At 36.0% G+C, this 260479-nt stretch overlaps 1 protein-coding gene and 1 pseudogene across 1 annotated transcript; both read right to left on the bottom strand.

The window, feature by feature from the left end:
- Nucleotides 1-39611: 39611 nt before the first annotated feature.
- On the bottom strand, nt 39612-231158 carry LOC150094028 (DNA repair protein XRCC1-like). Its single transcript, XM_090413044.1, has 14 exons — nt 231004-231158; nt 212408-212605; nt 195960-196118; nt 180010-180096; nt 167467-167581; nt 166771-166874; nt 130587-130806; nt 109699-109852; nt 107377-107493; nt 92313-92647; nt 84795-84900; nt 75539-75727; nt 44199-44274; nt 39612-39853 (listed from the first exon to the last, which is right to left on the bottom strand). Exons 1-14 carry the CDS (start codon nt 231052-231054, stop codon nt 39743-39745), a joined length of 2022 nt encoding a protein of 673 aa, XP_090269170.1. The 5' UTR covers nt 231055-231158; the 3' UTR covers nt 39612-39742.
- LOC150094029 (H(+)/Cl(-) exchange transporter 3 pseudogene) lies at nt 126811-130295 on the bottom strand (annotated as a pseudogene).
- Nucleotides 231159-260479: the final 29321 nt, after the last annotated feature.

A 260479-nucleotide genomic window follows, 5' to 3' on the forward strand; every position in this document is an offset into this window, starting at 1 on the left:
AAACCCTGTAGTACTCATCATCATCATCAAATTCCTGCTATGTGCCCTCAAGGGGTGTACAGGATATGACAGTACTACATGAAAAAATTACATCATTACTAACTTCCTATCTACAATTTTCCTCCAAATCAGTTTTTCCTCTGGATCGTTTACCTGCCAACCTGGCAGAGAACACTTGATTTGCTAATCTTTCCTCGCCCATTCTGTTTAAGTGACCATACCACCTGAGATTAGTTCTGCTAACACATTCCTGGATGCTGACAATGTCAAGTTCTTTCCTAATATCCTCGTTTTTAATATGATATTGCCATTGATGCTATCTGTTTATGCCTATAATCTTTCTCAGGACTCTCATATCTGCGGTCTCTAGTCTTTGGTCAAGTGTTTTACTTCTGACCCAGCTCTCAGATCCATAAGTTAAAACTGGTTTGAACACAGTCTTGTATACAGCTAATTTAGTGTTCCGACTAATTTCTTATTCCATATGAATTTATTCAATTGACTGCCTACCATACCAGCTTTGTTGTTTCTGTTGTCTATTTCCATATTTAATTTACCATCTTCACTAAAAATCGTGCCTAAGTAGCTGAAATATTTTACTTGTTCCACAGGTTCTCCATTCACAACACAGTTGACATTTTCAATGATTCTGCCTATTTTCATTGTCTTTGTCTTTTTATTGCTGACCTTCATACCATATCTATTACAACAGCTATTCAATTTAGTCAGAGAATCTTGCAGACTTGTAGTGGATTTATTTAGAAGTATAACATCATCCGTATAAAGCAAAGTGCTGACATTAACATCTCCAATTTTGATATCATGTTTAATACCACTTTCCTTCATAATGTGATCCATATAGATAATGAATAACAGAGGGGATAATGCACATCCTTGACTCACACCAATTTTAACATTAAATCATCTTCCTGTACTTCCTTCAATTCTAACTGCTGACTTACAATTCAAATATAGACTAAGTATTGCTTGATATAATGCCCCATTGACACCATATAACTGCAGCATATTGAATAGCTTCTCTCTTGGCACCGTGTCATATGCCTGTTCTAGATGTACAAAACTTAAATACAGATCTTTGTTATATTCCCATGCTTTCTCGCCTATTTGTCGTAAAGTGAAGATCTGATCCTGACAGCCTCTATTTGGACTGAATACAGCTTGTTCTTCTCCAAGCTTTTTTCCCACAATTCTTTTCAACCATTTCTCAAGTATACTTGCATAGATCTTGCCAGGAGCACTCAGTAGGGAATTACCTCTGTAATTCTCACATTCAGTTTTATTTCCCTTTTTATATATGGGTACTATGGGAGCTCTACTCCAATCATCGGGAATTCGTCCCTCTGTCCAGGCTTTCTGAACTATGCAGTGCAGCCACTGTATGACTCTTATACCACCATACTTCAGCATTTCTGGTCGAATATCATCTCCTGCTGCCTTTCCACATTTCAAGCCTTTGATGGCTTTTTCTACTTCAAGTATGGATATGTATTCCTCACTGCATGCCTGGTCAGTGTTTTTTACCACTGTGCTGTCATCACTGCTTGTTTCATTTAGCAGTTTTTCAAAGTAATTACCCCATACTTCAAGGAAATCTTTTTCTCCTATTTTCATGTCACTTTTATCATCTCTAACTCCTTTTACAGCATTCTTTCCTCCATTCCTAAGCTTTTTCACCAACCTCCAGAATATTTTGCCACCTTCTTGATGTTTATTTTCTATATTCTTGCCAAAGTCCTCCCATGACTTTTGTTTAGGTAGTTTTACACAGTGTTTAGCATTCTTGCATTTGTCTCTATATTCTCTAAGAGCACAAGCTGACTTATTTGACAGGAACTTTTAATATGGTTTCTTCTTTTCCTTCACTGCCTCTTTAACTTCCTGTGTCCAACAGGGAGTTCTGATTTTTTTATCCTTACAGACAACCTCACCACATGCCTCTCTGGCAGAATCAATCAATGTTTTCCTCAGAGTTTGCCACTGAATCTCTAAGATTTGATTCCTGTTCTCAAACTCTTTCATTTTTTTCCCAATGATTTTTGTGTATTTTAGTCTACAGTTCACATTTGAGAGCTGCTCAACTTTTATTCACTTAAAAACTTTCTTACATGTTATTCGTTTCAATATGAAATTCAATTTTATCCTGCTCAAGACTAAATAGTGATCACTTCCAATTTCAAATCCTCTGTACGCTCCGGTGTCTGGCACCAGGGAGAAAACATCGCTATGAACAATAACATAGTCAAAGAGAAATTTTTTTTTTATTCCTTACCTCTTCTCTGTATGTACATTTGTGCCCATTTTTAAGTTGGAAGTTGGCGTTAGTAATAACCAGTCCATGTCCTGAGCAGAAATCCAACAGATATTTGCCATTATTATTAGCTTTGCTCTTTTCTCCAAATTTTCCCAAAATATTTTTTTATGTCTCACAATCATTTCCTACTCTGCTATTTAGATCCCCAACAAGGATCAACTTTTCCTTTTTCATTGTGTCAGTTGCTTTTTCTAAAGCAGGGTTTCTCAAACTGTGTTCCACGAGAAGTTCTTAAATTTGTCATTTTAGTTTTCTAAGCATTTTTCATGAATAAGTATTTTATAGTAAAAATATTCCTAGGAAGATAATATTCGTGAATATGTCGAAAAGCTCAGACCCAGAACACCTAATAACATCTATGTATCGTTAATTTTCACACATCGAAAGCCTTTCAACATTTGGTAGAGGGAATGCTGCTGTTTATGACGGGTCATAAAAATTGCCTGCAAGCCCATTACAACAATTGGTGTCATATCTTCTGTTTTCAAAACTGAAGGAAATGCATCTGTGTAGCAAATGTCAGTGATCAAGCTGCATATTTTTAAACATGGAAGTATTCATGAATTATTGTTAATTTTTACACATTGAAATCTTTCAACAATCGGGAAAGAGAATACCGCTGCTTATGACTGATCATAAAAATTTCCTACAAGCCGATTACAACAATGGGCAGCGTGTTCTCAAAACTGAACGAAATAACATCTGCGTTGCAAATATCAGTGACCAATCAGCAAATTTTTCCACTGAAATTGAAGATCAAGGTAATCTGTATCTGGTTCTCAAATCTATTACTACTGAATAATTTCTTTGCAAGTTCGTATTGCAGTGTGTAAGTGCTTGTTCTGAAACCAGAGTGCCATGATTTTTTAAAAGTAATAGGAATACAGAGTTAAAACCTGATATGAATAAGAGACAAGGTACTTTGTTTAATTTTGGTATTGAGAAATCTCTTATTGAAGGTGTTTGTGACAGAACAGATAGTGAGTCTGAATGATATAATCACGTAATCACAAGAAAGATATTTATTTAACCAAATATTTCGGTCTGGAAATAGCAGACCATCGTCGGTGGTATTACAAGAACAGTTTAAAAAATATACAAGCTAGAATACTAACAATAGATCGTTGAAATTAGAACATGCCGCATGATGTTATATCACTAAGTATGAAACGAAATATTTTGAAGTAGAAACATGATTGAATTTGCTATTAAAAAAAAAAAAAAAAAAAAAAAAAAAAAAAAAAAAAAAAAAAATTAATGAGTAATCTTGATTAGGCTTTCCCAGATTTTTGATATAGATATGCAGTCATTACGATTCAGGTTGGGATGATGGAGCAAGGCCTCCACGCTTTCCTTGAACAAACGTTCGAACCTGTAACGGGATCTATGTAAGAGGCGCGTCTTGGACCAAAGGATGCTGTGGTCAGTTTCAATCCCGTGTTGAGCCAAACCAGACTTTTCAGGTTTATTGTGAAGAATGGATGATTGATGTTCTTGGATTCTTTTTTCAAGAGAACGTCCAGTCTGTCCAAAGTAAGAGAGATCACAGTTGCAAGGAATTTGATAAACTCCAGGAAGAGATAAAGTTGAGCGTTTGTCTTTAGGAGAAGGAAAATGAGAAGACAATTTGTTAATAGGAGAATACGTAGCTGTTAAATCATATTTCTTCAAAATTCTTGCGATAGGTTCTGAAATACCGGAGATATAAGGAATAGGTACTCGACGTATTGAATCTTTGTTGTTTTGTGGAGGATTATAAGATGTAAGAAGACGTTGAATACTTTTTTCAGAAAAGCCATTGAGTTTCATGTGTTGCTGGATAGTAGAAAGTTCTTTCTGTAGATAATCAAAAGTAGAACAATTAGTTTTGGCTCTTTTGATGAGACATTTTATAATTCCTGTTTTATGACATGGATGATGGGCTGATTCTTTCAGAATATAACGACCTGTGAATGTTGGTTTCCTGTATACTGTAGTTGTAAGAATATTTGAAGATGATCGGATGAGGAGAACGTCTAAAAAAGATAACTGGTTGTTTTCTTCTAATTCCATAGTAAACTTTATGCGATGATGTAAGGAATTAATACTGTTTAAAAAGGAAGATAAAGTGTTTTTACTGTGAGGCCAAATAGCAAATATGTCATCTATATATCTTACCCAAAAAGATGGTAGAGGGAAACTAGATGTGAAGAGGACTTTTTCTAAATGTTCTAAATAAAAGTTGGCTAAAGCTGGAGAAAGAGGACTTCCCATGGCTGTTCCTTCTACTTGGCTATAAAATTTGTTTTGACATATGAAATAACCAGAATGTATAACGAAATCGAATAGTTTTATAATATCTTGAGGAAAGATGTCAGCAAGTAGTTTTAAAGTTTCCTTAAGAGGTACATTGGTGTATAAAGATTCTATATCAAAACTAACCATAAGATCTGTAGGTTGTAATGAGACATCTTTTAATTTTTCTAAGAAATCTGAGGAGTTTTTTAAAAAAGAACTCGAGTTGCCAATGTAAGATTTCAGTAATTTAGCTAGATATTTGGCTATACGGTAAGTAGGAGAATCAATGCAATCTACTATTGGACGAAGAGGATAGTCAATCTTATGGATTTTTGGAAGGCCATAAAATCTAGGAGGTCTTGCAAAATGAGTTTTAAGTCTTTCAATTGTGTCTTTATCCAAACTGATGACTTCATCAAGGAGAGAATTTAATTTCTTTAGTTGTCTGTTGGTTGGATTATAATCAATTTCTTGATTATAATCCAACTTTCACAGTCATCAGACTTCTGATTTACGCACCTATATATCCACAAATTTGGATCCACATCTTTCTCACATAGTTCTAAATGTAGCTAAACGTTCTACTCAACGTGCTTATAATAAACTAAGTCAACATCTTAACCGTAAATATGAGGCTCTTTCGTCTAAACAATCCAAGCCATTCATAACTCCAGATAATTGGATTGTAAATATATCCGGACGTCCTTTGACTAAAAGCGAAACCCTCATCCTTTCAAAAGGACATGATTTTTCTATTGTTCCAAATAAAATACCATATCTAGATTTCCTAGTTAACATTGAAAGGAATCTTAATCATCTAACCAGCGATAAAGCTAATGCTCTTCGCCTAGAAGTCGTTTCTTCTCTACTTAAGGCTAAACTTCCTCCTTCTAACATATCTCCTTCTGAAATGAAATCTTTACAGTCCTTGAGAAAAAATAATCACCTCATTATCACTAAAGCTGACAAGGGAAAAGCAACAGTAGTTATGGACTCAGTAAATTACAGAAGAAAACTTTCTCTTTTGCTTCGAGATCGCTCCACATATCAAGAAATTGATTATAATCCAACCAACAGACAACTAAAGAAATTAAATTCTCTCCTTGATGAAGTCATCAGTTTGGATAAAGACACAATTGAAAGACTTAAAACTCATTTTGCAAGACCTCCTAGATTTTATGGCCTTCCAAAAATCCATAAGATTGACTATCCTCTTCGTCCAATAGTAGATTGCATTGATTCTCCTACTTACCGTATAGCCAAATATCTAGCTAAATTACTGAAATCTTACATTGGCAACTCGAGTTCTTTTTTAAAAAACTCCTCAGATTTCTTAGAAAAATTAAAAGATGTCTCATTACAACCTACAGATCTTATGGTTAGTTTTGATATAGAATCTTTATACACCAATGTACCTCTTAAGGAAACTTTAAAACTACTTGCTGACATCTTTCCTCAAGATATTATAAAACTATTCGATTTCGTTATACATTCTGGTTATTTCATATGTCAAAACAAATTTTATAGCCAAGTAGAAGGAACAGCCATGGGAAGTCCTCTTTCTCCAGCTTTAGCCAACTTTTATTTAGAACATTTAGAAAAAGTCCTCTTCACATCTAGTTTCCCTCTACCATCTTTTTGGGTAAGATATATAGATGACATATTTGCTATTTGGCCTCACAGTAAAAACACTTTATCTTCCTTTTTAAACAGTATTAATTCCTTACATCATCGCATAAAGTTTACTATGGAATTAGAAGAAAACAACCAGTTATCTTTTTTAGACGTTCTCCTCATCCGATCATCTTCAAATATTCTTACAACTACAGTATACAGGAAACCAACATTCACAGGTCGTTATATTCTGAAAGAATCAGCCCATCATCCATGTCATAAAACAGGAATTATAAAATGTCTCATCAAAAGAGCCAAAACTAATTGTTCTACTTTTGATTATCTACAGAAAGAACTTTCTACTATCCAGCAACACATGAAACTCAATGGCTTTTCTGAAAAAAGTATTCAACGTCTTCTTACATCTTATAATCCTCCACAAAACAACAAAGATTCAATACGTCGAGTACCTATTCCTTATATCTCCGGTATTTCAGAACCTATCGCAAGAATTTTGAAGAAATATGATTTAACAGCTACGTATTCTCCTATTAACAAATTGTCTTCTCATTTTCCTTCTCCTAAAGACAAACGCTCAACTTTATCTCTTCCTGGAGTTTATCAAATTCCTTGCAACTGTGATCTCTCTTACTTTGGACAGACTGGACGTTCTCTTGAAAAAAGAATCCAAGAACATCAATCATCCATTCTTCACAATAAACCTGAAAAGTCTGGTTTGGCTCAACACGGGATTGAAACTGACCACAGCATCCTTTGGTCCAAGACGCGCCTCTTACATAGATCCCGTTACAGGTTCGAACGTTTGTTCAAGGAAAGCGTGGAGGCCTTGCTCCATCATCCCAACCTGAATCGTAATGACTGCATATCTATATCAAAAATCTGGGAAAGCCTAATCAAGATTACTCATTAATTTTTTTTTTTTTTTTTTTTTTTTTTTTTTTTTAATAGCAAATTCAATCATGTTTCTACTTCAAAATATTTCGTTTCATACTTAGTGATATAACATCACGCGGCATGTTCTAATTTCAACGATCTATTGTTAGTATTCTAGCTTGTATATTTTTTAAACTGTTCTTGTAATACCACCGACGATGGTCTGCTATTTCCAGACCGAAATATTTGGTTAAATAAATATCTTTCTTGTGATTACGTGATTATATCATTCAGTCTTATGTCGCAAGTATCCTTAAAACAACAGATAGTGAGTCATCCACCTGAAGCCTACAAAGATCTCCAGGATGTGCAAAAGGAGTGGAAAACTACCAGTACACAGGAGAAAAAGTCTGCATTCACTCGTACGTACTTATAATAATATTATAAATATATTTCGTGATCAGAATGGGAAATGTAAAGGAAAATCAGCACAATTAATTTAATGATGTTTGCCTGAATAAACTACGATCTGCTACAACATTTCATTAGTCCAGTGATTGATAACTAATTTAAATGTAATTTATATTTGTCAACATGCCACACTGTATACATAAGTGTACTAATACTCTTTATGATTATGCCATAATTAATTATTAATACTTATGTTAATGTATGAACTTTAACAAAATTTGGAATGGTATTTACGAGTAAATTTGTTGGGACAGGGTCCTCGGGAAAAAAAAATCAGCTAACACCTTTTTATTCCCGTATATAGGGAGTAGGTGAGGCGACTTTTAAAAAAAAAGAATTCTTCTTACTCTTTTAACTAAATTTATAATTAATATCTGATTTATTTCGAACTGTTTAATTTTTGTTACTGAACATTTTATCAAATCATTCTTATTACAATTGCTTTTACATCATTTGATACGGTTTAGTACTTTTCTTACAAGTATTGTTACAATTCATATTTACTTTTGCGTGTTGCAGTCTTTTTTTTTTACTATTTTACATTATTAATTTACTTTTATATTATTTGACATTTCTTATTTATAATCTTATTGTTTTTCATACTAAAGTTACCTTTACAACAAAATTCTATTTGTTTTTATTATAGCGCTGACAAATATTAGAATTTGAATATCATTGAAAAAATACCCATGGATTCTTGTTTAAAGACAGAAACTTGAACACAAGGAGGAGCAAGTAATTCTGCTGACACATCTACTCATATGATTGGAGAAGATATGGAATTGCAAACTGTGGTTTCTTCAAAAGCTAATATTAAAGAACAAGAGTCATCTAAGAACAGACCAAAATGGAAGTACCATGAAAGCTATTTAAATTATGGATTTACGTGTATTGGCAATACACATGCTCCTGATGTTTTATGTAATAAAATACTAGTAAACAGTTCTTTGGCTCCAGCTAAATTTCGTAGGCACTTCGAAACGAAACACACTGATTACAAAGGAAAATATATACATTTTTTTAAGAGACGACGTGACTCGCTAGAAAAATCTAAACTTCAAATGGCTTCAATTGCTACAACTGAAAATGCAACAAAGGTGTCTTTTCGCGTGAGTTACCGCATTGCACTTCATGGTGAAGCTCATACAATTGGTGAGACGCTCATTAAGCCTTGTGTGAAAGACATTGTATCATGCATGTTAAACGAGCAGGTTGCTAAAAAAATAGATGCAGTACAATTATCAAATGATACTGTTTCACGCTGCTTCAAAGATCATTGTGCTGACATGGAAAAAGAGCTAATTCATCGACTTAGACTGCAGTGAATATTCATTGCAAATGGATTAATCTACAGATGTCGCAGGACTTACTGTATTACTAGTGTTTGTTCGTTACATATTTGATAAAAGTATTGAAAAAGATTTACTCATGTTCGAATATCATCAAGAAAAAACTACCGGAGAAGATATATTCAACTGTATTAATAATTATATTGCAAAACAGGAAATCGGTTTGGAGAAGTATTGATATTTGTACAGATGGTGCTCAAGCAATGGTAGGAAAGAGGAAGGGAGTTGTAACACATATCCTGCAAGTAGCTACAAGAGCCACCAAAAGGCATTGTGTTTTGCATAGACAAGCACTAGTAACAAAAATAATTCGTACATAGTTAAAAACTATTTTGGATGAAGCTGAAAAAATGATTAACTATGTAAAATCTCGACCACTTCAATCCAGATTATTTAAAATTTTGTACGATGAAATGGGTAGTGCACATAACGCACTTTTATTACATATTGAAGTGAGATGGCTATCCAGAGGAAAAGCATTATTGAGGCTTTTTGAACTTCGTGGTGCGTTAATGGTCTTCTTGATGTCATATAATTTAGGACAAAATTTTATTGAATTATTAAGAAATTCTTCATGGTTGATGAGTCTTGCGTATCTGGCAGATATTTTTACAAAGTGCAATGAAATTAACTTATCATTACAAGGAAAGAATATTACAATTTTTAATCTTCTTCTGGTTCCCATCTACCATACAGCCGCGGGAGGGTAGCTAAATGCTACCATTCTAGGGAGAGATGATTATGAGCAAGGTGGTTTCCGTTTGCCTTCCTTGCCGTAAGTATTTATGACTGTAACCTGTGTGTTCACGGGGCCGGTTTGCCTGCTTGCGGGATGAAAAACCCCAGCTAAACTGGCGGAAAAAAACCCTGCTGCCCACGCCCAAGACCGGCTAACTTGGCTAATGGCTGAGGAAGATCCTTAAGCTCCTCACGTCATGGACGGGAATCGAACCTAAGACACTCCTTCCCCAGGCATATGGTTGAGAAGCGGCAAAGCCACTAGGCTAACCGCACGGACACAATTTTTAATACAAGAGATAAAATTGCATCTTTTGATAGGAAGTTTCAATTATGGATTTCTACAGTTGAACAGAATAAATTTGATTGTTTTCTCACCTTGCATGAATTTTTCACTGAAATAAATTCTAAAGTAAATGAAGTATCTTACGTAATTTTAGAACACTTGCATGACTTGCAATCAACCCTTTTGCAATATTTTCCAAAATCCAGTGAGGACAATTCCTGGGTTCTGAATCCATTTACAGTGACAGCTAAGCCAGCAGGCTTCAACGCAAGTGACTATGAAAATCTAATTGATTTAATTAGTGACTCTGATTTAAAACAAAAATACAAGGAACTGCCAATAAATGATTTCTGACGTGTCAAAACTAGCTATTTTTGTTTTACTTCCTTTTGCGGCATATTTATGCTAGGCAGGATTTTTCATATTTTGCTGCAACCAAATCAAAGTCCAGGAATAGATTCGATGCTACACCAAATATGAAAATTCAACTTTCTAATATTGTACCTGATATCAAAAGAATTTGTAATTCAAAGACCCAAAAACATCCTAGTCATTAAGAACTTAATTTGCAATATACTTTTACTATTTTTGTGTTTTATTTTTACTAATTAACATTTGACAATAAATGATTGTTTATTCTTAACGCTTAGATTTACTCATTTATTTTATTTATATTTACCTAACCTACAAAACCAGCACACAGGAGAAAAAGTCTGCATTCACTAAATTTTTGGTGATCAGAATGGGATATTTTAATGTAAAATTTAAATTTTCATTAAAATATTTTTAAGGTTTAATGGATGTTTAATTAATTAATAATTTAAAATTAATTATCAATCATTACTAATTAATTATCATCATTAATGATCAATTATTAATTAACAATAATATAAGCCTTTAAAGCGAATAAAAGTTGAGCAGCTCTCAGATGTGAACTGTAGATTAAAAATACAGAAAGATTATTGAAAAGAAAATGAAAGAGTTTGAGAACACGAATCAAACCTTGGAAATTCAGTGGCAAACTCTGAAGGAAAACCCTGATTGATTCAGCCAGAGAGGCATGTGGTGAGGTTGTGTGCAAGGATAGAAAAATCAGAACTCCCTGGTGGACACAGGAAGTTAAAGAGGCAGTGAAGGAAAAGAAGAAAGCATATCAAAAGTTCCTGGCAAATAAGTCAGGCTTTTACTCTTACAGAATACAGAGACAAATGTAAGAAAGCTGAACAATGTGTAAAACTAGCTAAACAAAAGTCATGGGAGGACTTTGACAAGAATATAGAAAATAAATATCAAGAAGGTGGCAAAATATTCAGGAAGTTATTGAAGAAGCTTAGGAATGGAGGAAAGAGTGCTGTAAAAGTAGTTAGAGATGATAAAGGTGACATGAAAACAGGAGAAAAAGATATCCTTGAAGTATGGAGTAATTACTTTGAAAAACTGCTAAATGAAACAAGCAGTGATGACAGCACAGTGGTTAAAAACATTGAATAGGCATGTAGTCAGGAATACATATCCATACTCGAAGTAGAAAAAGCCATCAAAGGCTTGAAATGTGGAAAGGCAGCAGGAGTAGATGATATTCGACCAGAAATGCTGAAGTATGGTGGTATAAAAGTCTTACAGTGGCTGCACTGCACAGTTCAGAAAGCCTGGACAGAGGGACAAATTCCCGATGATTGGAGTACAGCTCTCATAGTACCCATATATAAAAAGGGAAATAAAATTGAATGTGAAAATTACAGAGGTATTTCCCTACTGAGCATTCCTGGCAAGATCTATGCACGTATACTTGAGAAACGGTTGACACGAATTGTGGAAGAAAAGCTTGGAGAAGAACAAGCTGGATTCAGGAAAAATAGAGGCTGTCAGGATCAGATCTTCACTTTACGACAAATAGTCAAGAAAGCATGGGAATATAACAAAGATCTGTATTTAAGTTTTGTCGATTTGAAAAAGGCATATGACAAGGTGCCAAGAGAGAAGCTATTCAATACGCTGCAGTTATGTTGTGTCGATGGGGCATTATATCAAGCAATACTTAGTCTTTATTTGAGTTGTAAGTCAGCAGTTAGAATTAAAGGAAGTACAGGAAGATGGTTTAATGTTAAATCTGGTGTGAGACAAGGATGTACATTATCCCCTCTGTTATTCATTATCTATATGGATCACATTATGAAGGAAAGTGGTATTAAACCTGATATCAAAATTGGAGATGTTAACGTCAGCTCTTTGCTTTATGCGGATGATGTTATACTTCTAAATAAATCCGCTACAAGTCTGCAAGATTCTCTGACTAAATTGAATAGCTGTTGTAATAGGTATGGTATGAAGGTCAGCAATAAAAAGACAAAGACAATGAAAATAGGCAGAATCATTGAAAATGTCAACTGTGTTGTGAATGGACAACCTGTGGAACAAGTAAAACATTTCAGCTATTTAGGCACGATTTTTACTGAAGATGGTAAATAAATATAGAAATAGGCAGCAGAATCAGCAAAGCTGGTATGGTGGGTAGTCAACTGAATAAATTCATATGGAATAAGAGAGAAATTAGTCGGAACACTTAATTAGCTGTATACAAGACAGCGTTCAAACTAGTTTTAACTTATGGATCTGAGAGCTGAGTCAGAAGTAAAACACTTGACCAAAGACTAGAGACCGCAGATATGAGAGTCCTGAGAAAGATTAGAGGCGTGAACAGATGGCATCAATGGCAATATCATATTAAAAAAGGAGGATATTAGGAAAGAACTTGACATTGTCAGCATCCTGGAATGCGTTAACAGAGCTAATCTCAGGTGGTATGGTCACTTAAATAGAATGGGAGAGGAAAGATTAGCAAAACAAGTGTTCTCTGCCAGGTTGGCAGGAAAACGACTCAGGGGAAGACCAAGATATAGGTGGATTGATACGGTACAAAGTGGCTTTAGACGATAGAAATATAAGATCTGATAATGTTGGAGTCTTGACAAGTAACAGACTGATTTGGAGGAAAATTGTAGATAGGAAGTTAGTAATGATGTAATTTTTTCATGTAGTACTTTCATATCCTGTACACCCCTTGAGGGCACATAGCAGGAATTTGATGATGATGATGAATAAAATAATCTAAATTACCAATTAATTATTAATTAATACATTACAAACTAATCAAGGTGTTCCGTGAACATTTCAGGATTTGTGAAGTGTTCCATCATAGAAAAACTTTGAGAAACCCTGTTCCTAAAGCCATCAAAAAAATTCCTCCACTTCTACCTTAGTAGAACCTTCTGTGGGACCATAGGCACAAATAAGTCTCATTGTCCAGTTCCCCATTCTCATATTTGCCCACATTATTCTACTTGAGACTGACTGCCATTCAAGAAAAATTAGCCTCATATTTTGTGTTGAATACTATGGCTACTCCTTTTCCTTGATTGTCATTGCCTGAATATAACATTTTGTATTTATTGCTCAGAAAGATCTCACCAGTTTTTGTCTTTTTTGTTTCTGTCACCCCTATTATGTCGATCTGGTACTTATCTAATTCCTCGGCTAGCTCCATTTCTTTGCCATTCAGGATTCTTATGTTGATAGTACCGATCGTTAACTCTGGTGATGTTGAGTTGGGATTTGTTTTCAGATTTGTTCCAGTAGCTGACTTTTCGCTGTTCGCCCTTGTTCCCTGGCGAAAACAACGGGGCCTTGTTTAACCGGGGCGACACCCCAGCTGGCATGAAATTTTGTCATGTTGTACCATCGTTTTTTATTTTGGTTTAACCAATAAGAATACAATTTGGTCGGCTAAATCCCAAATTGCCAGCCCATCCTCGTTCGTTCACTATCCAAGTAGATACCCAACAGGGTGCACCACGAGAAGGTGAGGATTGGACATTAGGTCAGAAACTCTGGTTGGTTCTCTGCATTCCTTTAGCACACCCATTGCCACCACGCGATATTGCGGGATGTAACTTCGCACTGGTTGATCACGCATTATCGCGTGGACGTTGCTATCAAGTAAAAAAATTTTTGCCCACTTCACGAAATTCCAATTTTCAGCTTGGCAATGAACGTTGTTAAAGGCTATGTGGAGGTCTCCTCTCAGTTATACAGCTTTGACCCTTAAGCACCCCTCCCTGTAGTACTCAAGTGATATAAACCTCAAGATCTTCCATATTAATGACTTAAACACTGGTCTCCTCAACATCATCAAATGTGGTGAAGATAACTTCGTTAAAGCTCAATAACATAAAAACTCAGGCCTGCTTGCCTTAATTCCTGCAAGAAATATCCTATCTCCTTCCTTATTACTTTTGATAATGTTCCAATTTCCACAGAAGAGGACAATCTGCGTAATAAACCTTTTCCTCATAAACTCCCTTCAGTCACTTTGCCATAGTCACTCTGTTTCTGCACTGTGCCTTTTGTATGCCTTCATGGTCACTGTCCCTTTGAAATGCCCATTATCTTCTAACCATGTATTAACTAGAGCAGCTACTGGCCAGCACCTTATACTTACTGTCCAACTCCAAACATAACAAACTTCTCAACATCTTTGCTCATTCCATCAACCTCCCCCCCCCCCCACCCCCCCCCCCCCCCACCCCCCCCCCCCCCCACCCCCCCCCCCCCCCACCCCCCCCCCCCCCCACCCCCCCCCCCCCCCACCCCCCCCCCCCCCCACCCCCCCCCCCCCCCACCCCCCCCCCCCCCCACCCCCCCCCCCCCCCACCCCCCCCCCCCCCCACCCCCCCCCCCCCCCACCCCCCCCCCCCCCCACCCCCCCCCCCCCCCACCCCCCCCCCCCCCCACCCCCCCCCCCCCCCACCCCCCCCCCCCCCCACCCCCCCCCCCCCCCACCCCCCCCCCCCCCCACCCCCCCCCCCCCCCACCCCCCCCCCCCCCCACCCCCCCCCCCCCCCACCCCCCCCCCCCCCCACCCCCCCCCCCCCCCACCCCCCCCCCCCCCCACCCCCCCCCCCCCCCACCCCCCCCCCCCCCCACCCCCCCCCCCCCCCACCCCCCCCCCCCCCCACCCCCCCCCCCCCCCACCCCCCCCCCCCCCCACCCCCCCATTGATAAAAATGCAATGATATGGTCACACTGAGTTCAATTTCGTAGCGTGAGTTGCACAGCACACCCAATGGAAATGGTCAAACAGTATAGTTAATAATTTTAAACATCTATAGATATATATATATATACATATATATGTTCAAAATTATTAACTGACTTAAACACCGAGAAAATATATGAGATTTAATAAGGTTTCACTACTAGTTTCATCGGAAATGCCGACTTCGTCAGGGGATTACAGTACCAGGGAGTAAACAACATCTTAAAAATATATTGTACTTTAGACAAACACAGAGTTTAGAACAACTAGTAGTTGTGTTTGAAATTGAGTCCGAGCGTTAGTTCTGGCGTGAAGCACTTTGCGTGTGAATGATATCACGAGTACTCCAAAACTGGATTACAGCGCTATGTGAATCGGGTAGCTGTAACTAGATTGCTGTTTATATGGGTAGGATGTTTGAAGTTAAATTCCAGTCTAATTGATGTTGTCGTCCTTCAACATTGGTATTAACAGAGAATAAAACGTGGCTAGATAGGGTACTAACACGGGTTCTGTTGTAAGAAATGTCACGTTGGTGTTCTTCTAGGCGGAGAGAGAGGTGTACTTTTCTGTCTGGCCATAATAAGGTTTGCCGCAACTGCAAAATGAGAAAAGGTGGAGAAAGCTATTCATCAACTGCGGAATAATAAAGATATCATCATTTTGCCAGCTGACAAAGGGAACGCCACTGTCATCCTGGATAGAACCGATTATCGCCTCAAGATTTGTGAATTATCAGAATGTAATACTTACTCTGATCTTCAAAGAGACCCCACGAGAGAACTACATAACCGGACAAATAATATCTCAAATCCACCTCAGAATTACCTAGAAATATCCGCCTATCGCTCCGCTCTCTTCATCCACGTATTCCCCGTTTATATGGCCTCCAGAAGATCCACAAAGAAAACACTCCTCTCAGACCAATAGTTGAAGGCCTCCCCTACATACAATCTCTCGAAACTCGCTTCCTCCTTGAAACATCTCACAGGAAAATCCTTTTCATATATCAAGAACTCGGCTGATTTTGTCTCGAAGATCAAGAACATCCAACTTAACGAAGCAGACAGAATGGTAAGCTTCCACATAGTTTCACTATTCACCAACGTTCCAACCTAGGAAGTCCTTAGTCTTTTAAGAAAAAAGTTATGTAAAAAGATTTTCGTCTTACTTGTTCATTGTGTGGTTTCAAGCTACTTCTTATTTGGACACAAGATCTACAAACAGATATCTCCATTTTTCTGGAAGATTTTGAGGAAAAAGCTATTTCCTCAGCGACACTGGAACTCAAAATCTGGCTGCGTTACATGGACAGCATCTTCCTAATTTGGGAGCACGGCCAAGAAAACTTACAAACCTTTCTGGATCATTTAAACGATTTTCATCAAAATATAAACTTCACATCCGAACCAGAAGTTAATGGTGTTTTGGCTTTTCTAGATATAAAACTTACTAGAACAACTGATGGTCTCAAGATTTCTATCTTTAGAAAGCAACACACACCGACAGATGCTTCGTCTCATCACTAACCCCCTCAAAAATTAGGAATTATTTCCACTAGCTCATCGAGCGAGATCCTCGTTGTCAGAAGAAGAGGAACTTCAACAAGAACTTAGTTACCTCAAAAGGACTTTCTTAAATAACAGTTACTCTCCTAAAAGTATCTATAATCGTCTTAGTGTACGTAATCAACACAGTAATGAAGATAACTCAAACCCCACAGCCTACATCTCCTTACCGCATATAAGTTCTCTTTTTTTCCAAAGTGGAATATCCTGCAGAAATTTAATGTTCAAACATATTTCTCCACCTTTCCAAAACTCCGATCTTGCCTCAATCAGCCTAAAGTAAAACAGTTCCCAGGAGTATACAAAATCATTTGCAGTTGCGGAAAACCTTATTATGGCCAGACAGAAAAGCCCATCTCTCTCTCTCTCTCTCTCTCTCCGCCTAGAAGAACACGAACGTGACATTCCTTACAACAGAACCAGTGTTAGTGCCTTATCCAGCCACGTTTTATTCTCTACAATATCAATGTTGAAGGACGACAACATCAAACAGACAGGAACTTAACTTCAAACATCCATAAATGCTCCGATGAATTAGAAAGACGTATCTTGGGATCCAAAGAAATAGCTCTTGACCTTACCCATCTAAAACAGCAATCTCAGTTACAGCCTACCCGATTCACATAGCGCTGTAGTCCAGTTTTGGCGTACTCATGATATCATTCACACGCAAAGTGCTTCACGCCAGAACTAACGCTAGGACTCAATTTCAAACACAACTACTAGTTGTTCTAAACTCTGTTTTTGTCTAATGTTCAATATATTTTTAAGATGTTGTTTACTCCCTGGTACTGTAATCACCTGATGAATTCGACATTTCCAATGAAACTTGTAGTGAAATCTTATTAAATTTCTTATATTTTTTCTCGGTGTTTAAGTCAGTTAATAATTTTAGACATGTCATTAAACCGAATCAATTATCCTGTAAATGATATATATATATATATATATATATATATATATATATATATATATATATATATATATATATATATATATATATATATATATATATATATATATATATATATATATATATATATATATATATATATATATATATATATACTCTATATATATATATATATGCTGTGTTTTTTTTAATTATTTTTTAAATAAGTTCTATAGTTTGCTATTTTTACACATATTCTATTGTAGTTGAATATTATCTAATAATTTATTTCTTTGCTCTAGGCACGAGTTAGCTCTCAACTCTCCCTTTCCGATGGACAGGGACCTCTGCCCTTGGATTTAACATTACCCACTTGTTTATTAATCTTTCTTTCGTTTTCTTTAAGTATTCTCTTTCTTTCCACAAACAAAATACGAGCAGCACTACGCCTCAAATAACAAAATTAACATTTTTCTCTTTGGTGACATTGATGTATGGGAGTTGCAAGTTTGTGATGTAACAAAGACTTTTAAATTAGAATTTACATGTGAGAAGAAAAGAAGCAAGCAAACACAATGTTGTAAAGAAACGTAAAACTGAATTAACTTTAATTTCGCTTTTATTCATACATTTCCATGAGAGAAATGCTAATACAAACTTTAATTAAGCTTTGCTTAACATCGTATATTGGGACTCGAGAAATAAATACACAAAATCAAAGCAACAAATGCATTCTGAACATTTTAAAGCAATCTATAAACATCGTGCATTCTGTTAACTGTTATGTGTCTCGATGTTTGCTATTACCGATCCAATTATTTAACTTATCTTCTGAATTGGGCAACGACTATCGCAAACAAGCATCTACTTTGACATTCACAAGATTGGATGGAATTTTTTTTCTCCTTGTCTCTTACCATCTTACGCATCCGAGATGTTACATCCCTCCTTTGTATTATTCATTTCTATTTCCTGAGTTCTAGTTGTCCATTTTCCCTGATCCATTCTTTTTGTTTCATTTACCTTATTATTCTTAAATTCCAGGATCTTTCCCCTCTTCCTTGTAATCTTATCCTAACTTCGCGAACTTAATTAGACTTAAAATAACACCTGTGTCATAAGATTTTCTTGTTTCAGAGTTATATTTTAGAGCTCGAAACTTGGATTTTTTTTTGTTAAATATAATTCTTGTACGACTTGGTTATTGCTTCATTTTCTTCGGAGACTCCTAGCGAGAAAAGCAGCGAGATGCAAGTCGAATACGCTGCCACAAGGCGGAAGATGCCTTCTGAAAATACCATTAACATCACTTTATGATTAATTATGCATTTCCTTATCTACTTCTCACCCCAAGTACAATTGTGCATCTTGTGCACCGAGCTTTTTCTTGCCTTAAATAACGAATGCGTTTGCACGCTCTGAAGTTGCTTGGAGTTCCTAGGTCGACTTTTCCTTCCCCTCCCTCCTTATTGCTCTGCAGTTGTCAGCATGGAAATTTTACCCTCACGATAACAGTTGGAATTAATTAATTTCTGTGAATCGTCATGTAAGGAGCTCTTCATACTAATTATCGGGTAGAATTTTTTAATGAAGTCGACAACATAAAACTTTGTGGTTATACGGGGTTTGAGTTTAAGCGAACAGTAAAGCTAAGGAAGGAGATAATCAAAAGACGAAAAGATGTTAAACTCATTAAGGAATACCCCTGGGAAAAGAAAAAAAAAGTCGATGAGTTGTAAATATTCATCATATAGTTGTTAAAACTGAAGAAAATAGCTAAATAAGCAAACTAATAGATATTACATATTAAGGAAAAATTCATTCAATATTATTAAATATTAAGAAGTTTTAATATATATTTTTAAAACTATATTCCAAGATGATGTTGTGAAATAATTAGTATTTTTTTTAAAAAATTTCAGATTACAAGCAAATTTGATTCCGCCAATTATAAAAGCATTCTTATTCAGTGACAAACTGCATTAACATAAATAAATTGAGACTCGAACCGATGTAGGCCTTGATGTAATTTGTTTTGTCTAATTTTGCAATTAAAAATAATCCGATTGAAACTAAAATTCTGCTAACGCCTTTTTATTCCCGTATACGGGAGTAGGCGAGGCCATTTAGCCCCCTATCTAACTTTTGGAGACTGAGTGGGCAATTCAATCTACACTGGTACCAATCAGAGATAGATGGCCCAAGGCTATCACTAATTATGCGGTACACAGTGAAGAGAGACGGCTCAAATGTGCCGCCATCTCGTGGTCCCTAACCCTAACACAATATATTTAATGTCTGAAAATAATGTGGGTTCCACGGTCGATTTTCTTGAGTTTACAGGACGAAAAACCCGAGTTTCCGGGAGGAAAAACCCGCTTGCCCGTGCCAGAGATCGACTAACTCGGGAACCGGTCGAAAAAAGGCTTAGAAAAATTTCCTCTAGTCGCCGACTAGACTCGAAACCAAGTCTTCCTTCGTGCGGACAAGCGCCGTGGTGTGCAAACGCCACATCCACTGAGCTACACAGGCCCTCTAAAACTAATTAAAATTAAAAAAATTTATTTTTAATTGATCTAAAATTCATTTTTCAATTAAAATGATTATCAAATTAACTCTGAATGAATTGAAATAAGAATTAAACTTTATTATATTACAATGTACACTGGTTAGTTTTGCATTAGGAACCCTCCCAATTTACATATTCAACGCGATAACGAAGCACAACGTGATATCAACGTCATGTGCAGCTACGATAAATGGGCACAGCTATCATCTGTACGCAATCAACCACGTGTGGTGGCCGGGATAACAATAGTCCCACTGTAGCTCATGCATGTCGTATGAGGCGACTAAAATGGATACCCAGAGAGAGCAATGGATGACAGTGTTGTAGCCAATGAAGTTTTAACTGAGGCTCGGCTATTGCTATTACCCTCCTGCCATGATCAGACTTATAGCCCTATATTACCCCATCCATACATTTTCTTCTACAGATAACGGGGAATATGAAAAACATTCTTGCTTCACCCATCTAGCCAAAAAAAATAAATACAAAAATGTACGCAATCAGTATTCAGAAGTCAATCGTCTGCCGTGCGCAGATAGTTGGGGCCCACAGGGCAATGCCAGTATTTCGGAACCAGATGCACTTGTTGGTTGCTCCCGTTCTAGTGTATCGAGGGTGTACCAGAACTGGATTACGATGAACAGACATCCAGCAGAAGGACTCACATTGATCAGCTACGCGTGATTGATCACAGAGATGAGCATCGAGTGTTACGACTGGTATCTCAGCAACGACGTGCAACGGTCAGCGAGTACAACAGCGAGGCAATTCGACCCATTTCCACATGCACCGTGCGCCGTACCTTGCTCCGCCTGGGGTTCCACAGCCAGAGACCAACAAGGGTACCCATGGTGATGGCTAGGCATCCCAAACAACGCCTCACATAGGCCAAAGAACGTCGGCAATGGACCCTTAACAGATAGAACAAGGTCGTCTGGAGTGATGAGTCCTGTTTCGTGCTGCACGATGCTCGTGGTTGGATTCGTATTTGGCGTAAACAGCATGAAGCCTTATCTCCGGGTTGCGCATTTGGACTTCAACAGGCCAGTGGAGGTGGTGTTATGGTCTGTGTTTCCTGGCACGTCCTAGGTTCATCGGTTATCGTCCCACGAATACTGACTAGTTAACGCTACAGGGACCTGTTAGACGACCATCTCCATCCATATTCTGCATACGCGTATATCGCAAAAGCGCTCTAAGTGGCCACTACTATAATTTTTTTTTTACATAAAAAAAAGTATTACGTATTGTACGTAACTCACCAAAAAATTAAGTGCTCAGCTTGAGATTAACACACTTATCATGATGTGCGCTTTCCTGGCAGAAAACAAAGACAATTTTTAACAATAAATACTTTATACGGTAAACAATTGACTTACATGCGCTAAACGGTATTTCCCCTAATATAAATTCGCTACTTATAAGTACATGCGCGATACGGGCAGACGCAAATTTAACGAAGATAAAATTTGATTTTTAAGTCGCGCGTTGAAAAATGTATGAAAAGATAAAGGGTTACTACAGTTTGCAGACCGTCTTATATCGAAACCGCGTTGTATAAGTACCGCGTTTAACAAGGGTTGTTACAATTTGTAGACCGCGTTATATCGAAAGCGCGTTGTATAAGTACCGCGTTATACGAGGGTTACCAGTACTTATATAGAAACCAGGAGAGAAAGTGTGTCAAAAATTATGGTACATCATACTTTATGCAACTTGGGTAATTTTGTTTTGTCTACTTTTACCACAAAAATGGGGGGGGGGGGGGGAACAGAATTGAACTAAATGGACATCTGATTCTTTAAAGATACTTGTAACATTAGGATTATAAAATATATACACGTTTACACAAGAATATTATTTAATTTGCCAAATATTTCAGTCTGAATATTACAGACCATCTTCATATGGTGAGTGGCTGCATAGGAATAGTTTTAAAAACACAAGGTGGAATACGAACAATTGATCATTCACAAATAGAACGAGCCGCGTGATGTCATATCAAAATTTATGACTTGAAACATTTTTTTATGACTCTGATAAAAAATTGTTTACTCTTTTAATACTTAGCGATATGACATCACGCGGCTCGTTCTATTTGTGAATGATCAATTGTTCGTATTCCACCTTGTTTTTTTAAAACTATTCCTAGGTAGCCACTGAAGATGGTCTGTAATATTCAGACCGAAATATTTGGAAAATTAAATAATATTGTGTAAAGTGTACATATTTTATATGGACATCTGGTATACTAGCCGCACTTCCGAAGAAAGAGACAGAGTTAACAAAGAAAACACAAGAGAAAAAATAAAAGAAACGTAAAGTTTTATTTTAAATTAAAAATAAAAACTAACTGAAGAATAAGATATGAAGGGAAAAAAAACAGCACGCATATCAGGAATAAAATAAAGATAAAAGATATATACAAAGAGCAAACGCAGGTTGAGCGATGATATATGAGAATTTGCATATTTAAGAAACTATTTAAGAAACAACTTCAACCAAAATAATACATGCTAGAAACTTTTCTAGGATGTTCCGAGTAAAGTTTGCAACAAGCATTATTTCAATCAAGTCAAGGATACAACAAAAACATTGAAAACATAAATGTAATAAGATTACTTCTGTTTTATACAGAAAATGAATTTAGAAGAAATAATTTTAATCACGAGAATCAACAAAAGCTAACAATGGAAACATAAATAACACAGGACATGCCTCGATCATAAATTATATAACTACAAATAGAAAAGTAAAATAGGATGGCCTGTTGGATATTATAGTTCAAACATCCACAGACATATGAAGTGATCATGGACTATTTCGACTCAAACAAATTATAAAGTGAAAAGAAAATTAAGAAAATTCATAGACATCAATTTAAGATGGAATTGTTACAAAAAGTAGCAGTTGTTTGAAAAGATATGCGCTGCAACATTATTTATAGAAGTTTAGTGCAGAAGATTTAGTTCATATTTTAGTGAATTATTCTTGCTGATAAGTATTCTTATGTTACGTTGTGTTAGATAAAGCGTTTCACTGAATGTGTTAAGTTTTGTATAATTTTTAGGACAGCACTTGACTTCAGAAAATTCTTACAGTGAAAGCGATCTGCTAAGCCTAACTTTTGACTTCCTTTATTAGTCGTCATTATAGGATATACGTTATGTGGAACTGCTTTAAAAAATATTTTAGACAATATTAAGGAGCTTTAGTCTTATTAATAAATTGTTTGATAGCAAATGTTATATCACTAAATTTAACCCGAATCATACAAAAGCTTGTTGGAAATATGAGATATGAGTCTTTGTGTGAATATCTGATCAAGATATCGTGTGTCAGTTTGTACTCCACCTTCCACATCAGATTCAATACAAGTGGAGAAACCAAGAGACAGTAATCAGAACCTTGATTCCAAAAGGAAGAAATCTGTACTGGCCAACAGTCCATTCAACACTAACAGTACTAATACACAAACTCTCTATTGCGGACCCGAAGTCTTGTGAGGATGACCTGCTATCCCTTCCTGGTCCTGCATCATGTACCCTTTATTCGACGGAGCGAGTAAAATAGATGATCAGAAAGGAGGTGGTAGATATCCTAAGATAATGAGAGATCAAAGAAGATGTTGTGTAGTAGTAGTCGAGGGATTGAAAGTGCAAGGATAAGGCAAAAAACGAGAAGGTTCGAAAAACGTTTAAAAGTAATGGGAGGAGTGATGAATACAAGACGTGAAGACGGGCGGGAGTGTATTGGAGAGGAGACAAAGAGGGAAGGATGATGCTAGTAGGCGGGAATGAAGGCATGAATGGCGTGGAGAATGAATAGTTCTTCGTAATTAGGCAGCATGCTTATTCTGAGTGGTTCAAATGACGAAGTTTGAGCTTAAGAGATTACGAAAACATCTGGCAAGTGATACTGCTGACAAAAGGAAGAAAGAAAGACGAGGTGCGAGGGAAGAGAAAGGAAATTAATGTAATATGTGCTGAACGGTATTATGGAATTGACTGTGCTGCTTATTGTGACGATTTGCCTGATGCAATAGTTACACCACATCAATGTCACTTTAGTCTAGTTACATCAAACTAAAGTAGTATTTTCGTAATTTCACACAAGACAATATGACATAATGATTGCGTGTTTTTTTTTTCACCATTTGTCACCATTACGACGCCTCTTTCGTCATTTATAACATTTCTTTAATAACTGACTTCAGAAACTTATCTTCTTTCCAAATGGAAGCCGTGTCTTCTGGTTTGTTGCTAATGCTATTGGACACAATTCCTCCTTCTCACGTGCTCTTCCACATCTCTCATTCAGATAACTATTCTTACAGTACTTATAAACAAAGCTAACCTTCTAGCATCACTCTTTTCCTCCAATTTTTGCACAGATGACCAAGGCCTTGGTTCGATCACCTAGTACTATATTAGAATCTGAGCACTATGTCTGCTGTGGTTTTTCCGCAAAAAGACAAAAATACTAAACAACTAGGACACCAAACAGTCTTCTGGTTCTTATGCGTTCCAGAAGTAATACCTGTCTTGTATTGTCTTTACAATCTTCTATATTTAGGTGGCATGCGAAATAAGCATATAAAGTTATTCCTAAAAAAAAAGGGGGGGGGGTTCTCCAACAGAATGAAGAACATCATCAGAATTTAACCTCTCCACTACCTAGAGACCCATCGTTTAATGACCGACCATCAGTATGGATTCCAACAATCAAGATCCAAAGCTGATCTCTTAGCTTACATCACTCACCACTGGACACGTGCCATGGAAATGTTAAAGAAACGTACTATCTCTTTGACATCTCCAGAGCTTTCGATCACGGCTGCATTGAGGCCTACTAACAAATATCGTCATACTCTGTAATTGAGTAGCCAGATGGGATTGTGATTTCATGTGAATTCGACGCCATGAAAGTACTCAGTGAATTCGGAGATGCAATTTGATTGATGTATAGAGGTAAGACTTTAATTTAGTTGCAATTTAGGAATTGTACTGATTTCTGAAAAGAAAATACGTCATTGGATTTTAACAGTAGCTATCGCAGAAAAGCTAACTTGTGGAAAACTTTTCCAGTTGCATTCGATACAAAGGAGTGCATTTTGATTGAGATTCACTCAGCGAAAAGTAAGGTTTCGCTATTAATTCTCAGTTTTAGTAATTGACCAACCCCGAATCAAACCTACTAGACGTAATTATGACTGACATAGACACCGACGCCCTGATAGAAACACTAGACAAAGGTCTGGCGCTAAGCCTACTCAAAAAATTGCTAAAAACATTTGAAGTGGAATGGCCAGGATACTTGAACCTGTACTCCACAACGAGAAATGATGAGGAAAGCGAGGATACTGCTAATACAGAGGAAAAATTGGATTTGGTGGTCTTCAATCCCCCCAGGATCAAGGAGAGACCCACCCGCGAAAAAAACGCAAAACACAGACGACAGAACCACCCACAGATGAAGGTATGGAGGAAGACGGACACAACTCTGACCCTCCTGCCTCCACTAAAGAGAAATTGCCTCCAATTATCTTAAGAGAAAAGAATAGGTGGACAGAACTAAAGGCCACTATGACTAGTCTACATCGATGCTTAACTACAGCAAAGAATTTAGACGATGGTATCAAAATCCAACCCGCAACTATAATGGACTACCGCAGACTCACAAAGGAGCTAGACAATAAAGGTGTGCAATACCACACCTTCACCCTTGACTCCGAGAGGAGCCTGAAGGTGGTTCTCCGTGGAGTATCAGAGCACATACATACAGAAGACATAGCCGCCGATCTCTGCTACCAAGACCTTCCACCCATCAAGGTCAGCAGAATGACCAGAGTAGACAAAAGACCAATGCCACTCGTCTTAGTAGAGATCCGCCAGGCATATAAAAACATATATGACCTAAGTTCAATCTGTGGGCTAAAAATCAGCCCAGAACCACTAAGAAAAAGAACCTCGTCAGGACAGTGCCACAGGTGCCAAAAAATGAAGGTGTTGATGTGATGTGTTTATTCCAGGAACAGTCCAAGCAGAGAGATCAGATCCTATCTCATAATTTGTGTATTAGTGATGTAAGCTATAGTACGATCTCTTTTGTCAGAATAAAGGCAATACTCTGTTTTGGGTCTTGAAGGTGACTAGGTTCTCCCTGTCCATTGAAGGATAGTATGGACATCGATGCTTAACCCACTGGTTGAAGAAAAATCTGAAGCTTGGGACGTCTGAGCATTGTATGGTTTGTAAAGCGAGTAGTATGAATGAAGTGTATTATCAAGAGGATAGCTTACAGAACAGAGACTTGAGGGCACTCTGCATTGGTGGCGATGCTCGAAAAGGAATCATCACCATTATGTGTAATGAACCACCAGAGAGAAATCTGGCTACTCAATTAACATAACATAACATCATTGGCCAGAAGGGTGAAGCAAGATGCTTTTATTCCCCGTTGTCTGATAGGGAGGATGAATTGAAGGAAAGATTTATGAGCTGAGAGCTCGCCCTGGGAGGGCACGGAGATTAGTCATTGTTGCAAGTATTCAAGATGGCTTTAGGCCTCTTGTATTTGAAGAGGTCAGCAAACTATGACGAAACTGACCTCTTCAAATACAAGAGGCCTAAAGCCATCTTGAATACTTGCAACAATGACTAATCTCTGTGCCCTCCCAGGGCGAGCTCTCAGCTCATAAATCTTTCCTTCAATTCATCCTCCCTATCAGACAACGGGGAATAAAAGCATCTTGCTTCACCCTTCTGGCCAATGATGTTATGTTATGTTAATTGAGTAGCCAGATTTCTCTCTGGTGGTTCATTACACATAATGGTGATGATTCCTTTTCGAGCATCGCCACCAATGCAGAGTGCCCTCAAGTCTCTGTTCTGTAAGCTATCCTCTTGATAATACACTTCATTCATACTACTCGCTTTACAAACCATACAATGCTCAGACGTCCCAAGCTTCAGATTTTTCTTCAACCAGTGGGTTAAGCATCGATGTCCATACTATCCTTCAATGGACAGGGAGAACCTAATCACCTTCAAGACCCAAAACAGAGTATTGCCTTTATTCTGACAAAAGAGATCGTACTATAGCTTACATCACTAATACACAAATTATGAGATAGGATCTGATCTCTCTGCTTGGACTGTTCCTGGAATAAACACATCACATCAACATCTTCCTCAGCATATAAAATATTAGGCATTTTCTTCCGTTGAAATTGCTATTTTTCACCAGCCCAGCTGCTAACTCTATACAAATCCCAAATCTGTCCATCCTTAGAATACTGCTCACATACATACATGGGAAGGCTCACCTAAAATATCTCTAAAAATTCTCGATGCTGTCTCCTGAGGGAAGTTCGGTTCATAAATGATCCCTCCCTTACACATTCATTTCAACTTCTATCTCACAGACGCACCTAGTTTCTTCTGCAAGTACTTCCATATCACTACTCCACTGAATTGGTAATTAACATTCTTCCACTTTCTATCAGACTTGTTAAAACAAGAACGACAACAGCAGCAAGTACCCAGCATAGTTTTCATTATTATTATTATTATTATTATTATTATTATTATTATTATTATTAAAAGAGACCTCCAGGAAGTCAAGGAATCATCGAGGGAAGCCATACCATCCGCACCAGTTCTTATACTTGTTCATGATTTATTTGCACTACTTGCGCACACAACATCCAATGGCACTTCATTCCAATCACGCAGCTTCCAAGGATGTCCTCTCGTCCTTTCCCCACCCTCCATAAAAAGAAAAATTCCATCTACTGATATCCTGTATGACCCTTTCAGAAGTTTGTAAGTCTCAATCACATCAGCCCTCTTTCTCATATTTGCTAGTGTCTGCACTCTACAAATTTTCAATGTCTTCATAATCGATACTCTACAATCCTGATATCATTTTTGATACGCTTCACTGTATCAGAATCACCACAGAAATCAGACCTGCGCGCAGTAGTCCAAGTGAGGTCTTATCAAGGCCTTGTAAAGAGGCAAAATTATTTCCTTGTCTTTAAATGCAGGTTCGTTTCGCCACTGCAATCTGGCTATACGGCCCGTGAACAAAGATCAATGGTTATAACTGCAAATGCACCGAACCTGCTTCTCCTCTTGCTCTTTATTCCATCTACTTCTGTCTTCTGGATCAGTCTCTAAAGTCTCTAAAGAATACTCCAGAATACTTCTGGAGTATTCCTAAACAACTACAGCCTGCAACTGTTTAAGAAAAATATCAATAAACTTCTTTCCAAATTCTAACCTATAACCTGTACATGTCACTGATGTGTTTATAGGTTGTTCCACGTCGTGTGTGGAATCATTATAAATAAATCAACTTTCCTAAGTTTAACACATAATTTTACATTGTGTCTTAAAACATTTCAGATGATATGCAAACACTGAATATGAAAATATGTAATAAAAAACGAAATGGCATTCGATCGCTAGATTTATTTTAAGTGTTGCCAAATGTTTACCTATTTCTGGTTACTTATAAAAAAAAAATGGAGTTTTTGAAACTTTTTGATAGCCTTTGTGATTTAAAATAATTATCGCATCCATGATCTTTATTCTAAAACTGTTCTTTATCACTTCTAGTACCATCTTTGCATAGTTCAACGCAATCTGAAATTTTGGCTTACACTAAAACTTGGCATTTGCTTAGAGGAAACTACTATACAAACTTTTTTGAAAGAGTTTTCAAACAATAATATACAATAAGAAAACGCTTTAAAACTGTCATTGTTATTGCATTTGTATACAAAAAAAAAAAAAAAAGCTTGGTTATCATTCATAGCACAGTAATGTAGTTTCCTTGGGAATTTCTGTCACTTTTATTCGGTTTCTTTTCCATTATCGTAGCATTATTTTGCGAAGAGGAAGAGGAGATTGCTAGATTTCCTTTTACTCTAGACGGAAAGTATATAAACTGCACTGAACTATAACAAAGTTATGGCGATTTACATACACAAATGGCAACCACCAGTGCACATACAGAGCAATGACATCGTGTAATAGATCGACGAGCAAAAACTCTCGGGAGTAAGGTTCTGGTCGAAGATCTTATAACGGCGCCAGGCAATAAACATGATAGATGCAGTTCGCCTTTTAAAGTTATGCCGCTACTGAAATAATGCTTGAAGTTTGTTCTTTGATCTTTGCTGTTTTAAATCGTAATTTGTATTACCGAACATATACTTTGATTTCACTGTTCAAATGTGTGAGGAGAAAAAGAGGGCTATTAAAAGGAAGTCAAATTAATGGTACCTATGATCGAGGTTCTGAAAAACACAAGGACATTGGAGGTTTCGTGCTTTTTTTCTTCTTTTTTGCACGATGGACCCGTTTGTTAGTGTCACAGCAATTTTCAAAAATACCGTGGATGAGAAGATTAAGAAAGTGGATGCGAACCAAGAAAAGTACTGATACGTTTGAAGTGAAAACTTGTACTGTTGTAATCGAACTATCATTTATAATGAGAGAATGAAAAATGACGATTTCATAATTATGAACCCAGGTCTAGACGGAAACAATCGGTTAAAAAGTGTTTCTAAGATCCGATTTTCTTTCAGTAACTAATATAGGTAATGTTGATTACTCGGATTCCTTGAGATGTAATTGCATTTCTTGTTCACATTTACCAATTTCAATTTCATCATTGCTATCTTCAATACGACACGTTTATATAAATAACAATGATTCTATCGGTACAAATTTCAGTAAGCTCTTTTCTTTGGTCAACTGATATAGTCAGACAATGCTTTACTTCGTCAGGAATAGAAATACAGTCGAATTGCTTTTAATGTTTCTCCTCTCCATTGCCTAAAGTTTGGCAACTGCAACACGTTTCAACGAATCATTAGAAATTTCATTTATCTGATATAATTAATGATAATTTCGATATCGTCAAATTGATTTCGCTATACCGACCTCAGTAAGAAAGGCTGCAATGATGATCCCATAGTTGAAACCTGGCGGATTTTATTTTACTGAGTGTGGCCATCCATCGATTCATTGGACATCATTAGATGCCATGTGGTCACTCTGTTCTTCGATGATGTGCCACACCAGTCTTCGCCAAGTGGTCCTGTTGTATGCTTTTCTGGAGGCTTCAAATCTCTGAAGATCGATCATTCCAGACAGACCATCCATCCTTCTTATTGAGGGTCCCCTTCCTCTCTTTTCCCAGGAACTTTACCTTCTATTACTGTTTTGAGAAGTCCTCCATCCATCCTTTCAATATGATCAAATTATTTCAGCTTTCTGTTAATATTCTTAACGGGCCTTAAAGTTCTGCCGATCCTTTAACCAATATGGACAATAAGAAATAAATCTATCTTCCTTTCATACTTCATTTTTTCAAAGTAGTTTGATAGATCTTCGTCAAGAATATTTTTGGGTTATATGTATTAGTATTAGTAAGCAAGTTGCAGAGTTGAAGTCTGTGAGTCGATAAGTACATTGGTGTATTAACCATGAACCACAGTGGCCTTGCGCGGATGATATATGTCTAGAGGAAGACAAAGTATGTATCTTAATGTTGCAATACACAAAATAGAAAAGTCACACAGGACTCCTCCTAGAGTTTGAATAATGCCTCTGTTACCCCTTCTCTATGTCACCGATGAAAAAAAAAATTACTAAATTCTTAGTAACTTGTAAAAATTTTTTAATAATTTTTATAAGTGGAACTATCTTTTAGGAAAATAAAAGAAACTTTAGATGAGAAAATAAGAAAAGAATTCAGAAATAATTAGAACATTTAATATAAGCATTCAAAAAATAACAACTTGACAGAATAACAGAAAATAAATTAAATTACATAAATATACTTGAAATTTTTTTTAATTAAAATTTTAGGGTTTTTGATTTCATATTCATAAAATTAGAAATAATGGTCTTAACATCTAATTCCATACATATATTATTTTCAATAGCTATTAACCAAACTAACAAGCCTTTTTTGTGACATACTTGGTCTTAAGTAGGTTTTAATCAATTTCAACTTGGAAAAGGAACGTTCACCGCTCGCTGCACTAACAGGTAAGGTTAATAGTATTCTTAAAGCAATTGAAATGTTAGGGAAAGATAAATTATTGGATACAATAAAATTAAGAATATCGAAAGGGTTTAGAATATTTAAATTATCCTTCCGAAAAATATCTCGGAAAGCACATAACTCGTCATATTGCATTTACGTCTTTATTGTCGCCGTCCTTCAAGAGAATCTCTAAATCGTCACAATTTTTCGTAAATCTTCGTTATTAATTTGTAGTAATCTATACAAGAAATTGAAATTATCATATGTTCTTAGTTGTTCAAAACGTTCTATTAACGAACACATTGCAACGTCTAGAAGTGTATAAAATACATTTACTCTAAATTTATCTTCTGGCGATTGTGGCGTTTCGTCATGAAACTCGTAGTCAAATTGTCGTGTCTTCTTTCGTCGTCGGACTTCCGTACCAGTTTTAAATTCTTGTTCTCCGTCCACCTCTTCACTCAGTTCTTTTGCCGTTTCAGAACTTCTTTAAAATTTGTATCTGATCGATACTCTTGTAAGAATATTTTTAAGTTTTCGATAAATTCTAAAGCAAGTGTAATGTTCATATTTTTGTCTTGAAGCATTTTACTCACAGGGTTTATTCTGTTAGTAAATCACGCCCAGTTATAAGAGAACAAATAAATTTGTAGTCCTTTATTTTAGCACATAATGTTTGTGCTTCATGCTGAGTTTCTTTATTAAAATTTTCATTATTAAAAATTTCAGAGTGCATCGTAAATTTCTCCTAACTGATATCGTAGAGGGCGGATTGCATTAATTTTACTTTCCCATCGCGTTTTTGATGGCTGTTTCAATGTTAAAATTTTTACGAACTTTAAAATGATTGCCCAGTGTTTGTAAGAGAATGAAAAGAAATTGTATATTTTTGAATAATTGCAAAGAAACTAATTGTATCTGCATATACTTCGGCTGTATCGTTAATGATTAAATTTAGAGTATGAGCAGCACATGGCACGTAAAAAGCTCGAGGATTTTTGTTCAAAAGGAAATTTTGGAGCCCATATTTTTTCCCTTTCATATTTGACCCATTTTCATACCCTTGACCTCGCATGTCTTCAATGGGAATGTTCCATTTTTCCAGTTGTTCCATTATTGTTGCACATAAACCACGTCCTGTGGAATCTGATATATCTGCAAAACCTAAAAAGTTTTCGCTGATCTTGACAATTCCATTGTCACAGGAAACAAAGCGAATAATAATGGTCATTTGTTCTGTTTTACTTGCATCAGGTGTGCAGTCTAAAATTATGGAATAATGTTTAGATTTTCGAATTGATAATAAAATTGTATCCCTGATTGCGTTTCTTAAAGTTTCCAATATTTCATTTTGTCTGTCTTTACTCAAATAGTGTACTCTATTATTTCGATGTAGGGCCCTTTCAACATGATTTTTTCGGAACGGTTTATAATTTCAATCAAGCATTCTAAAACACTCGTCCAATGTTTCTTTTCCATTTCATACATGCTTTGAGTCTGGCAATCAATAGTAGTTTTGTTTTTTAAATTTTTATCAAGTTCCTTCCATTTTAAGAAATTTTTCATGTGAGTTAAACTAGTCTCATGTCTATGCAAAGTTGTACTTACATTTCTCCAATCATTATAACCTTCTACAAAACTACTTGATTCAGTAGGTGCAAAAGGTTTGCAACAAAAGCAAAAAACAGAATTTAAAGTTTCGGAATACATGAGCCATATTCTTGGCACGAGCTCCCCGTTTTCCATTTTTCTATTATACGTGTCGCCAAATTTACGACCATATGTATCTCTGGGATATATTATATTTTTCTTTTGAACAGTTTCAATTAAAACAACTTGTAACTTTTCATCAATATTTCACCATTCACCTGGATCTTCTAAATTGACAGAGACTAACAATGTGTTAATTTCGTGGTCAACTACAACTAAAACTTCTGTTTTTCACTTAAATCATGCGTCTTGTTATCTTGTTCATAGTTTCAATAGTACTTTGATGCAAACTGGATGATGTGCACGGTTCTTGAACTCTGATTTCTGATGTATCGAGTTGGTTACAATCTGCATCAGAATATTTTGATATTTTAACAAATTTATTAAGAGCCCCAGTTTGTTTCTTAACATCTGCTTCTTTCGCAGCATCTCGCTTACGATTTTGTGCACCGGATAATTTTTTTTTTTAATTTTTGATTCTATTTCTATTTTATACCCACAAGAAATTATTACACAACACGACACAGAGACGAAATAATAGTCCCACTGTGCTACGGTCAGTAGCCTACTGAGATGCGTACCATGACTGGTTAATCTAGCAACAAATGTTTTGTACGAAAATTCGTTTCAGCACATAAAAACCGTTCACCATTTCACTTTTGACAGACTGCAATAGAAACAACATTCTCTACGCAAGCATTTAGCCTGCTCTCGCTGCAAAATTGTAAACAGCCAGCTGATCAAAGATGCGGCAATATACAATTTTTCTTAATTTTTATTCGGTGTATCTGGCCTTATTTATTTTAATTTTGATCATTCTAAGAATTTTTTGTTTTTATGATAAAATTTTTTTTTCTTAAAAATGAACTTATGAACGGTGCCCCAGCATGTCTGCTTCTGCCAGCCCTGCACTCCAGATATTTCTTGTGTCAAAACAAATTCCACAACCAAGTAGAAGGAACTGCCATGGGAAGTCCACTTTCCCCTGCTCTAGCTAACTTTTATTAGGAGCATTTAGAAGACATCCCCCTTTTTCATCTATATACCCTCAACCTTCATTTTGTGTTAGATATATAGACAATATTTTTGCAATGTGGCCTCACAACAGAGATTCTTTGCCTTTCTTTTTAGCTAAAATCATACTTTACATCCTCGTGCCCAATTCACCATGGAAATTGAAAAAAAACAAACAAACAAATTATCCTTTTGAGACATTCTTCTCATCCGCTCACCATCAGGAAATTTAATTACATCGGTTTACAGATAAAACCACTTTACTTGACATTACATTCTCAAACAATCTGAACATCACCCTTCTCAAAATACAGGAATCATCAAATGTTTAATCCAACAAGCTAGAAATAATTGTTCAACTCCCTATCATTTACAGAAAGAACTTTCTACTACGGCTTCTCCAAAGGAACTACACAACATCAGTTTGACTCCAACAAGTCAAACCAAAATAACAAAGAATCGATACGTCGACTTCCAATCCCATATATCTCTGGAATTTCAGAACCAATTTCAAGAATTTTAAAGAAATATGATCTAACAGTTACTTATATTCCTATTAATAAAATATCCACCTGTTTCCCCTCATCTAAAGATAAATGCTCAACTGTCTCTCTTCCTGGTATATACCAAGTTCCATATGACTGCCATCTTTCTTACTTTGAACAACCAGACACTTTATAGAAAAAAAAAAATACAAGAACATCATTCTTATATTCTTTGCAACAAATCCGATAAATCTGGATTGGCGCAATGCGGAATAGAGACAAACCACAACATTCTCTGGTTCAAAACTCGCCTTCTACACAGATGTCAGCATAAATTCGAACACCTATTCAAAAAGAGTGCTGAGGCCTTACTTCACCGCCCTAACCTGAATCATTGACTGCATATCTATGTCAAAAATATGGGAAAGTTTGATCAAAATAACACATTATTTTTATTTTTTTTTTATTATTATTTTTAATGAAAACCTTCTAGATACATCTGTCTAATAATATCTTTAGTATGATTTTATAAATTAAGTTTTTTTGTATGACATTGTAAATTATATGCAACTATTCTGCACACTTATGTTTACCTGTCTTCAGTGAAAAGATATCATGATTAATGATGTAACATCATGCGGCTCGTTCTAATCTCGAATGATCAATTGTTTGTATTCTACCTTGTAAAAAACTGTTTTCTGTCTAGCCACTGATGATAGTTTGTTATTTTCACACTAAAATATCTGGCAGTATACTAAATATACTTTTCTTGTACTAACATGTAAATAATTCTTAATTTCATGTCACAAGTTTCTCTCAAAAGTAGAATTAAGAAGGTTATAGTACTAGTATACAATGCTTGGAAAGAAATCAACAGACATCCCATGGCCAAGGTGCGTAGTGCATGTTACAAGTCGAGTGTTTGTAGCGAGTATACATTGGAGGAATATGATGCTTCCAAGCAGGGCAGGCCTTCTCTATAAAGGGGCTCAGGTGCAAGATACCTTTTGGGGCCCACAAATATTTTTCAAAGATAAAAATTAAAGGATTCGAAATAAACGTAAAATCTCTTACATACAAATGATTTTGGCACAGGAAACAAAAAAAACACACATTCGAAATATAATACGTTTCCGCAAATGTGTACTGGCTGTGCCGACTCGATCGTGGGGCCCGGGTGCATTGCACCCATCACCCCCCCCCGAGATGGCTGGCCCTGCTTCCAAGTCAGTGTAACTGTGTCTGGGTGAAATGGATTAAAGAAGGGAACTGACATAGTTTGAAAGAGGTGTTTTGGTTTTGTAGGATGCCATGTGTTGCAGGCCTATCTATTCAGCAAACTGTTGACAAATTGGGGTCATCCCAGGTCAACAATCAGTGATATCATACTGAGTGGAAGTGTGCAGGGAATCAACTGCAAATACTACCTGCAGTTGGCGACACACCACACTCATTGAATGTGACTTACGAAAAATAATATGTAAAAACTGCACATCAGCAAACACGTTGAATGCAGAGTTCTAGGCATCAACTGGAAAAACACTCAGAACTGATGCTCACAGCATGGTTTCCATGGTAGAACCACAATATGCAAGTTCCACATTACCCAAACCGACAATCAGTGGTGCAAAGAGCATGTACAGTGAGATGTTGAAGCTTGGAAAGCTATGTTATAGAGTGAAGAATCATGCTTCACCCTCTACCAAGCATATGGATGGGTGTAGATGTGACAGATGCCTGGTGAACGTCTCCTACCAGAGTGCATAACTCCCAATTATGAAATTCGGTGGTGGCGTTGTGATGGCATGGTCCTGTTTTTACATCAGACCTCTGTTTGCGATGCCACGAACATTAAACTCTGAGAGGTATCCGAACATTCTGGACAATGCAATGCTTTCTATTTTATGGCATTTCTATGGCCACTGTCTCTTGCAGCAAGACAATGTACCGTGTAATAAGGCAGCTGCTGTAACTGTAATTTGTGGATATGAACATCACCATACTTGACTGGCCTGTGCCACAACAGTCCAGGATCTCATTACATGCCTACTGGAAGAATGGTCCAAAATTACCATTGATTGCTATCGTACACGTGTGGAAAGTATGCCCTGTAGGACTGCTGCAGTCATCATAGCAAAAGTAGGTCCTCCATCTTATTAAGGTGGCCACCATGGCTGTTAGTCATTCACACTATGGTGTCGGTTGACTTCTTTCGAATTAGTGTATTATACCTTAATTGTGAGGAGCTCAAGGATCTTCCTCAGCCATAGTCAAGTTAGACGGTCTTGGGAGTGGACAGCAGGGTTCACCCATCTCCCATTTTATCTGAGAGTTTTCATCCTGCAAGCAGGCAAACCGGTCCCGTTAACACACAGGATACAGCCATAGGATATAGTACGGCAAGGAAGGCAATGGGAAACCACCTTGCTCATAGTCATTTCTCCAGATGTATATATAGCTGCCCCTAAACAGCCGAAAGGCTGTAACTACAACAACAAACCTTAATTGTGTGTGTCTCCAGACAGTTAGCTTAGATAATTATAAGAATTAAAAACTTGAGTGCACCAATGACCTCAAGAGCTATGCAAGTGATAGCTAGGCTACCGGTAGGGCCTCCCTAGCATGGCAGGTCAAGAGGCAGGGGCTAGACTAAGAGATATACCCTGATCTTCCAGGTTGGGGGTTTTGTGTATGGTGGTTACTTACTAAATAATAAAAAAAATTTTAACTTGGAAATTCATCAGATTGATGAATTTCCAACAGAAAACAACCAAGTAAGGATGAAGGTAACCGATTAGGAATCTCTGACATTTTAAAAGTTGCGACATTGAACGTGTGAAGCATAACAACAAAGGAATCAGAATTAGTAAAACAACTAAAATTATTAATATAGCTGTGATAACAGAAACAAAAAAAGAAATTAAAGAGAACAAAAGATGTAGATGGTTTTATTATGCTATATAGTGGAGTGGATATCAGAGCTTCTAGTGGTTGTTTTAATTGAAAGTAAATGGAAAAATAGAACACAAAAGTACAATTTTGTAAATGATCGATTTATAATGGTTATATTTAAAACAAATAGAAGCTACTTAAATATCATAGGAGTATATGCCCCTGAAGACGGCAGGAAAGAGGATTCCGAACAATTTTATGAGGAACTACAAAAACAGTAAAATAAATGTAATAAAAAGGACTATATATTAATAGCAGGAGATCTTAATGCCAAAGTTGGAAGTAATCCAACCGCAAATGTATTAGAAAATATGTGAAATTTGCATGAAAACGATGGTCGAAAACTATTAGACTTCAGTACTATTAATAATTTTAAAATAACCAAATTTTTTTTGAAAAAAAAGAATATAAATAAATATACTTGGAATGGCAGAGGAACAAGATCTATAATTGATTATATCATTACTAATCCACGTGTGAAAGATGTACATGTTTACAGAAGAAGTGAAATTTTATCAGTTCATCACTTAGTAGACTGCAAAATAGAGAAAGGAAGTAAACAAAAAAAATAATAGAACAAGTATACAAAGTATATCTATTACAAGAAGAAAGCATTAAAATGCTATATCAATCACGATTAACTGATTACCTAAAAGAAGCCCAAATTATTGAAGATATCAAAGAAGAATGAAAAAACTTTAATAAAGATAATCTATAAAGCAGCCTCTGAAGTACTTGGGAAAAAAAATAAAATATTAAAAAGAAAACATCAGAGGCTTGTGTAGCTCAGCGGAAGTGGCGCTTGTGTCCTCTGCACTTGGTCGCTCGAAGGTATTTTGCTTATGCTTGGAATCGCCGAACTTTATATAGTTTCTATATTCGGCATGAAACTCTGAGTTTCTTATTTGGCTATGAAACAATATGGGATATAATATTCCTTAACTTAAATGAGTTTCCTGGTTATTATTTCAAAATTGTATAATATTTAAATAATTATGTTTTAGCTATTCATTTTTTTTTGTATGCAAGGCTTTTTATTCTATATTCCTTAAAAATGATGGGTGTGGTACAGAAATTCCGAAATCAGAGCATTCAAAATTTATATAAATCGGCACCTTTTGCCAGAAGGGCAAAAGATAAATAACTCATAATAAAAAAATAAATAAATCAGATTTGTTGTGCAGCATAACCTGAAGACAATTTTCCTTATCAGAACTAAGATTTAAACCTCCCATATTATTGTTATTCATTCGAGATAGATACAGCCTGTAACTGTGAGTGAAATACCTACAGTTTACTAACTACTACATTTTTACGATTACAACTAATGTACAATGGCAATAACAAAATCACCAGAATAATCCCAAAATGTCTATTTGCATTGCTCATTTAATCTTAGACATTCTTCTATAGCAAAGAATAATCTTGCCAATGATTAGCTGTTTAAGTATTTCAGAATGTATTTATGTTCCTTCTTAAGAATTCTACACATTTCCCAAAAATGTTTTTCAGGATCTTCCATCCTCTGTCATTTTTGCTCCTAAACATTTGGACAATTTAATTCATTCTGTTTTGTTCTATCAATACTTATTCTTATTATCCTCTTTTTCAAAGTTGATAAATACTGATATCTTTATTTTGGTACTGACCCTTTCCATGTGTTTCTCATTTTCTTTATTTTCTTCTTAGTTTCTGGAAAGCAAAAAAAGCATCAACTTCAACAAAACAGCCGTTTTAATTACTCTTTTATCATATTCCAATATTTCATCTAGAAAATTTTCAGTATAAATATTGAAGCAGGCCGGAACCAAGTCTAACCCCAATCTCAATAATCATCTTAGGTGATTATATAAGATGTCATCAAATATTTCCCCAAAAATTTTGAAATCATTGCAGTAGGTTCCTTGAAATGCACTTATGTATAATGGATTGCTTTTTTTATTTTTTGCAAGAATAAAAGTAGTCACTGTATTACTTATTCAAAGTGATCGCTGAATATTATTGAATGTAAGAGAATTTTAACTGAGTTTTAAATCACATAATAGAGCTTATTTGTTTCCTCTAGTTAAATATGGTTTGATATTCATAAAATTTATAGTCATAATTAATTATGATATAAGCATAACAGATGCAGTGAACTGCTACTTTAACTTATATTCAACACTGATGTTGCAAAACACAATATCTTCTTAATGAAATAAAATAAAATATGCAACTTACAAATATCCTTTATATATATATATATATATAAACATTAAAATGTTCAGTGTCTAAATTAGACCCAATTTATATGACTGATTTGAAATAAATATTTCCTTTAATGAAAAGTAAAGAATGTGACAATCGGGAATAAAATTTATAGTTGTGACTATTCTGTGATGCATATTCACAAAGTTCTTTACATATTCTGTAGATGATATCAAGAATGGTCATGTATTTGTTATAACATATCGCTGATAAGGAATACATTTCTGCTGCTCACTGCACTTATATATCCATTCAGGAAGAACGAAAACCAGGTCTTCATTTTCTTCAAGAGCCTAAATAAAACAAAATATCCATTGCTTACTTTTAATAACAAATATAGAAAGGAGTAGGAGAATCAAACCAAGATGTTTTTTCAATTTTAGTTTAAGAAATACTTAATCTATGTGTTTTGAAATCATAATTATCTGTAAACAAAAATAACAGACATGAATTCAAAACAAATATTTCAGAATACAAACAGCTGGTAGAAAACAGCTTAACTACAAGGACTGTTACCTAAGGAAGACTTATGTCAATGGCTGTTACTGATAACATTGTTAGATTATTAGACTCAGAATATTTTTTTAATAAGACAATTTTTTAAAAAAATCATCGTAAAGATGAATAAGACATCCAGAACATCTACAGATTGATGATGATGTCCGGTAACACACAAGATGTCATTGAACAACTTTTTTTAAATAATTTTTTTTTTAATATAATTCAATGAAGCATTACTGGTTGAATTTCTAGAAAAACAAACTTTTTTACTATTTTTTTTTTAATAGTGATCCCACACACATAAAAATATTGTTTAATCTAAAGTATAGTACTGTAGATCCATCTTGGTTGGCCGAGAAGTTAGCGTATCTGCTCTCCAGCCAAAAGGCTGTGGGTTTGAATCTCGCCATGGGCATGGATGTTTGTGATTGTCTGTGAAAATGCTAGTGGTGGAGGTCGGCAGTAGATGAAGGTAGTTGCAGTTGATGAATTGGTGGAGATGGAGAGTTGCAGAGTAGGTATCCTCCCTTGATGAGTCTTTAGACTCCCTGGAGGTGTTATGTAATAATAATAGTACTGTAGATGAGTAAAATGTTGAAATAAAAAAAGAACTTGTTAACAATGGATTTGAAGATCTATAAATTATATACTCTGGAAAACATACAAGAAAGAAGACTGTTCCAAAAGACAGCAGTAGAGGAGATGAAAGAAGAAGAAAAATTTGCTCTGCAAGTTTCGAGTTAAACTTTGAAGAGATGTTGAGCAGCTTCTGCGTGTCGTTTAACAGATATGGGAAGGGAAGGAATTACAGATGCTAATATTAATATTTGGTTTGTGTGCCTTAATTTATTATCAATACTGAATTTACTGAAATCCAATCCTGACATGTTTATACAATACCGTTTATTTCCAAATTCACATTTTTGAATTTAACAAAAGTGAATATTTTTATATATTCCATACCTCTCCAATTTTGGACTCAGAGCACACTATTATTACTTGAGGGGTTTACAAAGAGATGCTATAACTATACCTTATTTGCCAAAAGAATTCTAATAAGTTTGGCCACAACAGCTAACAGAGAATACAGAGCACTTTGGGCTCTACAAATTTATATTTCTATGTAAGACAACAACAACATAAATACAGATTTCACTTATGTAGTTTGGGATATATTCAAGTCAGGAGCCTGTAATTCACAATATGCTAGCTATTCTCAAGTTCACTGGTTCCAAGTACACTGAAATAGGATAAAGGATGATGCAAACAGCAGTGCTGTTTGACTACTGAAATGATGTGATAGGTAATATTGTAAATTAAAAATGCCAGACTGTAACATCCCAAAATATTAGTGAAACTTGTATTATATTATAAAAACACTCAGGAATACAGGACAGAGGCATTTCTCTGTCAGTGAAGTCTGCATAAGTAAAAATTCGTGATGTTATGACAATTAAGAAGGAAATATCTTTTTTTTTCTTTTTTTTTATTATTATTATTATTCATCACCTCCAGAGAGTCCAAAGACTCATCGAGGGAGGACACCTACTCTACTACTCTGCCTCCCACCAACTACAACGAACCGCAACTACCATCATCATCTACACCATCTACTGCCCACCACCACTAGTATTTTCAAAGACAATCACAAGCATCCATGCCCATGGCAGGATTCGAACCCACAGCCTTTTGGCTGGAGAGCGGTATGCTAACCACTCAGCCAACCAGGCCAGCAAGTATCATTATTAGAGATGCAGCTTTTTTTTCCCCTGCTGCTCCCACCTGTGTGTGTGTGTATGTGAGAACTGAGTGTAGCAATGTAAAATGCATTTCTTATGCTGGATTGTGAGAAAAAAAAAAGTTTGAAAAACTGTTATAAAGAATACAACTACTTATCAAGAAATAACTTTATCGGTTATAATAATAACCCTAACAAAATAGAGGTGACTAAATAATCTCATTACTAAAGCTGTTAGCTGGGTGGGCAATACAGTGAAGAAACTACAAAAACTCATATCAGGTAGACTCTTTGTTTATGAGGTCTTCCAATAATACATAAAGGTATTACACGAGTGAACATTAAACCTTATTCCTAGATTCTTCAGTTCTAACTGCTGACTTACAAATAACTGCAAATTGCAAATAACTTTTATAATTATTATATTCCCTTGTTATATTCCCATGAATTCTCATCTATTAAAGTATAAAATTTCTGGTCGTGAGAACCCCTATTTGACTGCAACCATTCTTCCCCATGTTTCTCTTAAATGTGTTTTTCTTGATTTTGCCCTTTGCAAAAATCTTACCTGGAATACTCATACGGAAATTCTGCAATTTCCAGATTATTTATTTCTCTATTATAATAGATAGGTACTGTGAGAACTCGGTTTCAGTCTTCTGAAATTAGATCTTCTGATTAGAAAGTCAAACTCTAAAATTTTAAATTATAGAAAGAGTGCTAAGGCATTCTGAATTAGAGGAATGGCCTACACTTGGAAGTGTTTGGTATCAGGAGTCTTGAAAAACTAATCTGGTATGAGACCTAACACAAAGAGTCAGGGAAACTAAATTATAATGGAGGAATGGTGAGAATATGTATAAAAGTGACAATGCTATGTAATTGTGTTAATGACGGGAATGAGCACTATCATGGAAATGATTACGAGGGAAGAGCAATTTAGACTGTGTTCGTCCAGCTTGGGCCTGTCAAACATCTGCAAAGATATCTGCATATATAAGAACAGACATCTGGTTGGCCGAGTGGATAGCGTATTCGCTCTCCAGCCGAAAGGCTGCGGGTTCGAATCCTGGCATGAGCATGGATGTTTGTGATTGTCTGTGGAAATACCAGTGGTGGTCGGTGGTAGATGGCGTTGGTGTAGTTGCGGTCAGTTGGTGATTGAATGGTGGAGACGGAGTTGTAGAGCAGGTGCCCTCCCTTGATGAGTCCTTGGACTCCCTGGAGGTGTCTAATAATAATAATAATCTGCAAGTTGTCCAATGTGTCACACAGACTACACACACAAAAGTATACAAAAAAACATGCAGGAAGCTTATATCTGTACACGAATGCCAGGAGTGTCAGAAACAAAGGGGTAAATTTGTTGCCTTGGTCAATGGACCTCAGATTGTAGGCCTTGGTGAGCCATGGCTAACAGAATCAGACATACTAATTGGTATCGAGTGTAAATGGTACAGCATTTTTAGGAATGATAGACAGGATAGGAAAGAAGGGGGACATTATTCTAATGATATTGGATGACTTGAATCCAGTTAGTGTTGAGACCTATGACTGTAATACTAGTAACAGTTTCCCATGTGGTAGTGAGTTAGAAGGCATGTGAGGTGGAATCTAACAAGATCAATTACATAGTGGGGTGTTGTTACAGACTTGGTGGATCAGTTGCTAGTGGTGAAGAAATGTATCACCAAATAAAGACGATGGGTATGAAAAGAGAAATCACAATGGGGGAACTTTAATTATCAAAGCATTGACTGGGTTGTAGTAAAACCTCGTGAGAAGAATGAAACTGAATTTATTGAACTGTTGTGAGACAACTTTTTCAAGCAGCATGTGACAGAAGAAACTTGAGGTCAAATAGATAAGCAAGTTCAAATAGATGAAAAGAATATGTTATTAGGGAAGATTTAGACTATGAGATCAACAATATATTGAATTCTTATTCAGGGAAGGAGCTCAAGAAATTAGTGGGAGATATCAAAGCATAGGGCTGCACAGTTGAAGGTAGAAGTGTGTCAAGTGTTGCACATGAAATATGAGGGACATTTTAAAAGCAAATGCCTCCACTGTGATAGTTACCCCAACCCAAAAAGAAATATGTTAGCGAAATAAAAAAGATAGTTTACAATTTCTACTTGTGTTTCAAACATTATTCCTGAACATAATCTCCTTCCCTCTCGCTGAATTTTCTCCACTGAGTAACAATAATAGCTACCCAGAGTACTACTTAATGTATTAGAAGCTAACAGCCTTTTGCAGGAAGGATACAAATTTAAAAAAACATTTTTCAAAAGCCACCACAGTAAAACTCTTCAAGTCATTTCCAGAACCATTTTTTGAAATAAAATAATTTCATTATAATAGTACTGTAATTCTAAATATAACTGATTCATTACCTCATCAAAATTTTTATCCCATTCCGACCTGGAGACAACAAACTTCACATTCTCATTCATGTATTCCTCAATGCAGCTGAAAATAAAAAAAAAATGCAAAGATGAAATAATTACTACAGGATAAAATTTAACTTTTTTTGTCATTTCATTTTGTCATTCAAATTTACATTAAATTTCTAAATAACTTATTTATTATTACTGTTATTGCATGGAAATCTCCATGGAGTCCAAAGACTCATTATGGAAGGGCCCAGACTATCCACATAATGTCTATCATGTCCCTGGGTGGTGATGCGCTTGACAACACAACTCACTCAAGAGAAAAACTTACTACTTATTGCAGGAAAGGGTTCCCCCACCCCTCCTATCTTCTTTTTCTCTGTTCTCTCATAAAAAAAAATAAAATAAAATCTCTGCATCTACTCTATGATGTCTGTATATATTTCTCTGTCTCTATAACATCCTACCTCCCTTCCCCTCATACTTACCAAATTTGATAAATTATACTGCCTCGATCTATGCTCATAGATAGTCATAATACCTCATATAATACAATAACAGAAATGGAAATAATTACTTATGTAGAAAAGAACTTTTGATCATGTTTCTTGATCATTCTTATTGTAAGAGTAATCCAATAGACTAGCATAAAAACTACAAATAAGTGCATATTAAATTATATGATGTTACACGTGGGAAAACTATCTGTAATGCCATTAGAGTGAATCTAAAGAAACGCAAAAAAAGGCAATTAAACTGCAAAAAAGTTAATTAACTGATTATCGCAGTAGTGAGAAATATTAAGTAAAATAACTTTAACTGGGGAAACCTAAGGCAATCATTTTGATTTTAAGTCTGGTTGATGAATTATGAATTCACAACTTTCTTTACACAATCCTTCCCAGTAGAGCCTCCATAGCTCAGTCGATATTAGACGAAGCCCTTTGGTAGGAAAGACCTGGGTTAAATTCCCATCAGTGACGTGAGGAACCTTTACCTGGTCTCTTTTGATGAAAGTTGAGTTAGCCGTTCTCATACAGAGGCAGGGTTTTTCACCCAGAAACTCAGGTTTTTCGTCCCCCCAGAACAGGAGAACTGGCCCCATGAACACATGCATTTACAGACATAGGACACACTGGGAGGCATGGGGCTAACCACCATCTTATTGTCAAATTATGGTTGAGAAGTTCAAGAATAGTTGGAAGGTCATGAGCACTTAAGTGCCAGTTAGGACAACTGATTATGATGATAAATCCTTCCCACTGCAGAACACAGCATATTTTGTAATGAAAAGATTAATTAAATCTTTCCATTACAAAATAAGTAAATCTACTTTCCTCTCTAACGTTTCCATACAATGATATGCATTTGTCCTCACTACAATTTTCTTATAATACATTCGATTGGAACAAAAAATAGTAACACGAACAACCTAAGAGTTCATAAAGGAAGTCTGAAAAAAAAATTGGGGGGGGGGGAATATACTTCTAGTTAATACTGTTAAGGGAAGAAGGCACTGATTTATAAACTGCAGGAGAAATGCCAGAAAAACCTAGAACCAAAACTGTACATCAAATGCAATCAGTCTTGTCACTCTCTCAAGTGATTTCAATAAATTTAGTTTTGAAGTTGCTTCTTTGTTCTTTAATGGCAGATGTCCACCAAACTTATCTTCCATTGATTTCTGTGCTCTCCTTTCACTTATATATATATACCGTATTTTCCAGTGTATAAGACGCACTTTTTTACCTTAAAAATTCATCATAAAAACGGGGTACATCTTATATAATGAAGGTAAAGATTGTTATCTCTTTTCAAAGTCATATGCACTCCCTTTTATCTTCCAAGATCTTTGTAGGCGGTTAATGGTGCAATCAAATTGATGCGTGACCTTCACATGACTTCTAGCGTGTCATTGGCTAAGAATGGGGAGTCCTTATTCAAGTTTCATAATATTTTATCCGAGTAATCAGTTACCGATGTTTATCAGTAGTGAGTTGACGTGTTGAATATTTTGTGTTCAGTTTGATATTTCCCTGCAGATTTTAGTGATGGAAAAAAACAGGCGACATTCATATACTTCAAGTTACGAGCAGGTTGTAAAATATGCGGAAGAACACAGGAATAGGGAAGCTGAAAGACTTTTTGGACCTCCACCTACAGAAAAAGTTTTTTTTTAGGTTTTTTCCAGAAAATTGTATTAAATTTCTTGGGTGCATCTTATACATAGGAGTGTCTTATACACCGGAAAATACGGTATATATATTAATAACTTATTATTATTATTACGGGCAACTCCAGGGAGTCCTTAGACTCATCGAGGGAGGCCCTAAACATCATGTCCACACAACTATTGACATTCTCACAGTATCTATCATACCTTACCTTGAACTCACTCACTGTCATAGCACCCACAACAGACTCTGGCAGCTTATTCAACTCATTTACCACTCTAAAAGTAAAGAACCCAGCTCTAACACCCTTGCTAACCACACTCTTGCCCAGCTTTCATAGATGTCCCCTAGTTCTCCCACCACCAGTCCTGATCTCAAATATATCCTCTGAATTAATCCTATAGAAACCCTTCAGCAATTTGAATGTCTCAATCATATCTCCCCTTTTCCACCTATCAACCAATTTCTGCAACCCACAAATCTTCAACCTGTTCTCATAAGGTTCATTCCATAGACCTGATATCATCTTGGTCACTCGTCTCTGGATCCTCTCCACCTCCTCCCCATCAAGAAGAAACCTAGGTGACCAAATCTGGGCAAAGTAGTCGAGATGAGGTCTTATCAAGGCTCGGTACAGAGGAACAATAACTTGCTTGTCTCTGCTCGTCAAAGTATTTTTCAACAACCAAGTGAGTTGATGAGCTGATTTAGCCACTTTTGCAATATGCCCCCTAAACTTCATCTCCCTATCTGCCAACACTCCCAAGCCTCATCAATCTCCTGGAGTACAGTTCCACCAATATGGTATACTGCTGCTAATCTTTTCACCCCAAAATGCATAACCTTACATTTTGTCACATTAAATTGACATCCATGCATTAACTTAGGAAATTTATTGACTTTTTTTTTTTTTTTTAGTTATCTTAGTTAGGTGGCACCTTTTGAAATTGTCAGTTATTGTTCAATTAGCTTTTTACATGTAGTGAAGATGCTTTGATACTTACGTGAAAATTATACTAATAACATACTATTTTCATAAGTTTATTCTTGTATTATAATTCTATTTCTTGTTTTTTTTTTTCCTTATTTACTTCCTTTCTCCATTTTGCTAGTATTTCTATTTTAGAGACTACTAAAATAATGATCGTAAAAAAATTTTACTTCCTTTGTAAATATGTACAACTCTCACTCACGAAGCTAGTTTCTGATTAGTAATGATAAAATCAATTTTAGATCATGTTCCTCTGCCATTCCAAGTATATTTATTTATATTCTTTCTTTTTGAAAAAAAAAAAGCTATTGGTTATTTTAAAATTATTGAAAGTACAGAAGTCTAATAGTTCTTGACAGTTGTATTCATGCAAATTTCTCATTTTTCTAAGACATTTGGGATTGGATTATTTCCAACTCTAGCATTAAGATCTCCTGCTATTAATATATAGTCATTTTTATCACATTTATTTAACTGTTTCTTAGTTCCTCATAAAATTGTTCAGAATTCTCTTTTCTATCTTCTTAAGTCATGTACTCCTATGATATTTAAATTTAACTGTTATAATTTGATAATTTACAAAATTGTACTTTCGTATATTTTTCCATTTATTATCGATTAAAATGGCCAAACCACTTCTAGTCAAGTCGTTGACTGGAGGAATTTTTCCTAAGCCTCTCTTCGACCGGTTCCCGAGTAGGTCGATCTCTGGCACAGGCAAGCGGGTTTTTCCTCCTGGAAACTCGGGTTTTTCGTCCTGTAAACCCAAGAAAATCGACCGTAGTACCCATATTATTTCAGACAGTGACATATCTTGTTAGGGTTAGGTACCAAGAGATGGCAGCACTTGTTTGCCAGCCTCTTCATCGGTGGCTGCTATAATTAGTGATAGACATGGGCCAGCTATCTCTGATTGGCTACCGGTGGAGACTGAACTGCCCACTCAGTCTCCAAAACCTAGATAGAGTAAAGGCCTCGCCTACTGCCTATTAGGGAATAAAAGGCGTTAGTTGAGTTGATTTGATGGCCAAACCACTAGAAGCTCTGATATGTTGGTCCACTCCACTACAAAGCACAGTAAAACCATCTATATCTTTTGTTTCCTTTAATTTCTTTTTTTAATCTGAAATTGAAATTATTTTAATTTCAATTTTAATTCCTTTGTTATTATGCTTCGCACATTCCATGTGGCAACTTTTAAAACGTACGAGATTCCTAATTGTTTACCTTTGTTCTTTCTTGTCGTTTTCCATTGTTATGGTCTGATTCATTTCCAGTTCCAGCATTACAGAAATTTTTTATATGGTAAGGTAACTAGCCTTATGCAAATCCCCCAATCTGGAGGAATATATTTCAGTCTATCTGAACCTATCCAGAGAATTTTAAGAACGTATTAGCTTATTAGCAACATTTAATTACATTTAAAAAATTCTTGTTTCCTACCAACCACTCATTAAGTGGGAGATGAATTTCATCACCTGGTGTGTGAGACCACCACCATGTTTACTGGAGCCTGAAGAGGTATGAAAAAGTTACGTTTTGTCTATAGAATGAATTGCTGGATTATATAAAAAATAAATACACTTTTTTTAAATAAATAAAATTTAGAAAATAAAAAATCCTTAGTCTACTTGCAAGATACAAATATATACTATTGTTCACTCCCACCTACAACCTTTTGTAGATGGGAGTGATATTAAAAACTACTTAGGATAAACTCTCTGCTCTGTCTCTACCTGGTATTCATCAAGTAACATGCAAATGTCATCAACTGTATTTTGAACCAAATGGCCACTTCGTAGAGAAAAGAATTTATGAACATCAATATTATATTCTTTTACCATAAATCTCACAAGAGTGCTCTTGCACAGCATTATCTATACTAAACACAGAATCACCTGGAAGGATACACAACTAGTTCATAGAAGTAGTTTTAAACACAAAAATCTATTCAAAGAGATCTGAAGGCCTATAACATCATTCTAATTTAAATCATGCTGGCTCTTATCCATTCCTAAAGTTTGGAAGATTTCATCCTTAGTGAATGTATTTAATTTTTATTATGATTATTCATCAATTGTATGATACCATCCTTCTATTAAATAACAGCACTTCTTTTTTTATTAGTTAACTATTTGCTGTATTCTGTCTTGTTTGATTTGCCATCAAATTTCTGATATGAACCCTTAAGGGATACATATCAGAAATGATGATGGTACAAATGATGGTACAACATGACAAAACTTGTTTAACTGGGCAATGCCGGCTGGGACATCACCCGGTTAAACAAGGTCCTCGTTGTTTTCGCCAGGGAACCAGGGCGAACAGCGAAAAGTCAGCTACTGGAACAAATCTGAAAACAAACCCCAACTCAACATCACCAAAGTTAAAGATTGGTACTATCAACATAAGAAGCCTGAATGGCAAAGAAATAGAGCTAGCTGAGGAATTAGATAAGTACCAGATCGACATAATAGGGGTGACTGAAACATAAAAGACAAAAACTGGCGAGATCTTTCTGAGCAATAAATACAAAATGTTATATTCAAGCAATAACAATCAAGGAAAAGGAGGAGTAGCCATAGTATTCAACACAAAATACGAGGCTAATCTTCTTGAATGGCAGTCAGTCTCAAGTAATGTGGGCAAATACGAGAATGGGGAACTGGACAATGAGACTTATTTGTGCCTATGGTCCCACAGAAGGTTCTACTAAGGTAGAAGTGGAGGAATTTTTTGACGCTTTAGAAAAAGAAACTGACACAATGAAAAAGGAAAAGTTGGTCCTTGTTGGGGATCTAAATTAGCAGAGTGGGAAATGATTGTGAGACATGCAAAAATATTTTGGGAAAATTTGGAGAAAAGACCACAGCTAATAATAATAGCAAATACCTGTTGGATTTCTGCTCAGGACATGGACTGGTTATTACTAATACCATGTTCCAACATAAAAATGTGCACAAATTCACATGGAGAGAAGAGGCTAGGAATAAGAAAAGTCTCATTGACTATGTTATTGTTGATAGTGATGTTTTCTCCCTGGTGCAGGACACCAGAGTGTACAGAGGATTTGAAATTGGAAGCGATCACTATTTAGTCTTGAGCAGGATAAAATTGAATTTCATATTGAAAAGAATAACATGTAAGAAAGTTTTAAAGAGAATAAAAGTTGAGCAGCTCTCAGATGTGAACTGTAGACAAAAATACAGAAATATTATTGAAAAGAAAATGAAAGAGTTTGAAAACAGGAATCAAACCTTGGAGATTCAGTGGCAAACTCTGAAGAAAACATTGATTGATTCAGCCAGAGAGGCATGTGGTAAGGTTGTCTGCAAGAATAGAAAAATCAGAACTCCCTGGTGGACACAGAAAGTTAAAGAGGCTGTGAAGGAAAAGAAGAAAGAATATCAAAAGTTCCTCTCAAATAAGTCAGCTTGTGCTCTTAGAGAATATACAGACAATGGCAAGAATGCTAAACACTGTGTAAAATTAGCTAAACAAAAGTCATGGGAGGACTTTGGCAAGAATATAGAAAATAAATATCAAGAAGGTGGCAAAATATTCTGGAGGTTGTTGAAGAAGCTTAGGAATGAAGGAAAGAGTGCTGTAAAAGGAGTTAGAGATGATAAAGGTGACATGAAAACGGGAGAAAAAGATATCCTTGAAGTATGGAGTAATTACTTTGAAAAACTGCTAAATGAAACAAGCAGTGATGACAGCACAGTGATAAAAAACACTGACCAGGCATGGAGTCAGGAATACATAAAATTTGTCGTAAATTCCATACTTGAAGTAGAAAAAGCCATCAAAGGCTTGAAATGTGGAAAGGCAGCAGGAGTAAATGATATTCGACCAGAAATGCTGAAGTATTGTGTACAAGAGTCTTCTAGTGGCTGTTCTGGAAGTGCATAGTTCAGAAAGCCTGAACAGAGGGACGAATTCCCGATGATTTGAGTAGATCTCTCATAGTACATATGAGAGATCTACCCCATACATAAAAAGAGAAATAAAACTGAATGTGAGAATTACAGAGGTATTTCCCTACTGAGTGTTCCTGGCAAGATCTATGCAAGTATACTTGAGAAACGATTGAGAAGAATTGTGGAAGAAAAGCTTGGTGAAGAACAAGCTGGATTCAGGCCAAATAGAGGCTGTCAGGATCAGATCTTCACTTTACGACAAATAGTCGAGAAAGCATGGGAATATAACAAAGCTCTGTTATTTAAGTTTTGTCGATCTGGAAAAGGCATATGACAAGGTGCCATGAGAGAAGCTATTCAATGCACTGCAGTTATATGGTGTGAATGGGGCATTGTATCAAGCAATACTTAGTCTTTATTTGAGTTGTAAGTCAGCAGTTAGAATTGAAGGAAGATGGTTTAATGTTAAATCTGTTGTGAGACAAGGATGTACATTATCCCCTCTGTTATTTATTATCTATATGGATCACATTATGAAGGAAAGTGGTATTAAACATGATATCAAAATTGGAGATGTTAATGTCAGCTCTTTGCTTTATGCAGATGATGTTATACTTCTAAATAAATCCGCTACAAGTCTGCAAGATTCTCTGACTAAATTGAATAGCTGTTGTAATAGATATGGTATGAAGGTCAGCAATAAAAAGAGAAAGACAATGAAAATAGGCAGAATCTTTGAAAATGTCAACTGTGTTGTGAATGGAGAACCTGTGGAACAAGTAAAACATTTCAGCTACTTGGGCACGATTTTTACTGAAGATGGTAAATTAAATATAGAAATAGACAACAGAATCAGCAAAGCTGGTATGGTGGGAAGTCAATTGAATAAATTCATATGGAATAAGAGAGAAATTAGTCAGAACACTAAATTAGCTGTATACAAGACGGTGTTCAAACCAGTTTTAACTTATGGATCTGAGAGCTGGGTCAGAAGTAAAACACTTGACCAAAGTCTAGAGACCACAGATATGAGAGTCCTGAGAAAGATTATAGGCATGAACAGATGGCATCAATGGCAATATCATATTAAAAATGAGGATATTAGGAAAGAACTTGACATTGTCAGCATCCAGGAATGCGTTAGCAGAGCTAATCTCAGGTGGTATGGTCACTTAAACAGAATGGGTGAAGAAAGATTAGCAAAACAAGTGTTCTCTGTCAGGTTGGCAGCAAAACGATCCAGAGAAAGACCAAGATAGAGGTGGATTGATACAGTACAAAGTGCCTTAGATGATAGAAATATAAGATCTGATAATGTTGGAGGCTTGACAAGTAACTGATTTGGAAGAAAATTGTAGATAGGAAGTTAGTAATGATGTAATTTTTTTCATGTAGTACTATCATATCCTGTACACCCCTTGAGGGTACATGGCAGGAATTTGATGATAATGACCCTTAAGGGGTGTACAGGATTCTACAACAGATAATGTAAGCTTCTCGTGTTGTACTAACTTCCTATCAACAATTTTCTTCCAAATAAATCTGTTATCTGTCAAGACTTCAGTATTGTCACATCTTAATATTATGTTTGTTATAAACTATATATTAAGTTTGCAGCATATCATTGCTTAATATCAGCATATTAAGTTTAAGCTGAGTGGATTGGAAAACAGATTTGATGAACAGAGGTTTTCCCTATAATGTGATATCAGAGTAAGAACATGATCCCATATTTAGATTTCAGAAAAAGATTCACTCTCAAAATACTAGCACATGCCAAAATAACAAATTAGACATTGAATATCTACTAAGATAATTAGTAGAAATTAAACTGTTCAATTAATTCAACATTAATTAACATATATAACAGTTCACATGGCTATTCAGTAATTTAGTGTTAAGCAACAATGGCTGATATGCTTTCTCTCTTAAAGACAATGGAATGCACTTCTAATTTACATATCGCATATTTAAGACTTAAGTCACATTATAATAACAAAATTGAACACATCAATGAAAAAAACTGCATGTACACACCTGTCAAGCTTTATTTACATAATGTTTTGGAAAACCTATTTGCTTTTGTAAAGTTTTCCAATTGTCTTAAACTGTTATGCAAAGTTATTACCTAAGATCGAATCCTCATTAATAGCAATTATGAGTTTTTGACTCCATACGATTATGGGTATATCATCCTTCAGAGTTTTTTTATTTATTTATTTTATTTTTAACTATTATTCTCTCACATACAAGAAATTTAAATTTCTTACCTTGTATAAGGACACAAAGATTGTCAATTCTAACCTGCCAACTACCTTCATTTACAATGAAAGAATAAGTTCACTCATCCATAAACTTGAATTCTCTGCAAGCAAACATTCTTTCAGATGTTACTGCTGTTAAGAGATGACACCAGAAATAAGCCAAAAGAAATTGTGAAGCTGTTCTAGGGATTTTAAAGACTATCTTCTTTGCAGCATATCATTGCTCAGTTACTCTAGGATGCATAGTGTAGCACTCACTAAGATATTTGCAAGTTCTTTTTGTCTTTATGTCATGCTCAGCCACAGCTCTCACTCATAGTTTTATATGATAATCTGTTCTTTAGTCATTTTTATTTCTTCCTCTGCCTCTGTTGTTGCCTTACTAAACAGTTACACTTTCCTCTTTTTTTTTTAATCTCCTACTGTTGATTATTATCTTGCACAACAGTTGATTCAGTCAACTTCTGTTTTCCATTGCTTTCTTAATCTTTTTTCTTTTCTCCCTGAAAGACCAATAGTTAGACCAAATCTTATGTGTATGCTTCTTTTGGTGCAAGTTCTGACCTTGTGTGAGAGCATAAACAGACTGATATCCTTCATTTACATAAATTTTAGCATGATCCATGAAAAATTGAAGGTAAGCTGAAAAACTGGAATTAGCATATTTATTGTTTCAGCTCTAATTTTCTTTTTTGAACTCAAGAGCCCCTTTTGTAAGAATTCATGTATGGATTTTAGAGAGTCCTGAGCATGGGGTCCTGAGTCCTAAGGTACTTCTAATTGCATCAATCCACCTAGTTCTTGGTCTTCCTCTAGGTTTCTTTTTCCTACTATTCTAGTATTCTGTACAAAGAAACTTGTGAAATGTTACTACAGTGTTCATTCTTAAACAGATCTGATGGCCTGCATTTATCACCTATGGGAAATACCTACTAACCTTTCCTAATTTAAAAAAAAAATGTTTTAATTAGGAATTTATTAATCATTTGTTAACTGAATGCAGCTATGGTAATGCTTTTCAGAATCTTTCTGTTAATTGTATATTATGCTGTCCCATCTTTTCTATTTGCACCAAAGATGCCTAGATACACAGATGAAAATTCTACCATTCAAAATTAATCAACATGTCATATGTTTCTTTAATTTCTAGTATTATGCCAACTTATGTTCTTTCAATTAACTCTCTTAAAAGAGAGTTAAATTGTTGGAACACTGTCTTGTACACAGCTACTTCAGTATTTTGACTAATTTCTTTCTTATTCCACATTAATTTATTCAGTTGATTTCCTGCAATACCTTCTTTTTTGAGTGCCATCTCCTATCGGAGGTCGGCAACCATCTTGGCTAATTTTGAGCGATCCTCAGCCACTCTAAACAGCCCCTCAGAATTCATGCCGGTCTACTGTCTGATGTCTGCCAGCCAAGATTTTCTTCGTCTTCCTTGTCCTCTTCCATTTATCTCCCCTTTATAAGCAATTGAAGTATTTTATATTTTTCATTACGAAGTAGGCGACCAAGATATGCAGTTTTCCTTCTTTTTATGGTATCTAAAAGTTTACGTGATTTCCCCATTTGTTCCAGTACTTCCTGATTGGACGTTTTTGCTGTCCATGGGATTTTTAACATTGGTCTGTATAACCACATCTCAAAGGCTTCAAGTTTTTTTATTGATGTTGTCTTCAAGGTCCAAGTTTCTGCTCTGTACAGCAGTATAGACCACACTGTTGTACTTAGACCAAGCTCTAAGTTTAAGTTGCGGTTACACAGTGTTGATTTCATCAGGAGAAAATTTTTTCTTGCCATTTCAATTCTAACTTTTATTTACATTTCTGGATTGCATTCTTCATTTAACCAGCATCCGAGATATTTAAACTTTGTCACTCTTTCTATTCATTTCCCATTTAAAGAAAGTGATGAATTAAGAATAAGATTGCTTATAAGAATAAAGTAATAAAGATTGCTTATTACCATGAATTTAGTTTTGGTGATATTTATTTTTAATCCCATTTTTTCACTCTCTACATTCACTAGTTCCAGAAGATTTTGAAGATCCTGAATATTGTCAGCCAGGAGAGCTGTGTCATCAGCATATCGGATGTTACTGATGATTTCACCATTTACATTAACCCCTTCCTCTCTTCCTTTTAAGATTTTTTGAAATATGGCATCTGAGTATATGTTAAAAAGAAGAGGTGACAGCACACATCCTTGCCTTACTCCTCGTTTGATGTTAATGGGGTCTGTAATAACGTCACCAACTTGAACAGATGCCTTTTGGTACGAATATAAGTTTTGAATGATCCTAATGTCTTTACCATCTAATCCAATTCTCTTTAATAGTGCAATCATTTTAGTATGCTGGACTTTATCAAATGCTTTCTCAAAGTCAATGAAGCAAATGAATACTTCCTTAAGTAAAGGGGATAAAAATCCCTTATTGTTTTTCAGCCAGTATGCGAAACTAAGATTGAAAACTACGATCTAAACGTTTTCATGCCAATGAACTGTCGGCGGATCCAAGCATAAGTGACCACTTGGTAGTGCCACACCAAGGCAACTCGATGCAAAGGTGGAGCAAGCTCCCTCACTATCCTTGATATTTTCTCATAATGTAAAAACCACTTGGTGTGGCACTACCAAGTGGTCACTTATGCTTGGATCCGCCGACAGTTCGTCGGCATGAAAACGTTTAGATCATAGTTTTAGATCTTAGTTTCGCATACTGGCTGAAAAACAATAAGGGATTTTTATCCCCTTTACTTATCAACCTTGCCAGAAAAAATAGCCATTTGGCTTTTCATCTTAGTTATAATATGTTATAATATAATATAGTGGCACACCTTTCTGGCATTCGTATAGCAAAGGTATGTAAGTTCTTTTCACTTAAACTTTGATATTATCTAGGTCTAGCTACTCATTGATGAGAGCTCAAAAAAGGTTGAAACCGGTCTGGGTAGTGACCTCTCCTCATAATGTAAAGCAGTTCTACAACTCCTAGGAGCTGTGTGTTTTTACATTATGAGAAAATATCAAGGATAGTGAGGGAGCTTGCTCCACCTTTGCATCGAGTTGCCTTGGTGTGGCACTACCAAGTGGTCACTTACGCTTGGATCCGCCGACAGTTCATCGGCATGAAAACATTTAGATCGTAGTTTTCGATCTTAGTTTCGCATACTGGCTGAAAAACAATAAGGGATTTTTATCCCCTTTACTTATCAACCTCGCCAGAAAAAATAGCCGTTTGGCTTTTCATCTTAGTTGAATACTTCCTTGTTTTGATCAATACATTTTTGTAATAAGATTTGAGAGCAGAAAAGAGCCTCTCTTGTTCCCAAACCGTTTCTAAAGTCGAACTGGGTATCGCTGATGGTGTCTTCACATTTTCTGTATATTCTTTTTTGAATTATTTTCAGGAACATTTTGAGAACATGACTCATTAGGCTGATCATTCTATAGTCATTACAAGTTTTCGCATTTGCTTTTTTAGGTAGCATGATGAAGGTCGACTGTAACCAGTCTTGTGGGAATATGTCTGTATCGTAGACCTTATTAAATAGCTTTACTAATATAGTAAAGCTATTTAATATAGTAAATATAGTAAAAATGTTGTCACCTTCTAATAACTTTACTATTTTTGCTGGTATTCTATCATGGTCTAAGGCTTTACCATTTTTAGCTGAGTTGAGTTCAGCGCATATTCTACCTCTGATCTTAGAATGCATGAACCGTCCATCTGTTCATAAGTATTTTCTGGGTTCTGTCTGTTATCAGAAAAGAGTTCTTCTACATATTTCACCCATTCTTGTATTTTGTCATCTTTTTTGGATATTATTTCTCCCTTTTTGTTTCGAAGGACACATAGTTGTTTTTTCTTAAATATACCTGAGGTCTCGTTCAGCTTTTTTGTGTAGATTAAAACTGTCATGTTTTTCTTGTAGAATTTAAATTTCTCTACATTTTTCATTCATCCAGATTCCTTTTGCTTCTTTGATCTTGTCTTTAATAATTTTTTGAACCTCTTTATATTTTGTTGGACTGTGATTTTTATATGATCTGCGTTGATCCATGAGAGAAAGAATTTCGTCAGTTATCCAATCTTTCTTTTTTACTGATCAGGACACAAGGTATTGGTACATTTCCTCTATGAAGACAGATTTTAATTTGTCCCATGATTCATCAACCCTCATGACATCATCATTCTTGATAAATGCTATCTCTTGATTCAGATCTTGACTCAATTAGTTTCTTATTTCTGGGTTTTTTTAACTTTCCTAAATTAAACCTTTTTTGCTGATGTTTCTGAAGTATAGCTTTCAGTCTAATTTTTAACACTGTCACCAGTAGATTATGATCAGAAGTAATATCTGCACTAGGATAGGTTTCTGTGCTCTTTATGGAACTTCGAAATCGTTGATTAATTAGCAAGTAATCAATTTGGTTTCTGACTATATTTGTATTATTATCTTGTGGTGATCGCCAAGTATATAGTCCTCGGGATGGTAGCTTAAACCATGTGTTTGTGACTATTAGCTCCTCTTCTTGGCAGAATTGAATAAGACGGTCTCCTCTCTCATTTCTTGTTTCCAGCCCATGTTCACCAACTATATCTCCACTTCTATCTTACCCAACTTTAGCACTGAAATCACCCATGATGATGTTAATATCATGTTAATATCCTGCAATACCAATTTTCAAAATTCTATTGTCTATTTCCATATTTAGTTTGCTGTCTTCACAAAAAATTGCATTTAAGCAGATGAAATATTTTACTTGTCCTATAGGTTTCTCTATTCAGAATGCAGCTGATGTTTTCAGTGTTGCTGTCAATTTTCAAATTCTTTGTCTTTTTATCGCTGATTTAATATTAAATTTGCTACAGCAATTATTCAATTTAGTTATGAAATCCTGCAGACTTGCACTAGATTTCTTAAACAGTATAAATTATCTGCATAAGGTCATGAGATGAAATCAATATCTACAATTTTGATATCAAGCCTAACGCTACTTCCTTTCATAATGTGATCCATACAGATGATGAACAATAGTCGAGATAGTGTGCACCCTTGTCACACACATACAAATTCCCATCAAACCATCTTCCTGTATTGACTTCGATTCTAAGTGCTCACTCACAACTCAAATATAGACTATGCATTGTTCAACATAATGTCCATTTACACCACATAATGGTAGCATTTTGAACAGCTTTGCTCTTGTCACCTTCTCATATGCCTTTTCCTGTTCTACAAAACTTAAATATGAATCCTTCTTATATTCCTATAATTTCTCAACAATCTTAAAATCTGATAAAGGCAACCTTTATTTGGCCTGAACAAAGCTTGTTCTTCTCTAAGTTGCTTACTTTTGATAAATCTATTTACATTTACTGTTTATCTATTCTTTACCTCAATATTTAATCTTCCCTCTTCACTAAAAACTGTCAATGTGGCTAAATGTGCCACTCATTCTACTGTGAATTTTTTTTTTTACCTTATATAAAACAATGTTCTATTGTAATATAGAAAATGTAACTGCAATCTATTTTTCTAGTTGATTTGCTCTAGTTCTTTTTATTAATGATTATCATTTGCTGATTTGTTACATCAGTTATCTGATTTGATTCATTGGTCTTTGATATCTACATGTACTTTAAAAAAATATCATATACAAAGAGCTAAAGAAATGGATATTATAGATATTATTTAATATTACTTTCCTGATGGTAAGTAGCCATTTAGTTACTCACTTAGTCTAGTAATTCTCATGGAAAGTTGAAAATTTCACACCAGATCAGATGCTCAATTTGTTCTTTGAAGTCCTTATATATAGGATGTGTAGAGATCTCCTCTTAGTTATCTACTTTCAGCTCACTTTAATTATACATAATATTTTAATATATGCACAAGTGAATAATTAATTGCTTTAGATATAAAAATTGATGTATGATTAAGGGAGTGATCCCAATGCTAAAAAAGCATCTACTGATTAACCTCTCCCCCCTTCACTGTAATGAGAACATGCACCAGGATCTACACATACACGCAAATGACTTAGAATAAAGTTAGAACTTTTGAGAACATTATCCTCCAAGTAAGAAAAGAGGTTTGCAGAAGGTCAAAAGAGAACTAGACATCTTAAAGAACAGAAGAGATTGGAAAAGAGAAGTAAAAATTTTTGTGCTAAAAATACTTAACAAAATAAAAGGCTGATTATGATTCTTAATCTGTTTTATAAAGTAATTGAAGAATATGAGGGATGAAAAGAAAGAATACTCATTAAAGTTCAAGATGAAGAGAGAAAAATTCTAAGCAAGAAGATACTATGAACAGATTGAACAGATGGAAAATAATACTTTTCAGGATTCCTAGAGTATTCAGAAACAAAGAAAAATGGAGAACAAAAAAGAACAGAGTGACATGAAGAAGATGTAATCAAGAAAGAGGAAATGGACATTGTTATTTATAAGATGAAAGGTAGGAAATCATCAGGACATGACATGATGATCCTGAGATATGCTAAAGTAAGAGTAAGGCTGGTTAGATGGTGGTCACTCTTAGTAACCACCATCTAACCAGCCTTACTTTAGCATATCTCAGGATCATCATGTCATGTCCTGATAATTTCCTACCTTTCATCTTATAAATAACAATGTCCATTTCCTCTTTCTTGATTACATCTTCTTCATGTCACTCTGTTCTTTTTTGTTCTCCATTTTTCTTTGTTTCTGAATACTCTAGGAATCCTGAAAAGTATTATTTTCCATCTGTTCATAGTATCTTCTTGCTTAGAATTTTTCTCTTTCATCTTGAACTTTAATGAGTATTCTTTTTTTTCATCCGTCATATTCTTCAATTACTTTATAAAACAGATTAAGAATCATAATCAGCCTTTTATTTTGTTAAGTATTTTTAGCACAAAAATTTTTACTTCTCTTTTCCAATCTCTTCTGTTCTTCAAGATGTCTAGTTTTCTTTTGACCTTCTGCAAACCTCTTTTCTTACTTGGAGGATAATGTTCTCAAAAGTTCTAACTTTATTCTAAGTCATTTGTGTGTGAGTGTAGATCCTGGTGCATGTTCTTATTACAGTGGAGATGTCAAGAGATTGGAACATCTCCCCATCATTGTCTCCATTTATACAAAAGGAAACAAAAGATTATAACAGAACCACAGAGACATCAACCTTCTTACCACACCAGGAAAAATTTTCCTGGATAACAGAAGCTAAACTGAGGATTAGAATCAACAAGCAATTGGTAGGAAAGCAGTGCAGCTTCTGACAAAATGAAGTACTCAGAATCAAACTTTTCCCCTTTGTTTTAAAGTAAAAAGAAAAAAAAGAAAGAAGTTCACTTATGTTTTTAAAATCTTGAAAAAGTCTTCAACAGAGCACTATGAAATTAACTGCAGAAAGTAATATGTGAAAGAGAGGTTGAGAAAAGTTTTTGAATCCAAGAGATTCAAAGCTTCTATCAAACACAAAACCATGTAAGAACTGGCAATAGCAAATTAGAAAAATTTGTAACAACAGTAACAGTAAAACAGAAATGCACTCTTAGTCCACTGTTTTATTGTACTGATGGACAATATCATTAAGAATCTGCAGGGTAAAAACAAAATTTCAGATAGGAAACTGGCTGTCAAAACCTGTGAATTCTCAGAATCAGCTTTCACTGATGATCTTATCAAAATCAAAGATAACTTCAAAGAGAAGACCTTCAATATAATTTAAATATTCAGAATGAAGAAATGCTAAAAAGGAATATGTGAATTAACCAAAAAATATATTGTTGATTACTACTATTAGACTGAGAAGTCCACAGGATGAACTGCATGCCATTCATTGGCAAATCAGCATAATGAGTGCAGGACAAGCAATAACTATGAGAGACCTCAACTACCGGGACATACTTTGGGGGAGGAAAGGGGATATGGTAAGATGGAAGTGAAATTTATATAGTTGCTAAGGATTAATTACCTGAACCAGCATGTAATGGAAGATCAGGGGTTTGAGAGTGCTGGATCTGGTAACAGCATCAGAAGCTGTACCCATATCCCAGGCCTTCAACAGGGAAATATGACCTTGCAGTCTTGTTCTGGGAAGTTGCTAAAAGTCAGGAAGTGGAAATGTCGAGAAAGGGTTTATGTTGAATATGTTGACTATATAGCTAGTAATTATGACTGAATTATGAGGCATAATTCAGTCATAATTACTAGCTATAATGACTGAATTATGAGGCATCTTGGAGCATTGCCATGGCTTGAGAAGCCACAAGAAAAGAGTGTCAGTTGTGCATGGGAAGTGGTCAGGGATTGTTTGAGAGAAGCAGTATCAGACTACATACCCACTATCTGGAGGATAGTGGGTATGTAGTCTGGATAAATAGGATAAACCAAGCAGGGGCTAAGTGGATGAGTAGGGATATAAAGCAAGAGCTGAAAAAAAATTTGTGGACAGAATAAAAATAAAATTAGTGGAAAAGTTGGTTAAAAGTAAAATCCAGCAGTGGTGAACAGGAATACAATACTCTATGGTGGACAGATGGTTTTTGTAAAAGATAAGTCTGCCTTACTAATTTACTGTTTTATAACAGAGTGACAACAGAATTAGATAAGGAAAATGGCTACACCATGATCTGCTGGACTTGGAAAAGGCATTTGACAGAATATACCACATGGAAAACTATTACAAACATTGGAGCAAATGGGAATGGATATGAAGCTGGTAGCATAGATGGGGGATGGTTGACAGACAGACACCAGAGCAGTATATGGTGGAGTAGAATCTAGGAGAATGAGGGTGACCATGGGGTATCTCAGGGTTCTATACTAAGGCCACTACTCTTTATTTTTATATTAATGACATAGGAAAAGATTTAAGGTGGAGGGGGGGGGGTTATTCAATTGTTTGCTGATGATGCAAAACTGAGGAGGACTCGATAAAGATAATGTAAATATCCTGCAGGATGATTTAAATAAATTGGTATTGTGGGCAAAGGATAATGATTATCAATTCAAAATGTATGGGATGTAAAGGTTACACACACTGTGTATCATATTAATGGTATTGGATTGCAGGAAACTGATGAGGGTAGGGACTTAGGAGTAATGGTGGACAGTGAGTTGAAATTCAGAGGGCATATTACAAACATTAGGGAGTAGGGAAAATAGCTCAAAGGACTACTTCAATGTTGAAAAAAAAATGGGATAACAAGTAAATATGGGAAGTTATTATAAGGCTATGGTTTGGTTGGATCCTGACTACTGTGCACAGATTTGATTACCTGGATTTCTTGGGGAACAGTAGCTGGTAGAGAGATTTTGAGATGAGTGACTAAACTGGTGACAGGTCTGTGGAATGCTCCATACGAGGACAGAATATTGAAGGTGTGTGTGTAATGTGGATTGCAAAATTTATTTGAGTGGCAGAAAAGAGGGAGACATGATAGACATGACAAATAGAGAACTAGAGTTCATACCTTGAAGTTGTGTAAGAGTGTGGTTAGTAAAGGTGTGTGGACTAGATTTTCTGCTTGGAGAGTGGTGAGTGGAATGGATTGACAGAATTAGTTGTAAGTGCCTTGACAGTGAATGATTTAAGGAGAGATATGATAGATATTTTGTGTATAAAAGTCACTGTGGGTCTCCTGCAATGATGAGTCTTCTGGCTCCATGAAGATTATCCATGCAATAATATTTTTTTTAATATTGATCCCATACACAAGGGGTCAATGGAACTATAAGCACATCAGTGCAGTGTAGATGAGGAATGAGATAGAAGTTTTATTTTTATTTTATTTTTTTTTTTGAAGAGTTCAGGCTATAGTTGTTTGAGAATACTTCATGAGGAAAACTGTTCTAGAGGATAAAGGTGGATGGCATAAAAGAGGAAGAATAGTAGCAGGTTCAGTGTGTTTGCAGTTGCACAGTAAAGGGATGTGGGTAGCAGCAGCTGCTCTTGTATTAATGAGTGCAACAAAGCAGAGGAATGATGATTGTCAATTCAGAGCAATGATCATGGAAGTATTTGTAGAATAAACATAATGCTGAAACACTGCACCTATGAGATAGAGGATGAAGTGAATCTGTAAGAGAGGGATCATCTATGAACCTAACTGCTCACCTCTGGATGGCATCAAGAATTTTAAGGAAAGTTTTAGGTATACCACCTTAAATATGTGAGCAGTATTCTAAACATGGGCAGATTTGAGATTTGTATAAAGTTAAAAGTTGGGTGGGTGTAAAATAGACTCTTGACTGGAAGAGAATGCCAAGTTTCTTGGGTGCTGATGTGATGTATTTATGCCAAGTAAGAATGGAGATAAATGTTACTCCAAGCAAAGAGTTCTGATCTTGTCTGGTGATTTGTATATTACTGAGGGTAATGGTAGGTGAGATGAGATCTCTTTTGTGAGAGAAAAGGCAACACTGTGTTCTGGTGGCACAATATTACAAGGTTATCCTCGTCACAATGAGGATAGTATGTAGATCAATGTTTAAGGCACTAGTTGTAGATGATCTTGTAACCTGGGATGTTAGAGTACTGCATGGTTTGTCAAATCCTATCCACAAAGCTGTGCATAGGATTAGTAGTGATTGTAAGTAGTTCATTCATGAAAAAGAGAAAGAGAGCAGGTGATAGGACAGAGCCTTGAGGAGCCCAATTACAGAAGGTGGCAAGGAAACCAAAGGATGGCAATTTATTAAGCAGGCCATGCCACACACAGTTAAATGTTATGAAAATGTTGATGGCGAGAGCACAAGTTCTTCCAAACCCTTCCACGGCATATGTCCAGTGGTGGGTGGGTGATTTTAAACTATGTCAGCTGAGGATCTTGAATGGTGAAATCCATAATGGTGGTCGTGGTGGCTTCTAAGTAGTGGAGGAATTGGCTATGATGACTTTCTTAATTATTTTGAATAGGACTGAGGTGATGACAATTTGTTGGTAGTTTGACAGTACACACTCCTGTCGCCCTTTTTTGCAATAGGATGGATATGAAATTGCTTCCATGCATTAGGATAAATACCAAATATGTATAATAGATTGTAAAGACAATACAGGATGGGTGTTAACTCTGAAGCATTATTTATTTAGTAGTTTTCTGATGACTTTTTGGCAAAAAACTGTAGGAGGCATATAGTGCTTGAATTCCAGAATGGCAGGAAGTGATTTTTCCTTGGTCATCTATGCAGGAGTTTGAGGAAAAGAGCGATGCCACGAGGTGAGCTTTATCTTTGAGTGATGTAACAGTGGTGCCATCAGGATGAGACAGAGGTAGAAGTGCAGAAGTTCTGTCCAATGCCCTTAGCATGGGACCAGAAGGCATGGCTCCCATTTGAAACAGGAGGCAAGTTTTCTGCTATTGGCCTTTATGAAATCAAATTTGGATCTGCTGATGACTGATGTGCATATGTTGTATGCTTTGGTCTAGGCAGAGCATGAAGCTAGAGTTCTTGATGCATGCCACATGCAGTAGGCTGAATTTTTTTTCTTCAAATGATTTGATAGATTTTTGGTTGGACCAGGGCTAGGAAAGCAGATGAGGATTATGGGTTGAATGGGGAATGAAGATCTTCAATGCCAATGAAAATAATTTCTGTGACTCATTCACAGGAGGTGTTAGGATCAGATGAGTGGAAGCAATAGTCAAAGGGAAGGAGTAGAAGAAATTCTGGAGTCATCCCATTTGGTTCCTTTGCAGCACCAAAGAATGGAAGGTTGGGAGTGGTTGGAGGAGGGGCACACTATGTGAGAGGAGACAAAACATCATAGTGTGAGTTGCTGAGAGGAGAGGTGACCTCTAAGGTATAAAGAGAATAAGGAGAACTGGTCAAAAAGAGATCTACAGTAATTGGAGAATGAAGAGAGTTATCAGGAATTCAAGTGGTTAAATGTACAATTTGTGTTAGGTCATTACTTATAACAAAGACTTTTGCTTCTCATCCTGCTTAGTCAGTGGTGTTGGAGTAGGGAAGCCAGTCAGAATTGTGGACATTGAGGTTGCCATAAAGATGACCTTACTATTTGGATAATTGGATTGTAGGTGGTCAACTTTAATGAAAAGGAATGTGAAGGGATCCAAGTGATTAGCAGTGTTTTGAGACCAATAAATGCAACAAATGAAACCTTAAGCCAGAGAAAGTCAAAAGCAGGGGATTATAAATTAGCCATTTTCTGGCAGGCTATATCAGATTTCACCCTTGTGATGAAAAGAATTGTGAAGTGTGTTGTTTAGGCACTGGAGGTGGACATTAGTAGATGTAGCTGCAATCAGGGTTTCTGTCAGGAATAAGTTGTCTGGTCTGGAAGACTGCGAGTGATGATGAACATCATGTTTGTGTTAATGCCACTAAAGTGGGTGTGAAAGTGAGTTTCGAGTGAAGAGATTCTGGCATGGTTTTTCTGTTGTGATGGGATTAGTTTATGAGAGAGATTCACTTTTGTTGCAATGCCACTGTTATTGTTTGTGAGAGTCTTCCTGAGTTTGATTATAATTAGATGGAAAGATATTGTGGGAACATGCAGTGAGAGAAGATGACATGATGTTGCTTCGATAGTGCCCCCCCCCCCCGCCCTCTCCCACATACCACTGCTCAGACTCCCTCTTCAGGCATGAAGAGGGAGTCTGGCAGAGTATGTGGCAGTGGGATTAGGATTATGCACTAGTTGGTCGAGAAGCCTCTTGAATCGTTACTGATAGGTTTGGGTCCGTGCACTAACTGGCAATTAGCCTGTGTCACCACAGTTTTAACTGATGTACCCTCAATGTATGTTTGTCATTGTGAGTGATACCCTTCGGGGCTTTGAAGGGTATCACTCACAATGCACAGAGAAGAGGGTGGAGAGGAAACAGAACAGAATAATGGCCATTAAGGACAAAACAGTTCAGTCAACTGCAAACCACCAAAATGAGATTTTGCAGGAAGTAGTAGTAGTAGTTTAGGAGTAAAGCCACTAAAAGCAATTACCCAGACTACACAATGCAGATGGTTGACATGTTCACACAGAATGGAAAAATGACAGATACCCAAAGAGAGCCTAGAAAGCAAGACTTCGGGGAAAAATATGCAGTGGAAGACTAAAACAGACACAGGAGTGAAACATCCAAACCACACCTAAAGAAACATAAGACAACAACATAAAAATAAAAAATGCAGGATCAGATTACAATCCATAACAAATCATCGATCAAAACCCCATTATGGCTCAAAACAAACAAGTTCATAACTTATTTAAAACAAGTTACTTCTTGTCCCCCCCCCAAAAAAAAAAACCATCAACAAAATAAAATTTGTTTGTTAAACCACTTCATAAATCTAATATACCTAACACCCTATAGTTGATAGCATAGACAGTCTAACTTAACTTGCTCAACGGTCAGCTAAGTCACTGTTAGTAAAATTTATAAATTTATAAAAATTTATAAACTTTACTAAAAATCTTTATAAACTTTTAGTAAACTTTTTTAGTAAAGTTTAATTTATAAATCACAAATTTATAAAAAAAAAGAAAGAAAAAATCTGTCCATTTCAAATCACTAGTAAAAAATCACATCCTTAATCCCTTAACGTACCAATTAAAAATCAGAAAGCGGTCGTTTTTCTGCCAATTTTTTGGGCAAGTTTTGGGCAAGGGTGATTTGCTGGATCAAATTCATCATTATTTGAAAAATAATGATGAATTTGTACAAACGCAAACGAAATAGCCAATTTCTCAGCTGAAAGGAAATAGGCACAAGATTGTCTAGCGTCTATATTCGGTTGTATTTATATGTGAAACCAAAATTCAAAATCGATTTTGGTGCAATAAACAAAAGACGTGTCACGGGCATCTTTGTATGTTAAGGGATTAAAAATTCAGACATAACATTGAGTTTTGATGTCACTTCCTTATTTACTAATGTACAACTAACAGATAGTCTTGATTTAATGAAGTCTAACTCCTCTTCCCCTTCTCCCTGATATCTTTGAATTATTCAAATTTACTATGTATGCAGGTGACTTGACTTGGCAAGGAAAAATCAATAAATAAATTAATGATACTGCAAGACATAATAGAATGCAACAAAGCAACTCAAATCTATTCCTTTAGAAACAGTTCCAGAGATGCTTCCAAAACTGGGAAAAATGCTTGCAGGAGAACATACAGGATGAGAATATTTCGAAAGGAGATATGTTCCTATAGCTCATAAGCTTCTCAAATTTATATATATATGTAAATAAATAATGTCCTGCAACTTTTTGAACAGGCCTCATACAGTTAATCCTCAACTTACAATGCGAGTTCAGTTCTGACTATCTTGTAAGTTGAAAAGGTCATATATCAGAAATCACTACATGAACCATAACAATATGTTAACAATTAACATACCTGAATGCTAAAATGTGTAGGTCTGTTGTTTTCTTATTTTTTAACTAAATTTACCATTTATTTATAGTGAAATAATACAACATACAAATTATAACATAAATTACTGTGTACTGTATTTTGATAAATAAACATGAATGTACAGTCCTTCTGTGTGCTTACTATTAAGTAAACTAATTGGCTGGTAATGTAGAGCAAGGAAAATTCTTCAAAGCTGCAGCTTTATTAATTGGACAATTCATTAGGAGAGGCCAAGTCATCAATAACAAATTCTTGAAAGTCAGGAATTGCAACAAAGCATCCTGCAGATGGTTCACTAAATGGCATAACTTGTGGGAGGTTTAGGCTCATCATCGGGGGAAGGGGAGGGACACTGGCAATAGACTTCAAAAATTTGTACATTGAATCTAACTTATTCTGCACAGTTTGCCTTTTCTTTTCTGCCTGAATTTCTCAGTAGCAAGTAGTTGCAGCTTGCATCATTCTGTCTTCCTTACTAAATCTCTCCATGTTGGGATCCATTTCCTTAAACTTTTTTTTTTTTTTGGGAGAGTTCAGCTTCTTTTTGTTCTTCTGTAACATTCTGTGCTTCTAGCTATATTAGGCCTTCACTCGAGAACTCTTCTTGGAAAGCTTCCACCAATGCTGTACACCTTTATTGTCAACATTCAACTTCACCTAGCAGCACTCTCTTCCCTAATCTTTTGTAAGGTTTTGCATTTTGTCATTGTCAAATCCTATGAATGTATGAACATATTTTCAGCAACTTCTTCCAAACACCCTACACTCTACTGTAACATAACTCCATGCTGCATCTGCATTCTCTGAGCAATGCAAGATATGTTTCCTTCTAAAGGTCTCTGAGGGTTTTCTCACCCTCAGTAGCAGCAATAGCCTGAGAAAAAGTATTTTTGAAATGATGCCTTGAATGCAGCAGTATTTGGTGAATGGGATGGCCATTATAAGTCATTACATTGCAAGCTGAATTGACTATATATCTGGATACATAACTTTTGTTAGAGAGCAGTCTGCCTAATTTAAACATATAATAAATTTAGTTTAATCCTTTATCCAAGTGTGAGCAAACAAAGTTTGCGACTGAAAGTATCTTCAGGACTGGGGCAAGGTGGTACAACTCCAGGGCAACTCGTTGCAAAGGTGGAGCAAGATACTAACACTCCTGTCTCAGTATCTCCTCAATAAAGGTCGAAACTAGTCTGGGTAATGGCCCTTCCCTTAATGCAGAACATTAGACATATCCACAAGGAGATGTGTTTTGCATTATAGGAGATACTGAGACAGGAGTGTTGGTAGCTTGCTCCACCTTTGCAACGAGTTTCCCTGGTGTTGTACCACCTTACCCCAGTCCTGAAGATACTTTCAGGCGCAAACTTTGTTTGCTCACACTTGGATAAAGGATTAAACTAAATTTATTATACTCTAACCAAGTGAAAAATAAACTTTCAACATCTTTCTCTAAATCCAGAGTAATTTATTAAAAAAGGGTGGCACACCAATTAGCAACTCCTATAGGTAGAGATGACCTGCGAATGCTTCTGCCTGGTATCTCAGCTTGGGCCTGGCTCCCACTGAAGAGACAAACCTGTTCCAGCGGATTCCAGCAACAGTTTAGGAGAACCGAAAAGAGAGCTCCGATTGAAGTCCTGCCTTGGTAAGATTCCTTTGTTCTTTTTGGGGTTTTTTTTTTAGGCCTATACACGGCATTCCGCTATTTTATAGGAATAGACTATCCTTGGAAAGTCTTCTTCCTTTCTTTCTTTAAGTAATGTCTTCGGTTTTACCAAAGGTAAGAACCCTCGGGTTCGAAATTGATGCTAATATTGAGAAGAGGACGTTTGCGTTGACTATAATTAACTATGTCGGGGCAGACAACATTTCCGGTTTTACCCCTTATGGGGGGGGGGGAAGGTTTCAAGTTGTATGCACTAGCGTTGCAACTAGAGAAAAATTACTGAAAGGAGTCGAGTGCCAGGGAAAAGTTTTTCATCCTTTTGTGGTAGGAAGTCTTTCCAAAAATGTAAGAATAGATCGTTTCCCGACAGAATATCTCGAAGAAGACACTGACATCATCACTAAAGTCTTCTCGAAATGGGGCGCCGTCCGGGATACAAAAATTGGTACGGACGCTGACTTCCCTCAATGGAAGTCAGGAGAAGTCACTTTTTCTGTCATGATGAAGGCAGAAATTCCGAATTTCGTCAAAATAGGATCGGCCAGGGTAATGGTTAGCTACCCTGGCGTAAAGCGACAATGCTTTAAGTGCGGTGCCCTCACGCATCTCGGGGCTCAGTGCCCGAAAATGAAATGCCGCAACTGCCTTACAACGGGCCATACATTGGAGAAATGCCAGTCGGCCTGCTTAAAATGTGGCAACAAGGACCACAAAGTGGACACCTGTCCAAACAGAAACCATGCCGAAAGAGTGGGAGGCACTATCACGCCCAACACTCCAATACCAGAAAACAATATCAGTGGCATGGAGCAGAACAACTTCCCAACCCTGAAGGCTGCACATGAAAGGGCAGCAACAATGAATAATACCGCCACATCGCAAATTGAAGTAACAGAGAAACCTACAGCCAAAACTGTAGAAGCAGCCAGGAAAGACTCAAAGCAGGAGGAGCCAGCCAACGACCAAACTGCCACCATAGAAAATAAACAGAACCACCAGCAAGAAGGTTCTATCACGGTAGTTGAAGAAACAGTAGAAATGGAAACTCACAGTGAAGAAACCACACAAAAAAGGCCAGGCAGCCCTGAAGAAGGGAATGTAAAAAAACCAAAACCAGGGAGTCCTGGCGTAGTTGAAACTGGAAAGGTAACAGCAAAACTCACAAAGTACCCTTATGCAAAAGCCAATGCACCGATACTGCATCTGCTAAAAGACTTCTCCGAGGATGCGAAGGTTTTACGAAATGGAATAGAAACATTCGGGGATATCCTACTTATCCTCACAGGGAAAAATGGGCCTAAAGTGGTAAGCGCAGAGTGGAATGATATGTTTGTCGAAGACATAGATGAAATCACTCCAGAACAAATCGAAGAATTTATTGATGCAAAGGATGACGTGGGAGCAGCATTGTACAGAGGCCTAGGAATGCTAAACTACTCCCGTGGAGATAAGTTATATGATCACATCCTTAGTACCCATAACAATAGAAAGCAGGAGGATTCAAGCCCTGCCTAACACGCTGAAAAGTCAGTTGACTCGTTGCATACAGCTGCCAGAAAAAAAAAAAAAAAAAAAAAAAGGTCCTTTTTTTTGTTCTCTTTCAAATTAGAATTTTTGTTTTGAAAAGGTCTTTTCCACACACGAGGGGGCACCCTGAGAACCTGGGCTGCGAAGGCCTACATCGAGGGGGTGCAGCTCCTTGTGGGCTGCATCACCCAGGCCAGGCTCTTTCCCCGCTCTTCTGATCATTCAGTTTGAAATTCCGAAATTCACATAGTTTCTTATTTCTTTGGTTCTGTCTTACAAATTGTTATATATACGTTTTACTGTTATTTACCAGTTCCTTTTTCATGTGTTGCTTCTTTCATTTGTTTTTCCCCACTTTCCTCGGGCAGTCATCTGAAGAGGTGACTGACCGAGGGAAGTTGAAAAGAACGGATGGAGGGAGATAATGTCGGAGATCTGCTTGGTGCTGGCATTTAAGTCAGGCCAAGTAGATCGACTGAGGCCTCTTTTAACTATCTACTCTATCTTTCTCCTCCTCTCTCACTATCAGGCTGACTCTCAGCACAACTTTTATTAAATCTAAAGAGGCCAGTGATGAAAGGCATGAACTCCCATTCTACCTAATAAAGGTTGAAACTAGTCTGGGTAGTGGCCCTTCCCTTAATGCAGAACATTAGACATATCCGCAAGGAGATGTGTTTTGCATTATACTGAGATACTGAGACAGGAGTGTTGGCATCTTGCTCCACCTTTGCAATGAGTTGCCCTGGTGTTGTACCACCTTACCCCAGTCCTGAAGATACTTTTAGGTGCAAACTTTGTTTGCTCACACTTGGATAAAGGATTAAACTAAATTTATTATACTCTAACCAAGTGAAAAATAAACTTTCAACTAATTTAAACAAGTTCCTTTGCAAGTATCACATGAACTGGCCATTGTTACTTCTGTATACCTCCAGCTACCTCTGTATTAAAAACCTGTCATAAAAGACACTTTATAACTTTTATACAAAATAAATATTTAAAAAATTTATTGTAAGAAACTAAGGAAACCAGGTGCCACATTTAGGATTTCACAAGACAAGCATTGCTTTTAAAACTATCCTTGTATTTGTGAGTTTAGATTTATCTATATACTTATTTAACTGATTCCTTTTCTACCTGATGGTGTAGAAGTACTACAAAGAGCACTCCACTTCTTTTGTGCTCTGGCCAGAGCATGAAAGGACTCCAGATATTTTTGTCCATTACAATTTGAATTGCTTCACTTACTCATTTTCAGGTGTAAACTGCAACATATTGTTTTGCTCTGAAAATGCTTCTTTGAAATTGAGCAAAATATTAACTAGTTAATAAACATACTTTTATAATTTAGTTTTGTTTGGTGTTATAATTTATAATACGTTATAAAAAAGAATATGAAGTGGATTTGAAAGAGATGATCATTTGGTTTTGAGCAGCATAAAAATTTCATATCGAAAAGAAAAACATTATTATTATTATTTCGAGACAACTCCAAGGAGTCCAAAGACTCATTGAGGGAAGGCACTTACTCTACAACTCTCCGTTTCCATCATCTACACCAACACCATCTATTGCTCACCACCACTACTACTACTAGTATTTTTTGTCTGTAAACTGCATGTCCTAAAGGCTGAATTGCCTGTAAGCAGGATGAAAAAGCAGAGTTTCTGTGAGAAAAAACCCTGCTACCTCTGCATGAGATTGGATAATTCATCATCAATTGAAAAAAAACCATATAAAGATTCTTCTCATCATAACGAGAATCAAAATTAGGCCTTTTTCTCCTAAGTAATTATTTTCTTTTCCTTCATGGAAAAGAAAATAATTACTTCATTGGGGAAACAGGATATACAATCCCTATCCGTAAAAAAGAGCACAAACACACATTAAATTCAAAATGTTTGGTGAAGCAGGCCTCTCAGATCACGCTCTTAACACCCTGCACCAAATTGAGTGGAAAAGTACTTGTTCATTACATCATACAAAAACCTGGTATGAACGGAAATTTAAAGAAGCCTGTGAAATTTTGATAAATAACCTTAATCTTGTGTAGCTCAGTGGTTGTGGAGCTTGTGTAGCTCAGTGGTTGTGGCGTTTTCACACCATGGCGCTTGGCCGCACGAAGGAAGACTTGGTTTCGAGTCAAGTCGGCGACTAGAGGAAATTTTTCTAAGCCTTTTTTCGACCGGTTCCCGAGTTAGTCGATCTCTGGCACGGGCAAGGGGTTTTTCCTCCCGGAAACTCGTGTTTTTCGTCCCGTAAACTCAAGAAAATCGACCGTCGAACTCACATTATTTCAGACATTAAATATATTGTGTTAGGGTTAGGGACCACGAGATGGCGGCACATTTGAGCCGTCTCTCTTCACTGCGTACCACTTAATTAGTGATAGATAGCCTTGGGCCATCTATCTCTCATTGGTATCAGTGGAGATTGAACTGCCCACTCAATCTCCAAAAGTTAGATAGGGCTAAATGGCCTCGCGTACTCCCGTATACGGGAATAAAAAGGCGTTAGCTGAGTTTTTTTTTTTAACCTTAATCTTAACAATAATGGTGGCATAAAAATCCCAAAAATTTGGATGGCACGCATTCAGCCCACCTAGTTTCCAGCAAACCCTGACTTTAGGACTCTAAGCAATTTTTCAGCTTTTATTGGCCATTATTCATACCAGTTAGTTGTAATTTATATATAAGTAATTCTCTTTTTTTATTTATTATTTATTAATTTTGTCCTTTTTTTGTAAACATGGTGCTCTCCAGCTCAATTTAAGTTTGTAATGTAATAGATAACAATAATAGGACTCTAGCTTTGATGTAGTAAGGGTTTTTTTTTCATCAGAGGTCAGGCCAATAGTTGTAACGGTTGGTCAGTAACTTCAGCATGCCATGTAGATTGTAGTGCAGCTTGTTTCTTTGTATATATGTGTATACTCCAGATGATGACCTTAATGTGAAGGTTGAAACGTTGAGTGTTTATTTTGGTTTATATTAAACTGAAGTTTTACTCTAACAGGTAGTCGTTTCCATTATTTTTCATAATGTCTTCGAAGTAATTACTCCAGATATCTAAAATATATCTTCAGTTTTCATGTCACCTTTATCATCTGATTCCTTTTACAGTAATCTTTACTCTATTTCTAAGCTTTTTTAATAGCCTCCAGGATATTTTGTGGAAACAGGCTGTTCTGTGGGTAATCCAAGGTCAATGGGAAGGCTGTGTGCTGCTATTGGGGAAGAAGTTTGGGAAAGTTTCCAAAGAAGCCCTGGAAAATCAACCAGATAGGCATCTCATCAAATTGGAATTCCACATGTGACTGTGTGGTGTGTTTTACAACAGTGTCTATATTTAAGGCCCTACAAATTCACCCTCATACAACATTTGAAGAAAGACGATAAGAAGATATGCCAGGATTTCTATGCAGAAATTATCAGTAGGATAGAACAAAATGAGGACTTTTTGGACATGATCATTTTCAGTGACAAGTGCGCTTTTCACATAAGTGGGCAAGTAAACACAACTGCAGATTTGGAGAAGCAAAAATCCACAGGCCATCGTAGAACATGTTCGGGGCACCCCAAAGGCTAACGTTTTTTGTATCATAAGCAAGAAGAAAGAGTATGGACCCTTACTTTTTATTTTCGGATCCTACCATTACTGGTGGTGTGTATCTGGACATGCTACTCGGGAACCTAATGCCACAATTAGATGACGATGACCACAAAAGACATTTACATTTCCAGCAAGACGGAGCACCTCTTCATTACCTGACAGACGTAAAGTCATACCTCGACACCCGTTTTTCCCAGGCAGATGGATTGATAGAGAGGTGCCTGTAGCACGGCCACCACGTACCCCCAACCTTACACTGCTAGATTTTTTTCTTATGGGGCTTTGAGAAAAATCAAGTGTTTGTACCATCACTACCAGCCAATTTGGATAAGCTGCGTTCCAGAACTACTGCCACCACTGCTGAAGTTATGCCAGATATGCTCTGTTGCATATGGCAGGAAACAGATTACACACAGGATGTAAGCAGAATTACTGGAGGCAATCACATCAATTTTTAACTGTCTGTGTTGAAACACCCTATATATCAAAGAAATAGGGACAAAATATTTAAAAAGAAGAAAAGAGGCAAGTTTGTGGGCTTGATTTATGAAACCTTAAAGTGCTCAAACTTTCCAAGCTTCAACTGCATTAACAGCCTACATCTTACATACTAATCTCTATACTATCCTCCAGTAGGGTGAAGACAAGATCAGATTTCTCTTTTGTTTACTTTCATTTTCAGTCTTTCATGAAGAATGGAATATAAAGAAGTTTTACATGTTTAAAGCCAAGAATTGAATTATAAAATTACAATTTCAGAAAGTATAAAATGCATAGTTATACTTACCCACCAAAAGCAATTATATATCTATTCAACATATGTCTCTCTGAAGATGAAAATGTTCCATAAAGAAAAAATATCTTCCCTTTAAAATAGTTTGGTAATTCTGGTAAATCTGTATTTTCATTATGCTCTGTTTCTTTTTTAAGTTTGTTATTTTCCTTTGTTTGCTGAACTTCATTTATTCTTGATGCTCTAAACAAAGCATCAACAAATATGTCAAGTATAAAGCAAATATTTAAATCAAATACAAAAAATGCCTGCACATCAGTGAGAGGAATCTACATTATGTATAACTACAAAAATAAGTTTTTTTTTTGACTAAATACCAAAAATGAAAGAAATAATTATGCATTACTGATGAAAGAAACATGCTAATATGATACATAGTGCACTTACTCTTTACTAATCAATCAATAACTAGGTCAACAGCACCTGAGGTAACATCTCAATAATAGTTCTTATCGGTGAGTATGGGCAAACCTAAAATAACTCAAATGGGAAAGGCACCTTAAAGACCGAAGAGATTGTTTTTGAAACAACCAAAAGTTAAATTTGGTAAATGCTGTAAGAACTAATGCTAATGTTTGGACTACCAGAATCTGAATACATGATCGACACTTTGGTGAAATCTGCAACAGCATCAACCAATTTCTCTGTTTGCAATGGTGAGTCTGTTAGAGCCTGGATGTATTCCCGAGCCAGCAAGTATTAAATCATTGGAGTGCAAGAAAACAAACAGGTGCAGATCAGTGTAAGGCAGAGTTTGAAGCAGCACCCAACACTGCCAAGAGGAGAGCCCCGAGTCTCTGTTGTACTTATGAAATGGTAATACCAGTTTCAGTACCTATATAATATCATAACTTGGCTAATTGGAGGCTAAAATACATTTCAACTGCAGAGTGAACTCAAGGTTTACTTTTTACTCCATTTCTTTAGCATGCAATACGAGTGATTTTTCAGCAGAGCATCAAACAGTAATGGAGAGATCTAACATTTCTTTTTACTGAGGGTAAAGCTTTAAAACTTTTTTTTTCGCAAACTGGACAGCATGATCTACAGAACCAAATGATAATGTTTTAAGTGGCTTCTAAGGTCAACAGCAAATAATCTTGCAGCCACTATTTTCGTAAGAATGTCCTGAAGGAAGTCAGAATAGTGACGTGGGAAATGCTGTATAAAATGTCACAATTTGTAGGGATGGGTGAAATGTGCAGAGCATAGTAAAGAATACCTTATTATATATTCCATATCACTCCTAATTTCAACTTACCTTAAAACAACAACTATAAGCGTCAATCTAGCAAAGAAAAATAAATTATATCCAAAAAACATCAAAGGCAATCATCAAAAAAACCTTCCAGATCCACTTCCCAAATATGTCATCTTTAGTCCAAAACTCAGTGATCCATTTTCATCTCCAATGTTCCAAAAAAACACACACCTTTTCTTGACAACAACTCAACCTACAGCTTCTTCAGTCATTACCCATCTCGTTTCCCCAAATACACACGCACTTTCGAATCTTTTAACTTTTCCCAATTATACACACACTGATTTTTTTTTTTTCAAGGCAACATTTGTGCATATGTTTACTCCAATATTACTTGTAAAAAAAACAACTTATAATTTCCTTTTTTTCCCCCTTCTATATCTTATCTGGCTAAAAATTTCTTTCTTCTATGGGTGCCCTCTATGGACAACTAGTGGGCATCATAGATTGTTGTGTGGAAGATACTAAGAATTTGTTTCCCCATATCCTTGAGAGTTATACCTTACCATATTTATTGAGACTGGGCTGATAATTTTTTTAAGTCCACTGCTGATTTTTTTTTAAGTCTCTCCTCTGTGGCAAAGAAGATTGGAAGTTTATTTTCCACTTGGTTAGGCTATAATAAATTTAGTTTAATCCTTTATCCAAGTGCAAGCAAATAAAGTTTGCGCCTGAAGTATCTTCAGGACTGAGGCAACTCGTAGTAAAGGTGGACCAAGTTCTCATCACTCCTTGTCTCAGTATCTCCCATAATGCAAAGCACATCTCCTTTCGGACATGTATAATGCTATGCATTAAGGGAAGGGCCACTACCCAGACCAGTTTCGACCTTTATTGAGGTCTCATCAGTGGGAGCCAGACCCAGAAGTGGTGATACTAAGACAGAAGCAATGGAGAGGTCATATTTACCTATACGAGTTGCCAAAAGGTGTTCCACCTTATTATTAAATTACTCTGGATTCAGAGAAAGATGTTGGAAGTTTATTTTCCACTTGGTTAGGCTATAATAAATTTAGTTTAATCCTTTATCCAAGTGTGAGCAAACAAAGTTTGTGCCTGAAGTATCTTCAGGTCTGAAGCAACTCGTGGTAAAGGTGGACCAAGCTCTCATCACCGCAAAGCACATCACCTTGGGGACATGTATAATGCTATATGCATTAAGGGAAGGGGCACTACCCAGACCAACCATAGTCTAACTAAGTGGGAAAAAACTTCCAACAACTTTCTCTAAATCCAGAGCAATTTAATAATAAGGTGGTACACCTTTTGGCAACTCATATAGGTAAATATGACCTCTTCATTGCTTCTGCCTTAGTATCACCACTTCTGGGTCTGACTCCCACTGATGAGACCTCAATAAAGGTCGAAACTGGTCTGAGTAGTGGCCCTTTCCTTAATGCATAGCATTATACATGTCTGCAAGGAGATGTGCTTTGCATTATGGGAGATACTGAGACAAGGAGTGATGAGAGCTTGGTCCACCTTTACGAGTTGCCTCAGTCCTGAAGATACTTCAGGTGCAAACTTTGTTTGCTTACACTTGGATAAAGGATTAAACTAATTTATTATTGTGCAAAGAAGAGAGTTAGTCTTTTTCATTTGATCTTGTGCAGGAGGTTCAAGACACAGTCTGCTAGACCTACCCAACCATAATTATATTGGTAAATGTAATTCTCATGTTCTTCATGATGGTGAAAGCAGATCCTTATCTCCATATCAAGATGGCAGCTGTTTACCTGTTTCCCCTAAAAAGCAACTTCATTGGAGGCACTCTTAGTCCAGGTGTACAATTTGCAAATACAAGGAACTTTACACACACACACATAAAGGCCTAAGAGTGGGGGGAACTTGTCTTTAGGGGGAGAAGAGATAAGGGTAGGCAACAAGATATGAGAAAGATGCAGTGCAAAGTTTAAATTTCTTTATAAAGTTTGCTATTTTTTTCTGATGTGCCACAGATATATGGAATGATGATACTATTATTGTAATCAGTATTTGAGAGGGAAGAGAGACAGAGAGAGAGAAACCAGTATTTGTTAATTATGTTAAAACTTCAGCCATTTGATATAAAAGTGTGATGAATATGGTTAAGATGGAAGTCAGAGATTGACAGCTCTGTTAACTCAAATTTTTATAATATCATGTTTATGCTACCCATGACTGTGAGTGGGTAGCATAAACATCATGAATGACTAGATACAGTTTTGCAGGTTTTGAATCTAAGTGGGTTGATAATAACATTACGCAAAGGTAAATGTGGTCCAAAGCGGATGTTGAAATGTATATACATGAATGCTAGAAGTATCAGAAATATGGAGGGGGGGGGGATTTTGCACTGGTTAGCTCAACTTGGCCCAAAACTATCAGTATCAGCAAAACGCAGTTGACAGAAGATGATATAGTTAGAGGATGTGTTGTGAAAAGGAAGAACAGGGGGGGGGGGGTATTGTAAAAAGGAAAAACAACATCATAGGACAACTATTAAGACACTTAGACTGGATTACAAATTTGATTGAGAGAATGATGGAGGGAAGACCATCATTCGCTCAATCCCTCTACCACTAGTAAAGGGAGACCAAGAACCCAATACATGAGTGACATCAAAAATGAACAAAGTTACCAAACAGTCAAACTAATAGTACAAAACAGAACAACATCAGCAGCCCATGCTATCTACCAACCAATAAACTGAGGACAGAAGAAGAAGAAAAGGGCTAGTGATGCCACATGACATAGTGGCAACTCAGAAACAATGAAAAATCACTTAAAAGTTAGAATCAATATAATGAAATATTTTGAGAAAATAAATACTTCTTTCTCAACTTTCTAAGTTTTAATATCCATTATTAACCATCACAGTCTGCATAGTCCATCACTGGGTAAGAAATAAGCCAATTACTGCTGTCCACTACATATCCATTTTAGGTTGCCATGACGTGATTAACTGATTATGTCATGTTACAAATGAGTGCTCTCTAAAATTAAAATGATACATGCATGTCGTATTCTCTTACTGATCATATTTCATTATGACCAAATCAGTGTTAATTGACAAAACAGGCATTTATAATGATAAGTAGAGTAAACATACAAAAAAAAAACTATGACATAAAACATGAAACAGAATCAGCAGGTGGGTTGTGGATAACTGGTTTAAGTATTTTTTGGATTCTTTGGGGGGGGGGGGGGTAGCCATTGGCTGAGAAAGTGTCAGGGATGTGATTTAGTTCAGTGGTTAGGGCTTGATCATTTGAACAGATTAGTTTTGCCCTGTTGAATAATGTCTTAACTCCATATTGTTGTGAGGTGGGGGGGGGTGATGGGATTGTTGGTGAATGTATCTGCCTATATGGGTGGGTTTTCTATAAACTGAGAAAACCAAGGTTCCATCAGGTTGGCGGGTGACTAGTGTGTTTAGGAAGGGGAGGCTATTGTTTTTCTCTTTTTCCAGGGTGAACTTGATTCCAGGGTGTTGGTTGTTTAAGTGTGTTAGGAAGGAGAGGAGTGAATCCGGGCCATGTGGCCAAATAGCGAATGCATCATCAACGTAACAAAGCCATATGGTAGGTTTTTGTGGGGCTGAGTTTAAGGCTTTCTCTTCAAAAGTCTCCATAAAGAAGTTGGCCAAGGGTGGGGAAAGTGGTGAACCTGTAGAATTTTTCCTGCCAAACGAAATAGCCTGAGTTCTGAAATATTGTGAACTGAAATAGGGCTGAGATATCGGGAGGAAATTTAGCTTGGATTAGCTCTCAGGTTTCTTTGAGGGGAACATTCGTGAATAAGGAGGAGACATCAAACTGACCATTATGTCATTATGTTGGAGTGTAAGGTTTTCTATACTGGCTTTGAATGTGTGATGGTGTGTTGCCAGTATAGTGTGAAAGTGCTTTAGCTAAATGCTTAGCTAGTTTATAAGTGGGGGAATCAATGCCATCCAATATAGGACGTAATGGCACATTTTCTTTATGTATTTTTGGGAGCCCATATATGCGGGAGTGGTCAAAAGTTATATAGTTTTAATGTGTTGGTAATCTCCACAGGCCAAGAAGTAACCTTCTTAAGGAGCCTATGGAGTTTTCTAATTTTTGAGTTGGTGGGATTGTATTCAACAGGGAGGTAAGTAGCTCGATCTAATAGTAAAGTCTTAAGCTTACCTGTGTAGTCATTATGAATGAGTACCACAGTGGCGTTCCCCTTATCCGCTTTGGTGATAACTATTTCTTTGTTTTTCTTCAATTCTTGTAGTGACTTGTATTCATTAATGGATATGTTGGTTTTTGGTGGTTTTGCTTTTGTGAGAACACAGGCTACATCCAATCTAATATCGTTGGCGATGTGGTTTGGAAGGTGGCAAATCCCGCGTTCAATCTGGATCATTAATTCCTCGGCCGGTAATTTCCTAGGAGCAATGCTGAAGTTGTGACCACGTGACAAAGCATTGAGTGCTTCAGGTTTCAAGATAACTGAAGAAAGGTTAACTACAGTGTTGGTTTGTAGTTTAGGTTTGGACGCCGAGTTCTTTATTAATTTATCAAACTTGATATGTCGACTCCGTATTCTTCAAATTCTTTATTTGCTGCCGTACATGAGACGTCATGTAGAACTAGCCAAAGCTCGTGATTAAGCGTATTTAAAAGCTCATTTTCTAGCGCTAAAATAGCTCTGTTTATGTCGGCTAGGGAACTGCGTGTAGCGGTAATTCGTTCCCGAAGTAAAGCCTGGCACGCCTTGTTGTAAATATGGAGAGCTTTCTGTGAAAAGAAGCGGTGTTTAAATTTTACACAATTAGGGATGACTTGATTATCCCGGCAGCGTTTTAGGAATGCCAGACAGTTCAGTTGTCTGGATAACTTCAGCTTCAGTTTGCCGTAATGGCAGGCCTAGCGTGTGAAGGAATCTCTGTGGATGATCGTAATGCTTGTAGAGAGGCTTATACGCTGGTTAAACATGATAACTAATAATTAAAGAATTGACAGCGAACACTAGAAATATAAATTAAATAAACTTTAATATATACTTTCTGATATTTCGGCAACGTCATGTTGCCATCTTCTTGGGAACTTAATACAAAGAGAAGTGCACGCAAGTACTACATAACAGCAAAATGAGAAACGAAGCAAGGAAGATACCGTTTTCCTAAAGTTGATGGTGCCCCTGGTGGGCTATATCGGTAGTTCTTGGCCTTTGGGCTGAAGTTCTTCTGATAAATGTTTCCCAAATTTGGAGCAGTCTCATGCATCCAAATTTGTTGAGGTTTGGCATGTTCCTAAGGGCTGATGCTGATTCCATGAATAGTCTTTCATATTTGAACTTGCTGCGGTGTGTTACTGTGGCTTTCTTCCACCTTATTCTGTGGCGAGTATCCACAGCGTGGTCTGCAAGAGCAGAGTAGGCTGTACTGGTGAAATCGGATGTAATCCTGCTTTCTAAGATTCTGATATTTGCTATCTTGCCTGTTTGGCCAAAGTAGGACAATTTACAGCTGCAAGGGACCTGGTATACACCAGGTAGGTGTGGGAAGTGGTTGGTCTTTAGTAGAGCGGATAAAGGATGCCAATTTTCTATATGGTCTGTAACAAGTGGTCAAGTCATGTTTTTTTTAGGATTTTGTTGATTTTTTCCGAGGTGCCTCAGATGCAAGAAATGGTGACGGATTTAGAGTAATCTTTTTTGTGAATGGGGGGGGGGTTGTGGATAACTGGTTTAAGTATTTTTTGGATTCTTTTGGAGGGGTAGCCATTGGCTGAGAAAGTGTCAAGGATGGGATTTAGTTCAGTGGTTAGGGCTTGATCATTTGAACAGATTAGTTTTGCACTGTCGAATAGTCTTAATAACTCCGTATTGTTGTGAGGGGGGATGATGGGATTGTTGGTGAATGTATCTCCTGTATGGGTGGGTTGTCTATAAACTGAGAAAACCAAGGTTCCATCAGGTTGGCAGGTGACTAGTGTGTCTAGGAAGGGGAGGTTATTGATTTTCTCTTTTTCCAGGGTGAACTTGATTCTAGGGTGTTGGTTGTTTAAGTGTGTTAGGAAGGAGAGGAGTGAATCCGGGCCATGTGGCCAAATACCGAAAGTTTATTTAATTTATATTTCTGGTGTACGCTGTCAATTCCTTAATTATTAGTTATCATGTTTAACCAGCATATAAGCCTCTCTACAAGAATTATGATCATCCACAGAGATTCCTTCGCACGCAAGGCCTGCCATTACGGCAAACTGAAGCTGAAGTTATCCAGACAACTGAACTGTCTGGCATTCCTAAAACGCTGCCGGGATAATCAAGTCATCCCTAATTGTCTAAAATTTAAACACTGCTTCTTTTCACAGAAAGCTCTCCGTATTTACAACCGGGCAAGCCAGGCTTTACTTCAGTAGCAAATTACTGCTACACGCTGTTCCCTAGCTGACATAAACAGAGCTATTTTAGCACTAGAAAATGAGCTTTCAGATATGCTTAATCACGAGCTTTGGTCAGTTCTATGTGATGTCTCGTGTACGGCGGCAAATGAAGAATTAGAACGAATACGGAGTCGACATATCAACAAGTTTGATAAATTAATAAAGAACTCGGCGTCCAAACCCAAACTACAAACCAACACTGTAGTTTAGGTTTGTTAAAAAACGTTTAATGTTAATTTTCTTGACCAAAAAGCTCTGAAAAACTTTTATTGGGATTATATTGATCAAGTGTATATAATAAACAACTAAGTTATACCAACTAGTTTCGCCAACTAAGTCTGTTGGCATCTTCAGGGTACATAACTGATGTAAGGCACTAAAAAGTAAAAAACTGTTACAAACTAAAATCAACCGATTCCAATTATATTAAACAAAGAACAGAGCACGTACAATACATTCATAGAGTGTGGATGATCTCATTTGTTATTTAGGAATGTTCTATAGTTGGCACTATAGAACGTTCATAGTGCACCTGGCCATCCATCTCACCTAGACCACCTCCATCCAGATGTAAAAGTTTTTTATTTGCCACCAAATACAACTCCACTCATTCAGCCTATGGACCAAGAGGCGATTGCCACATTTAAGGTGAACTATCTTCGAACCACTTTCGCCCAAGCTATAGACACCGACCCAGAACTATCTTTGTGAGAGTTTTGGAAACAGTACGATATTTATAAATGCATCAAAAATATTGCGATCACATGCGAGGCTGTGACAAAGAGATGCATGATTGGAATCTGGAAAAACTGTGTCCAGCATTTTCTTAATGATGAATTTGATAGTGAAGATGAACTTGAAATGGTTACGCAAAATATTGTAATACTGGCAAATGGACTTTCTTTAGACATTCTTTAGACGTTGAAGTGGAAGATGTTGAGGAGCTGCTAGAGCAAGAATCTGGAGAACTTATCGCTTTGGAAGAAAAAAGAATGGCTGAAGAAGAAAGGATTGAAGAAGAGAAAAATGAAGATGAGGAAAAACCAGAAAGAAAATTCACCATTAGAGGATTATCTGAAGGTTTTTCTCTACTAAATAAACTTCTTACATATTTTGAGGAAATGGACCCAAACATCGAACAATTTGCAGGGATTGAACGAATGGTACAAGATGCTTTTCGGCCATACCGTGAAATTTACGAGCAGAAAAGGAAACAAATAATTCAGACAAAAATCGACATGTTTATGAGAAAAACAACTCCCACTACATCAAGTGGTGGCATTGATGACCCACAGCCAAGCACGATTGGTCAGTAAAATATTTCTTATCTATTTTCTGCATATGTTTTGTTTAGTTCTTTAAGATAAAATATTTTTTAGGTTTTATACAGCATTTGATATCTTTTTCATAATATTTTTTATTTTTGTAAATAGTAAACCAATTGTATTGTACACAGTGTCTGATTTACCTAAACTGGTCCGACTTACGTCCAGATCGCTTTATGATTAGTCGGTCGGAACCTAACATGGTCGTAAGTCGACGACTACCTGTACATATTTTTAAATTACTTCACTCTACAACTACTTACCTCTGTAATTCATCCTCTGTATCAACACTGTCCACATCTGTTGATGCTAGATACTCGAAATCATCAGCGTCATCTTCAACTTCCTCAAGATATTTATTTACTTCGGCTATGAAAGCATTAACAAACTTGGTGAGCCACTTTAGGTATCTTTATCTCAATGTGTTACTAATGCACATATAAATGTTAAAAAAACAGACATTCAATAAAGACAAAAAATATTAATATACAAAACAACACCTAACTTTCAAATCTCACTAAATTGCAGATTGTTTAAGATGTATGTTTCTGATTGCAGATATAACAGGTATATGGTATAAATACTACATAGTATTAATTATTAAGATCTGCCACCAAGCTTTTTTTATTTTTTTTTTTCAATACTTAAGGGGAAAAAACTCATGATAGCTATTTGTTCTTTTATTATTAATTCTAATATTTTTAAACTATTTCTTAAAGAAGTATCATCATCATCATCATATTCCTGATATGTATACCCTCAAGGGGCATACAAGATATGATAGCACTACATGAAAAACTTACATCATTACTAACTTCCTATCTACAATTTTCATCCAAATCAATCAGATAACAGATTGATTTGGAGGAAAATCTGACTCCAACATTATCAAATATTATATTTCTGTCTTCTAATGCACTTTTTACTGTATCAATCCAGCTACACCTTGGTCTTCCCCTGGGTCTTTTTCCTGTCAACCTGGCAAAGAACACTTGTTTCGCTTTCCTCTCCCATTCTGTTTACATGACCATACCACCTGAGATTAGCTCTGCTAACACATTCCTGGATGCTAACAATGTCAAGTTCTTTCCTAATATCCTCACTTTTAATATGATATTGCCATTGATGCCATCTGTTCATGCCCCTAAACTTTCTCAGGATTCTCATATCTATGGTCTCTAGTCTTTGGTTAAGTACTTTATTTCTAACCCAGCTCTCAGATCCATAAGTTAAAATTCGTTTGAAACACTGTCTTGTATAAGCTAATTTACTGTTTTGACTAATTTCCCTCTTATTCCATATAAATTTATTCTGTTAACTTCCTACCATACTAGCTTTGTTGATTCAATTGTGTATTTCTATATTTGCCTTATAAGATGCACTTTTTTGTACCTAAAATTTATCTGGAAATTAGGATGTGTCTTAGAAACCTGTGCATCTTGGAAAATTGGTGTCGAGGCTAGCTGGTGAACGGACGTGCTACCGGAGAGCTCCTGAGAGATTTGTGTTTTTTGTTGATTTATTGGTGTTTTGGATTCAATTTAATGGACTTAAGTGTGTAATTTTGGTATATTATTGGAGCTTTATTAGCGTGGTTAGTGTACTAAAGTGTTTTATAACATAATCTATGTTGGGAAGTCGCCGCTAGATGAATTCGTAATGTGTAGTGTTCGTGCAAGCTCCAGATAAGATAAGTATCATTTTCAGTTATCGATACAAATTACTTAATATTGTGTAGTTTTGTTTTGTTTGCCTTGCGTATTTTAGTGAGTCTATTTTTGGTGTGTTATAACGTATAATTTGACAAAACACGTTGCAAATAAATATGGCACCTGTGCGAAGGAAAATGGCAGCCAGTAATGAAGGTTCGCCATCGTTATCAAAGAACGGTAGCATAAAAGAAATGAGTCAGTGTACTAGCTGTGAAATGTACGCTTTGCGGAGTGTGGTCGGACTGTGGTTAGATGATAATAAAGGATTGAATGTGTGTAAAAAATGTAGGGAGAATGAGGAATTGAAGTGTATTTCGGATCGTGAGTGTGATATTTTTGTCAACCTTCAGAATGAAGGAAATAGGGATGACAAGAAACAGCAAGGTTGTACATGAAAATTGTGAGAGTGTGAATGTAGAAAGTGTGAATGATAGTATAAATGGTTTCTCAGAGAACAAAAAAGATGAGATAGATTCATTGAGTGAGATCACGTTGTTGAATAGTGCGATAGAAAGAGCAAAACAGCAGTTAGAGTGCATGAACAAAAGTAGACTGAATGAACCAACCAATAATAAAAGGTATGACAGGAAAAATAGACGTATGAATGTGAACATGAACAAAATGAAGGATAGAGTGCTGTATGGAGACTCGTTAGTACGAGGTGTGTTAGTAGAGGATTTGACAAAATCGTACCAACCTGGTGCGACCATAAAGGACATAACTGCGTCTATTAGAGAGCAAAAGGAAAGGGTGAAAGAAATGATTATTGTGGCAGGTACGAATGATTTGAAAGGAGATAAAATGGAAATGATAGAAGACCTGAATGAATTGTTTGAGGTAGCAAAAGAAAAGAGTGAGAGAGTTAGAATGATTAGTCTTTTGCCACGGTATGACAGTGAAATGTTTAAAAGGAGGGCTATAATTGCGAATGACTTTATGCGTGGGTTATGTATGACGAGTGGTGTGGAATTTGTGGATGTGTGGAGTGAGTTTGATGGGCGAAAGGATCTATATAAGATGGATGGCTTGCATCTGAATGGTTACGGTGTAAGAAGACTTGAGAAAGTGTTGCTGAATGTAGTGGATGTGCAAATTCAGGGAAACTAGATTTGCTAGGGGGGGGGGAGTAGAGATACAGTCCTTATGGAGGCAGTTGAATGTAAGAATGAATATAATATGCCAGAGCAAATAAGGACAACAAATCTGAGTGGGATAGTTAATATAAGGCATCAAGGTAGGGTTGGGGCTAATGGAGGTCTTAAATTCATGTACACTAATACTAGGAGTATTAGGAACAAGAAGGAAGAGTTTTTGGCTATGGTTGGCACTTCCAGACCACAGGTTATAGGTATTAGTGAAACATGGCTGACTGTAGATGATATAACTAGTGGGATTGAATGTGATGGGTATAGTGTGTTCAGGAATGACAGAGAGAATAAAATGGGGGGAAGGGGTATTGTTGATGATAGCTGATGAGCTCCAGCCAAGGAGAATAGAAGTTGAATTGCAGGATAGAGAAAAGAGCACATTTGAGGCCATTTGGTGTGAGATTGTGGCTAGCAGAACTAAATATACAATTGGGTGCTGCTATAGACCAGGTGATGGAAAAGATGGTGGTGACAGTATGCACAAGCAAATAGAAGAAATGGGTGGAAGGAGGGTGATTATTATGGGAGATTTCAACTATGGTCGCATTGATTGGAATGAGGAGAGGACACACGGGAGGAAGGAATTGGATTTTATGCGGTTATTAAGGGATAACTATCTGCGACAGCATGTAATGGAAAATACTAGGGGTCAGAGAGTGCTTGACCTAGTAATTACATCTGAGGATTTGGCTGTAACAAATATGACCACATTGCCACCAATCGGTGAGAGTGATCATCGGGTCTTAACTTGGGAGGTGGCTAAAGGTGCAGAATTTTCAATTAAGACAGGGTATATGTGGAATTACCTTGCTGGCAAGTATGACAAGCTTAGGAGTTTGATTGGTTCAGTGCCATGGCATGTACAACTGCAAGGACTAGAAGTTGATAGTGCATGGGAGGTAGTTAAGAAGTGCTTGCATGAAGCAATGGCTGACTGTATACCTAGAGTCCGAATAATAAATCAAGTAGGGGTTAAATGGATGAATAACACCATTAAGCTTGAGTTGCAAAAAAAGAAACAACTATGGAGGGAATTTAAGGAGAACGGTGACTGGCAGGCACATGAACGGTATAAAGCGCAGGCCAGAAGGGTGACGAGTGTGGTAAGAAAAGCAAAAAAGGATTACAAAAGAACATTGGCCATGCAGGCTAAAGAGAATCCTAAACAGTTTTTTAGATATATAGCAAGTAAAAGGAAAATGTACATGGCAGATTGATTTTAAAGAATGCTGATGGTAGGGAGGTAACTGAATCAGTTGAGATAGTTGAGTTACTGAGTGAGCACTTTGCAAAAGTATATCATCCAGGTGGTGACATTGCAGAAACGAATAAACCAGTAGATTATACGGGAATTGTGGTTAATGAAGTGGAGGTGAGTAGTCTATTGCATAACCTCAATGTCAATACATCTGTGGGATTGGATGGTATACCAGCTCGTGTTGTACGAGATGCAGCTAAAGAATTGTCAGTACCCTTGACCATTTTGTTTAATTTGAGTCTCGGGTCTGGGTTAGTCCTGAGCGGGTGGAAAGAGGGGAAAATAGTTCCACTGCATAAAGGTGGTTCCAAGACTGCTGTTGTAAATTACCGACCGATTAGCATATCAGGAATCATTGTCAAGATCTTAGAGAAATTAGTCAAGATCTTAGAGAAATTAGTCAAGAAAAGAATACAGGATTGGATAGATGAAAATGGGATATTGTATGGGGGACAACATGGTTTTGTGAAGGGTAGATCATGCCTCAGTAACTTGCTCACGTTTTATAACACAGTGACGGCTGAACTGGATAGGGGTAATGGGTTTACAGTGATACTACTGGACCTTGCCAAGGCCTTTGATAGGATACCACATGGAACCCTAATCAGTAAACTGGAGCAGATGGGTATAGATATAGGGTTGGTGAGATGGATAAGAGGGTGGTTGAAGGAGAGATATCAAAGAGTGGTTTACTCAGGAGTGGAGTCTAAAAGACGTCTTGTGACTAGTGGAGTGCCACAGGGCTCTGTTCTTGGACCACTGCTTTTCAATTTGTTCATCAATGATATTGGAAAGGATCTGAGAGGAAGTGTTCACTTGTTTGCTGATGATGCAAAGTTGGGTAGAGCAATTGTGAGTGCACAAGATGTCAAAATTTTACAGGATGATTTGGATAGTTTGGAGGACTGGGCTAGGAAAAATGGATGTCAATTTAATGTGGCAAAGTGTAAGGTTAGGCACTTTGGGGTGAAAAGAATAGCAGCAGTATATCGCATTGGTGGAATCATACTCCAGGAGATTGATGAGGCCAGGGATTTGGGAGTGTTGGTGGATAGGGAGTTGAAGTTTAGGGGGCACATGTCAAAAGTAACTAAAACAGCTCACCAAATCACTTGGCTTCTGAAAAATACTTTAACATGCAGAGACGAACAAGTTGTTGTTCCTCTGTATCGAGCCTTGATAAGACCCCATCTGGACTTCTGTGCCCAGCTATGGGCACCAGGGTTTCTTCGTGATGGGGAGGAAGTGGAGAGGGTCCAGAGACGAGTGACCAAGATGATAGCAGGTCTGTGGAATGAACCTTATGAGAATAGGTTGAAGATTTGTGGGTTGCAGAAATTGGACGATAGGCGAAGGAGGTGTGATATGATTGAGACATTCAAATTACCGAAGGGTTTTTATAAGATTGATCCAGAAGACATTTTTGAAAATATGACTGGTGGTGGGAGGACTAGGGGCCATGCATGGAAGCTGGGCAAGAGCGTGGTTGACAAGGGTGTTAGAGCTAGGTTCTTTACTTGGAGAGTGGTAAATGAGTGGAATAAGCTTCCAGAGTCTGTTGTGGGTGCTACGACCGTGAATGAGTTCAAGGCAAGGTATGATAGATACTGTGTGAATGTTGAATAGTTGTTCTTGACATGATGTTAGGGCCTCCCTCGATGAGTCGGTCGACTCCTTGGAGTTTCCCGGAACAACAATAATAATAATAATAATAATAATCTTATGCACTGATGTGTTTTTATGTATGTGCAGTTCCAGTGTGTTATTGCTTGTCAGTACTGTGTGATCAGTTTGAATAGCTGCACAGTTGTTAATGATCAGGCATTTAGACTAGTAATCAATACATTATTATATTAAAATTTTTTAATTGATGAAAATTCTAAAAAACACAATCTCTGCAGAAAACTAGCAAATGGTCAGAATTAAAAATTTGGAGAATAGATCAAAAAGGATCGGGTTGCTGCATATCTACAGAAATGATTATTCAACGAGCAAAATTTTTGGCAACAGAAAGAAAGAAACATCGATTTTACAGGGTTACCATCATGGTGTTTTAGATTTATGAAGAGAAATGATTTATGCATGCATGCAAAAATGAAAATATCACAAAAAATGCCAGACGAATTTGAAATTAAAATAACTGAGTTTCACATATTCATCATAAATGCTAGAAAACAAGACAATTTTGAACTTTCACAGATAGCTAATATAAATGAAGTGCCTTTGAGTTATGATGTGCCTTTTGAACAAGGAAAAAACCCACTATACTGTTGCTTTGTTGTGCTGTACAGTTGAAACAAAACTGCCACCTTGTTTTTTTTTTTTAAATTTTTAAAAGAAAAACAATGCCGAAGGAGTTTACATTCATCCAAAAAGATGGAAGGATGAGGAGGGGATGAAGTTATGGATAAAGAAAGTGTGGTCCATTCATCCTGGCAATTTGTCAGAAGCCTGCTTTGTTAGTACAGGATCAGTTTAGATGCCATAAAACCGAAGCCATTAAGAATGAACTTCGCAAAATGAACACAAAGATAGCTGTAATCCAAGGACTCACCTCTGTGCTTCAACATTTAGATGTATCCAGTGGTGAGCTATGGAAATTTTAACAAAGGGCTCGCATCGTCGAACAAGAAAAAAGCCGTATTTCACACAAAAACTTTTATTAATAAAGCTTGTGTACAAATGCCAATAAAAAAATATGAGGGGACAATCAACCTATAAAGGCTATCATTTTTAAACAAATATTTCATGATCTAAACATAAAATATTTACACACAATTATCTGTGTTAATTTATCTTACATAAGAAAAACATTTTTTAACTATCAAAATATAATAAGAATAAAATCTTTTATAATTGCACATATGAAATATGTCAGCATTTTTTATAAACAAAATAAATTTCTTTTGTTTGCGATAGACGTTTTTATGACAAACAATCTATAAATAATAAATAAATATTATGTAAACACAATAATATTGCAGTATGTTATATTTCTCTTTTGTTTTTATACTTCAAGTGATAATCAACAGTACCAATCAAGGGGTATTATTTTATAGTCCTATTTATTTATATGCGATTACCAAAGTGAATTCTTATTTGCAAAATAGTAACAGTAACTATAATATTTTATTTAATAAAATCGCTTTGTTAGGTTACCGTATGAGTTTTTCGTTTAATATATTTCAAAAAATTATTTTGTTTTTTTTTTTGAAAACATAAAAAAAGTAAACAAGAAGAATAAGGAGATCGCAAATTTGAGAAAAATTTAACAAAGGGCTCGGGCGAGCCCCTTATAACTCACCACTGGATGTATCAATAAACAAACCATTTAAAGGATTTATGATGGGAAAAATGGCTCAATTGGATGCAATCTCCAAATTTTGAGGAAATATCTACAGGTAGGAGATAGAAGGCCACAATTTCACAAGTGTGCATGGTTCATGGAATGAAGTGAAACCCAAAATTATTATAAAATCTTTTCGAAAGTGTGGCATTAGTAATTCTCTTGATGGTATGACTTGGTTTCTGATGAAGAATTAAGTTCAAAAAATTCTGAGAGTGAAGATGAAGATGAATAAAGATTTATATATATGTATAAATCTTATAATAATCTTATATACAATATATAAAAACAATAAACAAAATCATGTTTTTACATACCTTTATTTTCATTTCCATGTTTATCTCTGTCCACCTCACTATCATCATCATATGTTTTCCCCAGATCTTCTATTGAAGACAGTTTTTTGATACCTGAATTAATTTCACTTTCAGATTGTTGTTTAGTTGGAATCTCTTTCTGCAAAATTTCATTAGTACTTTCTTCTTGTTTCTTAATACTCCGGATTAAAGGCTTTGGGGTTGTCTGTTTAACATCCATTGTCTCTTCTTTCTTAGCTGCAAATGGTGTCTTTGAAATTTTCTTCTTAATTCCAACTTCCTCATCAGATTCACTTTCTGAGGTATCGTCTTTGGTTATATTTCCTAACATGTACCTAAACAGAATTATTACGTTACCACATGGCAGTGTAAATCATGTAAAACTCATCTCTTTCAAAAACAAAATCTTTAAATTCCTTTTAACCTTTAATCCACCTACCATACTAAATATACTATAGGTTTTATTACCTTTTATGGTTAGGTTTGACATGAAGATAAAAACTTTGGGAAATTTGAAATGGTTTCTAAAACCAATTATAGAAAATTAAAACTACATTCAATTTATTTACTAGTTCAACATTTATAAGCTTTTTAAACATTGAATTCAATATAATTATATAGGATGCAAGAAATTAAATTCTTACTTTCCACAAAATAAAAAAAAAATGCACATAAATGATATAAAAATTATATTCATGAGAATGCTTTTATAATGAGAGAGCAACTGACTTTGCTACAAACTGTTCAAAATTGCTTTAAGTGTCCACTCCAAATGGAAACAATAAGTGGCGATAGTATTTCCCCTATACAAAATCAAATACACAGTTTATTTATTTAGTGAATAATGTATGTATAGAAAGTGATAAGAGAACTGGTAGAACTTATTACATAAAGCAGAAAAGACATCATAGTTTAAGTCAGATTTTGGATCCACAATAAAGCTTCAGTTTAACATAAAAAAAATCCATATAATTTCCAGAAAAAAAAAAAAGAACACAGGGCAGTCATTAACAATATAGTTAATGATCTGAGCTACACTGCCCCAATCATAGTATGGAGCAGGGGTGTTCAACCTATATCGCGGAGCGATTTTGGTCGATCTCTTGTGTATTCCTCCTTACAAATTTAATTAAAACTGAAAACATAATATTTTATTTATCATTATTTTGTATTATTTTTAATTCGCTTTAAGTGTATTGCTATTGTTTATTTATTTTTCGTTAAAATTGTCAAATCAGTAATTTTCTTATAAGTCCAGGTAAATTAATTAATTTGGATCAGTGGAAGTCAAACAGCGAGCCAAAAGTGAATACGATTATAAGCAAAGTGTAAAAACTCGATTGTAGCTTAAATATTCCAAAGCACATTACATCGATTTTTTACTTAGGTTAAGTCCCATGTGAATATGTAAAAAAATAAACTTTGTTTGTCTCGGTATAGTTTGTATTAGATGTTTTTGTAAATAACTCTTTTGAAGTTAACTGTATATAATGCTTTAATAAGAATATGTTAGTGTTAAAAACAAAGGCAATGTTTTTGTCACCGAAGCTGTACATGGCGGCATTAGAAAGATTGTTATTGAAACTTGTATGTATGAGAAAGGCTTGCAGACTCTAAGTGTAAACATCTCCGAAGTCAGTCAGAAAGAGTTCAAACAACTTTCCGCTGGCCGGCAACTTACAATCAAAAGAAAGCAGAGGAGAACAAAAGGCATGCCAAACTTGAAACTTAAGATTAAAGATTCATACCAATTCTTTGGGGGGTTGCCAAACTTCATGCACGGTCTCAGAGGAGGTCTAATAAAAAGGGACTGAAGCAAGCAGAAGGGGTCCAGGTTCCAGAATTGCTGTCAGAGAGGAGGCCGCCCGGTTCAGAGTCGCCATCAGAGAGACCGCCCAGATCCACGTTGCTTGAGAGAAGAGTTTCCCGCTTCCAGAAAGGAGCTTCTCGGTTCGAGACGTCACTAGAGAGAGACTACTTCTAGGCCGCAGACAAGGTTTCAAATTGCCGAAAGGAAGAGTTCCAATTGCAGAGAAAAGTTTCCAAGCCAGGTTAATGTCAGACATTCACCAGTGTGTTGCATTTTCATTACAATTTGATGAATCAAATGACTTCACTGAAATTGATCAGTTAATGGTATTTATTCGCATGGTATTTCAAGATTATTCAAGTAAAGAAGAACTTTTGAAAATTATACCATTATTGAGAAGGACTAGGGGAGAAGACTTTTTTTTGGCATTTGATTAATTTGTGAAACAACACAAATTTCTGCTTTTTAAACTTGTGTCTATTAGTACTGATGGTGCTCCTGCGATGATAGGTAATAAATCAGGCTTCATTTCATTATGTAAAAACGATGACAAATATCCAGATTTTTTAACATACCATTGTATTATTCACAAGTACTGTGTAGTAAAAGATTAAACACAAAAGATGTTTTCAATATTACATTTAAAATTGTAAATTCTGTTCGAGGAAAAGCCCTGCAACAGCGGTTATTTAAATTACAGACAGATGATGATAGGGAACTTCTGTTGTACAATAATGTTCGCTGGCTCAGCAGAAGTCAATTTTTAGAACGATTTCTTGTATTAATTAACGATATAAAAAATTTTCTTGATGAAAAAGGAGATATTTATCCACAATTGAGTGATAAAAGATGGTTGTTACACTTATCATTTTTAGTAGATTTCTGAAAGAAATTAAGCAATTTAAATTTAGAGTTACAAGGTAGAGATAAAAATTTAATTGACGTGTTAAGTTCAATAAAAACTTTCCAACAATACTTGCTTTTATTACAGAAAAATATAAATTACCGTGAATTAAGACATCTCCCATATTTATTAAATTTTTTGAACAAAATCAAGAAATGCTTCACTATGATTTAAAAGAATTTATTCGTGAAATAGAATTATTGAGGAAGAAATAAATTCAAGATTTAAAGATTTTAATAAAACTGAAATGATTGTATCTTTTATCAATAATCCATTTCAAGAAAACTTGAACATCACAGAAATTTCAAATAAAATTAGTGGGCTGTTTGATATAAACCAAGCTGAAGTAGAACTTGAGATAATAAACATTCAGAATAGTTTATATTTAAAATCAATAAACAATGAAGTCATTTGGAAGTATGCACATGAAAAATTCCCAATATTAACTGATATTACGTGGAAAATTCTTTCATGTTTTGGATCGACATACCTGTCAGAATCTGCTTTTTCAAATATGACCGTCATAAAAAATCAGTTAAGAAACCAAATTACAAATGATCATTTGAATGATTGTCTGTGATTGGCCACTTCTTCATATCAACTTGACTATGAAAATATTGCAAGGTCCAAACAATGCCAAATTTCACATTAACTTTTTTTTTTTTTAATCAACCAGCATTTCCTGTAACTTGTGAGTTTGTAATCAATCTGTTGTTTTTTCTAACTTTGGTTTTCCAAAATAGAGAAATAAATATTTTATTCCAATATATTTGTTTTTTTTTGTTGTATTAAAATATTTTTAAAAATTTATTTAAAAGTGATAAATAAATTTTTAAATACTCAAATAAAGTTTTTAGTTGTGTATTTTTTTTTAGTTGTTTATTTGTGCGTGATCAGATATCAGCTTGGGGGAACGTGATCTATATAAGAGAATAGATCGCCGAATAACTTTTTATAGAAAAGTAGCTCGCGTAGTAAAAAAGGTTGACCACCACTGGTATAGAGAGTCAGTCCATTTCTGGAGCATCTGTTTGCATCTCCTATGTCCTGCTCTAATTCAGCTAAGTATAGACCAAAGATGTCTTGGAAAGTCAAAACCCTTTACTCTGACAGTTGGATTAGGAATAGCGTGTATGTGTAGCATATGTATGTGTAGGTATGTGTAGCATACAGGTGTGTTTCTGCCAGTATAGTTTCCAGGCTGATGTGATATCAAAGGCTTCATGTAACATTTACGCAGCAGTTCTCCAAGCAAGTTGTCTAGGTTTCAATCTGAGTAGCTGTGTAAGAGAGATGTGTCTTCGTGTAAGGGCAAGTCACTGCTCTCTCAACAATTTTATTCCATAGGTAACCTAAAGCTCTTTTCCTCTGTAATGCAGGAGAAGAATATTACTAAGTGTTGGAAACCAGTAAGTTGGTGGATCTTATTGTTCCACCAACTCACTGGTAAATTTATTGTTAAATAAATCTCTTGGTTTGGTTAAGACAGACATCAATCAGCTGTGTGGGCAACACTAATGCCAAAGTAGTTGTTCATAATGTACTAAAACTTGCACACTAAGAAGAACCTGCAATGAAGTAATCTTCCTTGGTGACCTTAATGTCCACAAAACTAGCTCTCTTCCTTCCAATTTCACTGACCAAGCTGGAAAAGAGGCTGAAGTATTTGCTGTAAGCAGGCATCTAAAGCAAACTTCCAGCCTAGTTGGCTGAGTGGTTAGCATATCCACTCTCCAACCAACTGCGGGTTCAAATCTCGCTGTAGGCACAGATATTTGTGACTGTCCTTAGGTGAGATGTGCTTCATCACCCAGTGTGAGAAAAAGTTCCATGTTTTGTCTCTTGCACAGGGTTTCTTTTAGAATAAAATTCTGCAATGAAGTAATCTTCCTTGGTGACCTTAATGTCCACAAAACTAGCTCTCTTCCTTCCAATTTCACTGACCAAGCTGGAAAAGAGGCTGAAGTATTTGCTGTAAGCAGGCATCTAAAGCAAACTTCCAGCCTAGTTGGCTGAGTGGTTAGCATATCCACTCTCCAACCAACTGCGGGTTCAAATCTCGCTGTAGGCACAGATATTTGTGACTGTCCTTAGGTGAGATGTGCTTCATCACCCAGTGTGAGAAAAAGTTCCATGTTTTGTCTCTTGCACAGGGTTTCTGGACTATGTTAAAAATAAATTTTAAAAACTATACAAAAAATATACAAAATCAATAGGGAAAAAAAAAACCTTAGTTCACTCACAATACAAATGTATTCTAAAATTCTATTATATACATATCGTTTATGTCAACTGAGGCATTTATTAAAATTATCTATATTTCACTATTCTGCTTTGCCTTTGTCTTTATCCTTAATTAACCTTCATTTATTATGGTCTTATTTATATATTGAAAATGAGAGCATAAGATGTTATTCAGACAATACAGGTATCTGAAATCATATTCGCATTCCCCGCTTTAACTTATTTTATCCTTTAGTCAGTTATGGCAATTGAATAAAATCATGCAATATATACTGGAACACAAGTTTGAATTTTTTTGGAAGTGGTGCACTGACACTTCACAGTTTCAATATGTTGTTTACAAACCATTTATTAAAACCCAAGGAATATTTACAATATACACATTAGATAGATACAAATTCCTTATTCTTCCAAACCTTAGTTCTGAGCTATCACAGGACTTAAACATAACATCATGCGATCGCAAGACACACACTAATCAAGTTTAAATTACTAGTACTTATACAATGTCTCATTGGCATATTACACACAATAGATTCATGCATTCACTGTACATATTTTCAGAAATACAGTTACAAGTTTCCTTCTTACAATCCTTCACATAAATCAAATATTCCACAGGAATCTTCCTATCTTTTCTTTCACTCACTGTGTTGCTCCTTTCTTTCCTAATGTCTCCCTCATAATGGCGATCCATGTGGATGATAGCCGAAGCTTCCTTTTCCTTTCCCGACCACGAACGGCGGAGGTTTTTGGATGAGAGAACGTCCTAAGGATTCTGAAGACAGACCAATGAAGCTTCTTTTTCTTTTCCCGACCAAGGATGGCAGTAATCACAGGCAAGAATAAGCACTGAGAACCTTCTATATTGTTTCTTCTCACAAACAATCCTTCACATAAATATTCCACAGGAATCTTCCTATCTTTTATTTCACTCACTGTGTTGCTCCTTTCTTTCCTAATTTCTTGACACAATATCTCTCTCGTATTGGCAATCCATGTGGATGATAGCCGAGGCTTCGTTTTCCTTTCCCAACCACGAATGGTGGAGGTTTTCAGAAGAGAGAACGCACAGAGGATTCTGAAGACAAACCAACAAAGCTTCTCTTTCTTTTCATGACCAAGGATGGCAGCGATCACAGCAAGAAGAGTAAATATTGAGAACCTGGGACGATTCTGCTTACTGACTAGGTGCCTTATATATGTTTAGGCTTCTTTTGTTTTCACATTCACGCACTTTTCAAACCTGTCACATACTTATCCCAGGCGTGTTGATGTCATCTTTGCATGCTTTTTCGAATTCTTTGTTCTTAATACTTGCTGACGATTTGATGCGATGACGTCATTCTTTGCAAGTCTCTAACTTTCCTCTAGTGATAATCCTCTTTGTTCTTCACTAATCTTTCCATAAATTCGCTGACTCATTTGCCACATTATATTAACAAAGGAAATTCCTTTATGCTGAACACAATAACTTACAAGGAATAATATTTCATTGAACATTTTACACATCTTTTTAATACATTTCCTGAATTAAAACCAATGTAAAACCAAACATGATAAGCTATGGAATTACTTATCATGAGAGAGATTTTACAGTACTATCAGTTTACAATAAACCTTTTGCAGGTGGGAGCACACTACTCCTTAACATGGTCAGGCTACTTTTCCATTCTTCAGATACTTCTTGCGATCATTTTACAAAAATTTACCTATGTTAGAAAGAGGACCTTATCCCACACCCTGTTCAAAACTGTTGCCCACTATCCAAGCCATGGTTTTTTAAAAGGTGCCAGGATGGTGAAAGGGGATAAAAACTGCATATCATAAATAGCTTGAGATAAAAACTCCAACTTCATATGCAGTCTACAATGCAGCACACACACACACACACACACAAAACAATCATTAATAGTGATGTCTAACAATAAAATGGCTAAGTGTAGAAAACTCATGCCTGTACCAGTAGCAATCATGCCTTCAGGTACTTTGCAAAAGTTAGAAGCAATTTCTGCCCATCTATGCTCACCTTTCTCTCATCCAGATGGCACTACTATAACATCACCTAAAGCTGACCTCCTGGCATCATTCTTTTTATCCAGATGACCAGACAAATCACCTCCAACCTTGCCTGGATCACTGCATGACATTTCCTGTGGGTTTCTGCCAGAAAATCAAAAGAATCATGAACAACCTACATACAAAAAAAAAGGCATCTCGTCCTAATGATATTTCACCAATTGTGATTAATTGATTAAGAGATTTGCTCCCAAAGCAAGACCATATTCAGCCAATATGTAGAAAAAAAGGAGACAAGTATCTACTATCAAACTTACTGGTCTAACCTTGTTGATTACTAATGGAGAAGATCATCAACAGTCAACTTCTTCAACTAAGAGTTAACACTGATGTGGATTTACCGTCAAGATCCACAGCAGATCTTCATGTCTACACGTCCATAGAAAGGTTTAAAGAAATCTGTGCTGTTATGCTCAACATTTCCAAAGCATTTGATAGGGTTTGGCATTGAAGGCTTCACAGTAAACTGCAGTCTTATGGTATGCCTTCCATCTTTTGCAACAATATCACCAGTTTTCTCTGAGGTTGCTCACTGTGTGATATGGTGAAGGGTGTTCTCTTCAGCTTTTCTTACTAATGTTGTAGGTTTTACTCAGGGCCATGTTATTCCACCTGCATCTTTCTCATATTCAATCTGCTCTCACTAATCTCAAAATCTCAACAACATTTGCAGTTTTGATGGTGATGATGACACTTTCCATTCATCCTACTTGACAACAAACTCTGCAGCACTCGAATGTTTCAAGCTCCAAGATCATCTCCAGTCAGTCCCCTAATCAGTGATCAATACCATTCTTCAATGGAATGATGACAAACCTAGTCACCCTTAATGCCAACCAAAACGTTTCCCCCTTACAAAAAACAGTTTCCACATTGTATATTTTCTACATCACATATCTCGTCATACAGGTGACCAAATCTGTGCACAGTAATCCAACATGTGGCCAAATCATAGCCTTACAAAGAGGGATAATAACCTCCCTATCTTTACTTGTCAATATGTTCAAGTGATTACTGCAAGAATTCACTTACGACTATTATTAGTATTTATATGCAGTCAAAAGACTCATCGCAGGAGACCCACTATCCATTAACACAATACCTATCATACATCTCGTTAAACTTATTCACTGTTGGGGCACTCACAACCACCTTCAGCAATCCATTCCACTCATTCACCACTCTTCAAGTAAAGGATGTAGTCCTCACATCCTTATTAACCACACTCTTAGACAACTTCCAAGTGCAACCCCTTGTTTTCTCCCTATGCCCCATGTTTTGAAAAATTTCTTTTGTGTCAATCTTAGAGAATCCCTTTAGTAACTTATAAGTTTCTATCATATCCCCTCTCCTCTGCATGTTAGCTAAACTCTGCAACCAACACACATACCTTCAATCCATCCTCACAGGAAACATCCCACAGACCTATCACCAGCTTGCTCACTCATCTTTGAATCCTCTCCACCACCTCCCAGTTCCCTTGTGTTCAACACCCAAGTAATCCTCTGAGCTATTTTGCCAACTCTTGCAATATGTCCTCTGAATTTCACATCTCAAGATCTCTAGCCTCATCAATGTCCTGTAATCTAATTCCATCAATATGATACAAAGTATGTAATCCTCTCATCCCAAAGTGTATTACCATACATTTCACAACCTTAAATTGACAACCATTGTCCTCTGCCCACATTACAATTTATTTAAATCATCCTGCAAGATATCTATATCATCTTCATCAACTATTGCCCTCCCCAGTTCTACATTATCAGCAAACAATTAAATATACCCCTCAAATCTTCTGCTATATGATTAATGTACGAATTAAAAGTGGTCCTAGTACAGAGCACCGAGGCACTCCAATGGCCACCGTCATTCACCTTGATTCCATTCCACCATACACCATCTCTGATGTTTGTCTATCGGCCATCCCCCTCTATCCATGTAACTGACCTCATATCCATTTCCATTAACTTATGTAATCATTTTCCATGTGGTATTCTGTCAAATGCCTTTTGTGTTTTTTGCGAAGTCCAGCAGTATCAGTGAAGCCATTTCTTTATCCAATTCTGCTGTCACCTTATTATAAAATGTGAATAAATTATGGAGGCAGGACCTCCCTTTTACAAAGCCAAGTTGTAACCTATAGAGTATACTCCTCTCCATCCATTCCTGAATTTTACTTTTAACCAACTTTTCCAATACTTTAATCACTACTCCAGAGATACTAATTGGTCTATAATTTGATACTTCTGCCCTGTAGCCACCCTTATGTAATGGAACTATGGAACTATCTTATCCTCTTTCCACTCCCTTGGAACCTTGCCAGAGCTGAGATTTACATTAAACAACTTTGTCAGAGGCACTGCGAGTTCACTTGCACATTCTCATAGCACATGATGCCATCCAGACCCACTGCTGCATTCACATTAATATTTTTCAATATACTGAGTACCTCCAGTTCATCTACTTCAATGCTCAGATCAGTCTCTGTCACATCAGTAACTGCAAAGTCACAACCTGGATGATATACCCTCGCAAAGTGATCACTAAATAACTGAACTATTTCTTCTGATTCTGTCACTTTCCTACCATCAGCAACGAATCAAGTTCTTTCCATAATTATTCTTTCTCTTGCTTGCTATATAGCAAAAAAACTTTTTTGGATTTACTTTGGCCTGCTTAGTTAATTTTCTCTCAAAATCTGATTTATCTTTCCTTACCATACTTGTTATTACGTGTGTTTGTTTAGTCATGAATTCTCCACAGGTTTCATTGTACAATAAAACTTTCTTGTTTATGGTTTATACTGCTCATGAGAATATAAACAAATGAGTAAATATATTGCTCATTTGTTTATATTCCTTCAACAATCCTTTCTTTCCTTTTTTTTTTTTTTTGCAGTTCCTACTTTATATTGCTACTAATCTACTTAATCCCTACTTGGTTTCATTCTGCTCATGTCATTAGTACATGAGAAGCGGTCAGGGATTATTTGAGCAAGGCAGTATCAGATCGCTTCCCATGCACTAATGACATTCATTCTATGCAGCTTCTTATGCCATGGCACTGTTCCACTCTTAACTTTGTTATAATCACCAGCTTTGTAGTTCCACATAAATCCTTTCATGAGTGAAAATTATGTGTTGAACAACATCCAAGGACAAGACTATATGGTCACTTTCCTCAATCAAAGGTAGAGTTGCTATGTAATTACAGATAGATCTTTTGATGCTATTATCAGGTGTGATAATAGCATCAGAAATGTGATACCAAACATTATGGTATCACACACAGAGTTTTTGCCCTCTTAAAATTTCTGCCTTATTCTCTGATGAGAACCAACTGTTCAAAATAGCTGTCATGCCAGTGAAACGTAATCTCAGCACTAAAAAAGAAAAAGGCAAATATATGAATTCCTGGCTGCAGACACTGTCTTTTATTATTATTATTATGGGCGACTCCAGGGAGTCCTTAGACTCATCGAGGGAAGCCCTAATCATCATGTCCACACAACTATTCAGCATTTTCACAGTATCTATCATACCTTGCCTTGAACTCACTCACTGTCATAGCACCCACAACAGACTCGGGCAGCTTATTCCACTCATTTACCACTCTAAAAGTAAAGAACCCAGCTCTAACACCCTTGCTAACCACACTCTTGCCCAGCTTCCATAGATGTCCCCTAGTTCTCCCACCACCAGTCCTAATCTCAAAAATATCATCTGAATTAATCCTATAGAAACCCTTCAGCAATTTGTATGTCTCAATCATATCTCCACTTTTCTGCCTATCACCCAATTTCTGCAACCCACAAATCTTCAACCTGTTCTCATAAGGTTCATTCCATAGACCTGCTATTATCTTGGTCACTTGCCTCTGGATCCTCTCCACCTCCTCCCCATCAAGAAGAAACCTAGGTGACCAAATCAGGGCACAGTAGACGAGATCAGATCATATCAAGGCTCGGTACAGAGGAACAATAACTTGCTTGTCTCTGCTCGTCAAAGTATTTTTCAACAACCAAGTGAGCTGATGAACTGATTTAGCCACTTTTGCAATGTGCCCACTAAACTTCATCTCCCTATCTACCAATACTCCCAAGTCCCTGGCCTCATCAATCTCCTGGAGTACAGTTCCACCAATGTGGTATATTGCTGCTAATTTTTTCACCCCAAAATGCATAACCTTACATTTTGTCACATTAAATTGACATCCATTCTCCTTAGCCCAGAACTCCAATCTATCCAAGTTGTCCTGCAAGATTTTGACATCTTCTGCATTCACTATTGTGCTAACTAACTTTGCATCATCAGCGAACAAATGAGCTGTTCCTCTTAGATCCTTCCCTATATCGTTAATGAACAAATTAAACAGCAGTGGTCCAAGAACAGAACCCTGCAGCACACCACTAGTCAGACCACTAGTCAGCACACCACTAGTCAGACAGTCTTTTGGACTCTACTCCTGAATAAACTACTCTCTGATATCTCTCCATCAACCACCCATCTATCCATCTCACCAACCTTATATCTATTCCCATATGTTGTAGTTTACGGATTAGAATTCCATGTGATATCCTGTCAAACCTTGGTATGTTTTATGCAGAACATACCAAGGCAACTCTGCTGCCAAAGATTATATTCCCATAAGAAGTCTGGTAAATTTTGAAACTTTTAAGTTTCTTTCTACATTTGGCCATAAAATATGGATGGATTCATAATACCTTCTATATTAACAACAACAGATTACTGAAAATTATTAAAGACAGATTATTAAAGACATTTTAATTTTTATTTTTAAAATTAGAAATTTTTATTCCCATTGAAAAGCTTAGACATTGGTTAATACATTCTTACTAAATAGCTTAAGGAAATTACAATGTACAATAGAATATACATTAAAATAAATTTTAATACACTTCCAATATTTCAGTAACGTCACGTCGCCATTATCACAAGAACTTAAATACAAGACAAAGTAAATGAGGAACCAAGCAGGAAAGTATTCTTTCTCCTAAAAGTCCTGATGGAGCGGGCAACGTTGGTATTCTTGGCTGATTGGGCTGAAGGTCTTCTGATGTAGGTTTACCAAATTTGGGACAGTCTCATGCAACCAAATTTGTTTAGGTTTGGATTGTTTCTTAGGACTGAGGCTGATTCCATGAAAAGCCTTTCGTATTTGAATTTACTACGGTGTATTTGCTGTTTTAAGGATACTTGTGACATAAGACTGAATGATATATGCACGTAAACACAAGAAAGATATTTAATTAACCAAATGTTTCGGTCTGGAAATAGCAGACCATCCTCAGTGGTATTACAAGAACAGTTTTAAAAAATACAAGCTAGAATACTAACAATAGATCGTTAAAAATAGAACACGCCGCGTGATGTTATATCACTAAGTATTAAATATAAAAAGGAATATTTTGAAGTAGAGACATGATTGGAAAAAAAAAAAAAAATTAATGGGTAATCTTGATTAGACTTTCCCAGATTTTTGGTATAGATATACAGTCATTACGATTCAGGTTGGGACGATGGAGCAAGGCCTCCACGCTTTCCTTGAACAAATGTTCGAACCTATCACGGGATCTATGTAAGAGGCGAGTCCTGGACCAAAAGATGCTGTGGTCAGTTTCAATTCTGTGTTGAGCCAATCCAGACTTTTCAGGTTTGTTGTGAAGAATGGAGGATTGATGTTCTTGGATTCTTTTTTCAAGAGAACGTCCAGTCTGTCCAAAATAGGAGAGATCACAGTTGCAAGGAATTTGATAAACTCCAGTAAGAGATAAAGTTGAGCGTTTGTCTTTAGGAGAAGGAAAATGAGAAGACAATTTGTTAATAGGTGAATATGTAGTTGTTAAATCATATTTCTTTTAAATTCTTGCAATAGGTTCTGAAATACTGGAGATATAAGGAATAGGCACTCGACGTATTGAAACTTTGTTGTTTTGTGGAGGATTATAAGAATTGAGAAGATGTTGAGTACCTTTTTTTAGAAAAGCCATCGAGTTTCATGTGTTGTTGGATAGTAGAAAGTTCTTTCTGTAGATAATCAAAAATAGAACAATTAGTTTGGCTCTTCTGATGAGGCATTTTATAATTCCTGTTTTTTAACATGGATGATGGGCTGATTCTTTAAGAATATAACGACCTGTGAACATTGGTTTCCTGTATACTGTAGTTGTAAGAATATTTGAAGGTGACCGGATGAGGAGAACATCTAAAAAAGATAACTGGTTGTTTTCTTCTATTTCCATAGTAAACTTTATACGATGATGCAAGGAATTAATACTGTTTAAAAAAGAAGGTAAAGAGTTTTTGCTGTGAGGCCAAATAGTAAAGATGTCATCTATATATCTTACCCAAAAAGATGGTTGAGGGAAAATAGATGAGAAGAGGACTTTTTCTAAATGTTCTAAATAAAAGTTGGCTAAAGCAGGAGAAAGAGGACTTCCCATGGCCATTCCTTCTACTTGGCTGTAAAATTTATTTTGACATACGAAATATCCAGAATATATTACGAAATAGAATAGTTTTATAATGTCTTGAGGAAAGATGTCAGCAAGTCATTAAAGTTTCCTTGAGAGGTACATTGGTATATAAAGATTCTATATCAAAGCGAACCATCTATTTTGGACAGACTGGACGTTCTCTTGAAAAAAGAATCCAAGAACATCAATCCTCCATTCTTCACAACAAACCTGAAAAGTCTGGATTGGCTCAACACGGGATTGAAACTGACCAGAGCATCTTTTGGTCCAGGACTCGCCTTTTACATAGATCCCGTGATAGGTTCGAATGTTTGTTCAAGGAAAGCGTGGAGGCCTTGCTCGATCGTCCCAACCTGAATCGTAATAACTGTATATCTATACCAAAAATCTGGGAGGGTCTATTCAAGATTACTCATTAATTTTTATTTTATTTTTTCCCCAATCATGTCTCTACTTCAAAATATTCCTTTTTATACTTAATACTTAGTGATATAACATCAAGCGGTGTGTTCTATTTTTAACGATCTATTGTTAGTATTCTAGCTTGTATTTTTTAAAACTGTTCTTGTAATACCATTGAGGATGGTCTGCTATTTCCAGACCGAAATATTTGGTTAATTAAATATCTTTCTTGTGTTTACATGCATATATCATTCAGTCTTATGTCACAAGTATCCTTAAAACAGCAAATACACCGTAGTAAATTCAAATACAAAAGGCTTTTCATGGACTCAGCCTCAGCCCTAAGAAACAATCCAAACCTAAACAAATTTGGTTGCATGAGACTGCCCCAAATTTGGGAAACCTACATCAAGAAGACCTTCAGCCCAATCGGCCAAGAATTGGGCATTGCCCACTAGGGGACACCATCAGGACTTTTTTAGGAGAAAAAATAGCTTCCTGCTTCGTTCCTCATTTACTGTGTGTTGTGCTTACGTGCACGTGTCTTGTATTTAAGTTCCTGTGATAATGGCAGCGTGACGTTGCAGAAATATTGGAAGTGTATTAAAATTTATTTTAATGCATATATTGTACATTGTAATTTCCTTAAGCTATTTAGTAAGTAAGTAGAAATTTTAAAGAGATTATTAAAGAAATTAAAGAAAAAAGAAGATTATTAAAAAACAGATTATTAAAGAAAAAACTTGACCCTTGCTCACACATAGCATTCATTTGTTTTAAGTTTAGCAACCTCTCACATGTGGGAGTGATATTGTAAAAAATAAAATAAGCATATATGCATTATTTAATAGTTTTCCAAAATTGCAAAGGATCAAATAATATTGCTCTAAATGAAGTTTTATTAATATGGTCAAAATGCTTTTTAGAAACAAAGAAAATATTTTGCTTCAAATATCAAATTAACAATTGATATTTAATTTAAGGTAACTTGAAAATTGAAATTCAATTAATTATTATAATGACAAACTACTTTGCAGAATCTTAAAATCTTATAATTGCTGAAATCCATATACTGTAAGTTTATTTAAGAGAAAACTGTATAATCACAAAACAAAAATTCACTCACTTTCTCCAGGGTAAAAGCCTCTTTTGGTCATGGCATTCAAGAATCCATTCCTTTTGGACTATACGACCACCAGAACTCTGTACTTGAATGTATTTTGGGGTGTTGAGAAATGCACAACTGAAATAATGTAACATTTTCAAATAATATATAACTATTTTATGACAAGTTATTCATTATTGAAAACACAGGCATGAGAATTAATAATGATAATTTATTAATGCAGATATTTTATTTCAGCCTGAATCTAACAAGCAATCATCAGTGCATAAGAAAATTTGCAAGATGGAGCACAAATAATGGACTGTTATTTCCTTTCACAAACATGAGCCACATGCTAAAGTGACATATAACAGAAGGTAAATAAATAAAAAAATAAGCTAAAACAATATAAAAGTGAAAAATAAAAATGAAAGTTAAATGACAAAATAAAATAACAGGAAAATAAAAAATAATAAAAGAAAGGAAGTTACTGATTGCCATTTATATGGAATGTTCTCTTTATAAATTTTTGCTACAGATAGTCATTCTGATTTAAGGTTATGGATCATAAAATTGCTTCTGCACTCTCTTTAAACAAACAACCACTCAAAAAATGACACTGATATAACAGCTGTGTGTTGGATTAGAGGATATTATAGTTAGTATCCACTCCATGCTATGCCAGACCAGATTTTTCAGACATTATGTAAGACTGGTGTTCCTGTAGTAATTTTTTGACAAAACATCCTGCTTATTCAAAGAGTGGAGGCAATCACAATAAACATCAGAGATGGAGGGAGAGAGAAGCCTGTTTATCTTTTGCAGAGGGTAATCAGAAGGAGATTTTATTAACAGGAAAGAATATGAGAACTAAATTGTATCTTTTAAGGATCTTTGAAATGTGTCAAAGATGCATTTTATCTACTTTAAAATGAAGACATTCTATAGCTTGTAGCCTGATGATTTAGACTAGATCAACTTCTAGTTGGAGATTCTCGGGGTTGGAGCAGACAACACGTGTTCTATTAAGTATCTGATGATGCTCATTTTTGAGATGGATGATGGCTTATGTCTGTGAAAGGGAATAACAGTCCACTGTTCATGCTCCAAATTTGCTTGTGCACTGATGATAACCTGTTAGATTTGGGCTGAAAATACCTGCATTAATAAATTATTATTGTTAATTCTCATGCCTGCATGTTTCTAATAATCTCATTACTGTGTCACAAGTGCCATTAAAAACTCATTTAATTAAAGACCAGAATAATTCCTTAATCCATATTAATTTTTTATGATGATAATCTCACCCAAAAAGGTGAAAACCAATAACACAGCAGTACTGTGGTTCACAGATCTCACACAAGGAAATAAAAATCAGTTGTTCCCACCTAAAGAAAGAAAGAACAACCTTCACCAATATCTTTGCATCAATGGGCATTCAAACTTGCAGCTTGCTAAGCAAAGTGGCAAAACTTAGCCTAAAGAATTAAATGACCCAGGTCAGTGTAATCATTTAAACATATAATAGTATAACCTCTGCATAAAAGAAATGAAACTTAAAGCCTATTAAACAGATGATGCTTGATCATCACAAAATTATACATTTATCTCTCTATTTATAGTTTTTTTCAGATAGTGATATACTAATTTATAATAATCTTTAAATTATATATAATTTTATGAATTTAAAATTATAACTGCACTTTAAATGAAATATATTTCAAATTTAAAAGTTCATCACTATCCTGTCCAGTAGTAAGCCTAGTGACCTGTTATGGTCTTGCGTCACCTCTTAGCTGGTCTTCCTGGAGGTCTCCTTCCTCTAGAGATGTATTGAAGAACCTGTTGGGTATCCTCTTCCTGTCCATTCTGTTTACATGCTGTAACCATTTTTGTCTATACTGCTGGACATATGTATTAAGATATCATATTTAGTTTATTCATTATATCTTTACTTTTCATATGGTCTCCAGTAATGTATATCCTGAAGTCCTCATAAATTTTACTTCAACTAATGTAAGCCATTGTTCATCTAGTTTTCTGATGGTCCAGATTCATTCCTATAGGTAAGTATTAGTCTTGATCATGTTGTGGAGGCTTACTATCTACTATGAAAACAGCAGCACTGAGAAAGGATTAAAAACACCATTTTAATTCTTCCAATATTTTATCTCAGTCACAGAGGCATCTTCAGGGAGTACATTATAAAACTTGTGTAACACACACATGCGTGTGCACACAGCTATTATATATTTCAAATATATTTCAGCCTTAGTAAACTTGAATCATTTAACTACAATAAAGATAAATGAAATTTGTTTCAGTGAGAATTATATTACTTACACTAAATGTGTACAATCTGATGTCCAATCACCCTTATATTTTGCTCCCATTTCAAGTGCCTTATCTCTTAGCTCACCTCTGTAAGGATTCTGAAAGCCACTTAAAGCAAACACAACTTTTTCCATAAGTCTGTTAAATGGCTTTTTCTTTTCAACTATGAAAATAAAAAGTAATTCCTCAGTTCCATTATGTAAAAAAGTATTTGTAATAAGTTTTATAAAAACACTTCATAAGTGAATTTTACATATTTTTAAAAAACTTTTTAGAAGAAAAGGTAAAATTATACTTGAAATGAATCATGTGATACAATTTGAACTACTATGAGTTTCAAAAAGACATCTTTACCCACACAATTTTATAAAAATTGTCTCTTAAATTAGTGAAATTTTATATCTTTCAATATAGAAACCAATTATAAGCCATATACTGGTCATATACTTCACTGCAAAAATTGCAGTGAGGTATATGACCATAAATAACAATAAATTACAAAGTTGTTAAGCTAAAATTGACAATAGGCAGCATACAACATGCCCACAATAAACATCAGTCAGCAAATTTATCACCCATCTTAATAGGCACACTCCAGAAATCATTAAACTCCCTTCTCATCACACAATTACTATCACTCTCATGGAACTGAATGTTCACCTTAACTCATCTACATTTTTGAGACAATCCCTTAAGCCATATCATGCATCCCACCACCATCCAGCACATTCCTGTTGTGATAGCTCACACATGGAAACTCACCATCATGTTCTGATTTCCCTGTGAAGACATATTCTCTCCTCCACTCAACAACAATTTACCAAGCTTATCACTACCACTCTTGCTTAGATGCAAACCATTCTCAGCAAAAAGTTCACTCTTATCTTTGAATTTATTTCAGAGATGAGTATACACAAAGTCTTGCCTCTTATATATCCTTGCTATCATACTATTCATAATCATTGCCATTCTTCTCAGCTGCTTACTATTATACCTATCTTAAGGATAGGATTATATTTCCTAGGCTTTTAATAACATTCTCAAATCCCATGCTGCCACATTTACAATACCTCATAAATCATTTATTCCAACTGGCACAGTTGAATTATCTCTAATTCCTCCTCTCTCTACAGTCTTAGTCATCCCCTAATTGTACTGCTTCTCAAACACACTTTCAGTGCCTATTTTGATTTTACATTTTTGATAATCAAATCTCCAAACAATACTATTCTCTCTCTATCTGTTTTTCTCTTCCACTGTTTTACATTCCAAATTGCTGCTACAATCAATCACCTTTAAATTCTCATTTATTGGCACCTCTTCTCTTCCAACAGTCAGCCTCTCTCACTCTCTTCTAATTAGTGTATCTCATTTTGCACCCACATTAATTCACTCATTAGGCTCCTCATTTCTAGTAGTATGGATATTAGGTTTGTCAGTTTTATGCAGAAGCTGTGTCCCTTATGCCAAGATCGATGTCTTGTATTATACTTGGAGTACTTTGGATGTGAATAACCCAGACATAAGAAAACTAGGAACTAATACTTGAGTGTCTCTGCATGCCCCTGATTCCATGAAATGAGAGAGGGTGTTGACCTCTCCAGCAGTATTAAGAATGAGTAGCATATCTGTATCTGAAATTAATGTAGCAAATTGGTGCAGACTGTCAGATGGAACAGATACACTATCTGTTGTTACCACAGATCCTTCTACCAGCACAGAACTCTTTGCAGATGAAAGTAATTTCTGTGTGAGTCTAGAGTGCAGAACAGAAACTTGAGTTAGTGAATAGTTAAGTGCCAATAACTCTGATCTTTCACTTGTAATCGACTGTACCTCTTCATTGATATTCATATGCACCTCCAATGTGTCTGGTTCCTTACTTCTTGATTGCACCTTTTTCTTTGACTTTTTTTATTCCTAGAGTTGCTAGGGATTAACTTAACTGCGACAATTCTGCATCATGTTGTTTATGTTGCTGCAGTAAGAGATAAGGCCTAGGAATTCGAGTGATAATCACATTCCTCATGCAGATTAGTTCCCGAAACATTCCATGTTGAACCAATCTCTATCAAACCCCTTACATTAGACTTTTAGCAGTACTAATGAGTGTAAACAACTTGTCCTGAGAAATGTTCATTTCACTCTTGTACATGAATTTCACTAATCACGTCCAGATCTGCATACTTTGTCATTGAGGATCACAATGTGTATAGAAATTTTCACTAAATAAACTTTAAAAGAATAGATTGCACACTGAAAGCACTATTCTGTAAGAATGCTGCCTTCACATATTGAAGTCACATCTAGGAGCGCTTCACTAGACAGTGAAGTGTCAGAGCTTCAGAAGACAGTAAGTGATCAAAAAAGAGTTAACATGTCAATATTGTGATTGTTCCATTTCAAACAGATTCCTGCATTTCCATTTTTTATAAGTTAATCGCAACTGTTCACTAGGTTTAAAGCAGCAGTGCTAAGTTGCAAAAATACAGCAATATCCTCTCAATAACAGATACTCTGTTCATCATGCACATTTGAAAGCTTAGTACTGCACAAGTTCAAAACTTAGTTTTTTCATTCAACTGATGAACTGACACTATTAAAGATGAACCTAAAGAACTGTCACATAAAAAATGAAGATTTTACCTACCTTATCTTGAGAAGTGTTAATATGTCGAGACTATCTAGTGAAAACACGTACTGTTAGATAGCTCCTGAAAAATCTGTGACATGTAAGGATAAGGAAGTCATTAAGTCTTTATATCAACATTCATTTCAGCATTGCATTTATCCTAAAATTCAACTTCCTATCTACTAAAACTCTAAGATCTCTGGCCTGATCAGTTACTTCTAGCATAATTCCATCAATATAATATGCCATTGTATTGGTGGGATAACAATACAACAAGAGATTTGACATCAGAAGTGATCATTGCTTAGTTTTAAGTAGAATAAAAATGAATCTCACATTGAAAAGAACAATATGTTTGAAAACAAGAACCAGGCTTTGAAGTTTCAGTGGCAAACTCGAAGAAAACAATACCTGATTCAGCTAGGAAGGCATGTGATGAAGTTATCTGAAAGGACAGATAAATAAGAACGCAATGGTAGACACAAGAAATTAAAGAGGCAGTCCTAGAAAAGAAGAAAGCATACTGAAAGTGCCTAGAAAATAAGTTGTCAGATGCTTTAAAAGAATATAAAAATAAATGTAAGAGAGCTAAGCTATGTATAAAAGCAGATACAAATCATGAGAAAAATTCAGTAAGAATCGCTCTCTCTCAGATATCCTCATGTCTGAGGACTCATGACCTTCCTGATGATGCTTCACCATTTCTTTCTCCCCTGTACTTCTCTTATTGCTTGTTTTAGTTTAAGTCTGGTGATTCTTAATATTTGGCCAATCCATCTGTTGGGGGGGGGAGGCTTCCCTCTTTTTCTTTTTCCACACGGTTTACCCTGGATGATTATTTTTTCCAGGCAGCTGCCTTCCCTTATGCATATGTGTCCAAAATATTGCACAATTCTCTTGTTAATTATGTTTGTCAGTCTTGTGTGGATATTCAGTTCTTCTAGGATACTTTTGTTTGTTCATTTTTCTGTCCAAGACACTCTTATCTTAATTCTTACTGAGAATATTCAGTAAGAATACAGAAGATAAATATCAGAAACATGGAAAAATGTTCCATAGGCTATTGAAAAAGTTTAGAAAAAGAAAAGATTACTGGAAAAGGAATAAAAGATGATAAAGGTGAGATGAACACCAAACATAAATATATTTGAAATGTCTGGAATAATTACTTTGAAGGGCTGTTAATGTAAAATGAAACAAGCAATGACAACAGTAGTCAAAATATTCAAGAAGAATACAAACAGGAGTAGAGTACACATTAATACTGGAAGTAGAAAAAGCTATCAAAAGCTTGAAATTTGGAAAGGCAGCTGGAGTAGGTGATTTTCAATCAGAAATACTCAAATATGGAGGTATAAAAGTTTTGTAGTAGTTACACTGCATAATTCAGAAGGCCTGATCAGAAGATTGAATTCCAGGTGATTGAAGCAGAGCTATCATAGTGCCCAGCTATAAAAAGGAGAATAAAACCAAATGTGAGAATATTTCTCTACTAAGTGTCCAAGGTAAAGTTTATGCAAGCATACATAAGAAGAGACTAAGAAAATTTGTGGAAGAGAACTTGGAGAACAACCCAGGTTCAGGTCAAACAGATGTTGTCATGATCAAATTTTCACTTGATGACAAATAGTATGAACAAAAAGATCTGTACTTAAGTTTTGTAGATCTAGAAAGGCATACAAAGTGCCCAGAGAAAAGCTTTTCAAAATGTTACAATTATATGGGATAACTGAGACATTATACATAGTCTATTTTTAATTTGTATGTCAGCAATTAGAATTGAAGGAAATGTAGGAAGATGATGTAAAATGAAGGTGTAAGACAAAGGTGCACACTATCCTCACTCTTATTTATCATCTATATAGACAGTATCATGAAAGAAACTGGCATTAAATCTGAATCAGAGATATCACACTTAGCTGTTTGCTTCATGCAGATGTTTTACTCCTAAAGAAATCCATTGCAAGCTTGAGATTTTTTTTAAACTAAACAGAATCACAGCTGCAACAAATTTTGCATGAAAATTGATAAAAAAATATTGAAAATAGGCAGGAACATAGTAAGCTTTAACTGCATTCAGAATGAAGAACCTACAAACAAGTAAAGTATTAAGCACAGTTTTAATGAAGATGGCAAATTAAATATAGAAATAGTAACATAACAATAAACAAAGCTTGTATGGTGGATAACCAGATGAATAAATTTATATGAATAAGAGAGAAATTAGCCAACACTAAACTAGCAATATACAATGACATAATCATATTAAAAATGAAAATATTAGGAAGGAACTTGGCATTATTAGCATTCAAGAATATGTTAGCAGAGCTAATCTAAGGTGGTGTGGTCATTTAAACAGAATGGGAAAGGAAAGGTGAGCAAAAGAGGTGTTTGATGCCAAGATGGCAGGAAAAATAATTCAAAGTCAGAAGTATCCTATAAGACAAAAATATAAGATTTTGACAATGATGGAATGCTAAAAAGTGATAGACTTTTAATGTAACTTAATTGTATCATACTGTCATAGTATTTGATACCACCTGAGGGTATGTGTATGTATCAGGAAACTGCTGATGAAGAATAAGAGTGGTGTACACCCTTGTCTTGCACTTCATTTCACACCAAACCATCTTCCTGTACTTCCTTTAATTCTCTATGTGCTAACTTACAACTTAAATACACACTTTACTATGCTTATAAAATGTCTATTTATTTACACCATCTATTGCAATATCTTGAAGAGCTTTTCTTTCAGCAGCTTGTTATTTGCCTTTTCCAGATATAACAGATCCTTGTTATATTCTCATGATTTTCAAACTATTTGTTGTGAAGTAAAAATCTGATTATGATAATCCATATTTGGTCTGAATAAGAGATTAAACAAGGATAATACAGTGGGGAAAGCCAGCTGAATAAATTTATACTGAATAAGAGAAAGTGGCCAAAACACTAAACTAACAGTATACTAGACAGTCTTTAAATCAGTATTAACTTAGGCATCTGTGAGTTATGAAACTGTGAAAACATGGAAAACCTCAATTATATTCTCCATGGAGAATCTATTGAATATTGAACAAAGAAAATATTTCAGCTATTTGAGCACAATTTTTAGTTAAGATGGTAAATTAAATATACAAATACACAACAGAAATGTGATGTGATGGAGAGACAATTCTCAGTCTTCAAACCAATGTTAACTTATGGATCTGAGAGTTGAGTTAGAAATAAATCAGTTGACTGAAGACTAGAGATTACGGATTTGAGTGTTCTCAAAAATCAGACCAAACAGATAGCATCAATGGCAGAATTATATGTAAAATGAAGATATTAAATAGGAAGTTGATATTAGCATTGAAGAATGTGTGGGCAAAACTAATCTAAGTGGTATATGGTCACTTGAATAGAATGGGGAAGAGAAAGGTTAGCAAAACAACTTTTTGATATCAAAATATCAGGATAAAGACACAGATGAAAACCAAGATCTAGGTTGATTGATGCAGTTACTAGTATCTGAAAAGACTAAAATGTAAGATTTGACAGTATTGGAGACCTGTTCATCAGTTTTACTTGTTTTCTTTTATTTCTTTATTTGTGATATAACAGTAATTAAATTTATTCTCATTCTCACTCTTCACATATTAATCCTTATGTTATTATAGTGATAAGTTTCATTCTTATCCCTATTCTCCATATATTTTACCTTTAAATCAACCCAAAGGATGTAGAGACAGTGAACTTCAATACAGAGGTGCTCTCTAACAAAAATCTTGCTCACGTCTATCACTAATCACTTACTGCAGTTCCCCCCCCCCAGTTTATCTGGGGGTTTTCATCCCACGTGGGCCTGCAAACCAGCCCCGTGAACACACAAGCTACGGTCATAGGATACCTCCAAATAAGGAGTAACCAACCTATTCCATAGGATTTCGGTTCCGAATGCCTACATGGTAAAAAGTGTAGGTCTACGCATGAGTGTAAAATTAGGATAGGATACTGTTCAGTATATTGCTACAGTTCAGCACAACAAATATCTTCATAACTGTTGCTCTATATGTTCTGCATTTTCAGTGACAAAGTATCACATCAGGATGACTGCTTTTGCAAAACGTGATGATTTCCTTAAGTTTGTGAGAATATAAATGCTTTCATGACATTTTCCTTCAGTTAAACCAAATCTGCCAAAAGTCAGAATTTCAAAAAAAAAAAAAAAAAAAACTTTCAGGAGCAACTACTGCTACCTTGTTGGTGATGAAATGGGTACCAGTATTACCATCTTCACTGCTGTAATTCTGAAATAATTATGACCACTAACTTCATATTTCCCAATACCAATGGCTGATAATACGAACATGAAAAAAGAAAGTGACTGATCATAAGGTTGGCTTCAACCTTATGATCAGTAAGAATGTGAATGTAGTGAAACCTCATACCACAATGCCAATGTTCATCTACCCCCCTCCCCCAAAAAAAAGGATGCTCCAAGGCCAACAGTCATCTCTCTCTCTCTCTCTCTCTCCATTAGGCTAGAAAAATAAAAGTTAGCCTAAGATATGCAGATGCTCTCTTTTATATAAAAGAGAGCATCTGCATATCTTTTATATAAAAGAGAGCACAAGGAAATTTTGTATGGAAAATACTGCAACAATTTTTCATACTATGGCAAAGTCTAATTGTTTGAAAAGTGTCTGTGCATTATGCTTATTAATCATGAGGGGCATGGATTGGTTTTAGTCATCATCTTGGCTACACCGCATCTGTAATTATATTCTGAACACACACATGTTAAAATGGCTTACATTGTAGGTGCTTTCAATATTGATGTTACTAACCTTATTGTAGCAGAGATTCATAACTTGTGAATTATAAATCTTTGCCATAGCAGCAATAATAAATGCCTTTCTGATAAATGTTAGAGGCATTTACTGTTTTACTGCTTCTCATAACTCTTTTATACCTTCTTCTTTTCAACCATTTTCTGTCCACTGCTGGACGAAGGTCTCCTCCAGTTCTTTCCACCTTTCTCTGTTCTTGGCAATGGTTGACTAATTTTTCCCAACAAAATTTGACAGTTCATCACTCCACCTTTTTTTAGGACGTCCTCAGCCTCGTTTCCCTTCTTTTGAAACCCAGTTCGTTAGTATGGTGGTTCACCGCTCATCTTCTCTTCTGGATAGATGTCTGGCCCATTTCCATTCTAGTCGCTTATGGTGAAGAATGATGTCAGTGATGCAAGTCTGGCTTCTTATCCAGGTGTTTCGCTTCTTATCTTTTAATGTGATGCCTAGTGTAAAATTAATGATATTTTATTTTATTCTTTATCCTTTTAATTTCAGTTCATTTATGTTGAACTGTGCCTTTGTAAAAATATCTATACTATTTATTTTCTTGTCAGTCATAATTCCAAGTTGTAATCAATGCTTGAGCTAGTCTTATCACCTTTAATCCTTTAGTCTACAATTTCATTCCCTCCCACTTCTCAAGGTCGTAACTATGCTACTTTCATGTGTGTGGAGTATAGATTCAGGAATTGCCTCTGGCTGGAACCAATTTCCTTTGTATAACTAGCTGACTTTCTCTTACACTGATCTTTAAAAATTTATTTGTATAACGACTGCGCCATTAAAGATCGCGCATAGGAATTGTTTGTCTTGCCTATACATATAAGAGAAATGCTCAGCGGAACATGGGATTATCTCTAAAACTCAGTTCTAAGTCAAGCAACATTTGAAACTTACTATTAGTCAGTTGTGGTTAACTTTCAGGACACACACAGGTTCTATATTTTTATGAGAAGTGCTTTGGTATGTCGAAATTAGGCAAGTTATTAACCCTTTAACTGCTATGGTCGAATTAACTCGAGCGCAGAAAAAAATGGCGACCTTGCTACGATCAAGTTAACTCGATTCGAATGGTTGGCAAGCCTCCCATATTCAGACAATTTTTTAGTATGGAAAGAATCATCATAAGATATTCAAACTTCGCGGGTAGGTTCCTCCATCTATTGCAAACCAATTGAAGTTTATTTGACTTGAGTTTCTGTCCTTATATGATATCTAAAGAGAAAAATTTGAACTGGTGCAACTAATCATATTAAGCACCTCTGCGCAATTGGAAGAACGACGATACATTGTGCCCTTCGATTGGAAAAGGTCTAAGTTCGATTCTCTTCATGACGGGAGGAATCTTTATATATGGACTTTTTCAATCGAAGGTGAGTTAGCCGATCTCATATGGAGGTAGCAGGGTTTTTTTCTCCCAAAAACTTGGGTTTTTGTTTTTCAGCCTGCATACAGACAAATCGGCTCTTCAGAACACACACAATTTAGAGACAAAAAATACTAGTTGTGGTGGAGGGCGGTAGATGGCGTTAATGTGGATGATTGGTAGTAGAGGTTCGGGTGGAGACCGAGAGTTGTACAGTAGGTGTCCTTCCGCGATGAGTCTTCGGACTCCTTGGAGGTGTCACGAATAATAATAATATGCAGCACGATGCATAAACTACGTGACTGCAGGGATTTCCAGGATGTCACAATATGGAGTCTACCAGTAAATATCCACATTATCTTACTGATGATCAAATTCATGAATTGTTAACAACAAATGAGTCAGGAGAAGAATTATCCAAGTTAAGTGAATTGTGTACTTCAGATGAAGAAGATCCTGGTGATTCTACATAAATTAATGTGTGTAATTTGCATAATCAAGTGGACACCCCTTGATTATGCAAATTTTATAAAATCCTATTATTGCCATTTTTGTGAGTGAACAAGTGTATATCAAGAATGTATGATGCTGTCCGTACTTCTTACTTCAGTAAGAATTTTAATTGATATTATTTATAAATTTTTTGCAAAATTAATTCAGCACATGGGACAATGTCAGTAGAATATAAAGTCAGCAGTTAAAGGGTTAACAAACAAGACAATTTATTCATACTAAGCCATGGAAATTACAAAATAAAAGAAGTAGGATCCCACACATATCAAATCTCATCTGGTTCTTATCAATTCTGCCAAGTAACAATGCAACGCACGTCTGGTTCTCAAATTACTCAAATCAGCATTTCAAGTCTTTAGCTCAAAGATAAAGACAAAACATATACGTTCACATATACTTCAGACATGTGGTTAGGTTCACACACACTTCAAAACAGTTCAACTCAGATCATTAACAGAATTATGCTTAACTAAGCTTCACATTCAATCTCCCTTCCAACATTAACTCTTAACAATAACACTTAACATTGACAAATGCTCATAATTCTTTGGATAACTATTTCACAATAATTTAGAAGTGCGGTTTTCTGACTTTACAACTTTACATTATGCTAGTAACTATATAATCAACAATCCCTGCTCTAAGGTTCACAATCCATAACAGTTTTACATTAATCTTACTTCAAACTTTTCTCAGCCAGTTCAGCATTCAAGATCCTAGAGATCACGAACATAATTTTCTTCTTTCCTGTTAGAACCGCAAACGGACACTACTCCACGGCAATTACAGTACAGCATTCTTGGAGATCGCTTAAGGAACTTTGCAATGGGATTCTGGAACAGGCCGACACTGCCGTTAAAATTCTCCTATCATCGTTGAAATACTACTAATGGGATATCCTTCCCCCCATCCTTGGAACAGCTGGACACAGGGACCTCTTCGAAGCGACACCGAAACAAGTCAGGAACAGAGAGCCAGAGCGATAGCTAGAAGCGGAGTGCCTGTCTCCTTTTTATTCTACCTTCACAACCTTGGAACTTCTTCAGATAGAGTTCCCCAGATGTTCTACCAGGGGTTCCTTCCCCCCTTATGAAGCTGCTGAGTCATGGTGGGAAAACCACGCAACTCGCTGACTTTCGTGCCTGGCAATAGTGTCAGGTCCACATTTCTAATCCTGTCTTGGCTATCTCTTTGTTTGTACAATATTGGCAGTCAAATAATTTAGCAATTCATTCTAATATTTAACCAGATTACACAAAACACTTATAAAAATTGTTAATTAAACCATATTAATTAGAATTGGGTATTGACTTTCTTTCTCAAGTAAAATCGGTATATAAGAATTTTGTACAAAATTCTCTCTATACAAGATTTTACACTAGCATCAACCTCTCCATTTTTCTTTGAGTTGGTACTTTATTTGCCAGTGCTTTTGTTAGTGACCAGGTTTCACAACCATGTGATGACTGGAAGTATACACTGGTTAAACGTCTTCCTTTTTAAACAGAGTGGGACATCATTGTTTTGAAAAATGCTTTTCAATTTTCTGAATGCACCCCAGGCAAGTTGAACTCTCCTATTTATTTCCTTTTGGAGTCCACAGTTTAGATCAATGAGATGACCTAAGTATGATACGAAGAGACTCTTTCCAAGACATTGTTTTCTATTATTATGTTTTTTGTTATTACAAAATGATTAAACATGATTTTAGTTTTTTCTCTGTTTATTTTAAGACCGACTTTTTTGCTTTCATGATATAGGTCTTCTATCATTATATTAAGGTTTGCAACATAAGGATTGTTTGCAAAAATTATATCATCTGTATATCTTAGGTGTGTTAAGTTTCTGTTATTAATTTTTATACCAAGGTTTGTCCAGTTTATATTATTAAATATTTCTTGAAGGACTGCTGTAAAGATTTTGGGTGATAAAGAGCTCCTTGTCGGACACCTTTTTCACAATTGATATTTTATTGCTACTTGTGTGAAGTTGGATTGTTGCTGTTGCAGTGTGGTATATTTCCTGGAGGAGGTCCACATATTCTCCAGGAACTCCCTGATGCTGGAGTGCTTTGATTATTGCATTAGTTTTGATGGAATCAAATGCTTTTTCATAATCAATAAAACCAAAAAAGAGAGCCAATTGGTTTTCTTCTACTTTTTCTATTATTTGTTTTACTGCATGAATATGATCAATTGTGTTAAAGCCTTTACAGAATCCTAGAAGAGGAACCTGTTTGTTATTACTTTTGTGAGAATTTTGTAGAGATTGGAGAGAATACTAATTGGTCTATATTTCTTTACTTCTTCATCCCATTTTTTTAAATAACAGTATGAGAGTAGCATTTTTCCAGTTTTCTGATATCTTCCCCTCTTCTACGCATAGATATTTAACTAAGGCAACTTACTGATAAGTTTGTGACATGGTGAATTATATTATTTCCTCCCCATTTAATTAATTCTATGTGAATTAGGTCTTCACCAGGACATTTTCCATTTTTCATTTGTTTTAATGCTTGTTTTATTTCATCTGAAGTGAATGAGGAGATGAATTCTATATGCAATGGAGAAGAGTTATTTATATTTGATTTATCTATTGAAGGATCACTATAGAGTTCTTTATAAAATTCTTCTAGCCTGCTTAGGATTTGTTCTTGGTTCCTTATTATAGTTCCATTCTTATCTTTTATTGCAGTTATTTGACTTTTGCCAACTGATAAATGTTTTCTTAGTATTTTCATATTTTTATTGTTTTCAATTGTTTCTTTTATTTTTTTTAGTGTTATAAGATCTTATTTCATTTCTCATCTTTTTCCTTATTGTTTTGCATAGTTCTGCATATTCTATTTTACAAATTAAGTTTTTTTTATATTTGATTTATCTATTGAAGGATCACTATAGAGTTCTTTATAAAATTCTTCTAGCCTGCTTAGGATTTGTTCTTGGTTCCTTATTATAGTTCCATTCTTATCTTTTATTGCAGTTATTTGACTTTTGCCAACTGATAAATGTTTTCTTAGTATTTTCATATTTTTATTGTTTTCAATTGTTTCTTTTATTTTTTTAGTGTTATAAGATCTTATTTCATTTCTCATCTTTTTCCTTATTGTTTTGCATAGTTCTGCATATTCTATTTTACAAATTAAGTTTTTGTCTTGTTTCATATTTCGTCTCTTTTTTAGTAGTTGTAAGGCTTCCTCTGAAAGTTTATGGTCTTTTTGTTGTTTGTTGCTTTTGAATTTGTTGGCTGCTGAGATTACTTAGGTTTCTGCTTATTTTATTTATGTCTTCTTCTTCAAATATATTAAGTCTAGTTTTTGGAGTTTTTCTTCGTAATCCTTCTTGTTTTCAATAAGTTTCAAAGTCAAAACTTCTTGATTTTTTGTTGTTTAGCCATTTTATTCTTTCCAATTTGGGGTTTATTTTAATTTTGGCTCTCACCAGTCAGTGGTTACTTCCTGTTTTTACTTGATTTAGAACTGAGGTATCTTGAATTATTTCTTTATTATTACACAGTGTATAATCTATTTCATTTTTTATTTCTCTATTTGGACTTCTCCATGTCCATTTTCTTTTGAAGGCTTTCTTAAAAAATGTATTCATAATGTAAAGCTTGTTACTGATAGAGAATTCTGTAAGAGCCATTCCTGAGTTGCTGCTTGTAACATTTCTATATGGTCCTATTGTGTATATTTGGTGAATGGGATGAAATAGCAAGTTTTGATTGCGATTTCTCTTTTTTGTCTAGAGTGTGCTGCAGTGAGTCATAAAATGCTTCTATCTCTTCATCAGTGTAGGAGCATATATTTGGATGATCCTGATTTTAAGTTTGGAGTTTAAGTGTGATTTCTATTATTCTTTCATCTGTATAGTTAAATTCTTCTATAAGGTGTGCAATTGTTTTCTTAATTAGAAATCCAACTCCGTATTGTCCTTTAGTTTTCCCATAATAGTATAAGTAGTCTCCATTTTTTAGTTTTATTAAATGTTCATCTTGCCTGTGAACTTCACTTAAACCTATGATGTCCCATTTAATATGTTTTAGTTCTTGCTTTAAGATGGTAAGGTCTTCCTCTTCTTTAAGTGTTTGACAATTAAATGTTCCTATATAGAGGAAAAAGAGGATTATAATGATTACTGTTATATTTATGAATTCTTTGGGCTATTCCAGTATTGCTTATTATTTGGGAAAGCTTCCCCACTACATCATGCTCTGGTCTCCATAAATGGTTTCGATCAGAGTAGTCATATATTTGGGGAAATTTAGTCACATCCGGTGTTTGCCCATTCTGGCCATGGGCTTTACGGCTTTTCTTTCTTCTTCTTGGCATTGTAGTGGAGGAGGTATGGCCTAATCTCCCACGCTGGCCACATAACGTCTTGGGAGATGCATTTTATAGCTTTCTGCCAGCTCTTTGCTCAGTATCAACTTTGCCATGGCTCATTACAACACCACGTTTCCTTGGGAGGGGGGGGGGTCAACGTGCAGGCATGATACTAAGACTTCCTGGGTATGGCCCTCCAGCAGACTTCACCAAAACATTGGCACTGCCATCTATATCAGTTCCATCAGGGTTTTTGACCATGTTGTAGATTTCCAGCCCACCACGGAAATCCATCCCAGGATTAACTCTGCTCAACATGCTACAAGCATGACTGATGGCTAGTCAGCCAAGATCCTGGTAGGAGAACACAGCTAATCCTCACCCCCTTTTATACCTAATGGTATGTAAATAACATGCAAAGCAACTTGCAGTATCATTTTTCCATATTGGTGAAATTTCCTATTTTTTCACCTTCCCCATCTCTTCTGCATATTCATTTTTTTTTTATATATACAGGTAGTTCCTGCCTGTATATAAAATTCCTGGGTATGGCCCTCCAGCAGACTTCACCAAAATATTGGCACTGCCATCTATATCAGTTCCATCAGGGTTTTTGACCGTGTTGTAGATTTCCAGCCCACCACGGAAATCCATCCCAGGCTTAACTCTGCTCAACATGCTACAAGCATGACTGATGGCTAGTCAGCCAAGATCCTGGTAGGAGAACACAGCTAATCCTCACCCCCTTTTATACCTAATGGTATGTAAATAACATGCAAAGCAACTTGCAGTATCATTTTTCCATATTGGTGAAATTTCCTATTTTTTCACCTTCCCCATCTCTTCTGCATATTCATTTTTTTTTTTTATATACAGGTAGTTCCTGCCTGTATATAAAATTCCTGGGTATGGCCCTCCAGCAGACTTCACCAAAATATTGGCACTGCCATCTATATCAGTTCCATCAGGGTTTTTGAATTTCAAGAAAAATTCTCAGAAAGAGCTTTAACAGTGTGACCCACTTGATGGCTGGTAATAATTTCATATTTTTTTCTTTAACGTAATGGCTTTTCTTTGTTTCTTTTGCTCGTTTTCTGGCTTTGCACTGTAGCTTCTTTTTTGACATTGTTGAAAAAGTGAAAGGGTTATAGCTAAAAAGAAAACAAAATAAAAAATCAGATGTAATTGAATGAAACTACAAATAACAGACTGGTGTCAGCAAGGCTATTTCTAATTGATTATTACGTCATTACATACTGCGTAATTATGTAATTACAACTTAAAATAAAAATTCCGATCAGAAAAATTAGCAAAGGTAAAAATTCATAAAGCGGGAATTCGTAAAGTGAGAACTACCTATATTGCTCCTATCTGTGATAGAGTCTCCATAGCTCAGTCAGTATAGATGAAGCCCTTTGGTCAGAAAGACCAGGATTCGATTCCCATCCATGACGTGAGGAACTTTATCTGGTCTCTTTTGACTGAAGGTAAGTTAGCCAGTCTCATAATGGAGGTAGAGGGTCTTTTCACCCAGAAACTAAGGTTTTTCGTCCCTCAGAACAGCAAACCAGCCCTCTGAACACACAAATTTACAGCCATGAATATTTACAATCCAGCCATAGGCCAGTCCCAAGTCCAGATAAAATGAGGAGTTGGGGAGCAAAGGTGAACTACTCTGTTCACCACTGCTTTCTCTATGGTGAACTACCCTGCTGGTAAAAATCTCACTAAAAACACTTGGCAAGAACACTTGCCTACAAAGTTACCAAGAGTCAGACCCCACAAAAGGGTTAACTAATCACTATCTGTCAAAAGTTGTAAATCTATCCTTTCCTTCATGGTTATCAGCATCCATTATACAAATTATGGAAACAACTACCATGTTAAAGTAAAACTTCAGTTTAATATAAAACAAAATAATCACTTGACATTTCGACTGTCACATTAAGGTCATCATCTGGAATATACACATATATACAAAGAAACAAGCTACACTACAATCTACATGGCACGCTAAAGTTACATTAATTTGGTCAACTGTTGAAATTACGGGTCTAACCTCTGGTGGGGGGGAAAAAAAAAAAAAAAAAAAAAAAACACCTTACTACATCAATGCTAGAGTTCTTTTATTATTATCTATTTGGTTACAAAAAATAAATTAAGCTAGAGAGCAATATGCTCTCACATTTGAAAGTTTTTTTTTCACTTGGTTATACTATAAATTAAAGATGCCAAGAAATTATATTCTTGGTTTATCCTCTATTCAAGTGTAAACAAATAAAAATTTTCCCCTGGAAGTAACATCATGGCTGGGCTACTTGTATATAGAGGCTAATGACTTCATATCAATTGCCTCAGTATCCCATAATGCAATGCACATATCCTTACAGACATGTATAATGCTATGCATGATGGAAAGGTCCACTACCCAGACCAGTTTCGACCTTTATTGAAGTGGAAAAGTAAAGGGGTGCTTATCACAGGCCTAGAGTACTTAGTACCGGAGTGCAAGAGAGCCTGACAGTATTAGGAGAAAGAAAAGATAGATAGAGAAAAAGCCTCAGCTCTTTTATATCATCATATAGCCTTTGGCTATATGATGATATAAAAATGCCCAACACATTACATAATCTGTTCCAAATATGCAGGGCAAGAGGACAGCTGTAGAATGCATGTTCTACTGTTTCCAATCAGCAACAGGTGTCACAGATTGGATCTCTGATGTTAAAGTACCTTCAAATGGAGTATTGACCAAAAAGTATGACTGAAAGGCAGCCATATGCAATTCTCCAAGCAAGATCCCTCCTAGGGTATCCTTGGAACTTCAATAAGTTATGAAACAAAGTGTTGTCAGTATTGAACTGCAAAAGAGATTAAAAATTTCTTTATACCAAATTTTACTTTTTTTTTTTCTTTAATGGAAAGAATGTCAATGCCAGAGTGTTGTCGCAGTCTTAGAGTTAAGCACAGTGTTGTAATATTCAGGAACAATCTCAGCTTTTGGACCATTATAATCATTTACTCCAAACAGGGAAAGATGAAAACCCAAGTAGTACAGGAGAAGATCTGCACATTTGTGATTGGTCTGCAATATTTTATGGATTTCTGAAGCTGTATTTCTTAAATAGCAGAATTTTAAAACTGGAAGACCAAATCCTCCATGCTTCTTTAATAGTTGAAGAAATTCCTTTTAAAACTTCTTGGTATTGGCTGAACCAAAAAAAATTGTACAGGCTTACTATATAACTGCTTTTCTTCAGCTTTTGTGATGTCTGTAATATTTATTTTGACCTTTATTGAGGTCTCATCAGTGGGAGCCAGACAAAGAAGTGATACCAAGGCTGAAGTGATGCAGAAGTCATTTTTCCATAGACAAAAGATGTCACACGTTATTACAAAAATACTCTGGATTAGAGAAAGAAAGATGATTAAAAGTTTTTTGACTTGGTTATACTATAATTAAAGATGTCAAGAAATTATATTCTTGGTTTAATCCTTTATCCAAGTGTAAGCAAATAAAAATTTGCCAAATGATGCCCAATAATCTCCCGTTATGAATTACAAGAGTTTGCCGCAGGCCCAGCTTGCAGAACATATCTATAACAGTCTCCACAGGAGTCTGATCGGTAATAGTGATAGGTGCTAAATCAAGGATTCTTCTCAATTTAACAGGAGGTGGACTGTCCACGGTGTTGGAACATGGCTAGTGAAAACCCTCTTGTGTTTTCCTTGCATTAGCAAGAGCAAGACTAAGGTCTCTACGAAGACCAAATCCTACTAAATACTGAGATTCTTTAGATACAACAGGAAACCCATTATGATCTGTGGTCTTTAGTGCTATATCTATGTCATCAACAGTCATGCTATCTTCAGTTATTACATGCAATGGACCTTCGTTTCTCTTAGGCCTCATGACATCTGCTGCAAGAGTGGTATGAGTAAATTCTTCCTTGCTATCAAGAAATGGGTAACCATTCAGATGAATATGAGCATCGTAAATGCCTTCCTTGCCTAATGCATCACCAACCCATTTGCTTGCCATAACTGCAGCCATCAATGGAACAATGTAGTTCACACGTCCTGTAAATTCAAACGTTATTACCACCAAGCATACTGTCGTCCGTGTAACTCCTCTGAGACAAGCTGCAGCTCCAACCATAGCATAAAGTCCAGAAGTCATGTACTTTTCACCAGTAATAGGAGCCCTTTGAAACACTCATAAGGTTGGATAATGGTATGCCAACTGCTCCATTCCAATTTTTATCATTCTGCCCATTATGGCATCCATGGCCATACTAGGAATGAAAAGACAAGCACGTACTTTGATACCAAAAATAAATATTGTTATTACAAGTTTAAATATCAAAGCTAATGCAAGCAAACCAAGAGATTCATAAACACCAGGACCAGCCTCTGCTATTTCAATTGGACTATTTACAGTAGTAAAACTGCGATTGCAGTCTTCACACAATGGAGAAACATCAGAAACACCACACTGACTAAAGAGTAACTTAATCAGATCACTTGTATTCATTCTTGTAAATATATTGTGATAATTAATAATAGCAGAAATTAATGTGATACCAAGAACTTCTGACATAGGATACCGTCCTAATTTAGATTCCATTCTGTACTTACCCCAACAGATATTTGCTTTAATAAATGTGGAACCGACTACTCCCCTAAAATACCTCATCCTCATACGTATCAAGGATTTAGGCCTAGCATGGCCTGTTCTGGCCTTAAAAGTCATCGTTGAATCGTTTAAGAGGACGTCCTAGTTTTCTTTTTCCTAATGGCTTGTACTTTAAGGCTTGTTTTGGTAATCTTTCTGTTTTCATTCTTTGAACGTGTTCCATCCATTTATGTTTATATTTTTTAATTTTTTCTATTACTGGTTCTTGGTTTAATTCTTTCATAATTTCTTCATTTCTTTTTTGATCAAATAGGGTACTTTGCAGTTTTTCTCATAGACTTCATTTCTGGTGTTGTTAATCTTTGTTTGTCTTTTTGTTTTATTGTCCAGATTTCACTTCCATACATTAAGACTGGTAGGGCATGTATTGTATACTTTTAGCCTGGTTTGTTTTTGAACTAGGTTTGGTTTAAATATAGGGTTAATTACACCTGTTATTTTTAAATATTTTGCAATTTTTACGTTTATATCTTTTTCATTTTCATATGTGATCATACATCCTAGGTAGTTAAATGAATTCACCTGTTCTAAGATCTTGTTATCTATTACTATTTTAGTTCTTGCTGGATCTTGTTCTTTAAAGGCCATAGTTTTTGATTTTTCTGTTGATATTATCATACCATAATCTTTGGATATCTCATTTAGATCTAAAATAGCTTTCTGTAAGTTATCTTCAGAATTTGAAATTATTTGGTCGTTGGCAAAGAGGAGAGTGTTTAAGTTAACTGTAGGAGAAAGTTTAATTCCTTGATGTAAATTTTTATTCCATTTTATTATTATTTCATTTAAGTAGATTTTAAAAAGAGTTGCTGAGAGGGGACATCCCTGTTGGATCCCTTGGTTTATCTCTCTCGTATATGATAGCTCGTGATTTAATCTTATTTGTATTTGATTATTTTCATATATACTTGTGATAGCTTTTAGGATATTATTTGGTATTTGTCTCTTTCTTTTAATATGTTAAATAATATGTTTCTTTTAACTTCGTCAAATGCTTTTTCAAAGTCAATAAATGCAATATGTGTTTCTAAGTATTTTCTTCTTTTCTCTATTATTAATTTTAGGCAAAAGGCCAGGTCTATACATGATCATCCTTTTCTAAATTCATTCTGTACTTCTAGAATAAAGTTCTCAGAATATTTCATTAGTTTGTTATTTAAGATTCTGCTATATATTTTGTAACAGTCTGCTATATATTTTAAAATACCTAATATTACAAAAGGAACTAGTTCAATGAAGATGCACAATCTTGTGTTCTCAACATAGAACATAACCAAATGGTCATTACCAAATGGGTTTATGGATTGTAAAACAAATGCTGTGACTAATGCACAAAAAAATTACCACCAAAGAGTTTTCAGGGGGAAATAATAACTCACTTCTTCAAGACTGAAAAGGACAAATTTTTTATTTGCTTACACTTGGATAAAGGATTAAATCTAGAATATAATTTCTTGGCATCTTTAATTTATAACATACTCTCACATAATTACTCAAGTACACATATAAATTAGAACAAAACATTATGGATGGTGGCCAATAAGAGCTGAAATTATTGCTTAGAGTCCTAAAGTCAGGGTTTGCCAGAAAACTTAAAGAACTTAAGTGGACTGAATGTGTGCCATCCAAATTCTTAGGACTTTTATGCCACCATTATTGTTAAGATTAGGATGGTTGATCAAAATTTCACAGGCTCTTTAAATTTACGTTCAAACCAGGTTTTTGTATTGTAAAGAAGAGGTACTTTTCCAATCAATTTGGTGTAAGGTGTTAAGAGCATGATCTGAGAGGCCTGCTTCACCAAAATTGTTAAATTTAATGTGTCATCTGTATTCTTTTTTATGGATAGGAATTGTACGTCCAGTTTCACCAGTATAAGATAAGTTACAGGTGCAGTGGATGCGATATACTCCAGGGTGAGCCGAAAAAAAATATAGTTTTTTTCTATAGTAGATTAGTACCATGACTGAGCTAAGAATTTTTAGATTTTTTTACTAATTGTTACAATTTTTTGCATTTTTATTTAATTTTTACATAATTCAGAAACCCTGTTCTAGAGATCAAACTTTAAACATTTTCAAGCCAACTAAATTCTTCCCTGCTTATTAGAAGCCTCAAGGCTTCTAATAAGCAGGGAAGTATTTCATGTATTTTGTGGACGAATTTCATTGCTCACACACTGAGCAATGAAATTCATCTCCAGCCTTTAAAAGATAATCACAAACATGCATACCCATGGCAGAATTCAAACTCACAGACTGTTAACTGGAAAGTAGATACACTAACCACTCAGCCAATCAAGCCAGCAAATATGCATGCAGAGGTTTTATGATCCATTAGAAAGAACACAATGAAACCTTACATAAGAAAGCTCAGCGTTGTCAGTTTACTTATATGTAACAGCAGTTCAGTTCTGCATAAATCTATTTGATTATCCATTTGGATATAAAATGGATAATAAGATTTTTTTGAAGAACATCATAAAAAGAATTTGAAGAAAATCCATTCTAATAAATGATTACACTTACGTTTAGCTCTCTTCTGAGGAGGCTGCATAGAAAAACTCTTTCTATTAGATGAGTCATCATGCTCTCTTTTGCTTAATCCTTCTTTAAAACCATTTTTCTGAGAAGTTTTATGAGAAACACTATGTGTACTTGCATTATGAGATGAATTAGGACTGATCTGTACAGGTTTATCTTCAGAATTTAGTTTGTATGCTGCTCCATTTTTTTCCTTTGATAGAGTCTATAATAAATAAAGTATATACTAAAAATTTACATTTTTTTAAAATCTAGAGTGATGATATATATTGAGAACAGAAGAATAAACTCTTTGTATCAAGAGATGAGAGGTATTGTCTAACTTTTTTTTTTCAATTCATTTCAGTTATTTTTGCTTCCCAGAAGTCCCAAAATTAAAATATTGAAATATGCCACTTATAATATAAAAGAAAGTTGATAACAATGAAGGTATCTTTACTCCAAACTTATCATAGAGGCTTACAGTGTAAGACAAGTTAAACTGTAGTGCTCCTTTCAATCCTGATGAAAATACAAATAACCAATTTTGAAATTTATCTTTTTGCTTTACACAATGCCGGTAATAAATTTTCTCACGTAGGAAAGACTGATAATAACATTACTATTATTACACAGGCTCCTCTCTCATTGAGAAAAGAGCCTCTTCCTAAGCTCATACACACACACCCACACACACAGATCACATGGCAAAGTGCATAACTTTACACTCACTAACACTGAATTGACAGCCATTATTGTTTGTCCACCCTTCCAGCCTATTCAAATCACCTTGTAAAAGCTATATGAGAAAATTTATTACTGGCATTGTGGTAATATCAGCATCTCTGATTGCCCTGCTATCTTTGCATAATCAGCAAACAATTGAAGATCTCTTGTCAAACCCTTTCCAATATCATTAATATACAGGTTAAGCAATAATGGTCCAAAAACTGATACCTGGGCCACACCATGTGTCACCTTAAATCTGGCAGATTAACATGCCCCATATACCACTTTCTGATACCTGTCCATCAGCCACCCAATTATCTAAAACAATATTTATATTCCAATCCCATTCATGAAACAGCCTTTCATGTGGTATGAAAGGCTGTTTCATGAAAGGCTTTTCCTTGCCAAGTATAACTCGTTTGTCCACTGACCTGTATTATATGTAACATCCCTGAGTTCTCACTTATTTCTCTAAAATCATCACAATCACTCCAGAGATACTAATAGGTCAATAGTTAATCACATCAGTCTTTGCATCACCCTTGTTCAATGGGATTACCATACATTCTCTCTATTCCTGTGTGATCTTACCAAATTTTTCCTGTGGGATTTGAGTTAATTTTGGATTCATGCTGATATTCCAAGTCTCTATTGCCGAATTCTTATCCAAGTTATGCAACAGCTCATGCACATCTCATTGTAATATTTTGTTAATTATTAAATTTACTATGTTTATTTCGGACTGTGCCAATTGTAGTATTTTGATATTTAATTTTTTTTGTTCTCTTTCCTATGTGTACTTTACTTCTACTCTGTTAAATCTTTGTTCTCTTTATCTTGTTCTAACTTAAGCTGATTAATTTAGTCCCTGCTTGTAATCCTTTATACTTCCTACACGTGTTAGCACTGTTAGTGAAGAGGTCTCTAAAATAGGCAACTCACGGCTACAGCTAACTATTTCCCACGTGATATAATTCAGGGAAAATTTATTTGTTTTTCGACTATGCCACCCTGAATTAATGTTATAGCACAGAAAGAACACTTTCTAAAATAATACCTTAAATTATCAGTCGTGGCAATTTCTCTAATTTAAGCACACAGGTTCGGTTACTTTCGTGAGGGTGCATTGGTCAAAAATCAGGCGATAGTTTTAAGCAAACAAAAGAAAACATGTTTATTTCACCTTAAGCACTATACCATATGACACACAATAAACAATTTCTCTCTAATGCCTTTTTTTTTTTTTTTACTTAAATCATAACCTTACAACTTAGACCTGCAATTCACAATGCTTGAATAACTTGCTTTACAAACTCTAGGCAATTACTGGCTATTACAATCAATATCATTGCCTAACATTCTTCTCTATAAATATACTAGCTAATTTTCAGCCTCAATTACTTCTTATAGCCACTTATACGACTATTTTAACAACAAAGCTACGTTCAGCAGACATACAATTCTTAATCACTATCTCAGCATTAACACATTAGAATCTGCTCACAAATTCATAGAAACATATAGTCCTACCAGTCTTGAAGATTTTTTGTGGCAGTTCTGCTGACTGCTTTTCTCGGTCCTATTTCCTAACCTTTGCTGAACGGCTTTTGGCAGTCATCCTGGTGTAGTCCTCGTCCGGGATATGTAGCATGGCTCACTGTCGGATTTTGGATCTACTGTCGGCGCTGCATATCTTGTCGCATGTTCTGCTACTGAAAATACATCTCCGTAGAATGATCTGCCTCTCCTGGGTATTCCCCGCGCCTAGGGGGGGGGGGGGTTACGATCCAGCAAACTGCAGCAAAACAAAAAAAACTCCCAGAACTCTCCGAACTCCCTCTAGGTTCTCAAGACCTCTTTTATATGATTCAGAAGCTCCTTGTTTTTAGGGTTGGAGACCCCCGAATCTTCTGTAAATAACTGACGTCACTGTTGCCTTGACCTTCAGATTTGGGGGCAACAAATTCTACATCTGAATGATCTTCAATACCTTTGTTTATGTTCATGTCGCCAACATAATCTTGTCTAATCCCCTTAACTTATAGCAGAATTACTTTTAACATTCTGTTACATCAAACCAACATAATGCACAATTTTAGCCTTTACAATATTTTTATCATTTGTGAACAATTTCTATATAATTCTTTTTGTTAGTTAGCTTTACAATTTTACAATCAGCACTTTTCCTTTAAAATACAGTAGTTTACACTTTTGTTTTCTTTCCACATGATTTATGACCTCTGTAAAAATCGATGTCGGAAATTTTTTTTAAAATAAAATTTCACCGTATGGAATTTTACATCATCATCCAATGCAGTGATAGCACCATGCTGTTACATACAGATTGAAAGATTTTGGCAAAGTGAGCACTCATTATTTGAACTATCACATCTGCTTCTGATACAAGGGTGCCATCTGCATTCAGTAAAGTTATTCTTTTGCATTCATTCTTACTTTTATTTGCAGCATAATGAAAAAATTCTTTTGGATTTCCTTTAGCCTGTGCAGTCAATTTCTTTTCATAGTTTTCCATGCAATACTCATAACTTTTTCTGGCCTGTGCTTTATATATTTCATAACCCCTCTCACTCTAATTCCTTTCACATCATCGTCTTCTTATGGATCTCTTGTTTCATAAGACTGCACATCCATTTCACTCCCATCCTATTTGTTCTTCAAACTCTAGGGATGCATTCAGATACCACATCATTTAAGCATCTTTTCAAAGCCTCCCATGCATTTCTGATATATTTCATTCAATAAGTGGTACCATGGAATCAAGGATAGTATTCTCCTGAGTCTGTCATAATTTCCAGATTATAGTTCAGGTAATGTGTCCTGATTGGAATATTCATATAGTTGGCTACTTCCCAGGTCCATATAGTGTGATCACTCTCACCATCTCATGGCATAACAGCTGCATCTTTAAATGAGACACCTTCTGATGCTATGATTCAATCTAACATTCTTTGTCCTTAAGTTGCCTCAACACTCTTTCTGCTTGAAAAAGTCTCACAACAGCTCAATAAATTTTCTTTTATTATCACGATTTTCTCTGCTGAATGACTTGAGTTATCTGAATCAATATTCAGATAATTTAAGTCATTCACAATAATTACTTGTTTAGTATCCATCAGTGTAATTTGCCAATGTATTTATTCCCAGCAAATGAACTGCCAGGACTGTGCAACACCCCATATTTCATCCTGTTAGCCTCTACTTCACACCAGATAGCCTCAAGATCACTGGAATACACAGGACATTATTACCATTATTGCTTTCATGTGCTTGTATCCTAACTGGACTCAAATCATCTGACATCATTAGTAGTACTCTCCTCCTCTATCATTCCCAAAAATACTATATCCTTTACACTTGATTCTAGTTGCTACATCAAACTCTGAGAACTAAGTTTTCCTAATGGCAACAATTTCAGGCACAGAATATTCACCGAAGTAACAAATTCAATCACTTTGTTTCCAATGCTCCTGGCATCTATGTGTAGTCATAACAAGTTATCGCTTCCCTTTTTCTTATACTTAAATCTACAGTGTGCTTGGCCAAGTTGGGCAACTTTCTCTTTTTTCTCTCCAGATGTGCTCAAAATGTCTGAACACAAAATGTAGTTAGTCCATCTCTTCAGCAGATTCATAATCATGCTCAATTACTTTCATATCACTATTATATCTGCATATGAATCCTCGGCATTCCTGTGATGATGATCTAGTTCCCTAACTCTCTACATTAGATCACATTTCAATAAATAAGCACTGTAGGCACTTGATTCCAAATCCAATCAAATGCAATATACAGAAATGTCTGGGGAAAATTTGGAGAAAGAGCAAAGCTAATAATAAATGTAAGTACTGCTGGATTTCTGATAAGGACACAGGCTAGTCATTCCTAATATCACGTTTCAACATAAAGATTGACATAAATTCACATGGAGAGAAGACACAATAATAAAAGTATTACTGACTACGTTATGGTTGAAGTAATATCTTCAACCTTCATGTTGGTTCAGGATAAAAGAGTATACAAAGTATTCAAAAGAGTAAGTGATTACCATTCAGTTTTGAGCAATATAAACGAATTTGAGTCTATAGCAAACTATAGACTCAAATATCTAAATATTAATTTAAAAAAATGAGTGTCTGAAAACTAGAACCTAACCTTCAATAATCACTGGCAGACTCTGTAGAAAAATTTCATTCAGCTAGAGGGGCAAATGATGAAACTATCTGCAAGAATAGAAAAATCAGAACTTGTTTGTGGGCTCATGTAACTAAAGAGATAGTCATGAAAAGAAGAAAGTGTATTTTTGAAAATTTTTATTGAAAATTCCCAGTAAGTAAATCAGCATGTGCTCTGAAAGAATATAGAGAAAAATGTCAGCAGCATGTAAACATACCTAAACAAAAGAGGAAACAAAAGTCATGGGAAAACTTTTTTGGTTACTTTTACACACTGCTAATGGTATCAATGGAAGAATCATATTAAAAATGAAGATATTAGGAAGGAATTTGACATCATTAGCATTTAGCAATGAGTGAGCAGAAGCTACTAGAATAGCAGAAAACAAGACCCCGATGAAGACCAAGGCCTGCTTGATAAAGTTAGAAGTGCCTTAGAAAACCAAAATATAAGATATTTTGTATAAGATATAGAACAGTGCTTCCCAAACTTCTGGATGTCAGGGCCCCCTTTGCAAAAATTAAAATATTTCACGGCCCCACCCTTGAAAAAAAATCGTAATAGAGAGATATATGATTATTATATTTATTCTATTTATATTCAATACAAAACATACACAGCGAATATTGCAAAAATCAAATGCATATATTACATTTTTTGCCTCTTACTGTTTGGTTCTGAAGATGATGCGGGCTGTTCTGGTAAAATATGAAATACTGTCCTTTTTTTTGAGTCTGTTTCTGCTTCTTCTGATTGTTCGCGGGAATTTTTTTTTATTTTTTATCAGCCACTTATCCATTTCAGGGTTAAATTTTTTAACGTAGAATAGATCAAATAATATCACCACTTACCGATACTGGCACACCACAGACTGATAACATGAAATTAGTGAATATTACCTGAATAAGGGAATCCCCGGCGCAGGAACATTTTTGTCTTTTGTGACTTTTCTCCCTTTAAGGTAATTAAGCCTAACGCGAAACAGACAGCAAAGGCAGGTTATTAAAACATGCATATGATTGATGCGGTATTAAACAAAAGATTGCGCAACCGAAAGATAAAAACATAGCTGACAATTGAGTTGAAATGCTAACTCTCTTCAACCGAATTCCACATGTGAAACTACCATAACATTCATTATATATATATATTACTTAGTTTTAACACTTTTACGAATTTTAACACGTTCGGTTGAATTTTATTGCTGCCTTGGGAAATCGAACTCGCACACATCTAATTAATAACAATAGTTTTTAGTTAGATACTGTATTTGCCCATGCAACATATAGTTTTGTTTCAGTCTATACAGCATAGTTTCTGTATGAGAGGACATGTGATTCATTAATTAGTGTGTTTTTATCCTAGTTGTCTATAATTGTAATTTGTTGAGAAATATATTACACAGACTCCTCATACCTTATTCACTGACATAATAAAAGTACTTGTTTTTATTGCCTCTGCAGTATAGTGGCTGTTATGGAGGGCATGTTATGGAGGTTAACTCATTTACCACTGCAAATGAGTTACTATCTCCCCACATGAACTTGTTCAAGCTTTTTTTCATGTGTGAAGTATATGCGAAACTTTTATTGGTAACAGAAAACTAGCTCGGATGACAGTGATAATATAAAACGAATTTTGATATGTATATAAAGTCAATATCAACAGTCCCTGATTACGAACGCATGATGAAAGGGACAGGAAGATTTGGAGCTTCCCTGGATAGCATTCGAAGTAAATACAATTAATCACTGCTTTGAAATGAAACCTATGAATAAGCAATATTTACTAATATTCATTAAGCGCCGAAATACACAGGAAGCAAAGTTTGTGAATGAACACCAATGTGTGAATTTTTCCATTAAAATATAAAAAAATAACAAAAAAGAAATAATAAATAATAAAAGTTAAATACGTTTCTTTTAAAATAAAAAAAATCTACTTAGTCTTAAAACATTTTAAATTTGTTTTCATTATTTCACAGCCCCCCTCAACAAAATCTACGGTCCCCAAGGGGGGCACGGCCCACAGTTTGGGAAGCGCTGATATAGAATATCTGACAATACTGATATTCACTGAATATCAGTATTGTCAGATATTCATCAGAATTTTCAACCAGCAAAAATACTCAATAGTCAATTAATGCACAGAACAAAAAAAAAAAAAAAAAGGCAAAAGAGCAAGAATGCTTTGTTGTCAACGTTCAAATTCTTTTAAGCTATATCCCACCATTAACCATGTAACTCCAATGGATATTTCATAAAGAGGAGAGAAAATTGAGCATTTCTCATCTTGCAAACTGTTTTACATCTATAATAATATTTTACTGAATCATTCATGAAATCTATAGTGATTTTTTCATTTTATAAAAAAAATGAAACATAAATGTCTTTACAATAATTCCTAATTATTAAAATTTTTAAAATTCGGTATATGGAACTAAAAAAAAGAAGAATTTGAATTTTATAAACCTCTGTTAAAAAAGCAAAAAAAATTTAACAAAAAAAAAAAAAAAGTCATTTATGGTTTGTTTCAAAGGATAATAAAAGCTACAACAGGTTCTTCTTATGAAAAGAAACCTTTGAGAAAATGAAAGTTTATTCAGCATCCTATCAAGTACATAAATATAAAAAACATGTAATTGTAAAAAAAAAAAAAAAATACCAACAATATTTCATATGTAATACTGTATGCACATTCCTTGTCATAGTTGCTAGTCATAGAATAGCTACTGTACTACTGTTGATTTTTTTTTTCACTTGTCGAAAATCACTTTGTAGCATGCAACAGTATTTTGTGTGGTTTTCTCTTGTATAAGTATATGCATGCGACTTATTGCCATTCATTGCTGAATGTCTTCAATCAAAATCATCAATAATTTTTCCATTTCTTCTATAAAATACCTCTTTTCATGGAAGTATCATAAATTGCACTACCTGAATTTTTCGTGTGCTGTATAGTGCAAACTTTATATATTATAATAGTTCTAACAGTTGATTCATTCATTTCGTAAGCACACACAATGTCTATGAACTGATTACCTTTTTATGTTATGTAAACAACTGTTTGCATTCTACCTTGTAAAAAACTATTATCTAAGCCACTGACGATAGTTTGTTAATTACAAACTGAAATATTTAGCAGTATATTTAATAAATAATACTTTTCCTTGTGTTTACATGTAGATAATTTATAATACTATGGCACAAGTTTCCCTCAAAACTAGAACTTTTTATGTTATTCTATAATTTCTACTTTCAGTTTTCAATATTTATAATACACCTCTTCTTATCATTGTGAATACATGTTCTCAATACATCACTTTTATGTTAGTCAGACATGTTTAATGTTTATATTTTGTTTATAATGAATACCTACCTGCAATCACTAACAAGACATTACTTGCAGTCAAGGCAGAAACAAATAAAATGTGACGACATTATCAGCTGTTAACTTGCTAGGAAAGTCATCTATTATATTAAATTAGAGGATATTATGGATTCAGTCATATTTTATAGCGAAATATAAAAAGAAAGTTGAAGTTTTGAAATTTTACCATGCTTAAGAATATGATCTTCAGTATGCATTAAATTATATATTTAAGAAATTATAACCAAGAAATTATATACTTAAGGGTCAAAGCTGTATAACTGAGAGGAGACCTCCACAGTCTTTAAAGGAATGTGGAGAAACGACCAGGACGTCTGACCTAATGTCCAATCCTCACCTTCTCGTGGTGCACCCTGTTGGGTATCTACTTTGATACTGAACAAACGAGGATGAGCTGTTAATTTGGGATTTAACCAACCAAATTGTAATTCTTATTGGCTTAAACCCAATTACAAAATGATGGTATACAACATAATAAAATTTCATGCCGGCTGGGGCGTCGCCCGGTTAAACAAGGCCCCTCTTGTTTTCCCAGGGAACCAGGGTGAACAGCGAAAAGTCAGCTACTGGAACAAATCTGAAAAAACACACCAACTCAACATCACCAGAGTTAAAGATTGGTACTATCAACATAAGAAGCCTGAATGGCAAAGAAATGGAGCTAGCTGAGGAATTAGATAAGTACCAGATCGACATAATACGGGTGACTGAAACAAAAAACACAAAAACTGGTGAGATCTTTCTGAGCAATAAATACAAAATGTCATATTCAGACAATGACAATCAAGGAAAAGAAGGAGTAGCCATTGTATTCAACACTAAATACGAGGCTAATTTTCTTGAATGGCAGGCAGTCTCAAGTAGAGTGATGTGGGCAAATATCAGAATGGGGAACTGGACAATGAGACTTATTTGTGCCTATGGTCACACAGAAGGTTCTACTAAGGTAGAAGTGGAGGAATTTTTTGAGGATTTAGAGAAAGCATCTGACACAATGAAAAAGGAACAGTTGGTCCTCGTTGGGGATATAAATAGCAGAGAAGGAAATGATTGTCAGACACAGAAAAATATATTGGGAAAATTTGGAGAAAAGAGCAAAGCTAATAATAATGGCAAATATCTGTTGGATTTCTGCTCATTACATGGTCAGGTTATTACTAACACCATGTTCCAACATAAAAATGTGCACAAATTCAAATGAAGAGAAGAGGCAAGAAATAAGAAAATCTCATTGACTATGTTATTGTTGATAGTGATGTTTTCTCCCTTGTGCAGGACACCAGTGTACAGAGGATTTGAAATTGGAAGTGATCACTATTTAGTCTTGAGCAGGATAAAATTGAATTTCATATCGAAAAGAATAACATGTAAGAATAAAGCTAATAAAAGTTGAGCAGCTCTCAGATGTGAACTGTAGACTAAAATACACAAAGATTATTGAAGAAAAAATGAAAGAGTTTGAGAACAGGAACCTAACTTTAGAGATTCAGTGGCAAGCCTTGAAGAAAACCTTGATTGTGTTAAGTCAGCGTGAAACAAAATATTAAAGAAAATTACGCTTCACTCGGACTTAACATCGTTATCACTCTCTTAAAAGAATTAACGATTTATCAGAAATGTAGAAGCACTTGTATAGAAATTTTATCTTTAGTTTTATCATCATCATTATCAAATTCCTGCCATGTACCCACAAGGGGTGTACAGGATATGATAGTACTACATGAAAAAATTATATCATTACTAACTTCCTATCTACAATTTTCCTCCAAATCAGTCTGTTACTTGTCAAGATTCCAACATTATCAGATCTTATATTTCTATCGTTTAAGGCATTTTGTACCATATCAATCCACCTATATCTTGGTCTTCCTCTTAGTCGTTTTCCTGCCAACCTGGCAGAGAACACTTGTTTTGCTTTAGTTTTATATCTTATCTTATTTTGTAATGTGAAATTTCATTATAATTTTGGTGTATAGCTGCTTAGTCTCAGATACTATGTAAATAACCATTTTGCTGGGTGAGAGATAATAACCAAAATGTGAAATGGCCAACTTCAAAAACATGTAGTGAGAGTACAGGTACATCTGTTATGTAGCAAGGTGCCTCTCCCCCTTCCACCATGACGCTACGAAAGTTACGAGAGGATTCCACGAGCGGCGCTTAGTGCCGTGTGACGTAGAGAACGTATGATGTAGATATCAGATGACGAATGAGAAAAGTGGTGTGGCATTTAAAAGGAGCAGTAACGCTGCGCACAAGGCTTTTAGATGTTTTCCTGCTGCTGTATTCCTGTGCCTCGGAAGTCTAGCTGGTAGGGAGCCTCCATGTGGGTTTCCTTTGTTCGAGGAAGTTATGACCAAATGACCAAGGGAACTTACCAGTCGGAAACAAAAGCCCAGCAGATCATGATAGTGGAAAACTACAGAAATCTTCCAATGTGAAGTATAGAGAAAATTGGTAAAGAGTATCCAGTAAAGTGTGAAGTGAAGCAGTCAACGTAGGTAAATATCTGACGAGATACTGAAGCGGTTAAAGTAGCATACTAGCAAATTGGTAAAGTGAAAACTTTATGTCTTTTAACTAATGGAATTGAATAAGAAGATTTTATTGTATGTGCCACTAGAGACTCTTTGAACTGTTAAGTGATAGATTTAAGAAAGAAATAGAACATTCTCATGAATGTACCTTGAGGGAGAGAGAGAGATATACAAGAGTTCTTAATTAGGCCTGAGATATATGTAAATTGATTAAGATTGTCAGATTGTCAGAGAAGATTGTGAATGGAATTTGATATATATTAAGAATGAGATTTGATCGAGTAGCCGAGAAGGCTTTCGTTTGAATATAAATGTTGTCTTGCCTGTGCTTAGATCCTACTGCACTTGCTCATAAAATATAGCGAACCTCGAAAGGCAGGAAAAACAGATCTTATCAGGTCATGACTGCAAGTTTAAAATTTATAAATGACAAGAGTGAATGCTGACTGGATTCTAACTCCCTGGTCTTAAATGTTTAGTATATCCTAGGATTCAGGGTGGCACAGCGTTAATAATTAATTTTCTCTGAATTTGAAGAGGGAGATAGAACCAGTGCTGAGACAAAGAAATAGGCATCCGCCATTTGCATTTCTTTGTCTCACAGAACAACAACTTCATTCTTGTCAGGGATTTCGGCCTAAGTAATAAGTATATTGAGATAGAAGTTAAAAGATAAATGATATTAAAAGGGTGATAAGAAAGTAATAAGTAGGAATTATTTAAAGAAAGATACATTAGTGTGATTTATGCTTACAAGAGATAGAAAGGGCATTAAAACATAAGAGGACAACACAACAATTGATTCAGCCAGAGAGGCATCTGGTGAGGTTGTCTGCAAGGAGAGCAAAATCAGAACTCCATGGTGGACACATTAAGTTAAAGAGGCAGTGAAGGAAAAGAAGAAAGCATATCAAAAGTTCCTGCAAATAGGTCAGCTTGTGCTCTTAGAGAATACAGAGACAAATGTAAGAAAGCTAAACACTGTGTAAAACTATCTAAACAAAAGTCATGGAAGGACTACGGCAAGAACATAGAAAATAAATATCAAGAAGGTGGCAAAATATTTTGGAGGTTGTTGAAGAAGCATAGAAATGGAGGAAAGAGTACTGTAAAAGGAGTTAGAGTTGATAAAGGTGACATGAAAACGGGAGAAAAAAGATATCCTTGAAGTATGGAGTAATTACTTTGAAAAGCTGCTAAATGAAACAAGCAGTGACGACAGCAGTGGTAAAAAACACTGACCAGGCAAGCAGTCAGGAATACATATCCATACTTGAAGTAGAAAAAGCCATCAAAGGCTTAAAACGTGGAAAGGCAGCATGAGTAGATGATATTCGACCAGAAATGCTGAAGTATGGTGGTATAAAAGTCTTGCAGTGGCTGCACTGCATAGTTCAGAAGGCCTGGACAGAGGGACGAATTCCCGATGATTGGAGTAGAACTCTCATAGTACCCATATATAAAAAGAGAAATAAAACTGAATGTGGGAATTACAGAGGTATTTCCCTATGAGTGTTCCTGGCAAGATCTATGCAAATATACTTGAGAAACGGTTGAGAAGAATGGTAGAAGAAAAGCTTGGTGAAGAACAAGCTGGATTCCGGCCAAATAGAGGCTGTCAGGATCAGATCTTCACTTTATGACAAATAGGGAAGAAATCATGGGAATACAAAACAAAGATCTCTATCTGAGTTTTGTAGATCTGGAAAAGGCATATGATAAGGTGCCAAGAGAGATGCTATTCAATACGCTACAGTTATATGGTGTCAATGGAACATTATATCAAGCAATACTTAGTCTTTATTTGAGTTGTAAGTCAGCAGTTAGAATTGAAGGAAGTGCAGGAAGATGGTTTAATGTTAAGCTTTAAAAGAGGTATACCGTGAGTAGACATATCGATACAAAATTAATAATGGAAAAACTCACGTACAAAGATTATTTAATAGTATAATTTTTGTTTTTTTTTTATAATTCGTTTTTATAATTTTTTTCGAAAATTATAAAAACATTATTATAAATATTAAAACACTGGTTCATTGGGCCCACTCCTTTTGTTCTTCAGACGATCTTTTACAGAAACTACAATATATAACTTCTTCCTTTCTATCTAATGGTTATAAGAATTGCTTCATTAAAAGAACTTTGAATAGTTTTAATATGGCTTCCTCTTCAAACACAGAAGAAATAACGCGCATGCATATCTGTTATGTACAAGGCATCAGTGAAAACATATAGCAAAAGTTTTAAAATCACTGAATATTTTTGTTGCCTTTTGACCGTTTTAGAAAAATCTCCACTTTTCTCACTTCTCCTAAGAGCAAGCTTTCACATCTTAATCATCCAGGTGAATACCAGATTCCGTGCTCTTGTGGATTATCTTATTTCAGACAAACAGGAAAATCTGCCTCTATTCGGCTAGAAGAATACCAATCTTATATTGAATACTTTAAACCTGAAAAGTCTGGACTTGCAGAACATGCCATCTTCACTAGACACAGAGTTCATTGGAGAAAGACAAGAGTTCTTCACAAAAGTCAGTTCCTCATGGAATGCCTTTATAAAGAAAAATGTGAAACTCTACTTCACCTCTCTTAACTTAAACTGGCACTTTTTGGAATTGTCAGTTATTGTTTAATTTGAGCTTAATATGTACTGAAGATGACTGTGACACACAGGCGAAAATTATACTATTAAATAATCTTTGTACGCGAGTTTTTTCCGTTATTAATTTTGTATCAGTTTAATGTTAAATCTAGTGTGAGACAAGGATGTACATTCTCCCCTCTGTTATTCATTATCTATATGGATCACATTATGAAGGAAAGTGGTATTAAACATGATAACAAAATTGGTGATGTTAATGTCAGCTCTTTGCTTTATGCGGACGATGTTATACTTATCAATAAATCCGCTATGAGTCTGCAAGATTCCTTGACTAAATTGAATAACTTGTAATAGATATGGTATGAAGGTCAGCAATAAAAAGACAAAGACAATGAAAATAGGGAGAATCATTGAAAATATCAATTGCATTGTGAACGGAGAACCTGTGGAACAAGTAAAACATTTCACCTACTTAGGCATGATTTTTAGTGAAGATGGTAAATTAAATATGGAAATAGACAACAGAATCAATAAAGCTGGTATAGTAGGAAGTCAATTAAATAAATTCATATGGAATAAGAGAGAAATTAGTCGGAACACTAAATTAGCTGTATACAAGACTGTTCAAACCAGTTTTAACTTATGGATCTAAGAGCTGGGTCAGAAGTAAAACACTTGTCTGAAGACTAGAGACCACAGATATGAGAATCCTGAGAAAGATTAGAGGGTGAAAAGATTGCATCAATGGCAATATCATTGATGCAATAAAATCCACATCAATAAAAATGAGGATACTAGGAAAGAACTTGACATTGTCAGCATCCAGGAATGCATTAGCAGAGCTAATCTCAGGTGGTATAGTCATTTAAACAGAATGGGCAAGGAGAGATTGGCAAAACAAGTGTTCTCTGCCAGGTTGGCAGGAAAACGATCCAGAGGAAGACCAAGATATAAGTGGATTGATAAGGTACAAAGACGTATAATTAGACGATAGAAACATAAGATCTGATAATATTGGAGTCTTGACAAGTAACAGACTCATCTGGAGGAAAATTGTAGATAAGAAGTTAGAAATTATGTAAATTTTTCATGTAGTACTATCATATCCTGTACACCCCTTGAGGCTACATGGCAGGAATTTGATGATGATGAGAAATTATGTACTTGGTTTAATCCTTTATCCAAGTGTGTAAACAAACAAGTTTGTGCCAGAACTATTTTCAGGACTGGGGAAACTCGTATAAAGAAGCTCATGACTTCACATCACTAGCTTTAGTATCCCATAATGCAAAGCACATCTCCTTGCAGACACGTATAATGCTATGCATTATGAGAAGGACTACTACCAAGACCAATTTTGACCTTTATTCAGGTCTCATCAGTGGGAGCCAGACCCAGAGGTGATACTAAGGTTGAAATAGTGCAGAAGTCATTTTTATATACAAGTTTGCCAAAAGGTGTCACACATTATTAAAATACTCTGAATTACAGAAAGTTGTAAGTTTTTTCAATTGGTTATACTATACATTAAAGATACCAAAGAAATCACATACTTGGTTTAATTCTTTATCCAAGTGTAAGCAAACAAGATACCTTTTGGCAACTAGTATATAAAAATATGACTTCTGCATTACTTCACCTTAGTATCGACTTCTGGGTCTGGCTTCCACTGATGAGACCTCGATAAAGGTCGAAACTGGTCTGGGTAGTGGCCCTTCCCATGATGCATAGAATTATACATGTCTGCACATGGAGATGTGCTTTGCATTATGGGATACTAAGGCAAGTGATGTGAAGTCAAGTCATGAGCTTCTTTATCCGAGTTGTCCCAGTCCCAAAAATAGATCAGGAGTAAACTTGTTTGCTTACGCTTGGATAAGAGATTAAACGAAGTATATAATTTTCTTAGTATCTTTAATGTATAAGTATAACCAAGTGAAAAACTTCCAACAATCTTCAGCATGAACATTACCTAGTATCATTCAAGTAGTGCAAACCAAGGTAATTCCAATGTCAAAATTTATATTCAGTTATATTCTCATAGCTCTCTAGTATACAATTTTTGAAATTTTTTAAGTTTCTTTCTATATCTGGCTATATAGCTGATCCATAACATCCTCCATTTTATGCCAAAAGGAAGCCATCAAGCTCTATATTTTAACCATTTATTATCTTCATGAAGTGGTGCTAGACAAATGGAGTTGCTAGTCATAGGATAGAGTACCACAATTGCATATCTATGAATCCGTATAGATAATTTAAACCTGGAAGCCTCCAAGTGTGGCTTTTAAAAAAAAAAAACCAAACCAAAATAATGAAAATTAACCTAAACGAAATCTAAACTCAAATTTATGGAAGAACTACTAGAACAGCTAGACACCTTTTTGTATATCTGGGATCAGTGGTGAGAACTAAAGGAGGCACGAAAGAGGACATAAAAAACAGAATACAAAATAAGCCCAAATTGCCTTTTACACAATGAGAAACATATGGATATGTAATGAAATAAATCAGGGTGCTTAAGGGTCAAAGCTGTATAACTGAGAGGAGACCTACACATAGCCTTTAAAGGAATGCAGAGAACCAACCAGGGCTTCTGACCTACAGGGTGTTCGGGATAAATTTGACATATTTATAATTAATTATATTTTTCCGTAAGTTACATGTATTAACACACACTTCTCTTCATTTAAAAGTTTGGACCCTTCTTCATTCATATACAAGATGTCAGAAAGGATGGATAGCTGGAACCCACCTGAATCATGGAAGAGAATAACTTGTATCATGATGATTCGTGCCCACCATCAAAATAAGGATATTACGACTGCTGCCCAATGCTCCCTGAATACAGTAAAAACAATCAGGCATGAACTAGAGACTTGCAATGGTGACTACGAGGATGTAGCAAGAAGAAAGATCCCTAGCAGACGATCTGATTGCGTTCGTACAGCAGAATTCCTCGCAAATCTGCAGGAACAGGTGTTGAAGAACCCTGGCATTGGAATTCGGGCTTTGTTCGTGGAGTTGCTAACTGTAGTCAAGCCCTGGATAACAAGCGTAGCCAATGGTAGGCCGTATGTATGGCAGCAGGATTCGGCCCCTTGCCACACCTCTGGGAAAAGTCAAAAATGGTTCTCTGAAAATTTCTACGACTTCACCAGTCCAAATGTTTGGCCTCCAAACTCCCCAGACCTTAACCCCATGGATTATTTTGTATGGGGCGCAGTTGAAAAAGACACCAATCGCACTTCCAGTAATACAAAAGCCCAGTTAATGGATAAAATTAAAACAGTTTTTGCAGCCCTTCCCAGGGAGACTGTAGCATCAGCTTGTTCGAGGTTCCGAAGCAGAATTGAAGCTGTGATCGATGCTAATGGTGGTTATTTTGAGTAAATCTTGTTGATAGTATTGTAATTAACTCTGCCTGTAATGTTTTTTTGTCAATTCATTAAATTTAATAGATACAAAGAAGATTTTCTTTTTCCTTACGAAACTGTCAAATTTATCCCGAACACCATGTAATGTCCAATCCTCACCTTCTCGTGGTGCACCCTGTTGGGTATCTACTTTGATACTGAACGAACGAGGATGTGCTGGCAATTTGGGATTTAGCCGACCAAATTGTATTCTTATTGGTTAAACCAAAATAAAAAATGATGGTACAACATGACAAAATTTCATGCAGGCTGGAGCGTCGCCCGGTTAAACAAGGCCCCCAGTGTTTTCGCCAGGGAAACAGGGCGAACAGCGAAAAGTCAGCTACTGGAACAAACCTGAAAACAAACCACAACTCAACATCACCAGAGATCGGTACTATCAACGTAAGAAGCCTAAATGGCAAAGAAATGGAGCTAGCTGAGGAATTAGATAAGTACAAGATCGACATAATAGGGGTGACTGAAACAGAAAAGACCATAACTGGTGAGATCTTTCTGAGCAATAAATACAAAATGTTATATTCAGGCAATGACAATCAAGGAAAAGGAGTAGCCATAGTATTCAACACAAAATATGAGGCTAATCTTCTTGAATGGCAGTCACTCAAGTAGAGTAATGTGGGCAAATATGAGAATGGGGAACTGGACAATGAGACTTATTTGTGCCTATGGTTCCACAGAAGGTTCTACTAAGGTAGAAGTGGAGGAATTTTTTGACGCTTTCGAAAAAGAAACTGACACAATGAAAAAGGAAAAGTTGGTCCTTGTTGGGGATCTAAATTAGCAGAGTGGGAAATGATTGTGAGACATGCAAAAATATTTTGGGAAAATTTGGAGAAAAGACCACAGCTAATAATAATAGCAAATACCTGTTGGATTTCTGCTCAGGACATGGACTGGTTATTACTAATACCATGTTCCAACATAAAAATGTGCACAAATTCACATGGAGAGAAGAGGCTAGGAATAAGAAAAGTCTCATTGACTATGTTCTTGTTGATAGTGATGTTTTCTCCCTGGTGCAGGACACCAGAGTGTACAGAGGATTTGAAATTGGAAGCAATCACTATTTAGTCTTGAGCAGGATAAAATTGAATTTCATATTGAAAAGAATAACATGTAAGAAAGTTTTAAAGAGAATAAAAGTTGAGCAGCTCTCAGATGTGAACTGTAGACAAAAATACAGAAAGATTATTGAAAAGAAAATGAAAGAGTTTGAGAACAGGAATCAAACCTTGGAGATTCAGTGGCAAACTCTGAAGAAAACATTGATTGATTCTGCCAGAGAGGCATGTGGTGAGGTTGTGTGCAAGGATAAAAAAATCAGAACTCCCTGGTGGACACAGGAAGTTAAAGAGGCAGTGAAGGAAAAGAAGAAAGCATATCAAAAGTTCCTGGCAAATAAGTCAGCTTTTACTCTTACAGAATACAGAGACAAATGTAAGAAAGCTAAACAGTGTGTAAAACTAGCTAAACAAAAGTCATGAGAGGACTTTGGCAAGAATATAGAAAATAAATATCAAGAAGGTGGCAAAATATTCTGGAGGTTGTTGAAGAAGCTTAGGAATGGAGGAAAGAGTGCTGTAAAAGGAGTTAGAGATGATAAAGGTGACATGAAAACGGGAGAAAAAGATATCCTTGAAGTATGGAGTAATTACTTTGAAAAACTGCTAAATGAAACAAGCAGTGATGACAGCACAGTGATAAAAAACACTGACCAGGCATGGAGTCAGGAATACATATCCATACTTGAAGTAGAAAAAGCCATCAAAGGCTTGAAATGTGGAAAGGCAGCAGGAGTAGATGATATTCGACCAGAAATGCTGAAGTATGGTGGTATAAAAGTCTTACAGTGGCTGCACTGCATAGTTCAGAAGGCCTGGACAGAGGGACGAATTCCCGATGATTGGAGTAGAGCTCTCATAGTACCCATATATAAAAAGGGAAATAAAACTGAATGTGAGAATTACAGAGGTATTTCACTACTGAGTGTTCCTGGCAAGATCTATGCAAGTATACTTGAGAAACGGTCGAGAAGAATTGTGGAAGAAAAGCTTGGTGAAGAACAAGCTGGATTCGGGCCAAATAGAGGCTGTCAGGATCAGATCTTCACTTTACGACATATAGTCGAGAAAGCATGGGAATATAACAAAGATCTGTATTTAAGTTTTGTCGATTTGGAAAAGGCATATGACAAGGTACCAAGAGAGAAGCTATTCAATACGCTGCAGTTATATGGTGTCAATGGGGCATTATATCAAACAATACTTAGTCTTTATTTGAGTTGTAAGTCAGCAGTTAGAATTGAAGGAAGTACAGGAAGATGGTTTAATGTTAAATCTGGTATGAGACAAGAATGTACATTATCCCCTCTGTTATTCATTATCTATATGGATCACATTATGAAGGAAAGTGGTATTAAACCTGATATCAAAATTGGAGATGTTAATGTCAGCTCTTTGCTTTATGCGGATGATGTTATATTTCTAAATAAATCTGCTACAAGTCTACAAGATTCTCTGACTAAATTGAATAGCTGTTGTAATAGATATGGTATGAAGGTCAGCAATAAAAAGACAAAGACAATGAAAATAGGTAGAATATCATTGAAAATGTCAACTGTATTGTGAATGGAGAACCTGTGGAACAAGTAAAACATTTCAGCTACTTGGGCACGATTTTTACTGAAGATGGTAAATTAAATATAGAAATAGACAACAGAATCAGCAAAGCTGGTATGGTGGGAAGTTAATTGAATAAATTCATATGGAATAAGAGAGAAATTAGTCGGAACACTAAATTAGCTGTATACAAGACAGTGTGCAAACCACTTTTAACTTATGGATCTGAGAGCTGGATCAGAAGTAAAACACTTGACCAAAGACTAGAGACCGCAGATATGAGAGTCCTGAGAAAGATTAGAGGCATGAACAGATGGCATCAATGGCAATATCATATTAAAAACGAGGATATTAGGAAAGAACTTGACATTGTCAGCATCCAGGAATGCATTAGCAGAGCTAATCTCAGGTGGTATGGTCACTTAAATAGAATGGGAGAGAAAAGATTAGCAAGACAAGTGTTCTCTGCCAGGTTGGCAGGAAAACGACCCAGAGGAAGACCAAGATATAGGTGGATTGATACGGTACAAAGTGCCTTAGACGATAGAAATATAAGATCTGATAATGTGGGAGTCTTGACAAGTAACAGACTGATTTGGAGGAAAATTGTAGATAGGAAGTTAGTAATGATGTAATTTTTTCATGTAGTACTGTCATATCCTGTACACCCCTTGAGGGTACATGGCAGGAATTTGATGATGATGATGATGAAATAAATCTCAAGAAAATCAAAACAAATGTAAAGACTGTTCTACTAAATGGATATGAAACCTGGAGATTAACCAAAAAGAATTTTTTTTATGTTGCTCTCACCCACAAAAGGTTATTTGCAAACCTATAATACTTTTTGTACCATAGGTGGGCTAAAGATTTTTTTGTTTGTTTTTATCAATTTTATATTTTTTTTTCTGTATTTTTAATTTATTTTTTACATAGTCGAGAAATCCTGCTGTAGAGACCAAACATGGAACTTTTTCAAGTCACTTCAGGACTCCAATAAGCAGAGTGGTGGTCTCACACTGGGCAATGAAATTCATCTCTACCATAAATGGAGGATATTATGGATTCTGCTGTATTTTATAGCCAAATATAGAAAGAAAGTTTTGCAAATTAGGTACCGTGTGTGCTTAAGAATATAATCTTCAGCATCAGAAAGAAATAACTGCAGGTTTACATAAACAGATGTGTAAGGAAGATTATCTTAGAAAGATAATGGGAATATACTAGCTAAATAGAATTTCTAACAAACATTATAGGATAAAATAAATCACTCTGACATCAAAATAGAAATAACAAAAAGAAAATGGATGCAGATAGGCTGCCCAATCAGAAACCCAGATAAGGATATAGCAAACACAGCTATGTAATGGAACCCAGAGGGAAGCAGGAGGAGGAGGAGAGAAATCAAAGCAGAGATGAAGCAGATGGAAAAATCCTGGAATGAGATTAAGAGGAGCAAAGAACATAGTACGATGGAAAACAACAATTGAGGCCCTATGTTCCACAGGAAGTGAAGAGAATAAGTAAGTATCAAGGATCTATTTTATTTTTATATATATATATATATATATAATGCATAAACCCTGCTCTAGAGACAAAACATGGAACCTTTTCAAGCACATCAGGCCTCAGAATGCAAAATTGCAGCCCTTTTTTGGTGCTGCAATTCTAATATTAACAGCAATTTCCTTCCCCCTATCCTCATTGAAAATACCATATCCTTACATTTTATTTCTATATCATCGTCCATCAACCAAGTCTCATTACTGCCTCTTACTTTCAGCCAAGCTCAACTAACCAATTTTTAACTCTGTCAAAAAATTACAATGAGCACACATACGAGGTGGTATCAAAAGGTTTGGAGACTAGGTTTGTAACATGCCAACAGATGGCAGCACCATGTTGCATGCACAGTCACAGGGAGCACCTACCTTCATAAGTCAGTGTGCCAAAAGACATCGTCCTGTGTACATTGGGAGCTGTGCAACTGATGCTATTCTGACCACCTGCGTTACCACATCTGCGATTTCATCATGGACAGAAAGTTAGAACAAAGAACAAATGTGAAATTCTGCATGAAACTGGGCAAATCTGCCACAGGATCATTACCAGTGACGAAACTTAGGTGTACGGGTACGACCCTGAGACGAAGCAACAATCTTCACAGTGGAAGAGCCCATTATCTCCACGACCGAAAAAGGAGAGGCAGGTCCGCAGCTCGACCAAGTGCATGCTCATCATCTTTTTCGACATTCGTGGCATTGTGCATCGAGAATTCGTCCTCAGGGGCCAGACCATCAATAGTGAGTTCTACTTCCAGGTTTTAAGGCGTCTGAGGGAGGACATTCAGCGAAAGTGACCGGATCTGTGGCACGCAAAAAACTGGATGCTCCACAATGACAATGCACCCTGTCACCGAGCTCTCCTCACACGTGAGTTTCTCGCCAGAAACAACATGATCTCACGTCCGCACTCACCCTACTCGCCAGATTTGGCTACTGCAGACTTCGCCCTCTTCCCGAAGATGAAGATCCAGCTCAAAGGTCACCGTTTTGACACCATTGCAGAGATCCAGCATGAATCGCAGAAGGTGCTTGACATGCTTCAAAAAGAAGACTTCCAGGACACATTCCAGAAGTGGCAAGAACGCTGGGAGCGCTGTATTGATATGCAAGGGGACTATTTTGAAGGTGATAGTGTGTAAACGTAGATAAATAAAGTAATTTCTCGTAAACAGAGCTAGTCTCGAAACTTTCTGATACCACCTCGTGCACATGTAACACATGCTTACATCACTCCAAAAAAGCACTAGTTTCTCCTGACTTCATATTTACAAGCTCTCAGTGAAATACACTTTATCCAGATTCCTAACTCCAAATCTATCACTCATATATAAATCCTTCATACTATTTCTTCTGTACAACCTATGCACTGGCTCATGGCCTTTCTTCTCAACTTGCCTCTATGTATAGTTGCAGCAGACTTGTGATCTTTGCTGTTTTCACTTGTACCAGCAACTCTTTCATATTTTCTTGCATACCACACTTGTCAACTACTAGATCATTTGCACCTGCCAACAACAGAATTATAAAAACACTCTCATTAAACATTCCTCTTATCACAAAGTCATCACATAAAATTCTCTCTTTACTATCTTTCTTTTACTCATCCATACTCTGCTTTCTCTTCCCTCACACCTCTCTCTCTCCTTTTATTTCTCTTACATACCACTTGCCAGATATTTTTCCAATTGTTCACAAGCTCGTGTTTTGTCCCATGAAAGACTGCATAAGCATTCTGTCTTTTATATTATCACTTCCCTGTTCCTCATCTTTCACTACTTCTCTTATCTCACGTTTTTCATTTCTACAAAATTCTAAAGTCCTCCCATGATTTTTGTTTAGCTAGTTTTACACAGTGTTTCACTTTCTTACATTTGTCTCTGTATTCTCTTAGCGCAAAAGCTGACTTATTTGCCAGGAACCTTTGATAAGCTTTCTTCTTTTCCTTCACTGCCTCTTTAACTTCTGTGTCCACCAGGGAGTTCTGATTTTTCTATCCTTGCAGACAACCTTACCACATGCCTCTCTGGCTGAATCAATCAGGGTTTTCTTCAAGGCTTGCCACTGAATCTCCAATGTTTGGTTCCTGTTCTTAAACTCTTTCATTTTTTCTTCAATAATTTTTGTGTATTTTTGTGTATTTAGTCTACATTTCACATCTGAGAGCTGCTCAACTTTTATTCTCTTTAAAACTTTCTGACATGTTATTCTTTTCAATATAAAATTCAATTTTATCCTGCTCAAGACTAAATAGTGATCACTTCCAATTTCAAATCCTTTGTACACTCTGGTGTCCTGCACCAGGGTGAAAACATCACTATCAACAATAACATAGTCAATGAGACTTTTCTTATTCTTTGCCTCTTCTCTCCATGTGAATTTGTGCACATTTTTATGTTGGAACATGGTGTTAGTAATAACCAGTCCATGTCCTGAGCAGAAATCCAACAGGTATTTGCTATTATTATTAGCTGTGCTCTTTTCTCCAAATTTTCCCAAAATATTTTTGCATGTCTGACAATCATTTCCTTCTCTGCTATTTAGATCCCCAACAAGGACCAACTTTTCCTTTTTCATTGTGTCAGTTGCTTTTTCTAAAGCATCAAAAAATTCCTCCACTTCTACCTTAGCAGAACCTTCTGTGTGACCATACGCACAAATAAGTCTCATTGTCCAGTTCCCCATTCTGATATTTGCCCACATCACTCTACTTGAGACTGCCTGCCATTCAAAAAGATTACCCTCGTATTTTGTGTTGAATACGATAATGGCTACTCCTTCTTTTCCTTGATTGTCATTTCCTGAATATAAGCTTATTAACTTTGCTCTTTTCTCCAAATTTTCCCAAAATATTTTTGTATGTCTGACAATCATTTCCTACTCTGCTATTTAGATCTTTATATATTAATCTAAGATCTAATATATTAATTAGATTATTAATTATTTTTGAAAATTAACATTTCCACACCATGAATACTATGACAGTTGGAAAACCACCCTCTACTGACCCCAAATATTTTTTTATTTCCCATTTGGAGTTCCCTCCACCAAGTGTCTTTATACTGCAGAGAAGAACACTGCAATGTAAATTTGTTCTTCTAACCTGGGAGTCAAGTCAGCAGTCAGATGACATGAAAGAAAGTAAAACAATTTTTTTCAGTGGAAAATAAGTTGGCTTGTCTAATATGGAGGTGGCAGAACTTCTTCCAGAAACTCAAGTTTTTCATCCACAGAGTACAGCAATCATAAATATCACTCAGTAGAATCCATAAAAAAAAAAAAAAAAAAAAGTGATGCTTTCAGGGAGATTATTCTAAGTCTTTCTAATTCTAGTTAATTATTTTGATAAACCTCTACTTTCAATTTAGGGTATACTGTTAAACTTTGATAAATTGAGATTCCTAAGAATTCTAATTTTATCATCGTTTTAACAGGAAAAACCTTGTAAGGAATATACTTGCTTCTAGGTATGTGCTGTATGCAACTGGTAAAATATAGATTACATTATTATAAAGAAAAAGGATTGTGAATATTTCAAGGAAGGAATACTTACTTGATTGTATAATGCCAGTGATACATTATAAATTAATAATATTTTGTTAGAATTGATATATAATGTTTTGTAGTATGACTTGCATTAAGCTGCTGTGAACAAAAGTTCAAAGTGCACGGGCACGTCGAAGGAAAGAAAGGTTGCCCCCAGGTAGTCGCGCGCTCACAGCATGTGCAGAAGCGAGCAGTCAGAAAAAACAAACAATACAAAACGAGACCCACGTGGGAGAAATTAAACATGTTGGATGAGCTACGTGAGTTATGGTGATTGCCGATAGAGGAGATGATATAAAAGGGTTAGGACCCCCCCCCACACACACACAAGCCTTTTTTTTTCTCTTCTCTCTTGGTGGTAGTCGCGTGTATTCTGGTGGGTAGACAGTTGCATGGAGGAGCATCTCTGTCCAGGAGTGCTCGGACGAAGGATCAGCGAAGAGTTCTGTTAGGAATCCCGAGTGCGGTAATAGGATATGCCACTTACGAGCTGGAAGGATCACGCACTCCTAATCGTACGATGAAAGAACACATCTCCATTCGACTGACGGGCAATCCATGGAAAGGGCTCAGCATCTAGGCAACAGGCCTCACGGAAGCAGAATCGCCTTACGGCATCGTTATATCTGGAGTGGACTAGTTATGCTGGGATCGTGTGGACTTACCTTTGACTGGAGAAATTCATGCCATAGCACCAACTAAATGAATCGGAAGGGAAATTGATCAGAGAACGGAAGTCAGAAGTTGAAGGAACAAGTATGAAGAACCAGTGTGTAAAGTAATGTTGAAAATTCTTTGTCTATATAATGTGTATAAGAAAATTTAGATGTTATAAATGAGTTTAAGGGAAATTGAGGATTATGGACTTTCATATAATTAAGACAGGACTGTAGCACCTTAATATTAGAACGCATAGTGATGTAACTCCTATACAGTTAAACTAATGTGTATGTTTTTGAAAGTATTAAGAAGGTTTAGTCTGAGTAATGTCATATGATATGAAGATTAATGTGAATATTGCACTCAAGGCAACAGTGATATGTGATATGATATGAAGATTAATGTGAATATTGCAGTCAAGTTTTGTCAGTTTGTGAAATAACATATTGATGTTGCTCCTTGATGTCCTTACTTAATAAGGATACCTATATTTTTCTCTTAATATGGGGTGCTTAAGGGTCAAAGCTGTATAACTGAGAGGAGACCTCCACATAGCCTTTAAAGGAATGCAGAGAACTGACCAGGGCTTCTGACCTAATGTCCAATCCTCACCTTCTCGTGGTGCACCCTGTTGGGTATCTACTTGGATACTGAACGAACGAGGATGGGCTGGCAATTTGGGATTTAGCCGACCAAATTGTATTCTTATTGGTTAAACCAAAATAAAAAAAACGATGGTACATGCCGGCTGGGGCGTCGCCCGGTTAAACAAAGACCCCGTTGTTTTTGCAGGGAACCAGGGCGAACAGCGAAAAGTCAGCTACTGGAACAAATCTGAAAACAAACCCCAATTCAACATCACCAGAGTTAAAGATCGGTACTATCAACATAAGAAGCCTAAATGGCAAAGAAATGGAGCTAGCTGAGGAATTAGATAAGTACAGATCGACATAATAGTGGTGACTGAAACAAAAAAGACAAAACTGGTGAGATCTTTCTGAGCAATAAATACAAAATGTTATATTCAGGCAATGACAATCAAGGAAAAGAAGGAGTAGCCATAGTATTCAACACAAAATACAAGGCTAATCTTCTTGAATGGCAGTCAGTCTCAAGTAGAGTAATGTGGACAAATATAAGAATGGGGAGCTAAACAATGAGACTTATTTGTGCCTACGGTCCCAAAGAAGGTTCTACTACAGTAGAAGTGGAGGAATTTTTTGAGGATTTAGAAAAAGCAACTGACACAATGAAAAACGAACAGTTGGTCCTTGTTGGGGATCTAAATTAGCAGAGTGGGAAATGATTGTGAGACATGCAAAAATATTTTGGGAAAATTTGGAGAAAAGAGCAAAGCTAATAATAATGGCAAATATCTGTTGGATTTCTGCTCAGGACATGGACTGGTTATTACTAACACCATGTTCCAACATAAAAATGTGCACAAATTCACATGGAGAGAAGAGGCTAGGAATAAGAAATGCCTCATTGACTATGTTATTGTTGATAGTGATGTTTTCACCCTGGTGCAGGACACCAGAGTGTACAAAGGATTTGAAATTGGAAGTGATCACTATTTAGTCTTGAGCAGGATAAAACTGAAGTTCATATTCAAAAGAATAACATGTCAGAAAGTTTTAAAGCGAATAAAAGTTGAACAGCTCTCAGATGTGAACTGTAGACTAAAATACACAAAGATTATTGAAGAAAAAATGAAAGAGTTTGAGAACAGGAATCAAATCTTGGAGATTCAGTGGCAAACTCTGAAGAAAACATTGATTGATTCTGCCAGAGAGGCATGTGGTGAGTTTGTGTGCAAGGATAAAAAAATCAGAACTCCCTGGTGGACACAGAAAGTTAAAGAGGCAGTGAAGGAAAAGAAGAAAGCATATGAAAAGTTCCTGGCAAATAAGTCAGCTTGAGCTCTTAGAGAATATAGAGACAAATGCAAGAATGCTAAACACTGTGTAAAACTACCTAACAAAACTCATGGGAGGACTTTGGCAAGAATATAGAAAATAAATATCAAGAAGGTGGCAAAATATTCTGGAGGTTGTTGCAGAAGCTTAGGAATGGAAGAAAGAGTGCTGTAAAAGGAGTTAGAGATGATAAAGGTGACATGAAAATGGGAGAAAAAGATATCCTTGAAGTATGGAGTAATTACTTTGAAAAGCTGCTAAATGAAACAAGCAGTGACGACAGCAGTGGTAAAAAACACTGACCAGGCATGCAGTCAGGAATACATATCCATACTTGAAGTAGAAAAAGCCATCAAAGGCTTGAAATGTGGAAAGGCAGCAGGAGTAGATGATATTCGACCAGAAATGCTGAAGTATGGTGGTATAAAAGTCTTGCAGTGGCTGCACTGCATAGTTCAGAAGGCCTGTACAGAGGGACGAATTCCCGATGATTGGAGTAGAGCTCTCATAGTACCCATATATAAAAAGGGAAATAAAACTGAATGTGAGAATTACAGAGGTATTCCCTATTGAGCGTTCCTGGCAAGATCTATGCAAGTATACTTGAGAAACGGTCGAGAAGAATTGTGGAAGAAAAGCTTGGTGAAGAAAAAGCTGGATTCAGGCTAAATAGAGGCTGTCAGGATCAGATTTTCACTTTACGACAAATAGTCGAAAAAGCATGGGAATATAACAAAGATCTGTATTTAAGTTTTGTCGATTTGGAAAAGGCATATGACGAGGTGGCAAGCTATTCACAATACGCTGCAGTTATATGGTGTCAATGGGGCATTATATCAAGCAATACTTAGTCTTTATTTGAGTTGTAAGTCAGCAGTTAGAATTGAAGGAAGTACAGGAAGATGGTTTAATGTTAAATCCGGTGTGAGACAAGGATGTACATTATCCCCTCTGTTATTCATTATCTATATGGATCACATTATGAAGGAAAGTGGTATTAAACATGATATCAAAATTAGAGATGTTAATGTCAGCTCTTTGCTTTATGCAGATGATGTTATACTTCTAAATAAATCTGCTACAAGTCTACAAGATTCTCTGACTAAATTGAATAGCTGTTGTAATAGATATGGTATGAAGGTCAGCAATAAAAAGACAAAGACAATGAAAATAGGCAGAATCATTGAAAATGTCAACTGTGTTGTGAATGGAGAACCGGTGGAACAAGTAAAACATTTCAGCTACTTTGGCACGATTTTTACTGAAGATGGTAAATTAAATATAGAAATAGACAACAGAATCAGCGAAGCTGGTATGGTGGGAAGTCAATTGAATAAATTCATATGGAATAAGAGAGAAGTTAGTCGGAACACTAAATTAGCTGTATACAAGACAGTGTTCAAACCAGTTTTAACTTATGGATCTCAGAGTTGCGTCAGAAGTAAAACACTTGACCAAAGACTAGAGACCACAGATATGAGAGTCTTGAGAAAGATTATAGGCATGAAGAGATGGCATCAATGGCAATATCATATTAGAAACGAGGATGTTAGGAAAGAACTTGACATTGTCAGCATCCAGGAATGTGTTAGCAGAGCTAATCTCAGGTGGTATGGTCACTTAAACAGAATGGACAAGGAAAGATTAGCAAAGCAAGTGTTCTCTGCCAGGTTGGCAGCAAAACGACCCAGAGGAAGACCAAGATATAGGTGGATTGATACGGTGCAAGTGCCTTAGACGATAGAAATATAAGATCTGATAATGTGGGAGTCTTGACAAGTAACAGACTGATTTGGAGGAAAATTGTAGATAGGAAGTTAGTAATGATGTAATTTTTTCCATGTAGTACTATCATATCCTGTACGCCCCTTGAGGGTACATGGCAGGAATTTGATGATGATGATATTTTTCTCTGATTAACATTGTAGTTTTGGATTGAGTTTCTTTGTACTGTAAATTGTATTAATGTGTCAAATAAATCTTTGCTAACTTTAATCCAAGTGTCTGAGTATTAGAATCCGATGCACCACTTGCAAAAAGATACAAATCTAAGCGGGAGAAAATAGATTATGTTATAGGTCACGATTGCAAATCAGTAGTCATTATAGTACACCTTTGAGATCACTTCTTGATTAACCCTTTGACATATAAATTATTTTTAAACTCTAAATTCATTTGAAATTAACACGAACTTCGTAACGTCTGCGATATGTCAAAATAAGTTTTGGTGCAATAAACAAAAGACATGTCACAGATATCTTTGTATGAAATTCATTTGAAATTGACGTGAACTTCGTAACGTAACGTCTGCAATATGTCAAAATCGATTTTGGTGCAATAAACAAAAGACGTGTCACAGACGTCTTTGTATGTTAACAGGTTAAGACATGTTTAACTTAATCTAATAGCTTAGGTGGCGCAGCAAAAAAATATAAATATTCCTAATGCTTTAAGAGAAGTGAGATTTCAAAGACTTTGCCATGCTGGTTTTGGCTCGACCCTGAGGCAATTCCTTTGTGTTTTAGAGGTATCACATGACTCCTTAGGAAGGACCCAGTGTATAGTACGTATATTAATAGAATTTAAGAAAGGGGGACACAACAATACTGTCATAGAAGTTGATAGGAGAGATCTCGAGGTAGTACCTCTGGCAATGCATCTCAAATTGGAAACCCCATGTATGAAAACCACATCTCTCTCTCTCTCTCTGATTCTATTGCTACTACTACCATCATTTTCTGATATATAAATATACATACAAGGGCTTTACTAGATATGATAATTCAACACAACATTTCAAGATTGCAAATAAGTCCTATTGTCTAATTTCTCATTTGAAATTTTGCCTATAACCTTAATTGACGCTGACTTCTACTCAAGAAGCTCAACTGGTTTTATGTTGAAATACTTAGTTACTCTCTTCTTTCCATGATCCCCAGTGCCCCAAAAAAATCATTTAATTATTTAAAAAGATTGCATCTGGTTTTGTCTTCTTAGTCAAAGTAACACAATAATACTTTTTACATCAAGCGTCAAGTGTGTTGAGAGTGCTCCAGTAACTGACTTTTTTCTCTGATGAAAACAGAAGGAGCATACTTGCTCTCCAACCAACAGGTTGTGGGTTCGAATCCCACTGTGGACATGGATGTCTGTGATTGTCTTTAGGTGGGAAATGAATTTCATTGCCCGGTGTAAGACCACTGCCCCATTTATTGGAGGCTTGAAGTGGCTTGAAAAAATTTCCATGTTTGGTTTCTGTAGCAGGGTTTCTGGGCTATGTAATAAAAAATTTTTAATATATATATATATATATATATATATAAAATTGATAAAAGTGGCAAAAAAAAAAATCTTTAGCTCACCCACAGTACAAAATGTACTATAGGTTTATATAACATTTCGTAGATGCACATAAAAAAAATAAATAAAAAAAATAAGAATGATGTCTCAGCCAGCATGATATCTGATTATGTCGAACCATTATGTGTATACTATATTAGTTTCCATTTACACTAATGTCAAATGGAACCCATTATATACTATAATGGTTTCCATAGTGAAGAATTTATGGAGACAAAAATATGTTTTGGAGTAATTATAATTAAGAAAATAACACTCACTCATTTGAATGTTATTTTCTTAATTATAAGTAAAGTAATTACTCCAACACATGTTTTTGTCTCCATAAATTCTTCACGATGAATGCTGAGCACTGTATAACCTTAAAAGAAAGAATATAATGGTTTCCATTTGAAACTCAATACAGAATACAATTTGGTAGCTTAAGCCCCAAATTGCAGTCCATCCTCATTCATTTAGCATACGCAAGGAGGCTGAAACTAGTAATGGGACACACTACAAAAAACAAGGACTGAACAGTGAGTTAGAAACCATAGTTGGTTCTTCACTTTCCTCACAGGAATGCGTGAGCCCTTATGTGAAGGGCTCCTCCCAGTTACATGGCTTTGACCCTTAAGCAATTTACCACTGAGTCGTTTCAAAAAAGTAGCATGCTATATCAAAGCTAATAGTAATGTATTAAGAAGTTTTCAGATCAGATGGTAAATAATCTTTCTACCATCTACACTGCTAAGTATGCATGTTTCAGGTGGTGATACATATAGAAACATTGCCATGACACAGGAAGTATCTATTGTCAATACCCCAGTATAAGAATAATGGCAACTCCTCAATCTCCATATCTCAGTCAACTTTTTACCAAACAAAACATAGTCAATCAGTGATAAATAAATTTGATTTTGAGAAAAACTGTTGATAGGAGATTAGTAATGATATAACTTTTTTCATTTAGCACTATCATAATATCCTGTACATCCCCCCCCCCCATTTAGGATAAAGGTTAGGAATTTGATTATGAAGATTTATATTGTTTTTGCAAGAACTATCACACTGTGACAAATATATATATTATTCAAAGGGAATTCTTTCTAGTTTTGTAAAAATTCAAAACAAGTCTAAAGTTGCAGAAAATTTATGACACAGTGACCTGTGTTTTTGTTTTGCATATTTCTGCCACTACAAATAGTCCAAATGAAACCAGGATTGAAACAACTTCACAAATTTGAAAGGAGATCCTATATATCAAATTTCACTAAATTCTATTCAACCAATGTGGAAATGTTATTAATATCAACTGAAATCATTTTGTCAATTTTTTCCAGCAGAAGTGATTCATTTAATACCAAAACTGAATCACATGACAACTTCTTGTGTACATCCGAAATTTTATTAAATTGAATCCAAATTATATACTGCAAATATGTAACTTCAACACAATTTGCTCCTTTGTACTTCTCCAAAGGTCTGAATGAAAATCAGGATGGCTCAACAAATTTTTGTAAGGATTCTAAAGAGATATTTGAACAAAACCAGCCAATCCTGTGAACAGACAGACAAGTCATTTAACAGATGCTTACATACTTTGCAGAATGTATCTACAAATACATTCAAGTCAATGCCACTGTCCAACAGAGAGAACTGTTCTAATTTCTTACATCACAAATTTATCCAAAAAGCTTACAAAAATTTTAAAGTAATATCATTTAGTCAACACCTTTTCAAACTTGTTCGATAAACTTGCTAATTTCTAGCCCATTCTGTTATCTCTTCAAGTATATAATATCAAGCCATACTCATGCTGGTATTTTGATCAGATTCAGCTGCTGACTGAGAAAGAGTGGTAAACAAGAAAGGAATAAGAACACTAAGTACTCAAGGCTAGCACCCTGACACTATTATCTACCAAAGATGGGCAGTTTTTTGTTGTTTGTAGTATTAGCCTCCCAGATTTTAGCAGTTTCTTGTAGCTAAATTTATTCAAGAAGTCATGTTCTATAATGCATGTGCTGATTGCTAAAACAGTCTCATACTTATGAAGCAGCTTTTTTTTAAAACTTGTCATTTTCTCCATCTCATCTGTCAGGTATGGCACACAAACCTTCTAAGCTACCATCTACCAGGTGAATGATTTTCTCTCTTTGGCTCAATACTAAGGTACCAAAGGGCTCTGTGCTTTCATTCATATTCTTCATCTTCTAATGCATGATGATCTTCTCTCACTGACTACAAATAGTATCGATAGTTTTGCTATGACACACTCTATCCATCTTCTTCATTGAACAAACCATGCAGTATTCAAATGATTCAAGCTTAAAGATTTTCCACATACTAAGACTGAGTGGCAAACTTCCACACTGTCAAAAACAACAAACCCGTCTTATTTCTTGTAAAAAGATCTTCCTCCTCCCTACACCTTACTTTTGATAACATTCAGATTTCCAGTCATGATCTGATTTCTCTTCTGGGCTGACTTACACCTCTGCCTTTCCTGGCACAAACAAATTGCATTCACAGCCTCCTCAGCCTCAGAAAACTTGATATTCTAAAAAAAAAATTGAATTATAGAATTACTTATATTAAGAAAATTATTTATTACAGCAAAATTTTTGGCTACATTTCATGACCATTCTCAATGCACATAGGAAATGAGATAGATTAATGGCTGAAATTAAAGCACATGTTACAATGCATAATATTAAATGCAGGAGGCAAGCTCCATCCACAAACTACAGTAGAACTCGGTTATAACGAATTCCACGGGACCGCATATATTTGTTCGTAATAACCATTATTCGTCATATCCAAGAAGGTCATAATTTGAGCGAATTAAAAATGTTTTCAGATTTTTCTCAGCATAGGTATATTGGGTAACATAAATACATATGTGCATACATACATATAAAGAACAAAAATTTATTTTTAAAACTTCACATTTTTACATAAAAAATCATCAAGCGTGCTTTGCTTTGCACAAGACGCATATTTCATACGTTTGAAATTGTTCCTTATACCACTAAGATGCTTGCATGTGTCATCTGAACTTACAGATTGCGATTCCATAAATCTTGTTAAAATATGTAAAGCACTTTCTGCTTCACACCAGGTAACGATTTTCTCATCATTGCTATTTTCTTCCTCGGAGTCACTACTACTATTATCTTCTTCTGGTGTATGAGAGATTTGTTTTAAGATGTCAGTGTCTGTCGGTATACCCGAAGTTGCAATGCCATTATCAATGTCTATAAAATTATCAATCTCTGCGCACGTTTCAAAATTGTTCAAGTTTCGTGCTTTTAACCACGCTGATAATGGTAAGTTATCCTCTTCATCTTCTTCAGATTCGTACTCGTATTCCGCAAGACCGGCTTTCTTAAAACAGTTTTGTATCGTAGACGATGACACCAAATTCCGAGCATCACTTATTAAACGTATTGCGTGAAGTACACTGATCTTCGAGTCGTAAGCATAAGCATTTTCCACGGATTTTTCTCTGCGTTCTATCAGTTCCAAGACTAACAGACGACGAAAATGGGATTTAAAACATCTAATTACGCCTAGATCAAGCGGATGCAAGACAGATGTCACATTCGGTGGCAAAAAAACAAGTTTTATGTTTGTTAAATTAGCCACTACAGGACGGGCAGGACAGTTGTCTATCAATAACAAAATTTTCCGGTTTTCACTGCGAAGATTTTTATCCCACTGGTGAATTACATTTTTGAAAATTGAAGATGTCATCCAGGCCTTCTTATTCGCTGAATAATCAACAGGAAGTTTCTTTATGTTTTTAAAGCATCTAGGCTTTGCCGATTTTCCAATTACAAGAAGCTTTCTTTTATCGCTACCGGTCATGTTCACACCAACTAAAACTGTGAGTCTATTTTTGATAAGTTTTCCACCAATGCACTTTTCGTTTTTAAATTGAAAAGTTTTATCGGGCATTAAATTATAAAAAAACCCTGCTTCGTCTGCATTATAAATGTTGTTGAATCCATACCTTCGTTTGATGTCCGGCCATACATTCTTGATCCAGTCAGAAACAACGTTTTTGTCAATGGACAACGCCTCGCCACTTACTTTTGCGTAGACAATATTGTTTCTGTTCTTAAAGCGATCAATCTACCCATTGTTGCATTTAAAATCGCTATAACCAAGTTGAACGGCAAATTTTTCGGCTTGAACTTTCAAAATTGGTCCACTAATAGGTAAGCCAACGGTTCTTTGCACTTTAAACCACGAAAGAAGTGCCTCGTCAACGTCACTTTTATTACACTTTTTAAGTTTTTTACACTTCAATAAATTGTTTTCAAAAGCTTTCAGAGTCAACTTGCGATTCTTCCAAATTGTTGATATTATAGATGGGGACAAATCATACTTCTTTGTTACTGTCAGATTTGATTGGCCACTTTCCACCTCCCATATAATTTCTACTTTTTCGGAAACCAATAAAATTTTCAGTTTGACTCCCGACATTTTTCCACAACCAGAAAATGCGTACGTACGAAATGTCAGTAAGGGAATGCCTAATATGTATTATTCATTCGTTATTCCCGTGAAACGAATTCGTAATAAACATGAAATTCATGCATTAAATCAAACGTAATTCAAATATACCTTCAAAATTATTCGTTATAAACGTGAATTCGCTGTAACTGTGATCGTTATAACCGAGTTCTACTGTATTAGAATTCAAGGAAACAAAATATAATAATTAACAAAAAAATAAATCACTTTAAATAAATAAATAAATAAAACGAACCAAGGATATTAACAAGAACATGAGGACTAAGGAAAACCTCCTCAAACAGATAAAGCATTATACAGTTATTTCTGTTAAGATTTGGTCAGTGGATATGATTTTTGCAGCTCTCTTTTTATTCTTTCTAATAAGAAACAACTTTTGAATAAAACTTTGGTTTTATTCCAATGAATTCTATGCATAGTAGATGTAGTGTGTCTGGCCAAACTTGACTTATCAGACCCATAGAGCAGAATATAATCTTAGTGTTCTTCTAAATGAATCTGAGCAGATCAACCAGTCTACCTAGAATAGAAAAGAGGAGGGTATCTTTCAGAATGTCCAGGAACAAATCTAATTTCCAATATAGAAAGAAACTTTAAAGGTTAATTTGGCAAAGAAGTCGCAAGAGTCTTCCCAGCATATCCTTGACATTTGGAATGGAAATTCTAGAAGCTTCTTCTACAGGAGAACCATGATGGCCATAATTATTAATTTCTTGGTTTATTAGTTTGATATTATAGCAACTGAAGATGAAGGTAGCTGCTCTGATAAAGGATAGTTCATTATTTAAAAGGGAATCCACAGATACCATCTACAGCTTGTTTTTACAAGAGACATACCAAGTCGACTGTAAACTCAAATACACTTAGAATATCAGGAAGAAACGTTTCATAAAAATATTAAATAATTTGTTTTCCATTAAATATCACCATTTATAATGTCTACAACTTTATGTTGTAGACATTATAAATGGTGATATTTAATGGAAAACAAATTACTTGGTTACTAGCTTCTGTCATAATAAAATTTAAGTAAATTACCTGTTTAAGATGACTGAAGCTAGTAACCAAGCAAAAGCAATCCAACCATTCAGTAAAAGTATTACTTACTTTGAACAATTTAGGGGACTTTGAAACTGATGCAATTTTGGAGGCTAAAGGTGAAGTAGTTTTAGCAGCAGCGAAAGTTAATGACTCTCTTATAGTAGCTGGACCTAGAAAAAGATAATAAATATTAAAATAAATAACATTCTTCAAAATGCAAATATAATAATAATAAAAATAAAAGAATAGAATTACAAATAATCCCAGACTAATTAAACAAGTGTCACATTTAGCAAACTTTGCATAACTCGAATATTATCAAGTTAAATTTAACCCACTTCCCTGTTAATCATACTTCACTGCTTATGTGTTCACAGTACGTGTCATGCAGCAATACATTAACACGTTTTAAAGATTTCTGTTAGTTTCATTCACAGGATATAATTTTAGCTAACTGTGGTGAAATGGAGCTTTTATATATATAAATAATTTTAATATAAAATAAATTTGAATGTTCTCAAAAATTAGCTTCTTTTATCTTCTGAGTTATTGGTAAAAAAATTGATATTTTTAATAAAAAAATATCAATTTTTTTATTTAAAAAAAAATTGATATTAAAGTTTTTCAGATATTACTAATCCTGAATTTTTTTCTCCGTTAATAATCAAAACAAATTCTGACCTTTGTGGTGGGGGGGATATATATATATATAATACACACATACAATTAAAGCTATCTGGAGAGAATAAATATTCTGAATACTTGTGACAGGATCCTGCAGTTCATTCCTTTTGGCAAACCAACTACCAACAGATGGACTACTGTCGTCGTCGTCATCTTCACTCTTCAACTTAAAAGCACCCAAAAGCGATACACTCTACATAAAGAAACAATTGTGTTATTATTACACATTGTAAGATGTGTAATTTGTAATTCAATAGAATATACAGTGAAATTATGCACAGGAAAAATTTTTTGAAAGTAATCTCATCCATAAAGAGGTTAATCTATAGTACCTTAACACTGCTCACAGGCAGAAAGTTGATAAGAAAGAAGAAATTTGTTGAAAATTTATTTATCACTAGGTTAGACTATAATAGATTTAGTTTAATCCTTTATCCCAGTGAGAGCAAACAAAGTTTGCGCCTGAAAATATCTTCAGGACTAAATATAGTGTTGTACTATCTTATCCAGTAAGTAGTGCAACACCAAGGCAACTCGTGGCAAAGGTGGAGCAAGCTACCAGGCACTTCTAACCCAGTATCTCCCATAATGCAAAACACATTTCCTATGTGGATATGTATACTGTTATGCATTAAAGGGATTGGCCATCTACCCAGACTAGTTTCGACCTTTATTGAGGTCTCTTCAGTGGGAGCCAGGCCCAGAGCTGGAGATACCAGGCAGAAGCAGTAGCAAGTCATCTGTGCCTATGGGAGTTGCCAAAAGGTTTATCACCTTTTTTTTAAAAATTACTCTGGATTTAGAGAAAGATGTTGAAAATTTATTTATCACTAGGTTAGACTATAATAGATTTAGTTTAATCCTTTATCCCAGTGAGAGCAAACAAAGTTTGCGCCTGAAAATATCTTCAGGACTAAATATAGTGTTGTACTATCTTATCCAGTAAGTAGTGCAACACCAAGGCAACTCGTGGCAAAGGTGGAGAAAATAAATTTTCAACATCTTTCTCTAAATCCAGAGTAATTTTTAAAAAAAAGGTGATAAACCTTTTGGCAACTCCCATAGGCACAGATGACTTGCTACTGCTTCTGCCTGGTATCTCCAGCTCTGGGCCTGGCTCCCACTGAAGAGACCTCAATAAAGGTCGAAACTAGTCTGGGTAGATGGCCAATCCCTTTAATGCATAACAGTATACATATCCACATAGGAAATGTGTTTTGCATTATGGGAGATACTGGGTTAGAAGTGCCTGGTAGCTTGCTCCACCTTTGCCACGAGTTGCCTTGGTGTTGCACTACTTACTGGATAAGATAGTACAACACTATATTTAGTCCTGAAGATATTTTCAGGCGCAAACTTTGTTTGCTCTCACTGGGATAAAGGATTAAACTAAATCTATTATAAAGAAGAAATTTGTTAATATTGAATCTGAGAACATATAGATTATGCGCTAGAAAATATATAAGATTAAAGACTGTTCCAAAAGAAAGATACAAAGAATGAATGAAGAGTAAAAAAATTTGTTTTGCAAGTTTAGTGTTGAACTGTGAAAAAATATTGAATAGCTACTGTATATATTTTAACAGAGAGAAAAGGAATTATTAATGGCAGTTTTGATAAACAGTATCCATGGAAAAATTTGTAGAAAATGCAAGCAGAATTTTCTAAAAATTTGTGGAGAAAATGAATTGGAAAATCTGTAGAAAAATGAAATGCAGAAAATTTGTAACAATTTTTCTAAAAATTTTTAATCAAACTACATGTTCTCTTCTGTGGTCAAGCATTATTCAGAGCTCTTGGGGGGGGGGGGGGGGGGGGGGGGGGGGAAAGCTATCCATAAAGTGAGAAACATTCAAAATCAGATGGATTTGTGATCTGCACAGAATTAACAGCTATTTAGAGGTAAAGAAATACCTTGAGCAAAAGAGAAAACCAAATTTTTTGGATGTTAAGGTGATACTTGTAATATGATACTTGATATGATACTTATGATACTTAATATGATAATATGATACTTGTAAGGTGATACTTGTACCAAGAGAAAGAAACTGAAAATGAAAGTAATACCAAGAAGAGAAAGCTCATCTTATCTAGCTTGGGTTTCATTTGGTTAAGGATTTAGTGGTGCAAGGAGAGCTAAGATCACGCTGCACCAACAAAAATCATAACAGTAGGCAATTTAATAATTGATTAATAAATAAACAGAACAATAGCATAAACAGGAACAGAAACAAGTGTACAAAAAACAAGTGTAAAAAGTGTACAAGAACAAATATAAAAAAAAATTAACAAAAAAAGTGTATAGAAGTTCATTTAAAACAAATAAAGCCAACTAGTTATTAAAAAGTTGTACATAACTACATTTATAAATTAAAAATAATATATGCAATATTCATATAATCCATATACAGTATAAATACCGAAGTTTTGTAATAATTTAAAAACAAAAGAAACACTTCATGAATCTGATAAGATCTGCCTGAATATGAATAAATGAATACCATCAATGAATACAGTCACAAAATTAGTGACTGCATTCATTGGTGAAACGAAGGCAGTTGATTAAAATGTGAATGTTGGTTTATCCAGTACCACAGAATTCACACATACGCATTATCACCCCCTCAAAATGAAAAGAGTATGTAAGATAACTACTGGTTTCCTGGATTTCTTGGGGATGAGGACTACTGTCTGTAGGGAGCTCAGCAGTAAAGTTGTTACATTCTAGTGGAATCTGAGCAATATTATGCTGTCTGGGAAGACAGCAGAAGATCCCACTAAAACCTCTGATTTTGAACCATCTGTGTAAACAGGCACAAAATCAGAGTATTCCATTCCATGCTTGAAAGAGCTAGTGGTAGACAAAAGGAAAAGCAGAATGTTCAAATAACTTGCAGAAAGAAAAACTGTATAGTGATACATATGAATGCTGTGGCAGTAGGGTATTTAATAGTGTTCTGTGAAATATTGTCTACTCCAATATCTAGAGCTTCTAAGAGAGCTTTCGTTAACCAAAGGGGGTTAATATGGTAATCCGATCAGTGTTATATAAATTCTCCTGCAATGGACAAAAAATAGTTAGCCAAATGGGATGGTCTAGCAAGGATTTTATTTTGATAGCATATAGCAGAGACAGCTGTTGTCATCAAAGCAACAAGGGTGGCTCAATTGGCTCACCGCATAGACTAGAGAATGGTGAGGTTCAAAATATTCTAGTTGTAATGCCTATGGCTTGATGGGGGATAGGGTCAATCATTGCAGGATATTCTCTTTGGAAGAAGCACAAACTTGGGACCCATAATCAAGTTTCATAGTATAATCAAAAGAACATCTGTCAGCCTCAAGAGATGGAAGATAGGGTATTGCAGGATATCTATTTCACAATTCATATATCCCACAGATTTTTTAAAAAAATGAATTACATTTAAAGTTAATAATGCTGTATTTGTAAAATTGCATGAGTATAAGAAGACTAAGAAACCCATGAATATCAGATTTAACATGAGAACTAATCAAAAGAAGGCGGTTGGAAAAACAAAGAGACACAGGGACTGAAGAATACAAGAGATTACATAGAGAAGTCAGAAGAGCCATCAAGCAGGACAAGGAAAAGTTCTATTTAGTTCTAGGATGTTTTATTTAGTTCATGACTTAAAGCACAAGTTTAAGCCTAAATTGAATGTCATCAAAGACAGGAATGGAGCATTATTAACAGAAGAGTTGGAAATCAAAAATAGATGGAAAGAATACTGTGAGGAACTGTACAGCAGAGTGGATAAAGAAAATGTGGAGTCCTCTCACCAGGAAAATTTGATTTGGAACCTCCTCCACTTAGGCATGAAGTTGAAAGAGCAGTTATGCAGCTTAACAGCAATAAGGCCCCAGGTGCAGATGAAATCCCAGCAGAGTTAATTAAAGCCACAGGGGATGGAGGGATAAGACTGTTTCATAGATTTATTACAAGGATATCAGAGACAGGATCATGGCCTAGAGACTGGAAGAAGTTGGTTTTCATACCACTACATAAGAAAGGTGATATGAAGGCATGCAAGAACTATAGAACTATTAGTTTAATATCTCATGCAAGCAAAATTTTATTGAAGATCATGCTAAATAGGATTGTGCCAAAGTTGAAGCAGAGATGCCCGAGGAACAAGCAGGTTTTAGGAAAGGTAAGGGCACCACAGATCACATCCTTTGCCTTAGATAGATTACAGAAAAATATAAAGAATTCAGACTCCCTCTGGTAATGTGTTTCTTATGAAATAATGAAAAAAAATAATAATAAAGCAATGAAAAGAATGAGTTTTCCTCAACATACTATCAGGTTAATATCCAACTTGTACAGGGAGCAAGAAGCCACAGTAAGAACAGGGGTTGGATTGACTGACTGGCTTCAAGTTGGAAAAGGAATTAGGCAAGGATGTTTACTTTCTCCTCACTTGTTTGGTATATATGCAGAGGACATCATGTGTGAAGCATTGGATGAGCTGAGGACAGGAATTAGGACAGGAGGTAGATTGATCAGTAATCTGAGGTATTCTGATGATACAGTAATTCTATGTAATGACATGGAAGAAAGGACTAATTCTTGACAAAGTTAACAAGATCAGTAATAACAGAGGACTTCAACTCAATCCTAGCAAGACAAAGATTATGGTTCTCAAAGAAAATACAAACAGAGAAGTTCATGAAAAACAAGTGTACCTTAATGGAGAAAGAATTGAGGAAGTCAGCAAGTTTGAGTATCTCGGATCCATTATTAATGTAAAAATTTGCTGTTCAGAAGATGTCAGAAGAAGATTAGGAATGGCTAAAACAACAGTCAGAGATCTGTCTAAAATCGGGAAGGATAGATCCATTTCTATGGGAACAAAGTTGAGATTTTGGATGCAGTTGTTTTTCCAATAGTGACTTATGAGAGACTTGGAACCTAAAGAAGTCAGATAAGAAACGGATATCTGCTCTTGAGATGTGGTGTTACATAAGGCTGTTGAGGATATCATATAATGAAAGGTGTACAAATGAATGGGTGTTAGAAAAGATCAGTAGAACTTTAAGGCTCCTTAAGGATACAGACAGAAGTTAAAATATTTTGAATACATAGAAAGGATGGAAGGGGACTTCTCAGAACAGTAATAGAAGGTAAAGTTCCTGGAAAAAGAGAAAGGGGTAGATCATCAATGAGATGGATGGATGGTGTGTGTGTGTGAGTGTGGAGTGACTGATCTTCAGAGAGTTGAGGCCGCCAGAAAGCAAACAACATGGCAAGGCCTGGTATGGCATATCACCAAGCATCAGAGTGACCATACGGCATCTGTAGATGCCCAGCAAACATATAGTAGTATAGTAGTTAATAATGCTGTATTTGTAAAATTGTTAAGTTAAAAATTTCTTTATGTTCTGGACAAGACATTTTGAGATTTTTTCGTCTTTGGCTACTGAAGTCTTGCTTACATATGAAATAAATTTATTTAAATTAAATATTAGAGATTAATATAATTTTGGAAGAGTTATCAAGTTTTGAATTATTTGTGCTGTTCATATCTAAATAAATCCTGTTTTGACAAAATACGTCACATTGTCACTAATGAGAGAAGCAAAAATCATCACTATATTATCAAAAGTGATAAAATGAATTTACTTCATTGCATAACAGATTGTGAAATAAAGTTATAAATTCTACTTGTTTCATTATGAAATTATAATTAAGTGACTTTCCTGCACTAAGAAAATAACTTCCATTATTAAAAAATCATGAAACAACTACTGTGTTATAGTAAAACTTCACTTTAAAATAAATCAAAATAATCACTCACTCTGTTTCAACAGTTCACATCAAGGTCATCATCTGTAGTACACATATACACACACACACAGAAACTAGGTACATTACAATTTACATAGTATTCTAAAGTCACACTAATTTGTCAACCGTTAACACTATTGGCCTGACTTCTACAAATAACAGGATTCAGCAAAGCTAGAATCCTGTTATTTGGTTACAAATCATTAAGATATATAAGCTAGAGAGCAACGATCTTACATAATTATTCACTGATAAATTAGAACAAAACAGTATAGATGGTGGCCAATAATTGCTGAAATTACCACTTAAAGAGCACTGAAGTAAGTGTTTGCTGGAGAACTTGAGAGAACTTATGTTGTGAGCTGAATGTGTATAACCCAAATTCTTAGAATTTTTATACTACCATTACTTAAATTAAGGGGATATTAAATCCCACATAGTTTTAAAACTGAATAAGAAACTCAAAGATTGGAATCAGAGAGTTTTTTGCCGAATATAGTAAACTATAAAGTATCGGCGACACTAGCGTTAGCCAATGCAAGTGATCCTAGTACGTAGTACAATACCGGACGACTCGTTGCAAAGGAGGGGGAAGTTCAGATCGCTATTCTTAGGTATTTTCCATAATGTAAAAACACATTTCCTAGGAAATGTATGCTGTTATTACATTATGGAGGAGGTCACTACCCAGACCGGTTTCAGCCTTTTTTGAGGCTTCATCAGTGAGTAGCTAGACCTAATACCAAAGTGTATAGCAAAAAGAACTTATGTACTCTGGGAACGAGTTTTCCAAACAGGTGCAACCATTAAGTTACTTAAGTATAAAGAGCTAATAAGCTTCATTTCGGCAATGAAAACATTACTTAAATTAAGGGGATATTAAATCCCACATAGTTTTAAAACCGAATAAGAAACTCAAAGATTGGAATCAGAGAGTTTCTTGCCAAATATAGTAAACTATAAAGTATCGGCGACACTAGCGTTAGCCAATGCAAATGATCCTAGTACGTAGTACAATACTGGACGACTCGTTGCAAAGGTGGGGGAAGTTCAGATCGCTATTCTTAGGTATTTTCCATAATGTAAAAACACATTTCCTAGGAAATGAATGCTGTTATTACATTATGGAGGAGGTCACTACCCAGACCGGTTTCAGCCTTTTTTGAGGCTTCATCAGTGAGTAGCTAGACCTAATACCAAAGTGTATAGCAAAAAGAACTTATGTACTCTGCGAACGAGTTTTCCAAACAGGTGCAACCATTAAGTTACTTAAGTATAAAGAGCTAATAAGCTTCATTTCGGCAATGAAAACATTACTTAAATTAAGGGGATATTAAATCCCACATAGTTTTAAAACCGAATAAGAAACTCAAAGATTGGAATCAGAGAGTTTCTTGCCAAATATAGTAAACTATAAAGTATCGGCGACACTAGCGTTAGCCAATGCAAATGATCCTAGTACGTAGTACAATACTGGACGACTCGTTGCAAAGGTGGGGGAAGTTCAGATCGCTATTCTTAGGTATTTTCCATAATGTAAAAACACATTTCCTAGGAAATGAATGCTGTTATTACATTATGGAGGAGGTCACTACCCAGACTAGTTTCAGCCTTTTTTGAGGCTTCATCAGTGAGTAGCTAGACCTAATACCAAAGTGTATAGCGAAAAGAACTTATGTACTCTGCGAACGAGTTTTCCAAACAGGTGCAACCATTAAGTTACTTAAGTATAAAGAGCTAATAAGCTACTCAGCTACTCTAGCTACTCACTGATGAAGCCTCAAAAAAGGCTGAAACCGGTCTGGGTAGTGACCTCCTCCATAATGTAATAACAGCATACATTTCCTAGGAAATGTGTTTTTACATTATGGAAAATACCTAAGAATAGTGATCTGAACTTCCCCCACCTTTGCAACGAGTCGTTCGGTATTGTACTACGTACTAGGATCACTTGCATTGGCTAACGCTAGTGTCGCCGATACTTTGTAGTTTACTATATTCGGCAAGAAACTCTCTGATTCCAATCTTTGAGTTTCTTATTTGGTTTTAAAACTATGTGGGATTTAATATCCCCTTAATTTAAGTAATGTTTTCATTGCCGAAATGAAGCTTATTAGCTCTTTATACTTAAGTAATTTATACTACCATTATTGTTTAGTTAAGTTAAGGGGATAACAAATCCCTCATTATTTTAAAGCCGGATACGAAACTCAGAGATCAAAATCTATCGAAATCTTAGAGTTTCATGCCGAAGAACTATCAGCGAGTCCAAGCGTAAGTCATCACCTGGGTAGGACAACACTAGGGCAACTCGTTTTTGGCCTTTATTGAGGTCTCATCAGTGAGTAGGTAGACCTGGAATACCAAAGTTTAAGTGAACCGAACTTACATATACCCCTACTAACGAATTGCCAGACGGTGCACCCATATATTATTATTACTACGATAAAGGGCCAAGAGGCTTCTTTTTTTTTTTTCCAGTGGCGTAAATTAAGTTAAGGGGATAATAAATCCCTCATTATTTTAAAGCCAGATACGAAAGGTATTCCAGGTCTACCTACTCACTGATGAGACCTCAATAAAGGCCGAAACGAGTCTGGGTCGTGACCTCTCCTCATAATGTAAAGCAGTAATACATCTCCTAGGAGCTGCGTTTTACATTATGAGAAAATATTAAGGATAGTGATGGAGCTTGCTTCAACTTTGCAACGAGTTGCTCTAGTGTTGTACTACCCAGGTGATGACTTACACTTGGACTCACCAATAGTTCTTTGGCATGAAACTCGAAGATTTCGATCTCCAAGTTTCGTATCCGGCTTTAAAATAATGAGGGATTTATTATCCCCTTAACTTAATTTACACCGCTGGAAAAAAATAGCCTCTTGGCCCTTTATCATAGTAATAATAATATATGGGTACACTGGTCTGGCAATTCCTTAATAAGGGTATATGTAAGTTCGGTTCACTTAAACCTTGGTATTCCAGGTCTACCTACTCACTGATGAGACCTCAATAAAGTCGAAACCGGTCTGGGTAGTGACCTCTCCTCATAATGTAAAACAATAATACATCTCCTAGGAACTGCATTTTACATTATGAGAAAATATTAAGGATAGTGATGGAGCTTGCTCCACCTTTGCAACAAGTTGCCCTAGTGTTGTACTACCCAGGTGATGACTTACACTTGGACTCGCCAATAGTTCTTCGGCATGAAACTCTAAGATTTCGATATCCGAGTTTCTTTTCCGGCTTTAAAATAATGAGGGATTTATTATCCCCTTAACTTAATTTATGCCGCCAGAAAAAAATAGCCTCTTGGCCCTTCATCATTATTGCTTAGATTAGGATGATTGATCAATATTTCTAAACATGAATGGTGGTATAAAAATCCCAAGTTATAAAGTCATTAAAATCAGATTAATGGCAACGAAGCAGAAGCCCTTAACGTGAAGAAATAAAGAGGTTCTGGTTCCAATGTATAAGGCCTTGAAAGGATTACCATGCACAGATTTGGTCTCCTGGTTTCCATGATGATGATGAGGAGGATATTTTGGAAAGGATCCAAAAGACTGACTAAGGTGGTAACTGGTCTTTGGGATATGAAGACAGATTAAGGGAATACAGTTTGCAAAACCTTGTGAATAAGAAGAAGAGAGGAGACATTTAAGTTGGTAAAGAGTTGTTACCAGGTGAACGTGGAAGAAATTTTTATAGAATGAGAGAAAGGGCAGAACAAGGAAACATCCCTGGAAGTTGTAGGAGGAGGATGTGAGCAGGGACATAAAGGAGCAAGTTCTTTGAATGGAGAGTGGAATCACTGCCTGACACTGTGGTGAATGCAGATACACTGAATGAGTTTAAAGCATGGTTTGATGAGTTCTCTCTCTCTCTCTGTGTGCATGTGTACCTACCACAAAGAGTCTTTTGCCTCCATGGAGGTCTGAGATTAATAATAATATTATGCAAATTGGTCCCGTTAAAGTTTTAGGATTCTCAGTCTAAAGGATGATTTAAAGCTGTGGACATGGCTTAGTTGCTTTAATTTATTCTGAAGTGACAATATAGTTGATAAAGTTTCAGTTGTTTCTTCAGTGAAGTTTGCTGTAACTTTCATATAGAAAGTGAGTTAATCTATTAGCATTTTGAATGAAAACAAGATATATGTTTTATGAGTATTCTTTGAATTTAGAATCCATTAAGAATTTTACAATTATTATTATTATTATTATTGACTACTACTGACTATTGAGTTATATCATTATTAATTTATGTTGACTGATTTATGTTGCTATTATATATCCAATGCTATCCACTGGTCGAGTGTCCAGCAAGTCAGCAAATCTTTTCTTTTGTTCAACGTATTAATATTATCGCAACTGATGGAAATCCTGTGTTTCTATGGATTCGTTACAGACTTCTTTCTCTTGACAGTTTGTGTGTAGTCAGAAACTACACACAAACTGTCAATACAAACTTGTTTTGTATTATCACTGTCATCCAAGCTATTTTTCCGTTTAAAGAAGGTATCAATGTACTTATCCATAGTTGAAATAGTAGGCCTACATAAACACAAAAATATTACACGATTTTCTTTGTGCTTCTCACAATCATGAGCTCTGATAAACAACTGCTAATCTGTTGTTCTATTGTTGGTTACTAACTGTTGCTGATAGTGTTGCCAACCAGAAAAAACAAAATATCGCTACGAGTCTATCAAAATTCTGCTACACTATGCTGCAATAATGTTTGCTTGTCAATCGCTGCAAGATTAGCATTACAGGAAGCTCCAAACCTCCCCGTCCCTTTCATCACATGTTCATAATCAAGCGACTGTTCACATATTGACTTTATATACACATTCAAAACTGTAAACAACCATTGATTAATAACACAATAATGTAGGCATAATTACCATAAAGGGAGAAAAGTCACAAAACAGAAAATTGTTCTGGATCTAGTGCATAAAAAAAGTTCTGTGGCCAGGCCCCGAATGAATTTAACCACTGCAATGTGACTGCAGGTTTGTCTACTTTGTACAAAGAGAGCAGTTAACATCTGCCTTGGCAACTATAAGAAATGCATTTGTAGAGAATCATAAGGAAAGCAACAACAATTCTGTATAGAAGGTGTAACAAATCTGAAAAGCTGTTTTTAGCATATACAGTAACACTGAGCACACTAACTAAAGAAGTATAGGTGCATTAAAGTGACTAAAATTTGGGCAACTTAATTTTAAGGTTTTTTGTCCAACAGTCTAAGGATGCCCTTATCACTAATACCCATTAGAACTTAAGTTTATGCAAATTCCATTCCTATTTAAAAATTTTTTCACTATATAATTTGATTGTACTAATATGTTTCTAACAATTGTTTTGTACTTTGAATATACTTGTCTAGCAAAATATCAGAAAATTTAATAAATCCATTTTATTTCATTTTTCATATTATTAGTAAACAATGTCAAAAATAACATGAAATTTATTTTTTTTTGAAAAAAGCTATCCTTGAATCTGAAATAAAAAATGCTACAATTAAAATGTATTACATTAGATGTTTCTTAACAATGTAAGAAAATATAAGCAAAATATTCACAATTAATTCATATAAGCTTTTGATACTTAAATGTTACTTTTTTTTTTTCTTTTAAAGCATACCACCTGTAATCACAATTAAGAAGGATCTTGCAGACATCTTCTAGGAAGGATATATTTGCAGATCCTCCTAGAAGACATTTATCTCGCATATTCCTCCCAGTTTTCTCATGACTTTTGTTTTCATTAACACACAATAGCTTTCTTACTTTTATTTTCTATTTTATTTCAGGGCATGAACTGATTTACTTGTAAAGAAAATTTACAATGCAATTTCTTCTTTTCCTGAAGAACCTCTTTTTAACCTCTAAAATACATAGAAAGTTATGAATTTTCTATCACAGTAGACAATTTCGCATAATTCACTGGCTGAGTCAATCAATTCATTACTTATTTTTAAAATGGTATTAACACCAAACAATTTTATCAAAAGATGTTTTATTAACTGCTTATATTTCGGTGAATTTCAAATCATCATCATCAGAGCACAACACAGTATGCATATATGACAGTGAGTAAGTGAAACAATACAAGTGTAATGGACAAAAGATCTAATATCCTATTTTGGTACCCTCTAATAATGCAAAAAATAAAAAAATAAAAATTGCAGCTATGTGGGAGTTGCTCTTAAGATAACAGTCTCCCAAATTAATACAACCAAGAATATTTGTTCAGGTTAAGAGAATTCTTCATAGCCATGGCTGACTAAAAAAAATAATCTTTCAGATCTATAATGGCTTCTAAATAGAACATTCGTTTTCTTCCTTCTAATCCTGTGTGAAGGGGTATCCAACAAGTGGTCTGCTAGTCCTGAATTGCAATAGTAATAGAAGCAAATATACTTTTTATGTTCTTCCAGGTGGATGTTAACTGATCTTCCTATTTGCCCATAGTAGGCCAAGTCACAGGGAACTTCATACACTCCAGGGTGTGCTAGAGGGTGAAGTTTATCTAAGATGAGCAAATCAGAGTTGCTAGTTTAACATGAGGTTTGAATGTGGTGCAAAGGCCATGTTTCATTAGTACTTTGGCTATCTTTTCTAATGTCAGAGGTACATCAGAAAAGATAGCCAAATTTACAAAGATACAAAGCTTTTAATCAGTTCTCCAAATTCTTTTTAGAATGGTTACATAACTAAGATCCTGAAATGATCAATTTCATAATTTAACATTCAAAGAACATTCAAATGATGTAAAAGAGAGAGGGGGGGAAGTAATTACCTGCTGTTTGGAAGCATTTTCTTTCAACTCTTCAGGAGCCGCAGGAGGTGAATGAAATGTAATAAATGATAGCCCATACTGGATTGTCTGAAACAATTAAGTTATTTATTTTTAAACACTGAAATAATTACTTTGTTTCATTCTATCATTCAATCACTGATTTTGATTTTGTATAAAAAAGCTCCAGTAATAGTTTCCCACACATGACACTGATGTGCTCCAGGTTCTTGAACCATTTGTGTGGAATAAAAAAAAATTAATTAATAATAATAATAATATTCAAATTTCCTAACTATGTGCACTGATTATTTCAAACACATATCTGACATAAGTGTAAAAAATAAAAAAAAAAGATTAAGATATTTTAATATTTTCAGGCTTTAATATTATATTCCATATGAATTTATAACAACTAGAATTAATCAAAAAATTAAAAATTTAATGTGAAAAATTTTTAAAGTATACTTCGACCACAAATTTATAAGTTGAAACTACAGACACCGTATGTTTAGTTTGTGATCATAGCAAATGCCAAAATTGTTAGCAACTGGCTGCAACTTGTGACTAATGTTCAAAGATGCAATTTTTAAAATATCACTTTTAAAAAGATGACGGTGACCCACATTGATACCATTATGTATATTCTTATCACCACAGCCTATACTATTATATAAGGCAAAGAGATGTACCTCTAGAGTCAGGTTCTCATAGGATATCATATTAGTGACCTATTTGTTCACTAATATATGAATAACCCATAATCAATTTTAGGCAACATTATCAGGTGATGGAAATATGTGGGTGCCACCACAGCCAAGATATGCATAGGAAGACCTCAGAAGCCAATATCATGGGACCATATCTTGGCAACAAGTCTGATGTGGAAACAATCGACAAGGAGCTTGAAAAGTCTATAGAGCTTTAAGTTATCAGTAGGAAGCTATGTAAACAGATTCACAGCCTTAGTTTCTATGCAGGGCAGATGCATATAACCTAAACAATAATAACTATGGCAATCAGCACAAACTACACTGGTATAGAGAACATATAGAGAACATGACTAGTCCATAGAGCAATGAAAGGACAGGATATAAAGTGATAAATCACTCTGCAGCTTTTTTTGATAGAAGATGAGTTATTTTTTCTGATGCAATGCTATCAACTGCGTCAGTATTAATTTTCTTTAGTCCTTCTTTTTTTTTTTTTTTAAATTTAATTATTCCCCTTTATATTATGTTAATGGAAAAGATTTGTTTCTGGATAATGTAATTTTTTTCTTACTCATGGAATAGTAAAATAAAATATAACTTCTCTTCTAGTGTTCTGGTAAAGAGACTCCACTGATAGCAAATAAATACACCTTAATAACAATAATGCACAAAATTAATTAAAATAATTCAGAATAAAGTAATTATAGAGATTATTACTATGAAAATTCATTTGCCAAATAAATCTCTCATGCATGGAGTATTTGCAATATACATTTATTAAGATCTTCACTTACTTTGCCTGCGAACTTCAGAATTCTTAATATAAAGAAAATTCTAATTCTCTCTCTCTCTCTCTCTTTCTAACTTTAACAAAATTTAGAGCAATGAATTAAGGAACAAATTTATTTTTATCTTCAATATAAAAATTACTACCTCTTCTAATTAAGCATGGCTAAACTGTCAAGAAAAAGTTATTCATATTTTGTAATAGATGGAAGCTTCAGTCCAACAAATGTCTCAATGATCATTAATGTCCCTCATGTGCAGCTTTTACTGTTCAACACTGGAATCTCTCTCTCATCCCAGAAGAAAAAGAAAAGTTCTTACCCTTTTCCTTTAAAAATGATATAGTACTCATCCAATCAATATCCAGCATATTAAATTCCATTATAGTATGAGCAAAAAGTGGAAGACATGAATGTTTCTGTCAACAGGAATATTCAAAAGATATGTTCCAAAAGTTCATATTAAAATCTTTTCTCACTTTCCTGATTTAAATGTTCAACCTCTGTTTATTATTATTATTATTATTTTGAAATTATTATTATTATTCAGAAATACCTGATTTCTTTCTTTTCATTTTTATTGACCCAATGACAACTATATTTCTCCAAACAAGACTTAAAAAATGTTTCTTTCCTAATGAAAGAATCGTTTTAACTCTGTCACAAAACTATATATTTCCTCCTTTCTGTTCTGTTACTCTTAGCAACTCCGTTCCTTTTTAGATATTGAAATATTCAGCTGTTTACATCTCATGTCACTGTTACTGTGATTTAGAGAGACTAATAACAGGGCAGAATCTTGAAGAATGCTGCTCAGAATAGCTTCTAACTCCATTACATGTACTTAATGCTATGAGAAACTAACTTTCAATTAGCAATAAGTACAGAATGTGATGTTTAAAATCTAACCTTTTTTTTTTTTTTTGAGCAATGAATTAAGGAACAAATTTATTTTTATCTTCAATATAAAAAATTACTAACTCTTCTAATTAAGCATGGCTAAACTGTCAGGAAAAAGTTATTCATCTTTTGTAATAGTTGGAAGCTTAATTAAATATTTTTTTTGCAAACAAATTTTTCATCAGTTCATATCTTATATTTATAAGATAGGTCAGTGTTCCTTTCAAGGATATACAGATAAGGTAAAGCAGTTAAGTCATTTAATATATCTATTTTTTATATTGAAATTACAATTAGAACAGCAATATAGTATGATACACTGTAATATAATCAAACGTTTTAATGGAACATCAAGTATCCCGCTCATGTCATCTTCTCTATTTTGGACAGACTTGCTATTCTGCTTTGATTAGAATTCTAGAACATGAAGTCTATATTTCATTTTTGGAATCTAACAAGTCTGGCTTCACTTCTCATGCTAGGCACATTCTTTAGGCCCAAACAGAGATTCTTCATTCCAGCAGGTTCAAATTTTATCATCTTTTCCTTGAAACATGTTAAACATTATGAGATTATTATTATCATCAACAGACCATGGAGTCAAGAGATTCATTGTGGGAGGTCCCACTCTCACACGTACAGCTCATCATACCTCAACTTAAACCCATTCATTGTCCCTGCACTCACCACACTATCAAGCAATACATTCCAATCACCCATTACTCTCCATGCAAAAAATCTACTCTTTACCCCCTTGCTCACACCCACCTTATACAGTTTCCAGGAATGGCTTCTCGTTTTCTCCCTGTCCCCAGATATTATTATCATTGTTATTACGTAACACCTCCAGGGAGTCCAAAGGCTCATCGAGGTAGGCCACCTACTCTACAACTTTCCATCTCCACCACTCATTTCACCAACCGCAACTGTCTTTATCATCTACATCATCGAATCCATGCCCACGGCGGGATTCGAACCCACAGCCTTTTGGTTGGAAAGTGGATACGCTAACCACTCGGCCACATTCTATGAAAAATCTCATCCACATTAATCTGGCCTCGCATTCCACCATCTCATCATCCTTTTAATAACCTGTGACCAAATCTGTGCATAGTAACCCATATGTGGGCTGCTCAAAGCCTTGTACAAAGAAACCAGAATCTCCCTACTTCTATAAGTCAGTATTCTCAGCATCATTCTCATCCCTTCCGCTGTCCTCACAAATTTAGCAAACTGTCCATGAAATTGCAAGTCCCTATCCACCATCATCCCCTGATTTTTCATCTCCTCCACCTGCACTAAAATATCCCCACCAATCCTATACTCGGCATACCATCTTTGCCTCCCAAATTTTAAAACTTTACACTTTGCAACATTAAATTGACATCCCTACACACTCGCCCATTCAGATAGTCTATTAAGTCCTCTTGCAAAGCTACAACACCTGCACTACATAATGCCCCCCCAACTTTGCATCATCTGCAAAAAACTGTATATCACCATTTAAGCCCCTTTCAATGTCATTTACATACAAATTAAGAAACAATGGCCCCAAAACAGACCCCTGGGGAATGTCACTAGTGATTTTCCTTTTCTGGGATATCACTCTCCTCCATACACAACTTGCTGATACCTATCAGACAGCCAATCTCCAATCCAACATGCTAATCTATTATCCAACATCATCTGCTGTTCCAATTTAATTACTAGTTTGTCATGTGACAATCTATCGAAAGCCTTTGCAAAATCTAAATATACTACTGTATATGCATCCCCCCTTGTCCGATGTTATAATAAGTTAGCAATCTGCTGACTTATTACAATCTTCCTTTAGCAACCCAGTTCTGAATCCTTGTCCTCACTAGCTTCTCCAACACCTTGACCACAATTCCAGAGTGGTCTAATTAGAAACCATAGTCTTATCATCCCCTTTATGAAGCAGAACAATTTTGCTATCTTTCCATTCCTTTGGAACTGGGCTAATTTAACACTGGTTAAAAATGAAGGTTAAAGCTGTTGTTATCTCCCTGGAACATTCCCTCAAGACACAGTGATATACCATCAAGTCCCATGGCCTTGATGACAGCAAGTTTACTCAATTCCTCATATACCTCCTGCTCACTCACCATCATTGGTTCCTCTCCCATTCCCACTGCTCTCAAGTTCTGCACTATATTACAATCACAAGAATGGAATATTTTAATAGCCTGCTCATGGAACACTTCTACTACATCCTCCTCAGTGATTATCATTCTCCTCATGTAACGGATTGTTTCCACTCATCTTATGCTGCCTCCACATGCTGTTTTCTTCCAGATTGCACACTTCACCTCTTCAGTCATCCATTTTACAACTATCTTATTTATTCTCCTGATCTTTAGAATATACTTAGTCATTGCCTCTGCCAGATAATTTCTGAGTAGAGACCAAGCAACAGGGGTACTTAAGGGTCAAAGCTGTATAACTGAGAGGAGACCCCCCACATAGCCTTTAAAGGAATGCAGAGAACTGACCAGGACTTCTCACCTAATGTCCAATCCTCACCTTCTCGTGGTGCACCCTGTTGGGTATCTACCTGGACAGTGAACGAACGAGGATGGGCTAGCAATTTGGGATTTAGCTGACCAAATTGTATTCTTATTGGCTTAAACCAAAATACAAAATGATGGTACAACATGACAAAATTTCATACCGGTTAGGGCTTTGCCCAGTTAAACAAGGCCCCCGTTGTTTTTGCCAGAGAACCAGGGCGAACAGCGAAAAGTCAGCTACTGGAACAAACCCTAAAACAAACACCCCAACTCAATATCATAAGAGTTGAAGATCAGTACTACAACATAAGAAGCCTGAATGGCAAAAAATTGGAGCTAGCTGAGGAATTAGATAAGTACCATATCGATATAATAGGGATGACTGAAACAAAAAAAACAAAAACTGGTGAGATCTTTCTGAGCAATAAATACAAAATGTTACATTCAGGCAATGACAATCAAGGAAAAGAAGGAGTAGCCATAGTATTCAACACTAAATACAAGGCTAATCTTCTTGAATGGCAGGAAGTCTCAAGTAGAGTGATATGAGCAAATATCAGAATGGGGAACTGGACAATGAGACTTATTTGTGCCTATGGTCCCACAGAAGGTTCTACTAAGGAGAAGTGGAGGAGTTTTTTGAGGCTTTAGAAAAAGCAACTGACACAATGAAAAATGAAAAGTTGGTCCTTGTTGGGGATCTAAATAGCAGAGTAGGAAATGATTGTGAGACATACAAAATTATTTTGGGGAAATTTGGAGAAAAGAGCAAAGCTAATAATAATGGCAAATATCTGTTGGATTTCTGCTCAGGATATGGACTGGTTATTACCAATACCATGTTCCAACATAAAAATGTGCACAAATTCACATGGAGAGAAGAGGCACGGAATAAGAAAAGTCTCATTGACTATGTTATTGTTGATAGTGATGTTTTCTCCCTGGTGCAAGACACCAGAGTGTACAGAGGATTTGAAATTGGAAGTGATCACTATTTAGTCTTGAGCAGGATAAAATTGAATTTCATATTGAAAAGAATAACATGTAAGAAAGTTTTAAAGCAAATAAAAGTTGAGCAGCTCTCAGATGTGAACTGTAGACTAAAATAAACAAAGATTATTGAAGAAAAAAATGAAAGAGTTTGAGAACAGGAACCAAACCTTAGAGATTCAGTGGCAAGCCTTGAAGAAAATCCTGATTGATTCAGCCAGAGAGGCAGGTGGTGAGGTAGTCTGCAAGGTCCACCATGGAGTTCTGAAAAATCAGAACTCCATGGTGGACACAGGAAGTTAAAGAAGCAGTGAAGGAAAAGAAGAAAGCATAACAAAAGTTCCTGGCAAAGAAGTCAGCTTTTGCTCGTAGAGAATACAGAGAGAAATGTAAGAAAGCGAAACACTGTGTAAGACTAGCTAAACAAAAGTCATGGGAGGACTTTAGCAAGAACATAGAAAATAAATATCAAGAAGATGGTAAGATATTCTGGAGGTTGTTGAAGAAGCTTAGAAATGGAGGAAAGAGTGTTGTAAAAGGAGTTAGAGATGATAAAGGTGACATGAAAATGGGAGAAAAAGATATCCTTGAAGTATGGAGTAATTACTTCGAAAAATTGCTAAATGAAACAAGCAGTGATAGCACAGTGTAAAGCACAGTAAAAAACACTCAACAGGCATACAGTCAGGAATACATATCCATAGTTGAAGTAGAAAATGCCATCAAAGGCTTGAAATGTGGAAAGGCAGCAGGAGTAGATGATATTCGACGAGAAATGGTTAAGTATGGTGGTATAAAAGTCTTACAGTGGCTCCACTGTATAGTTCAGAAAGCCTGGACAGAGGGAAGAATTTCCAATGATTGGAGTAGAGCACTAATAGTACCCATATATAAAATGGGAAATAAAACTGAATGTGAGAATTACAGAGGTATTTCCCTACTGAGTGTTCCTGGCAAGATCTATGCAAATATACTTGAGAAATGATTGAGAAGAATTGTGGAAGAAAAGCTTGGTGAAGAACAAGCTGGATTCGGGCCAAATAGAGGCTGTCAGGATCAGATCTTCACTTTAAGACAAATAGTTGAGAAAGAATGTGAATATAACAAAGATCTGTATTTAAGTTTTGTCGATCTGGAAAAGGTATATGACAAGGTGCCAAGAGAAAAACTATTCAATACATTACAGTTATATGGTGTCAATGGGGCATTATATCAAGCAATACTTATTCTTTATTTGAGTTGTAAGTCAACAGTTAGAATTGAAGGAAGTACGGGAAGATGGTTTAATGTTAAATCTGGTGTGAGACAAGGATGTACATTATTCCCTCTGTTATTCATTATTTATATGGATCATATTATGAAGGAAAGTGGTATTAAACATGATATCAGAATTAGAGATGTTAATGTCAGCTCTCTGCTTTATGCAGACGATGTTATACTTCTAAATAAATCCTCTACAAGTTTGCAAGATTCCCTGACTAAATTGAATAACTGTTGTAATAGATATGGTATGAAGGTCAGCATTAAAAAGACAAAGACAATGAAAATAGGTAGAATTGTTGAAAATGTCAACTGTGTTTTGAACAGTGTTACATCCTGAATGAAGAACTTTTAAAAAGAAACAATTCATTTAGGATTTAACAAATCAGAAAAATCAGCTGAGAGAAAAAACTTGTGCTCGAGCAGAAGAAATAAAGTACTAACTGTAAATAGAAATAGAATTACCTCCTTTTAGAAGAATTGTAATGCCATGTAAAGAACTTTGTGTATAAATTCAATTTACCATTGAATGGGTAAATTAGATGTAAACAATAGTCCAAAGGTCACGGGCAGGCCTGAGGCATTGGCAATCTTGGAAAGCGACGCACATTCATTTCCTGAAAGACGCTGCTAGAGATCTCACGATGTGCCGAAATCCCACGGACAAAGAAAGTAGCAGGCGGGAAAAGATTGCAGAAAGTAAGAGGGTGCTATCTCAGCTAGTAACAGGGTGCTAAAAAGGGGGGAAGTGAATGGAGAATAAAAAGGGTTTGCACCCCTTTCTCAAGGCGCTTTTTTCGCCTATTTTGCTGGATAATGATTCGACTTCTCCTGTGGACCTGAAGTTCCTGATGGTGTTTCTTGGCAGTAGTTACGATATCGGACGGTGCGCCTTTCCCTTCGATGTTTGAATTCTGCCAGTACTAAAGCGTGAGATGTCAGCATATGCTGTCTTCACTTCTTCGTTGAAAGTTCCAATGGAATAATATCGCGGACGTATCCTATGAACTGGCAGTAGAAACGAGGATGGCCCAAAACAGATCAAGAATAGACACGGGAACAATGCCAGGTGCAGAGCATAGCTTAATCTGATGACCATAGTCACCCACCACGTGGACGCCGGCTTATGGAAGTATCGAGAGGTAATTCAAACAAAGAAGGACAGTTCAGACAGACCTGGAGATCCTGCCCCAAGAAATGGTAAAGTACAGATTTTGTTGTTGTATAATTACCCAGTCAGTAAAAGGGAAAGATCATTGTAGTGTAATAATCAAGTATGGACAGTGTTTAAGAACTTTAAGTGATTATTTAGCAGTGGCTAATGTCCATAAGACAAATTGTCTGGAATGATTATAGATGATTGTGACTAGTTTAATGTGCAAGACTAACATAGTAGGTAGAATATTGATTAGAAGTGTATAATGTGTATATTATGTGTGTTTAATCTCTAACTTAAAAGAAGGATTTATTGTTCATGCATTAGAGTATTGATCAGTTAGATACAGTTTGATTTAGCATGTCATTGAACTAATTGAAATTGAGATTGTGTAAATTAGATTCCAATAAATATGTTTTTTCTTCTATACCTGAGTTTTGCCTGTGATGTGAATCAAAACAACCACTCATTAATCTGAACCATAGCGGGGGGGGGGGAGAATTGAAAGAAAGGTATAACATGTTGTTATAGAGGTTATGACTGCAAACCAGAATTTACTTAGTCACAGTAAAGTGTTTAATTTATGAGTTTAAGCACTAAATTTATTCACCTATGTGCACCCAAGGTCTGGAAAAGTCTCCCTGAATAAGAGTCCCCCTCTATTCTAAGATATTGGCTGGCGCAGCTTTAAAAAACAAATTTGTCAATATCTGAAGAGGAGACGGCCCCAGAAAGAAATTAGAAGATTTGTTTCTTTTAGTAAGGAATAACCTTTAACAGTTAGCATAAGCATGTGAGTAAAATTAGGAATCGGCTAGAGATATAGAATTTGCTTTCCTTATAGAATGAACACGTAAGAAGTGATACAGATATTAGAGTCAGGGAAATTTTGTGAGTCTTGTAGTCATAGTAGAGAGGGAAATTCATAAAGAAAGTAAATTATTTAAGGAAAAGCGCCGACATAACAACGGGGAACCCTTGGAACAAGTAAAACATTTTAGCTACTTAGGCATGGTTTTTAGTGAAGATGGTAAATTAAATATGGAAATAGACAACAGAATCAACAAAGTTGGTATGGTAGGAAGTCAACTGAATAAATTCATATGGAATAAGAGAGAAATTAGTCGGAACACTAAATTAGCTGTATACAAGACAGTGTGCAAACCAGTTTTAACTTATGGATCTGAGAGCTGGGTCAAAAGTAAAACACTTGACCAAAGGCTAGAGACTGCACAGATATGAGAGTCCTGAGAAAGATTAGAGGCGTGAAAAACGCCTCTAATCTTATTTTAATCATATTAAAAACAAGGATATTAGGAAAGAACTTGACATTGTCAGCATCCAGAAATGCATTAGCAGAGCTAATCTCAGGTGGTATGGTCACTTAAACATTAATCTCGTCAACAATATTCTCATCCCAATCTACAAAGGAAGAGGAGATGTTCAAGACTGTGGCAACTATAGAGGGATCAAGCTGATGTCACACACATTGAAGATATGGGAAAGAGTAATTGAAGGGAGGATACAGCAGGAAACGAAAATTGGTGAGGAGCAGTTTGGATTTATGCCAGGAAGAGGGACAACGGATGCGATACTTGCACTAAGGCGATTGATGGAGAAATACAGAGAGATGCAAGTGGAACTGCACATGGTGTTTATAGACCTGGAAAAGGCATACGACAGAGTGGCCAGGCAGGAGGTATGGAGGTGTATGAGGAAGAAGCGGGTGTCGGAGAAGTACGTGAGGATGGTGAAGGAGATGTATGAGGGAACAGAAACTCAGGTCAGGTCTAGTGTCGGCATGACAGAAGGGTTCCCCATTGTCATAGGGCTACACCAAGGGTCAGTTCTGAGCCCCTACCTCTTTGACCTGGTCATGGATGTACTAGTGGAGGATGTCCAGAAGGAGGCACCATGGAGCATGCTGTTTGCCGACGACATTGTTCTATGTGAATCATCCTGAGAGAAGCTTGAAAATACCCTGGAAGAGTGGAGAAAGGTATTGGAGGAGAGAGGCATGAAAATTAACTGGGAGAAGACTGAATATATGTCAATGGGGAGTGATGAGGATATGATCATACGACTTCAGGGTGAAAGGCTAATTTCAGGGAAGAAATTCAAGTACCTTGGGTTGGTCGTCGAGAGGAATGGTGACCTGGATGAGCAAATACAGCACCGAATAACATGCGGCTGGATGAACTGGAGGAAGATGAGCGGGGTCCTGTGTGACAAGAGAGAGAGTGAGTTGTAAGAGGAAAGCTGTACAAGATGGTGGTGAGGCCAGCGATGCTTCATGGCGTGGAGACGTGGCCTATAACAAAGGCACAGGAGAGGAAGATGGAGGTAGCGGAGATGCGGATGTTGAGATGGATGAGTGGTGTGACAAAGAAGGACAGGATAAGGAATGACTACATCAGAGGGACGGTTAAGGTGGGACCAATTGGCAAGAAGATACAAGAAAGTAGGCTGAGGTGGTTCGGACATGTAGAGAGGAAGGGTGAGGAGAATGTTGGTAAACGAATGGAGTATATGGAGTTGGAGGGAAGGAGGAAAAGAGGCAGGCCTAAGCTCAGGTGACAGAGGATCTTAGGGAGAAAGGATGGAGTCCGAAGGACCCTGAACCAGAGAACTTGGAAGAGGAAGGTTAAAGGTCGGTGCGCCGACCCCATTTAACATGGGATAAGGCATAGTGAAAAAAGAAGAAGATGGTCACTTAAACAGAATGGGCAAAGAAAGATTAACAAAACAAGTGTTGTCTGCCAGGTTGGCAGGAAAATGACCCAGAGGAAGACCAAGATATAGGTGGATTGATACGGTACAAAGTGCCTTAGACAATAGAAATATAAGATCTGATAATGTTGGAGTTTGACAAGTAACATACTCATTTGGAGGAAAATTGTAGATAGGAAGTTAGTAATGATGTAAATTTTTCATGTAGTACTATCATATCCTGTACACCCCTTGAGGGCACATGTCAGGAATTTGATGATGATGATGACTGTCTTGTATACAGCTAATTTAGTGTTTTGACTAATTTCTCTGTTATTCCATATAAATTTATTCAGTTGACTTTGTATCATACTGGCTTCATTGATTCTGTTGTCTATTTCCATATTTAATTTACCATCTTCACTAAAAATTGCACCTAAATAGCTGAAATGTTTTACTTGTTCTATAGGTTCTCCATTCATAATGCAGTTGATATTCTCAATGTTTCTGCCTCTTTTCATCGTCTTTGTCTTGTTATTGCTGACTTTCATACCAAATTTATTATATCAAATAACAAATAAAACAGTTATTCAACTTAGTCAGGGAATCTTGCAGACTTGTACTAGATTTATTTAAAAATGTAACATCATCTGCATAAAGTAAAGAGCTGAGATTAACATCTTCATTCCTTTTAGAAATTATGGATTTTACAATCATGTTATAAATAACTATTTTAATTTCCCTAAGGTTACAACCTTCATATTAAGGTCATCATCTGGAGTATACATAAATATACAAGGATAAGCTGAGTTACATCTCACACAGTATGCTAGAGAGACAATGATTTGATCAATGGTTATTCTACTGGCTTCATTGATTTTGTTGTCTATTTCATATTTAATTTACCATCTTCACTAAAAATTGCGCCTAATGACCTCTAGTGAAAATACAATATACATAAAAAATAATAATAAATAAATAAAAATACAAATAAAATTAAAAAATTAATTAGAAACTACATCAAAGCTATATTCTATTTAAGATAACATCAGAGAAACGTTCTTTCATATAGATAATTTTCTTACAGTAACAATGATGTCCTAATTTAACATGACAACTGTTATATTAGATTTAAGATTCTGGATTATCTACAGTCCTGTTTATAGTTAACTTTTACAGAGAAAGGTTCGTTGGGTAGAATATGTGCCTTCCATATGTTCTTGGGATTTTTAGACCATTGTTAAGATTAGGGTAGTTGATAAGAATCTCACAGGCTTCCTTAAATTTACGTTCTAATGACACCTAGTTTTTGTTGGGTGGTGGTAGGAGTTTATGTGTATATTGGCCAGGAAAATTAAGGAAAATTATCCTTTCTGGATAATTTTCTGTGAATTATCCAGAAAAGGAAGTGTGTTCTGCTTTTCAATCTCAACTGTGAACCGTATCCGTTTGTGTTGTTTGTTTATGTGGCTGAGGAAAGTGTTTAATGTCTGGCAGCCATGGGGCCGGATAGCAAAAACATCGTCAACGTATCTAAGCCAGACTTTGGGTTTTAAAGGAGAAGAATCTAGAGCACTTTGCTCAAAATATTCCATATAAAAGTAAGAAGTGGAGGGGAGGGGAATAATGGCAAGCCCATGCCTGTGTCTTCTAAAAAGAAAGGATTAACATCTTCAATTTTGATATCAGGTTTAATATTACTTTTCTTCCATTTTTATATTTTTTCCAATTTTGTTCGTGCTATTCCTTGCAATTTCTTTTGTTGTTTCCCAAGATTTGTTCTGTTTTTTTTTTTTTTTTTTTTTTTTTTTTTTTTTTTTTTTTTTTTTTCAATTTGTGTTATTTCTCATGATTTCTTTTGTTTACCTTGTTTATAGAATATGTATCCTAAATTCGCTATAGTGAATTTAGGATAAAAATATTACTGGATTACTGTTCATGATGCCATGTTTATATTTCTTAAACAGTATTTGGTTATACTATTTTGTGTTTAGCATAAAAATGGCTTAAGATATGCCATTATAAATTCTTGAATAAAAGAAGTTAAGTAGATACAATGTTTTAAGACCCTTAGAACTTGGAGATGAATGATCCAGGATGGAGAATTCTTGAAAAGTGATCTGCACCAAGAGGCTTCTTGGATTTAGTCACAGTTTGTAACATCCAAGGTTAAGCTGAGAAAGGCAGAGGAAGTTTCCATCCTCTTTGCTTTTAAAAGAATTATCAGCCACTTCTTCCAATGTGCTGATAGTGTGAAGCTTATGTGTATATTACACATAGTGAATACTGTGAATGTTATGTTATTGATCCACCCCCCTTTTTCCCCTCCCCAAGTTCAAATACAGTTTGGATCACTTTTATTGGTAAGGTTAAATAGAATTAACAACAAGGTCATGTTACAGTTCTCATTTATAATTATTAGAAACATGTATTTACAATAATTAATAATTTCATTCCCTGAAAATAACAGGCCATCATCAATGCACAAGCAGATTCATAAGGTAGAGCATGAACAATGGAATGTTATTTCTTCTTCAGATCTGAGTCACCTGCTTGAATGCCACCATACAACGGGTGGTTGCAAACTAAAATAAAATTAAAAAAATTATCATAATTATGTACTCTTGTCATGGGATCTCCAGTTTTATACTCAATTCAGAGGTTCCTTGCAAGCTACACCTTGTAATTTTTGATACAGTTATCTTACTGTCCCTTTCTAATGCTTTATTAACACCAAGTCTCTTTATGATTCCAAACACCACTGTTTATACACTCCTTTTACAATACCCCTCTATTGTATCATTTAGAAAATATTTTTGTCAACATTCTAATGCTTCTTATTTCATCTATCCATAACTTATTACAAAGTGTTGCTAGTTTCTCTGCTTTCCAACTTCTCACATTGTTATGCATTCCCATATGAGTTCCCATCATATGGGAACTCATATGGGAATGCATATGAAAAAAAGCTGATACAAATGAACACAGCTTATATTAGTACTTGTTAGAATGACTATTAATTATGTAATGTTGATGGCTGTAGTAATAATAACATTTTTTACTGATGCAACGCAGTGTTCACTAGTTATTTCAACCTGAAAATTACAGGTCATCATCAGTGGAATAAGAAGACTAGTGGAGTACAAGGTAGAATGCAAACAATGCATTATTTAAAATAGGAAGAGCTGCATTATGGTATAAATAGAAAAATGCAGGATGTTTAACAGAAGAAGCATTAAATTATTTAAAAAATAATAATAATTAACAATCTCTGATGATGGAGAAAAGCCTCGACACTCTCTTTAAACAAATGTTTAAAGAGAGTTTAATTTAAACAAATTTTACTTAAAACAAATGTTTAAACAAACTTGTGGTGGCATAGAAGTGTTTCAGATCAGAGGATATTGTGGTCAGTATCAATTCCGTGTTGTACTAAGCCAGATTTCTTATTAATAACATAAGATTGGTGTTCTTATGTTAAGTGGGGGTAGGGTTTGGATGCTGGAGCCGAAGTCTTATGAAAAACTGGATGTTCTGAGGAGAAAAGATTATGAGAATACCAATCTTGCATCATTAATAAGAAATCAGAGAAATTTGACTTAGCATAACACAAAATTAATACCGAGCATAATATCCTCTAGTCTGAAACACGCTTACTTCATCAGTGCCACCACAAGTTCGAGCATTTGTTTAAAGAGAGCACCAAAGCCTTGCTCCATTGTCCGAACCTGAATCAGAATGACTGCCTCTCCTTACCAAAGATATGAGAAGTCTTATTCTAATCAGACATCAATAATAATTTTTCGAAAAAATAATTTAATGCTTCTTCTGTTAACCACCTGCATTTTTCTATTTATACCATCATGAAGCTCTTCCTATTTTAAACAATCCATTGTTTGCATTCTACTTTGTACTCCATTAGCCTTATGCCACTGATGATGATCTGTAATTTCTGGGCTGAAATATCTGGCTAAGTACTCCTTCTCTCAGTCAACACTTCATACATTACTCCCTTGACACCTGTAATTCAGCTGCTCTCCTATCCATGTCAGAAGCCTATTTTACATCTCCATCCTCGTGTTTGCATTAAAACTTCATATGGAATCCTGTCAAAATGCCTTAGTAAACTGCAAAAGTATCATGCCGTATCCAATTCCTTGATCCAACTCCACAGTCATTATAAAAAAATTAGTAAATTTTAAAGCAAGATGATCTGCCTTTAACAAAGCCATTCTGTCCTCTATAGAAAATCAAAGTGCTACCTACTCACTTTTGAATGCAGATCCTAATTCTTCCCAACACCTTAATAACCACTCCACAGTCACTGATTGGTTTATAATATATATATATATTGGTCTTTATATAATAATATATAATACTGGTCTACAATAATGTTGAAATTGTGTTTGTGTTGAGATTTCAACATTATTCCAAGTCAAAGGCACTGCTAATTGTCATGCACATCTCTTCATAACCCTATGCCAATATCCAATACAATACCACTGTTGTGTTTGCAATAAACTCTTGCAATAGTTTTATTACCTCCAGCTCATCCACCTAGAACCTTTCATATAGTTCTCTCAGCATTCAAGTAGCCAAGTCTCTCTAGAATAAATTCTTTAATACATGATTGCTTAAGTAAAGTACTATACATTTACTACTGATTTTTCAATTATAAGTTTTTGAAAAAATAAGCATGTTTTCAAAGTGATACATGAAACTTTGTACACCTAAACACAGTGTCACAATTCAGATTTTTTTTTTTTTTGTTGACAATTTTAATCTATTTTCCCATTTTTCACATTTAATATGAAGTATATTAAATGTGAAAAAAAAAGTGTTTAAATATACAATTTCAATTAATTATATGTGAACCAACAACCATTCAAAAACATTTAAATATACTTACCTTATTAAATGGTTGAGTACATACAATCTTCACAAGATCCCATTTCTCTTGCATTAAAGCTTGAGAAAGCTTATCAGATCCAAACATCCTCACACGGTTGCTATGAGTGCCATTCCTACTTTCAATAGGAGTCATAAATGATGAAGTGACCAATAACACCTAGAAAAAATAAACGTGATATTGTACATATTAATTTAAAACTACTTTTAAATCCAGGAATACTTTGAATTAATCATAAACCTAATTTTTTTTTATAATGATACTCATTTCCTTTACCAATATACATGAAAACATTGCAGTATATATATGAAGGATGTTACTAAGAATGAAGGCTTATCGGATTCTGATTTTTCCTGGGAGAAGAGAGACAATTTTTTGAATTAACTTTCTGTAATGAAAGAAAAATGAAAGTTTGAAAACAAGAATCAATCCTCAGAGACTCAGCAGCAGATTCTGAAGAAAACACTCATTCAACCACAGAGGCATGTTGTGGAGTTGTCTGCAAGGAGAGAAAAAAATCAAATCTCTATGGTCAACTCAGGAAGTTAGAAGCAATTATGAAAAAGAAAGTTTATCAAACATTACTCCCAAACTGTTGGGAAAGTGGTGTTTTTTTGTTTTTGTTTTTTTCTAGCCAAGCTCCAAGCAGTCCTAATTTGTATGTTTAACCAAAAAAAAAAAAAAAACTGTCAAAACACTGAACAGTGATCCTTCATCATAAACCACAAAATTAGCAATCTTTAGCTGCACCCAGAAGATGCTGTCAGCAGCTTATGCATTTTATGTCCTTACTCATTCTTTACTGTGCCACTATGAAAATGAATCTCTACCTCAAGAACACCTCATTAACTACAGATGAAATACTGGTATTACAGTGAATCTTCTGTATTTAGTGTGGTGTGAAAATCCATTATCCTTTTCACTGTTAATCCAAAGCATGTAAATAATTTTCAGCATTTTAAAAATGGCATCCTTGCTGAGCTTGAGTATTCTAAACTCTGACTCTTACATTAAAAAATCTCTATATAAACTTTTAAATGCAACTTTTGTGGGCATATGCTGACATCTATTATGAATGTGATCCAATTCATTTCAAGCACTTTTCTGTCTGTATCTGCTATTTGGATGAAAATACCCACAGCAGAAGAAATCCTTTGGCTAATGTGTCACATAATCCATGCCCTCCAAGGGATAGTAAAAAATGGTGCCTTTAAGTAGGCAGCAGAATCTTACAGCATCTATTTATAGTTCATCTTCTCTTTCATTCCTGCTACCTTTGTTTTCTGAAATAGCCTTTCTTATCCAAAGACAAACTTTCAATTATTCAAAAAGAATATCAATATATTCCTTCTCTCTTAACTCCTGTCCACAAACAGCACTCATTTGCTAGAGGTTAAGAGACTGATTATGTATAGAAGACATTCTCAACACATTCTTTCTCTCTTATCCAATAGCAATCTCTCCAACCTTTTTGCTTCCACTCCTATTCAGATGCATTTCTCATGCAGTTCCTGTCTTCGTGACATTCACAAATTCGGATCTTCTTTTCTTAGCTATTCTAACCATCATATTGTTCACTATCACTTCATGCCTCCTCAGTTTTCCATTATTATACCTAGACAACAAATTCACCAATTTACCTCGTACACTTTCTCTCCCTCTCTTTACTCCCAATAATACTGACATACAATTCATTTGTGCTAATCAACAAAACCATTTCCTATACTCTTTCATGCTTCTCTATAGTTTCAGGTGTGCTACACAATGCCTCCCTCTATGCAAACTCCCATACATAACCATAACAGTATTGCTCTTCCAAATCATGCCATCTTTCAGTACTCTCATGACTTCAGTCCTTACTCACCTTTCTTTCTTTCTGACTCTCTCTCTCTCTCTCTCTCTCTACTCTCTCCCCAGTCCTTGCAGTCCTAAAATCATTCTTCATACTTATTCTCTCCTGATTTCACTTACCCCAATTTCATTTCCACTGCTATGTCACTGATGCATATTCTACCTTCTTACCACTGCTGCTCATTCCTCTTCTCTTTCTCCCTCATTACTTCTTGCCACTTCCATCCTCCCTCTCACCAAGCAGGGAGAAAACAGAACAAGTTTAGCTATGTAAAATAACTGACATGGATTTATTAGATCTTAAAAGTACTACAGATTATAATACCAACTAGTTTCGCCACATATGCTAGTGGCTTCTTCTGGGTTAGGAAGAACAAAAAAATACAATAAAGGGATAAACATGAACCATTAAATAACTAAAAAACAGAACATGTAGGAAATGTTACACAAAAGTAAAAAATACATGTGGAACATGGAAGCTGGTATGGGTCAGTCATTGTTCAGTAAGTGTGTGAGATAGTTGGTAGAAAAATTAGTCTGACATGTGGAAAGATCTAATTAGTGACTTCCAAATCTCATACAGAATCCTTCCTTGGTTTCTAATGAGTTTGCCTTATGAGTGGATAACCATTCTAGATTCTTTGATGTTGCAGGTACTGAAGTTATCCTGTATGAAAGGCATGGAACTCTCATCCCATTCAATATTATGGTGAGTGTAGCAGAAGTAGAAGAGCTGTCTTCTCTGTTGTTATTCACATCTCCAATATGTTCTTTTGCTCTTATTTGCGAACTTCTAGATGTCTGCCATATGTAAGAAAGGACATAAGAAAATGGAATATTATAAACTCTATGATGTTTGTAGGAAGGGTTGTGGTCCTTAGGTGAACGTAATAAAACTCATAATCACAATGGGTTTGAAAACCACTCATATGTCTTGAGAATGTTTAGTTTAAATTAATATCTGGATTGTATTATGTAATAAAAAATAATAATTCAAATACATAAAATGAATTTTGGGTCATTCCACTGCCCCCACAAATAGCAACATGTCACAATGGCTGGCCTGAAACAAACTTAGTTTATTCTGTCTTAACTCAAAGATATGGAAAATAAATAAATAAAGAGCTACACTAAACAAGAAAGCAGGAGGATAGGACAAAATCAAGTCATCTGCCCAAACTGGAAAAGTTTGCTATTATGTAAGTAATAATAATTTAGTTGCTTCAAGAGAAAGAAAAGAAAAAAAAAATCTCCCCTTGTCTTTTAAACCACCTCAAATTACCTCATCTTCAAATTTCTTTCACTTTCCTTATGATTACTACTGTTTAGATGTAGCTCTCTTTCTAAGACAAATATACCTGTACAATGATCTTAAAATTGTTATTCTCCCACAGTATCATACGTCTCAGATTTAAGTAGGCTAATACTGCAGCTCTTCCTACTTCATTCAGTTCTGTCTTGTGTTATCAAACAACTCAGATTATTCTCCTATTACTGTTAATGCAGTCCATCCACCTCAAGCCTTTATCTTGCATATGTCCTCAGTAACCACAATTACAGCTTCAGTGCAAGATTACACTTGTATGGATTACACCATATAAGTGCAATGCTGCTTCTTCAGCTTTTTTTAAGATTTCCACTATATTGCTAATTCTAAGATAGCTTTGAACCAATTTAACAGAAGACAACATGAATTTAAATAAAAGGTAATATTTTATTACTACTTACACTAATTATCCTTTAGTTTATATTTCACTCTTAATTTTAATTAGAAAAACAAAAACATAAAAAGCAGTAAGAAAATTGTCACAATGGGTGAGCAACAGGAAGTTTTTTTTAATAAATCATGTTTCTTTAATTTACATGAAAACACAAGGAAATAGTACATAATATTTATTTAAAGCCACATATTTCAGCTGGAATGTTATAGGCCATCATTTTGCTCATGCAAAGGCAGGATGTGCCATGTTTGTAAGTCAATGCTCAGTTTTATTCCCTATGACTTGGCCTACTACAGGCAAACAGGAAGATCTGTCAACATCTGCCTGGAAGAACATAAAAAATACATTTGCTACTATTATTATGGCAAGTCAGGACTGGCAGAACACACTTTGGACACCCCTTCACACAGGATTAGATGGAAGAAAACTAATGAGCTATTTAGAAGTTGTTACAGATACAAAAGATTGTTTTTTGAGTCAGCCATGGTTGTGAAGAATTCTCCTAACCTGAACAAATATGGTTGGTTGCATTAATTTGCCAAAAATTTGGGAGACTGTTATCTTAAGAGCAACTCCCACAAAGCTGCAATTTTTTTATTTATTTTTATTTTTTAATCATTAGAGGGGTACCAAAATTGGACTTTAGATCTTTTGTCCATTACAATTGTATTGTTTCACTTGTTCACTATCAGGTATACGTGCTGTGTTGTGCTCTGATGATGATTTGAAATTCAGCGAAATATAAGCAGTTAATAAACACATTTTATAAACTAGCTCATTTGGTGTTGTTAATACCATTAAAAATAAGTCATGAATCCTTTAATTTATGTTCATACCATGTTTTGGTGCAATGTAAACAACAGGTGTCTTTCAAGTCAACTCTATGTGATCTTTTTGATCCATGATCAGAAAGGCTGGATTTACCACAATTATTAGCTATTACCATAGTTACCATAGAATTCACTGGAAAGGCACCTATTGTTTACATTACACCAAAACATGGTATGAATGTAAATTTAAGAAGGCCATTGATGAAATTCTTATTAACCACCTAATCTTAACGATTGTTTAAAAATCCCAAGAATATGGAAGGCACATATTCTACATAATCTTTCTGCATAAGAGTTAATTTTAAATAGAACTGCAAGTAATCCAGGATCTTAACTCTAATATAACAACTCTCATTTTAAATTAGGACACCACTTTTGATGTAATAAAAATATCTATATGAAATTATTCTCTGATGATGTTATAAATATAGTGTCAGCCTAAAGATCGCGATAAGTGAAGAACCTTTCTTCTTAGTGGACTCAACCCGTTAATTTGGAGACTACAACCGTGTTAAAAATAATTACTTTAATTTCCCGATGTTTCGACCTTCATATTAAGAGCATCATCTGGAGTATACACATATGTACAAAGACAAAATATATTATATTTCACACAGTATGCCAAAGAGACAATGATTTGATCAAATGTCTACTGGCCTGACCTCTAGTGAAAAAAAATAGATAAAAATAAAATATAATAAATAAATAAAATAACTACATCAAAGCTGTACTCTACATCAAAGCTGTACATTATCATCCTATCCGCTTGAGCAGATAGGATGATAATGTTATAAATAGAGTACAGCTTTGATGTAGTTATTTTATTTATTTATTATATTTATAATATAATATATTTTATATTTTGTCAAAAACAAAATATGTCAAAGACAAAATATAATATATTTTGTCCATATATGTACATATGTGTATACTCCAGATGATGCTCTTAATATGAAGTCGAAACATCGATAAAAATAAAATATAATAAATAAATAAAATAACTACATCAAAGCTGTACATTATCATCCTATCCGCTTGAGCGGATAGGATGATAATGTTATAGAGTACAGCTTTGATGTAGTTATTTTATTTATTTATTATATTTTATTTTTATCTATTTCTTTTCACTAGAGGTCAGGCCAGTAGACATTTGATCAAATCATTGTCTCTTTGGCATACTGTGTGAAATATAATATATTTTGTCTTTGTACATATGTGTATACTCCAGATGATGCTCTTAATATGAAGGTCGAAACATCGGGAAATTAAAGTAATCATTTTTAACACGGTTGTAGTCTCCAAATTTGTCTGAAATGATCTTGCTACGTGATATAAGACTGCACATGAGCAGTTCTGGATCGTCTGATACCAGTGCCCCCACGGTGGATAAATTTTAACTGTAGAATAATTTAGATTATAACAATTGTTTTACTGTTCGACTGAATCGTTGTACTTATAATCATTCTTTTTTAATTTTGCTGTTTTGAATATTGTCAGATATATGGGAGAAAGTGGAGGAAAATATCTTTTTATGTGTGCATAATTTAGAATTTTAGGCAGAAAACACAAAACAGCCAAATGAAATACCATAAATACTTTCAAAACAGTGAGAAAATTTAATACAAACGAAGTTCGATATCCCCTTGTCAAAAAAGTTATCGATTTGCAATCTATTTTATTTTCTTCTCTTTTTTTTTATGTTCAGTCATAAGTAGCCTTACTTCCAAATAGTTTCCATTCTATCATTATAGATCTATATCACTATTGCAATCATCCTACGACCATTACATACAAGCTGCTCATATAAATAACACTGATCACGAAATAGAGATTTAGGACACTTGGTTTTATGGCTTTACATTTAAAATTCTTATTCAGAGATCTTCGAAGACATATTTCACACTATGCCAAAGTGCCCATGGAACGTCAGCTAGGTTAACATTTATTTCTTGAATGTCACATCGTAAACTTCCACTATCCCGGGGGAATTGTAGTGTCAACAGTAACTAATAAAAACAGCCAGACATCACTTTTGTAGCATATGGGAAAAAGCAGAAATCGAACTTTCAAAATATTGAGCTCAAAGCTACAAAGGCCTAAAGTATAACTATCACAAAGTTTGGACAAACCTCAGGAGGTATTGCCACATGTGTTCTGATAAGCACAACATGCAAGGGCTTACCTCGTCCAACATATTCTACTTACAAAAGTCGTCTTCAATTCCCACATGTAGTTTGTATTAAAACCCAAGACTTGTCTTTATCTATGTTTGAAACATAAAAAACAACTGAGAACAACAGTGCTGATATTGCTAGTAAATCAATGACATAAAATGGAGACTAATAACATTTATCTAATTTATCAAAAAAAAAAAAAAAAAAAAAAAAATCAACCTTATAACAGAAAAACTACTATCATATAAAAAGTAAATAATGTCATTTTCTTAGCACAACATTTCCTTTTACAGACAATCTGAACCTGGTCATCACTACTTTTGGTGAAACTGAGGTCATTAGTCGAGCCGCTTTTTAACCTCACCAATCCCGCTTCGTGCGGCAATGACTCTCCTTCTCACTGCTTTAGAACATGGTTGTAAGTTTTTGAAATTTTTTAACAGTTATTATGTTATTAATTGGAGACTTAAACATTTTGCCATCATCAGTGGCAACTATCATTGCCAATGATGATGGCAAAATCTAGTTTGCCCTCACTTACTAACCATGCTCTTACACAACTTCCATGGATGCCCATTAGTTCTCTGCCTATATGTCATGTATTGAAAAATTTCCTTTGCATCAATTTTATAAAACCCCTAATTTTATAAAACCCCTAATAAAAGACATAATAGAAACATAAGTTTCTATTATGTCTCCTCTTCTCCACCTATTAAACTAAACTTTGTAACCTACACACCCTCAACCTATGCTCATAAGGAGCATCCACAGACCTGTCACCAGCTTAGTCACTCGTTTCTGAATCCCTCCCCCTACTACCTTCTGATCCCCAAGAGACCAATACGACCAAATCTATGCACAATAGTCAAGCTATGGCCAAATCATAGCCTTATAAAGAGGGATAATAACCTCCCTATCTTTACTTGTGTGTTTTTCAACATACAAGTAACACTTTGAGCTATTTTACCAAATTTTCTTTAATTTTTTAAGAGCTTTTCTTACTTCTTCAGTTAGAATTGACCATTATTTTATTTTCATTATTTGTTTTAGATCTTCCCTACTGTATGAATCCAGGTTTTGATATATTTCTCTCAATGTTCTAGGATATCTACCTCTTCAAACAGGACATCCCCTTTTAATTTTTTTATACACATTTGTTGTTGATTGTTCCTTTTCTTTCCTGTAAGTTATTTTATCTAGTTGTATTTTTTAAAATCATGGAGAATGTGTTGTCTAAGATGGGCCTCCTGAAATGAGGCATTGTTTCATGGAGGTCCAGAATAATAATGTCAACATCATTAATTTCCTGATATGTACCCCCAAGGATGTTCAGGCTACCATGACAGCACTAGATGATTAAGTTTACATTATTATTAACCTTCTGTCAACAATTTTCCTACAAATTAGTCTATTACTTGTCAACACTCCAATATGATTGTATCTAACATTTTGTTCTTCTAAGTGACAGAATCAATCCACCAAGACCTTGTTTTTCCTCTGGGTCTATTTACTGCTATCTTGGAATCAAACACCTGTTTTGCTAAACTTTCCTCACCCATTCTGTTTAAAAAGCCATACCACCTTAGATTAGCTCTGCTCACACATTGTTGAATGTTAACAATGTCAAGTTCCTTTCTATCTTAATTTTTAATATGATTCTGCTGATGCCATCTGTTCACTGCTCTAATTTTTCTCAGAACTCTCATATCTGTGGTCTCTAGTTTTTGATAAAATGTTTTATTTCTAACCAAACTCCAAGTAAGTTCCATAACTCCAAACAAATTTGAACACAATGTATACTGTTAGTTTGGTGTTTCTCTTTTATTCCATATAAATTTATTCAACTGGCTCTCCACTATATGAGCTTTGCTCATTCTGTGGTCTTCTTCAAAATTTAATTTGCCATCTTCACTAAAAATTGTGCCTAAATAGCCGAAATACTTTAATTGTTCTAACTGATACCTTGTCAGGTCCTGGTGGCTCTTCCATATGTAGTTGTCTTGGATGGATTTTGAACCAAATATGAGTAATTATTAAGTCATTTTCCAAACAAAAGCCAATCAGTTTTTCACCTAAGTCATTCTTTCTTTCTCCCAATCCAAAATTTCCTACCATATTTTCATATCTTATATTGCCTACTTTGGAAATCATGTCACCCATCACTATCAAGAACTCACCTGCTTTTACCTGTTTTAATGCTTCTTGTATCTTTTCATATAACATTTCAATTTTATCATCTGGATGGTCTATGGTAGGGACATATATCTACAATATGCATAAACTAAGTGATGTGGCTTTAAGTTAAATCATAATAATTCTACCTGAGATGGGCCAAAGGCCTTTTAAAGATTTTGAAGAGTAATTGTCCATTAATCCTGTCCTATTTTCATACTTGCTTCTATTGGTGTAAACTGAAGTGTAGATACTGACCATCTAATCTCAGTCATTCCAAGGATGATGATGTTAATTTTTCCATTTCTTGTTAAATATGTTGTAGTTTTTCATTTTTGAAATAAGCTTCTTGCATTCAATATTGCTGTACATAGTTTAGTTTTCCTCGTTTTCATAGCAACATCATCTGATATTGAGGGTCCTGAAGGGATTACCCCAATCTCATCATTCTTGTGACTTCTGGAAGTAACTGTAACCTCTTCCCTGTAGTTTGAAAGAGATAAGGTCACAGGGGACCAAACCTGATCTGTTTCTTACTTTTCTTTTAAATATATTACAATCATGTTCTTATAACAAGATTTTTTTTTTATGGCACAAAGACATCAAAAGTCATAGTGCACAAAGACACAGGTCACAGCAGTATATATAGTAAATGGTTAGTAGGACAATCACAAACATCCATGTCACTGGCAGGATTCAAACCCATAGCCTCTTGGCTGGAGAGTGGATATGCTAACCACTCGGCCAACCAGGCTGGCATAATAATAACAAAATGTGGTGGGTTCTGATGTCCTTCCACAGAGGATGTACACATGACAAACAAATTTTTGCCTCATATAGCTGTGAGAAATTCTTCATCTCTTGTTATGCTGCCTTCACTGCCATTTTGTTCTTCTGAGGAACTGGTATACCACTTTGATTGATGCAGTCATTACCAGTCAGGATTTTGCTGTTTACAAGATTCCTTATGGGCTCTCGTGGTTACTTACAGTGAATGTACTAATAACAAACAGTGAATATAAATTTTTAAAAGTTTAAAAAATTTACATTCACTATTTGCTTAAAGTTTATTTACTTTTTCCCATGAAAATCACACATCCATCAAGACAATCCTAAATCAACTCACTTAATTAAATTCATAGCAGGATAATTTGTGTTTCATTCAAAATAAATGCCAGCCACTTTAACTGTCTGCATCTTTACAAACAAACTTTACAAGTTTGCTATAAAGAAGATCCAGCTGGCTGAGTGGATAGCATACCAACTCTCCAGCCAACTCACTGCAGGTTCAAATCTTACCATGACATAGATGGAAGATGAATTTCACTGCATTGTGTGACTACCCCCCTCCCCTAACTTAGTGAGAGATGAAGTGGCTTAAAAAATTCCATGTTTGGTCTCTAGAGAAATTACCAGATTATGTTTTTAAAAAAAATAGTATATATAAAATCAGTTAATGCCTTTTATTCACCTACAGGAAGTAGGCAAGGCCATTTTAGCCTTATCTAACTTTTGGAAACTGAGAGGAGAGTTCAATCTCCACAGGTAGCCAATAAGAGATAGCTAGCCCAAGACTATTACTAATTATACGCAGTGTCAATGAGGAGATGCAGATAACAAGTGCCACAATCTCGTAGTCCCCAATCCTAACACTTTATTTATTCATGTGGGGTTCTCCCCCCCCCCAATTCTTCGATCACCCCCTTAACACTGGTTGAGCCCTCCTAATGAGGGATTAAGTACTATATCATATTCCTGTAGCCTGTGTGTTCATGGGGCTGATTTGCCTGCTTGAGGGATGAAAAACCCAGATAAACTAGAGGAAAAACCTGCTGTCTGACTGACTAACTTGGCTATGGCTGAGAAAGATCCTCAAGCTCCTCACGTCATCGACAGGAATTGAGCCTAGAACACTTCTTCCCCAGGCATATGGTTGCAAAGCGCATAACCACTAGGCTAACCAAGCGGACAATCCTACCACTATGTTTTACTGTCTGAAAACAGTGTCGGTTCTACAGTCAATTTTCTTGAATTTATAGGATGATAAACTCGAATTTTTTCTGGGAGAAAAACCCACTTGTCCATGCTAAAGCTCAACTAACTTGGGAAGTGGTCAAAAAAAAAAAGCTTAGTAAAAGTTCCTCTAGCCAACAATTAGAATAGAACTTGCCACACTCTTCCTTCGGGCAGTCTAGTGCTGTGTGGATTGCATACACCACTTCCACTGAACTACATAGGTACTGTTATTATAAGGCACTTATTTATTTACACACACACACACAGGCAAAGGACAAAAAAATGGAAACAATGAGCTATCAGGTTACATTATCAGTAGTTGCAATGCAGCGTCTACAATGCACCAAACACAGATGCAGTTGATACACAAATATACTCCCGACATTCCTAGGGGCATGTGTATAAAGGCAAATGGAGGCCTGCCACTGTTATTTATTTATTTATTCTTATCGCAAAAGTAATACAGAACAACTACAGGTCAATGTCCAGTCTGGAAAGCCAATCCAAGGCCTCATCCTTCACTTTGTGGATGTCCTGTAGGCCACCATCATGAAATTGGTGCCTTGGGCAGTCATTCGCAACATGAGTAATCGTCTGAGCCACAGGAGAACAATCACAATAAGGGTGAATGATATAATCACGTAATCACAAGAAAGATATTTATTTAACCAAATATTTCGGTCTGGAAATAGCAGACCATCGTCGGTGGTATTACAAGAACAGTTTAAAAAAATATACAAGCTAGAATACTAACAATAGATCGTTGAAATTAGAACATGCCGCGTGATGTTATATCACTAAGTATGAAACGAAATATTTTGAAGTAGAAACATGATTGAATTTGCTATTAAAAAAAAAAAAAAAAAAAAAAAAAAAAAAAAAAAAAAAAAAAATTAATGAGTAATCTTGATTAGGCTTTCCCAGATTTTTGATATAGATATGCAGTCATTACGATTCAGGTTGGGATGATGGAGCAAGGCCTCCACGCTTTCCTTGAACAAACGTTCGAACCTATAACGGGATCTATGTAAGAGGCGCGTTTTGGACCAAAGGATGCTGTGGTCAGTTTCAATCCCGTGTTGAGCCAAACCAGACTTTTCAGGTTTATTGTGAAGAATGGATGATTGATGTTCTTGGATTCTTTTTTCAAGAGAACGTCCAGTCTGTCCAAAGTAAGAGAGATCACAGTTGCAAGGAATTTGATAAACTCCAGGAAGAGATAAAGTTGAGCGTTTGTCTTTAGGAGAAGGAAAATGAGAAGACAATTTGTTAATAGGAGAATATGTAGCTGTTAAATCATATTTCTTCAAAATTCTTGCGATAGGTTCTGAAATACCGGAGATATAAGGAATAGGTACTCGACGTATTGAATCTTTGTTGTTTTGTGGAGGATTATAAGATGTAAGAAGACGTTGAATACTTTTTTCAGAAAAGCCATTGAGTTTCATGTGTTGTTGGATAGTAGAAAGTTCTTTCTGTAGATAATCAAAAGTAGAACAATTAGTTTTGGCTCTTTTGATGAGACATTTTATAATTCCTGTTTTATGACATGGATGATGGGCTGATTCTTTCAGAACATCAATCATCCATTCTTCACAATAAACCTGAAAAGTCTGGTTTGGCTCAACACGGGATTGAAACTGACCACAGCATCCTTTGGTCCAAAACGCGCCTCTTACATAGATCCCGTTATAGGTTCGAACGTTTGTTCAAGGAAAGCGTGGAGGCCTTGCTCCATCATCCCAACCTGAATCGTAATGACTGCATATCTATATCAAAAATCTGGGAAAGCCTAATCAAGATTACTCATTAATTTTTTTTTTTTTTTTTTTTTTTTTTTTTTTTTTTTTTAATAGCAAATTCAATCATGTTTCTACTTCAAAATATTTCGTTTCATACTTAGTGATATAACATCACGCGGCATGTTCTAATTTCAACGATCTATTGTTAGTATTCTAGCTTGTATATTTTTTTAAACTGTTCTTGTAATACCACCGACGATGGTCTGCTATTTCCAGACCGAAATATTTGGTTAAATAAATATCTTTCTTGTGATTACGTGATTATATCATTCAGTCTTATGTCGCAAGTATCCTTAAAACAACACAATAAGGGTGGTCTAACAGCCCACATTTATGTAGCCAGATCTGGTTATGTAGGTAGCCAGATCTGCCCTGGTTAGTTCTGATCCTGTTGATTGATGACCAAATCTTCCTAGGAAGAGCAAAACCAGGCTACAGAGCACAGGGTTCTTCTACCAGGAAGCCATTTGTTGGGAGATTATTGGACCAGTATTCTCTCCACATGTCAGGTGTTGATGGCAGGGCAGCTGAAGAGAGTTCATCCATGGACCAGAGAGACTTTCTAGATTTTAGGCGAAGACTAGGTGGATTTATGAGAGTCTGGTACAGGGGCAGGAATGGGTTGCTCATTGCTTTATTAAATTCTTTAATTGAGGCTTGTCTTTTCCGTATGTTTGGTGGAGCAATGTTAGATAGGACAGGCATCCAGGAGAGAGGGGTGCTTCTCACTGTCCCACTAATTGTGTGCATGGTAGAGTTTAGCTGGGTGTCAATAATGTTAGTATGTGCACTTCTTTCCCAGACAGGGGCACAATATTCTGCTGCAGAGAATGCAAGGGCTAGTTCAGACAACCTTAGAACTTCTGCATCACAACCCCAGGTTGTTCCAGCAAGCCTCGAAATGATATTGTTTCTCATTTTAATTTTGTTGGACAAGTTGGTGATGTGCCTTTTATAGGTTAGGCTTCTGTTCAGGCACACTCCAAGGTATTTCGGGTGAGGTTCATATTCTACCATTTTTTCACAGAAAGAAAGGCTGAGGTTCGCCTCTGCATTGTTCAGGTGAAATGCTGCAGACACAGTTTTTGTTGGATTTGGTTTCAAGTACCACTGCTTGAAGTACTCTTCCAGGATGTTCAGGTCTGTGTTCAAGGTTGATTCCAGGTTGGCAATGGAGGTAGATTGATGTAGGATTGCTAGGTCATCAGCGTACATATACTTGCTTGAGCTGGTATGTGGTAAGTTGTACACGTAGATGTTAAAAGGTAAAGGGAATAACACAGAGCTCTGAGGGAGACTGTTGTTAAGGAATCTGGGCCTCTTTTTCCTGCCAATATGAACCCGGATCTTTCTTTTGGAGAGAATGGATTCAAAAAGCTGGAAAGTTTTTTTGCACCTTATAATATTTCCTAGCTTTTGGAGGAGGTCCCTGATTCAGGGTTCAGGGGCCTCCATGTTTCATAAGCTGATGTTAGGTCGCACGGTTAGCCTAGTGGCTATGCCTGGGGAAGGAGTGTCCTAGGTTCGATTCCCGTCGGTGACGTGAGGAGCTGAAGGATCTTCCTCAGCCATAGCCAAGTTAGCCAGTCTTGGGCATGGACAGCAGGGTTTTTTCCCCAGTTTATTCTGGGGTTTTTCATCCCGCAAAGCAGGCAAACTGGCCTTGAGAACTCAACACTACAGGCCATAGGATACACTGGGGCATAAGGCTGACCACCTTATCCTGTAAACGGAGTGAGGTCCGATGATCAATGGACCCTCGACACCGCAAGGTAAAAGAGGGTATAAGGAAGATGAGATGAGATGAGATGTTAGGTCGATGAAAGTGAATCCAGATTTAAGTTTCTTCTGGAAGCCTGCTTCAATCTGTGTTGTCAGGGCTAGGACCTGGTCACAGCAACTTCTTCCTGGCCTGAAACCAGCTTGTTCAATCGTGAGTGCTCTTTCGATGAGTGATGAAATTCTTTTAAGGAGAATTCTTTCAAATTAAAGGTGGGGCAAAGCAAGGAGATAGGTCATAGATTGTTCACATCATTTAGATCTTTCCCTGGTTTGGGCACGACAATTATTTTGGCTTCTGACCACAGATTTGGTAGTTTGCCAGTCATTATAATTTCTGAGAAAAGGGCGGCCAGCCATGTTTGGCCTTGTTGACCGAGATGTTTTAGAAACTCAGGGAGGATACCATCCACGCCTGCAGCCTTGCCATTCTTGGTGAGTTTTAAGACTACCTGTACCTCTTCCCGAGATACTGGGTATACAAGTTCAGAAAGCTCGAGTCCTGTCTTCAGGATTTGTCTGATGGAAGATTGCACAGTAATTTTCATGATAGAGCTGGGATGTATCTTAGAGGTTTTTCAATAAATAATTAGCCATTGGATCAGGAGTTATCTCTGTTGTTTTGTGTGTTGTTGGTTCTGCTCCACCTAATTTTCTCAGAAGTGACCAACTTTTCCAGCTAGATGTGGTGAAATCAAGTTCATGGATGGATGAGATCCATCTTTCCTTTCTGTTTTTATCTGTTTAAATGCCATTGTTTATTGCATGTTAGAATGGAATTCAGAGAGGACTTCAGTGACTTTGGAAGGGACATGATTGTTGGAGACAGGCTGGCAGGTGCATCTTTGACCAGAACAGCTGAAATTGCATGTTAGTTGAGGAACAGTCTCTAAGGTTATGTCAACATGGCAGTCGACAGGACAAACATCATCATCAGCAAAATGCAATGGTGGATGAAAAGCACTTACTACAAGAGAGAGACATTTGAGCATTAGTGAACTGTATCATCACAAAAAAATAGGTGGGCTACTGCTCAGCAATTGTATGAAAAATTCAACACTGGTCGTGAAAAACCCATTTCAACAAAAACTCTGTGCCAAAAATACACAGAGTTGGAGATCATGGTCAGGTTGCCTTAAGCAAGCCTTTGATCACTTCCATCAATGGAAAGTCATTGCACCCAATAGTACAAAGATCACAAGCAGTGGACTACACAACAATGGAGGGATGTGATATGGTCCGATAAATCCACATTCACGTTTTTTTGCTGCAAATAGACAAATATGTGTGTGCTGTCAGTTAAAGGAAGTTTACCAGCCAGAGTGCTTGTTTCCAACTGTGAAAGTTTTTGATGGTTCTGTGATGGTCTGGGGTGCATTCTCATGGCATGATTTGGGTCCACTTGTTGTATTGGAAGGCAAAGTGAATGCTGCATGTTATCTTTCAATCATAAGTGATCATCTTCATCCCATATTTTCACACTTTTCTCCTATGCAGACAGGCACAGAGGATAGCACTCCAATTCATCAAGCAAATGTGATCACCCAGTAGTTTGCAAAACATGGTGGTGAGGAGTCCTGTCTGCCATGGCCATCCCAATCACCAACTTAAATCCTATAGAACATTTATGGGACACTTTGCAGCAAGTTCTCAGGCAACATTTCCCGCCTCCAAAGAACAAAAGCGAATTCATCCAGTTTCTGTCAGTCAAATGGTGTAAAATTCCTCCTGTTGAGTTCCAAGCACTGAGAGTCTCTACCTCAAAGAATACAGACTGCACTAAACACCCATGGCAGATCAACCCCATATTAATGAAACATGTCACTGTTTCCATTTTTTTTGTCCATTATCTGTATATATAAATAAAATAAGTCCTTGGCCTACCCAGGTTTGTAGTACAGGTTTACAACCCTTTATGGATGAGAAATTTATTCTCTCCAAAAATAAGTAAATAAATAAAATTCTACATTTTACTGTTCTGTTAAATTTAATTCAGAAAAGTCACTGTACATTTTGCATTACACACAATTTCTGCTCTGAATTTTGGTCGAAGTTCTCTACTTTTCTTTATTAATAACTCACAATAGAAAAATCTCTTCTTACCTGATAATCTTTTGAAGTATCTGATGAGCGACTTACTAATACTTCTATGAAAGCTGATCCATCATTACCAATGTCAATTGAATGAATCTGTGTAGCTTTCTCAAACTGTAAAATAACTGATGCTTGTTTCTCACCAGAAGAAGCACACTTCCATTTACGATAGGTCTCAGTTTTCAATAAGTTTCCAGCTTTGTGTACCTATAAAATATAAAGTACCTGACTATATCCATAAAATACATTAGAAAAAACTCACTTGAAATCAGACAATTATTATATAAGAGAATTATGAAAGTAGTATAACCTTCAAAAACCAAGTCCACCAGAGTGGAAGAGGGGTGGGGAACTAACTTGTGTAGTAAATAAATTACTAAGTTATTTGTAGTCAAGTTTGTCCATAATATTCCTAAGCAAGAAAGATTACTGCAAACCAAGCAAAACATTTGTGTGTGTGAATCCTACCCATGAAAGAAGCCTAGAGTACATTAGTACTGTGGATGAGCAGAGGATTATACAATCTGGGAACCCTGATCCAGATTGTATAATCCAAACCAAAAAGGACACTTTCTCAAGCCACCTCAGATTTCCAAAAAGTAAAAAAATTAAATAAAATCAGTGTAAAAAAATGATATCAGGACTACACAACACTAGTTATAAGGACAGACTGAGGGAATGTAGACTGCAAAGTTTGGTAGACAGAAGGAGAGGTGATAGGAATGAAACATTTAAATTGTTGAGAGGTAGTTACAGGGTTGACACTAGGGAGATTTTGTTTGGTCGAACAGGGGGAAGGAACGAGGAAAGAGGCTATCCCTGGAAGTTGCAAAAGTAAGTTGTGATCAAGAGGATAAGGAGAGGTTTCTTTGCATGGAGGTTGACTGAAATTGGAATGCATTGCCTGATAAGGGTAGTGAGAGCTCATTCACTGTTTTTGCTTCAAGGAGTGGTATGATGGACTGTTTTCTAGGGTGGTACTCCTACAATGAATTTTAGAATTCAATGGAGGTTATGAATAATAATAAGTAAAAAAAAAAAAAAAAAAAGGTGGGATCTCTTAGCAGCTGAGAAAACCATTTACTGCTAAAATACATTGACAAAACATTCATACCATCATCATCAAATTCCTGATATATACCCTCAAGGGATGTACAGGATATGATAGTACTACATGAAAACTTTACATCATTACTAACTTCCTATTTACAATTTTCCTCCAAATCAGTCTGTTAAATGTCAAGACTCCAATATTATCAGGTCTTATATTTCTGTCTTCTAAGGTACTTTTTACTGTATCAATCCACCTATATCTTGGTCTTCCTCTGGGTCTTTTTCCTGCCAACCTGGCAGAGAACACTTGTTTTGCTAATCTTTCCTCTCTCATTCTGCTTAAGTGACCATACCACCTGAGATTAACCCTGCTAATGAATTCCTGGATGCTGACAATATCAAGTTATTTCCTAATATCCTCGTTTTTAATATAATATTGCCATTGATGCCATCTGTTCATGCCCCTAATCTTTCTCAGGACTCTCATATCTGCATTCTCTAGTCTTTGATCAAGTGTTTGACATCTAACCCAGCTCTCAGATCCATAAGTTAAAATCGGTTTAAACACTGTCTTGTATACAGCTAATTTAGTGTTTTGGCTAATTTCTCTCTTAATCGATATAAATTTATTCAGTTGACTTCCTACCATACCAGCTTTGTTGATTCTATTGTCTATTTCCATATTTAACTTACCATCTTCACTAAAAATCGTGCCTAAGTAGCTGAAATGTTTTACTTGTTCTATAGGTTCTCCATTCACAATGAGTTGATATTTTCAATGTTTCTGCCTATTTTCATTGCCTTTGTCTTTTTAATGCTGACCTTTCCATATCTATTACAACAGTTATTCAATTTAGTCAGGGAATCTTGCAGACTTGTAGTGGATTTATTTAGAAGTATAACATCATCTGCATAAAGCAAAGAGCTAAGATTAACACCTCCAATTTTGATATCAGGTTTAATACCACTTTCCTTCATAATGTGATCCATATAGATAATGTCTAAGAGAGGGGATAATGTACATCCTTTTCTCACACCAGATTTAACATTAAACCATCTTCCTGTAGTTCCTTCAATTCTAACTGCTGACCTACAACTCAAATAAAGACTAAGTAGTGCTTGATATAATGCCCCATTGACACCATATAACTGCAGCATATTGAATAGCTTCTCTCTTGGCACCTTGTCATATGACTTTTCCAAATCGACAAAACTTAAATACAGATCTTTGTTATATTCCCATGCTTTCTCGACTATTTGTCGTAAAGTGAAGATCTGATCCTGACAGCCTCTATTTGGCCTGAATCCAGCTTGTTCTTCACCAAGCTTTTCTTCCACAATTCTTCTCGACCATTTCTCAAGTATACTTGCATAGATCTTGCCAGGAGCACTCAGTAGGGAATTACCTCTGTAATTCTCACATTCAGTTTTATTTCCCTTTTTATATAGGGGTACTATGAGAGCTCCACTTGAGTCATCTGGAATTCGTCACCTCTGTCCAGGCCTTCTGAACTATGCAGTGCAGTCACTGTATGACTTTTATATCTTCATACTTGAGCATTTCTGGTCAAATATCATCTAATCCTGCTGCCTTTCCACATTTCAGGCTTTTCATGGCTTTTTCTACTTCAAGAATGGATATGTATTCCTGACTGCATGCCTGGTCAGTGTTTTTTACTACTGTGCTGTTATCACTGCTTGTTTCATTTAGCAATTTCTCAAAGTAATTACTCTTAACTTCAAGGATATCTTTTTTCTCCTGTTTTCATGTCACCTGATAAAGGTGACATGAAAACAGGAGAAAATTTATTTTCTATTTTCTTGCCAAAGTCCTCCCATGACTTTTGTTTAGATACTTTTACACAGTGTTTAGCTTTCTTACATTTGTCTCTGTATTCTCTAAGAGCACAAGCTGACTTATTTGCAGGAACTTTTAATATGTTTTCTTCTTTTTCTTCACTGCCTCTTTAACTTAATGTGTCCACCATGGAGTTCTGATTTTTCTATCCTTACAGACAACCTCATCACATGCCTCTCTGGCTGAATCAATCAGGGTTTTCTTCAAGGTTTGCCACTGAATCTTCAAGGTTTTGTTCCGGCTCTCAAACTCTTTCATTTTTTCTTCAATCATCATTGCGTATTTTAGTCTACAGTTCACATCTGAGAGCTGCTCAACTTTTATTCTCTTTAAAACTTTCTTACATGTCATTCTTTTCAATATGAAATCCAATTTTATCCTGCTCAAGACTAAATGGTGATCACTTCCAATTTCAAATCCTCTGTACACTCTGGTGTTCTGCACCAGTGGAAAAACATCACTGTCAACAATAACATAGTCAATGAGACTTTTCTTATTCCTTGTCTCGTCTCTCCATGTGAATATGTGCACATTTTTATGTTGGAATATCGTGTTAGTAATAACCAGTCCATGTGCTGAGCAGAAATTCAACAGGTATTTGCCATTATTATTAGCTTTGCTCTTTTCTCCAAACTTTCCCAAAATATTTTTGTATGTCAGACAATCATTTCCTATTCTGCTATTTAGATCCCCAACAAGGACCAACTTTTCCTTTTTCATTGTATCAGTTGATTTTTCTAAAGCATCCAAAAATTCCTCCATTTCTACCTTAGTAGAACCTTCTGTGGGACCATAGGCACAAATAGGTGTCATTGTCCAGTTCCCCATTCTCATATTTGCCCACATCACTCTACTTGAGACTGCCTGCCATTCAAGAAGATTAGCCTAGTATTTAGTGTTGAATACTATGGCTACTCCTTCTTTTCCTTGATTGTCAATAGAAATACAATATAAATACAATATAACATTTTGAATATAAATTGAATATAAATACAATATAACATTTTGTATTTATTGCTCAGAAAGATCTCACCAGTTTGGTCTTTTTTGTTTAAGTCATCCTTATTATGTCAATCTGATACTTATCCAATTCCTCAGCTAGCTCCATTTCTTTGCCATTCAGGCTTCATATGTTGACAGTACCGATCTTGAACTCTGGTGGCATTGAGTTGGGGGTAAGTTTTAGGATTTGTTCCAGTAGTTGACTTTTTGATATTTGCCCTGCGAAAACAACGGGGGCCTTGTTTAACCAGGCAATGGCTCAGCCAGCATGAAATTCTGTCATGTTGTACCATCATTTGAAATTCTGGCCAATAAGAATACAATTTGGTAGGCTAAATCCCAAATTGCCAGCCCATCCTCATTCGTTCAGTATTCAGGTAGGTACCTAACAGGGTGCACCACGAGAAGGTGAGAACTGGACATTAGGTCAGAAGCCTTGGTAGGTTCTCTGCATTCCTTTGAAGGCTATGTGGAGGTCTCCTCTCAGTTATAGAGCTTAGAGCTTTGAATGGATTCACACCAATAACCTGCTAGTTATAGAGAAGAGACACTATACATTCCACCACAGTAACTTTTTAATTTTATATTAAAATATCTATAAAAAAATGTAACAAGTAAAGAGAAAAATGAGAAAAAAAAATTGTAGGTATAGGAGTTAATTATATTTATAGGAGTTATCCTACTGCAGTTGATGGCATATATTGTCATGTGCTTGCAATTTAATTGTTCTTATTGTGTTTATCTCTATTCAATCATACTAATGATGGCTAGGAAACCTAGTCAAATATTCTACAAATCATAAATTTTTTTTTAGAAGTGTTATTTCATTACTCTGTAATAATTTTATCATTATGTTTGTGTTCCACCTTTTATTCAAACTGCCCAATGCCACTGATGACTTAGAATTTTCAACCTGAAATATTTGGCTATTAAACATATTATTCACTCTTTTCTTTGTGAAATTATGTTAATTTGTTAAACCTTATGGTTTAACAAATTAACAGTTGCTAAAACAACTGTGCTCAGATCTGAATGAATCAGTCCCTAGGATTCGAACGGGATAAAGTAAGAGGGTACAGAGGTGGATAAAAAAATGATATTAGGACTGTACAATAATCAAACAATCGCATATGTGCCACAGTAGGAAACTATATTTATTTTACAAATATTTTGTCTTACATAATGATTACATAAAGTAATCGTAATGACTGCCTTACCATTCCAAAAGTTTGACAAATTGTTATACTATATATTATTATTAACATTTGACCTCCAATGAGTCAGAGACTCATTGTGGGAAAGTACACATTATTGTACAAACTGCTCATTCAATCATGCTTTAAACTGATTCAATGTGACACACACAGGCAATGCATTCCACTCACCGACCATTCTCCATGCAAAGAACCTACTCCTCTGCTCACACCCCCTTATACAGTTTCCAACAATGGCCTCTTGTTCTACCCCCCCCTCCCATTCTATGAAAAATCTATTCCATGTCGACCCAATTGACTAGCTTATATGTCTCAATCATATCCCCCCTCCTCTTCCTCAAGGGGGGGGGGGGATATGATTGAGATATTCACGAGGCTCTGCAGCTTACATTCTCTCAATCTGTCCTCATACTCCACATTCCAAAGACTACTGACCATCTTTGTGAATCTTCTCTGGAACACATCCTCATCACCATGTGAAAACCCGGCGACCAAATCTGTGCACAATAATCCATATGAGGCCTGATCAAGGCCTTATACAATGGTATCGTAACCTCACTATTTCTGAATGTCAGTGTCCTCTGCATCATTGCCATTATCCAATGTGATGTCTTCACAAATTGTGCAATGTGGCTCCTGAATTTCAAGTCATTGTCCACCATCATTCCTAGATCGCTCATCTCCTCTACTTCCATTCAAGTTTCCCCACCAAGTGTATACTTTGCATCCCACTGTTGTTTATCAAATCTCAAAACCTTACACTTTGAAACATTGAACTGACTGACAGTTCCGTTTACTTGTCCATTCATGCAATCTATTCAAGTCCTCTTGTAAGGCCATAACATCCACTTGACTCCATTGCTCTCTCCAGTTTTGCATCATCTGCAAACAGCTGCATATCACTAGTTAAACCCATCTCAATATCATTAACACACAAATTGAATAATGGCCCCAAAACTGACCCCTATGGCACAACACTAGTGACCTTTCTCTTTTGGTCTCTCTTTTGGAAATGATACCTATCCGAAAGCTAGTCCCTGATCCAACTCAGAAGTCTGTTATCCAATTCCATCTGATTCAATTTATTTAAGAGCTTGTCATGTGACAGTCTATCAAAAGCCTTTGCAAAATCTAAGTACACCACTGTATATGCATCTCTCCTGCCTGAGGTATTTGTCACCTTGTTATAGTACATAAGTTAATGAAACATGATCTCCTCCTTAACAAACCAATGCTGATAACCACAGGGAATACTGATGTTATCAACCTATTCCTGTATCCTACTTCTCACCTATCTCTCCAGTACCTTCACCACAACTCCAGATATACAGACCAGCCACATTTGAAGCTACAGCCTTATCACTATTTTATACAGTGGAATAATTCTACCCTCCTTCCACTCCCTTGGAACCTGTGCTGTTGTAAGACGTTTCTTAAACAGGCATGCCAATTCCCTGGAACATTCCCTTAAGATGCATGGTGATATGTCATCAAATCCTATTGCCTTATTAACATCAAGGTTATTTATTTCCTCAAATACTGCCTGCTCACTAACAATTAAACCATCCCCTCCTATGTCCTCTACATTTAATTCCTGATTCCACCCTGATCACACATATAACTTAACTTCATCTTACCATGATCATTCTTCCTTCTACTTGCCATATATCCAAAAAACTCTACAGAGTTTTTCTTTGCCTGATTTGACAATTTCTGCTCACACTCTACTTTTGAATTTTGTTTTCCTTACTGAATCCCTCTCCTAGCTTGTTCTTTATACTCTTCAAGTGAATGATTATTACCATTATTCATCTTGTACTTCCTTCAAAGCACTTTGTTTTTTCCAGGTTTCATGCTTAAGCTTCACATTCATTCATTTTACACCTACCTTATTCAGCCTTTTGGCCTCTGGAATACATTCACAATTGATGCTGTTATGTTTTTCTTTGTCAGTTCTCATGTAGCATTTATTTCCTTACTGCTCAACTCCACATTCCATGTTACAGCTCCAAGCTGTCTCCTAAGCTTGTCATAATCACCAGCCTTATAATTCCACAATATATCCTTTCCTCACAAAAGTCTGCATATGACTAGTCACAACACAGGTGATTACTTCATAACCACTTTCACCAACTGGAGGAAAGTGTGAAACCCCCTCTCACAATTATATCCTCTGATGAAATGATCAGATCTAGAACTTTCAATCCTCACGTGCCCTTCTTTACGTGCTGCCTGAGATAGTATCTCTCAAGAACTCGAGAAATTCATTTTCCTTATTCCCAAATGATATCTCTTCATTCCAATCTATGCTGCCATAATTAAAATTAGCCATAATAATTACCCTTCCTTTGATCACTAATCCAAATTGTTTATAAATTTCTTCATCACCACCCTCCACATTTCTAGGCCTATAACAACATCCAACTAAATATGTCTTCGTCTCAACCTCCATGTTATACCACAATGCCTCATAACCATTGCACTATTTCCTCCTTTCATGTCTACCTCATGTGAACTTAATTCCCCTGCTATCATCAGAAGCACTTCCCCCTCCCTTCTTGTCCTTTCTATCCTCATTAAAAATATTGCATCGTTCCATTTCTATTCCTGTTATAATATCATCTTCATTCAACCATGTTACCCTTATTTCAATGATTTTGGGGCAAATAAACTCAATCACTGAAACCATTTCATCCCCCTTATTTCTGATACTTCTAACATTTGTAAACAAACAGCAGTTCATTCTTAGGTCTATAGCCAGTCCTATCCAAGCCATGTGTTGGTTGTGATTTCCCTACCACACCTGCCCAATCACCTTTATCACCACATATATCTGCTCAGTTTCAACTTCCCCACCCACATTGCAATATACTCCATCTTCACACACACACATTCACTGCCACTTTCAACATCCACTCTACCTATGCCATGTCTCTATGTCTACCCACGCTCATCCCATTTCCCTGTTTCTCTTGCATTCCTGTTCCCTCTTCATCTCTCACATTACTACTGTTTCCTCTGCCAAGCACTTCTGTCCCTTGAGTACCACTCTCCTGATTTTTCCCTTTATCTCTTTCTTCTGATCTCTTGCATGCATCATATGCTGTACTTTCATTCAGCAAGTACAGTATCAAAATTTAAATACAAAATTATAATAATTAATATAATTATCATTTCAGCCAAATAGTTTTAACTTAACAAACATGCATAACGTACTCATGATGATTGCCTTATCATTCCAAAAGTTTGGGAAATTGTTATACTCGATTGTGTTATTATATTATAATAATTAATTTAATTACTTATCATTTCAGTCCAATAGTTTTCACTTAACATGCAACTACTAGTATAGGATTCATATTTGGCACATGCACTGTTCTAATGTTCAAATTCCTTACCTTTGTTCTTCCATCTTACTCATGATGTCTTATGATACATAAGATGAAATATTTTTAAAATAAATATAATATTCTACTGTGATGCACATGTGAATGTTTAATTATGGAAACTCTACAGGTCTCTCTATACAAGAAAGGACTGTACAATGCTATTTATGAGGACTACCTGGGAGCATTCAGAGTTTGACAAATAGAAGACAAAGGCAAATATGATTGAGATAATTAAGCCATTGAACGGTTATTATCAAATTAACACTGAGGAAATTTTTCATATGGTAGAATGAAAGGAAGGAACAAGGGCAAGAAACTATCTCCTGAAGAGTTGAAAAAGTTGAAAATTTTTTGCATGGAGGAATGGCAGGAGCATGGAATGCATTGTCTGAGAGAGTGGTGAAAGGACAAATGGTGAATGAGTTTAAGGATTATTATTATTATTATTTAGGCCTCCAAGGAGTCAAAAGACTCATCGGCAGAGGTCCTTCCTAGGAAACACAAATCTATCCAGACTCAGAGTGGGAGGTCCCTCCTAGGAAACACAAATCTATCCAGACTCAGAATGGGAGGTCCCTCCTAGGAAACACAAAGTCTATCATACCACTCCTTAAACTCATCGACTGTTCTTGCTCTCACCACTCTATCAGGCAATGCATTCCACTCCTTACCTTCTTGCTCACAGTTTCCTTTCGTAACTTCCAGGGATGGCCCTTGTCATCACTCCTTCCCGCTGTTCAACCAAGCGAAAGAATTCCCCCAGTGTCAACCCTGTAACCACTTCTCAATAGTTTAAAAGTCTCAATCATATCACCTCTCCTTCTTCTATCCACCAAACTCTGCAGTCCACATTCCTTCAGCCGATCCTCATAACTAACATTGTATAGTCTTGAAACCATCTTTGTTATCCGCCTCTGTACCCTTTTCACAGTTAATTTATCCCCTTCAAATCCTGGGGACCAAATCTGAGAACAATAGTCTAAGTGTGGTCTGATCAGGGTCTTATACAATGGAATGATAACTCTTTTATCTCTGCAGGTCAGCATCCTTCTCATTATTGCAGCAATCCTCTGTGTTACCTTCACCACCTTTGCAATATGTCCCCTGAATTTCAGGTTTCTATCGATCATCAACCCCAGATCTCTTGTCTCCCTACTTCCTCCAGTATAGCTCCTCCAATAGAGTATGCAGTGTCCCAAACCTCAAGACCTTACATTTTGCTGCATTAAACCGACACCTCTAGTCATTTGCTCATCTATCTAGCTTATTCAAATCCTCTTGCAGGGCTACCATATCTGCACTATTACTAATAACCCTTCCCAGCTTCACATCATCTGCAAACAACTGAATATCCCCCTGCAATCCACTGACAATGTCATTGATATAAAGGTTAAACAATATAGGTCCCAGTACCGAGACCTGTGGGACCCCGCTTGTAACCCTCTGCTCCCTAAAACTGCCCCACCATACACAACTCTCTGATACCTATCAGACAGCCAATCCTGAATCCAGTTGATCAACCTGACATCCAAACCCATGTGCTGCAACTTAAATATCAGCTTATCATGTGAAACCCTGTCACATGCCTCCACTAAATCCAAGAAAATAGCAGTATATGCCTTTCTCTCATATTATTAAAACAAGTGCTCTTATTTTAATAATATGCTAGCCTTTTATAATAAAGTTAACAAGAGCAGCATATTATTAAAACTAGAGCACTCCTTAACAGATAACATTACCCTCATCTGCCCAATGTTGTATAAGGTCCCTAACTAATTTCTCCAACATCTTAACTACTGATGACACACAAACTGGCCTATAATTATAAACTTCCAGTCTGCTACTGCCCTTATGCAATGGTACTATCTTACCTTATCTAGAGTAGTAAAACAGACTTTGTATTGATCAGCTTGATCTTCACAATGAGTCTTGTGACTGCATAGTAGTCAAGAAAATAATAATAAAAATAACATTATGGCCATGACAAAGTGGAATTAATGGCAGAACAATATTAAAAACCATATCAGCAAGGAATCCGATATTGTTAGCATTCCAGAATGTGTGAGAAATGCTAACCTAAGGTAGTATGGCCCACTTAAACAGAATGAGTAAGGTTAGCAAAACCCAAATATAGTTGCAGGGTTTTTCATCCTGCAAGACAGGCAAATTGACTAGACCATACACAATTTACAGACATAATACACTGAAGCAGCAATACTTCTACACAACCAACATACACATTAACATATTTCAACTTCTACTGTTATGCATCATTCTTTAAAAAAAATTGTTTGAATGTATATTAGTGGCATTAATGTTAAGCATTTCTAAAAAAGAATCATATAAGCGGAGCAATTTGTAGCAACTGGGTAAGTCTTCATCTAATCTATGAATCACTTAATGCCACTATGAACATCCAAGATATTGTTCTTTTAAGAAAGCAAAATACCTGGGAGTATCCCACACTTTTTTTTTTTTTACCTAAAGCAAGCTACAACAATGAGAAAATTATGAAAATACTTAGTTACATTATATGCAGTTATACATGTCAGTGTAGATATTTGTAAGAAATTATTGAACTGTTCTGCGGATAAATGCCTTATGAAATGATTCATGCACCTCAAATTTTCTTCATGCAGATAACCTATAAAAGTGCATGTATGATATATTTTGCTACTTTGTATTCACCCAAACCTAGCAATGGGTCTTGAAGTCTGACAGGTTTCAAAATCATAAAAATAACTTGGACATCATTAACCATTACTTTCTATTTGAAAATAACTTCTTTAAAGAAAAATATGGAACAGTACCTGAAATTCTTTTCCATATAACATAATTTCATATTCCTTTAATATCTTTTTGTGTAATATTTTAAATTTTAAACCTGTGAACAATCGGTTGTGTACTATTAGAGTTAAGGGACGTTTTCAAAATGTGTCTATCGTGAACTGTTATGCGCCTACTGAAGAGAGCTTGGAGGAAGCTAAAGGTTGTTTCTACGAAGTGCTTGAGCGTACTTGTAATAATCTACCGTCCTATGACATTAAGCTAGTGGTGGGAGATTTCAACGCGAAGCTGGGGAGAGAGCATGTGTGGCGCCCTTTCGTGGGTAGTGAGAACCTACATGAGGAGTACAATGATAACGTGATCCGACTTGCGAGTTTTGCTGCTGCTATGGGATGCTTTGTAAAGAGCACTATGTTTGCGCATAAAGATGTCCACAAACAGACCTGGAGATCGCCGGACAGTAGAACAGCTAACTAAATAGACCATGTACTAGTGTATCGATGTCACCACAGCTCCATCTCAGATGATGTGAGAAGTTTCAGAGGAGCAAATGGAGATAGCGACCACTATCTGGTAGCCTACGATTTCAGGCATAGAATTGCATTTCAGAAGCCCGCATGTCCTACCATACGATCAGCATGGAACCTGGACAAGTTGAAAAAAGCAGAAGGCAAGCGGGCTTTCCAGTTAGAGTTGCAGAATCGTTTTGGAGAGTTACAGGAGGAAGAGGATGAACCGGATGGGATGCAGTACACCATCAAAAATACGGTCGCGTTAGCTGCCTCGAAAACTGTGGGAAAGAGAAAGAGAAGGAGAAAAGCATGGTTTAATAGACAATGTGAAGAAGCTGCAGCGAAACGAAGGGAAGCACTACTGAACTACCTAGCGGATATCAGGAAGAAAGCTGCATATCAGAGGGTGAAAAGAGTGGTGAATACATGTCTATGCAGGGAAAAGCGGAAGCATCTTAATGAGAAGGTGGCTAGTATAGAGAGAAATAGGGTGACGAATAATGGACGGGAGATGTACCGGACGATCAAAGCCATGCGAGGTGCCCAGACACAAGTGGCAACCATAAGAGATGAGAGTGGAAATCTATTAACAAACTCAAAAGATGCTCTCACTCAGTGGCGTAGATATTTTGCGAACTTGCTGAATGTCAATGCTGGAACATCAATATCGGAGGATTATACTCCTTATCAAACTGCTGAGCTATTTATTGAAAAGTCGACATTTAGTGAGATTACTCGTGCTATCCGCATGCTGAAAAATAATAAGGCTCCAGGAGTGGACTGCATACCGGAGGAGCTCCTGAAGAATGGTGGGGGCATCCTGCTGGAGCAGCTGCTCATCTTGATGATCTGGTGAGCGGAAAAACAGCTGCCGGACGAGTGGAAGGAGTCGCTAATCATCCCCAGTATATAAGAAAGGAGATAAGACTCAATGCGACAACTATAGGGGCATCTCACTGCTGTCGACTGGCTACAAGGTGCTGTCTAACATCATGCTAATGCGCCTCACCATATGCAGAAGAGTGCCTTGGTGACTACCAGACAGGCTTCAGGAGGAACCGTTCCACAATAGACCAACTCTTCACGCTGCGCCAAGTTTTTGAAAAGTGCTGGGAATATAACCGGGAAGTTCATAATATTTTCATAGTCTTTTCTAAAGCCTATGACTCAATGATATGCCCAAAAATATGGCAGGGGTTAGAAGAGCTGGGAATTCCTCGAAAACTCTGAAAAATGGCGCAGGTGTGTGTAGCTGGTTCGAGAGCAAGAGTAAAAGCAGAAGGTGACCTTTCGGACCTGTTTCAAGTACAGACCAATGTGAAGCAGGGTGATGAGCTTTCTCCGATTCTCTTCAATCTAGTGTTGGAAAAAGTAATTAGAAACATACAGCAAGTGGCAGGTGGAGTCGACATGGGGGTGCAAGTTAGGATTCTTGGCTACGCTGACAACCTGAACGTCATGGCGCATCAATGGGATGACGTGGTGGAATTGGTTACTGCTATTGAAGAAGCTGCAGAAAAAGTTGGCCTGAAAATAAATGCCAAGAAGACAAAATACCTTTTTATGAGTCGCCATGCTGCTCAAGCTCCAGAGGGAGCTGCACAGTTTGAGAGGGTGAAGGTATTTAGGTACTTGGGTTCTTTCGTGACTGAAGACAACAAAGTTGAGGCTGATGTCCAGAGTCGGGTAAATGCTGCAAATGTGGCCTATTATCAGGTGCATCCCCTTTATTCCTTGCGCTTGCTGTCTTGGACTACAAAGGTGGGACTATACAAGACTTTGATCAGGCCTGTTCTCCTCTACAGTGCTGAAGCATGGACTCTCACTGCAAGACAAGCCGATCACCTAAGAGTATTCGAGAATAAGATGCTACGACATATCTATGGAGGCGTCATGGCAGACGGTGTCTGGAGGAGGCGGTCCAATGCTGCCATACACGCTTTATACAACTCGGCAGATGTCTTGATGGAGCTGTGAGCCCGGCATCTTCAGTGGCTGGGGCACACCTGTACCATATGGGCCCCGAAAGGACTGTGAGACAAGCGTGGGAGGCCTGACCCCAATCAGGGATGCTGCCAGGGAGACCGAGAAAGAGATGGATGGATCAGGAGAAGGAAGACCTGCAGGCTGTCGGGCTGGAGACCAGAACGTGGTGGACAGTCGCAGAGGACCGTGCCCAGTGGCGACATGTGGTGCTTGAGGCCAAAAGTCCCCCCCGGGCTGATAGTGCCTGGCTAATGTAATGTTTAATATCAGTATTCAAGCATTACTTACTTTAATTACTTAAATTTAATGTTAATTATTAACCTTTCAATTTTATTTTGGTTGATTTCATTGATTAAACAACAATTGATTCTGCTTCAGCAATATTTTTGTCATAACAGTAATTACTATTTTGGATTTAAACAGGAAATACTTTCAATAATTTTAGCCGTGTAGGCCAAGAATAATCATATTTGGCATATTATTTTTGTAAAAATAAATAAGCTCTTAAGAGAACAGATAAACTTATCAAATAGCAGCCAAATAGAGACTGGTCGATAATACAGATATTTACCTTTCAATAAATCATATAATAAGGATCTGTTTGGTTTGGTTTTGAGTTTTGCTGATCAAGAGAAAGCATATAAGATATTAAGGAAAACCTGTTACAAACAGTAAACTGTATGATATAAATAGAACCTGTACAGAGCAATACACAACTTATACTTAACTTGCAAATCAGCAGTTAGAATTGAAAGATGTATAGGAATGTGGTTTGATATTCAATTAGGATAAGCAGAAACAGAATGAACCTGTCTCCACTGTATGGGCAGTAAATAAAGTAGCATCAAATAAGCCATTAAATTAGCAAATATTAAACTTAATTCTCTACTCAAAACATATCATATTACCCTCTTAAATCTGTCTACTACAACAAGTCTTCAGTCAAATAATTTTTATAGCAATTTGGCAGGAAAATCACTAATAATAACAAAACTGAAACCACCAACCAAATGTATTCTCTATAGTGATCCTATAAAATTTACACATTTTTTGTTATACACACAGTTTGCAAGGAGGTGTAAAATTACATATGGAAATAGATAATACAATAAGTAAGACTATATGGCTGGAAACTATTTGAATAAATTTATATGAAACAAACAAGAAATGAACCAAAACACTAAGTTAGCAGTATTATTATTATTATTTGAGACCTCCTGGGAGTCCAAAGACTCATCGAGGGAGGGCACCTGCTCTACAACTTTGTCTCCACCACTCAATCCACCAACTGACCGCAACTACACCAACGGCATCTATCGCCAACCACCATCACTACTATTTCCACAGACAATCACAAACATCTATGCCCATGGCTGGATTCGAACCCGCAGCAATTTGGCTGAAGAATGGATATGCTAACCACTCGGTTAGCATATCCACTAACTGGCAATAATTGTATACAAGACATTATTATCTAATTTTTACAGATCTGACAAATGGGTTAAATAAAATAGTTAATCAAAGAATGGAGACCACCAACTGAGTCTGAGGAATATTAGGCATGCAGAGATGGCATGCCAGGGTGAAAGAAATTAACAATAAAGATATTAGAAAATACCTTAGTGCTGTTAATACTCAAGAACATATAAGCAGGTCTAATTTTAGATACTATAGTCACTCAAACTTAGCACCTCCATAGCACAATTGGAAGAACAGAACATTGCAACCTTTGATTGGAAAACACAAATTTTTGAAATGATGAGAGGAATCTTTATAGAGTTTCAATTAAATTTATTCAATTGAAGGCAAGCCAGCCAATCACAAACAGAAGTAGTAGGGCTTTTATTCCCCCAAACTCAGTTATTTATCCTCTACAAGGGTGGTCTGAAAAGTTCTTGGCCTCAACCATAGATGGCAACACCATCGGCAAGAGATTTTTTTTTCTAAGTTGGTACATCTATCGTAAGTATCCATGTGAAATTGCAAGTCATTCTATCAAGTAGTTTGTTTTCTATAGCTGTCTGAAGCAAAAGTGTTGTCTGTATCCCTTGAAATGGATAAAATTGAATATCTGCAGTTATAAAATTCTTTGTAAAAGAAGATTTAACACCAAAAGAAATTCGTTCAAAGTTCATAAAAGTTTATGGGCAAGCTTCTCCTTCGTTTCTGACAATTAAGAAATGGGCTGCCGAATTTAAATGTGGTCATACCAGCCTTGAAGATGATCCATGTGAAGGATGTCCAAAAAGTGTAACAACATGAGAAATCATTGATCGAGTACACAATATGGTATTGGATGACGGGCGAGTCAAAGTGCATGAAATTGCTGAGACTATAGGCATTTCAAAAGAACATGTAGGATATATTATAGGATATATAGCCAGCAAAGGTTGGTAGATTGGTAGAGCCTCTGCTACTAATGGCTCAGCAAAAAAGTTAAGCAAGTTTTAGCGCGGTTAGTAGTTGGAAGGGGTTCAATCGTTCGATGCTGTTGGCACACTCTCCCTCAATGAGTCTTTGGACTCCCTGGAGGTGTCACATAATAATAAAAATATTTTGCATGAAGAATTGCAAATGAAAAAGCTTTGTGCAAGATGGGTGCTGCGCTTCCTCACAGCAGATCAAAAACGCACTCGCATGAAAATCTCTGAACAGTGCTTGGAGCGTTTTAACAAGAATAAAATGATTTTGTGAGTCAATTTATTACTGCGGATGAGACTTGGATTCACCATTGCACACCAGAATCCAAACAGCAGTGAAAACAGTGCACAGAAGCCGGTTTTTAGCACCAAAGTCAGTGTTTTGACTTTGGACATCGGTGTTTTGGGATGATGAAAGCATTTTGTTTATTAATTATCTTGAAAAGGATAAAACAATAACCAGGGAATATTATTCTGATCTTTTAACCAGACTAGATGAAAAAAATTCATGAGAAAAGACTAAGTTTGCAGAAGAAAAAAAATCATCTTTCATCAAGACAAGCTACTGCCCACAAAAGTGTTTTGGCAATGGGAAAATTAAGGGATCTGCACTATGAGTTGTTGGAACATCCATCCTATTCCCCAGATTTGGCTCCCTCTGACTTCTATCTCTTCCCAACACTAAAACTCTTCCTTGCTGGTCAGCATTTTTCTTTGAATCAAGAGGTGATTGCAGCTGTAGAAGAATATTTTACAGATCTTACTGAGAACCACTACAGGGACGGGATAATGGCGCTGGAGCATCGCTGGAATAAATGTATTAGTCTTAAGGGAGATTATGTTGAAAAATAAAAATAATTTTGAAATTATAAATTCATTTTTTCATTGTTAGGCCAAGAACTTTTCAGACCATCCTCTTATATAGGCATATTGGTCAAGAAAACACACAACTTATAGACAAAAAAAAAAACTATCGGTGGCAGACACTAGATAGTGCTGTATTGATGGCTGCAGTGAAGGATTAAGTAGAGATGGCAAATTGTATGTAGTGGAGTACTGGGCCCTCCCATAATAAGTCCTTATAGGTGTCACATAATAATAAATAAATTTTAAAAATTGGGGATGAAATATTAGTAAAACAAGCAAAAATTACAAAGAAAAAAGGATTCAGCAAAGACTAAAATATGGAGAGCAGCGGCATAGCTAGGGGGGGTGCAGAGGGGGCAGTCTTCCCACGGGCTGCACTTTGAACCTTTTTGAACTTTTGCAGTTAATTCTAAAATACAGTCTCGAGAACTCATTTCCACATATTGTAATACTACTGTGAATTTTCCTCACAATTGCTGTAACTGTTGCTAGTTGTGAGAGGAGTTTTTCTAAATAAAACTGATTAAGAATTACCTACATTACTATGAAATATACTTCTCCAGTGTCATCGACGATTTTGCTACAGAAAAGCAAGAAAAATAACATTTTAGAATGTTGAAATTAAAGTTTCACCTAAAAAATAAATATAGTGTTTTAATTTATTTCCCTATATGTCGTTTTGACTTTTTGTAGTATTTTTGTTGTTTATTGAGAGGGGTAGCAAAATCTCTAGCTACACCACTGATGGAGATGCTGATGATGTACTTTGGAGTGCTCTTTAGAACAGTTAAAATGCAAGAGGTGATCATATTGGACACATGATAGATAGCCCAGTTGGGAAGAAAGTTACTGATAAGAATCTATTATCTGGTCCATCATTTGTAGATATGTACTAAAAAATAATCATTTGAAATGCATTTAATTCACTTTTTTATCAGTGCCATGACTACCCTACTGTGATGGCGAGAGCTTTGGATGAGGTCCTTTTTAAGAACATGTTGCTTTACATAATGCTCTTCTTGAAAAGAGTCCACTAAAGTTCTCAAGGTATCCTCTGAAGGACTGTCGAGAGACCATAAAAACGGCAATTATTGTCAATTCTTAAATGTGCATGTAAAATATGGTAAATGTCGTCAAACAAAGTAATTCCCTAAGAATAAAGTAATCAATAAATGGATGCTCTGCCCGTTTAATTTCACCGTGGCGAATGAACATATTTGAATGAAATTTGTCATTTATGGAAATAAATCATAATATCATCCTAGTGGACAAACCTAAACTCATATAATCATACGGAGTAGTTAAACCATTGAACACAAACTTGTTTCATATTAAGTGCTTTCATACGAAGGGTGCAGAATGGGAAATCATAATATTCATTTATTATGTTGTTGTTGTATTTTTAATTGTGATCATGAAATCCCAGATGTCTTGGGTAATAATAATAATCTTTGACAACTTAAAATATTCACAGACTGCTGAAATCGAAAAAAAAAAATGCAGCGGCTAATTCCTACCGTATCTTCGCTGCTAAAAGACACAACGTGCTTCACTTTTATAACAGGCATCTTTAGTTACCACATAAATGAAAATAAATATATGCACTATTTCCATGAATCAGTTAACGTTATTTTTTGGTGTGCTAGATTGATTCACACAAACATAAGACACATCGCATCATTCTTCGTAACCTCTAAAAACCGCGGTAACAATTTTCCGTTTTTTTTTTGTTTTTTTTACCACACGCCCTCCCGTGACGTGGAAGCACAACATAAATAAGGAGCTTTTACCCTATCAATGAAGAGTTTGCAGCTAAAAAATGTTAACAGGTAAAAAATAAAAAATAAATTACTTCAAGGAAATGTTAAATGATATGTGAGGGAGAAAAAATATTAGAAGCAATCGGTATAACTATATAAAGAAATCTCTAATGCGAGATTGCAACAGAAAAGATGAGCTAGAGAAAGGGTTGCGAGTGCAATTTTAATTGAGTACGAACTTGAAGTGGAGCCGTGGTGCAAATATCATAATTATGGAACCGAAAGTAGTCATGTAAGCTTAAAATTCTGCTAACAAATGAAATATGTCAGATTCATAGAGTCTGAACATTGATGATCAAGCTCATTAAGAGTACAAAGTGCAGTTAAGAGGGGCGTGATGATCAAGCTCATTAAGAGCACAAAGTACAGGTAAGAAGAGTGACGAGCATGGTGAGTTAGGTAAAACCATACGTCGTTGTTTGGAAATATGGTCGAAGAAACTACGTTGATAATTCCTTATAAACTCTATAAAAATCTTTTTGACTTTAAAAGACCTTTATGAACTTTATCTTTTTTGAAATGCTTATAAAGGTCTCATCCTGGACGAAATTTGAACCCAGGTCTCTCTTACCAAAGAGTGTTGTCTTTAGTGACTAAGCTACAGAAGCTTGGCAAAATCAGATTAATAGAGAAAATTAAGTGAGCAGGCCAAAGGTAATACGAATTTGTTTAGTATAAGGGAAGCAAAAAAAAAAAAAAAAACGATCATGGAAAGGAAAATTTTAATTGAATAAAGATGACCATAAAGTGAAAAAAAATATATATATATATATAGAAGAAAAATCTTAAATTATATAGAAGAAATAGTTGAATTACTGAAAGATCACTTATCCAGGTGAAAGTAATCCAGTAACTGATGTCACAGGATGAGAATACAGGTGGGCGAACTGAAGATGCTTACGATATTACAATAATATCAATGCGAAAATGGCCATGGGATAACAGTTCAGGTATCGCTAGAAAGTGGCCTTGACAAGGCTGTGTAATTTAAGTCTCAGCACTGGCAAAGTTTCGGGGAGGGGGGGGCTAGAAGGTGGGAAGTATTTTAAATTACATAAGCGGAGGCTCCGTGACAAAGGTTGCAAATTATACACTTCTAGCATCTCAGCAGTTGTCTAAGGTTACAGGAAAAAAACTTCGTCAGGATTAGAATTCACAAATGGATATATATGAATACTATACTCAAGGCAGGACAGCATACGTTGTGAGGAGGCGTCTGCTCCTAATAATTTCCTCTGAGGTTCTATAATAAATTGAAAGCCGATTTGAAAATGGTCACACCATGATACTGATAGATTTCCCAAATGCATTTGACAGGATAATATAAAGAATTCCAGTAAGTAAAATGGAACAAATATGGATTGATATGGTAACATGAATAACAGAATTTCTGAGAGACAGTCAGACATCAAAGGGTAATAAATAACAAATCAGAATCAAAGGAAAGACAAGTTAGTAGTGCGGTACAGGGTTCTCTGTCCTTCTCTAATACATTTTTTATTTTCCTCGAAAGTTGTGGGAATTATTTTAGTCCTAACTAATGGAAATCAGGAAACCAGCTACCACCTCAAAAGTCAATGAAGCATTGTCTATCTATGGTTATACAAGCATTAAGATTAGAGGACAGCAATAAAAAAAAATGTTCAGCCATTTCGTGATCTCTAAAATCCTAATGCTCGTATTATCTTTGAAAGAGTACAAGTTCTATGGTCGCCTTATTTAAAATATGCCAGATAGGAATTCCTGGGTTTCCGAAAGGGGAAAAATAAGAAAAGAAAACTATTTGCCTGCACTAGAGAAAGAAGCTCTATTTAATTTTTATATGAATGACTGGGTTGAAGGAGAAAATTTGAAGTAGAAATCCACTTATTTGCTGATGATGCTAAATTGGGGAGAGCAGTAGTAAATGAAAACGATCTAGAGTATAGGTTCTTAAACTATTTTTTATCCGTAACCCATTCTAAATAATCATGCAATCAGTATCATCATGCTTGACAACGCTTATATTTTTTTATATATGATCCACACACGAAAGGACACAAGACCATTAGCACATTAGATCCACGTGTAGGTAAAAGGAGTAGAAGAAAGAAGGAATCTGTTCACATTTTGCTTAAATAGCTGAGGGTTGTAATCTTTGGGAAAGGTAAAGTGGGGGAGAGTGTTTGAAAGGTCATAAGTAGATGGAGTGAAAATTAAGGTAGTGAAGTTGGTTCGGTGAGTTTCGAGATAGACTGTAAAAGGGTTTCAGGGAGCAGTTGCTCTTGTATTAATGATTTTTGAGGAGAGTGGAGGAATAATAGTGGCCAATTCACCAGAGCAAGTCCCTGAAAGTAACTGTACTCGTACAGGTAGATATTGAACGTCTGTGTGTGAAAGAGAAAGATAATTAATTAACCGGACTGCCCTCCTCCTGACAGAATCTAGTACTGTTAGAGAGAAGTTTGGTTCACCACCCTAAATATGTGAGCAACATTCCATGAATGGGCGAATCTAAGCTATGTATAGGGTTAGAAGCTGTGAAGGTGTGAAGTAGTGTCTTGCGAAAAAGTAAACTAAGTTTTGTAGCAGTTGCAGAACTATAGTTGAAATATGGTAATGCCAGGAAAGACTGGAGGTGCAAGTCAGTTCAAGAAGAGAAATCTGATCGTGTTTGGATATCTCATTATTACTGAAGGTAATTGAAAGGGGGGTGAGATATTTCATGCGAGAGATCAGCAGAACTCGGTTAGGGAGGCATTGAAGTTTTCAAGGTTGTCCTTGCCTACTGGGATACAGTTTGGAGATCTGAGTTCAGGTCTTTGGTCGTCGTAGATCTCGAGGATTGTAATACTTGAACACTACAAGGTTCATTTAATGAAAAGGAGAAATGGACTGCACTATCATCAGCAAAGCTATGAATATGATTAGAAGTGTGTGATGGTAGATCATTTATATACAAAAGGAAGAGAGTGGGTGAAAAAACAGAACCCTGGGGTGCTCCTACAATGGTGGGTAAATCTCAGGAAAGGAAACCTTCCACCTGGCATGTAGTAAGCGATCAGTGAGAAAGTTAGCGATCCAGTTACAGAGTGAGGAAGACAGACCATAGGATGGCAGTTTATTAAGCAGTCCTCTGTGCCAAACTCGATTAAATGCCTTTGAAATGTCGAGGTCAACTACGTTAGTTTCTTCAAATTTCTCCATGTCCTGAGCCCACTTATGGGTAGTGTTAACTGTTAACTTAAATGGCGAGATGGACGTCAATCCCTTGGATTTTTATCCCTTCATCGCTAGATTGTGATTATTGATAAAGAGAAACTTTTGAGCGCGTGGCTCGCCCGAATTAGGGCTGTGTAGAATCGTTTGAAGCGATGATCAGAGCTGCCTTCGGGCGTTGGTGTATCCATCTCTCGTTTTCATCATAATTTGATGCATCACGAATGAGTTGGTCGGATGGAGTGATGCCTGGGCGAAGTACTTGGCAGAAGTCTGGTTGAGATACAAAGGTATATCCGGCATGTTTCCGTCTTGGTGGAGGAGAGCATTCCTCTCCTCCACCAAGAAACTCCACTAACAAACCACGGGGCATCGAAGATCATTCGGAGGCATTTATTTTGTAGTACCTGTAGTCTTTTGATGTTGCTGGGGGAGGTGTGGCTCCATGCCGGCGATTCGTACGTTAGTATGGGTCTGATGATTGTTTTGTATATTGTTAGTTTGTTTTCTGTACTAACTTTGCTTCTTCGGTTGAGTAGCGGGTAGAGTTGAGCTATTGCTGAGTTGGCTTTGTTGCAGGCATGTGAGGTGTGGGGGTTGAAGCTGAGTCAGTTATCCAGTTTGATTCCCAGGTATTTTACTTCTTTTTGCCATGGGATATCAGTGTTGAACATCGTGACTGCTCCGTGGTGGGTTGCTTTCCTTCTTGTAAAGAGCATGGCCCTGCTCTTGTCGGCGTTGACATCTATCCTCCATTTCTGAAACCATTCTTCAAGATTTGTTGCCGCGTCTTGTAGTCGTTGTGTGGCTAAGTGTGGCCTGAGTGATTTGGTCAGTATTGCCATGTCGTCTGCATAGAAAGCTAAGGTGGTTGATGCTGTGTTTGGTATGTCCGAGATGAAAATGTTGAAGAGTAGCGGCGATGGGTTGGAGCCTTGCGGGATACCTGCTGTGATGCTTCTCATGGAGGATCTGAGGCCACGTAGCTTAACTTGAAATTTCCGGACTTTCAGATAGGATTCTACGATTTTGGCGAGGTTAAGTGGGTATTTTGCAGCTATTAGTTTGCGGATGAGGCCTTTGTGGTATACTTTGTCAAAGGCTTTCGCCACATCCAGGAAGATTGCACCTGTGTGTTGTTTCCAGTTGTATCCAGTAGTTATGAATTCTATAAGTCTGTGGACCTGTTATGTTGTGTAGTGGCCTTTGCGAAATCCGAATTGTTCCTTTGGGATTAGGTCGATCTTGTCCGTTTCGTTTTGTAGGCGGTTCAGAATTATCTTTTCCGCGACTTTTCCAAGATTTGATAGGAGGCTGATAGGTGTGTAGTTCTGGGGAAATCGAGGTGCTTTACCGGGTTTGTGGATGAGGATTACATCTGCCCGTTTCCAGCGAGTGGGGAAGTAGTTGAGTCTTAGCATCGCGTTGATGATCGCCACTAGATGCATAACTGTTTTATGGGGGAGTGCTTTTATGGTTTGGTTTGAAATCTCGTCAGGACCTGGGGCCTTTCTGTTGTTGAGGCTCTTGATGATTTCTTGGCTTCCTTTTGTGTAGCGTAGTTTGTGCTTTCTTGGCTGCTAGTTGGATGGAGTGCACAGCGGACATGCCTGTGTATTTTTTCAATGAAGTGCAAGTCCGCATGAGCATAGTTTGGGCTGAATTGCAGTTCCAGGGCGTCCGCGAAGGCTTCTGCTTTCTAGTCGTCTCGGTAAGCCATGCCCCTTTCTCTCTGGATTGGCTGAATGTTGGGGCGGTCGCTGCGAAGGGCTTTAGTCATTTTACATAATGAATTCTCTTTGGTGTTTAAGGAGCTCATCTTCTCCCACAGCTAGTTCTTGTGATCTTTGATCGCATATCGGACTAGGTTTGTTGCCCTGTTTAGCTCTTGTCTATCCTGGGGGAGGGGAATAGTTTTGTATGGTAACCGCGTCTGATCATGTGTTTGCTGCGGATGAGCTTTAGAATCTCTTCTGGGAGCAGGTTGGCTTGAGCTGGAGTGGTAACGGTGGAAGCTGGCAAGGCCAGCTTGGATTGTGCTTTCCAGTTTTCTGATCGCTGTATCTATTTCCTTAGGTGAGGAGATGGTTGTAACGGGTCCTGTGAGGTTGCAGAGAGTAGCGTTCAGCTTTTTGAAATTTGTGAAGGACTGCCTGGGGATGATTTCTGTTTCCCCGCCTAGGCTTAGTAGTACCAGATTGTGGTCGGAGCTAAGATCATTGACTACCTGTAACTGGAATTGGTGCGAAGTGTTTATAAAAATGGCTATATCCAGCACATCAGGTCTTCCCAGCGGTCCGTAGTGTGTTGGTTCGGCGGGACCTGCTATGATTTCTTGTCATAGCGAACGTGTGTAGGCTCTTCCCGTTGTTGTTGGAGTTCCTACTGTTCCATGGAGAATGTTTTGCGTTTAGGTCTCCTGCCACAATTGTTGCTTCGTTTGTGTCGAGGAGCTGGGAGAGATCCGAGGTTAGTAGTGGTTTGCCTGGAGGGTTGTAGACTGAATATAGCTTTAGGTTACCTGCATTGTTGGTGTGTATCTCAATTCCAGTTTCTTCCAGGTGTGTAGTCGTTGTCTTCTTGATCTCGTTGTATCTTATGTCTTTTTTGACAAAGATAGCCGTTCCTCCTCCTCTGGCATTGAGTCTGTCATTCCTAAGTAGTGCGTGGTTCCTTAGTTTGGGGTTGTCGCAGAACCGAAGGTGCGTCTCGTTGATTAAGAGGATGTCTATTCTATGTCTTGCTGTAAATTATTGTAGTTCCAGGAGTTTGTTGTTTAGGCCGTTGGCATTCCAAAGTGCGATCTGTATGAAGTTGTTCGAACCAGGTGCATTAATCATTGCTTATTTCCAGGTGTGTTATTCATTCACTACCTTGTGGGTAGTGAAAGCAAGACGTTCAACTGTATATGGAGAGTGGATAAATCCATACACTGATTAGTTGATATGTCTCTAGGTGGTTCAAAATGTGGTTGCTGATTACCTTCTCTATAATTTTAAAGAGAACAGAAGTAAGAGGTAATTAAACAGAAGTCATTGGTTGACTTTTATACCTTCCTTTGGGATGCGGATATGCTTCCATTTTGAAGAGTAGATGCCAATTGAATAGGATAGATTGAAGAGGCGATACAGGATAGGTAAACTTCTGGGGCACAATTATTTAACACAATAAGTTGGAACGCTATCAAGGCATCAACACCAGATGCCTCGTTTGTGTTCAGGTTATTAAGGCGTCTTTGGATCCTTTGTCTTTAGGTGAGGTAACTGCTGTGCTATCAGAATGTGAGGAGTGGAATCCTGGGTGGGCAGTTGCGTCCAATGACTGTAACAAGAAATCAGAAGGAGTGACAACTATTTGGCAGGAGTCAAGTCATGCCTTAGAATTTATTAACTTTCTAGAATAGAGTGAGAGCTAAGTTGATAAAGGGAATAGTTACACGATTATTCTGCTGGATTTTGCAAAAGCATTTGTCAGAATACCACATAGAACTCCGATAAGCAGATTGGAATAAATGGAAATGGATATGGTTACGCGGACTGATGGATAGATACTAAAAAAGTCATATATGTTGAACAGAACACAGGATAATGCCGGTGATTATCCTGCATTATCTTGTGATGCACCACAAGATTCTGTCTCTAGGGCCATTATTATTTAAATTATACCTAGATGATAATGATATGGGAAGTAAGATAAAGGGAAATATTCAGTTATTTATTGATGATGCAAAATTAGATAGAGTAATAGTTTATCATGGCTATGTTTAAAGCTTGCGGAATTAATTAGATAAACTATTATTATGACAAAAGATAATGGGTATCAGTTTAATGGGGAGAAATGTAACATTTTGAAGTTTGGGCTAAAGAGATATGCAAATTCAGGAAGGGGAGATAAGAGTATGGTAATGTATGAGGGCATCATGCTTTATTTATTTACTATTTTTTTATATTAGAGTGACAGTTAAGTTGGAGAAAAGAATAGCTACCCAACAATACGGGTAGCTATTCGTGCATTTTGTAAAGTGCATTTTGTAAAGGCATTTGACACAATACCACACGGAACTCTGTTACGCAAATTAGAACAAATGAGGGATTGATATGGTACCGATTATATGAATACGAGGGTGGCTGATGGACAGTTACAAAAAGCAGTATATAGAGAAGCTAAATCCATGAGAAAGCAAATGACTAGTAGTGTACTGGGAGGCTCTATGCCAGGACCACTGTTTTATTTGCACATAAAGGATATAGGAAATAATTTGAAGGAAATATTCAGTTGTTCGTTTATGATGCAAAATATGGTAATACTTAAACAAGACGATGAGGAGAGCTTACAGGATGATGTAAAGGGGCGTACGTCATCTCCACTCTGTTAAAATCTCAAGGGAGTGGAAAGAGGGTGAAATCATTCACATATAGGAGGTTTTAAAATTGTAGCGGCAAATTAGTAGTAGCAAAGTATGAGCAAAAGATTATGTAAAGCTATGCATTTCGGAATAAAATGATGATAAGCTGTGTAATACATATAGAACTGTACTACTAGGAAATACACTGCTTGAAAACAGGTTAACAGACATCATAGTGTAAGGAACAAACAGCCGTGGTGCCCACCTTAATATGCTGTAGGATCTCCTTTCGCTGCGATGTCTGCAGCAATCCTACCGGGCTTAATTTTCACAACCTTGAGATTGCGATCAATGGGAATTGTGCACAATTCTTCCGGTAGGCATATAATGAGGTCCTGGACTGTTGTGCGGTGTAAATCCTTTGACCTCACCCGATGCTCCATTTTATCCCTCAGATGTCCAATAGCGTTAAGATCAGGGATCTTTCGGAGACCAAACTAAACCACGCAGTTACAGCAGCGCATTTATGACTAGGTGCATTGTCTTGCTGAAAGAGACAATGCTCAGTTCCACGGAAATGCCACAAAGTAGGAAGCATTGCATTGTCCAGAATGTTCAAATACCGCTCGGAGATCGATGTTCGTAGTACCGCAAATAGAGGTCCGAGGCCAAACCAAGAGAAACAAGACCCATCATATCGTCATCACCGAATTTCATAGTTTGATTTACACACTCCCGGTAAAAGACATTCAGCTGCCATCGACCACACCCAGGCCAGTCCATCTGCTCAGAAGATAGTGTAAAGTTATTGGTCGCGCCATAAAAAGCTTTTCAAGTTAATATTTCCCACTGTAAATGCCTTTCGCACCATTGAAGACGATAGTTCATGTTGGTTTGGATAATGTGGAATTCCATATTGCGGTACTACCATGGAAATCGATGTTGTGAACCTTGATTCTAAATGTTTTTGTGCAGATTGGTGTTCCAGTCGATGCCGAGTACTCTGCATTACATCTGTCTGCTTACCAATGCGGTTTAACATATTATCCTTCATATCACCTACTACCACATTCGGCGAGTGTGGTGGGTCGTCCCCTGTGGGTGGTACTAGCAGTTAACTCCCTGCACTTCCATCTCAGTATGGTATCACTGACTGTTGACCCGGGATCGCTCAATTTTTCAATAATTTGCCGAATACATAGGGCTGCCACATGGCATCTTATCACATTGCCTCTTTCAAACTCCGTCAGTTCTCTTCTTGCAGCCATTCCACCAGGAAACAGCTCCACTGACTCGAGATCATCATGTAATTGACTCATTACATGATGATCCTAAGGCACGATACACCTTGTATGCACGATACACCTGGGCAAACCATATTGCTATGGTTGCCCAGGTAACTCATTAGTTGGCAATTGCATAACACACTACCAATCAAAGATGTGAAAGTTTTCATTCCTCTTTATAAGGTCTTGATATATCCGAATCTGGAATACTGCTCAAGTCTAGTCACCTAGGTTTCCTGGGGAATGATGGAGAGGATCCAGAGGCAAGACAGTGAGCGGCAGGAGAACAGATACAAAAGTTAACAAACATAATACACAGGCCTTATTATCTTCCTAACTTCAGCCGTAACTCAACCAACCTGACTTCATTTATTTTTTATCACATAAAATTTCTGCATATACGAAGAACAGTCTGCTGTATTTTAATCACCAACACAAATTGGTTGATGTCTAAATATCGGCTTCTGAATTAGAAACCTTTATGCAGATGTAAGTAAACGTTACTTACGAAGCGTATGTTCAAAAGATTGGTCACATGCGTCATCATGTATTACGTGTGACGCACGTGACCACATAAATCTGTGTAAATCTGTAGATTTACACAGATTAAATATATAAATATCTGTAAATGCACGTAAACCTGTAGATTTATTTATTAATAAATTGGTTACTGATTATGAAAAAAATAATTTTTTTTTTATTTTGTATAGGCAGCACCCCCACTTAAAATTTCACCGGCCGCCACTGCCACGTATTCTAGGCAACTATTTAAGAATGCTGCTCAGTATTCGTCAATAGTGTTGTTCACAACTGGAAAAACAAAGGTTCTTTCAGAGTTTGGTAAAGGACTTATTACGAGTGCTCGTCTGGCTGGAGCCACGCTTTTGAAAAAAAAGCAGAACCGACTGGTTTCTCAAAAGATGTGATATCCCAGGTGTTCAATCAGTGGAAAATAATCCACATTGTTTGTCAAAGAGACGTAACTGGTATCCTAAGACAGTTTGTGAGGCCGAGATCGCTGTCGTCTGAGAAAGTTGTACAGACTAAAAGTTCTTCCTCTGTGCAGCAATTGACTAAAGCATTTAATGAAGACTGCATTGGACCCATATCTCATCAAACTATGAACAGCGAATTGAAGAGGATCAGTATCGGCAGTCACATGCCTATACGGAAACCATTCATTTTCTCATCTCATCTTCCTTTTTCCCTCTTTACCTTGCGGTGTCCAGGGTTTATTAATCATCGGACTTAACTGTTCACAGGATACGGTGGTCAGCCCTACTCCCCGGTGTATCCTATTTCCGTAGTGTTGAGTTCTCAAGGCCGGTTAGCCTGCTTTGCGGGATGAAAAAACCCAGGATTGGGTTTTTTTCATCTGGCGAAAAAACCCTACTGTTCATGTTTTCTGAGAAATTTCTAATTAAGTGGGCGGTTTGTGTTTAACAAGAGTAAGTGAGAAAATGAGGGAAAAAACCGAAGTTTCCGGGAGAAATCCCCCAACACCTCTATGTGAGACTAACTCACCTTCAATTGAAAAACCCAATAAAATTTCTTCATATCATAGATAGAATTCGAACCCAATTCTTTCAAACCAAATGGTTTTGTCAATATTAACTGGGCTATGGAGGATCAAATGAATATAGAATGGATAATAAGATAGGAGTCTGTTGCAATTGGCAGAATCATGCTCTACTAAAAGAGAAGTACACTGTTGTAACATTCATTTATGGCATTTTATCTTGTATTATTGAAACTGTGCCTGCCATGAAATGCACCCCTAGACATTGCACCCCCTTCATTGGATGAAGGGGTGCACTGCCTATACATCGTACAATACATTCCAGAACATCCCACTGTTGTTCAGCATATTTAGGTCATATGCATTTGCAGGCATTCAAGGTAGCTGATTTCCTCCGTGTATTCTTCAAACTAATTCCTAAGAGAATAGTCGGAATAACTATTGGTTTCAGAATAACCGTCTTCATGGAAAATTATTATTCTGAAACTGCCTTCCTTTCAGAAATGGCCCTGAAACAGACCAAGAGTTTGTTTCAGGGCTATTTCTATTTAACTTGTAAGTTAAGGATATTGTGAAATGTTTGAATAATGATAAGCAGTTGTTTGAAGATGATTGTTGGGAACAGCTAAGAAAGAGTAGGAAAGGTGTAGCTTTGCAATAGGACTTGAACAGATTTGTGTGAAAGACAGAATGAGTGAGCTACCAGTTCAATATCACAAAGTATTAGGTTTAAAAATTTGGGAATTAAATATGGAATGTGTAATATAAGATTGGTGGGATATCTTAGATGACAAGAAGAAGGAGGCAGAGATGAAGGATCTAAGAAAGATGGTGGATACGTGCCAGCCTAAATTTTCAGGGACATTTTGCTAAAATTTGCTAACATGAGAAAGTAAGAGCAACCTCCTATGATGATTCCTTTGACTCCACGGTAGTCAAATTTTAATAATAATACTCACTATGGGATTTTAATGGAATAAATACAGCATATATAAATAATTAAACATCATGTTTAATGCCTCCTATACTTCAAACAGTCGTCATGGAAACAATATTAAAATTGCAAAAACACACAGAATTTTGCCCAAACATTAAGTGGAAAAGATAAGACCAATAAAGAGTGTAGTGATCCTGATATAGGAGGTAGAAGATCCTTGGAAGAGCAGATGAAGGCAGTCAGCTTTAGATAATGTTTAAATGCCATGCAGATATTGTGCTAAAAAGTACAGGCTCTAACGGCAAACCATTCAAATTCAAACCATTTCTAAAGCTGGCTATCCCGATTCGCTCGTCCAAGGATCCTCTACTTCCTCTGTCAGTTCCAGGTGTTCATAAAGTTCCTTGTTCCTGCTCTTATCTTATTATGATCAGAGAGGGAGATCTGCTAACATCTGCCTAGAACATAAAAAATAATCTGTTGCATTAAGCATGGTCAGTCAGGGCTTGCTGACCTTGCCTTAGATACTTTGTACAGAATCAAATAAAAATAAAACCTACCATGCTTCATCACAAAAAATATAAATTTGAAAGATATTTTGAAACGAGCAGAAGAATTAAAAATCCGATCTAAACATAATACTATAATCAGGGGCGGCTCGTGCATAGGCACTGAAGCACCCACACTTTTTTTTATATATAAATATATTTATTAATTTATTTATATTTGCTTGTAATATTTAATTTTATTATTATTATTATTATTATTATTATTATTATTATTATTATTATTATTATTATTATTATTCCTGACACCTCCAAGGAGTCCGAAGAATCATCGCGGGAGGACACCTACAACTGTCTCAACCACTACACCGAACCTCTACTACTAATCATCTCCATCAACGCCATTTACCACCCACCTCTACCACCACTACGTCTAGCATTGTATGTCTGCAAATTGCGTGTGTTCTGAAGGGCTGATTTGTCTGTATGCGGAATGAAAAACCCGAGTTTCCGGGATCAACAATTCTATACAATTCTCTTAGTTTGTATAAAAAATAATAAAAATCCATCTTGTAGAACTTCGGAGGGCAAAGGACACTAACAGAACTGTGTTTACCACAGTGTCATATTGCTACTCGCGCAAGCATATGGACATCATAGTGAGATGCGAGCTATTAGCGTAATGCGGCACTGTCCGTCGCGCAGTTCCACTGTTGTTTATATGCAGCTTGCGCAAAAAGTAGCGTGTTCTTAGTGCTTATCGTGTTTACTTCGTCTCTTTAAATATTTGGACATTACAATTAAAGGATTTAACTGTAATTAAAGGAATGGATTTTTACCATAATTTTGATATTTTATCCAATTATTGTACTTACAGTGTGTATGTATATTTCGAAAGTTGCACATCCCCCACGATTTCAAGCAACGAGTTGCCACTGACTATAATATGGTTGTATTAAACTTCCCAAGATTTGGGAAACTAATTCTTAGGCCTCCCACGCAACAAAGCTAAGGCTCGCCAATGCGCCGATAGAGGGCGCCCCTAATAGGACTTGAGGTTACTGTTTGTGCAAATTTGTGTTTTTTTGCAATTTTGATGTTGTTTTCCCTAATGATTTCTCAGTGACTGGAATGAAGTATAGGAGTGATTAAATGTGTCGTTTAATTATTCATATGTGCTGTATTTATTTCCTCAAATCCCATGAGTTCAAACCACTGCTTAAGTCTGAATAGCCGATGGTTAATAATAATAATTGTCAGCGCAGCACAGTGGATAATGGCAATGTTGTGGAGGCCACTGATGTGTAGAAGTGAGGATGTTATGGTTCCATTGTGTAAGGCTTTGATCACGCTATATATAGATTACTTTGCGCACATTTGGTCACCTGATTTTCAAAAGGACAAAGTGATATTAGAAACAGTCCAGAGACAGACTATTGTTTCTTGTCTTTAGAATGTTGAGTATGAAGACAGATTGAGGAAATACGATTTACAGAGTCTAGTGGATAAGAGAAGGAAAGGTGATTGAGAACATATAAGTTGGTAAGGGGTCATTACCAGATTAATGTGAATAATTGGGAGTAGAACAAGAGGCCATCCCTGGAATCTATATAAGGAAGGTGTGGGGGGGGGATATATTTTTTGCATTGAGTGCTAGGCGATTGCAAATTGCCTTAGAGTATATGACTGTGAATGCATTTAAGGCATGGCGTGATGAGCTTTGTGTGACAATGGAACCTCCCACAATGAGTCTTTTGACTCAGTGGAAGTCTGCCGATGATAATAATAATAGCAGGGCTCAACAAATGATGTAAACCTCTACTCACCCAAAGACAATCCAATTTTGAATGTTATATCCAAATAAGTCAATAGGAGTTTCACAAAATGATTAATAGTACTGTTTGCAGAAGTTATTTTATTAAATAAAAAATATTCTACAGCTACTTGCCACTATTATTCAGGGTAGGTGTTCCTGAATAATAATAGTAATAACTGTCTAACATATAAGTTTAGGTGTTGAAGGATATTCGTAACTTATTTTTAATGGTATTAAAAATATCATATGAACTATTTTATAAAAAAGATGTTTTATTTACTTGCTTATATTTTGCTGAATTTCAAATCAGCATCTTCAGAACAGAACACAGCATGTAAATGTGACAGTGAGTACATGAAACAATACAATTATAATGGACAAAAGATTTAAAGCCCTCTAATGTAAAACAAAAAAAAAAAATTAATTACAGCTATGTGGGAGTTACTCTTAGATAAGTCTTTCAAATTTTTGGCAAATTAATGCAACTGTATTTGTTCAGGTTAGAAGAATTCTTCATAGCCATAGAAAACTAATGCTGACTCAAGCATTAGTTTTCTTTCATCTAATTTCTTGGTATCGTTAATTTATATAAATATTCAGTCATTACCCTGAATTGGAATCCAGTGGAAGGTATTCAAAAAAATAATAAAAATCGGTTACCGCCTTTTTGTTCCCATATAGGGAGTAAACGAGGCCATTTTAGCTCTATCTAACTTTTGGAGACTGAGTCCCGAGTTTTTTTATTAATTTTTCAAAAACCTTAACCACCACCCCTGATATACTGATCAGCCTATAATTTGCTACTTCTGTCTTGGAGCCTCCCTTATGCAGTGGAATTATTTTCCCCTCCTTCCACTCTATTGGAACTTTACCAGAACTGAAGCTTAACTTAAACAGTTTTGTCAGAGGAGGTGCTAATTCTCTTTCACATTCTCGTAACACATGGGCTGATATGCCATCTAGTCCTATGGCAATATTAGCATTAAGATTCTGTAATATACTAAGCACTTCTATTTCTTCGATCTCTAGCCCTTTCATTAGTAAGTGACGCATTTGACACTGCAGTATTACAACCAAGATGGAACACTTTTGCAAAATTATCACTAAATAGTTCAACTATTTGATTTGTTTCTGTTACTTCCCCACCATCAGCACTTTTTAAAGTGATCCTTCCATAGTTATTCTTCCTTTTACTTGCAACATAATGCCTTAGGATTTCTTTTGGCCTAATCAGCTAGTTTCTTCTCATAATTAGCTTTGACCTTTTTTTTTTACCAAACAGTCACCCTCTTTGCCTGTACCTTCTACTGCTCATGAGTATGCTGATCATCTTTTTCTTTATACTTCCTTTTCTTTATCTGCAACTCCTGCTTAATAATACTATTCATCCATCTTACCCCTACTTGATTTCTCCTCCTGACTTTGGGAATACAGTCTGATACTTCTTTCCTTAAACACTCTTTGACAGTCTCCCATGCACCATCAACATCCCTCCACTTCAAATTCTCATGCTATGGCACTGCTAAAAGCTGACCTCAGCTTATCATAATCACCTGCCTTGTAATTCCACATATATCCCTTAGCAGAATATTCAGCACTTCTTACAATCTCTCGGGTCAAGACCACATGGTCACTTTCCCCAAGTGGAGAAGTGTAACTAAATTGGTTATTGATATATTCTCCGATGTTATGACCAGATCCAACACTCTCGAATGTCTTATCCCTTCAATTACATGCTGTCATCTTTTAACAACTGTGTACTCTATTTCCTTCCTTGTGACCATTTCTTCTCCCAGTCTATGTCCCCATAATAATTATTTACCTTCACTCATGCTAATTTGCCAATGCATATCATCTACATTCTTCCTTATACTTCCTGGATTATAGCTGCAACTGATTACATATTTCATCCTGTTAATCTCCATCTCACACCAAAACTGGATACCTGTCATCTAGAGGCACTTCTAACCCCTTTGGCTTCAACACTTCATCTATCTTTAGCAAACCCCCCCCCCATTCTGTCCTGCCTGAAAATACTGTAATATAATAATAATAGTTTCTATCCCTATAGCAATATCATTCTTAGTTAACCAAGTCTCACTAATTCCTATAATTTTTATTGCCAAAAATTCTTCGCACTTATTCCGAATGCTTCTGGCATTAGTATACGTAAACTGCAATACTCCCTCCCATAACCACCCTGCGTGTGAATTAGACCACTCTGTATACAGTTTATTTTCCTAGAACAGTTAATCCCATATATACAGTGATTATTGGCCTTAGTATTATTATCAGCTGACTCTATCACCTGCCTGCCTCCCTAGCAAATTCCATTTTCCTGTTTTTGACCATTAACTCTATCCTTTATCAAAAAATGTTCTAAATGCCGTGTTCAAGTGCAAACCATTACTCTTAAAAAAAATTCCTTCTTTTTATCAAACTCATCCCAGACATTCATAAAATGAATATCTAGTTTCATTTCTTTGCAAAAGTTTTTGCATAATCTTGACATCATTCCATTTCCTATGATTGCTTTTCTGTTGAATTCATCATCATCAGATTTCGGAAGCACACACTTATGATCTTTCTGCTCTCGCTGTTTGCATTCATTGCTATCATTAAGTCTTTCAAATCCTGTCTCAGAAAATCTCTTGCTACCTAGATCATTCATCCCTACAACTACAATAATCTCAATAATTCTGTCCCTCTGCAACTTCACAGCCTCAGTTTATATCTCTAATCCTTGATCCTGAATAACATGATAACTTTAATTACTCTACTATCTTTCACGCCCTTGATTATAGAATTCTTGTACGGCACAATATCTTTTTTCCTCCTTGTAACCTCACACCTCTTACAACCACAAACTTGTTTTAGTCCCTGTTCTCTCACATTCTCTTGGACATCATGTTTCCATAAGTTTGCTCCTTCTCCTTATCATGCTTTCCCTTTCTTCTGCACTTTTACAGCATCCTTTCATTATCTCTCAATTACCTGTCACTTCCACTCTTCCCTTGCTCTTACATTATCCTGACTTTCTTTTTCTCTCTCTCTGACCATTCGTGTTTTTGTCACATCAACTAAACTATTCTCAAGAGTCCCAATATAAATTAAAGATATCAGGAAATTATATACTTGGCTTAATCCTTTATCCAAGTACGGTATAAGCAAAGTTTGCACCTGAAGTATCTTCAGGAGTGGGGCAAGTTGTGGTAAAGGTGGTATGACTTCACATCCCTTACCCTAGTATCCCATAATACAGGGTGTTTCAAAAAGATGAGGCAATGTTTCATTTAGAAACCGACAAACTTAGAGGTTCCAATGTGGAGGTGCTCCGTGTTGCTGAAAATGTAATCTTCAGATTCCATTCACATGGTACAAGTTGCATTCATTTGTGGTTCGTGGTTGCAGAGATATACAATTTTTTAATCGGGACATTCTTTTTGAAGCACCCTGTACAAAGCACATCTCCTTGAGGACATGTATAATGCTATGCATTATGGGAAGGGTCACTACCCAGATCGGTTTTCCTGTTTAAGCACGGGGTTACCTCTCCAAAAACTCGTGTGATCACCCAACAATGAGCGACCATTTAACTCAGCAGTGGCTCTGTTCTGTGACAGGCTCCCCTACCACAAAGCAGATCTGCTCATATTTCAGGAAAAGCATCAGCCAAGGAAGACCACCCCAGCAGATCCAAATCCCTGGATGCTCAAAAGCGAACTAAGAGGAAAACCTTAAGGGAGCAAAAACTCTGCTTGGGGGTAGGGTTTTGCCTGTCTCTGAGTGGGGCCACCGCTGAGATTATGGCTCTACTTGGTGGTGGGTGAGCCAACTTGGAGGAGGAGAGCCAACGCTGAGCTAATGATCACTTAGGTTGCACATTGTTGGGTGATCTAGCTGATCGCATGAGTTTTTGGAGAGGTAACCCTGCACTTAAACAGGGAAAGCAGTTGGTAGTTTGATTCCGGGAGAGCAGAATTTTTGCTCCCTTAAAGTTTTTGCCCTAGGGAGCTTTTGAGTATCCAGGGATTTGGATCCGTTGGGGTGGCCTGTATTAAGGCATCCTTGGCTGATGCTTTTCCTGGAATATGAGTGGATCTTCTTTGTGGTAGGGGAGCCTGTCACTGAGCAGAGCCACCGCTGAGTTAAATGATCGCTCATTGTTGGGTGATCTGAGTGATCGCACAAGTTTCTGGAGAGGTAACCCCGCACTTAAACAGGGAAACCAGTCTGGGTAGTGATCTTTCCCATAATGCATAGCATTATACATGTCCGCAAGGAGATGTGCTTTGCATTATTATGCGATACTGTACTAAGGCAAGTGATGTGAAGTCATACCACGAGTTGCCCCAGGCCTGAAGATACTTCAGGCGCAAACTTTGTTTGCTTACACCTGTATAAAGAAGGATTAAACCAAGTATATAATTTCTTGGTATCTTTAATTTATAGTATAACCAAGTGAAAAACTTTCAACAACAGAGTCCCAATATTTCTATTCATTGTCCTCAGTTTAGCACTCATGCATTCCTCTTCTTTTCTGACTTCATCCATTTCAAGTTGTTGCAATTGAGACATTGTAGGGCCAGAAATAAAAGGAGTATAACTGGGCATGGGTGGGTCAGACAAAGCTTGAAAACTTGTAGTCTGCTGAATTATTTCTTTCTTTATAATATCTGAGTCACCCATTCTTCACTAGTGAAATCGTCTAAACCTTTCACTCTTAGACTTAGCTGCTTTAAGGAATGCAGGGAGCTGTTCCTGTGAAATCTTCACCTCTCCACTGTACATGAAGTCAACAGTTGTTTTCAGATCAGTATATTTAATGTTGTTAAGAGTAACAGTAGAATTATTACAAGAATATTCCATAAATAAGCTGTGAAAGAAAGGACTACATGCAGATAGCACCATTTTGTGAGCTTTTAAACTCAATACTGTTGCTATTATTTCTTTAAATAGTATCAGACCATGGGTGACTGCATGCACAAGCTCACATAGTATTTTAATATGAAATAAATTTGGAGGAAAATTGTCAATAGGAAGTTAATAATGATGTAAACTTTGCATGTGGTACTATCATAATATCCTGTACACCCCCTATAGATACATATTAGGAATTTGATGAAGATAAACAGCCAATAAACTTTAATTATACTCATTTTCTAAAATATGAAAAGTTAAAATATTACATGATATTAAGAATATGTTTCTTGTCTTTGCAAAAGCAACCCTGTGATGATGCCTTCATGGCTTAGTAATTCTTTCTCTATTGTGATTACTTTCTGATTCAGACTTTTCTGGAAATGGGCTTCTCTTAACAATGGAGGATTGCTTATCCATCTCATATATGTTTGTAACCGTATGATAATTATTTAAAACATTTCCAGACATTTATTATTATAAAGAAACCAGGCACACTTGTCATATCGTTTTATAAGCATATGTATATATATATATATATATATATATATATATATATGATAAAACAAGCTCAAAGTTATTGCATCACCTCATTCACTTGCACTGCTTTCATGAATAAACATGATTTTCTCTCCCCCCCCCCTTGGATGTCCTCCTGATGTCAGGAATTAATAAACAATGTGTATCATTAAACTTGGCAAAAAAAGCTATAGAAACTTATGAAATTCTTAAAATAGCTTTTAGCTTTCAGAGATAATGACTTAAGCCACTCAAAGACATTTTGAGCAGTTCAAAAGATTTAAAGATGGTCACTTCAATTAAAAATGACCATCACTCTGGATGCAAGTTGAAAGCGTTCATTCAGCTCTTTCAATTTGCAAGTTTCTGATTCAAAAGACCAATCATAATCCTATTCACCAGATTTTCCAGAATAGAATAGAATAGAATAAAAAAAAGTAGCACCCCCAGTGCTACTTCTTTTTATTCCCTAAGCTAAAATCTGTACTCAAAAGATGACGGTTTCAAGATGTAAATGAAAATAAACAGAAGGCAACCAAACAACTCAAAGCCATCCTTTAGAACAGCCTCAGAGTTGCTTCCAAAAATGGGACACTGGGAACACTGTGTCGAGGCAGGAGGAGAATATATATATATATATATATTCTCCTCCCCAGACCGGTTTCAACCTTTATTGAGGTCTCATCAATGAAACTCTTTGAGTTTCTTATTTGGCTATGAAACAATATGGGATGTAATATCCCTTAACTTAAATAAATCAGAATTATATTTAGACTTATGAAATCATGATATTGTAAGTGGTCTACTCTAGCCACCACAGTGCAGGCCTTGCCACATTAATTCAGTATCAGTGCATTCATCTCTACCACTAAACATTCCTCAGCACAATCATCATTAAAAAATCTGTTCTTTACTTTCATTAATGTTATACAACTTTCAGAGATAACATGATCTCTTGTTTCCTTATGTATGAAAATCTTTCCTGATAAGTCTTCTTTATCTAATAGGATCAAAATTCAAACCATATCAACTGTAAAAATATAAAAGTCTTTCTTCTTCATGCCATTGTCATGTGTGAGACATTTTCAGCAAATCAGGTAAATTACAAAATATTTTACAAAGAAGCAAACATGCTCGAGTTATTGGACTTTATCAGAAAATAATCCCATACTTCATGAAGTTTGAAAATCATTTGAAAACTAATTTCCACATATGAATCAGTAAAGCATTCCTTTCTCATTTTTAAATTTTTGGGGGACTTTATTTCGTTATAATATTTTATTTGAAAGTCATATCGTAGCTACCATACCTTAAGGAAAGGAACCATACAATTTCTCACACTATTAACACTATCTACAATTTGAGAAATCGAATTTTCAAATTAAATTATTAACTAAATAGAAACTGAAAGCTAATTATAGAAACAAGTCATATATTTAGTTAGACTTAGCAAAGGCATTTGACAGGGTGCCACATGATAAGCTGATATTCAAGTTGCAGCACATGGGTCTGGATGTCAGATTGGTCAACTGTATTCAGGATTGGCTGTCCGATAAGTATCAGAGAGTTGTGTATGGTGAAGCAATATCAAAGTGGCATAAGGTTACAAGTGGGGTTTCACAGGGCTCAGTACTGGGACCTATATTGTTTAACCTTTATATCAATGACATTGTCCGTGGATTGCAACGAAATATTCAGCTGTTTGCAGATGATGCGAAGCTGGGAAGGGTTATTAGTAATAGTGCAGATGTGGTAGCCCTGCAAGAGGATTTGAATAAGCTAGATAGATGGGCAAATGAATGGGGGTGTCAGGTTAATGCAGCAAAATATAAGGTCTTGAGGTTTGGGACACATCGATGGGATGCTGCATACTCTGTTGGCAGAGCTATACTGGAGGAAGTAGGGGAGACAAGAGATCTGGGGTTGATGATTGATAGAAACCTGAAATTCAGGGGACATATTGCAAAGGTGGTGAAGGTAACACAGAGGATTGCTGCAATAATGAGAAGGATGCTGACCTGCAGAGATAAAAGAGTTATCATTCCATTGTATAAGACCCTGAACAGACCACACTTAGACTATTGTTCTCAGATTTGGTCCCCAGGATTTGAAGGGGTTAAATTAACTGTGGAAAGGGTACAGAGGCAGATAACAAAGATGGTTTCAGGACTGTACAATGTTAGTTATGAGGATCAGCTGAGGGAGTGTGGACTGCAGAGTTTGGTGGATAGAAGAAGGAGAGGTGATATGATTGAGACTTAAACTGTTGAGAGGTGGTTGCAGAGTTGACACTGGGGAGTTCTTTCACATGGTTGAACAGCAGGAAGGAGTGATGACAAGGACCATCCCTGGAAGTTATGAAAGCAAACTGAGAAAGAGGGTGAGGAGTGGTTTCTTTGCATGGAGGGTGGTTGGTTGAACCATGGAATGCATTGCCTGATGGAGTGGTGGGAGCGAGAATAGTCAATGCATTAAAGGAGGGCATGGATGAGTCAGACAAATGGTATGATAGACTTTGTGTTTCCTAGGAGGGACCTCCCTCGATGAGTCTTGATAGACTGGTCTTTCTTAGAAAGGGCCTCCCACGATGAGTCTTTTGACCCCATGGTGTCCTGAATAATAATAATTTATTTACATAAATTACACTTAATATTCTTCGCTAAACACATTAGTAAGCAGTGAAATTAGATACTTCCACAGTAGGGCCTTTTATAAAATTATCTGATTTTTTTTTTTGGTCAAAGTTGTGTTTCAAATTTCATGTGACTTGAGAAATTTTTTATCATAAGCTATACTTCTGTTCAAAATTACCTATTAGGGATTTTTTCCTCTTACAAACAGTGACGCTTGGAAACAGCAGTGTTTTTGTTATCTTCAGGGTTTTTATTTGTTTTAATGTTAATTTCATCATCATCGTGATAATACAGTTCTTTATGATGACATCAATGGCAGTATCACATTAAAAATTAGGATATTAGGAAAGACCCTGACATTGTTAGCAGAGCTAATTTCAGGATACAAGTTAGTCTATCTATAAAATGCTCTTGCCGAATAATGGTGTTTTGTGGTAACAAGCGAAGAATACATTGGCTCAAGTGCTTCCCAATCTGTGTGATAATGCCATAACTGGACTCCTGCTATGCCAAAGTTCAGTTGCAAGAAATTTTCATTTAAATAAAACAACTCAATTTCACCATGTACATTTCCTTTTTATGTATTTGTTGCTTATCACTCTGATGTATACAGTGTAATGATTACCATTCAATTTGTAGAAATCATTCCAAAACCACTCTGAAAGCTACATAATTGCCAGAGAAATTATTATTTTATAGCTGGAGGTATAATATTCCATATGTTATACCTCCAGAGAGTCCAAAAACTCATCGAGGAAGGGCACCTACTCTAAATCTCCATCTCCACCATTCAACCTACCAGCTACAGTGAACTGCATCATCTACTGCCCCCACCACCACTAGTATTTTCACAGACAATCACAAACATCCGGCCGGGATTCAAACCCACAGCCTTTGGCTGGAGAGTGGATACACTAATCACTCCGCCAAATGATACAGTATCTAACATGTTCATCAAAAAATCTTTGTAAATAGAGTAGCAAATCTACTATTCATGTTATTTGTACATAACTGATCTATTGAGAAATTTCAGTTAATTTTTTATATTGAAAATATTTTTTTTTAAAAATCAAGAAACTTTTTATGAATTATAGCACATTTTAAAATGGTTTTATAAGATGTTTGGGATTCTAAAAACAAAAATAATTTCAAAGTAAAATAAAAGCACATAAAAAATGGTCTCAGTACAGTAGAGTCGTTTGCCAAATTGCATTTTGATCAAGTATTCCATTAACAATGCTCCAATTATAATAAAAATTGAAAAATATTCAAACCAACATCCTACAGAAATATTAGTAGGTAACTCACTGCAGCTGTATTTATTCCTCTTACAACTGTCTAAATAAAACAATCTGCATTTCTCAATAAATAAAATAGTTTAACAGACTGTTGAAAATAATCCACAATTTTAACTTTTCTTGGCTTACTCATTATTCAGATGTGTTAACTTTGTTACCTGAAGGAAGAAAACTCAGCAGTGAATGCAAATTAATTTGGAAAAAAAAAAAAAAAAATATATATATATATATATACGGTAAAAACCCCATTTTTACATTCCCGCAATTTACGTTTTCCTGCCATTTACGTCATTTTCTGTTGGTCCCATCATGAGGCCTATTCTTACGACATATTGCTTTCCCACCATTAACAACTTGATGTGGATGTTATTTCCTGTGATTTGCGTTTTTTTTCTTGGGTGGCAATACTTATTTTCGAATCGATTTCTGCAGAAATTGCACATTTCTGTTCCCAGATGGCGTTGCTTTCGGCGGTACTTTCGTTTTCGCCATCACGGTGACCTGCACTCTTGCAGCAGTAATGTAGTGATGAATGATACCATGATTTTTCAGTCACAGTACGAATTGATATTGCAGAATTTCTGCTACGTAACTTAGCGTGTGAAAGTTGCGGTGGTGGATTATCCATGTTAGTAACATGGAGAAAAAAGACAAAAAATGTATTTCGGTAGAAGAAAAGATGGCAATTCTGCGGCGTGTAGATTGGCGTGCCGGAACACGTGTGCATTTAGCAAAAGATCTTGGACTCTCCGTGTCCACTTTGAACACAATAGTAAAAAACAGGTCAAGCATTGAACTCAATGCAAAGCAATCTGGCACTATGTCAAAGAAAAAAAAAAAACGAAAAGCAAAAACAATCAACAATTAAAGATTATTTTTTAAAAGATAAATGTAAGTAATTGTAAATTCATTTATTTTCAGTTATTAAATTTTGTAATCGAGTATGTCGACTCATACTAGCAGTAAGTCATCTTTTAGCCTTTTTTTTAATGTTTTTTTACATTTCCTGCTATTTACACTTTTTTCCATCAGTCCCCTGAAAAGTGTAAAAAAGGGGTTTTACTGTATATATATATATATGTGTGTGTGTGTATATATATATTTTTTTCTCAGCATTTATTTTAATTCACAACATGACATTTCATCCTAATTGGGCAGGATTTCTTCAGTTGTAAAAACATTAAACTAGTAGACAGTAAGGACTAACAAACATGACAAATGTTATGCAGTTATAGAAGAGACTGATGTTATTTTAAAATATTTATAATTGTTCAAAACGTTGTGCATTCATGTGAACATGTTTGGCTAATGAAGGCTAGGATGCACTCAGACAAGTTGATACTTCGGTTGATGTTCATTGTCTAATGCCATTCCCAAAGACTCCCAGATGTTTCTCTCCATTGTATCACAGCAACAGTGTAATAGTTCCGATTTATTCCATAAAACTTAATGTCTTATTTGTGAAGCACCTTATTTCCCCTCTCAAGTTCCTGACATGTGCCCTTGGTGAAGGAGAGAAAGTGTACACGAAATTATGATAATACTACATGAAAAAGTTAGATCATTACTAATTTCCTATCAACAATTTTCCTCCAAATTAATCTGTTATCTGTAAAGATTCTAATACTATCAGATCTTATATTCCAGTATTCTAAGGGTTCCTACTGTATCAATCCACCTATATCTTGGTCTGGATCTTTTTCTTGCCATCCTGATAAAGAACACAAATTTTGCTAACCTTTCCTCTTTCATTCTGTTTAAATGACAATAACACCTGAAATTAGCTCTGCTAACACCTTCCTGAATGCTGACAATGTCAGGGTCTTTCCCAATATCCTAATTTTTAATGTGATACTGCCATTGATGTCATCTGTTCACTTCTCTAATCTTTCTTAGAACTCTCATGTGTAGCCTCCAGTCTTTGATCAAGTGTTTTATTTCTAATCCAGTTCTCAGATCCATAAGTTGAAATTGGTTTGAACACTGTTCAAACTAATTTTAACTTATTGAACTAAATTGAACACTATGTTCAATTTAGTGTTTTGAATCATTTCTCTTTTATTCCATATAAATTTATTCAGTGGACTTCCTACCATATCAGCTTTGCTAATTCTGTTATCTATTTTTTCTATATTTAATTTGCTATCTTCACCAGCTGAATAGCTGTTTTACTTGTTCTGTAGATTCTCATTCTTTATGCAGTTGATGTTTTCAATGTTTCTGCTTTTCAGAATTCCCTCACTAAACTGAAAAGCTGCATATAGCAGCTATTCAGTCTTGTACTGCATTTATTTAGAAATATAATGTCATATGCATAAACTAGAGCTGAGATTGATATCTCCAATTTTAATATCAGGTATAATGTACATCCTTGTCTGATTTAACATCAGACAAGGATGTACATTAAATCTTGTAAGATTTAACATCAAACCATCTTCCTGTACTTTCTCCAATTCTAACTACTGACAACTCAAATAAAGACGAAGTATTGCTTGATATAATGCCCCACTGACACCATATAACTAGCATTTTGAATAGCTTTTCTCTTGCCATCTTGTCATATACCATTTCCAGATCTACAAAACATAAACACAGATCTTTGTTATATTCCCATGAGTTCCCAACTATTTGTCTTAAAGTGAAAATCTGATACTATCAACTTCTATTTGGTCAGAACCTAGCTTGTTCTTCAAGTTTCCCTTCCACAATTTTTTTTAGCTTCTTCTGAGATTTATGGTAAGATTTATGCAAGTATACTTGCATAATGAAAAAAAGAGTAACCTAATGATATGGCTGAGTGGTTAGGATATACACTGAACAACGAACAGGCTGCAGTTTTAAATCCTATTATGGATATGTATACTGCTTGGAAAGAAGTCAGTCGATACACACACAACAGGCAAGGTACATCATGCCAAGTAAATTGGAGGAATATGATGTTACTAAGTCAGTGCAACTGTGAAACGGCTACGAGAAGAGAACTGAGTTTGAAAGAGACGTTGTGATAAGATGCCATGTTATGCAGGCCTATCTATTTAGCAAATTTTTGACAAATTGGGCCATTCCAGGTAAATAATTATTGATACCATATTGAAGTGCAGGGAGTCAACTACAAATGCTACCTGCAGCGGACAACTCACCACATTCACCGAATGTTACTGTAGGGTGCTACAAAGGATAATATTTAAAAACTGCGATTTATCAGCCAACATGTTGAATGTAGAGTTCCAAGCATCGACTGGAACACAAATTTGCACAAAAACATTCAGAACTTGCATATTGCTGTCCATGGTAGGATAACAATATGCAAGCCCCACATTATCCAAACCAACATGCACATTGTCTTCAACAGTGCAAAGAGCATGTACAGTGGGAAGTGGAAGCTTGGAAAGCTATGTTATGGAGCAACAAATCGCATTACACCCTCTACTGAATAGATGGACTGGTGTGGGTGTGGTGGATGCCCAGTGAACATCTTACCAGTGTGTGTAATTCCAACTATGAAATTTGGTGGTGGCAGCATGATGGTATGGTTTTGTTTTTCCTGGTTTGGCCTCGGATCTCTGTTTGTAGTTCCACGAACATCGAACTCCAAGAGGTATCTGAAAATTCTGGACAATGCAATGATTCCTACTTTGTGGCATTTTGACTGAACTAAACATTATCTTTTTCAGCAAGACAATTCACCATGTCATAAGTGCACTGCTGTAATTGCGTAGTCAAATGTGGTGACATGATTGTCACCACGCTTGACCGGCCTCCACAGAGCCCTGATCTCAGCCCTACTGAACATCTGGTATGAACTGGAGTGTTGGGTGAGATCAAGAGACATCCACCCAACAACAGTCCAGAACTTAATTACATGCCTACAGGAAGAATGGTCCAAAATTCTCAATCAGTCACTATCATACTTTTGTGGAAAGTATGCCCAGTAGTATTGCTGCAGTCATTGCAGAGAAAGGAGGCGTTATGTCTTATTAAGATGGGCACCATGGCTGTATGTTCCTCACACTGTGGTGTCTTTTGACTTCTTTCCAAGCAGTATACGTTTGTGATTATCTTCAGGTGGATGATGAAATTCATCACGTGTGAGATCACTGCTCTGCTTATTGGAGGCTTGAAGTAATTTTCATATTTGTTCTCTAGAGCAGGGTTTTCTGATCATGTAAAAATAAATTAAAAAAAATACAATATATATATGTGTGTGTGTGTGTTATAAAAATAGAAGAACAAATCCTTAGTCAACCCCACAATACTAATGTGTTATATGTTTACAATCTTCTATAGGTGAGTGGGAGTCACATAAAAAATATTAAGAAATCATTGATTTGAACGACAAATTGCATCAGTTACAACTACAAAGAGAAGCTTCCTCCTCCCTCTATATATAAAGACTACTCAGAGTTCATTTAGCAGGATATTCTCAAAACTCATCGATAACAAAGAAGAATTATTTTGTTAACCAGTTAGCTAAATTTCTAACTTAAATATCTTATAATTTAACAACAAAGATATTGTGGTTTGAATCAATAACAAATAAATTTTTCATTCTTGGAAAAAATACTAGGTGTTTCCAAGTTCTAATATACTTAATTCATTGTTGTATTTAGCAATAATGTTGAAAATGTGTTTGATAATGTTTCTAAAATCGATAGCAAATAACTATCATGTTATTTGCACATGAAAAGAAAAATGCTGTATGTTAAGAATGTCTGTTTTTTTTTAAATTATTATTTTGTTGTCTACAGAAGTAAGAACTAATGAAATGCATGTTTTCCATTTAAATCTTTATAGTCAACTGATTACATTTAGGTAGTAGGTGACCTTCATCGCCCAGTGTGAGACAACTACTATTCATTTATTAGGAGGGCTAGAGTAGCTTGGAAAAGAGTTGCACATTTGGTATCTAGCAGAGCTCCCAGATTATCTAATATTTTAGGCTACATTGAGAACTAAATGTATAGGCTAACTTTACAGCTTTTCATCAGTGGGTTTCACATAGAAAAAAAACTAATAATAATGTTAAGTTAAATAGCATTAATAAAGTGTGTGTTTTAGGAATGCAAAAATAAAGAGGATACTAACAAATAAAAATTGCATATTAAAACTGAATAGAAAAATATATCAAATTCTGTGGATATCTGATATAAATCAGAAATGGTGGAATTTTTGGAAATAAATAACATTCATTTAATTTTAATTACAATGAACATAACAGCCAAGTTGGTGCAAACCAACTCACTCCCAATCCAGTAAATAAATTGACATTTTCAAAACTGTCTTCAATAAGATTAGAAATATTTTCTCCACAGGAGCAAATTTCACTTTATTCAAAAAAGCATAGAAAACATCTTTGTCAACATCTTTAACCACCTTATCGGCCATTATGGATCAAATACGCATCCTCATACGCTTCGTATTCATCATATATTTCAATGTAATATCAATGGTATTACAATTTTAATATGCACTTCACATCCAAGATAATCTTGACGTCTTGGCTGGTAGCGTGGTTAAGCTGGATGTATTCAGAAAAACCATCTTAAAATAGTCATCTGCTTATCACATTCTTAAAACCAGCTTTAAAAATTCTGTGACCATTCTAAAGGAACCTCAGGGGAAAAAAAAGTTTCTATTGACATATTTTTTTTTTCTATATTTGAGTCTGACCCATTCATCAAAACAGCTTTCCTAAGGCCATCTTTATCTCTCCCTTCTTTCTACTCATCCTCCCTCCAAAGAGTTTACCAAATTCTCTGTTTGTTCAGAGTTATTAATATCTACACTTATTAGAATCTAATATACTACTAGGATCAGAAGTCTATGCATCGTGATGGAAAATTCAGAATACTGGACCATTGCATCATGTGCTAAAAAAAAATTTTTATACAGAATCTGCTTTAAGCAAGATTTTCAAAAAAAGTTATTCTGGCTATATAAACCATCCCATGTTTAACTAAATTGACTGTAAGCCCATATATAGCTCTAGGAAACTCATCTCAAGACACACAGCTATGCACACACACACACCGTCCTCATCTCTATAAGTCTTGTGACTTTTGGTGTGAGAACAGTGCTCAGTAACTAAAGTTAACTCAATTCCCAATAATTGTTCACATTTCGACCTTTTCATTGTTTCACTGCCACACTTTTTGTTGCTTTTTTAGCTAAAAAAAGTTCTTTATCTTGGGAATGC

This window comes from Typopeltis vanoorti, chromosome 23 (genome assembly GCF_054136105.1).
Source record: "Typopeltis vanoorti isolate ZY-2024b chromosome 23, IOZ_Tvanoo_1.0, whole genome shotgun sequence".
Classification (NCBI taxonomy): Eukaryota; Metazoa; Arthropoda; class Arachnida; order Uropygi; family Thelyphonidae; genus Typopeltis; species Typopeltis vanoorti.

What these genes read in the sequence shown, in the direction of transcription:
- LOC150094028 (XM_090413044.1), bottom strand. Translation starts at nt 231,054, where the DNA reads ATGCCTGTTATAAAAGTGAAGCACGTTGTGTCTTTTAGCAGCGAAGAT. An exon ending in ATACTTCAAAAGATTATCAG is followed by an intron (nt 196,119 to 212,407) that starts GTAAGAAGAGAT and finishes TATTTTTTCTAG; the next exon opens with GTGTTATTGGTCACTTCATC. An exon ending in TCCTCAGAAGAGAGCTAAAC is followed by an intron (nt 109,853 to 130,586) that starts GTAAGTGTAATC and finishes TTATTTTCATAG; the next exon opens with TTGAAAAGAAAAAGCCATTT.